Source organism: Tenrec ecaudatus, chromosome 8 (assembly GCF_050624435.1).
Source record: "Tenrec ecaudatus isolate mTenEca1 chromosome 8, mTenEca1.hap1, whole genome shotgun sequence".
NCBI lineage: Eukaryota > Metazoa > Chordata > Mammalia > Afrosoricida > Tenrecidae > Tenrec > Tenrec ecaudatus.
Genome location: NC_134537.1, coordinates 157203038 through 157491395, shown reverse-complemented (window position 1 = coordinate 157491395; position 288358 = coordinate 157203038). Strand labels below are relative to the sequence as shown.

The 288358-nt window shown below is 42.6% G+C and overlaps 1 protein-coding gene, 1 long non-coding RNA gene and 1 pseudogene across 2 annotated transcripts; 1 reads left to right on the top strand and 2 right to left on the bottom strand.

The window, feature by feature from the left end:
* The first annotated feature begins 50227 nt into the window (after positions 1–50227).
* LRATD1 (LRAT domain containing 1) lies at positions 50228–54759 on the top strand. The gene is made up of 2 exons (XM_075557090.1): positions 50228–50465; positions 51505–54759. The coding sequence occupies exon 2, from the start codon at positions 51541–51543 to the stop codon at positions 52423–52425; it is 885 nt and encodes a 294-aa protein (XP_075413205.1). The 5' UTR covers positions 50228–50465; positions 51505–51540; the 3' UTR covers positions 52426–54759.
* An 11862-nt stretch (positions 54760–66621) lies between these two features.
* On the bottom strand, positions 66622–264342 carry LOC142454545 (uncharacterized). Its single transcript, XR_012785702.1, has 5 exons — positions 264217–264342; positions 256843–256942; positions 248955–249043; positions 132412–132520; positions 66622–66877 (listed from the first exon to the last, which is right to left on the bottom strand). It is a non-coding gene; the product is annotated as an uncharacterized LOC142454545 (long non-coding RNA).
* LOC142454544 (small EDRK-rich factor 1 pseudogene) lies at positions 86829–87176 on the bottom strand (annotated as a pseudogene).
* Positions 264343–288358: the final 24016 nt, after the last annotated feature.

Here is a 288358-nt window from a genome sequence, read left to right as displayed (position 1 = left end):
CCTCTGAAGCAAATTCTTCTGGGAGGAGAGGCAGTTGTCTACAGTGATTATTTTTTAAGTGCAGATTCTAGCTTGAGGATTAAATGTACATCTTTTTAAAAATCTTAAAATTCTGGATCCACCATACACAAATTATATAGAGCAAAAATATTGCCAGCCTACCAGAGGTGTGGATTGATTGAGATAATGTGTTGAATCTCTTAGTACAGTGACCAGAACATGATAGGCATCAAGTAAAGAGTGGCAGTTATTCTTACAACGGAATCATCAACTGTAGTGATGGCATTCAGATAAGTAATGCAGAGGATAGCTTTAAATAGGAATCGTCCCAAAAATAAAGGACTAACACAATTGGTAGTATGTAAGCTCAAGGAATAAGGGGTGCTGGTATATATTGTTTTCTCTGCTTTACCTCCTGAAAGAGAAATGTCTCTGACATGAAGAAGGTACTGAAAAATATCTTCTGAATTAATTAATAGATATCTCTCAGAAATCCCATTCTACTGGAAAATCCACCCAGTGAGCAATGGTGATTAAATGATAGAATTGACAGCTTTGATGCTGGAGACTTGGGCTCCGCTCTCAGACAGTGTGCCTCATGGGCGGCGGTCACTCATCTGTCAGTGGAGGTGTGCATGCTGCTCCGCTGCAGAGCAGGCTTGCTGGGGCTTCCAGGTGCTGCTGGTCTGGGAAGAGAGCCCCTGGTGCCGCTGTGGAATCCAGAATTCCTCATTCTGTGGCAATGCTGGCTCCTGGAGTGATTACTGGACAACCCTTCCCACAGCGGTTTCATTAAATAAAGAAAAGCAGCTACATGTCTCTCTGAACACCTGCAAAATAAAAAAAATAACAAACCAACCAAGAGTAACAGTATGCTCTCTTCAATATACGACTCAACTAGGCAAAGCAAGAATAAGTCCCTAGGTCTGCAAGACTGAGCGCCTGCTGAGCAGAGCTGAGCCAGGCCTGGGATCACTAAAGTAATCTAACCGGAGAAGACTTAGATCCTGCCCCTTAGCCTTCCCCCGAGGCTCCTATGAAAGCCCTCTCCTCTCCCACCTCCAGGTGATAGCTTTTCTGCAGCATTGGCCATCACATATGCCTCTCTTTTAATATATATTAAAAAGTGTGATTACTCAAATCACGCCAGTCTCAGAATAAGCTGGTACCATTGCAGCAGGCAACTCTAAACCATCATTTGGGCCTCGCATCCTGTGGGGCAGCTTCCAAAATGCAACCACTGAAAACACAATGGTCAACGACAACAGTGGTTCAGTGCAGTTTGCGTGAGGTCCCCATAAGTCAGGGGTCACTGGACAACAGCTAAACAACAACACACGCTTGCTTCCATTTCCTCCCTCTACCCTCCCAACACAACACGCTTTTGTCTGGAAAGTTGCTAAGCTTGCTCACGAGTTTGCACTAAGCCAACTCAAAAGTTAAACTTTTTTTTCCAAACCAAGGTTCTCTTTTCAAACATCTGTGATGTTTCTTTATTGACCTAAGTGGAAACAATTTTGTTCTTTGTTTCATGGAGAGTGAAGGGAACACCGGAAGGAAGCGATAAGATACAGAATAGTTGGCTCCAGGCGGAATCTATTCACTGGTTGCAGGACCTGGAGGTGGCCGCAAGACCCACCCACCCAGGAAGCTCCGGGTGTATATGTGTTAGAACTTAAGTATCCAGAAATATCTCACACCAGAAAAAACAGTTATGAAACAGTCCACGAGTCTGTTTCCTCCTCAGTAAATAGAAATGCTCCTTTATGATAAGGTTCCTGAGAAATTTTTAGAAAGCACTTGAAAATGATGACCCTACAAATAATATTTTTATTTGTCCAGAATAATACTTCTTTATGCCAGTCATATCTACAGCTTATTGTACAAAATTTTCAAAAGTGTTATAAATCGTGGTATTGAAATACCTGGGTAACTTGTAAAGAAGTAAGCTGGAAAGAGGGGAGGAGGGAGATGTTATTAAGAGATGAAAATAAAGCTTCTGAAAATGTGCACTCAATTCATACTATTTTTGTAGGAATAGTCTTTTTAAATTGGGTTGTGGAAGCAGCTATTATATGGCATGCTAACCCATAGACAGAAAGCTCTTAGAAGAAGGAAAAATGATGATGGAGGAAGAGGGGGAAGTCAGCATATTCTGATTCTGCGTTGTGTTTAGTAAAAGGATTATAAACATAGGCCACTACTCTTGAACTTTTCATCTCTTGAAATAAACACAGAAACAATGGTTCATAGAGATTGTTCTGAATACCTCGCTTCATCAGGAGGAAAAGCATAACTGAAAACATGTTGAATCCAGAACATAATACGAGTGCTCAGCCACCAACAGTCCCGAAGCCTTCCTATCATTCCCCTTCACAGAAAGCCAACTGGTCCCTGCCTTGCCCAAGGGGTACAGCACAAATGTAGCAAATGTTCCAGAATATTGGTATTTTCATTTTCAAAAGCAGCAGAATACAAAACTTGAAGGCTAGTAGGGAAAGAAAGAAAGACCAGAGATTACCAAGATTGCGTGTGCTGCCCTGTCAATGCCGACTCCCCGTGACCCTCATGGGCGGAGTAGAATTGCCCCACAGGATTTCCAATGCTCTATTTCTTTATAACATTCTTGTTCTTTGACACTGGACAGAGATCTTGTACAGCAGATTTTTCCCAATGGCATTGGGACTTTGTCTCACATACTTGGGACACGTTATCAGGAGAAACCAGTCCCTAGAGAACGACATCCGGCCTGGGACAGAAGAGGGATGGTAAAAAAGAGGAAGACCCTGGAAGGGGGGAATTGATGGAACGCCTGCAACAGTGGGCTCACCCCAATCAGGATGGGATAGGACCAGGTGTGCTTCCCAGGCTGGCTCTGTGTGGGGACGCTCTTGGCTTAACAAGAACAGTTTACCTTTCCAAGAGCCAGGGGCCGTAGCTTGTTTCCTGTGGAGCCACCGGAGGGTTGGGACCTTCAACCTTTTCCACACTGTTCCAGCAGGGCCCGTCTCATAGCAGAGCTCTGGGAACGATCCAGAAAGATTCCTGTATCTTAACAGGATCGAGGTCAGAGTCAGGCAGCTTGTGTGGAAGGAGGAGGGCTGGCAGGTGCATCGCATAAGCATCTTTGTAGCATTCTCAATGGTGGTCTTTCCTGAAGAGTAGATTTGAGTTTGTTTGTTTCCACTGTCATCAAAACATATCCATCACAATATGGATCACTTCACTTTTCCCCACATGTACAACTTGGTGACATCAAAATATTCTTTACGTGCATTTGTCACCAGAAATAGAAATCCATTGGCTCCTAAACAGTGACCCCTCCCCCTGCCCCAAGGCTCCGTTGCCCACGTTGTTGCTAAACACTTGCCCGTTTTTAAGAATTTCATATAGGCAAGATCATGTGATATTTGCCCTTCCGTCATGTGACGAACTGACTACATTGGGCCAGCTTGGCCGGGGTCAGCCCTGTGGTAACACGGATCAAGACTCCACTGTAGTTTAGGATGGAGTCTTCCCATCGCCGGGATGCACTGGCATTCCTCTTGTTGAACTTTTCACCTAGTGGTGGAGGGCTTACCCCTTGGCTAACCTCAAGGTTGGCAGTTAGAAATGAACCGCGGCCAGAGGGAGAGACCGGTCTTTCTACTCCAGTAAAGACGTATAGTCTCACAAACACACAGGGGTAGTGGTTCTACCCTCTCCGGTAGGGTCACTGTGAGGAACTATCAACTCAATGGCAAAAGTCCATTATTGCTGGATATTTGCCATATTTTATATAAATAACAGATGCATGTAGCTATTTCTCATGCTGAGCAACCTACCTATATGTTTTTTCATGAGTATTATATACCAATTTTCTTTTACATGTTGATGATTCCAATTTCAACTTATTGTCTTGGTGTCTATTGATAGGGAGGTCTGGTTCCTCATAGCAGACCCTACACCACCTCTCCTCGAGGTTGTGAAGCAGCCCTTCTCCATTGGATTCCCCCATTGTTCTGCAAATGCTTCCTCCAGTGTGGTAACAAGGTATCACTTCTCTGCCCTGGACACAGCCTGGCCAGAGCAGCTGGTCAGCCTCAGGGTTGTAACTGGATCAGCATATCCAGTCCTGAAGAGACCATTGAGGCAAGCAAGAGCATCTCCGCACAGCCACACACGTTCCAGCCTGCCTCCCAGATGCCTGGCTGCTATGCCTGCAGGGGCCACTTGATTTCCCCACTCTGTGATGCTGCCTGGCAGGTAGCAGAGCTGCAGGCTCTGCAGGCCGTGTTTCTCTCACCCAAACCAGACAGGTCTAACTTGCTACCAGGCTGCATACTGTGTTGGGACAGTGCATGCCCACATGGTGAACCATCACCCACAGGACATCCCCGGGCGCAGGTCAGTTGCAAGGAACTCCATTGCTTTCAGGGCCAGTGGAAGACTGTCCCAGAGCAAACGCGGCCTTCGTTGTTGATTATCTGATGATCAACCTCATCCATGACTCCTTGACAAGGCTTATGCCTTTATAAGACAAATGGGATCCAAAGCAACAGTTTAGACCCATGGAATGAGACGGCACTTTACTTCTGGAGAAGCCACATGTCATACCAGAAGTTTTCTTTACTTATTGTTTTATTTACAAATGTTTTTAAATTGCTGCCCACTAAGAGTATATGCACATCATTTTACATGGATGTATTATTCATAACTGCAACAAAAGAGGTAGGTTGTTTCCACTTTGGGCTTCAGTAAATATGGATATTAGGGATATCTTTTAATGTGTGTGTGTTAGGAGAGTATGTTTGAGCTTGCCTATATTCTCAAAGTTCTGTCATAAACCATAAAGGCTTGCCATAGTCAAAAGGCAGTTAAATATCACATTTTCAAAATGTATCTTGATGATATTGATTAAATTTTAGCAAAAAAGCTGCCTTTTATCAATCCTATAAATTCTATCCCTTACCAATAAAATATTCACTTAGAATCACAGTTTATTAAATAACCATCAGTTCCTACTCTAGCTCTGGAAGAATTGGTTAGGCTGTCTGAATTTTACCCCCCTCAGGAATTATTTAGATATTATTCTAAATGTGTAGGCGACACTTTGCTGACATCTGCTTCTAATGAAGATGATAATGCTGCAGCTCACAGCATTGTGAGTTAAGACTCCATAAAACTACACGTGTTTACAAAACTGTGGATACTAATTTGGGTCACAGCTTTGATGGAATGAGAAAAGTGTTTTAACATCAGCTTTTAAGGATTTCTATTTCTCTCCTAGATGTGTGACAGGTTTGGGAGTGTCAAGAGCTCATTCCTCTGGGCTTAGTCCTTGCATATAATTTCAGAGAACTAAGAGTCAAAATGATTTCCAACCCAACAATTCTTAATCCGGTTGCTGTTAGCGGCCCTCAGAGCAGGTCATATGAAGCTGATTCAGAAACCTATGTAGATAGAAAATGTATGGACACGGAAACCTTGCGTATAAAACATTGCCTTGTGCTTTACCATCGTTACAGTTAAGTTGTCTTTGACCCCATTGCTGTGGCCATTGCGACAATCCACCTCATGGAGGTTTTTGGTTTTTTTGTTTTCTGATCCTTTACCAAGCACAACGTCTTCTTCCATGGACTGGTCTCTCTTGATAATATCCAACGAATGTATGCAAGATTAGCTACACCATCTCCATATCTAAGAACAAGCACAGCTGTGCTTCCTTGTTCTTCTGGCGGCCCATGGCGCTCGTAACGCTCTTTGCTAACACTATATCTCAAATGCTTCCATTCTTCCCCAGTCTTCTTGAGTCCTTGTCCTGTCTTCACATGCATGGGGTGTTTCAGAAACATCGGTCCCACCTTAGTCCTCAAAATGGAATTTTTACTCCTTAACACTTTTAAGAGGTCTTGTGTAGGAGAATTGCCTAATACACTATGTCATATGAATTTTTGACAGGCTCTTCAATGAGTGCTGACTATTAGGCCTAGAAACCATGTAATGACCACCCATGTAGGGTTTCTTCATAAGTGGCTTTGGGAGATACATGCTGGACCTTCGAAGCAATAAAGAAAATGCATTCTGCAGAGGAATCGTCTTTATTTCACGGAATGGGACCCTGTGTATCACATTGAAACAAGGAGGACAAATACGTTTATTCCATTTGTACTGATACCTGGGAGTTCTGGTGAAATAGTGGGTTATAAGGTAGCCCATTAAACACAAGAGCAGCAATTTGAAGCCATTAGCCAACCGATTGGAAGAGATACACGTAGGTACCCGTTCCAAAGAAAGGTGACCGGATAGCATGCATAAATGATGAAACAGTATCACTGATCTCACATACAAGTAAGATTTTGCTGAAGTTCGTCCGACAGAGGTGGCAGCAGCGCATTGGCAAGGAGCTGCCAGAAGTTCAGGCCAGATTAAAAAGAGGACTTGGAACAAGGGATATCATTGCTGATGCCAGAGGGATGTTGACTGAAAGCAGACTGCGCCAAAGCATTAGATTAGATTGTGTAGACTGTAACGAAGTAGGGATAACGTTGAGAAGAATTGGAATTCCAGAACACTTTACTGTGTGCATGCAGGACCTGAAGATGGACCAAGAGGCAGTTGGGGGAGCGGACCGAGGGAACATGGCATGATTTCATGTAAAGAAAGATGGGCATGAAGGTTGCATTCTCACACCTTACTTATTCAATCAGCATGCAGAACACATTGTCCAAGGTGCTGGATGATATGCAGAAGAACACGGTATCAAGTCTAGAAGAAGGCTAATTAACAACCTTCAAATATGCAGATGACACAGATTTGCTTGCTGAAAATAAGGAGGACTTTCTGATGAGGCTTAAGGATTGCAGCCCTCGGTATGAATCACGACTCACTGTACAGAAGACCTACATCCTAACGCTCGGCCCAGCTGGGATCATCATAGTAAAAAGAGAAAAGATTAACGTTTTCAAGGTTTTGTCGTGCTTGAATCCACAATCGATGCTCATGGAAGCCAGAGTCAAGAGATCAAAGGGCACATTGCATTGGGTAAATCTGCTGCACAAAACCTCTTTCAATTGTTGAGAATCAACACTGTTTCTTTGAGGACAAAGACGCGCCTACCCAAGTCTCCGTATTTTCACTTGCCTCATATGCATAAGAAAGTTGGATAGTGAATAGGGAAAACTGAAAAAGAATTAATGTATTGAGTGATTGTGCTGGCAAAAATTATTAAAAGTACCATGAACTACTGAAAGAATAAACCTATCTGGCATGGCAACTGTGCAGCCAGAATGTCCCTTAGAAGCAAGGATGGCAAATGAAACAGGATCATAGCTCACACACATATATAAAAAGAACTCAAGATGAAGCAAAAGCCTAAAAACCATCAAATAAAAAAATAAGGACAAATGTAGACTCATGTCTACATGACATAAATCACTATCAAACATAATTGAAAATACACAAACAGCAGAGGGCACACTAATTCACTGGGACTGAAATCTTTGATTAAAAGATTTCACCTGAAGACTAAAAAGAGAACCCAGAGCCTGGGAGAAAAATTTGCCACTAATCTCTATGAGACGAGGGTCTAATCGCTAAAGTTTACAGAAATCTTCAGCACCCCAACCAGGAAAAGGCACCCAATCCACATTGTAAAATGAGCAGAAAACAAGAACTGACACTTTATCAAAGAGGACATGCAGGGGAAAAAGGAAGGGGGCGGGAGAAAGCTAAGAGGAACCTACTGCCTTTCTTGCTGATTTCCAAGGCCATGGAGAAAGGAGAAATTGTGGCCGAAAGGGACAGTTCTGCAAGTGAAATCTCTGGTTAAGTGATGTGAGCTTCATACACATGCAAATGATTGAATTTTACCCCATAACCCAATTTCAACCGGCTGAATCAGAAATTCAGAGGAGGCCTAGGAATCTCCGTTTTTTGTGAGTTCTCGGGGTGCCATCGTACTTGCCAAATTGACATCCACTAAACGAAATAATGGAGTCCTTGGGCGGCACAAATCTTACACTGTTCTACTCGACGTGAAAGTCTGCTTTCGGTCCATCCAGAAGCACCTTGGGGAACAGGCCTGGCGGCCTGCTTCTGAAGGGTACCAACCATGAACCCCAAGAAGCAGTTCTATTCTGCAATATTACTTGAAGTTGCCATGAGTCGGAATCAACTGGTAACACGTTTGTTTTTGGTTTCTGGTACGGTGTTAGACATATGAATGATTTTAACGAGTTCTCTCCTTTCGGAAGGAGAAAGGGCAAGAAAGCAAGGGAAGGCAGACAGCTCCCCTAATAAAACTCTCTGCACTTGGCAGCGAGCAAAGAGAAGAGCGCTGTCTAGACTGAATAGATCGCATCCTCAAACGCCCTTCTCATGAAGTGAAAATAGAGCAACACACACAGTTGAGAAATAGTCACATCTATTCTATGTAAATGTAAAGTTGTCTTTTTACTTCTGCTTGTCCTCCCTAAAAAGATAGTGTCCTATTGTTCCCAGAGGTATCTTTCTAAAACCATATCCAGCATTCCACCGCGCTCAAAGCCTGCAGTTAGCTATCTGCTTCCTACGGGATGAAGGCTGAATGATGCAGCCTGGAAGAAAGACACAGCCAGCCGCACATGCGCCTCGGAACACCTTAGCGGTATCTCGCGTTCTTTAGTTCTCTGCCTCAGATAGAAGAAGCAACTTTGAATAAAGAAAGCGGTATTAAAAAAAATGCTTCTCCACCCTCATCAGTGGCTTCCAGAGGTTCTGCCACGGCCGGGCTGGCATGAGCCTGCCCATCAGCATTCTGGCAAAGACCTGGGAGACTGAGCTGCGGGTATTTGCATGCCACGTGGGGAGCCAGGCTGCTCCGCATGCTGAATCGTGTGTGACGCCTGCAGCCCGCAGACTGTAAGATCTGTTGACTAAAGAGAGCTGGCACGGAAAGCGTTTCCATTTTCAGATACTTCCATTTTATAACACCCTCTAACTTCCAAGCCATCCCGACTTGTTCAGCATACAAATAGTAGTGTCTTTCACCCGAGGGGCGCCCCATGAGAGCAAAGGAAGTAGGTAGGCTCCACATCACTTTTATTGAGATGTCTCCTACTTACATGCCTGAAAGGTTGAATGCTGGACACTCCGGGGATAACAGAGAGTTGCATGTGAAGCAACAGAGTCAGCCGGATTCGAGAAACATCAAGAGATGCGCTTTCGCTCACCTCTTCACTTGGGCTCCTCGCTCAGGGAGAGGGCCCATCCGCGTCCCATCTCAGGTGGCTGTGGAAACACAGCCTTGAATGTGCCTTCGCTTAATGTTTCCATTAACTTCCCTCTCTCTTTCTGCAAAGTCTCAGAACAGACAGATTCTATTTGCATGAATAACGCACCGTATTTCCAGGTTCAAAGGAGCCTGCTTCAGTCTGCACAGCAGCAAAAGGCAGTTAAGCAAGGCTATTTTCAAAGTTGTGCACGCATCAAAAGGCAGATGGACAGGCTCCATTTGGGGGAAATTTCGTTCAAAATAAACTTTGGAAAGTATTGTCCTTCCCACACCCTCCCAACATTCCAAATAGTTTCAAAGTATCAAATCAAGTAAATACTGTAAGCCTGAAGTCTGAGGTGGCTGATTTTCAGAGTGGGGTGGGGTGGGGGAGCAGTAGGCCTTTCTTTCATTGTGCCTTCTGGCGGACTCAAATCTCAAGCCTTTCAGTTAACAACTGAGCAGGTTAGCAGATTGCTTATGTTTCACTGCTGTGATAATGATTTTTGGCTCAGCGATTCGCAGAAGCAACGTTTTAGGAGTTAAAGAGGAAAAGTGAAATTAAGTCAGAGCTGTTTAAAAGCTGAGGTAAAATTTTGAACGATTGCCATTTGAAATATTTCGAGTGAAAACCAAAAGCCTGCTGCTGGCAAGTCGAGCCCTGTTCAGCGTGAAACTAGGCTAGGTTAGGACTGCCCCCTTAGGGCTTCCTCTGTGCTCCCCAGGTTTCCAGGTTTTGATCACCCCAAGCTCTCATCTTTAAGGGCCTATTCTTTCTCAAAGACACTGATGTAGTTTTTAAGGATCAACCTTTTCACTAGCAGCTGAGCACTCAGCTACCAATCCATTAAAACAAACAAGGAAACAAACAAACTCCCTGCCATCAAGTCCATGTGGAATCTTAGGGACTCCGGGTATGGGAAGAGAAAGCCCAGTCTGTCTCCCTCGGAGCTGCCAGTGGTTTCAACTGCAGACCACGAGGATCATCGTCCAGCCGTAGCCATTCCACTGCCAGGCTCCTTAATTGCAAAAGAGTTGGAAGGAATACACATGAGGCTTCGCAAGAATATTATGTTCACCGGAAACTAGAAATTCCGTTCACCTGGGATGAAACATAGCTATGAATTAAAGCATGCTGGAGTCAAAGACTGCTGACTAATAGGATGGATATTTGACTATCAATGTTGTCGCTGGCAGACTGGAAACCAGTGTGTGCCACTGTCCGAGCTACCAAATGGAACTATGGTGATGAAGATTCGCTGCCAAGTGAACTTCTGGTGACGGCACAGAGTGTCCGAATTCTGTTCTTCTCTAAACAGCTAGGTTCACCCCCTAGAACAAAACTAAAATGATGTATAATCAAAGGTCTCCCTCTTTGGTCACATTACATCACTGACTCTGGGCTGTGTTCTTGGGTTATAGGACACCATGCTGTGCTCTCTGACTGCAGAAAGGGTCCCAAAGCGTAATGACTGCTGCTGGACTCACAGCCAGCTAGTGACAGAGACAGGCCTCTAGGCAGCTCTTGCGGTGGGGTCATCCTTTCTACTTTCTCGTTTGTGTTTTCCTAGGAGATCTGGAGTCAGGGACATGCGGGACAGTGTGTGCTAGTGGGGCAGGGATGGGAGAAAGGAAAGCAATTCCTTCCCTGCAAATTTACTCTGGAATATTTGTTTCCTTTTCACAATTCATCAATGAAACAAGCTAACTTCAGCACCTTTCCTCGTGGGGGAAAAAGAGTCCCTTAAAAATGCATATTTTAGAAGTCGTTAAAATGTGTTTTGCCATGTACATTTGGCCCTGAACCATTTGCAGCAGGGGACCACCCAGTGTGCACTTCCCCAGGGGTACGAGGGGTGGGGGGGTTGCTGGCTAGTGCCAGAGGGGAAGTTCTGAGTTTCTGGGTTACCGCCGCAAAGGAGATGAGCTAAAGAGACAGAATGTGGAAGGAGCTAGGGAACCCAGGACAGTCCCTGTTCTATGACTGCCCCGCACCAAGCAGGAGAACATGAACTCAACTCCGAAGGAGGTGCCTCTCCAGTAACAGGAGACAACGGCCCAAAGTCAGAGTCAAGTGGGCTCTGGGAAAGGAGAGGATTTTTTTTCAAGGTGAGTTATTGGGCTCAGATTTGGAATACTCATGATTTATTTGAACCCCCTTAATCCTGGTAGGGAGCACTGCTGTTGATATTGGATCGGCATCAGACTGTTACCATAGGTCAGTGGTTCATAGCAACAATCACTCCTCAGTACTGGACAGGCGAGGACCTGCTCCGGGGAGATTTACAATCCCAGAACTCCATTAAACACTCACAACGAGTAAGGATGGAAGCGGGCAGTCGTTACTGTGGCCTGCTCATTGTGGAATGGACAAATGGATGGATGGCGGATAGAAGATTGCATGTGTATTTCTTTGTGTGTGTGTGTCTCATTTTCTACGATAGTAAGTACAAACCATGAAGGATGGAACAAAGATCATTTTGGGAATCCCTGCAAGTGCTCTTTTATAAGAATGAACAATTCAATTTATGCTCTTGAGATGAGTGCCTGACGGAACTCTTTGTATTTTAAAATTTTCAAAGGAAAATCTCATGCCCACGAAAGGAATGGGAATAGAAGGTCTAGATGCCTGAAATAGCAAATGCCTGAAAAAGACCTGGCTCCGCCATTTGCAGAGCGAAGTGTGTTGGAAAGCTGGAAGGTACGTTGGCAGCTTGAAAGCACGAGAATCAGTGTGTTAGGCAGAGTTCTCTAGAGAACTCTAGTTCTCTAGAGAAACAAAACCAGGAAACTTATGATTTTATATATAGATAGATAAATAGGTTTATATAGGATGAAGGAATATAACAGCTAATTAGTCCACACAGCAGTACAGAGGGCTCAGTTCAACTCACTTCCATGGAACAGTTAATATACTGGATGCCCTTTAACTCATGAGGGCTGCCTGGTCAAGGTTAAGGAAGCAGACAACTGAGTCTTCCTTCTGGCAATGCGGGCAGAGTCTGCTCACAGGCAACAAACAGCAATGCAAGTCACCAAGTGTCAGCAGCTCAGGAGTTTAGCGAAGCAGGCCCGGATAGGATATCAAACTGAAACAATGCAAGATGACAGAATCCACCACCCTCAAGCTCAAGTGATGTACACACCAGCAGTATGACAAAGCAGGTCTCAAAGGAACCTCAAGCTCTAGCGAAATGATCCATGGGTTGGCTTGTCCCACAGGTAGTGTAGCTCCCAAATTGAGGCTGAGAACTAACTAAAGGAGCCACAAGCTGGTCTATCACCAGAGAGCAAGAGAAAGGGGGTGAGGGGGAGGGGACCTTGCCAAGCCATTTATCTCTTTGCCTTCCAATCAAACTGTGATCTGATTAATCTTACATGTTCCTATTGGCCAGGTTGGCACAATAAACCTACCTATCACAATCAGCTTATGACAGTACCAGAAGTGAACCTAGTTCTTGACCTGGGTCAGCTTGCAGTGCATCCCCTCCTGATAGACAAGGTCTTGGGTTGGGGATCCTTCTGTGACACAAACATACACACTCTGCTACTGTCCCATACCCAATAAGCGACAGCACAGATGCAGTACCACAGGCTGTCTCAGCCTAAATCTCTTCTGAGTGAATGACTGACACAAATCAAGGTGCTCTTTTCCTTCTTGATTGTTCCTTCTTCCCTAAGTACAACTTTGGGGAGTGGGTAGCCAAGAAGCAGAAAATGATGCTGTCTTAGGATCTGCAGCCATTAAAGGAAGGGGAGACATGGCAGCAATTGTGCTCACCTTATTGGCTCCCAACACCTCTTTGCTAAGCAAAAATGAATCCGTTCCAAGATCCAATCTGAGGAGGTGGAAGACACTATGAAATAGTGCTATTAAATATCTGGACTTCAATGTGGATTGTGGAGAGAAAATGGGTGCAGCAAGTATATTTCTTCATCATGTAGGGTTACCCTGTTTCAGAACAACCACATTGTTTAACTAATGGATGAATCCATTAACTATGCATCCAGGTAATTTGTATTGCTTTAAAGGCCCTATTAGGGAACATAGTCCTTTCACTTTAATCACTCCTGTTTCTGCAAGACATAATTTTAGCTCTTCTAGCTTTAATCAGCCTTAGCTGAGACCTAAGAACAACTGTATCAGACACAAACTGATTTGATCTGGGCCCTCCCTTGGGAACTCAGAAGGTCAGGCCTGCATCCTACAGTCCTCGTAGAAGACTCAGAATGGGCTTCCTGTCCTGGGTGACTGATGAGAGAGAGATGCAAGGTGTGAAGTCAGATTTGTTTGCCTTTGGGAAAGTGCATGTTGGGTAAAGAGAGAGACCCATATTAATCAGCACACTCCCTTTCCTGGCCTACAGGAAATCAAAAGAAATGGAAAGAGAGGCATGCCTCTTATTTCCTTCCCAGCAACAAGCCCACCATAGAAACTCCAGAAAGCAAAGAGGAGGAAAGGGGCAGGATGGAAGGAGGGAAAGCTGATGGTCTCCCTCGGGAACTTGCTCTGGTGGCTCAACAGTGGAAGTATGTGAAAATGCTTTCTGCTCTGCAAATATTAGACATTTGTGAGATGGACGTTAACCTTTGTTGCAACAACTCAAAATTTAGCGAGTTAAAAAATAAAAAGGAAAATCTCCTCCAGAAAATCCAAACATGATTCATTATCTAGAACAGTACCCCGATTCTGCGACCCATGAGCCATGCTATGGCCCCCTTGTTGAACACTGAGATGTGGGGAAGGGAGCATTATTTAATTAATTAACTAATTCATTATTGATGCACCAGAGCTCGCCCTCTACTGAGCGATCAATTTCTTGGTGGACCATCGTGAGTAGGTCCCCTGTTTACACTGTGACGAGGATAAACAGAGCTGGTGGCACATATATACTGTCCAGAGGGGGCCTTGACTGGACAGGGTTGATTCCAACTCACAGTGGCCCTGTAGGATGGAGTAGAATTGCCCCCATGGGTTTCCAAGACCAAACTTTATGGGAGTAGAAAACTTCAGCTTTCTCTTACAACGCAGCTGGTGTTTTCAAACTGCTGACCTTGAGGTCAGCAGCTCACGCCATCATCCGTAACACTACTAGAGCTCCTGGGATAATGGAGAGGAAGGAGGTAGTTACTAACAGTGGGCAATGCAAATATCAGACCATGTGCCAATGCCTACAACCAAATGATACCTTTAGTTAATCTTTAAGGACAAATATATTCTTAACCCTTTTGGTAAGCTTTTGGCCCTAAACCAAAAATCAAATCTAAAGCCATCGGGTTAATTCCAGCTAATCGTGGCCCTGTATAGAGTTTCTGTGGCTGGGAACCGAATGGGAGGAGGCCACTTCATTGTTCTCCAATTGAGCAGCTGCCGGGTACAAATTGCTGATCTTCCTGTGAGCGGGCCAACCCAAAACCCTCTGCAACAAGGGCTTCTTTAGTCAGTAAGACAAAATAGCCAAGAGAAGAGACTTCAGGCCCAGACACCTGAATTCCAGTATGACTTATCTCCTTTCCAACTGTAAAGCATCAATGTAGCCTCTCTATGAAAATGGGACTGATAATAGGAGCTACCTTGTCAGCCAGAAGCACTTTAGTATAGCAGGCAAAGACTGAAAGTTTGGCGACTGTTCTTGTGCCCTCTAAGACTACGCCCAGGTCGATCCTTGAACAAAATCAAGGAGGCATCTGAATGGAGCAGGCATTAGGGGAGGGTTAGATGTATAGTCGTAACCCCAAGTGATATCTCATTCAAGTTTGATCCCTCATCCCAGCTCATCATTTTCACAATGACTCTGTCTGGAAGGAATTATTCTTCTTACTAAAGGTAGGAAAATAGGGGCTCGACTGGGGGTCCCTGGTGGCACCACCAAGTACATGCTACAATCTATGGACAGCCCAGCCAGCTTCTTGGAAAACAGCAGAGGCAAGAAGCATGTTTGCTCTCACAGATATCACCAAAACCAGGGGGGTCTGAGCAGACAGGCGGGTAGTTTTTGAAGAAGCTCTGAGCCTGACTCTAAGAGCAGGCTGGAAACGGAAGCACCAGTGGATTCTGATAGAACACGCTGCCAACTAGGCACAAAAAAGCAGGCTTGGTCATGAGCAGGGGAGCTGTAGGCAGGGAGTTCTTAGAAGGGGGATTTAAACTGTCGCTCCTGATCTTTAATTAAGGATAGAAGTGAAAAGCTCAAAGATCTTCCCATTTAAAAATGCCCTTCAGGCTTTGCCTAACTGAGTCAGAAAAATCTCCAACTCTGAACCCCAGAGTATCTAGGAGTGTACAATCTTAGTATTTCTCCTGAAACCCAAGTAATGAGGGATCAAGTCTTTGTAGATGATTTGATGAAGTCTGTGAACTTGAGGCTCCACCAGGGGCAGCGTCCCAGCAAGGGTTCCCTCCCTCCTCCGTTTGAGGATTAGCTCTCAGAGATGCCTCTAGGAGTGTGAGGGAGGAGCAAAGGACTGCAGCAGGGATTACTCACTAAGCTTATCTGTATTCCTAGCCGATTTCTCTGCCCAGCCAAAGGGAGAAGATGTTTCCATTTCAGATTTGATAGACTGGCTTGAGTTCTAGGGAGCTGGCACCAGCCATTCGCCTGCCCCCTGACTCTGCAGAATCAAGCACGAATTATTATCTGCTGTAATTTCCTTTATCTTAAACAGAAGAAGCTCAGTGCCAATAATGTCTATTAGAGTGCTTTGTAAAAAAAAAAAGAAGTCAAACATCAAACAAATATATAAGGAATAATGATGATAATGGCTATAAAGATCAAAGTTTTCTAGCAAGGAAAAAATCAGGAAAGCAAAACTTAATTTGAATGACAAAGGAGCAGTTAAGTAAACTCTGAATATCTGTATCATAGAATGCTAACTGGTCATAAGTCTCTTATGGAGAATTTTTTAGGATGAAAAAAATTGTTGATGTAATGGTATATGAAGTTCACTCTATGTAAGGAGACAGGTAATTGAAGTGAATAGATGCACAGATGGACAGATAGAGATAAATATAACACAAGGGAAGGGCAAAGAAGAGGAAATTATAGCCAAATCTAGAAAGAGGACTGACCTCAAAATGCAAGTACTGGGGGTGTTTTATTTCTCTCTTTTAAACTTAAACCTTTATCTTTAATTCTATCATACCTTGTTTGAAAGCAATATAAAGCTGCTTACACAATATATACAAGATAACAGTAAGTGTTTGGAATCCAAGGCGAGGAGTCACTATCAGAACGATAAGCTACAGGCCGCACTATGGCTGCGCAGTGCAATGAGCTACCAAGAGTTCCACAGGGAAGGAGCTTAGCATGCTCCCTCCTAACCTTTCCGGTCTCCATCCCAAAGGGAATGATGTGGAAGACCCTGTGCCGCCTGAGGACCAAAGGAAGCATTGCTAGGAAAGAGAACTCCAGCTCCTTCTCCATAAAGAAATAGCCCTGGGCGGAGCAGATGTGCGTGTTGGATTTCTCATCTACAGGTTGTTGAGTCAGGCCATGTTCTTCTTATGCTTTGTAGGATTTTTAGGATCCTCCCCCCCTCCCCCCGCTTTTGCCCTTACTCGGAGGCAGGATCCTCTTTCTCACTTATTTCATTGAATCTCCACTGAATCCCCGATTGTACATTTTATCATACCCACTAGCAGTGGAGGATATTAAGTCTCAGAATTTTGAAAAATGTGAAAGTGGCCAAACTACCATTAGAAGTGGAAAAGTTCATTGGAGGCGGGTCTCTCCTATATTGCTCTTTGGAGTATCAAGAAGAGCACTCTTCATTTGAAGACAACTTTACAAAGCACAGCAAAAGCATCGGTGACGTACAGAGCTTTGGTCACTGACATACTATTCCTGAGAGGTTATTCTAAGGAGCCACGTAAGAATTGGGGAAGCGTTTAACTAACAGAATGCTCCTTGAATCAGGGTAGAGTTTAACAGAATGTTCCCTGAATCACTCTTGATATTGTGGCAAGACTGGAACCTGATAGTCAAAAAGTCAGAGTTTCAATGTCCTGGGGTCTGTCTTTACAACAGACTCCCTGGCTGATGCAAATGATCATGCACTCAACAGCTAACCCCAAAGTCTGGCAGTTCCATTCCACCCAGAGGTGCCTTAGAAGAAAAATCTGGTGAGATCTGTTTCTGAATAATCACAGCTATTGCAAACAAGTCTATTCGGATATACGTGGGATTGCCATGAGTTCAAATTGATTAGACAGCAACTCGTTCTCTTTTTTAAATTCCTAACATATAGGAGCAGGTATCCATGTGTCCAGATTGGTCACAGAACTATATTTATTGGCTTTCAAACATATATATTGGATGTATTTAAAATAAGAAAATTGGATCACAGAACAATTTATTTAATAGGGTATACGTTAATTTGCCAAATAAGGAGTCCTGTGGATTTGCCAGGTAAATGTTGGACTTCTAATCACAAGGTCAGTTGCACAAAGTCACAACTGCTCCATGGGAGAAAGATTAGACTCTCTGCTCCTGTAAAAATGTCAAAGCCTCAGACACTCTATGTTGCTTTGAATCGGAACCAACAGTGTGGCAGTGGGCTTAGGTTTTTCATTTAGTTTGGCTGACTTTCTTAAATAAACACAGTAAAATGCACAATATCTGTAGGAAGAAGATATTATCGATAGCTTTTATATTCTTCTTCATACATATCTATTTTAAAATTTTATCTCTACTAAAGTGTATTACTCTGCAAAAACAGAGGGGGAAAAAAATCAAACCCAAACCAAGACAACCAGACCAAAGCTTTAGCGCTGCATTTCTGTCTAAATGGAGGAAGAAGTAAAAATATGGATAAAAAGACCGATGAAGCCAGGCCGAATATCCTGCTGTGTTTGTTGATGGCATTGTCATGAATAGAATCAATATTCCAAACCAGATAGGGGTTGGTGGAAGACGTCTCTGTAAGTTTGATTCTGTTCCTTTAGGACTATTACCCTAAAATTGTCAACAAAAAGAACTCAAAGTTCTCTCTTAACGGTTTCAAACTTAAATTTAGAGCCAGCACTAAAAAGAACGGGGAAATCAACCAATTTTAATAATGTTTGTAAGTCATTCCTTTTAGTCCAATCCTCTCCCTCTTTGATTTCATAGAACACACCTACCCAATGTACCCAGCATGCTCTATTATCGCTTGCATGGAAGCAGGGAGCATTGGGTAATCAAAGATAATCCTGCTCCCACATGAATAAATGTAGCGTGGACTTGTCTATCATTAAGAGGGCTCAAAGGAATAGGAGACAGAAATGGGTATAATTTTAGTTCTGAGCTTTCTTTTATTCTAAAATGCATTCCAGCATATTTAATAGCAGAGGAGCTAACATATGTCAGCACTTCTTTTTCACTTAAAGCTGCCTACATGTGTTACTGAAGGGAAGACGCATCCTGGGCTCTCATTTAAAATAGCACGCAATTAAGTAAATGTTTTCCATTGCCCCCTTCCTTTTCGCTAGGTTTGGGAAAGTTCATCCTTCCGCTCACACTAAATGTGCTCCGTGCCTACCAGCGAACACAAACAGGGCCATGTTTTACTGTAATCGTGTTCAAACATTACCCTGCGGAAGCTGCCTGCGTTTGTTTCAGCTAGCAACCTACCAAGTCAAATGTGAGCTTCCATAGCCAATTGCAAAGCCTTCTGACAATCACAGGGCAGTGGGGATGTAAGCTTCCTTATGACATAGCCTTAGTGTTTCTTGCTTCACAGTTTTCACTAGTTATGTGACCACCTTCACATCCTCATATACATTTTGCTTTTTCATGCATCAGTGACTTTTTAAAATTCTATCCTCTCCCCTCAAAAACCGTTAGGATCTTAGCCAAGAAACAGTGTCTTATTTGCTTAGTCAGCGGTTCTCAACCTGGGGGTCGCGACCCCATTTGGGGGTCGAACGACCCTTTTGCAGGGTCGCCCAATTCATAACAGCAGCAAAATCACAGTTATGAAGTGGCAACAGAAATAATTTGATGGTTGGTGGGGGGGTCACCATAACATGAGGAACTATATTAAAGGGTCGCGGCATAAGCAAGGTTGAGACCCATGGTCTTAGCCCATCCCTACTCTGCATTCAGTGAACACCTCCCTTCCTACCTTCTTCAGCAAGATGAGGATCATTCTGTCCCCTGTGCCCCTTCCTGGGCCTTTAAGGAGAATCTCTGTGTTACATGAGTCACACTCAACCATAAGGGTGTGTCTCGTGTGCTTCTTCGGCACCAGAAAGTCAGGACGCAAAGCCGGTCTTTTCTTTCTCAGAGCCCAGCATTCTCCAAGAGAGGGCTTTATAAAACTTGGTTGACCTAAAGAGACAGTCCGTGCAGTTCATCTGAAAAGCGATGGCAAAGGGCCAAGGGTTGTGGGAGAAGGAGAAGATGAAGGGGAGGAAGAGGCAGACGAGGAGGAACAGAAGCTTCAAAGATCACCTTCTGCTGCTGCAATCATCTTCGTTTGTTATATCTCAAGGGGGTGGGAGTGGGATTAAATGATTCCCTGGACCAAGAAGTTTAGGGAACATGAGGTTTCTCAGATTGCTTCTCTGCAAATTGCCTCTTGTCAACTTGACTCAAGTCATTAGATAAATGCTTTCAAGTGGATATCAAAGAGTATCTCTTTTGGGGGTCTGGGGTGGACTACTGGTAGGAGAGTTTTAGTTTATTGTGAATGACTCACATGCACAAGGCGACCCAAAGCACATCTACTCTAACGGGATTCTAAAAACCAAAGACAAACTTTCAGACTGGGCTGTGAAGGGAGGTAGCATGCGCATAGATTGAGGGGGTCAGTGTCTGAGCCTTCAGACTGGGCTGTGAAGAGAGGTAGCATGCGCATAGATTGAGGGGGTCAGTGTCTGAGCCTTCAGACTGGGCTGTGAAGAGAGGTAGCATGCGCATAGATTGAGGGGGTCAGTGTCTGAGCAGCGGCAACAAGAGCAGTGCTCAAACATCCTCCCTCAATACAAGAGCCACTGTTCCAATGCACCCCTAGATAAATGTACTCACTTCTCAGTGCTAGAGTAGATTTTCTTATTAAATGAGGGCACAATAGCTCTAAGGACACTGGCTTCTTTGGGGGAGCATAGGAAAGGATTGTGGAGGGGGGAGTTGATTTTAACTTGGTGATGAGCCGTCGGATGGTATGAAATTGCTACATTGCTCTGTTATCCTGGAAGCTTGGAGAGTTGAGTCCGCTAAGGCCTCGCGATCTACTTCTGAAGAATTCACCTACAGAGACCTACTCTGACACTCAAGGGTCATGGGTCAGAATTGACTCCACAGCAGTTGGTTATCTTGAAGATCATCCCCCTGCTGGAGGAGAATGTTTCCCACCACCTTCCCCTTTGGGAAAAAAAAAAGCCCAAAGCAATGAGTCAGTGAAGTTGACCCTTAAATTTTATCAGCGCTGAGCTATTTACATATCCAAGCACCACACAATTATAGAAAAAATACTTCTGAAATTCTGACTTATACAAAAGATACCAGGGAATGGCAAATAGTTAAACTAGAAGGCTGAATCTGAATTCTAGAGAGATCTTTATAGAATAGAAACCAGACCTATTTAACTTTCTACACAAAGACAAATTCTAATTTTGAACCTACTTAAACTACTAATTTCAGAGTAAATAGCATTAAAGATCGTTTTTTAGAATAAGAGTCGTGCATTCATATTTTGAGTGTCAAGAGTCTGGAGAATGTGGAAAGTCTAGCATACCTTGTCTCAGGCTAACAGCCCACCAAACAGCTAATATCCCACTAATATCCCAGCCTCAAGTCATGATGATAAACAGAAATGCCTTGATATTTTCCCAAAGTCCTTAGTAGTTTGACTGATCTCTCTTTATTCCCTCTTGAAACCCTCTGCACGCCTTGCTCCAACCCATTTTCACAGATAATAAAATTAAGTCTGGCCCAGAGAAGAAAATGGATTCTGAAAAGTTTTCAAATAGGTTGGTTGAACGTAGCTAGAATCTAAGCCCCATAGCTCAATCACTTACTATTGTTTTGTACTTGTTAAGTCACACAGCATAAAATTACAAGGTATCTGGGAGATATCTTATGGACTGGAGATATCTTATGGATCTGGACTGGACTGCTTCGCTTCCTGACTATTAAAAAGAAATGTTTCACTATCTTTGAAACACATGACCATCTATGGGTCTGCTGATCACCAGCGAAGAGGGCCAGACTTTCATTCTTCCTGTTTAAATTCCACTTTAGATTTTTCTGGGAAAAATGTGTATATATAGATATATGTGTGTATATGATAGACATAATATGATGTTCCAAATGAAATTTCAAACGTTAAAATATGTATAATTCAATGTCTGTTTAATCTAGCCAGTAAATCATTGCATCAACTTAACCTTGAAAGTCTAAATAAACCTTGGCTTAGCCATGGATGAAAGAAGCTTTGTTCAATTGTGATTGCTAATTAGAATAGCTCGAGAAATTTTGAAAGCACCTCTTGCCAGGCAGGGCTGAGTCAAAGGTAATAAAGAGAGTTTTCTGTATTAGGACTACATAACTATAGTTTTACTAATTTAGAGGAATTCTACATAATGAACAGCCTAGGGGAAAAAAAGCAAGCACTATACTCAATGGTCTGAGCTTTTTAAAAGGATAACATTGGTCAAGTAAATTGATTTATTGAGAAAATAATTTAGGAAATGTGAATCTCAAAATTAAATCTCATCTCAGAAGGCAGTCAAACAGAGACCATTTTAGCTTTCATTTAATCCAACCCCTTAATTGTAGGTATAAGAATATTAAGGTCCAGAGGGGGAAAGTACAATTGCCTTTCCTCTCAAAGCAATGCTACCATCTATAGCAGAATTGGAGCAGCTTATCGTTTAGGTCCTGAAAGAATCAGAAAAAATGAAAAAGATCATTTTCTCCCAAAAATATTTGGTAGATTAATTTCTCATTTTCCTTTTAAAACTGTGTGACTTTTAAAATGTTAAACACTCACTAATGACATAGCTGGTATTTGGTGTACCCTTATTTACTGTAAAAAGGCAAACAAAAAATGAACAAAAAAACACAGAAAAATAATCCAAAATTTTTGGAATTGTAGCTATTAAGAACAATTCTGCTACTGAGCCAAATAAATGACTGGATGCTAATCTACTGATTGGAAATATCTAGTTGTGAGGAGTCCTGGCCACAGAGTGGTTGTGCTCTGGGCTGAGATTGCGTGGTCTGCAGTTTGAAGACCACCAGCCTCTCCTGGAGAGAAAGACTGGGCTTTCTACTTCCATAAACGGTTACTGTTTGGGAAGCTCAAAGCTCCCAAGGAGAGTATTGACTCCATGGCCATGAGTGAGAGTTAATTACACAGTAGATGGTTTTAAAATCTTGATGAACCCCCTGAAAAGTTGTTGGTGTATTTATTTACTTACTTGCTAATTACTGCCTAAGATAGATCCTGCTAATAAACATCTGCCAGGTGAATGTGCAATGGAGAACTAGTGAAAACTGGAGCAACCTCTTCCCAGAGAGTACTCAGCATCCAATAAGGGGATATAACATAAGCAGAGGATAGAAGCTGAACAGGAAAGCAAGACTAGATGCAGTTCAGTCAAGAGAGTGCAGGGCCAGCAGGAGGTGAGAGGGCTAAGACGTCTTACCCTGAAGGTCTGTTTCACAGCCATGCACTACATAATGTATGCCTAGACAATATCTAATGATGTATATATACTTCCAGGGTCTCATAAGGTTATAGGACAATATAAAACTCCCTATTGGAAAATAGGGTGTGGCAGATGTAACCAGAGGTGTGAATGCAACAGCTTCTCAGACACACTAAGTATATCTCATGTCTCTTATAGACAAAGCAATTGTACATGTAATGGTATAGAACTTATGTAGTATAACCTAAAATTCATATATATTGAAAGTCTCAATAAACGCCTACCGTATGTTACTACACTTTAAATAAATATTGTATTGTACTTTCTATTGTTTAATGTGAACTTCTCCTATGGACAAATAAAAAGTTACCACATAACAACCCGCGCTTTAACTTCTAGGCGACAGCATGCAATTTCAGGTATCACGGGTCTCTTCATTGCGGTCGCGTTACCTTTGGGTTTAATTGTCGTTCTCAAATAGCACCGTAAGGTGAAGCGCAGCTCCCGCACACAGCGACCTCCGCAGCTCAGGGCAAAGGGGAAGTAACGATTTGGAAGTGAAGCAAAGGCCACGCCAAGGTGGAAAAGTCAGTGCGCTGGCTCACAATGTAGGCAACCCAGTGTGCTAGGTGGTACCCACACGTGATGATCTGTTTCACAGACTGTGTAATGGACTTAGGGACTGTGCAAGCTTTGAGCTGCTACCTGAGACGTTGGTGGTTCAAACCCATCAGCCTGTCAAAGGTAGAAAGATGAGGCAGTCTGCTTCCATGATTTTGACAGCCTCAGAAGACCTCAGGGAGAGTTCGACTCTGGTCCTATAGGATCACTGTGCATTTGGAATCAACTTGATGGCAGTCAGTTTTATTGAGAACCTTGACACATACCTCCCTTGGGCACCTGCTGCATGATGAGGTGAGGCAAACCCACTAAATGCACAAGGACAATTAGAAACGAGGGGCAGGCTAGCTCCAAACTGTTCAGTTGGTCGGTCTGCAAGTGTACCCCCCTTTCCCCTCTCACTTTGTGCCCCACAAAGCTAGAATTTGCCAGTCTTCCAGAGGATTCAGGGTGTCTTCTCCGGGGGAGGTGGGTCCAGTGTTAGCGCACACTGTGACTCAATGCTGCCGGGCACAAAGGGTCTTTCTGGTGAGGCTCCAGAAGCTACTCATTGAGGGTGACCCCTAGGAAGGAGATCTTTCCCAAAACACTCTTCCAAAACACTTCATTCCACATGGTTGACAAATCGTGTTTCATTCTGCCCATTCCCTAGTTTTCTAGGCTCCCTGAGGCACATATAAAATCAACCAGAGGATCATAAAACTGAACTTTGATATTGGTCTTTTGAGTCTGAAACTAAAATCTTAGACATACCACGAGCTAATAAAGGTGTGGTCTTAAATCCCTTGGACCTTGGTGACGTTACCTGTAAACTCATGATAGCATATATCTGATAACATTTCCTAAAGGGTGGTTTTGATGACTCAGTGAGACACTACTCACAAAGCACTCAGTATATTGAATACAGAAAATAGCGTGCTCATAAATGATAGGACATCGAAACCTTAAAAATTGTGTAAATCAAACTAATTTTCAAAATAATACACAAAAAGTGTCCCAAGAACCACTACATGGTGTCAGGTATGGTACTAAAACACCCCTGCTGCCCCTCGAACAATGACATAATTAAGGCAAAGGAAGTTCCTCCGATCTTCTTTCACCATTGATGCCCTTCTTAACAGTCTCCTCAGCAATGACAATTCATTGAAAAAGTATTTTGCCTCTGCCCCTCAAACACCCACCCTGACAACCTTTATTGTGTCCTGTTGCTCTCCCTCTTCTGGTCCCCCTCATGAGGAGTCCTGGTGGCAAGGTTAGCAGTTGCAAACCACCAGCAGCCCTGGGAGAGTGATGGCCGGGCGTACTCTGGTGAAGAGTTACCACCTGGCAAACCCGCAGTGCTGCTTCTACTCTGCCCTAAGAAGTCACTATGAGCCGGCACTGACTCCGACGCAGTGAGTTTGGTTTTGTTTCTTTATTCACTCTCAAACTTCGTGCATTTAACCAATGACTGTGTTAGTATGTGCCATAAAGAGGTACAGCTAAGATATGGCCAGTTGGCACATGCCTCGGCTGCCATTTGAAGGGGGTGCCAGCCGAGAGAGGTCATTCAGGAAGCCAGAACTAAGACGCTCTTATTGCAGAGCCTCTGTGACTCACCGCACTCTGGATACTGCTGCTCCGCTGAGTGTAGAAAGAGAGGGGTTGAAAGAAATGGCTCTGAGACATTGCAGACCTATTTTCACCTGTGAAAGCCAGGAAGGGGCAATTGTGATGTTCATGGAGTTCCACAGGTGTTAAATAAAAGATTAAGGAGCTTGACTTGTATTTCTGAGCTGACATTAAAGTTATCTTAAAAATGGGTTTCAGATATCTTGAAGGGGCATACTATCAGCGCCTACAATAAGGACTATTTTCTATGGACCCAACCAAGGACAAGTTGGTGAATGAAGCAAGCTTAGTCCTTGGTTTTTCTCTTCAAATCCCTTTGTTTTGTAGGTTCTCTTAACCTTTTTGGACATTCTTCCAAAAAATAAAAAAAGTCTTCCCAAATCTTGAAACTAACAGAACAAAGAAGAGCCAGCCATGGATTTATCAGAGGACCTGTTTGAAATACATCTTTCTAGGTTAATCCATTGAGTTTGTTGCGTAAACAAAACATTATCATTTAAAAATAACCTACAGCTACATTATACCAAAGACCAAGGCTCACTCATGGCCATCAAATCAAGTCACTGCCATTGACCCAGAGCGACTTGATGGGACAGGATAGCACTGCTTGTGTGATTTTTGGAGACTGTCCCTCTTCATGGGAGTAGAAAGTCTTATTTTTCTCCTGTAGAGTGGCTCGTGGTTTTAAACTGCAGACCTTGCCGTTAGCAGTGCAGCCAGTAACCCACTGTGTCATCAGGGCTTCGAGCCTGAGGCTGGACTGTCATAAGCATAGACCACAAATCTGGAGAAAAAAGTCAAGAGGCAATGCTGTGCAGAGGGACTAGAAGCAATCACAAGAACAAAAGACAACCTGAAGCTAATGCTTTGAGGCTGCATAGGATAGAAACCTAATTGCCTTTGAGTTGACCTTGACTCCTGATGATCCCAGGTTTTCAAGAGTGTTGACTTCATTAGGAGATTCCCAGACCTTTCTTCTGAGGCACTGCTCTGTAGACTTTTGGTGAACTATTTGTTGGCAAATGGTATTAACTGCCAACAAATGCATTTATTAAATGTAAATACATTTTGTTTTCCAAGGCCTTCTCTTCACCAACCCATTGTTTCTCACCTTGTTGGAAAGCAAGGAGGGGTCATGGGTAAAAGAAGTGAATGAAAAAGGAGACTCGTTGAACGATAGAGGCAAGAAAAGGAGTGAGAAAAAGGTGAGAATGAAAGCCAAAATGAGAGCGTGTATAGAATCGCCACATAACTATGTAGAGACAAGAGTGTATAAATGGTCCTCCGGCCTGTGGGAGATGGAAAGGAGAATTTCCTCCGTAGGGGAGAGAGCTTCTGTTACTGGTGATGGACATTTTGGGCAATTATTCATGGTGATGGTCAAACAACACGACGCTCACGGGTGAATAGCATTGAATGGCCACTGCTTTGGCATATGCATACAGGAGGCTCTTCAAGTATAGTACAGGTCACTTGGCCAGAGGGCACCGCATGACAGCTGGGATCAAATGGTCTGGGGGATGGGGGTCGAGATGCTGTGTGCTGAGTGGTAGCCATGTGGATCTGGGGTGAGGTCCCCCAAAGAGGGAGGTAGCCCTGTCAGAGGGACAAGACTTACTGATGGGATGGGGCATTCCAGGAGAGGAGAGTGGGAATGGTCAAGTTTGGGTGAACATGGGTGCAAGTCTGTTGCAGGGAGGTGAGGTTGGGCTGACCACCAGGTGGGGGGAGGAGAGACTGGGGATGCTTTGGGGATCTTTAGGTGGGAAGGGTCTTTATTGGCATGCAGCCAGAGGGCAGAATTGACCTAGGGCATCTGGGGGGATCTTGGGAACCCAGGCTGTGTTCCACAGAGCATTGGGTTACTGAATCTTGGGTCTCTGAGGTGCACGTCATGCTCCACGGGGTGAGCTGGAATCGACCCCAGACACATTTGTAACCTGGAGACTTAGGCTGGGAAACACCCGGTATCTGAGGAAGAAGAAGACAGCTGTCTGGAGAGCGGTGCCATGTTGGTGGCCGGACAAACGAGTAAATAAAGAAGACAGGAGAGGGGAAGGCGCACTAGCACCTACAACAGATTGAGACCGCGTAACTCATGTTAGAGGTGAATTAACCGACTCATTTTAGAGGTGAATTAACCGTGGGGGAGGGTTGGAAGTGCTCTAAAATGGATGTGGGGGTGATTGTCCAATTCTCCCTGATGTGATTATGTGATTGAACTATTGAAGTATATGATATGTAAATCACTTGCCAATAAAACCGTTGGGGACAAAAAAGTTTGTGGAATTGGAATTAAACAAAAATGGAATTTATCCACCAATTCTGTGAAGCCGCTTGTATATTTACACAATTGGGGGAAGCTTTTAAAATTACTATTAAGATTATCAAAGTGAACTAATCAAGACCATGTTCAGGATGTGGGATGTCAGCCTCATGCGCCCCCTCTCCAGGTACAGTGTGCAGCGCTCCTCGAAGGGCCTGCTTGGAAATGAACCCGAAAGCACGGAGAGCATGTCCGTGGTTCTCACGCTCTGCACGGTCTGCAGGGCAGAGGGCCACCCTGGCTCTCAGTCTTACAGGTGACACGAGGGCCCCACGGAAGATTGCTGTATGTCACCGAGAGAGAAAAATAGGCCGGTTAATACACACTAAAAGCCCCTTACTTGTTATTTTTCTTTGTCCTTGTGTACTTGCCGCATTGTTCCCTCCACTAATTACCTAATTACAGATGGTGAAAGCATTTGAAGGATTAAAATGAAATCCCTGACATGTAATGTGGAGGCAGAGCTGTTTATTAATTGCTCCGCTGAAAACTGCTCCATCCCTTTCAGGACACTGCATCGTTTATTAATCTGCCCCCTCCACTCATGTGTTTACCCAGCACTAATCCCTCTAAGGTACCACTAAGTACTCTGGCCATTTATACTGAGTCCTCTAATTAATCACGTTAGTGGTCCTATGTTGACCCTCTAGTTTCTGGCGTTCCATTCATGCGATTTCCTGGGGGAAAGAACCAACCAGAGCGCACATTTCTATCAATGGCTGCAAGGCACTTTGTGACCAACTAGTCCCTGACAATTGCAGGTACCAACATTTCAGACAAGAGAGGTCAAACCGTGGCTCTTTTGATTTTGACGTATAGATGTGGCTGGCAGATTTATTCTGCTATATATTCTGCAGCATAAGACAGCAGGAAGAACCTGATCCTCCAAATAAAAAACAGAGCAAGCTCCACAAATAAGAGATTTAAGAGATTCATGTAAATCAACATGTTCCTTTTCTTCAATACAAGTGCTCTTGGGCAACTTATTAGTCCAGGTAAATCAGTTTACCCTCCAGGAACAAACATCTACAGCCTGACTGGCTTCACATAACAAAGGTTTGGATGGCCTTCATGCAAATTCCTCTGCAGGAGACTCCTGTCACTATTCAGCAGTGCAGTGGGCCACTCCAGCATCTCAACAGGAAGTCCCTTCCCTGGCATGGAAAGAGACAGTTTGAAGAGTCACAAGTAGTTTTCCCACTGTCTCAGCCTCCAGTGACAGATGCCACTGCCAAGACCCATCATAGAGCCCTACTGGACTGCCAGAGGACTACCACATGCCATTTCTCCTGTGTCCACAGCGAAGGAGGAAGCAGATAATGGTATGCACTCTCAAAGAAGGCTAATTCCATCAGTCCGCATCGCACCTCCCTGAAACGGCGAGTTCTAATTTTAAAGGCAGTGTGCGATACATTTTTGCATTTCTTTTCACTCTCCCACGTGACTGAAAGTAGACCCTGAGAGTATAGGAAGTCGTCGGTTGGGTGGTGTGTTCGTCTGGGTGGACTAGAGAAACAAATTCATAGACACTCACATGTGTAAAAGAAAGAGCTTTATATACAAGAGCAATTGAATATTGGGAAAACATCGCAGCCCAGACCACTTTAAGTCCATAAATTCGATACTAGCCCATATGTCCAATACCAATCTATAACGTCCTCTTCAGACTCATGAAACACATGCAATGACACCCAATGCAGGAGGACATAGGCCAGTGGGTGCAAAGTCCTGTGGGTCCAGTGGCAGTAGAAGCATCTCAGTGCTGGCAGGTGTCTCACATGGCTCCTCCAGTTCCCAGGGCACGGGGTCTATCAGCGTAGTGCCATGTGTCTCGTCAGTAGAGTGTATCTCAGGGAGTGAGTCTTGAGTCGTGTCAGTAGAGAGTCTCCAAGGAAGTGAGCAGAGAGAGTCAGTGTGTCCCGCCTCCAAGGAGGCAAAACAGGAGTTCTCAGAATCCTCAGGAGAAGGCCATGCCCACACAGTGGCCTCATTGGCTATATCCTGATTGACAGGCTAGACTGCACCCCTACACTCTTTTTTTTTAAATCATTTTATTGGGAGCTCCAACAACTCTTATCACAATCCATGCATACATCCATTGTGTCAAGCGCATTTGTACATTCATTGCCCCCATCATTCTCAAAACATTTGCTTTCAACTTAAGCCCTTGGTATCAGCTCCTCATTTTCCCCCTCCCTCCCCAAACCCACCCCATGAACCCTTGATAATTTATAAATTATTATTCCTTTGTCATGTCTTACACTGTCCAATGTCTCCCTTCACCCACTTTTCTGTTGTCCGTCCCCCAGGGAGGAGGTTATATGTAGATTCTTGTAATCAGTTGCCCCTTTCTACCCCACCTTTCCTCCACCCTCCCGGTATGGCCACTCTCAGCACTGGTCCTGAGGGTTTCACCTGTCCTGGATTCCCTGTGTTTCCAGTTCCTATCTGTACCAGTGTACATCCTCTGGTCTAGCTGGATTTGTAGGGTAGAATTGGGATCATGATATTGGCGGGGGGGATACGTGTAGGAAGCATTTAAGAATTAGAGGAAAGTTGTATGTTTTACCATTGCTACACTGCACTCTGACTGGCTCGTATCCTCCCTTCGACCCTTCTGTAAGGGGATGTCTAGTTACCTACAGATGGGCTTTGGGTCCTCATTTCACACTCCCCTCATTCACAATGATATGATTTTTTGTTCTTTGATGCCTGATACCTCATCCCTTCAACACCTCGTGATCACAGAGGCTGGGTGCACTCCGACACTCTGGATCTTCAAATTGGCACCAGATTATGTAACTCCCACTGATGGATTTGAAGTTTCAACCTATAGGTTAGAACTGGAAGGCAAACATACATTCAGTTCTCACAAGATCTCTTACTTTAGAAGCTTGGATTCAGAGCTCCTAAGAGTATTCTAGTCTCTCTCTCTCTCTCTCTCTCTCTCTCTCTCTCTCTCTCTCTCTCTCTCTCTCACACACACACACACACACACACACACACACACACACACACACACACACTCACCACCCCCCTCTGTCTCCATGCACTCCCTGCTTGAGTCAACCAGGTGACCTTACTCCCCTCCTCATTAGAGACCCCCCCCCCCCACCTTCTGAGCCGCCTGCCTGGCTTACAGCTTCGCCATGGGCTAAAAAAAAAAAGAGTATTCTAAAGTGACTTGCATCTCATTTTCTTGTGGAAAGTCTTATCGTGTTATCCCAAAGGATTCTGTCTATAATCTAGAGACTCCTTGAGGACTGATACTGTCTTAGTAAGGTTTCTTTTTTTTAACAATTTATTGGGGCTCATACAATTCTTATCACAGTTCATACATATACATACATCAGTTGTATAAAGCACATCTGTACAGTCTTTGCCCTAATCATTTTTTTCTCCTCTTTTCTTTTTTTACATTTTATTAGGGGCTCATACAACTCTTATCACAATCCATACATATACATGCATCAATTGTATAAAGCACATCCATACATTCCCTGCCCCAATCATTCTCAAAGCATTTGCTCTCCACTTAAGCCCCTTGCTAAGGTTTTAATACTCCAGAAGGTGCATCCATATTCCTGGCCTGGTCAAGAAGACAAAAATAGATGATTAAGGAAGATATTGAAGAAAAGAAATTGGAAAGGGGCAGATGCCCTCTTGAAAACATACCTCAATATGGGTTTATCTCAAACCTCAAAAAACAATTGTTGAAGGGAATTTGAACCAAAAGGTCCAGCAGGAGAGACCCCATGACTTGAAGCTGGGCAAGGCAGGGGTCAAGAAGCCAAACTAACCATGTTTGCCGTGGAGACGGGGGAGATTCATGTATTCCTTGGTCCCGGTGCCCTGGAGCCCGAATGATACATAGCCTAGTGCAGGGCTGTAGTTTCCGGGAGTTAATTGAGAGTAGGCACTGATGTGACAGCAGTGCTTTGGGTTTTGGTTTCGAGACAATAGCATGCGCATCAAAGGTTGTTGCTCTGTTTGTTTGTTTTGCAATGATGCTGTGACTCATTTGTTGGTTTGCCTGGTAATATAAAAAAATCATTCCTCCAAGCATTGTGATTTCTGCTTGTTTGTTTGTATGTTTAAGTTAGAACTCTCTTTTCTAGTGGGCAGATGAAAGTGGGGGAGTCTTCAATGTAGAAAATTAACAATAAAGACTAAACACAAGGAGGAAACAAAAGAATAAACATTTAGTGAAAACACAACCTCACAAGGGTGAGAAATCCTGAGTTCCGTGGTAGCTGCCACAAGGTACTTTAATCTGCGGGGAACACTGAAATCGTACTTCTCTGGACTAAAAATGAAGCACTGCTTTATGCTGCAACCTCAGGAAGGTCTTTATAAACTGACAACGCTCGGTCCCAGGGTGAAGAACGCAGTATGAGCAAATATACACATCGTGTCACACGCAAGGTCATCTTTTCCTGCCAGCTCAGCCTAAGCCTTGGTCCTTCACTTCCCACTTCCAGGGGAAAAAATTTTCCACACTTCTGAGTCAAAACCAGATGTGAAGCACCACCCCTGCCCCACTTTGCTCATTATTAATATCACACCTGTTAATCATCATCCCACTTAGAATCTCACAGCCCACAGACAGGCCAGGTAAATATCTCTGATCACACGTTCCCTTTTCTAATAAAATAAAAGTAGTAATACCAACAACATCTAACCGTCCTGAAGCAAACCAGGTGTCTATCAAATAGCATTTTCATTCCTATAGGTGGGAACTTCCCAGTCCTGTCCTGCCAACACTCCGTGGGACTCATCTGCGCTGGTCCCTCAAAGCGAGGGAGGGAATTTTGTCAGTCCATCGTTGTCTTTCTGCCCTCTAACCAGTTGCTGTTGAGTTGACTCTGACTCATCACCAATCCTGGGGTGTCTGAGCAGAACCATCCCCCTGGAGTCTCCATGGCTGACTCTTCAGAAGTGAATCTCACCAAGCCTTTCTTCGGCAGCACGGCTGGGTAGATTCAAAACACTCACCTCTTGTTTAGCAGTCAACAGCTTTCTATACTAGAAACCAGAGCAGAGTGTAAGGACTGTGGTTAGACTGGGAACTCCATATGAGGCTGTCTCTGAACTTCCTCTCTGGCCTCTGTACTTCTTTAGCCGAATGAGCTTTGGTGGTGAAATAGCTCCCATCATCCCTGACATGTTTCAGCCTGTTGATGATAATTACCTTAATAAAAGCATATATTAAGTGGTTGTTTTTGGCTGCGCTGTAAGGGATCGGCATGCATGAATTATGGGCACAGAGAGGTGCATAAAGCATTAGTATGGGCCCCCTGTAAGAATAATCATAAAGTCATCCTCAGTGTAAACATTGTCCACATGAATATTAAAAGTGCACTATGGAAAGCCAGAAGCTGGCCTAGCTATCCCTTGTCGGTCACAATCCTCCCTTCCCACCCGGCAGAAACCACTACGGACTCATCAGGACAATAACATGCTTACCTTTCTCTGTGTTACTGAATGTGGACAATGAACACCAGGTTTCTCAGATGGTGGGGCGGGGGGGATACACCCTGGCAGACCACCCAAGCCAGTTCCTCCCCTGGCAGCACCTGGCAGCTGTGTTCACCACACCCTGGCAGGGGAGGGGCCCTGTGTCTGTTTCACATGCAAACTGAAATCTTCACCTAAGAAAACAATTGGAAGTCAGAAGAGTGCCGGGAAATAAACCTGTGGACCTTCCTGCATTTGAAAGTGCAAGAAACTCAGGTTCAGAGAGTATTGATGACTTGGCCAAGGTCACAGGACTAATCAGATCGGATCAATAGAATTTCCTTAAAGAATCTAACGCATGGAGGAAAAAGGAGGTCATAATTGGGGTTTCCTTTCCATTCCTGACTCACTAACCCTGTTGGTTCCTACTCTGGGAGAAGCCCTGGGAGGTGAGCCAGATAACTGGACGGATTTAGATAAAGCTAGCAGAAGTGTTTTCACTCTTCCCCCTCTGACCTCAGTGCTGAAGCCGGAGTCCACGACGTGACTGTCCCAAGGCCCCTCTGCATGTGTTTGAGGTGACAACCCTCACGCTTACAGGAGCCCTGGCAGAGGGCTTGACAGATGACAGACTGCCCTTACACAGGTGATCGCGTGCGATCCTCTTAAGAATCCCCTGGGAAGTGGTCAAGCTGATAATTCTCTTCCCACTTTTAAAGGAAGGCACTGCATACTGATTTGAGGTCATAAAACTACTCAACAATGGAGCTGAGATGGCCGACTCCTTTGTCCCTTACTGCACCTGCTGACAGGTAAGGAGAGAGTTTGGGAGTCGGTGACACTCACTTTGTCCTTCCCTCCGTGACGATGTGTCCCTGAGAACTATTCAAAGCAACTTCACTCATTAACTCCTCATCTCAATCATCTTTCCTTTATATACCCCCACACGGAAACGTCTTGGCAGAATAATTTGACATTAACACAACTTTTATCTCTGAAGGCTCTTCTGAATCACAAAAATCAATAAGTTATTCCATTATTCTACAATGATTCTGCCTGTCATCTTATTTTCTAAGGTAATATATATCTCTATATATTTTAAGTCAGCATGTTAGAGGCAGAAGTAAATTTACAAATAATCTGGTTCACCCCTCTTTCGCGTTATGGGTGAGACGCTGAGGGCAAGAGAAAGGGAGTAGCTTCCCCGGGTAGACAACAATTCATAGCAGAGCCAGGACGACTATCTTCTGAGTCTCAGGTCCAGGTTCCTTCTACCTACTGACCTGCCTTAGCCCCCTTGCCTTTCATGTTTGCCCCTCCTTCCCTCCCTCCCTCGAGTTGTTCGTAAGTAATTCACACCAAGGAGCTTGTCCAGAATGTGTCTGTACTTGCCAGTATCTCATATTAATTGTAGCAATGGCTCACAGAGCTGCCATTTCCTTCAGACATCTGTGCCCATCCCTTCTGGGCCGGAAGTCACCTGCAAAAGGCAACTGAGCCAAGTGCTTCCCACTTCCCACTCTTCTGAACTATTAATTGTTTTGGAAACCAGAAACGTCAGGGTCGGTGTTGGTTATCAGACTTTGGACACTGTGTGATGCTCCGGACAATGGACACACTCAGGTGCTCACAGAAAGGTGGGGATCAAGTCCACCTGAACCACTTCTGACAACAGGCCTGGTGATCAGCTTTGGAGAAATCCGCCATTGAAAACCCTCAGATGCAGTTCTTCCTCTGGGCCACAGGGGTTCGCTCTGTCAATTGATCAGCAGCAGTTAGTTGGATTGTGCAGGATCTTTGCAAACTACCCCACATCTCTGTGCTACAGCTTCTGTTGTTTCTCGTCTCTGACGTGGAGAGCCTACAATCTTGTCTCTAGTCCATGGAAAGGGTACTATGACAGCTACAGAAATTAACAGACTCTAATCTCTTCTAAATAAAATGCATCCTGGTTGATGTCTTCATCAATTAATCATCACCATTCCATTAATCTATATTAATCATTCTTTATTTATTAAACTAGCATCCATTATGGGATTACTGAGTGTGCACCATCGTGCGGGAAGGCAGGGGGGATAAGAAGCAGAAGACCCAATCCTCGCCTTCAAGAAACAGACAAGTCAAAATAGCAAGGAGCTATCCTATCACTACCCCCCAGCCTGACGCACACCAAAAAAGGTCACAAATGCTGGTGAGAGTGAGTGTGGAGCCACCAGACCACTTGGACACTGACAGTGTGGCTATGAAAGGGTACAACACTCTGGAAAATGGAAAAGTGTCACTTTAAAAATTTGAAAATAGAAGCTATGTGATTCATCCATCTCATTGTTAGGTATCTACCTGCTATAAATAAAAGCTCAACCATAGAGGCATGCGCACTCATGCTCACGGCAACACTATTCACAATAGCAGAAGAATGGAAACTGTCTAAGTGCCCATGGAAAGGAATAGCCCCATTATGGCGCACACACACACACACACACAGGAATACTAGGCAACACTGAACAATAATTATGGCTTTGTGAAATACTTCTTATCTTCGGTGAAGTTGGAGGATATTCAACTGAGGAAACTAAGCCACACATCACAAAGCAAATATTGTATGAGACCATTATTATGAAAAGTCAAGAAAATGTTTACACAAGGAGAAAAAGCTGTCTGAAGGCCCCCATGGATGGTAAAAAGGAATGCTGGTGGGGTGGTGGGGTGCATATTGGGCTGCTGACCTCAAGGTCAGCAATTCAAAATTACCAGTCGCTGCATAAGAAAGATGAAACTTTCTACTCCCGTAAAGATATATACCCTTGAAAACCCAAAGGATTTCTCGGTCTTACAGGATCACTATGAGTTGCAATTGACTTGATGGCATTGAGTTTGGACTATTTGGATTTGGGGGGAGGGAGGATGAGTCTATGGATATTAGGGAAAGTAACAAGAAATCAATAGATAGTAAACATTCATTACCTTGAGTGAAGGGAAAGGTGAGATACAATAAGGAGGACACTGGCAAAGTATGACCAGGACCAAGAAAGACATGAGCTAAAAACAGCAAAGATCAGTACTATTCCATAGATGCAATCCTGCAATTGGAGGATTACAATAATCCACCAGTGGATACATAAATAGACATGCAAGCTGAACATGTGTGGGAAGGCAAAATGGACTCCACCTATAAGTATAAATAGATTTGGCAGAAGATATGTCGACACACATATTTATATATGCCATGAATAAATCCATGTACATATTAAACAGGAGACAAAATTGTGAGATTTCTTAGCCATTACCAATTCTTTAAGGAAAGGAGCCACTGGGCTGGAGAACTTGGGCCATCTCTTAGGGAATGTGTAGATCAATTGACATGGCACAGTATACAAAGACAATATGCTACATCTATCCCCTGGTGTCTTAGGAGACTGTGGGTGGTCTTGTACTGATTTCTCCCCATCTGGAGCAAAGAAAAGGGAAGAAAACCAAACTTGCATGGAAACAATTGGTCCAAAGGCATAATGAAGCACGCAAACCTCAGCCTCCATGAGCTGGAGACCCAGAGAACTAGATGGTGCCAGACCACCACTACAGACAGAGCTGTATCCGGTCTTGGATACAGAAGCGTAAAACTGTGTAACACAACTCAAAATCATAAAGAAGATAGACATATTGGTCTACTGACAATCGATGGAACACACACACCACCACCACCATCACTATTGGCCTTAAGATCACCTTATACCCTGGAATCGAACTCACCCCTGTGGGTCAAATTTGAGGCAAATATTTGAATAACCTATGAAATAAGCAATGCTAGAAGGAATATATCCATTAGAATAATCAATCAAATGATACCAAAAGGCCCTTGAACCAAAACAAAGCCCAGAAAGCAGGAAAGCACGGGAAAGAAGGAGCGATGGAAACAGGGAGCACCAGAGAGAAGTGGGCGGGGGGGGGGGGGGTTCAACTTAGTGTCAGTGCCACTAAATAACATTGTTAAATGGAAAATGCATTTGCTCTCCAACTTTCACCCAAACCACATTAAAGAATTAAAAGACAGTCTTTAAAAAGGAAGAAGAAGCAGGCAACTACGGGACAAAATTGCACAGGCACAAATAAAATAGACAAGATGTCACTTGAAAGGTATGCATAAGCAAGGTAAACCAAAATCAACCCCACTCGCTGTCAGGGAGATGATGCCCACGCATCGTGACCCCGCAGGGCAGGGCAGGGCAGAACTCTCCCTGTGTGTTTCCAAAACTCTTTATAGGAATGGAAAGCCTCATCTTTCTCCAGAGGTAAACACGTTAGAGTGGCATAAACAGCAATGTCAGGTTATTGGCTCCATCCTTTTGGAGAAAGAATTCCCCACTGCTTTGGAATAAAACAAAACCCAAAAGCTAGGCAGAGGAATGGGGAGCACGTGGCTACAATGGAGGATTCCTTCTGGAAACCCCCATTGTTCTTTGTCAGCACCTCCCTTTGGCACAGCCACTCCCCTTCATCCTGTAGTTGCTCATTAATCTCTCTTTGCTCTTTTGCCAATCCAGAAAGCCATGCCGTTCGTTCCTCCCTCCACACCCATGTTATGATAGCCACTTGCCTATCAGGGCGTCCGGAAATACGGATTGATGTCAGCTGAGGCACTGCATCCTCTCCCCGGCAAAGGCAGACTTGACCATTTTCACATCCTGCTCAGGAGGACCCATATTGTTCCACAATTAGGGGACCAATTAAACAGGGTCTCTAAACTGGGTAAAGCCAGGGCAGGCTGGCTTCTGTACCCCCTTCGTGCTGCTGAGAAACTGTGGAGTGACCAAAAAAGCTGCTGGATTTTAACAACCATCAGCACTATCTACACGGAGGCACACAAAGCTACAAAACAAAGTGAAAGGAGTCAATTCAGAGCCAAGTCAAGATGGTGAAGAAGGCGAAGCTCGGCTCTCAGCACCTTGGACGCCCAGGCCCTGCCGGCGGTCTCTGACACTGCTAGGCCCTGTTTCAAGGCCTCACATTGCCTGCCTCTCTGTCACACAGGTGACTCTGGAAAGCCCTTTCTTAAATTGTTCCTCAAAACTTTAAGAAATGCCCATGTCCACCCGATACAAACACATGAATCCGTGTCAACCTCTTCTCCTGAGAAACACTTTAAAACGACAAGTGTCTTGGGACCTACTTTTGGCCCTTCCACGTCTGTCAGTCTGGAAGGAAATCCAGAAATGTGAGTTTGAAGGGTGCTCTGGGATTGGTTCTTGGGCCCACTCCTGGTTGGGATGGCCATGTAGTTAGACTTCTGCTTTATTCATATGGTAGTCAGAGCCAGAGAGAAGGCATGTCTAACTCAAAGCCACATAGACAATGCATGGGTAAGAAGGACTTATTTATCACAATATATTTTGCAAAGGCTTCAAAGTGTGTACTTTCCCTCTCAGAAGAGATGAGTTGGTCTGAACACGTGGAACAGGTCCTATTTGAAAGCAAGAAAATGTAACAGCAAAGTGGACGGAAGTGTTGTGGCTCAAATGTTCTATCCACACTAGGCCTTGGGATTAATTGAGAGATTGCAACTGAATTTCAAAGAGAAGACTGCTTGAGGAGTTGATGAATAGCTACTGTCATCCAGATGGAATTTCCTCTTTGCTTTTCAATCATGTATTATTATTTGTAATATTTCTGAAATCATGTTTGAGATAATAAACTTGAAAAATCAAAGTCTCGCGGATGCATGGGGATTTTTATTATACAATAAACAGCAGGGCGGGAAATTGTTAGTGTTTCATTTTAGTTAAAACATCTCACTTTGATGAAGGTCCTCAAGGGCAAGAGGCAATACGTACACATTCCAAATTGGCGGTGTTACAGAAAAGTAGAATTATTAAGAAACAAATGCAATAAAATATTTTAGTGATACACAATTAGGGCAGGTAGAGAGCCCAGCCTCGCTGACAATATTAGCAAGCAGGGCTTTAAACCAGCCCAGATCCACGCAGTGACACTGTTGCAAGGGCTCTGATGTGCCCAGGGGGCTCTTGGTCTCTCGAATCCAGGAATGGACCACAAACCAGCAATTGGAAACCAAAGCTCATTTGAAAAAGAAAAGCGCCTGAGGCAGCAGACAGGTCCTGGGATGAGCCGCCCTGAATGGACTGTGTCTAGGGGCTTTTATCAGACGAGGAGTACCTGGCCTGTCTGTCTCCTCGTCCTGTTTCTCAGGTCCAATCATGTACCTGGTCCTGCTCTCCCCACTGCTGGGTGGTGGCCTGGATCAGGAAGTAAGCCTGAAATTATCAGCAGTAAGCGTCCCAGGTTGACTGACCATGGAGTTTAGAATCAATCTAGGTGCCAGAAGCCTACAGGCATAAGGTCAGGTTGTCCTAGGCTGTCGAGATCTCCCTTCCTGATATCCGGCCAACCCCCATGCTTCCTTCAGCGGGGACCCTTTCCCTCTTTCCACCTGTGGGCTCCCCATCTCCTATCTCTCAAAATCAGAACAGACCTGAATTTGTAAAAAGTGAGTTCTGGAACAGCAACTACAAAGGAACAACTACAGGTGGAAATTTTGTCATGGGAGTCTCTGATAAGGTGTAGTGGACCCTTTCCAGGAACCTGATGCCGGAGTTTGGATTATTTCCAGGACCCCCAGAAGAGCACACACATACGTCGTTGCAGACAAGCCAGACGCCACTGTTTCTCCCTCTGCAGGCCAAGAGATCTGGTTGCTGAGCAACATGCCAACTACCCCAGTTTTCTAAGAAGACTGCATTTCTGTCAGCTTCGCCTTTTGTTACATCCTGGATTACCAATTCCGGTCCCTTCAGGTGTGCCTGCCTGTCATGGCTGCACAGGGAGAACCCCTTCCAAATGCTATCACGACCTTTAACAGCGGCCGTTCCGTGTGGCTCCAAAGAGGAAACGAGAAAACACAAGAGTTTGAGAACATGCTTATTTTACCAAACATAGACTTTTTATTCAGAAGCAGACAAATTTCTATGATCTTTCATTGGTAGATTCAAGCCAATAGAACGTGGCGGAGATAAATTCTCAAATGTTACTTTCACTTCCAAGATATTATCAAGAACCATGAAAAACATGAGATATGAAAGAGACCCATGTGCCCTTGTTCCTACCCCACAAGAACATCTCAACATGCAAATTGATTGCCAGAGTTGTCGCCCCTTCAGTGTGACCTCACAGGGGCAGAGTAGAGCCACCCCCATGGGTTTCAGAGACTGCTGCTCTTGACAGGATTAGAGATTCCCCTTCTCCTTGGAAGCTGTGGGTGGTTTTGAAGAACTGGACCTTGAAGTTAGAAACCCAATGAGAAGCCATGACATCATGTATTAAACAGGGTCGATTATGCTTTGCGGAATTAACAAATCCATCTCCAAATCTCATGAGGCCACCACAACAAAGTGTTTGGTTTGGCTTGGGGTTCCGCTTGTCTTTGTCCTTCGGTCACTCATACAAAGATTAACTAATGACCTCTCTTTGACAGTGGTCCTCTGGCTGCTCCCATCAGGCAGTTCCACCATTTTTAAGAGTTCCACCTGCAAACCACGTGGACAAAGTGTGGAAGAACACAGAGATCTCCCCACTCTCTAAACTTTCTCAGACTCCATGTGGTACATCACATCTGCTTCACTTCCCCACAATGAGCTCAGACCCCCGTGGGAAAAACTCTGACGACAAGGAGGCTGGGGATAACCTGCCTGTATATTCAAGAAGAGAAACCATGACAAGAACGTACCTGTATCTGCCACAGCCGGGAGGGAGCCCTGGTGGTGAATGCTCTCAGCTGCTCTCGGGAAAGACAATTAAGGGTATTTTAAAAATCAGGAGTAGAAGAGAGAGGCATGATTGAGTCTAAAGATCCAGAAAGTTTTCAACAAGCTGGCAAGATCAGAGTTGCTTTATCGGACAGATTAGGCAGAGCATACAGGCCATGGGTACATTGGGACCCACATTCTGAAGACAAGGGTTAGTATTGTGTGTGTGGAGAATTACTGTTGTGTGGGAGAGAACTGTACAAAAGCAAACACTGCTGAGCAATTGCTGGGCAGGTCAAGGTGGATTAGAGTTTATAGAGCTAGGAACAGGAGTAGAAAGTATCTTCTGTTCAGAGAGCAGTATCGTGGTAAAGGATGTGATCCGGGAAGCCAGACTGCCTCTGTAGAAACAGGCATGGCACAGATATGGAATTCAGAAAGATGTCAATCACCCACTTTCCCTAACTTTCTTCAACTATCCCTTTGATTCTCTAGGCTCCAGGTACCCAAACTCCCCAGTATCCTCTCTGTCCCCTCCACCTCGACTTCACTCCAGATTCTCAGGATCTCTTGCCTGGTCTCTTGCTACGTCCAGTGCCCTCCTGTGCCTGCCGACTTCCTTTCCCCTTCAGCATAAACCTGACACTATAAGTCCACAATGTCTTATCATTAAGACTCTTGCCTCATCCGGGCCATTCTGTCGAACCTATGCCGAAGCACTCTGTGGCTTCCTGAAAAGTTCAGTCTCTTCACGATTCATGAACATTCACATAAGCTGCTCCTCTCAATGGAAATGCCTTTGCGTTCTGGCCTGCTCCCCACCCCACCCCCCCAAAACACAACTATTTATTTTGTGAAGCCTTTCTGCACAGCCTCCTCTTGACCTCTCCTGTAATTAATAGTGTCTCCTTTGCCCTCCTTCTATGACTTTTATATGCTTTTAAACCATTTCGTTGCTTCCACTAGTAAACACGTGTTCGCATCCCAGGCACCTTCCCCGTATGTGCAGAGTGAGCCCCCCGCGGACAAGGATGGTCTCTTCTTCACCTTTGCATCCTCATTCCACTGCGAGGCTGGTGTCTGGTTCCCAGCACTAGCTCCATAGGAACTCTTCTGAACTGAGGCTTAAAAGCACTTGCCCCATAATAGCAACAGCATCATGCATGCAATTCAGAATAGTATACAGGACAAAGAAGGGGACGAAAATGCTAGCAGCCCCTTAGGCGTGATTCCTCAGTAATGCCTAATAGTTATGGAGAGCTCGAAGCCCCTGGATGAGTGCAAATGGTTAACTCACTCGGCTGCTAACCACAAGGACAGCATTGGCATGTCACCCAGAGGTACCGCGGAAGAAAGGCTTGGAAATCAGCTTTCCCAAATTAGCCATTGAAGATGCTATGAAGCACATTTCTACTCAGAAGGGGTCTTGATGAGTCAGCATCAGTCTGTCAGCAACTGGTCATGGAGCATCTATTACGAGCCAGCCACTATGTGAAGGGTAGCAATATCATCTCTCATTTCATGCTCACCCCAAATTTTTAAGGCAAAATACTATTAGTCATATTTTACAGATGAATAAACTGAGGAACATGGGGATTAAAGCTTTCATCCAAAGATATACAGCTAATAAGCGTTAGAGCTAGAATTTGAATCCAGGTGCCCTACGATAAAATCTCTACACTAAGACTGCTCTGTGATGAGAGAAAGAACTCAGATACAAGAATCAAAAGCAACGATACAGAAAGCAATTAAGACATTAAAGCAAGAGGGATGATAGAATGGGAGGGTGAGAACATGCATAAATTAAGCTCCTTGCCCTTGGTAATTTAGAAATAGTCTGAGTTATGCGCTGGTGGGAGTGGTATGTTAAGTACGTGCTTTTAAATAAGAAGCATGCTTTATTAAATATATGCATATCTATAGTTAAAACCCAACTTTAGGCATCTGGAAAATAAACAAAGATCTCATTATAAAAAAGATAATTACTGAACAAGGGAAGCCAAAATTAACCAGGATCAGTATTTGTAAAAACTGTACCATGATTGCCAGAGGAAATAGCTTGAAATATAAATGAAACAAATCTATGCATTTTTCTGTGCTATTTTTAAATGAGTGCATGTTTGCCTTTCATGTCTTTTTCTCAAGTATTTTTATAAATCAGCAATACATTTATTAAACGGTTCTCAGAGACCCCTGCCACAAGGTACAGGCTTCCGGGGAACTTAAGGTTTTCTGGGTGAGTGTGAGAAAAATAGAAAAGGACAGAGAGCTACAGAGACATGTCCCCTCCCTCTGACAGGCTATCAATATCAATAACTTCTAGTCAACACATAATGCACGGCATGCTTGCCTTGTAGCGGGGATAGTGGTCAATGACAGGGACAATACAAAGAACATAGTAGACTCAGTCCCTTCCCCTTCAGAGATCAAAATGTTGTAGGCTATAGACATGTAATGAGGCCATGTTGAACTGAAAGTGCAAGGAGAGGGGCCTATGGGCATGCCTAGAAGGACCCCTCACCCAGATGTGGTAGATCAGAGATCTGGTAGGTCAGAGATTTGGGAGCTCACTTTCTTGACATTGGAAGACTCCAGGAACTAATCCTTGAGAAAGGGAACAAAAACTGTAACACAGGTGAGAGTGTGGGCTATTAAGGAAGCAGAGAGACAGCTAAAACCAAGCAAACAAGCAATTTCCTTATTGAGGCTGAACCAGGAGTCAAGAGGGACAGCAGCGTAAGATGAGACAGAGAGGCAGTGACGGCTAGAATATGAAGCCATGTTATGAACTCTTTTCCTGAGGGCAATGAGGAGTCACTGTGAATTTCAGGTAGAAAAGGGAAATCGTCAAATGTACCTTTTAGAAAATACTCTGTTTACAATGTGGAGAGATGATTGTGAGGGCTAATACTTTAAGTTGAATTATCTAGTCCTTTGGGAATATAGAGGGTTAATACTTGACTGCAAACGGAAAGGTGGACCATTTGAATTCACCCAGAGGCAATATAGAAGAAAGGTGTGTTGATCTGCTTGCCAGCAATCAGCCACTGATGACGCTGTGGAGGATGGTGTGTCCTCTGACACCTGCGTCAGAGTTGACCTGATGGTATCTGATGGTGGGTGTGCAGCTACGTAAATGAGGGCTGATGGTTTCTGGGAATAGATGAGGAGAGCAGTGAGGACTAAAGTGGGAAGATGTGTAAGTTATTCATGCGGGAGAAACAGCAGGAGTTGGAGATGATTCTACGGGCGCCTTAAAATGAGGGAGGACCATCAGGTAATACCAGGTAATACTTGGGCATGAACGTGCAAAACTGGGCGGGCCATGATGTCAGTCAAATGAAATGAAAATCAACAAGGTAAGCTCAGGCTTGTAGGTAGAAGAAAGCTCCATTTGGGACACCCTGCTCTTTTGGTGTCGATCATGTATCTTCTGCTCAGTTGGATATGTGAGGTCAGGACAGAAGGCAGGCCTAGACATTTATACCAAGATGTCATCCACAGGGAAATGTGATGAAAGCCATGGCAGCAGACCAAGTCACCCCAAGACAATGCCCTGAAAGCACACTGTGGAAAGAGGCTCTCGAAGAAACTCTATATTGAAAGGGCCCATTGAAGACAAGAAATGCACAGAACAGTGAAAGAAGGAAAATCATAAAGGATAAAAGAAAACCAGCAAAGCGTGGCAAGAGCTTATTTCAAAAGAAAGGAATGGTTGGCTTCACCACATGCTTCTAAAATGCCAAGCAAGGTCAGAGTTCAAGAGCGTCCATCATATCTTAAGCGGAGAGCTGGCACCTTGGGGAGAACTGCTCAGGTGAATGATGGGCACAGAGGTAGCCTGTGGTGGTTTAGGACTGAACGTGGGTTGAAAATTTATTCAAAGCAGAAATGTTACCGCCAGGGAGAGGTGTAGTCAAGGGATCTCTCTCTAAGATGTAAGGATCTTAAATATACTGAGATGTGGCGAGGAAGAATCTAGTCTAGTAGGTGTGGTTACAAATGGAGGGAAAGGGGACTCATGGGAAGTGTGAGGGCCTTGAGATTGCATGTAGAGATGGAAGATGCAGAGCAGAGGTGGACACGTCTGTCTTTGACAGGAATGGGGCCAGCGGAGGCATTGTAGCAGAAAAGGAATCTACAAGTAGTAAAACGAGAAACTCATGAGTAATATGAAGAGTAATAAAGAGAATCTGTTTTTCAGAAACAAATTCAGAATGAGGAGGCAAAAGAGGCATTTGTCATCTGGGCCCAGAAAATTTCCTTCCCCACTCAGGCTTCTGCTCTCACTCAGCCTATTGGCGCTCGCCTGGGGCGCAGGAGCCTAAACAGTAGAATAGCGGTGTGCAATCTTGGCTTTCCCACACATCTGCAGTGTCGCAAATCATTGCCTTCATTTACCAGTTTATGAGAGCAGGTCTAAAATGAGTTTTGCTTCTGTTAGAAATGGATGAGAAAATGTTTCTTATCTTTTTAAATATAACTTCAAGTACTGATAGGTACCTACTCTTCAGAGACTGTCATTGAACCCAGGGGAGTAAGAACCACCTTCTACATTTGAGTGATACTTGACCAGTGATCCCTATACAGCAGCTAGGGTTGAGTGTTTAATGTGCAGATCCCAAGACACATTACTCAGAGATGAACTTAGAACATGTCTGGGAGAGGCCTGGGAATCCGACCTTCTAAACCCCTTGGTGATGGTCCAGGATTGATGGAAACCGACACTTTTCACACAATCCCTTAAGTAAGACATACTCCAGGCATTGGGAGGTTCACATTTGCGGTCTAAGGCCCCACCAAAAGCAAACTAAATAAAGCATGCCATTTCTTGACTCGTGCACTGGCAGTGACATTGTATTTCTTGTGAGCACACCATGCACACGAAGCCTACGTCCGGGAAAACTACCACAGAGAGGAACTAGATATGGGTGTTTTCCTCAGGTCCTTTCACAGTCTGTTGGGAAGACAGAGAAGAAAAATCCACCAATAAAGACAGTTAGTTTGATAAGTATTTTGACATATATCTGACACCTCGTATGGCCGAGATATCCATGTTGCTATGGAAACATGAATGACTATCTCAATTAGAATAAGCAAAGGTATCCACCTATTGGAGGACCTATTGGCTGATGTATGAAGGTGTGCTAGAATGTCAGTGAACCCTTCATGAGGAAGGCAGGGAAAGACGTTCTGGGCAGAAGAAAGATAGCTTTTCTGTAACAGTGCCCTGGACCTACCCAGAGACCCTGTGTCAATACTAGCAGGCAAAAGTACCCAAACCAAACCAAACCTACTGCCACCAAGTCAATGCCAACTCACAGCAACCTGATGGGCCAGGGTAGAAGTCCCCGGAGAGTTTCCAAGACTGTATTCTATAGGGAGTAGGAAGCCCCAGACAAAAGGCACATGATGTCCTGAGTTATAAAGACAGCGTGCTACAACTCTTAAAATGGTTGAGATGTCTTTGATTTAGGGGTTTCTCCCATCTTCAGAGCCCCAGAGTTCTACAGTGGATCCTCAACTTATGGCCGAATGGGCACAGAAAGAACCTGGGAAGTCACGTTAAGATTTCATGACCCACACCTGAATATGGTTTCCTGTACTTCCACCAACATTCCCCTGGCCATAACTCACTCACACGGCGTCCACCTCACTTCAGATAGCAGAGTCTGTGTGAGATGCAATGCTTGTGTGTGCAGAAGACACAACATGGAGCTGGTGAAGCGAAAGCATTGTCTTCAGTATGACTCACCACAGTCAAGTTAACTGTCTCAAGGACTCGCATTTGGAAGGACAGTGAGTGGGCCAGTTCGTTGAAGCATACAGTGCAATGAAGCCACACCATTCAAAGCAGGAAAAACACCAGCATGCGATGATGTGTGAACACAGATTCCTTCCCAACCATTACCTTCAGGGCCAGTGTGGGAGGATGGAAGCTGGAGCTAAGGACCTGCTTAGTAACATCTGGGTAGAACCCTTTCATAAATGCTGAAGTCGGAGTCAAGATCACACACCAAATGGCACCGATGAAAAAGCATATGTATGTAATTGACTCCACGGCATTCCTCCAGCGAAAGAACCATCCTCCCCACACACTGACACAAAGATCCCTGGTGGCTGAGTGGTTAAAGTGTTTAGCGACTAGCCAAAAGGTCAGTGGTTTGAAGCCACCAGCCACTCTGCAGGAGATAGATGCCGTAGCATGCATCCATAAAGATTTACTGCAGGTGGACTCTGTCCTCTGAGGTCCCTATGAGATGGAATTGACTTGATTGAAGTGGGCTTGGGGGTTGAGAACATTCACACATACACACTTGCACTCTCTCACACACACCACAACATGCCTTTCTGTGACTTATTTTAGCCTTCAGACTATATCTAGATACGTATTTTTTAATAATTAAAAATACTGAGGGACATCGGTAGTTTTGATCAGCCTACAAGCTCATACACAGAAACTGCAGTGAACTTGAGCTTGAGTTTTTCTATATATAGACAAGCCTTTTCACCACCTTAACATAAAAAGTCTCATAATCCGTCTAGAGTTAACTTCTGCATGACACAAAAAAAGAGAAAGAATTGGACAGTTGTCCTAACAAGGAGGTTATGATACAACACTGATGATATTGAAAAGGGCAGTAATACTAATAATAGGTAGTACTGATGGCACTCATTATATGAGACACTATATAAACTCAAACAACTCAGATGAGGTAGATACTATGTCATCATGTATTTTGCATACGAGGACACCAAAGCCCAGGAAGGCTAGGTAATTTACCCAGTGCTATTCAGTTTACGATTATTGAGGTATGGTTTACAACTAACAGTTAACTTCCATAAACGGTGCTTTTATCATGGTATGCTTATTACACTGCCTTTTCTCAGCATGTCAGCAGCCAGAATGAGGTGAGAAGTAATATCTAAATAAAACAAGTAGCAAACAATATTTTGTGGTGCAAATAAAGATAGGCTTCTCATATGCTTCCAGTGGATTCATCTAGTTTTCACCATAAGAGTCCAAATACCAGGTACATTTTCTCTTCATTTACTTTAGCTCACCTTCCCCCTACGCCTTGCAGATAGTGAGTTTCCTGCCTTAAGTTCCAAGGCGAGGAGGAGTGGCCGACAGTCTCACTTGTGGATGCTGAAGCCTTTCTTAGCTTAGCCAACGAGGGGGTGAGCCAAGAAGATTCAAAAAGATGCATACAGATATTGTAAGCTTTGTAGACTGCATCTCCAAGCGCTGACCATCTTTTCTATTATTTCTTAGAGTGGATGAGAGGCTAAGCCAAAAAGAGGTGGCAATGCAAACTCTGGAGTCCGGAGCAGTGTGGAAGAGACAGGGAAGGATATATTGGCCTAAGCAAACGGGTTATGGACGTTTGAGCACAAAATTTGATCCTGAGGATGAAGGAGGGACTGAAATAAATAAATAAATAGATAGATAAGCAAATAAATGAATAGGGTGTTCAAGGTTACGCGCTGAACTGCTTTAAATTAATTCCTCTTAGACGCCAGACATCAGTAATGAAACTCATCAGATGCTCTCGCTCCAAAGGCCCCTGAAGTTCAGTTTATAACAATACAAACAATTCACTCCTTGCTCTCTGAAGCTTATTGTTTAATTTTGTTTGTTTTTGGGACTAGATGAGGTGTTATTATAGCAAGCAGAGCAAAGGCCATCACAGTCCATGGTCAGTTCCTGGGATGACAACTTGCTTTCGAGTAACTTACACATACATAATAGTGAAATCCTTGAAGAAATCTGTGTATACTGAGCGTATACACAGTCATTTTAAAAGCTAACTTCTCTAGCCATATGAAGTATCTAATTTGATAATACTAGCAAGCAAACCTGTCTTGCAGAAAGGACAGCCGAAGTGCTCACAAAAGGCAAGCTTAACAGGAGGTCTTCACATTTGCCTCAGGCATGTTATCAGGAAACGCCAGTTCTTGAAGAAGGACGTCATGCTTGGTAAACTGGAGGCTGTGCCCCAACCAAGGAGGCTCCTGGGTGACATGGGTTGACACAGTGGCTGCCCCAATGGGCCCCAGCCCATAAGAACAATTTTAAGGATGGCACAGGGCCATGTTGACCTTGGCGTCTCTTAGGCCTTGGGTGGACAGGTGTCTGACCCGTTTGGGCTGCAATTCCCCTCTATAGTTACAATGTGGCTATTGTTGAATTCCTTACAGAGGTGTCACAATGAAACCTTCTATTGAACATTTTAGTATGTGCCTCATCAGTACTTACTGGCTCTTTGAGTTGAGATTATTCTTATTTTTTTCATTTATATTATTCTTGGCCTGTTGCGTTATTACTGAACTGTGGCGGGCCGGGTATTGGTAAAGCAGTTCAGAATGGGAAGCTGTGCGGAGCACAGGTCTAACCTCAAGACATTTACTTTGTAAGGAGAATGGGTGTGGTAAGAAAGTGGGGGCAGTACTGACATGGAATTGGGTACTAGCTGCCACGGGGTCAAAAAAGAGAAACAGAGCGAATAAGCCCAGACTTCCAGCCTAGAACGGAGACCTTCACAACCCTTTGAGGCTGAGGGTTATAAGCTTTCTATATTGTCAATCTGGAATTTCTTAGCTATGAAAGTCATCTTTCAGACTCCAATATCCAGAGCACATCAATTCATTAATTTCACATCAAAAGTGCAATTATGAATTTCTGCTATACAACCTTTTCCCCCACAAAACTGAAGATAATTCCCATAGTAGTAAAAACCCTTAGTAGTGGGGATCAAAAAACTATGTAGTCCCATTGTCAGCATGTGGGATGCATTTCTTTCCTAGACAGAATATTGGAGGACCAAATCCTGGCTTGGTGAGGGCCGGGGCAGCCAAGATTCAGACTTGCAGGCTGCATTTGCTGGCGCTGCTCTGAAACTAGGAGAGCATTCTCGGGGTTCTCAAGGAAGGCACAGATGTTGTAGATGCAATTTCCAAGGCAGCCAGGCCCAGCAGGGAAAGGGTATGAAAGCTGAGATCCCAGGGAGTCCCAAGGCTCTGGCCCCAGGTAACAGCTGGGTCACTGCGCTGCTGATGGGCAGAGTCCCCGGGCAGAGTCCCCCTCACCAAGCTGCCCCCAGTGTCTGAGACAGCGCTGGACTGCACTGTGGTTTCTTCTCCACCTTCGGACTTGGTTTCTAAGCTGGCGATTGTACTATACTCCCGAAAGACCAAAAGGCGAGGACTCTGTTCTCTCAGTTTCCATCATTTTGGAGGGGATCCGGAGAGCCACGGAGGCTCTCAGCGGCGCGGTGGAGAAACGCTGCGCCCCTCGCGCGCTGCCAGTGGGCACTCACACCTGCACTCACGCCAGCGGGGCTCCTTTCGGACACGCGGAGGCTGGGGAGCTCCTCCGGCCAGCGGGAGCGGGGGTGCAGGGCGGGGGCGGGGCGACGCGGAGGCTGGAGACCCGCCTCGGTTCCCCTCCCGGGGTAGCCGGAGATTGACAAAGCTCGTGCTGCCTTTCTAACCAATGAGCGCGTCCCAGGGCGGGCCCTAGCAGCGGCTCCTCTGGCTACTTAGAGTCCTTCGCGAGCCTGAGCGAAAGCAGAGCGCAGCCGGGATTGCCAGGTGTTGGTTCCGGGATTGCCGGATCTTTAGCCGGCACCGAAGGGCAGGCGCACGGAAACCGCGCCAGGCACCGCAGCGCACCGTCCCGTGCGGGGCAGAGCGGAGCTGCAGTCCCACGCGCCGCCCCAGGACCCGCTTCGCGCTTGCCCCCGCCGCCGCCGCCTCCGCAGCACCCATGGGGACCCGGCGACTTTAAAGGAGTTTGGGGTTTCGGGAGCTGGGAAATCACCGGTACGGAGAGGCGGCTTTGGTTGCCTTGGAAAAGGGTTTCTTCGTGGAATCGTTTAGCCCCTGTGCGGGGTAGGAGGGAGAAGAATCGTTTGTCTCAAAGTGGACCCCAGACCCTCTGGCACGCACACCCCGCGCTGGCTTCCCGGTTCTCCCCGGCCTCTTTGTTAGGTTGGTGTAGAGCGAGCAGCCTCGCCCTGGCGCAGCCCCACTGGCTCGGTTCAGGAGCTGGGAGAGAAGTATGGGGCAGAGTGCACCTTGCAGTGGGGGCAGGTGTGCCCAGCGGCTCCGGTGTACGTGCACCGGCGGGCGTGCAAAGCTGGGGCTGGAATTGTGTGTGGCTGCGAAGGTGGGAGTCCCGGCTAGTGTGCTGTCACTAGGGTTTGTCATTGTGTGTTTGTGTGTGTGTGTGCGTGTGTCCCAAAAGTGCACTAGCATGCCAGCGTCTGGACTTCCAACTGTGCGAAATGTTGCGGGTGTCTGAGGAGTATCTGCGAATGTGTCCGACGACCACCGTACGAGGCGCGATTAGCGGAGGGGTGCGACCTAGAGTAAAATTAGTAGGTGGGCTGCAGAGGGTGGGGACAGAAATCGGAGCGCCATTTGCTCCTGGCTCTAGGGCCTTTGGCGCCCCTTTTTCCAATACTGCCTTTCTCCAATTTTTTTTGGAGGGGGTGGGTGGTTCTATCGACCACGCGACCACCACCCACGCTGTCCGCCCCACTCCGCAACCCTCTGGCCTGCCTGTTTGTTTTTCGATTTTGTTTTTAGGTTTTGCTTGTGGGAGTTGCATCCGGCTTCGAGGGCTGGGTTGGAGGCTTTGTGTTCCTTTCCGCGTTGGTCCCGGACGGCGCTGGGGCTTCTGCACACCTCTCTCTGGTCTTGGGAAGGTCCAGGGGACTCGGCTGGAATTGGGACCCGGCGTGTGGGCGCGTGGGCTGGCGGGCGGGCGAGCAGCTTCCCCCCAGAGCTCTGGAAGCCCTGAGGAGAGGCGGCCAGACCCCGACCCTGCTTCTGAAGGCTTCTCTCTGTGCCCCCGCAGATCCCCGCTCCTGGCCCTCGCCCCGTCGCGTCATTGATGGGCAACCAACTGGACCGCATCACCCACCTCAACTACAGCGAGTTGCCCACCGGGGACCCGTCAGGGATCGAGAAGGACGAGCTGCGGGTCGGGGTCGCCTACTTCTTCTCGGATGAGGAGGAGGACTTGGACGAGCGTGGCCAGCCGGACAAGTTTGGTGTGAAGGCCCCTCCGGGCTGCCCCTCGGGCCCCGAGAGCCCCAGTCGCCACCACCACCACCTGCTGCGCCAGCTGGTCCTCAACGAGCCCCAGTGCTCTGCCTTCCGGGGCCAGGAATGCATCTTTTCCAAAGGGAGCGGCGGCCCGCAGGGCGCCGACCTGAGCGTCTACGCCGTCTCCGCGCTGCCGGCGCTCTGCGAGCCGGGCGACCTGCTGGAGCTGCTGTGGCTGCAGCCCGCGCCCGAGCCGCCCGCGCCCGCCCCGCACTGGGCCGTCTACGTGGGCGGCGGGCAGATCATCCACCTGCACCAGGGCGCCATCCGCCAGGACAGCCTGTACGAGGCGGGCGCGGCCAACGTGGGCCGCGTGGTGAATAGCTGGTACCGCTACCGCCCGCTGGTGGCCGAGCTGGTGGTGCAGAACGCCTGCGGCCACCTGGGTCTCAAGAGCGAGGAAATCTGCTGGACGAACTCGGAAAGCTTCGCCGCCTGGTGCCGCTTTGGCAAGAGGGAGTTCAAGGCCGGAGGGGAGGTGCCGGCCGGCACGCAGCCCCCGCAGCTGCAGTACTATCTCAAGGTGCACCTGGGGGAGAACAAGGTGCACACGGCCAGGTTCCACAGCCTCGAAGACCTCATCCGGGAGAAGCGCCGCATCGACGCCAGTGGCCGCCTGCGAGTCCTCCAGGAACTCGCCGACCTTGACCTCGTGGACGACAAGGAGTAGCTGCGCGCGCGCGCGCCGGGGAAGCGTCTGCCTGGCGGGCCTGTCTCCCTGCTCCCCGCTCCCTTCCCCTTCAGGCTCTCCGGCTTCCCAGTCGGCGATCCAAATGCTCGCCCCCCAGGCGTGCCCGCCACCGGTGGACTGGGCCCAGGCTTTACCCTCGCACCCCTCCGGCAAGTGGCAGGAAGTCGCAGGAACGGGTCCCGGTAGCTGGGAGGGTACTACTGTGCGCCCGGGCGCGCGCTCGCCTTGCTGAACTTCCCAGAGGGGTGGATGATTTGGGGGAAACCTGGAGTACAGTGAATGTTCCCAGGTGGAGACATAAGGGGGAGGAGGAGGAGGCAGGGTTAAGGGGAGCAGGAGCATAACCGCCTCCCCTCCAGTCCCTGGTGACTATCCCCTGGAGACGGGCCACCACTGCCCCAAAACCATGCTGACCCCCTGGGAGGTGATAATTAGTCTTCTGAGACAGCAGTACTGCAGCTGTATGGAGGAGTCCCCAGATTGCAGGATTTCCAAGAAATCGAACCTGCCCCTTGCGCACTTGTGAATAATTCCACCAGAAAGCACCTGGGTGCCCCTTGCGCACTTGTGAATAATTCCACCAGAAAGCGCCTGGGTGCTGAATTGTTCGAACACAGCTGGAGACTTTTCCAACGCCCCTGCCCCAGGGCTCCTGACCTTGTATCCTAGGCTCCAGGCTAAACTAGATAGTAGATGCTTCCCTTTCTACCCCGGAAAGCAAACGCCACTGCCCACCCACATTTGCTTGTGAGCTTCCCTCGCTGGCAGATGGGAAGCCTTCCCGGGTCCCTGGAGGAAAAGGGCACAGCTAATTTGGTGAAGAGAGCCAGTTCCACCGTCCCCACCCCCCACCCCACCTCCAATGGACACAGTTCACTTGGTGTCTGGAACTTGTATGTGTGGTGAAGCGCACTTAATGTTCTCAAGGCTAGATATCCCCCTCCTTGGGCGGCACTTCAAAAAGAGTCATATTTTTAATGGGCTTGGAGGAGGGGGTGGGGGTGGGGAAGACATGACAACATTCCAGTAACCAGCATTCTTACACCACCATAGCCAGTATATTTCCTTTGGCTTCTCCTTACATAGAAATCTTAGGAGGTGGGGAAGTGGGAATAAAGTTTTCAAAGGAGAGAGCAGTTTTCCAACTATGTCAACAATGCCTATCGTGTTGATGTCTTTATTGACCATTTTAGCAACATGCTAATAAAATTTCAAATTGAAATTTTTATTTTCATGGCTTTAATCCATGATGGTTTAAACACTGGGGGCCATTAAGAGTGGATTTAGCTAAACGCTTAGCTAACATTGTCTTTTCACTCTATTTTTTCTCAGCTCTTATGAGAACCCTGTTTTTGAATATTGTAGTTAGTTTTTTTCGTTGTTGTTGGCTTTCCTCAGCAGCCCTGGTAATGGTGGAGTTGCTAATCAGTGTGTATATTGTACTGAATTTCTGTCAGTTAAAAGGTTTACTGCTTTGGTGCAAATTGCTAGCAGGTTCCATTATTTTTCTGTTCCCCCTGTTGTATGCTAATACTGTTACATATTTGCCTTCCTCCCCCGTCCTCCCCCTCTGCCCCTTATCTACTTATAAATGATTCTAGAGTTAGTGGACATTTCCTCCGTGTCTTCAGTCAGTTACACAGTTCATTCCTGAAACCAGGAAAGAACGTGCAGGATCCGGACAAACGTGTTTTTCAAAGAACCAATGCTGGGCAAAGCCCCTCTCTTTGGCAAGGATTTACAAACTTCTCTCCCTGTACTGCAGCAGCAGCAGCCTGACTGATTGTTACTTGATTCCACACGTGTGACACCCCTACAGCATCTCCTTCCCTTTCAAGGGAATTTGTCCAATGATGGTGTTTAGCTAATTGTTGCAAAAGCAATTCCAGCTGTGATTTATTGGACAGCAAATATTATGGCCAAAGCCAGGTTCTTGGCATTTCACATATAATGCAATAAAAACTAGTCGAGGTTGACTGAGACGTGAAATGCCTCTTTTTCCATGGTAAACGATTCATTTCTGTTTTGTTTTGGGTTTTCATCCTAGATACATTCCTTGATCTTGGAACAAAAGGGCAGATTAATGAAATAAGAACTAAAGTATTTTTCTTAAGACTACTGAGTGATTTATTTTAAAAGTGCCAAATTCACATGCTTTCCCCAACCCCCAGCACATATGATAGCCACGTTTTGTAATATCTATCGTAACCTTTGCGTGTACAGAGAATTGAAAGTCATTTATTTCCCTAACCTATTCCTCTTTCAAATAACTGGATGACAGATCATGAACTAAAATTCTTTATTGTACTGACACACTCCATGTTCTTTACTTTGTATCTGACTGCCGTGTCTTGGCTCCCTGCTGTATTAAACCTCATTCAGCACTGATTCCAACAGGACTCTTTAACACTGTGACTCCCACCTCTCACTCACAGGGTACAGCTTCAGCAAAAGAAGTGAGTCACTCTCTAGAACACCTAGCACCAAGATGGATTCCTTCCATTGGCACGAAATTGTATAGCTTTCTTACTAAAAATGCCCACGAAAAAAGAGTGACTTAATCATTCCGTATTCCTAAAAATTTAGAAGTCAAAGTAGCCCTCATCACTATATTTGCCTTTTGAAAGTTGGATCAATGAGGAGCCTACTCCTACTCTCAGCCCAGTCCCCTACACACAGAGTAGATGGCTTCGGAGATGAAATCTTAATGGGAACGAGCGTCTCCAGAGTGGTTGATGGGTTGTACCTACCAAGCTGTTGGTTAACTTCCCCAACGTTGCCCCCATGGCATCACCTGGGCTCCCTCCATTTCGTGACGATGCTTGAAATCCACAGTAGTTTCAAAGCACTGTGTGACAGGCTAGAACATCAAATGCTGAAGGATGCCTCAATTTAATGACGACGCCTGATTTTACTCGATCTTCCCACATGTTGGTGATCTTTGGACTTTCGTGTCATAGTCGTGTTTCTATATGACAGACATTTCTTGTGAGTAACGACAATGTTCAGAAAAGCAGGTCACTGATGTTTATAAACTCACCAGTCTACCTGAGCCATCCGTCTACCCTGCAGTCTGAAAACAGCGCTTGCTTGATCAGTTATGCTAGATGGTGTGCTTCCAGTAGCCCAAGGGTTAAATGACCAACTCACCTGACAAATGGAGAAGGGGGAACTTTCGAAGAAGTTAAGCGTAGGTTACACAACCATAGGAGAGCAACCTAATTTTCTTTGATTCACATGCATCTCTGGGAGATTTTCTGCTTTTTCTGTCTTTTAAACAAATGAACAGTGTTCAGTTGGTGTTTGCCTTTCGATGAACATTTGTTACTTTGCTAAAGGGTGTGCTGGCCACTGCGCAGAGGTGCAGGCTTCTCCGTCTCTTGAAACACAGCTATGTTTTAAGAATGGCTATTCAAAACCCAGCCTGCTTTTTATTGACCATTACTAGGTATATGCAGAATGGAGTAAGTGTAAAGATACTTAGGCAAATATGCCTGTCCATAAGTATGCAAACACATACACCTTTCTACCTACAACTAGTAATGTTATTCAGAGACCTGTATCCATGTACCTAAACATATACACACACACACGCACAAAAGACTACTCATAAAAAATAGTGAGAGTGCCTTGATGTCTCAAAAGCAAAAGGAAACGACCTAAGGGTGAGAACAGAGTATAAGTCATGGAGATAGTAATGCTACACTGGTGGCTGTGTTTAAACAGTAGTTCTCAACCTGTGGGCCGTGACCCCTTTGGGGGTCAAATGGGCCTTTCATAAGAGTAGCAAAATTACAGTGATGAAGTAGCACCGAAAATAATGTTATGGTTGGGGGTCCCCACAACATGAGGAACTGTATGAAAGGTTGCGGCCTGAGGAAGGCCGAGAACCACTTGGTCTACATAACAAGGACGAGGGTATGAGCATTGAAATTAGTTTTAATCTCACTTTTAAGAGAATATGTTTCTGGGTTTTGCAAACGAAAGACACAGGATTCAAAGGAAAAATGTAAAGATTATGAAGTAATTGAAAAATAAGACCCAAGATGAAGTGGTGAAGTGGGGAGGTTATGAGGTAATCGAATAATAAGCTAATAAGCTTCCCAACTGGGGATTCCTGCTCTCTATTTTAACTGAAGACAGCAAGGGAAAGCTAAGATCTTATTTTTGCCAGTCTTTAATAATTTATCCTACCCCCCTTGATTTCAAAATCTATATGTAGTAGGTTTGCCTCATTTGAACTTGTATTACAAGAGATTTAAACTTTGAAGATGTTGTTGAGGGAAAGAGAGACAGTCTTCTCTGCCCTTGTGGTGAGGTTGGATTTTATGATGAGTGTGTCCGTTGGCAGAGCGCCCAGTTCTCCATGCTGTCGCTACATCCCGTTTCTGTGATGGCTGACAGCACAAGGCACACAGTAGGTGTTCAATTTAGAGCTCGGACATCTCTCCAGTCCAAATGGTTCTCACCATTATTTGATCATCAAGAAAAGCTGAAAGGCCACCGCTGGCCTTCTCTGTAAAAGTGAACTCAACAAAATATCTCTAACTGACCTGGTTGGGTGTTCCCACAACAGAAATCTCATGGAAATTCAGTTTATGAGATGGAAGGCTTATTTCAGCTAAGAGGCATTCTGAATATAATATTTCTTTCTAAAAAGATACAAGGGCAACAAGAACAAACCACATCAGACAGGAAAGGTGGGCCTTGTGCTGCTGTCGCTTGTTCAGAAAGGAAAGCAAACTAGTATTTCTGGTTCTCACCCTTCACAGCTTCATCTCTCATTCACCTCATGGAGAGAATTTTCTCACATGAAATCACAAGATTACTCTTCAGAAAGAAGCTTATTATTGAAGCCCTTGCTAAAAATTTTCCTCGGTATGTAGGGAAGTACTGACTGGAATGTGTGCTTAACTCTCTGAGAAAATTAAATTTGACGGAGCTTGGTCATGGGTGTTTTTTCTAAATAAACATGACTCATATTTTAAAATATCCCAAGAATGGTTATGCCCATTGACTTTCATAACCCAATTAGTTTTATGTGAATTGGAAATCTGAACTTAATTTTGTCCAAAGAGTAGATGTTTCTAAAATAGTAGGTGTAGAGAGCACCAATGTTCTGAGTTTCCTGTAAAATATAATTTTTCTCAAATTAATTTGAAAAATATTCAATGTTGAAAAAGAAAGAAAAAAATAATATTGTGAGGCTGCTGCTTATGTGCTTCCAAAGATGATTATTGTCACCAATCTACCTCGTCACAGTGGGGGAAATTGAAGACTCTAGAATAAGTGTATTGACATTGGCTTGGTTAACTAGAAGTCAGTGACAAGAGGAAGACTCAGTGACATGGGTCTGACACAGTGGCTGCAACAGTGGTTCACACAGTTAGTATTGTGGGCATGATGGAGGGACAGACAGTGTTTCATGTCCTGCTGCATAGGTTTCTATAAGTTGGAATCCACTTACAGACATGTAACGGCAACGAGAAGATGAGTCTTGTTATCAATGTGTGATATGATGTAGGCATTATATTTATGTCACAGCAGGGAACTTAAGGGGTTTTTATAATAAGCATACCGATACTTGCTTTAACAAATAAGTTGTTCTTAATTCAAACCCAGTTGTCTCTTGTACAACCCCACAACATGCAAGCACTTTATTTTGGGGCCAAGCCTACTATTTTCCTTATTTCATAAAGTCCAAGAGAATCAGCATATTTGTAGAGATTACACTAAGGATGATTTTGTAAATCAACTCCCAGTAGCATACCTTTTATTTCATCGTGCCTTCTGCTTCTGGGTAGAAGGGTCTGTCTGGGGTTCGAGCCAGCGGGAAACAGCACTCAGCGGTAGGGTGGCCCATATGTAGCAACTAAGAAGACAGATTGCTCAGACTTGAAATTCATAAAAACTATGATTTTTTTTTAGTGGCTATGCAGTGTTTGGGGCTTATTCATACTAAAAAGTATTCATTGTTTATCTGAAATGTAAGTGCAGGTGGGTGTTTTAGACTTTATCTGACAGCCCTATTCAGAACCCTGCCATCTCTAAAGGCCAGCACGCCTCTTGTTTTTCAGAGCTGACGAACTCGAGATGTATTCCTCATTCATGGCATGGAGAGCTCATCAGGTTGCGTATGTGTCCTTTAGGCCCTGGTCAGGTGTAGGCCTAGGAAGAGGCACACAGACCAAAAGCTTCAGCAACGAAAGTTCACACAACACTGAGTCAAGTTGGCTGTGAGTTGGAATGGGGATGGGCGTTCCCTGTGTGTCTACTTTTTGTGCCTTTTCATGATATCTTACAGAAGATGGTACCCTTTATCGGACAGCGGTATGAGGATACAATCAATAATTTCCTAGATGTAACTCTAGACACTTTATATGCCATTGGGTTGAATCCCATGTATCATTTTTCCCAATCTGAATCTTTACTTCACATTTGGCTGTTCCAATAGCTGCCTGACCTGGCCCTCTATGCAAACATTCAGCATCGGTGCTCTTTCTAACTACAAACTCCCTCGTCACAAGAGAAAGGCCAAGATGCTTTGCAAGGTAGGCAGGGTCCCGCATAGATTGAATCCTGTTACGTTAGAATCACACAGATGTTTTGCAGAACATGTATGCAGTCCAGGCTTTCATGACTCTTCTGGTCATTGTCAGGGGCCATTGAGTCGATTCAGACTCACAGTGACCCTGTGCGCAACAGAACAAAACACTGCCCTGACACTGCCAGGCACACAGCTGTTCTTATGCGTGTCCCCATTGCTGCAGCCACGGCTTCGATGCATTTCATCGCAGGTCTTTCGCTGGCCTCCACTCAACCGAGCCTGGTGTCCGCCTCCAGGTAGTAGTGTCTCCTGACCACATGTCCCAGTACAGGAGAAGACATCTTGCCACCCTTACCTATAAAGGGCATTCTGGATATAATTTTTCCAGGACAGTTTTGTTTGTCAGGGACTTCCAATATTCTTTACCAGCACCATCATCCGGATGCATCGATTCTTCTTCAATCTTTCTTGTTCAACATCCAACTTTTATATGGTTATGGTGGCATTGAAAATGCCATGGCTGGAGACAGGTGCACCTTCCTCCTCAAAGTAATATCTTTGCTTTTCAACACTTCAAAGAGGTCTTGGGCAGCATATTCACACAATGTAAGGCCCCCACTTTTTAGGCTCTCCTTAACCTAATTGCCTTTCTTGTTTCTTTTTTAAAAAATATTTTATTAGGGACTCATATAACTCTTGTCACCCTCCATACATATACATACATCAATTGTATAAAGCACATCTGTAAATTCTTTGCCCTAATCATTTTCAAAGCATTTCTTGTTTCTTAAAAGACAAACCTGTATCCACCATTCCTTCATCATATCCTTCCTGGTTACGCTCTAGTGTGGCTTTAGTAATTTTTTTTTCATGTGTTATTCTTTGTTTACACTTCCACCATCTTTCCCGGCCTTCTTCTACAAAGATAGTTGGCATGTGTGTGTGTCTCGCCCCAGTCTCAGGTCTGTTCGGGGAAGACTGTCTCTGCCACCCATTTTTACAGTTTCAAACTCTGTCACCTGAAATATGTGCTCCATGGAGTTAGCTGAGTGATGTGGAGAAGCGGAAGGGGAAGAAGGGGCAGCTGTAGCTCCAATGAATGGGAGCAGTGTTCTGCGCATGATCTCCCTCTTCGAATCAAGCCATGCAGGGATGCGCTCTACATGATTCTCCACAAGAACCACACAGTAGAAAATTAGTTCCTGCTCCATCGAGAAGCTGGAATCATGAGAAATTTACACTGCATTTTATTTCAGCACAAACGATAGGTACTGTGCCATAAGTCGTTTGAGAATGTTCTCTGGCCTGACTACACCGGTACAAAAATGTCTTCATGAATAATGTTAGGAGTTTTATTTCTATGGAAATATAGAATTTTCTGCTCTTGGTAAGTTGATTTAATTTCTGACTAGGTGAGATAGCTTTACGAGTTGAAAATTTAGAAGGCAGCTGGGGTTTTTACTTCTTTTAAGAAGTCAGGTGAGACACTTTCTAGATGCGCCACGTTAGCCTAAACTGCGGGACTCAGGGCAGAAAGTCCGAGGGAAACGAAGTCCCATGGCCTTTGGGGGAGTAAGATCTCTCCCATCAGCTGCTGTTGCTTGCTGCTGTCCGGTTGGCTCCAGCGCATGATAACCCCCTGTGCGCAGAGCAGAACTGCGCCGTGCGGTTTCGAGGCTGTAAATGACCAGAAGCAGAGCACTGTGGCTCTTATCTAATGTGTCCCTGGGATTTGAACCAAGCTTCTCAACGTTTAACCATTTGAATCACTGAGGGACTCTCCTAATCATACGAGTAAGCAAACACCTATGGCAAGTGTGGAAGAGAGAGACAAATAAACAAACACCTTTTAGGACATTCTAGAAGGGGGAACCAAAGGAAAGAGAGCTCCTTTGATGGATGCCATTTGGACCGCTGGCAGGGCTGAAAAGCTAGAGTAATTTGAAATGCAATTGAGCAATAAAAATGTAACTAGTGTCTTATAAATATATATATGCTTTCATATTTGACCATTTCCCTGGAATTCTAGGCGAATCACCCCACATTTTTTAGGGAGTTATTAATTTCTTAACACCTATGGACATTTAAGAACATGTGTTAGATAGGGCTCTCTAGAGAAACAAAACCAGGACACTTATGATTTTATATATAAGCAGATAGATACATACAGCACAAAAGACTAGAACAGCTAGTTAGTCTACACAGCAGTACAGAGGGCTCAGTTCAACTCACTTCCATGGAACAGTTAATCTACTAGCAGTCCTTCAACTCACAGGACTGCTGGGCCCAAGGTCAAGGGAGCAGACAGCTGAGTCTTCCATAGAGCAGTGCAGACAGCCTGGCCACAGGCAGCAAACAGCAGGGAAGGTCACCAACAGTCAGCCAGATGTCAGGATCCGACAGCCCCAAGCTCAAGTGATGTATACACTCTAGTGTGGCCAAGCAGGTCTCGAAGGAACCTCAAGTTCTAGTAACATGATCCATGCGTTGGGTGTGGGCAGTGTGGAAGACAACTAGCTAAGGCAGTTGCACAGCTGGTCTGATAGAGAGAAAGAGAGAGAGAGAGAGAGAGAGAGAGAGAGAGAGAGAGAGAGAGAGAGAGAGAGAGAGAGCTTGCCTAGCCATTTATCTCATTGCCCTCGAATCAAACTGTGACCTTATTAATCCCACATGTTCGTATTGGTCAGGTTGGCACAATAAAACTACCTATCACAGAAGAGGTATTTTAATTTGAGATCTCTTGTACCATAATATCCTGTTGAGTAAAAAGTGATAAAATTCAAGAATTAACTATTTATTTAGAATAAAATATTACTACTCATGGAGTAAATGAGTTCTCTGTAAATGAGTTCTCATAAAATATGCTCTTACCTCTAGAGAAATTTCCATTGTGTAGTCTAACCCTTTTATTTTCAGGATTCAGTGTCCCTGGTGTAGACCTGCTTTATTTATGCCTAACTCTCTGAGCAGAGTCTACACAGGGAGTTGGAATTAGAGGTAGTTACTCCATTCTCTAAAGACCAACAAAGTAAATGCTCTAAAATGCAGATAGAATCTGCTCATCAGGCATCGTAAAAACCTCTAAGAGCTTTCTGTCGCTTACTTAATAAACTCCAGGCTCCTCAGCAGGATTGAAGTTTTGACTGGTTTTCCCTCTGGTTTCTGAATTCCACTTCCTGCCCTCTCACCAAACATTCTGACTGTGACTCATCCACTGGGCCACCTCCTTTTCTCTAAAGCCCATGCAATCATACGCTTTTGTTTACATGCTCTCATCAGTGAGGTGTTTCTTCTCCTTGGCCACATGTCTGCAGAGCCTGCCTCAGCTCCAGACATGATGTCCTCTCCCTAGAGACACTGCTATAGAGGACATCCCTGAAGATACAGTTTGGGGAGAGTGGCCTATGACTCACTGACATGGTGGCAAACCAAGAGGGAAGTGCAACAGGCCAGTGGTGGGAACAAAGCCACAGAGTCCCTGAAGAATCCCGATGGTAGACTTCTGACTTGGGGGGCAGCCCTTGGCACCTCATCTGAACTTGTTGGGACCAAAATGAAGGTCTAAAGGTGTATGGGGGACACTCCACTGCTCCATCTCTTTGGGGACAGCAATGGGGATTGTAGGATGCAAGCCTTTTGGACAAGAATGCTGAAGTTGAAAAGGGTGTATATATTGTTAGGCAAGTGGATCCCAGGGCATGGGACTCCAAAGAAAAGGGTATGGAACGGATGCATTGTACCATATCTTTCTCGCTATTGAACAGAGAGGTGGCCATCTACTCTGGGTTAGGATCCCTGTTAGGAACTGTTTGTATGGTCTTCTTCTCTCTGCTTAGGGTGTTTGTACAAGATAGACAGGATAAGCAATCCTAAGGACTGATGGTTCCAGGTGGGCATGGGAGGGCTGAGGAGGGGGGAGGTGAGTAATGAGCCAATAATGATAGGGACAGGGGAATCAGAAGGATTCTAAAATTGATGGCAAGGAGGGTGTAGCTTCTCTGGTCATAACTGATCAAGCAAATTGTATCTGAGAGGAATGCCTAAGAGGTGAACAATGGGTAAACATCATACTGAGCAGAAGAGAAGAAAAAGGAAAAAGAGGAAAGAAAAAATATATCTACAGGTATATATAGATAGATATAGATACGTATATAGGTAAATATATAAATCTAGGCATATTTGTTTATATATGTGCATATATATGTAAATACAACAAGGAAGCAGATAGACATTGGGGTTCTATTTAAATCTTACCTAAGTACAGGACGGTTTGTTCTAATAATGTGGCAATGTACGATACTCACTTTCCTGATGCGATCCCTGAAGAGAAAATGAGTGGATGAGCAATTGTGGGTGAAGAAAACTGATGATGCCCAGCATGGGACCCCAAAGGGTAGAGAAGGGGGAGTGGCAGGCCTGATGGGAAATGATCAAGGGTAAGGTTGCTTAGAGAAGAGGTATACTCTAGCCCAGGTGGCGATGAAGCATGGTAGTAGGGCAGGAGGAAGGTCAAGGGAGATGGAGGAAAGAGCTAGGAGTCAAAGGGCATTCATGGAGGTCTAGACAAAGACATGTACATGCAAATATATATAGGAGGTTGGGGAAATAGATCTTTGTGTCGATATTTATAGGTCAAGTATTAAGGTGGCGGAAGGACCTTGGGCCTCTACTCAAACACTCCCTCTATGCATGAATACCTTCTTTTATTAAATTGGAACTCTATGATGCTCACTCTCCCGACACAACGGCTGGAGCCAAAGTGGGTGAACAAGTAAATGTGGTGAAGAAAGCTGATGGTGCCCGGCTATCAAAAGAGATAGTGACTGGGGTCTTAAAGGCTTGAAGATAAACAAGCGGCCATCTAGCTCAGAAGCAACAAAGTCCACATGGAAGAACACACCAGCCTGTGTGATCGAGTGGTCCCAAAGGGATCAGTTACCAGGCATCAAAGAACAAAAAATCATATCATAGACTACACACCTCCATGATAGGATCGCTGAAGACAAATGGGTGCACAAGCAAATGTGGTGAAGAAAGCTGATGGTGCCCGGCTATCAAAAGAGATAGTGTCTGGGGTCTTAAAGGATTGAAGGTGAACAAGCGGCCATCTCGCTCAGAAACAAATAAGCCCACATGGAAGAAGCACACCGGCCAGTGCGATCATGAGGTGCCCAAGGGACCAGATATAAGGCATCATGCAAAAAAAAAAAGATATAAGTGTGTGTATGTATGTGTATATATGTGTATATGTATATATGTATGTATATGTATGTATATATATCATATTAAATGAAGGGGGAAGTGCAGAGTGGAGACCCAAGGCCCAAGTGTCGACCAATGGAGATCCCCTCATAGAGGGGTTTAGGAGAGGAGATGGGTTAACTAGGGTGTGAGGTAGTATCGATGAAGAACACAGCTTTCCCCCAGATCCTGGATGCTTCCTCCCCCCAACTACCATGATCCGAATTCTACCTTGCAGGGCTGGATAGGACAGAGGCTGTACACTGGTACATATGAGGGTTGGAGGTACAGGGAATCCAGGGTGGATGATACCTTCAGGACCAAGGGCGTGAGGGACGATGCTGGGAGAGTGGAGGGTGAGTGGGTTGGAAAGGGGGAACTGATTACAAGGAGCCACATGTGACCTCTTCTCTGGGAGAGGGACAGCAGAGAAGGGGGGAAGGGAGACCCCGAATAGGGCAAGATATGACAAAATAACGAGGTATAAATTACCAAGGGCATATGAGGGAGGGGGGAAAGGGGAGGGAGGGGGGAAAAAAAAGAGGACCTGATGCAAGGGGCTTAAGTGGAGAGCAAATGCCTTGAGAATGATTGGGGCAGGGAATGTATGGATGTGCTTTATACAATTGATGTATGTATATGTATGGATTGTGGTAAGAGTTGTTGGAGTCCCTAATAAAATGTAAAAGAAGAAAAGAGAAAAAAAATGATTAGGGCAAAGACTGTACAGATGTGCTTTATACAATTGATGTATGTATATGTATGAACTGTGAAAAGAATTGTATCAGCCCCAATAAATTGTTAAAAAAAAAAGAAAGGTATAGCATCTTATGAGAAGATAATTAAAACATTTATTGAAAGAGAATAAAAGTAGACTTGAGTGAATAGAAAAAAAAAAAGAAACAAAATTTTGACACTTAGAAATGTCTTGATTGTTTCCTGAAGCTCTAGCTATATCTGAGAATGGAACTTCTAATCAGACTTTGAAGACCAAGCCCACTGCCATGGAGTTGAGGTGGGTAGAACTGCCCCTGTGAGTTTCTGAGACTGTAAAAAAAAAAAAAAAGATAAAATGTCGTATGAGTCCCTAATAAAATGTAAAAGAAGAAAAAAAAAAAAGATAAAATGTCTGGGGGTTTAAGGGCTTTTAGTTAAACAAGTGCCCATCGAGCAGGGAAGCAACAAAACCCACATGGAAAAAGCACACCAGCCTGTGTGATCATGAGGTGTTGACAGGAAGAGGCCTTTGAAGTTCCAAAGCAAGCAACCAAATCGACCTGAAGGGGCACGGCTGTTGCAGAGACTCCACATCCACCTGCAAGAGAACTGAACAGCCCCTCTCGGAAGGGCCCCTCTGAAGGGATAAGTCCCTCAGCCCTGATGAACCACATAACTATCCTCTAGTTCTTTAATAGTTCCTCCTCTTACTATTATGGTTTTTATTTGTTTTACCTCATTACTCATGTTAGATTTGTGTATGTTCATTTGTATATTTAACATCATTGGATACATGAAAGCCAAAATAGATAACCCTTCAGAAACAGTGGTGGGAATAATGGCTCCCTGAAGGTACGGAAAGGTTGTGGGGAGAAGAAGGGGAAGAGGAATGTGATAGCACTGGTGACTATAACCCCACTGGAGGGGAGTGAAGAACAGAATTGCAGGCAAATGGCTATATTGGATGGTGTAAGATACAGTTAAACAAACAAACACACACAAACACGTACATTCAGAGATGTTCCTGGAGGGTTCAGTTGGGGAGGAAAAGGATGGAGGGGAGCTGATAGCAAAGAGTTTGAGGAAAAGAAAAGGTTTGAATTTGTGGTGGTAATTGCACAATAAGGCTTGATAAGCTTGGACTATGGGATGTTATGATACGTGAAGGCCTCCCAATAAAATGATTAATTAAAAAAAACTCGCTCCTCTGTTAGGACCGATTCACATATCAACTGTCCTGTGAAACCAGCCCTTCATCTGCAGCCTCCTTTCCCTCAGTAATAACAACAGGTAGCCCTCCCAGAGCTCCTGAAGCTCTTTATCCAAACCTTTAACATTCACTCCATCCTTTTAATATTCAGCCTCAAATTTATAAAGAACACATTATTAATGTTCATGAGAACCCGATTACCATCTTAAAAGGGTTTTAATCTTGATACCAGGGTTTTGGCATTTTGATCTTTGGCTCTTTAACAGCTAGTATCTGGTACTTATAAGATTTTCAGCCAATGCTGATGGAATTCAATTCAATTCATTTGAACCAAGAACAACTTTAATTAATACTCAGGTGTGCAATTAACTCCTTAAATATCATTGGGTCTCTAGGTAAACCTTTGTTTTGGTAGTGTGTGGAAATATGAATAAAGTTGTCTAGACTTCAACAACTCCATCTTGTGAAAGCAACAGACACACTATTAGCTGCAATTCACTATGACCTTGAATTGTTTATGGAATCAGTTAGCAATCACTGCCAAGTTGATGCTCCCTGGTGGCAATACCTTGCTTAGCAGAATAGTTGCACTCCATGGGGTTTGCGATAGCTGATTCTCCTCTGAAGCGCTTCTGGGTGGACTCGAACCAACAGCCACTGAGGACTTGAACATCTGCACACAAATCAGGCCAAGTCGAATCCAACTCATAGCAACCCTAAAAGAGTGGCAGTAGGACCTATTAGGTTTTTAAAACTTATTTTTATTGGGTGCTCTTATCAAAATCCATACATATAGCCATTGTGTTAAACACATCTGGACATATGTCATCATCATCTTTTCCAAAACATTTTCTTTCTACTTGAGTGCCTCACATCAGCTCCTCATTTTTCCCTTTCTTTCCCCCACCCTCCCTCCCCCATGTCCCCTTGATAATTTATAAACTGTCATTTATTTTTTTCATGTCTTACACTAACCATTGTCTCATTTCACCCCCCCTTCTGTCCATTCCCCTGGTTGAGAGTGGGGTGGGGTTGCAATATGTGAATCATTGCTATCAGTTTCCCCTTACCCCCTCCACTCCCCCCCCACTAACCTTACCCTCCTAGTATTACTGTTCCCCTTATTGGACCAGAACATGTATATTGGTACAGATAAGAGCTCGCAGCACAGGGAATCCAGAACAGCTAAACCTCTCACGACTAATAAGGAGAATGCCCATTAGGTTTTTTTTTTTTCTTCTTTTACATTTTATTAGGGACTCATACAACTCTTACCACAATCCATACATATACATACATCAATTGTATAAAGCACATCCATACATTCCCTGCCCCAATCATTCTCAAGGCATTTGCTCTCCACTTAAGCCCCTTGCATCAGGTCCTCTTTTTTTCCCCCTCCTCCCTCCCCTTTCCCCGCTCCCTCATATGCCCTTGGTAATTTATACATCGTTGTTTTGTCATATCTTGCCCTATCCGGAGTCTCCCTTCCCCCCTTCTCTGCTGTCCCTTTCCCAGGGAAGAGGTCACATGTGGATCCTTGTAATCAGTTCCCCCTTTCCAACCCACTCACCCTCCACTCTCCCAGCATCGTCCCTCACACCCTTGGTCCTGAAGGTATCATCCACCCTGGATTCCCTGTACCTCCAACCCTCGTATGCACCAGTGTACAGCCTCTGTCCTATCCAGCCCTGCAAGGTAGAATTCGGATCATGGTAGTTAGGGGGAGGAAGCATCCAGGATCCGGGGGAAAGCTGTGTTCTTCATCGATACTACCTCACACCATAATTAACCCATCTCCTCTCCTAAACCCCTCTATGAGGGGATCTCCATTGGTCGACACTTGGGCCTTGGGTCTCCACTCTGCACTTCCCCCTTCATTTAATATGATATATATATACATACATATACATACATATACATACATATATACATATACACATATATACACATACATACACACACTTATATCTTTTTTTTTTTTGCATGATGCCTTATACCTGGTCCCTTGGGCACAAAGGAGATAGTGTCTGGGGTCTTAAAGGCTTGAAGGTGAACAAGCGGCCATCTAGCTCAGAAGCAAATAAGCCCACATGGAAGAAGCACACCGGCCAGTGCGATCACGAGGTGCCCATTAGGTTTTGAAGGCTGTGTGTTCATGGAAGCAACTTGCTAAACTTTCTGCTTGGAAGCTTTGGTGGCTTTATGCTGCCAACCTTTTGTTTATCAAGGAGCCTTGGTGGGTGTTGAGTTGGGCTGCCCACTGAAAGGTCAGCAGTTCGAAACCACCCATTGCTCTTCAGGTGAATGAGGACAGGCTTTCTACTCCCATACGGTCCTGGACTCCCACAGGGGCAGTTCTACCCTGTCCTGTAAGGTCGCTATCAGTCAGAATCGACTCTGTGGTCATGAATTGTTTGCCAGCCAACCACATTAAACCGCGTACCTCTAGGTGCACATCCATACAAGGAGTGCTATCCGCCACCGGTCTCTTGCTGGTTGTTGTGAAGTCAAATCCCATGCAGGGGCCCCAGGCGGGCAGGGTGGGACTGTTCCGGAGGGTGTGCAAGGCTGTGACCTTCAGAGGCAGATCACCAGAGCTGTCTGAGTCCTCACCCTCACCGGCAACTTTTCCATAAGTGCTTGATCCTTATTTGCCTCCCCGGGGACTCCTGATGTGTCATCCACTGCACTGAGTCAATTCTAACTCATATGGACCCAGCACTACAGAGTAGAACTCTCCCTTTGGATTGCAGGGCTGTCAATCTTTACCGGGGCAGAAAGCCTCCTCATTTCCTGCAGCTAGCTGGTGGTTTCAAACTCCTAACCTTGCAGTTGGTAGCACAATGCTTAATCATTTTCACCACTAGGACTTCTTTTTTTTTTAACTACGTTTATTGGGGCTCTTACATCTCTTATCACAATCCTTATATTCATCCAGTGTGTCAAGCACACTTGCACATAGGCCACCATCATCATTTTAAAAGCATTCTCTTCCTACTTGAACCCCTGATATCAGGTCCTCATTTTTTTACCTTCCCTTCCTCACAAACCCTCGATAAGTTATAGATTACTTTTTCCATATCTTACATCCTCCTCTGTCATCCCTCACCCACTTTTCCGTTATTTGTCCTCCTGAGAGGGGGTTCTAGGTTGATCCTTGTGATTGATTCCTCTTTTCTCCCCCACCGTCCCTAATCCTCCTGGTACTTCTATTCTCATTGTTGACCTTGAAGGGTTTATCTGCCCTGGATTCCCTGTGTTTCAGGCTCTTATCTGTAGCAGTATGCATGCTCTGGTCTAATCTGACTTGTAAGTGAGAACTGATGTCATGATGGTGGGAGGAAGAAGCAGCAAAGAGCTAGAAGAAAGTTGTGTGTTTCATCAGTGTTATACTGCACCCTGACTGGCTCATCTCTTCCCTGTGACCCCTTTGTGAGGGGATGTCCAATTGTCTACAGATGGGCATTAGATCTCCACTCCATGCCCTTCCCCATGTCATTACTGAGATACAATTTCTTAAAAAATGAGAGCAAACCACACAAAAATATGCCCCCCACCCAAAATCAAAAAAACATACTTAAAATTATATATCTCTTTTGAGAAATGAAAGTCATCAACTGGTACACAGGTTCTGAATGATGTTTTATTAATAGTTGAAAATGGAAAACAACACAAAGAAGTGTTTTACATATTTTGTAAATATAATGTACTGATTTTTGTCAGTTTTACAAAAAAGGCTCATTTTAGCAGGCACAGTCTAAATATGTTAAAAATGCTTTTTGCGTTTACTGAAATTGGCAAGTTGTTAGGAGTTAATTTACCAATTAATTCATTTTTCCAGTACATCTTAGAAGACAAGATCTCTGATAGATAAAGTGGTTACCTACCTAAGATTCAGTTCACAAGTTTAGGGGAAGTTCACTAACAGGAAGCTATACAAAGATAAGGATTTCTGGGCGTGGACTTGGCCCTAGGCACTGATGACCAGAGGGAGAGAGCTCTGTCAGGAAGAGGGATCATGAAGCCCAAAGACAGAAGAATCAGGCCTCCTGATGGAGGGCAATGGGAACTGTAGATGGGGAGTCACTTAAGTAACAGCAGGTGTGAGAGCGCTGATGAGATCAAGTAAGTAAAGTGCTTCAAGTCCAAGGTGGAATTTATAGCTGATGTGGAGCTACTGCCACGATGAAACCAGGATGGCTCACAGTCTACATAAATATTTCAGTGATAAAGTATGTTCTATTTAATTTAAACATGGCCCTGTGGGGGAGAGGAGTAAATAAATCTATTCTCTTTGACAATCATCTCTCAAAACAGGAAATAGAATTTCTTTGAAAGTGTATCAGGTTGCATTCTCTAGAAATGCAAACCCCATGACATTTGTGCGTGTTGTATAAAGAAAGAGATATATATCAAGAAACGGCTTACACATTTGTAGAACTAGGTGAAGCTAGTCCACTTCAGGTAGGCTTCTCCTGGCTTATGGAAGCTGATGAACAGGAAGCAGGATTGCAAAGCCGAGCCAGCAGAGGAAATGTGTATCTGAAGTTGCTCAAATGCATCCACCCTCGGTCATCCACTGACAGCTCCTGCGATGGGCAGGCCACGGAACAGAAGATGGAGGAACCAGAAGCAAGATTCAGCTCCAGCAGAAGGTGAAGGACCAAAGAGGAGTCCATTGTACTCCTTCTCTGCGTTTTACACAAAAGGCCACACCCCCAAGGATGGGTCATCCATCAGGCTGGGTCAGGGCTGGTAGGTTGGGCTCCATCCCTGCGGTTACCCAGTAATGTCTAGTTGACATAAACCCTAACCAGCACAGAAGGAACATCTTTCTAAGCTTTTTGCCTAATTCACAACCCTGAATTGACTCCTGTGTTTCCAATGGCCTTTGACTCAAAGGACTGAATTTCTAGTGTCTCTAATAACTGTAGTTCATTCCTCGTGAGTGTTGGCATACCATCCAAGCAAAGTTTTGTTTTCCTTTTTATTGGAAGCTAATTTTCTTTAAAAAGCAGAAAGTCCAGAGTATACACAAAGATGACGACGGTAGCCAAAATTCCCCGGCATACATGTGGCAGGGTCTGGAATGCCAGCCATTCTTTTAGTTTGAATCGCACGCTAATGAACACCAAGGAAGCATCAGCTGACTTTATGCATTTATCGTAATAAGGCTGTGAAAGCCGTCCATTTACACTACATATAAAAATCTTCTTGTCTTTTAAAAATGCTAGACAGAATATTTTAATAAATTAAATTTGACTGCCTGTCAAATCTGTCAAATTGACAAGATCCCTCAAGGAGTATTGCTGATATTGGAGTTCTCTTTGTCCAATAGGGTTACATTCAGAATTTAATATAGGCTGCTTAGAGGTGGAATCTATCCATCAGAGTAATTTAGAGTAACAAATACTAACATATTCTAATTCTCCATCCTTAAAAGGTCAGAGTAACTGCTGATTTCTTTTGAAAACCCTTTTAGCACCCACAGAGTTTCTTATTTGTTAGATTTGTTAATAATAATGAAATGATTTAAGGAGCCAAGTAAGTCCGTATCATCGGTAAAAGAACCATGGTCATTTTCTGGGAGACATATACCTTACATAAGCTATTGCCAAGGGGGGGGGGGAATAATGGAAAGTGCATATTCTTAAAATAAAATGTTTAAAAAATACCTTAATCATACATTTAGGACAGATTTAGAATTATATTTAATACTGATTTCCCTTGTCCTATCTCTTTTTGAAAAGTGTCATCAGGCTGTGGCTGGAGCGCTTCACCTAACCACCAACCCAGTCCTGGTCAGGTCTTACAAGCCCCACCGCATGGTCGGAAACACCATGGATCGGCATGGGCGAATATACAAATATGCATTTAGTAGAATACGAGATTAATTGCTCTGGTCCCAGGCAATACATTTCTCTCTTTCACATGCAATTTTTCCTGCAATAACTAAACAATTCCTTCTCATATTTTCTCCCAGTGGAAAATCTATCGGATGCTCCCAATTAATATGTGGGAGAATTGTACTAAACCCCTGACAGCAGTTGATCAACACCAATAAACTCCTAATTTGTCAGAGTTATGGCTGCCCTGGTGTCATGGAGGGCTAAGCATGGGCTTCAAACCACAAGGTCAGCTGATCAAAACCACTAGCAGTGCCCATAAGGATTACTGAAACCAAACCCACTGCTATCAAGTCAGTATGAACTCATTTTGACCCTATGTGGGATTCCTGAGACTGCAGAATTTTATAGCAATAGACCATTACAACTTCAAAAGTCTGATCAGGTAGTTTTATTCTGTTCTATACATTTGCTGTGAGTTGTAATTCACTTTATGGTAGTTGGATTTTTGTTTGTTTGTTATTTGTTTGCTTGATTGTCTATTTTTTTAAAAAAGAGAAATAGGCATTAGAATATCAGAAAATGTAAACACATTCAAACTCTGGACCAAGGATTATTCATCTACTAATCACTTATTTTCTTGCTCAGATCCACATCTAAAAGACAAAATTTAATTAAACTTCAATTGTTTTTCTTCCAGAATTTCAGAAACATAGCAGGACCCATTGGCTAGTATTTGAGGCTGAGCCTGTTACCACAGGTCCAAGATAGTCCTCAGAGGGCTTCTCATTTATTCCTCAATAAATATCATCTGGCTTATTGTGTTTAGGGAAAATACTTTTAGAAAATGGTTCGGACAAGGGAAATCAGTATGTAATATAATTTGACTTCTGTCCTAAATGTATGATTAAAACATTTTTAAAGGGCAAGCAATTTCAATGAATTTTTTTTTGGCAATAACCGGCACTAAACGTTGGAGAAAAAGAATTTTAAAAAGAATGCCTTCATAGTTACTGGTCAGCTTAACAGCAGGATAATAGAGTCAGCCTGCACAGATCTGACTGAAAGATGTATTTGCATATGTACAGAAGCCTATTAAAGTTAGCTGGGAGAACACCGCCATTAGAAGCTGCAGAGAATTGTTTATCCATGGCCAGTCTCACGAAAGGATATCTCATGACTTAATTCATGGCATTTCCATTTCAGAATGAGATTACTAACTCCTCATGGACCATGAACTCATTAGAGATTGAAAAAAACCTGAAAGAGAGAGAGAGAGAGAACTCAGTAAATAAATCATCTAAGAAACAGATAAGTCACTGCCACAGAGCGCACCCAACTCCCCTTGCTGTGTTGGTTCAGTGCCCTGGAGTCAGTGCTGACTCAGGAGGCCTCCTGCACAGCAGAAACTAGCACTAGCCTGTCCCGTGCCATCTTCACAATGGCTCCTTGAGTCCAAACTCCAACTCATAGCAGCCCTATGTGGTGTTTCTGAGGTTCGACACTTTATGGGAGAGGATAGCCTCATCTTTCCCAGTGGGAGCAGCTGGTGGATTTGAACCGCTGACTTTGTAGCTAACAGCCCAATGCTTATCCAACAGTGCCACCAATGGTGTTTCTGCCTATATGCTCTTGGACAAATCACTGCCCTGGGTCTCAGTTCCCTCTTGTCCTTCAAAGAGGAGGTGGTGAAACGTAACTTAAGGGGCTCACATGGCTTCAATTAAATAGTATCAGTGGAATTGTCTAACCACAGTGTTATGCCCACAACAAGGAATCAACAGACATCAGATGAATCTAAGATAAGGCACTAAGTGAATTGTGTTTTTCTTTACCACTGGGATTATGAATTTTAAAATTCTTGAATGGTTTGTCGCTTGATTCATAACTAGCAAAATTGCAGTGATGAAACAGCAATGAAAACAATTTTATGATTGGGGGGTCACCACAACATGAGGAACTGTATCAAAGGGGCACGGCATTAGAAGGCTGAGAAGCACTGGATTGGAGGTTAGTCCCGTGTTATTTCAGCAGAACCATAAGCTAATGTACCACAGGAGGGAAATGAGGATCCGGACAAGCCATAAGGAGGCTTGATATATTGTTTAAATTGTTAGGTACAAAACAGTGACCATCTATATAAACTCCCACCTAATTCACTATAAAATGCTTTTGGGGGGAAACATCTGTTTAAAGTAAAGAACAACTAAAATTTTATTAGAGATTCTCTGAAGATGATTTTCTAAAATAAAACAGGCTCTGCCCTATTAAAAGAAGCACAAACATGTTCTTCAAATAGTTTGCTCAATCACTGCCTCCAACCTGTGTCTGATAAAGAGCACCCACCCATGACTGCTTTCCTCCTGGTTCAAGAATTTCCCAGCCATTACCGCGCCGCCCACCCACCATATGAAAGCTTTCCCCTTCCACCCCCTGCTTCTGATAGGCTGCAAAATACTGTGGTTAACTCGGCTGTTCTTTACGCTCTGCTGCATGGCCTGTCTCCGGTTCATATTGGACAGGGATCGAATGCCAATGATTTTCTGCTTAAAAGGCTGTGTGCTTATTTGTAAATGTGTTCACCAAATTTTAAAAGAGAGAGGATATTGTTACACATAATGTACTTGTTATATATAATTACACATAATATCAATTTCTTCTTCGGTGTTGTACCCATTTCATTAGTGTAGTAGGTCTTAATATTTGGTTCTAGGACCTCTTTATGCCCTTATTGGGGAGTCCAATGAATATTTGTCTATATTCATTTTATCTACCAATATGTGCCACAATAGAATGAAAACTTCTATATGTAAAACTGCTTATTAATTAAAACATCAAAAATATTAATAATACCATGAATAATAATAGTTGAATTCAAATAGTTTTGCCTCCAAAATTAAAATAGTTACTGAAAACGAAGGGATCATTTTACATGTTCCAAAATATCTTTAGTGCCTAATTTAATAAAGCACCACTGGTTTCTCTTGTCTGCTGTTGCATTCAGTCTTCGATCTCTTCTCACATCACACATGATGCAACCTCTGGAAACACTTCCATACACATATGTAAAAGAATAACATCTTAAAATCATGAAAACAGATTGTGCCTTGCCCCGAAAGGATATCCTGAAAGGAAAGCCCAGGCTCCAGGATGATACTTTGAAAGACACTTTGAATCTTGCTTAGTTTTGGAAGAGACTTTCAACTGGCTACTTCCAGTATCCCTACTCAAGACAGCCATCTCCCGAGTTATCAAACTGATAAATTAAAAATGTAATTGCCATAGGAACAAGGAGTCACCAGTGCATTTTCAGAATAATTAAAAAGATATATCTCTCATCATTCACCAAGTCTAGTTCCTTCCTTGTCACTGGTAAAGTCAGTGGTCAGTATAAGATATGAAAATAATAATAATTTATCAAAGGGTCATGAGGGTGGAGGCAGGAGGAGGGAGGGAAAAAGAGGAGCTGATCCCAAGGGCTCATATAGAAAGTAAATATTTAGAAAATGATAATAGCAACATATGTACAGATATGCTTGATACAACTGATGTATGGAATGCTGTAAGAGCCCCCAATAAAATGATTCTTAAAAATATTACAATGAAATATGCAAAGATTGAGAATCAGAAAACTAAAAGGGAAGAACATGCTGAGCACATCTTAAACTTAAAAACTCAAGAGATAATCCAAGCACTGAGTTGCAGTATTGAAGGATTCTATGGGCAACATATTGAATGATGCAGGAAGAATCAAAAGAAGATGGAAAGAATACATAGAGTGTACCCAAAAGAAGTAGTGGACCTTCCACCACTTCAGGAAGCCTATGAGCTTCCTGAACCATGGAGGCTGAAGGGAGGCATTACAGCTGCACAGAAAGCATTATGCCCAAACAAGGCTCCGGCAATGGATTGAATACCAACTCAATTGTTTCAATAGTCTGCTGGGAGCACTCGCTCTATGCCATGAAATTTGGAAGACAGCTAGTTGGCCAACTGACTAGAAGAGATCCGTATTTGTACCTATTCCAAATAAATGTGAGAAAACAGAATGCTCAAAATATAGAACAAGATCACTGATATCGCACATCAGTAAAATGTTACGGAAAATCCCCCAACAACAGTTGCAGCAGCACATGGAGAGGGAGGGAGCAGCCAGAGGTTCAGGTGGGATTCAGAAGAGGATGTGGAAAAGGGGGTAACATTGCTGATATCAGGTGGAGCTTGGCTCAGAGCAGAGAAAAACAGACTGTTACTTGTGCTTTGCTCTGCCAAGGCATTTGACTGTGCGGATCATAGCAAACTATGAATGACCTTGAGAGAAAGGAGAATTCCAGGACCCTTCCCCAAGCTCGTGAAGAACTTGTCATGGATCAGGAGACTCTGTGGGAACAGAACGAAGGAGTACTGCATAGTTCAAGTCAAGAAATATGTGTTACAGCGTTGCATCTTCTTTCCATACTTATGCAAGCTGTGTGCTGAGGAAATGATTAGAGAAGCTGGCCTATATGCAGAAGAATGTGGCACCAGGTCTGGAGGCAGGCTTATCAACAACCTGCAATATGCAGAAGACACAATCCGCCTTGCTGAAAGCTAGGAGGACTTGAAGCACTTGCTAATGATAATCAAGGACTGTAGCTTTCAGAATAGATTACAACCCAGGGTCAGGAAGACTTAAATTCTCACAACTGGACCCTTGGGGAACATTATGATAAATGGAGAAAAGGTTGAAGTTGTCGAGATTTTGTCTTGCTTGGATTATAGAATCAATGCTCATGGAAGCAACAGACAGATCAAATAACACATTGAATTGGGTGAATCTGTTACACGAGCCCTCTTTAAAGTGTTGAAAAGCAAGGATGTTACATTGAGGATTTAGGGGCACCTGGCCCAAACCATGTTGCGTTGTATTGCATCATCCCATGTGACAGCTGGGTAGTGAACAAGGAAGAACGAAGAAGAATCAATGCATTGAATTGTGTGCTGGAGAAGAATATTCCGAGCTCTATGGACTGCAAGATCATTAAAAGAACAAACCAAATTGTCTTGGAAGAAGCATGGCCAGACTGCTCCTTCGTGGCGAGGATTTCATGATTCGTCTTATATTCTTTGGACATGCTGTCAGGAATCCCTGTCTGTGGAGAAGGACACGGCCTTTAGTAAAGTAGGGGGCACTGAAGGAGGGAAGGCCCGGGGGAGGATGATTGAAGCCGTGTGACAACAATGGGATCAGGGACAATTATGAGGACTCTGGCTTGGACCTGAGCAGGAAGCATCTATCAACAACAGCATTTCATCTTACTTGATAAAAATTAAGATATGCACAAATCTGGGATAGCTATTGTGACATATAAGGACATTTACTGAAGTGAAAAAAAGCCAATTTTTGCCACGGGGAATATATGTGCGTGTGTGTATGTGTGTTTTAAACCATTTAGGAAAGCAAAGTAAGTCACCTCACAGGGATTGTTACACTGTTTGAACTTTTAAGGCGATCTTCAGATAAATATCCAACTGCAGCTTCTCCCCCAAGATAGTCAATACTGTAGTTCAGGAAGGCTATTAAAGGTGCTGGAATAAGAGAGGTCCCTGTCTGGCGTGCTACACTCCCCATTTAATCTAACCTATTCACTATCTCTTCAAAAGTCATTTTGATTTCTACAGAGAATTAACTGCTACAAAATGACCCATATTTAGTGGAGCTGCAGTGAGAAATAGAGAAGGGATATAAAAAGTGTCTTTTCTAGTTTTCTCCATTTAAGGGTCACTTATATTCTGTTTGGAATCTGAGGAGAAGACAGGAGTATCAGAATAGCAGAAGCAATGCCTCACAAAATCCATTGACTTTGAAACTGAAACGAAGAACATCACTTTCCCAAAGCGGGAAGCATCCAGAATTATTTGAGAGAACGGAAATCATCTAAAAATCTTAGAAAGGAACATTATAAACTATGTTTATGGAAATTGCATTTTCGAAAAGTGGTATGATTAAAATATTTGATATTATTACTAAGGAATATACCTTAGAAATGTTGAAAAGACAAATGATGCACGGATATATATATATATACAACATATATATGTATGTATATGTATACAATAGACATAAGAAGCCCTAGTAGTGTAGTGGTTCCATGTTGGGCTATGATTCACTTGGTTGGCAGTTCAAAACTACAAGAAGCTCCGCAGGAGAAAGACAAGGCTTTCTATTTCTGTAGAAAGTTAGTCTGAGAAACCTAAAGGGGGTCACTACGAGTCAGCATTGACTCAATGGCAGTGAGTTGTTTTTTCATTTTCATATGTAGACACATTGACAAGTGTGTGCTTATGTATATAGACACATTGACAAATGTTGTGATTGCATATGATATGCATGCTACATATGTATTCACATCAAAAGTTTGTGGGAAATTCTATAGTTAAAACTGTATTATGAATTAAGTGAGAGTTTATATTTCTGAGGGTTTACAACTACATCCATTTTGTGTTTAGCAATCAAAACTTAACAAATCTCCTAATAGATTGCTCTGCTCCCCCAATTTATAATCACTTTCCTTCCACTGGTAGAATATTATCTTCCATTTAACCTATAGCCTATAGTTTCCCTTTCCCTCCCTTGCGCTTCCATCCGTGGTAATCACCATAGTCTATTTTTTGTGTGTGAAAAATCTTTACCTTGATTTTTTTCTTTTATAACAATGGCTTCATATAATATTTGACCTTTTGTGATCGACTAACTTTACTCAGCATTCTGTTCTCTAAATATATCCATGTCATGAGATGTTTCATGAGATAGTATCAGCGGTCTATAGTGATGTATAACATTCCATTAAGGTACAGGTAGTGAGTTATGTGTCAGGCTGCCAACCACAAGTAAGCAGTTCACCAGCACTCCTGATATAGTCTCAGAAACACAGAGGCAGTTCTACTCTGCCCGATACAAGTCATTATGAGTCAGATGTCAGGGAGCTGAGGGAGTACTCCTTTGTGCGTATGCATCCATTATGTGCGTTACTGATTCATTCTTCCACTGATGGGCATTTAGGTTGCTTCTATCTTCTTGCTATTGTGACTAGCGCTGAGATGAACATGGGTGTGCATATATTTATTCGCGAGTTCTGCTTCTTTAGGATATACACCATGAAAAAGAATTGCTGGGTCAGATGGTATTTCTAATCCCAGTACTGTGAGCACATATCATATCACTTCGCACAGTGGTTCCACGGTCTTAGATCCTACCAGCAGTAAATGAGGGTTCCGATCTCAGTTCACCCTCTCCTGCTATCAAGGCCGGTGTGAGGTAGTATCTCACTATTGCTTTGATTTTCATCTCTCAGATGATTAGTGATCATGAGACTTTCTTCATGTTTGTTGGCTGCCTGAATGTTTCATTTGGTGAACTGTTTATGCACTCTATCCATCTTTTAATTGGATGACCTGTTATCCTGTTGAGGTGGCAATGTTTCCTAAATATTTCAGAGACTAGTCTTTTGTCAGACATCCCATTTCCAAAAAATTTCTCCCAATCTATGGTTTTTCTTATAACCCTTTGGATGAGGTCTTTTGATGAACATATCAGTCTTGTTGTTAGGAGGAAGTCTTGTCATATGTCTTGTCTTCTGCTGTGTGCATGGTTTTCAGTACCTTTAGTTGTGGGTGTGGGTGTGTGTGTGTGTGCACGTGCGCATGCATGAAAGTGTGTGCACACGCACTATAAGCCCTATAATTCTAGGGCATACATGTAGGTCTTTAAGCCATCTTGTGTTTGGTTTTGTACATGGAATTAGGTATGGGTTCTGTTTTGTTCAGCAAATGGAAACTCAATTTTGTCATCATGATTTGTTGAAGAGACTCCTTCCCATTTAATATATTTCAGCCCTTTGTCAAAAATCAGTCGTCTATAGATGAATATATTTATTTCTGGGTTCTTCATTCTGGTCCATTGTTTCACACATCTATTACCATAACAGAACCAGGCATTTTTAACTACCATGACTGTGTCATACGTTTTAAGGTTGGGAAGGGAAAGGCTTCCTACATTGTTCTTCTTCTTTAGTAGTCTTTGAATATCTTGGTTCCTCTTGGTCTAAGTATAAAGATGGCGATTAGTGTTTTCCATTTTTAAAAAAGAATGTTGCTGGAATCGGAATTGTAATTGCACTATATTTCTAGATTGCTTTGAGTAGTGTTCACATTTTCACAATGTTGTCTTCCTATCCATGAACATAAAACAACTTTCCATTTATGTAGATCTCATTTGGTTCTTTGTAGTAGTGACCTGTGATTTTCTTTGTACAAGTAGTTTATTTCTCTGGACAGGTTCATTCCTAAGTAATTCGTCCTTTTTGTGGTTATTTTTAATGGTATGTTTTCTTTTCAGAGCTCTCTCTGTTTGTATACAGGAATCCAATTGATTTTTTAATCTTGATCTTGTACCCTGCTACATTTCTAAAGCTATCAATTATTTCCAACAATTTTCTTGTACTGTTTTTAATGTATAGAATCATATCATTTACAAAAAGGGACTGATTACCTCTTTCGTTTTAAATTTAGATACCTTTGATTTCTTTTGTTATCTTATAGCTCTAGGTTGAAATGTTCAGGACAATATTAAATAAAAGTGGTGATAGGGGACATCCTTGCCTAGTTCTAGTTCACAGGGGAAATAGCTTCTGTTTCTCCCCATCGAATATGAGCTGACTGTTGATTATGCACAGATGGCCTGGATTATGTTGAGAAATTTCCCCTCTATCCCTGTTTTCTGAGGGTTGTTCATGGGAATGGCGGCTGGATTTTATAAAATACCTTTTCTGCATCAATTGCTATGATGGTGTAGTCCTTTTGCCTCATTTTATTTATGTGGCAGATTACATTAATTGTACTTCTAATATTGAACCTTCCTGCATACTTTGTTTGAATTCTAATAGATATTTATGAGATTAAAAAGTATTTTGTTTCAAGTGTTTGACCAGGATTTGGTTGCAAATTTTTGAATCTGTTCAAAAGGGATATTGGTCTGTAATTTTCTATTCTGGTAATATCTTTGGCTTGGGGTATCAAAATAACACTTCATAAAATGTGTTTGGGAGTTTGCCATCACTTACTATAGTCTGGGACACTTTGTATGGAATTGGTGTTAATTCTTCTCTGGATGCTTGATAGAATAGTCCAGTGAAGGCATCTGGTCCTAGATTTTTGTTGTTTTTTAATGAGCTGATTTACTTCTTTTATTAAGGAACTTCTGAGGTTTTCATGTCAGTCTGAGTTAGTTTGGGTAGCTGGTGTATTTCTAGAAATTAGTTCATTTGTAGGTTTTCAAATTTGGTGGAGTACTGTCTTTTATTGTGTTGTGCTATTATCTTTCTTATTTCAATGGTTTCAATTGTGATGTTTCCCTTTCTTTATTCATGATATTTGTTTCTTCTCTTTCCTTTCCTTTGTTAATGTTGCCAGTGGTTGGTCAATTTTGCTAATCCATTCCAAGTAGTAACTTCTTATCTTAGTGATTTTTTATTTTGTTTTACTGTCTTCTGATTTGTTTATTTATTTTTAAAAATGTTCTGATTTGTTTCTGTTCAAATATTTATTATTTCTTTTCTTCTGGTGATCAAAGGCTTACTTTGCTACTCTTGATCTACTTGTTGAAGATTATGAATCAAAGTGATAACTGATGGTTTTTTCCTTTATGGATGTGTGTGTTTATTACTATAAATGTCCCTCTTTTTACTAATTTGGCTGCATCCCAACAATTTTGGTATGTTTTATTTCTGTTCTCTTTTGTTTCAAGAAGTTTTTAGTTCCATGCCTTATAAATAATAAATGTAATTTATAAATTTATAAATAACCTATTATTCAATAAGTTTTCATCAGAATTCTGTTCAATTTCTGTATACCTGTTTTTCCTTGATATTCTTATGGTTAACTTCCAGTTTTATTCTGTGTGATTTAAGTTTATTTTGTGTAATTCGGAAATTTTAAATTTATTAAGATTTGCTTTGTATGACACATGCAGTTCCTTTTGAACTGGGAGTGTGTGTTTAATTGTCATTGGATGAAGTGTTTTGTATAACCTGAAGAGGTCAGGTTGATTAATTGTGTTTAGTTCTTCTGCATCTTTATTGAGTTTCACTCCAGTTATCTGTACTTCCTTGAGAATGGTGTATTGAAATCTCCTATTAATGCAGAATTACCTGTTTCTCACTTTGACTCAGTGAGAGTTTGATTAATGTATTTGGAGAGTCTTTCATTGGGTGTGTAAATATTTATAATGGTATGTCTTATTTAATTGTTCCCCTAATAATTATATAATGCTTTTCTATGCCTCTCATGATTATATTTTGCCTTGAAATATATTTGATTAGAAATTAATATTTCCACTCTTGCTTTTTTTCTTTGATTGCCAATTGCCTGATATGATTGATTTCTTCCTTTGATTTTCAGATTAGTATTATGTCTAAGGTGTGTAAGCAGCATGTCAATAGGACCTATTTTATTATCTATTCTGTTACTCTCTGCCTTTTGACTGGTGCAGGTGGTTCATTCACATCAGTCATTAATAGTAGGTATGAATTTATTGCCATCCCTCAGCTGTGCTTATTGTTATGGTATTATTTTTTTCTTGTTATTTTCTGTTCTGACTTCATATTTTTGTGTGTTCGCTCCTCATATTTTCCTCAGCTGTTATTTTACTGCTTACTATATCTTTGTGGTTTTACTCTTTTAAAAATTTTGTTTAGGTTTGTCTGCTTTGTTAGAGGTTACTCGGTAATTATTATTTTCTCCCCGACTTAAGATAGTCTATTCTCTGACCAACTACTTGACTTTCATTCCATCAAAACGTTTGTATCTAAATGATTCCTCTTATTACTTTATAATAGACTCTATTGAGGACTGCTATCTCAGGATCCCTATTTTCAATGTAATTTTTTTTACTTTGTGTACATATTTAAATAGCTTGATTTATGGATGGTTGTATATTGGATGTTAATCTCAAGTTTATGGCTGATGCTGTTGGTGATTCTCTGTCAAATACCTCCCCCTTTTCTAAGTTTGATTGTGTGTGTGTGTAAAAATTCGTTTAATTTCTCATTTTTTGGAAAAGCCACTAATTCTCCCACAAATTTGAAGAATAATTCCACTGGATATAAGATTCCTGTTTGGCAGTTTTTTCTTACAGTTTTTATGTTTTTCCATTTCCCTCTTGCCTGCCTGAATTCTGCTGAGAAATGTAAGCTCATTCTTATTGGGTCTGGTTTGGCAGTAACTTTCTTTTTTTCCCTGAGCCTTTTTCAAGATTCTTTCCTTGTCCTTGATTCTTAAAAATTTTGATTATGGTGTTTTGTGGTAGTTTTATTTTAAGATTTATCCTTTGGTATTTTTTGTATGTACAATCATTTCCACAATCAAATTTAGAATATTTTCCTCTTTCTTCTACTCATGTTATCAGCTCTTCATTTCCCCTGCCAAACTACCGCCAAAAAAGTCCACGTACTATGTCTCTAGTGTCACCCATAGAGTATTTCATATACCAAAAAAACATACAAAAATAAGAAGCAAAAAACCTAACAGCAATAACAAAATAAAATAGAGTAAAATCTCATTTCAAAAGAAAGCAGAAAATATTAAAAGCTAGAACAATGTTAAAATGGGTCAAAAGGAGATCAAATGATAAGGTGTTGAACCCTAAGCTTATTACAGCTTCCATATTTGACTTTCCAGTGCACTGTGCATAGTAACAAGACTACTCACATCGTGGTTTATGGTCAAAGGGAGTTCACTGGAGGAGGCTGAAGTCATGTAAATTTCCCCTTCACTTTTTTTTTAAATTAGCAAAACTTTTAAATAGGTCAAAAGGACACCAAATAAGATATTCTATTTTAGCCCAACTCTACTACACTCATCACAGCAATGGCCTCTGCCTGATAACAAGGCTCTTCACATCCCTCAACCACAGTCAGAAGGGATTCACCAGAGTCTTGGTCTATGTGTAGACCCCTGCAAAGGTATTTTGGGCTTTCACTGTCTCCCATAACCTCTTGAAAACTAGGTGACATTATCTAAGCTCTGATACCATTCTCCTTTAATTTGGATTGTATTATGTATATTCCTTGGAGTACACAGGCTAGCATGCTTCTTCATTGTGGACTTAGTTGATGCCTCACTTAGATGGCTGCTTGTTTGAATACAAACCATTAAGACCCTAGATGCTGTTCTTTCTGATAGCTGGGCAGCACGTGTTTCTTCGTAACACGTCACTATAGATCCTGTATCATCAATGATCTCTTTATTAAGTCGAATCTAGAATTAAGTGTAAACCCAACATTCATTCATATTTTTATGGTTTATATATATATGTCTCTAGTTCAGTCTAGAGACACCATTATCATTTTATGTTAGAGAAAATTATCAATCATCTCCATGGGGCATAAGGTAATTCTTTCTTTCTTTGGGTATAAATGTTTTCTCCAGCCACTTGCTAGCCACCTGCATATCCTAGTCTGGTTTCTGGAAAGGTTTCAGTGGAGGATCAGGAACAAAGACTATTATAGCTTTCCAACCACTACCATCAATGTCCTTAGCTGCTATGGTAGTCAGCTCCCCTCACTGAGCCTTAAGGTCCAAGTTCATCTGCGGCTCAAGAAGAGCCTGAGAAATGCTAAACTCAGCATTTCTCATGAGGCTTTGTGCCACTGAGCTTCACGATCTTAGTGCTTGAACTGAACACGGTCTTTTTCTTGCCAAGCACCACCCTAGGAAGAGCGAGACATAAGGTAATTCTATTGCTAATGTGATTAATTTAGCTAATGGTATATAATTTAAAACAGTTACAAAAAGGAGATTATACAAGTATGGGCTGGTTGTGAATTGTGATACTTGAATTACTGACACCTACAGGTTAAAAACTCAATTGATTGGGCACTATTTACGAACAATGAGGGTTTGAGATATGGCAAACATTTTAATAATATTAATTGACACAGGTAGAATCAGGTCTATCAGATGAATACATATCATAATAAAGCCAGGAAATAGTAAGCATATGGTAGTGCTAGGCCAGCATTCATTGGGTATCCTCAAGGCAAGAGCTTCAAGCCAAAGTCCAATGGCCCTAGTTCTATGCCCTTGGTATAGCAGTCTTGGTCTGCTTCTGACATTATGAAGTTTTCAGCCACCATTCCATGGGCTACAGGTGAGTTTGAGGTAGAGCCCCATTTGCTTATCCACATCCAGTCCTCTGGCATGGCCTATGAAGCCTGCTGTGCTCCTTGAAAGAACAGAATCTAAAGTCCCAGTAATCTATAGCATATGACCTAGGCCACCAAGGGTGGGATTGAAAGTAGGTTAAACATATATCATTAGAAAATTAGTACCATGAATACTCTCGTTGGATTCTGTATTTCCTAGATATTGTTAAGTGTGTCCCCATTTTCCTACTGATTGAAATGTACTATCTTCTCCTAGACATGCACGCTTCCCTTTCCCTCATTTTGATTTGAATTTCCAGGAAGCTTTGCTTACCACTCTGGTGGGAGTGTCTGCTGATTTGGGGTGACCTTTGCACAATTTTCATGGCAGTCAATGAATAGTAATCTCCCCTTCCCCTATCTTAAAAACCTGACATGAGGTCTCCTCTGTCAAAGTGGCTTTTATGATGTACCTATAGAGGGAGTGATGTATGTGCCATGAGCCCATGGCAGGCTCTCTACCCCTTGCTTGGCAGACTGGGTTTGCAGATTACATGGCCTGGAAGAAGAAATCTGCTTTCACCTGGGTTTTTATCTTTATGGTAGAAGAGTTATACGATATTTGTCTCTTTTTGCTTGACTGCTTTCACTCAGCATAATGGTTTCCAGGTCTCTTCAAGTCAGGAAATGTTTCATGGTTTCATCACTACTTTTTAGGAATGCATAGTATTCCACTGTGTCTAAGTCCTGGAATTTATTTTATCCATTCTTCTACTGCTGGGAACCTGGGCTGTGTCCAACTTCATGCTATTATGAGAACTGCAGTGAACATGGGATACCACACACCTGTTCATGTTCTGTCTCTTTTTTTCATTGGGTTATATCCCCAGTAAAGGTATTGCTAGGCATTCTGGTATTTCTATTGCCAGTTGTTTTAAGCGTCCCTATATAGCTTTCCACAATGGTTGCACATGTACTAGTTCCCCAAAAGTCTTTAAGAGTTCCAATATCTCTACACCCTCTCCAGCATTTGCTGTTCTGTTTTGTTTTAATTGGGCTTGGTTTGCGGGCATAAGATGAGATCTCATCACTATTTTGACTTGCAGTTCCTGGATGGTTGCTGAAAGAGCATTTCCTCGTGTGTTGGTTAGTCATTTGAGTGTCTGCCTTTGTGAACTGTCCACTTTTTAATTAGGAAATTTGTTGGTCTGTTTTTCTTGTTGTAGAATTGTGGTTGCCGATTTTAGTAATTAGTCCTTTGTCCATAAAGATTCCCCCCAATCTTGGGCTCTCGTTTTACTCTGTTAATGAAGTCTTTTGATGTACGTGTTTTATTTTCAATAGCTCCCAGTCATCTCTTTGGTCTTCCACTGTGTGTGCATCTTTTATTTTATCTGTGTATATCCTCAATAGGGACCTTAAGTGTGCACCAGTGTGCTCAGTGATGATCCTGATAGCTCTGGGTTTCTGATCTGTCTTGAGGACATTTTTTGTTCAAGGGGTGAGGTATGGGTTCTGTTCCATTCTTGTGCAGGAGGGCATCTGATTTTTTTTTTACATGCATGGTTAGTGTTTTATTTTTGAAAGAATGATTCTAAAACATCACACTAGATCAGGTTGAAAGGTAAAGATTAAAATAGACCGTTTTATAAGGATCAGTTATAACATATGTAGTGATGGTTCACGCTACAAAATCTTGATCTCAGCATATGATACACTCGTTGGCAGGAGCACCAGGGATTCCAAACCAGCCAGTCATCATTTTCCTCTCATCTGCATAGACTTCTTCTCGTTAGCTGCCTTCTGCTTTTGTTGCATGATCTCAGAATCCCTCTGCTTCCTCTGAGAAGCAGTCAAGCTATCCTCTTTTCTTTTTCCCTTGCTAATCTCCTGGGTTTTCTTCATGTTTTTCTGGCGGGCAAGTTCTCTTTGATTTCCACGGGCCATGCCGACCACAGGGACAGAGCAACTCGGCGAAGCAACGGTTCCCTCGCACGCAAGGCCGCTGTCACCACCAGCTGGTCGGTCGGGAAGGCAGCGTGCCGGCCCTCCGCGGGGCGACGCCTCTGCCGGCATCTGATTTTTCCAGCACAATTTGTTGAAGAGGATACCTCTTTCCCATGTAATGTTTTTGGTTTTTCGTCAAACATCAGTTGTCTGTAGGTAGTTGCTTTTATTTCTGGGTTTTCTATCCAGTTCCATTGGACTATGTATCAGATTCTTCTACAGTTATTTTTTCTCCTTTTCCAACAGTTCTTGGACTATCTTCTTGCTGGATAATTTTGTTCCTTTCTGTTCTGGAATGCCCACCATATGCACGTTTTTCCTCTCAGTAATGTCCCAAATAACTCAGAAACTTTTTGTCAGATATTTTTTATTTCCTTTTAGATTATTCTTCTCTCAGACTTCAGTCTAGAGATTTATCTTCAAGATCGCTAATTCAATGTTCCATTGCTTCATCTATACTGCTTTGATAGTTCTAAGTGCTGTCTAATTATAATATCTTACAGTTAATCGTCGGAATTTCTACTTGGAGTTTTTGTATGGTTTCTATTTTTTCATTTATATTGTCATATTGCTCTTATAAATGTTTTCCTGAGTTCTGTAGCTTTTATACCCTTTCTTTTTTTAGCTCTATTGATCTTTTCTCCATTTATTGAAAGTATTTGAACATAATTCTTCTGAATTTCTTTTCCAGTAGTTTCAAAGTATTTTCATCCTTAAATCTTGGGCACTCATTAATTTAATTCTATCTTGCTTTTTGTGTGAATAGAAATTGTTGTCCTTAATAGATTGTGTTATTATTTTAATGCAATTTATGGATCGCTTTTTACTAAGGTGGGTAACAGTCCTGACCTACTAGTTCTAGCTGTTGAAAGTGTGGAATGGCTTAGTAGTGTGAATAAAGTTCACTCCATTAAGTAGAGTGGACAAAGAAAAATAATGAAACAGAAATAAAAGTACAAAGACACACTAATAACAAGACAGAGCTAACAAACACACAAACATCCCTTCAATATACCCTTTCTCCCCCCACCCCACCCCACTCATAAACACCCAAGCCATTCTAACCAATGGCTTTTTCTCTCTGCCCCAGTCACCACTGTGTGTTTATCATGGTCCCCCCACAGTAGGAGTGCAGCCTGGAGGACTCCAGGGTGAGAGCTGACTGCCTCTCTGGTCAACAGAGAGTTGTGAGAGGGTAGGGATTCTTCACCCCTGCTGTCTGTGTCTATCTGCTTGTGGCTTTTACAAACCATTAAACAAACCAACCCAAAACACAGGGAAAAATAAAACAGACAAAAATCCCAATCCAAAGTGTCCCCTGCCTTTGCCCAAGGCCCCATGCATGAGGTTGCCTTTCATGATCACTGGTAGATCTAGCACATGGGATGATTCTTCTCCACCGTATCTGTGTTATCAAGCAAAAAGCCAGGAAAGAAAGCAGAGAAAGCGCACGCACACACACACACATGAAGAATGAGAAAACCAAGAAAGACAAAAGTCCAAGGTCAGACTGTACATCCTCTCTGGGCCCCAGTGCCTGGGAGCCTTGTACGTTCAGTCTCCCTTGCATTTGCCTGCGGTATTGCACGGTGGGTCTTTCACTCTGCCCCTCACCTTCAGTGGTCACATGGTGCTCCTGTGGTGAGGAGGGAGGGGTGCAACTGACCTCTATGTGGGTGACCTTGAATCTAATGTTCCCCTTTCACCTAGCTAGTGTCTGGGGCAAGTGGGTAGTGCATCGTGTTCATGGTCAGGTACTCCAGAAGTAGTTCGGTGTGGTGGGAGGGGTTGGCCAGCTTGTTCTTGGGATTGGGGAGCAAAGAGTTAGTTTCTTCTTCCTCTTGATCTCTTTTTGTGGGTTTCGTCATCAAATTTAGTCTGTCAGTGTTTAGTCTGCTTAATTTTCATTCCACAGAGATTCAGAGCTTCAGATTTTTCCTCCGTATCTTTGTTGAAGAGATTGTAGAAAAACTCCATGATTTTTCCAATTACATATTTTCCATGAACTTTCTGAAGTCCATATACATATTCATATATGTAAATGTATCATCTATCTATAAACGTAACTAGACATAGAGGAAGAGGCGTCTTGCTGGGGAGGACAGAGCTGTGATTGTGCTTGAATAGAAGAGAAGCATCTTCTATTCTGACTCAGAAGTAGACACAGAAATGAAAATGTCTGGAGTTTACGATTGAGTGAGATGTCAGATCAAAAGTCTGAACAGTTTCACCCAACCGGGCCTCAGAGAGCTCTCAAATGCAAAGTTGGTGTTTGGCACTGGGATGGCTGTCAGGCAGAGGATCAGAGAATGAGGCGCAGAAATACTCTAAGACTGGCTCCGGGTAATTTTCCTGAAATAGATTTTGTTTTCAGTTTTGTCTGTTTGTTTTCTTACCAGTTACAGCCGAAAGCTTGGTTCCAGTGGCCCGCTTTTAAATGATGCAGGAGGCCAGTCTGGGTGTCTTAGTTACCCTGTACTGCTATAGCAGAGATACCACAGGTGGTTGGCTTAACTGATACATTTCTTTCCCCACTGGTTGGAGGCTGGCCATCAAAATTCAGGGCAGTGGCTCTAGGAGAAGGCTGTCTCTGTTGACTCAGGAAAAAGGCCTGGTCGCTGGAAGAAGGTTTTGGAGTTTATGTGCTGGATCAAACATCTTTATGCCCTGGTATCTCTCTCCTGCCGTCTCTGCTTGCTAGCTTGCCTTAAATATCTTTTAAATCTCAGAAGACATTGATTTGAGATATACCTTACACTAATCAGTCTCATTAACATAACAAACCCACTCCCAAATAGGATTAGGACCACAGGAACGGAAGTTAGGATTGGCAACATTTATTTTTGGAGCTATAATTCAATTCTTAACCCTTGGCAAATATTATCAAATTGCCCCTGAGCATGATTTTGTCAATCTATATTCCCACAATAGAGAATGACTGATTCCTAATGATCTCCTTTTGACTGCCATTGGGTTGATGTCGACTCAGAGCGGCCCTATAAGACAGGGTAGAATTGCCTTGTAGCATTTCCAACATTGCATCATTATGGAATAGAATTCATTTTTAAATTTTGTTTTCATACAGAGACTCTCATGAGTTCTAATCCCTGATCTTTCGGTTAGCATCTTTTGTTTTGCATTTATAAAGTATAACTAAACACATATTTATGTACTATATTTATGTTAGTATGTGCTATTTGGTGTTTTTTTATATCTGTTTATACTGCAACTTTAATGTTTTTCCTGATGGCTTCTATAAAATCTTAACATGAACTATCTGCTGAAGATCCAACTAAATGACTTGTTGATCTTCTATTTGCATTGTATTCATTAATGATCTTTTACACATAAACTATGTGGTCAAATCTCTCAATATTTTGTCCTGGAATCTTCACATGTCCAGTTTGTTTTTAAGCTATCACTGGTCAGAAAACATATTATTTTTCTGATTTTTTAAAAGAACTTTATTATTTATCATCAAATACATTTTCTGAATTCTATTTTGATGTGAGGCAAAGGTCTGTACTTGTCAGACGATAGACACAGTTTAGCTAGTTTAAGCAGAAGGGGGTGTATTTTGTTGCTATTCTTAAGCGTTATCTAGTTGGTTCCAACCCATAGCAACCTCATGCACAACAGAATAAAACACTGCCTAGACCTTCCCCATCTTCTCAATTGTTCCCACGCCTGAGCCCATTGTTGCAGCCAGAGTGTCAATCCATCTCCTTGGAGGCCTTTCTCTTTTCCACTGCCCTCTTTTTTACCAAGCACGATGTGTAGTATTGAACTTTGATTTGTTGGTAAATTAGTAAATTAGTTAAACTATGATGTCAAGGACATCTTCTTTGGTAATCAACTTCCAGAGATCGCCTAATGAAAACCCTAAGAACCACACTGTCCAAACCACAACCGATTAGGGAAGTGACCGAGCACCCTGCAGTGCCTCCTCCCATTGTGCGTAGCATCATCAGGAATGGGGACCTGCTTAGTGACAGCCAACAACACTGTCTGGGCATCGAGTCGATACCCAGTGGGTGTCTGTGGTGTGAAGGAAAGAAGAGCCCATGGATGAAAGGATGGATATTTGAGAGCATATGTTTGAACTCTCTATATGGGTACGCTGCAACGCCTGGCATCTGTTGGGATAGTGTCAATTGGCCTTTTACCTTCACTCTCCATCTTTGTCCACCCTTCTACATGCTGACCTTTATGGATTATGTCAATAGACATTTCTCTACCCGCTGGTTTCTGCTGGGGTTCCACAAGGAGGTGTCGCTGCAGAAAGGAGGAGAGTACGGATGCTTGGACTTCCTCCTTGACTTGCCTTGGGTCCTTTGGCCACAAGGTAGAGTTCCAGTCAACGGTCTCCACATTGTTTGCTTCACCACAGGTGTGGTTGCTACGCTGTCCTCCGTCTTTCAGACCAAGGACTCCCACAGTTGGTGACTATAGGAGTTTTGCATTCTCCCATATTACACGCCCTGGAATCTGCATGCCGCCATTTTGTCAATAGCCCCTTTGCTAAACTTTCCTCAAATTACCCAGTTTGTATACACCATCTGCTTAAGTGGGTCAGTATCAGCACATTGTTTTAATCATCATCATTTTAAACCATGTCTTAACATCTGGTAGGAGAGATGTTCAGGGATTCCACACACACAGCCCTTTCAAATGTCCTTTTAAAAATGCATTCTTCAAGATTAGAATCACATTGAAGCATAAAAACAATCCATTTGATTTTTAAAAATTCAACAATGATTCCATATAAACTGAATTATAATACTTTATCTTCCTGTTTGAGGGCATGCAATGACTTCCCATTTTCTCAGGTTTCCTTCATATTCTTCTGAAAATGTTCCCAGTTTCCTCCCATAGGCCTGCAGGTATCTTGTTATTTCCAGCTCTTTAAGGTGTTACATCTCCCCCCTACCCACTCCCCTGTTCTTTTCCCTACAATGTCTATATTTCAAGGATATCTACATAAATGCTTAATTTTGCTTTTTAAAATCTAGCCACTTTACTAAATTTGTGTGCTTATTCAGACAGTTTGCAGTTTGTCTTGGATAACCTAGAAAATTGTTTTCTTTTGGAATACTAGGTAAACTTATATTCTGGATATGTTTCTCTGGTCTACTAGATAATTAAATCATCCTCTACCCATGTAAGTTTTATATTTCATTTCCAATAATTGAAACAATTACATGTGTTTTGTATGATTGAATTATCAAAAGCTTTTGAAAGGTTGGGATAGTGGGGTTTTCTAAACTTTATTTGTTTCCTATTTATATGAAAGACTCTAGGGATTAAATATTAGTGTTATGTGGGTTTTTATTTTTGATATTTTTATAATATTTTGATACTTCCTACACATTATAAAAATATTTAAAATCAGGAACCAATTGCACATTGACATGTGTACTCCTTATTATAAGGTTTTCAGTGGCTAATTTTTATAAATGAATGGCTTCTTCCTTCTTTTTAGCCTGCCTTAGTCTGTAACAGCACTGAATCCTGACCTTGATAGTACTTGAAATATCAGTGGCATATCGTAGAGCAATACAGCAATAGATAAGCCATCACAGTACGACAAATTGACAGAGGAGTGGTGAAAGGTTTTAGATCATAGGTTTCTTATTTGGACTACTGCCCTATTTTGAGGGGGGAAATTCTCAGCAGTCCTCTGACACCCATGGCAATTAAAATATTTTGTAGTATAGCTCATAATCCAGGATAAAGTATAGGCATCTGCTTTAACAGCACCCCCCGGATCTTACAGTATCCTCCAGTCATGGTATCACACATTTTGGGAAACATTGATTTTAGACAAGCACCTTATTCCTCACAAATGCCTCTTTTCAAAAATATAAATGGTGACTATACATGTGAACCTCAATGGGTAGGCTACAATAAATAAAAAAAAAACCTCCATGTGTAGTGTGTTAGGCTGGTTTGACTAGAGAAACAAATCCAGTGGCACTCATATATATATGTGTAAGAAAGAGCTTTCTCTCAAGAAGTAAATATATATCAGGAAAACATTCTATCCAGCCCAGTCTAATTCAAGTCCATAAGTCTGGTGTGAGTCCATAAGTCCTTTGTCAGACTCACAATCACATGCAATGATGCAAAATGCAGGAAGACCACAGGCAAGTGGGTGAAAAGTCTTATGGATCCAATGATAGTAGAAGCAACGCAGAGTTCTGGCAGGTTCCAGAGTGGCTCATGAGCAGGAAGGTGAAGACAGAGAAAGATGGGGGTGGTTCCTAGGACCCTCCTTATGAGAAGGTCAGCCAACAAGGAGTCGTCATCAGGCAGATTGAGACCTGATTGACAGGCTAGACTCCACCCCTACACTTTCATTATATCTTCAAGTTGACATGAAATTATGTAACTGCCGTATGTGGATAGAGGATGTACTCAACATCATCAGTATGAACAAGGCCAATGACTGGTTGTGGAATAGGCCCTCATTTGCTCATTAGCAAATTCAAGTTGAAGCTGAAAAAAGATTAAAATAAGTTCATGAGAGACAAAGTATGACTTTCAATTTAGAGACCATCTCAAGAATAGATTAATTAGATGCATGGAAGACTAATGACTGAAGTCAAGATGAGATCTGGGATGACATTAAAGACATTACACATTAAGCAAGTGAATAGGAAAGGACAGGCCAGAGTGAATGTCAAACATGACTACAAAACCTGCTCTTGAACGTAGAATAGCTGAACCAAAAGGAAGACATTACTCAGTAGACAATTGAACAGATGATTTCAAAGGATATAAAATTAAGACTATAAAGTTAAGTTTAGTGTAATGTAAATGACCTGGAATTAGAAATCCCAAAGAGTAAATCATTCTTAGCATTCTTCAAGAACAAAGAAGAGAACTGAACCTCAAGTTGCAATGTTGAAGGATTCTCTGGGCAGAAATAAGAAATACTCAGAGCACTGTGGATTAGGCGTTATTGCTGCTAAGTGAATGGTGAGAGGGTCAAGGCCACCAGCCACTTCTTGGGAGAAAGATGAGGTCCTCTATTTCAGTAAAGATTTACCGTCTCAGAGACCTGATAGAGGATCATTGTGAGTCAGAATCAACTGCATAAAAGTGGGTTTGAGTTTGATTTTTGTACGGAAAAACATGGAACACTATTGTAAGTATTAAAAGAAAATGGAGGGAAGGCAATCAGTCACTGTATAAAAAAAAGAATAGTTTAATCATCTCAGGAAGTAGCATATGATCAAACACCAATGGAATTGAAAGAAGTATTCCAAGCTGCACAAAAGAGAAAACAGGGCTACTGGAATTTGCAGAATACAATTGGAAATACTGTAGCAAACTGATGCAGTACGAGAGGTGCTCACTCATCTGTGCCAAGAAATTTGGCAGACAGCTACATGAGTAATTGACTAACTGAGATCCAGATTCATGACAATTTCCAAGAAAGGTCATCCAACGGAATGTGGGAACTATAAAACAATAGTATTAATATCATATACAGGGAAAAGTTTGCTGAAGACAATTTAAGAAATGATTGCAGCATTACACTGTCAAGGAAATGTCAAAAGTTCAAACATAATTCAGATGAGGATATGGAATATAAGATAGCATTTCTGACGACAGATGCACCTTCCTGAAAGCAGAAAGTACCAGACTGATACTTACCTGTGTTTTATTGACCATACAAAGGCATTAAAGCCTGTGTACCATAACACATTATGGATAATCTTGTTTAAAATGGGAATCCCTGAATATTTAGTTGTGCTCATGGAAAGCCAAGAGGCAGTTGTTCAAACAGCATAAGGGGAAAGAGGAAAAGATGTGTTTCTGTGTTAGGCCTGGCTGGCTAGAGAAACAAATCCAGTGACCGTCATATATGTGTAAGAAAGAGCTTTATATCAAGAAAACATTCCAGTCCAGTTTGGCTCAGGTCTATAAGTCTGATGTTAGTCCATAAGTCCTTCCGACTCACACAGCAGGAAGATCACAGGCCAGTGGGTGGAAAGTCACTTGGGTCCAAGGTCTGTGGAAACAGTGCAAGTCTCTGGTAACTCTCAGGGTCAGTGGCAGAGAGAAAGGGAGATTCTCTGGGCCCTCCTTATGAGAAGGCCACACCCACAAGTAGGCATCACCAATCAAGCTGTCACCTGATCTACAGGTTGGACACCACCCCTATACTTTTGTATATCTTCAAGTGGACATAAAATTATGTAACTACAACAGTGTTATTCTATCTTTTCATCTTACTCCTTCAATCTGTATGCTGAGCAAATAGTCTAAGAACCAAACATATATGAAGATGAAGGCAGCTTCAGGTTTTATGGAAAATTCATGAATGACCTGCTAAAAGTAGAAACACAACCTTGTTTGATGCACATGAAAACGCCTTGAAGCACTTACTGTTGAAAATCAGACTAGCATCTTCAATGTGAATCATATTTCAACAAAAAGAGAGCATAAAACTATCTTTCCTGGATCAACAGACAACATGATGAGAAATGCAGAAGTGACTGAAGCTGTCAAGGATTTAATTTGGCTTGGATCCACAATCTGTATTCATGGAAGCAGCAGTCATTTACTGTCTTGCAGTGGGAAAATAGACAATGAAAGATCTCTTTAAAGTGTTAAAAATGAAAAATATCATGTTGAAGACTAAGGTACACTTGATGCAAGCCATATTTTCAATCCCCTCATATGCATATGGAAACAAGGAAATGAATTAGGAAAACTTGAGAAGAACTGATATTTATGAATTATGATATGACCAAAGAACATTAAATTAAATGTATGATAGGCTGTCAGAGAAGGAACAAATCATTCATTAGATTTGTTAGAAGACATATATCTATAAGACTGCTTCCAGCAGATGTCATTTCACATACTTGGGACAAGTCAGAAGGAGAGACTGGCTCCTGGAGAAGGCCATCATCCTTGGTAAAGTCAAGAGTCAGTGAAAAAGAGGAAGATATTTATTCAGATGAGCTCACAGTAGCCTCAACCAGGTATGATTGAGAGGACTCAGCAGGGCCTGGCAGTATTTCTTTCTGTTGTACAGAGAGTTGCTATGAGTCAGAACTGACTTGACGTTGCCTAACAACAAAGAGTCTCTACAGATGGTTGTGACTCTGGACTGGATATTAAATTGCACCGAATAATTTCTCAGTATGTTTTACATGATTACAATAGTTTCTTCTTGAGCACATCAGTATGATGTATTAAAATAATACAATTAATTTTAGGACAACTCTTCAAAGAATAAAACCTACTTCATTTTTGGTGCACTACTATTTAAATAAAATTCTGGATTTAAAATTCTTACATTTATAAAGTTTGGGTGTTTTGGGGTTTTTTTTTGGTTTGGGGTTTGTTTGTTTGTTTACATCTATGTTCAAAATTATAGGTGAGAACCTTGTTACCTTTTCAATGCCGTCCTCTACCAGTTGTTGGTGAAATAAATTTCTGAAGATTTTTAGAGTTGCTTTGCTTTGGAACAATTAAAATAGTAAGGGAGTTATTCCATGAAATATAAAGTAGTATAATTATCTGAGCCTGGGATCATTTTGAAGCCTTATTTTCTACTGAGCTTTTAATGCAATGGCTTATTAAAGTAGCCCTGGCAGCTGCTAACCAAAGGATAGACAGTCCTCGCCCACCAGCTGCTCAGGGAGAAAGAGCTGGCAGTCTGCTTCCATAACGACCACAACCTTGGATACTGTATCCCTAGGGCAGTTTCACTCTGGTCTTTAGGGTGGCGAGGAATGGTTGGGTTTGCCTTTTATTCTTCCTGAATAATTTTAGGTCATTTATATTTTCACAGATAATTGATTTTGTTGTTTGTTTTGAGACCATAAAATGTAACACCAAGAGCTCTCCGTGGTGAAGCTTAATCTACACGTTAAAAAATCATATTATGAATTTATCTATTTTACATTTCGTTTCATAAATTCATGAACATCAGATTGTTTACTGTTTTCCCTATGGTTTATGTAAGTCTCTGAATTTACTATAGTTTCCCGGATGTCCAGCTTAATTTACTCATTTAATTTTGATCATTGAAGTAATGAAATTACTCAATGACATTTAGTTCACTATGAATACTTTAGTCCCATCCCTGTTTTTATATGATGTTACCATTTTAATTTCATTTCTAAAAGCTCATTGTAGTTGAGATGTTGTCAATTAATTTTGGCCTTTTAGCCACATTTATGTGATGTATCATAATTTAAACACTTAATATTAATGTCTAGTGTTAATGTCTAGAATTACTCTAGGAGCCCTGGTTGTGCTGCTAACCACCACGTCAGCAGTTCCAAACCACCATCCTGTCTGTGGGAGAAAGATAAGAGTTCCTATTACCATAGAGTTATAGACTTGGAACTCTACATGGGGCAGTTCTACCCTGTCCTGGTGGGTTGCTATGAGTCAGAGCCAACTCAACGAGAGTAAGTTTGAGTGTTACTATATTGAAATAAGGATAATACTGATTCTTCTTTTTAAATGCTAATAAGAAAACACATTTGACTTCCCAAAGGTCCATGAAATAATTTTACTATTATGAGTCTTCTGATTAGGCATTTAGCAACATGGAGAACAACCATATGACAAAGATCATTGGCAAACATTTTTGTTTCCATAGTCTGGAAGAGAGGCGAAAATTAGACCAATTCAATGAGTCTTGTTCCCCATCACCCTCACACCCATGTTGTCCTCACCCATGGGCTGTGGATGAACCCATTATCAGAAAAGAGTACATTATTTAGCTTCCATAATTTTTCCTCTATTCCTGAAAGGGTTCATCACTTCCCTGGGAAAATTAGTAGGAGACGTTCCTTGCTGTCTTTTATTTGAACACCTCAGGTCCTCTCATAGGTGTCCATCAGACCGTGTTGGATAAGAGAGAAGAAACATGTCCTGTTAACAGCTGATATTATGTACATGCGAAAGGTTATTTGATGTTATTTAAACCTGAATTTGCTACAGTATGGCAAACTTAATAAACAATCATGCACTATTAGCATTTTAATAAGAGCAACCATAGCTTAATATGTGTGTGTTGGGGGAAAGGTTTCTAAACGTTTCTGGAAATAATAGAATTAAAAGATGGTGAATTTTGCCCCAGCAAAACTTTCTACAGCTCCCTTGTACACATGCATTTGTTGTGTTTGTTATCCAGAGTCATTGTTTATCATCTCACGCAAACACCCCGAAATCCTGCCTATGAAAGAAAGTGTTCTGAGGACTTGTAACAGACTGGTCCTCTTAAATCGGCCATCACAAAAAACGAGGTTTGAGTGAAACTGCTTTTATAAAAAAATTCACTGTGACCAGAGAGGACCTTCCCAGTGATGCCACTGGGTGCACTCACTTGCCTTTCAGGGAAAAATGTGTACTCTGAGAGCTTTTTCTTTTTCTTTCCCTGTTTCTGTTTTTGTTTTTGGTGGGTGCGTACCCCACGTGTAACAATAATACTTTTCACGTTGTCTTTTTGCTCTCCTCTGTGAGTCAGGTGTCTCCTGCTGATCCCGGATGGATTTGCTTACTCATCTAAGGCTTAGGAGGCTTTATCTTACCTGGAAGCTAGGCTCTGAGCTGTACTTCCACCACATCTACTAAGATCACCTTGGTAAAAGCCAATTACTTGCCTGAGGCTGAAGTGAAGGGATGAGGAAATACAGCGTTTCCCGCATGAAGAATGGAAATATTACCCAGCAAAGGGTACAGCCAATGAAAAGGCTGTAGGATTTCATCATTTATTTGTCGAGAGGAGTGCTGAGGCTCAGGTAAGTTACATGCGTACCACATCGCCACATAGCATGTTAAAATAATAAAGGTAACTGAAATGGAATGAAGCAAGGTGAAGTTTGTAGGGAAGTGCCTGGGAAGGGGGAGAGGATATTCCATCTCTGTTTGTACAAATAGTTATGACTTCCACCGAGTTTGGAATCTAGTAAGGATAATCTATTCCTCCACTGGACATTTTAGCCCTGTAGAGCTGCTTATCATATCCCAAACACACCGCCTCTCTCACACCTTATACCTTCAAAGGCATATTTATAGTATCTCCCTTTGATTAAATTAGGTTATCTTCAGTACCCAGATCACATGACTTCCCTCAGGCAATTCCCCAGTGTTTTAAATTGTTGTGGGTACCTCATCCTCTATCTGTACCATTACACCTGGAAGAAATCCTAAAGCTAACATTTTTTTTATCCTACTTATCTATGTACCGTGATCATGACCATGGATTTCTTCAGGAAAGGACAGAGCGTCAACAGCCTCTCTGTCCCCAGAGCTTGCAGTGCCTGGTGCATGGTGGGCGGGTAGTGAATAAGCAGAAAGGGCTTCAGTACAAAGTGACAGAGATAAAAGCGGCCGCGGGGAAATGTGGATGAAGACAGGCACATGTCATGAAAAAAATAATAATAAAGATTTGGCAGTTGTCATCTTCTTTTTCTTATAAAAATTAAGATAGTCATGAAGATAAAAACAGAACTCAAAACAGAAGGCAAGTCTGATGCTGTCCAGCTAGGTACCCCTGAGAGTCAATACTTTCTGTAGGGTCTACATTTGCCATGCGTTTTCTCAGATAATCTCTAGCTACAGAGGCCCCAGCTCTTCTGGCCTTGACTTCTAAGTTGCTTCACACTGACTATGGTTGATGACACTGCTGGGTAGAGAAAGTAGATATAGAAGTCACTGAGAAGGATTTAGTCACAAGAGAAAACAAACAAATAAGACGTTTTAATTAAAATTTAGCAGCTATTAAGTCACAGAAAATACCTAATGTTGAATAGAATGAGAACAACACTGTTTGGGCTTCTTATTAAACTAATAGGCATTCATTTGACGATAGCATATTACATCTTTCAAAATTACATAAGAAAGAAACTCAGGGGGTACAGTGGTTAAGTGCCCTGATACTGACCATAATGTTGATGCTTTCAATCTGCCGTTTTAGTAAAAAAACTTTGGTGGTTTGCTCACATTAAACTATACCCTACAAAATGCCACAGGGTGACTGTTCTCTGTCACACAGAGCTGCTATGAGCTAAGAATCTCTTCAATGACACCCAACACCTCCACCACCACCACCAATTTCCTGAGAAAGTCTTTGCTCTTACTAATTGTAGTTTTGGTAAAATTTTACAGGGGAAATTAGATTTGTATTCTACAACTAGAAGGTGAACATTACCAAACAATATCATATCCAAGGGAAATTTTGCTGAAGATAATTTAAAAACTAGTTGTGCCATTGCATTGCCATCCCCGGTGCTACATTTCTTATTGTCGGTGTTGTTATAAACATTTCCGTTGATTTTCTGCCAGTCCTTAGACATCTTCGACAGACTCCCCAACAGCAAGCTACCAGCTTGAGATCGACATACCATACACCACCATCCATGAATCTAACTGCAGTATTTACCTCTATACACAAGGCAAAACAAAATAATAAGCTAAGTAAAGATTCTACACGTTGAAAATAAGAATCCTGAATTATCACTTCTCAAGGGAGGCCGTTATAAAGTAATAAAAGGAAATATTTAGATATAAGACTTTTCGATGGAGTGAAAGTCAAGTAGTTGGTGAGAGAGAATAGCTTATCTTAATATCCACAGAATCTAAGAAATGGTGTACTTAATCAATTTAAACTCCACATATTACATACTGTTCAATAATAAATTCAACTTTTGTCCTTAGTAACACTTTACAGACCTTTTGTTTTACGACATTAGTTGCAGTGTCAGTCTTCTCACTCTTCCTCCCAAGGCTCTCCCACCCTTCTTTCTGGTAAGTTTTGCTTTCTACCAAGAACTCCCCATTCCAGGGGCAGAGATGGTGGGATTTATCAAGTGGAAGAGAAATATGAGACACATCTGACCTGAGAGGAATAGGCAGAGAAGGAGGGATTGTATCTGCAATTACCATTTTATGTCCTACATTAGTGACATGGAGAAAAAGATATGTGTTTGTCCATTATGCTTCCAAGGGTGGGGACTCTTCCATTGTTAGTCCCAGTAGTAGAAAGAAAGAGCGAGAGAGCATTAGCCCTATCTATGCGTCCCCTCAGCTCCTCTTAAGCCTTACAATTTCAAGCGCATCTAATAAAGATGCTTCTGAGTTCATGAGAGTGACTTAAAGTGTGATGAGGTGTATTGGGGAGCTGAAGAGAGAACACCAAATAATTTAAGAAGGCCCCACTTCTAATAATATCCTCCCTTTTTCCTGTCTTTACCCATACCTAGTTGTCTTCAAACAGTGCCCTAACGGTAAATGCAAAATATGAAGAAATATAATTGAATTGGGAAATATGATTTTGGGGGCAAATTAAACAGGACTTGTTTATCAAGATTAAGACTAGAAAGAAGATAAAAGATAAACACTATTTTATTCACACACAGTTCAAACTATCACTTTCATTGAGTTATATTAGATTGACAGGAGTATGAGTAAGTAGAGCCAAGCAGTAGAATGGTTGGGATATATTATATTTTTATTTCCAATTTTCAGGAAGTCCCATACATTTTCCACAGTGGCTGTACAAATTTAAAGTCCTACCAGCAGTGCATGAGAGTTCTGGTCTCTCAGTATCATCAGTGTTTATTTTCTGTTTTGTTTTTGATTTTTAAACTTTGCTCTTTAATGCTGGGGTGAGATGATATCTTACTGCTGTTTTGATCGGCATCTCTGGAATGGAGAATGGTCTTGAAATATCATTTCTTTATATATGTTTTCTTGATTTAAAAAAAAATTCTTGAGATGTCATTTCTTTATATATGCCTTCTTGATTTTTAAAAAATATTACTTTTTTATTGGGAAAAATATATGTACTAAATGGTGACCATTTCAACACCTTTCACAAATCCAAATCAATAATATTAACACAAATTCATTCTGTGGTTCCACCATCATTTTTATCCATTTCTCAGTTCTTTCTATCTCCCTTAAGGAGTCAGTGTCTCCTCGGCATAATTAAATGCAGATTCTGAGGGCTCCAAGAGGCATACCTTTTGGACTCTAGGTGAATTCGCACAGGTAAGTAGCACACAGCTTGAACATTAGACGCTAGAGGCTGACACGGGATCCGTGCCATGGTGGGAAGGCCAGCTAACGCAAGCATAGCCACTGAGTCCCTGTCGCATGGCATGGGGGCGCTTGAACACACCCCTTCCTGACTGTTCTCGGGACCACTGTGCAGGGGAAGAGGTGGGAGGATTTCAGTGTGAACACAATGGGGAGAGGGGTTTGTGGCTGACTTGACAAGAAAGGCCCCAGGCCTCGAACTGGCCTACAGGGCTGTGGTCTCAGCAAGCCGAGGAAATGTCTGGCGGCCACTCTTCTATTCTGCATGACATATTTTAGACTTCTTGAGCAATCCAAACTATATTGGAGATCTTGCTTGAAAACCGTGATGCCACGCTTCATGGTTAATTACAACTCTATGTTATGCAGTGAGAGGGCCTATAAGGGGGAACCAAGGACGCTCCTCCTTTAAAACTTTTAAACTGTTTGATATGGATTCTTTGGGCAACTTTAGACACCCCTTCCCCTAGACCCGAGCCTCGGTTTCTCTGCTTGTAAAATAAGACTTGGAACAGGGTGACCATTGTCTCTTTCCCCAAGATGATCCTACTTCTAAAACAGAAGACCCAGCGTCTTAGAACGCCCTTCCGTCCTGAGCAAACCAGAAAACATGGTCTTCCCAAATTTTGCTTTCATCCCATCATCTGTCCTTGAGCTTCCTCTCTCCAAAATTCAAGATTGGAACTCTGAAGCCTGTTTGCCCACATCTGTCCCGGGTTAAGCACGAAGGTCCCCCAGGTCCGTTCTGGACATGTTGGGATGCTTGGACACCTTGTGAGACAAGGCTCTTTTCAGAGCTGATCAGGGTGCCCCTCTGTGACGTAGCCACCTCCAGCTGCTCTGCAGGAGGACCAACACCAGCACCAACACTCAGCTCCGGCCCACTTGATCTGGGCTCCTGGTGGCCCAGAGCGGTGCCCCCACGGGGCTCTCCATGGCTGATCTCTTAGAACGCGGTGGCCAGGTCCTTCTTTTGAGATGCCTCTGGGTGAACAGAAGCCTCCAACCTCTCAGTGAGTAGCTAAGCACCATAATCCTTCTCATGACGCAGGCATTCCCAGATAGGCTGAAGATGACTCCATTGAGATCAGATCAGGATTGCAAAAGGTTTAAAAGAGGAGATTGAGTCACGGGGATTAAGGGACTCAGAGGTAAGGTCTTCCACAGCTTTCCCTCCTGGGCAAACCTGTACAAAATGTCTTTACTGAAAGAGCAACCACCAGACCAATGACCTGATTATACACAAGCTTTCCCCTGAAACAAAGCTTACCCAGATCGCTAAGGAGGGGCTTTACGTGTGCTCCAAAAAGAGATCTCCTTCTGAAAACTGCTGTGTTAGATCACTTTATGAGGGAGAGTCATGGAGGAACTTCCATGATAAGGGATGAGTATAGGTCAACTGGCTTGATAACCTTCTGAATTCCATGGCGGGTCATAGAAATAGCCTAGCATTGGGGCTGAACACATGACCTCACACTCTTTCAATTGTGGTCTTGGGGCTTCTGCTCAAAGTCCCTCACTATCGAAATATCTGCCGCAGTAACAGCCTCGGGGTAGATTGTGATAGTGCTCTGAATCTTTGCTTCCCCTGTTTGGGGAGCCCATCAAGGATTGGACATTCCTAGCGTAGCGATTATGTTCCCCACTCCAGTCACATCTGGTTCGATATCACATTTCGTTGTGTGATATGATTAGGCCAATGGTATGTGAGAATAACTGTAAAATGAGCATGTGTTTTTCCTTCATATTTTTTCTCTTTGAAACCACCAGGGGCCAAGGCAGGTCTGCTCCATCAGCCTGAGTCCCACAGTAAAAATAACATGGAACAGAGTAAAACAGGAACATACTGGGCAAGGAAAAAAATCGCTTTTGTTGTAAGCCATTCTGATTTTGGCATTAGTTATCACTGCAGCAAAGAAAAAATATAAATCAATCAGTAAAAAAGACCACAGTGGTGAAAATGAAATCAGATAGAATACATTAGCTATGAATGCGGCATCTCTTTATATGTAAGTAAGGAATATCACTGGTGATTTTGTCATTTCTAATTCACATCGTAATAGATTTTGGATTTCGGATGGTAATATCCCCGTGATGTAGGGCCTTTATGGAACAATGGGAAAATACCAACTTTTCGGCCAGGAAGTTTTTCATTATTGCCTGTATTTGAGCATTACCGCCTGCATTCTAGGGCTCCCTTCTGCGGTCTGTGAAAGGAGAGATTACACTTCCACGGTGTCAAAGACCCCTCCCCCCTCTGACAGTGTGTTTTTCTTGCACTTGCTGGATGGGCTAGAGCGCTCTGATTTGGCCCAGATCGCTTGACTGTGAATGTGTGCCTTTCAGGAGCATGCTGCCTTTTGAAGGACAGCTGTGTCTGAATGTGCTAATGGATTTAATCAAAGAGGCAGAAAATATTGCCTCATGAAGATATGAATGTGTCAGAAAAGAGTTATTTCAGAACACTCCCTCCTTGGAACTGAAGGGACGGAAGGAGCTGCAGAATGGTCACTTCTGTGACTGCAACGTGTCTGAAGGATAACAGAGGCTGGACGAAGTGACCAAGGATCACCTACTTCAGAGAAAACGGGGCAGGTCAATTAGCATAACGCAGTGCACAAAAAGAATGTTGTACTTCAAACTCTGGTAAGAAATGACCAGGATTTTAAAAGCTGGTGAACAACCACCTAAGGTGCATTTACTGGTCTCTCGACCTGGAGCAGAGAGTGAAGAAAATCAGAGACACAGGGAAACTGTTCATCCGAAGGACTGAGGGCTCATGTGAACCCCTTGACTCTGACACCTGAAGAACCAGGTGGAGCCGGTCCATCACTGCTGACCATGCTGAAAGGCACCAAAGCTGGAGGGTCTGGTTAGAAGGGGAGGAAAATAGGGACCCAAACTCACACATGTAGAAAAGGCCAGGCTTCCTAGTGCAATAGAGAAGCTGGTGGAACCTCTGAGACTAGCCCCCTTAGATTCCCTTTAGACAGGAACCTGAACTCAATCCCTTGTTCCACTTAAATGCCAAAGGACACACGCACCTGGCAGGTGAACAAGAACACCAGGGAGACATGCACCCATTAGAACAAGCAATGTTCTAAGACTTACCTAAGAAGACATTTAGACGGACGGAAAGGGTGGGAATGAAGAGGAATGGGAAATATGTAAACACAGGGAGGAAGTGGCAATACTGATGGTACATTGGAAGGACTGCAATCAACATTACCAAGCCAAAGGTGTATGAATTGTTGGAAAGAAAGTCAATTTGTTCTATATAAACTTTTGCCCGAATTACAATTTAAAGAAAAGAATCAATGACATACTGCTTATTTTGTATTGATCAAATTATTTAATCTCTATAGGCCTGAGCTTTATTGCCTATAGTGAAGGTATGTAAAATGTAGTATATATAAGAAATGCAAGGTTTTTTATTGTTTATAAATAATTCCGCTTCATGACTAGCTCATTGATACCAGAGTCAAGCAGGTTTGAGCCTGAATTCCAGATGTCTGATTTATTAATATTAGGACTTGGAAGTCGTGGGACTCAAATGGCCTATGACATGGAGATTGTGGATTAAACCCCTCTCTCTTCAGGGTTATCATATTTGAGGTGTTGGAGAATGTGCACCAATCACATAACAATTATTGAAGATGTGTTATCAAGATGGTGGATGGTCAGACCATAGATGCTCTGATCTGGTATTTGATTAGCGACCCCTCCCCAAGAAGTTCCCATGGGAAAATCACATATTGGAAACAGGAAATACCACGCCAGGACAGTCACCTTCAGGCATTTTCACTATCCCAAACCACTAGGACATACAGATTTCATCTTGCTGGGGGAAAAAAAAAAGCCAATCCATCCACATCTCCATCCCCACACCCAGGAGTATAGCAAAATAGTCTTCTGAGAACTACTATGTGTCTTTTTCACATCGACAGCTTTGAAAGGTTTCCCATATCATCTTTTCTCTCACACTTTTATACATGGATACATATCTGTTCAGCTGTCTTGAACAAAAATCCCTGTGAAACATTGTTTAAACAAATGGCAATTTATAAACCAAGACCCAGGCTGGCCAGAGCTGGTTAGTATGCCCTTGATCTCCTCAGAGACACGGGTTGCTTGGGCTACTCTACTCCGCCATTGTCAACACAAGACCCCACCTTCAAGCACGCTGCCTGGTGCCATCACAGCAGCGGAAGTTCCAGCTGTCAAATGAGCACTCTGTGCTGAAAGAATGGAAGGTCGACGGGGCCACAGGTCCTACCGACTCCGCTATCTCGCAGCACATAGCATGCGCTCTCCTCAACCTACAACGGAAACTGGGAAAGAGAGGCTTATCACTTGTAAAATGAAGCACCGGCTATGAGATGTATTTGTCCACTTCCAGTTCACACTAGTCCAGCCCAACAAGACTGTATTTCCTGGTTTCCTTGTATCTAGAGACACCTGCCCTTTGTGTGAGTGGGAGCAGAAGTGAAGAGTGTTTTTGGAGAGCTCTTTAAAGGAATTTGATTCAAATGGGAGTCTCTTTGCCCTGAGTGTTTGCTGTCCTGGTATTAGGGTTCTTTTGTGACGATAGAAGAACAATAGGTGTTGGAATACACAACTCTCGTTTTCGGCAACACAGTATAACACTATTTTATAACCAGTCCCTTTGCGCAGACAATCCCTCCACTCCTCACATATGTTCCATGTAAATGACCAGGTTTCGTATTATCACTGTATAGTTAATACTCCTTCTTGGCAGAATGTTGGGTTGGTTTTTTTTTTTGCAAGCTGATTATTCCAATTTATACCAGCTGGTGAAGTACATTCCCTAGGGACCTGCTTCCTAAGTTACAGGGCTTTGTGAGATGATCACACTGTTTTTTACTTGTTCTAAGTAATTTCCATGCCCCCGCCACCATGATAAGCCCAATGCCCACCCCGCAAAAATAGCCTGTACTCAGTAGAAGCAGAATAATCCAGAACAGTCTAAGTTGGATCTGATTTGACTGAATTATTAATTGGTTTTCTGCTGTCTTGGCTGTTTCTTCTGTTACTTTAAAACATCGTAATTTTAGCATTGTGAATGTGTTCTTCCCCTTTTAAAAAGAGATGTTTACAAATTTAAATAGTCTATAAAATAAAACAAATTATATATCTGTTAATATCGGCATGCACGTCTATTTATATATACTCATAGGTCTGTGTGTGTGTGTGTATATGTGTGCGTGCGTGTGTGTGTGTGGTTTTATTGGCCATGGAGTTGATGCTAACTCTAAGCAACCGAAAGGGTTTCCTGGGCTGGAGCTGAGATCTAGTAGGTTCAACTGCTGCCCTTTTAGCTAACAGCCAACAGCTTAACCATGGCACTGCCAGGATGCCTGAGAAATGTAATGCCTACAAACTTCAGAAACCCCTGAATAATAATGTCACATCTGCAAATAGTATTGCCCAGGAATCGGAGAAGATTCTTTTGAGATTTTTTGTAGAATCATCATATTCCTATTATTCTCTTAATTTTAAGCATGCAAAAATGAACACTTAGAAAATCCAAGTGCCTTTTCCACAGGCAGTGTCCCCTCCTCCACTCCTTGTAGAATATCTGAAAATGTGGAGCTCATTCAAGCTGGGGCTTTTTCTGTATTTGTTTTTGTTAGAATGTGAATCAAGCACTTTTGACAATCTATGCTTATGAAAAATGACTCATAGTTTGCAGCAAAAGTGCCGAGCTCAACTGTGTACAGCACAGCCTTTGGAAGAGAAAGCTAAATTTAGCCTCTACGGGAGGAGATGGCGGGAGTGGGAACTTTCCAGGCTCCTGCATCCATGTCTTGGGTGGTCTGTTCTGTGCTTGGTCATGGCGAGAGCCCAGGAGGTAAAAATAATAAGAAAAAGGAAGACAACGCAACAAAAGTCTTTCCAAGGTGAAAGATGCTCTAGAAACTAACTGAAAGCATTGAAGTTATCTGTAACAGAATAAAAGACAAAGTGCAACTTACCCCATTTTGTGGACCTAGTACATGAATCAAGTGGGTTTTGAGGGCGATCCCCCAAAGCAAGTATATTTCCATTTCCTAGCTCATTCTCCAAGGTCACTATTTCATGCCATATCCTTTTCCCTCAAACCTCAAAATACTCTTTCCTCTCTGCTGCTGAATTTATGTAATTCGCGAATCACATAGAACTATCAGAAGTTTCTATATTCTTCAATCATAAAATCTGTAAACTTACCCAATATCTGTACCTAGAGGAATATGAAAAAAATTAACAACTGCAACATGGATATGACTCCATCTCGGGGGCTAGCAGCTTCACACACACAAGCAATGCATAGGAGTTCAACTTGCACGAACCACCTTCTCGTCACTTCTGTGACAGTGGATGGTCCCAGCTAGTCAACCTGCCTCTTGTGCACGGTATTATCAACTTTTCAACTACTCAATATTGCCCTTGTGATGTTACATGTTGAATTTTTCCTTCTTTGTTGGCTCATTCACATCTATCTTCAAGCTTACTGTGAGGTCCATCAAACAAACACACACACACACACACACACACACACCTTGAGTCTATCAAACTCCTAATTTTTCTGCTCCCGTTTGGCAGAAAATCACTTAAGAGTTATATTGTCAGCTTTTTCCTCCGTTCTCCCTTGGAAGCATTCTTATGAGGCTTTCATATCCAACACTGAGCAAAGACCACTGTTGTCAATAATCTCTCTATTACTAAATTTACAGTTCAATTTTCAGTCCCCGTCTCACTCAAAGTCACAGCCCCATTTAACATAATTGATCATTTTCTCCTTTTGCATCATTTCCTTGTTGGTGTTCTGAGCAAAATATTCTCCCCATTCCCTACCTGGTTGCCCCGCTCCAGCTGGAGTTCCTTACCACGATGCTCTCTAGAGGCCGGGGCACTGCAGGCCGCGTTTCTCTTGCTCTTCTTTTTTCAATCCCCTCAGACGCCTTCATTTCGAATCATAGCTTTAAGTATTTTTCCCCTATCTGCTGGAATCTCTCAATTTATATCTGCAACCCTGATCTCCTATATCAGCTTATAACGTATAAATCCAGCTGCCATGTCCCTGGAGCTAGTGAAACAGACCTAAGAATGTTCTCAAAATCCCACACAGGGAGAGTCTTCCCCCTGCGCTCATTCCCCCAATTCAGTCTTTCAACCTCTGAAACTATGAGGAAGAAATGTCAGTTCTTTAGACTATCCACTGGTGATGTTCATGTTCTAACAATAGTGGGAAATTAACTGGACACACTAAGCACACAATGGAGGAAATTTCTTCCCCTGGAGCAGAAGAGGTGAATATTCCGGCATAGCAACCTGTTTGTTTTTTCCTCAAGAACATCTCACATATCTTTAATCTTTCATCACTGTGACTCCTCCCTTCCTTTTGTTTAATCCTGGGCCATTGATTCCATTTTGACTCATAACAACTCTGTGTAGAGGTTCTGAGAAGGGAGAGCTTTATGGGTACAGATAGCCTCCTCTCTCTTCTGAAGAACGGTTGGTGAATTTGAACTTGCAATCTTGCATGTAGCAGACCATTGTTTAGTTCACACAGTTACCGATGGTCTTTCATTTGTCCTGAAATAGTTCGTGTGGCTTTGCTCCTTTGCTTTCCAGGTGAATTATCATTGGATATTAGAGGGTGAACCTACTGGGCACTGGGTTTAGGGACAATTTTGTTATTTGAGATGTATTTGATCCTTATGAGATTTGCTTATAACTGACGATGTGTCCACAGCAGTCTCTACAGTCTGTGACTCAAATCCTCTCTTGTCTTCCAGGAGAAATACGTGGCAGATTACATTCATAAAGATTCCTCGGAAATCATGTCAGGCAGTTCTACGTTTGCCCTGGAGTTGACATTGATTCTAAGGCATTCGTTTTGTTTGTCATTTGTATGTGTGGGTTTTATTATTTTTTTCATCTGTGTCTAGTTTACAGCTGAGTCTATGTACCTCAGGCTATGCTACGTATTAAGGGGATACCCTTCTGAAGACTTGATTCACTGCTCCACGTGTTCTGAGATCTTCTCACTGCAGCAAGTGGGTAAAATAGTTCAGACCTGTGTGAGCTGTAGGCATGGTTCAGACTAGCAGTCCCATCCCTTATAGGTTACCGCCATCCTCAGACAGAAATGCTAGTGAACCTTCCTGCACACCTTTGTAGCTCCCTCTTTCCAAGGTTCAGGCCACAAACCCTAAATGTCTAGATTCCAATATGGGCCTCATCAATTCCAGGAGGGGCTGGGCTTGGGTCTCCACTCTCTATTCTGGGCTCTGAAACTGCTTGGAGGCAGGAAGTTGAGGCCATCAGAGGGCTGGTTTCACTGGTTCCCCTTCTGTTGGAGATCACAGCATCACACTGCCCTTCGCTCAGGGTCTGAAAACAATCATTTCACATAATTGACCAATGTGTGGCTGTTGGTAGAGGGCAGCAATTTCCGTGGTGATTATCCTCTTGTTAGTAAAAAAGGAAAGCACCCGGACTTCTTTTAATGCTTGGTTGCATTGATGAATACAAGAGGCCAAGAACTAGAGTATCTCAGTTATTTATTTTAGAAACTATGAATATGGTGGTTTGGTTTTAGAACATGAGATTTTATTTTAGCTTGATGTCACTGGGGAAATTTAATTCTCCTCTTTTGAAAGTTCTGAAGACAGCAGTATGGAAAATATCATGTTTATTCACTTAAGAGATCTGGAATTAAATTTGCCCTATATTACATGCTCATTCTGGGATTTTCAGCATATCGTAACTGCATGTCTCAGATTCCACCCAAGAGCCTGTGGATAATAGTCCTGCCTCATTCATCTCTCAGGAATGAGTTATAGGTCAAATGAAGGAATACAAACCATCACAATTTAGGAAGAAAATGCTTTAAATGAGCAATGTAGAAAGGGGATGCAGCCATCTCTGTAAGCCCATGGATTCTTAGTAGCTGTGCAGTAATTAACACTCAGCATGGGATACAATTAAGTGCCAATAATTACCCCCGCTTTTATTTGATTCCTCTTGATACAGCAGTTGAGGATGTGAAAGTGAAAATAGCTTGATTTATTTTACAGAGGTATGAAGGTATAGAACTGAGACCTAAATTATGTATTATGTTGCCAGATTTTAAACTTTATCTTTCTTGGATATAAAAATGCTTCCTTTCCTTTCCCTTCAAAGGATGTTCCTTTTAGTCTTTTATGGACTGACACTGGCATGCCTGCCACTGGATGTGTCCTGAATTTCTGTAAAAAATACTTACAAATTGATCGCAGCTTACTCTGCATGTTACCATGGACTTGGCTGTTGTCAGAAATTTATCTTCATCCTCCAGAAAGACTAGTTTAGAAACTCTAGCTGTGCCAAATCATAATTCTTGTTAGGCTTCCTACCAGGAAACCTTAAAACATGTTCACTAAAAATCAGATCACTGGTTACCTCGCATGGTAATACCCCATCAAACCTTTTCTCTGCATGAAAGCCATCAACCTGGTGCACCGATCTCCCATCACACGGTCAAGTTCACATCCTGTGTTTGCAAATCCTTACTATGGTAGAGTAATGAGAAAAGTTGACAACCAGATGTGAAGACTGGGCAAATACAGAGTAGAAAAAAAAACAAGCCAAGGTTGACCACTCATTCTGTTATTAAATAGGCAGAGAGTTATTATTGTCGGGCAGAAGGCTCGGAGCTGCTCTGCAGGAATACAGGAAGTAGAAAGAGCAACTTTATGCCTTTGAGCAAAATGGCAGAGTCTGGTTGTAGTCATTGAGAGGCCAGGTCATTTGCAAATGGCCTTGGTCCAAGACACAACATCCAGGGGGATTCAAAATTCAAGTGAACCCAGGAGATAATCCAGAGACTTTATATAAGAAAGTACAAGGAGCTTCAGTAAAAACTCAGTGAGTGATTACAAAATTGCTGATACATCTGATAGATGGGAGATGACGTATGTTTCTAAAGTTGTTTTTCTAAATGTTACAAAGTAATCATTCCATTGGATACAAGTGGCCTTGAGAGATAATCCTAAAACCCTTCTTGTGTGACAGAGGAGAGGGTGTGCACAATCCAAAATTCCTTGGGAGCTAAGTATTTGTTCTGAGAATTGTTTGGGTCTTGGCTTCCTAAGCATCAAGCCAAACCTTTAAGTGAGCAAAATTACCTTGCTTTCTTAAATTGATTCCCAAGTAATTTTCTCGGGGTACAGTGGAGAGTTTCAGGAAGGACAGTTTACTTTTCATTCCCAGGAAAGTTTTAGCCTTAGACTTTATTCACAGGGGTCTTCCATTAATTTTGGAATTTCTTACTCACCTAGAATTTACATTTCAATTGTTCAGAAGGAAAGGCATTTTAAATGGCTGCTGGGGAATTGGGGTAGCCAGGACAGGCTTCCAGAGGCAAAGGAGTCATTTCAGAATACCTGCATCCATGTAAGCATCCGTTTTTCAGGAGACAGGAAGCTGAAAAGGTTTCCTTAGATTGTCAAAGGCTCCCTGACTAAAGACCTGATGAAAAGTCTATAAAATATGGAGATATCATATTAGATTCAAATCCCATAAGATATTGCTATTTGTAAAAGAGACTAGATTGAATTCTAATATTCTGTTTTAAAATTAAGTTCGAGAAAAGACTGAGGATATTAAATCTTCAGGAAACCTGAGCTATAGTTTGGTACCCATAACAGATACTATGCAGAAAATTGAATAAATAAAATTACCCTATGGTCCCCTCTATATCCATTTACAATATCTTTGTGTTTTGTTTCATTTTATTTTTCCCATACAGAACATCACTCAAACAAACTCACTGCCATCAAGTCAATTCAGGCTCAGAGGGACCCTATAGAACAGAGTAGAACTCCTCTTATGGGTTTTTGAGACTGTCACTCAATACAGGGGTAGACAGCTTTATTTTCCCCCCATGGAGTCACTTGTGGTTTCAAACTATTGACCTTGCAAAGCAGCCCAATGAATGAGCGATGGCATCACCAAGTCTCATGCTAATAATTGTCTAAAATATCTCACCAGCCAATAAGCTGACTTTGAAACAGCATGAGTAGAATAAACAATACTCCAGAATTGAAGGACTCAACTGATAGTAATAATAATAATAATAACACAAATGAACATATTTGTTGGAAAAGGGTAGGGACTCTAAAATGAAACAAACATTATGAAACAAAATGAAAGTAAACATCAAATGCAAAGTTAATTGAGACAGAAACAACAGTTTTCAATAGAAAATTCAAGACTCAGTCACTTGAAATATTGTCCTTATTGGGAAGGCTAGATTCAGACAGAATCCCTAACTACCCCCTGTCCTTCCTGAATCGGACATCTCTTCTCATCCAAATCCCACTCTCCAGGTCTTCTCTCGTGGCCTCGCGTGTAGGCAGCTCTCCTCCGATTTCAATGTGACTGCAAGGTTCTGTCTGCGGAACAGAGGCCTTCAGTCTCATTAGTCACATTGACATGCCAAAAAAGGAAGTGGATTTCCTGAGTTATCAACCTGCTCAATTTATGCCTACACATTTCTGTCCTTCAGTTAAAAACAAACCAACAGAAACACCTTCATTACACTTCACTGCTATTTACTTAAGGGAATGACTCACTTCCCTAAAGTCTCAGAGTTTTGTTGTGTGTTTCTTTTAATAAACTTTTTAAATGTCCTACCATGATCTACTTGAGTATCTTGCTCTTTGATTACACTATCTAAGCCTCTTCTAAAGGCAAACTCACTGCCCGCAATTCGGGAGCGACTCACAGCAATCCTGTCAGACGGTGGAACTGGACCTGTGGGTTGTCCAGACTGTGACTGGTTAAGGGAGTAGAAAGCCTCGTCTCCTCCCCCACCCCCAGGGGGCACCTGGTGCTTTGATTTTGAACCACTGCTTTGCAGTTAGCAGCTCACTGTACCATGCATTGAAGCATTTTCAGCAATAAATAATCAACATATAAAACAGAAATATCAAATGACAAACTAATATATAGTCTTGCCAAGTCCCTCATTTAACAAAGTTCATTCATAAATTTTAACCTAAATTCTATGTGAGGTCTAGCGTCTGAGATGTCAAGGGCAGGATATATAAATTGAAGTATAATCTTCCTCGATATATCTTTCAGGTATATCTTGAAAGAAGTTCACAGTATTGGCTACAAATAGAGAGAAACAGATATCCACGTGTACGAGTTTGTGTAACTGATAGATTGTTGGTTTGGGCCTCAAAGCAAAGACGTGGTGATTCGCTGCTGCACAGCTGTACTGCAACACACATGAGGTCACCATGAGATACAACCAATTTGATAGCAACTGGTCACTGGTAAGCTGTGGTAGTTACATAATCTGGTGGAAATTTGGGACTGGAGAGGATTAAGAGCGAAGGGGTGGAGTCTAGTCGGTTCATCGGGTCACAGCCAAGGAGGCCTCTGTGTAGGCATGGCCTTCTAAGAATTCTTGGAAATCCTGTATTCTTTCTTGGAGGCAGGAAACTATCTCTCACTCTACTTACTCCCTGGGAGACATTGCAGCTGACGAGATACATGGACGTACCATAGTGCCCTGAGCTGGAGAAACCACACGGACCTACCCTAATGCACACAGACCTCTGGAGCCAGAGAAGTCATGTAGAGATCTCTGCCAGTGCTGAGATGCTCACTACACCACTGGATCCCCAAGACTTCAAAACCACTGGCCTATGTTCCTCCTGCATTTGGCATCATTGCATGTGTTTGTGAGTCTGAAGATTTTATAGATTGGTATCAGACCTATAGACTAATATTGGATTTATGGACTTGATCTGGACTGGGCTGGGACATTTGCTCAATATTCAATTGTGTTATATATAAACCTCTTCCTTATACACATATGAGTCTCCCTGGATTTGTTTCTCTACTATATCCAGACTAACACACAGCTATGGTCAGGTATTATGTGACTAAATTATGTTAAAAAAAGAAAGATGGATTTGGGATTTTTAAACTCCATAATAATAAAAACAAAAATTAGATACCCAGAGGACAATAAGTTTAGGTTTCTCTCTTAGCTGTTATTTCCAGGTTGGAATATTCTATACCCATCAGCTATCATTGAGTAGATCCTGACTGCTAAAGACCTGTGATAGTTAGGTTGTGGTAATAATTTCTTTTGTAAGGATTAAGAACAGAATACTTTCAAGAAGTTGGAGACTGAAGATGTCTCAAATGTCCTTAGCTCTTCCAAGATACTGTTTACTCCATTTCTACTCGTTCTTTCCTTGGGGATAGTCCCTTGTGTAATTCTGTGATTCACTGCAGCACACCACAAAAACCCACAACGCTTTGGGGAACTGTGTCCTGTGGCTGCTTGACGCTGTTCAGTCCAACATCTGAGGATGAGACAGAAGTGAGCCAGATGCAGATTGCAGAGCCAGAGCCAAAAATACCCCGAAGCCACGCAAGTCTTCCTGCTTCTATCAAAGCTCAATCAAGAAAACAGAAGTCTGAGTTTCCGGGTGAGGCGGTGTGATGTCTGTGGAACTATCAAATGTCACCATTTTATATGCAGGGAAAACAACGGTGTCACCTGGTGCATACTCGGCACTAAAGTGAAAAACCTTACTGCCATTGGTCATTTCTGATTCATAGCAAGCCTATCCATGGTGACCCCAGTCCTGAGGTGGAGTCTTAAAGATGCCCTCAAGCAAACACAGGGTTTAATGCAGTCTCTCCACATTCCTGGTCCATCAGCACAGTAGGGAGTGCCCTCCAGAATGGGCCTGGAGCCAGAGGTGACTACCGGGCAGAATACAAGAACCGGGGCTAGAAAGACCACATGAACTGGTCATAACTCACAGGTTTTATGTCAACTTGGGCGGATCAGGGTAGCCAGCCCCTAACAAATAATCATAGCCCCGGTAGCCGCGATTGTACATCTCTAATATGAAAAGACTATAGTAAAATTATAGGGAAGCAGAGAGATAGGGCAGAGAATAAAATGAAGGGGTCAGACACATTTCGTGGTAGCATGCTCACCTCGGCTCTGCTTGGTGGTCCATGTGGGGATGCGGAAGGTGGGAAGGGCAGGAGAGGGAGTGGGAATAGAGAACCAGAGGAGAGGGGACAGAGTCCAGAGGAGAGGGGACAGAGCTAGAGAGAGGACAGGGCTGGAGAGAGGACAGGAGGAGAGCACATCTTTATTGTTTTGGGGCTATTTGTAGGTAGCTATAATAAGACATGCATATTCAGTAGTTACAAATGTCACAAGGTGGGCATTAATCTCAATAAAGTCCCTGAGCTCACAGGTAAGGAAACCCAATACCTGCCTTGGGGTAGGCATGAGGGGGGATGGGTGCCTCCGTGGGAGGAGATAATCAGGGAAGGTGTGCCTCTAAGGGAGAGGGAATCAACCAGGTGCTCACTTTGAGGCAGCATAGCTGTTAGGGGAGAATCTTCGGGAAGGCATTTGATAGTTTTCCACAGGTGAAGATTCTCCCAGGATGTTGTACTGCATGGTGTGGGATCTCCTGCGAAGAAGCCAAGCAGTTGTGGCTTAATCATCTCCTCCACCCGGTCATGGTCTTATTACAATTGACAGAGGTTTCAACAAGCATGCCGGCCAGTTTCCTAGGCATCCACAGTATGGGGAAGCTAACTCATTTCCCCTGCTGGACCTGGATCCTGCCCCTGGCTGGCCCACCTTCTGTTCTATCACCTGCTGACCCCACATGTCATCAGCAGAATCCGGATCTTGGATTTATTCAGCTCTGCATCCGTCATCCTGTCAGCCAAGCGCGCCCCCCTCCCCCCCACACACACCCAATAGCATCCATCCCCTTGCCCGGCTTCATCTTTCTGCTGGTGTAGTGATTAAGTATGGGGATGAGATTCTCCTGGTCAGCAATTTGAAATCACCAGCAGCTCTGAGGGAGAAAGACTGGGCTTTCTACTACTATAGACAGTTACACCCTCAGAGACCCACAGTGGGTGGCTGAGTAGCGGTGACCCAAGGGCAGTGAGTGAGTGAGTGAGTGTCCCCATTGATCAGTCCCCTCCAGCTACACAAGCCAGGAGACGCCTCCTGGACCTGCCACTTCTATAACTCTGGGAGCCAATTCTTGATACAAGTATCTTCTGTGCATATATTCACACACACACACACACACACACACACACACACAAAATCGCTACTGGTTTTGCATCTCTAGAGGACCCAGCCCAACACATGCTCCCACGTAGGGCCTGAAAGGTTGTAAATATTCATGGGAGCTGCTAACCTCATCTTTCTTCCACGAAGTGACTGGTGGGTTTGAACTGCAGATTTTGTGGATAGCAGTCTTACATGTACCCAACAGCACCAATGGGGCTCCTTAAGATTACATAGGAGTACACGAAAAGAAGACAAGTTTGGGTAATCACAAGCCAACGGGCTGGGACCCACAAGATCAGCAGTTCAAAATCATCAGCTGCTTCTAGGAAACTCAGAGGAACGGTTCTACCTCGTTCTATAGAGTCACTCTGAGTCCACATAGACTCTATAGTGGAGTGTGTGTGTGTGTGTGTGTGTGTGTGTGTGTGTGTGTGTGTGTGTTTTAATGAGAGCAAGCTTCATCCACTTCTGGGAAAGGATTCTTCAGAAGAGACTTCCTCCTTGAAAGCTGACCCACTCTGATCATAAACCACCGGGTTCCTGAGGACTTGCCTTAGGATTCCAACTGCTTTAGTAATAATTGTCAGGCACTGTGATGTCAGCTACCAAGGTAGAAACGCCTTTAAAAGGAAATAAAATGGACTCTGTTTCCAAATCTGTTTGTTTGTATATTTATTCTTTTTTTAAAATTAATAAATTTTTTTATTGGGGCTCATACAACTCAATCCATACATACATCAATTGAGCAAAGCACCCTTATACATTCGTTATTCTAAAGGCCCAAAGAAATTTACTGAGAGGAGAATTCATTTCTTTGAAGAAAATAACCTGGCTTGACTTTTATCTTTATTATTATGATTATCATTATGACTCTTAAGTTATGCTTCAACTATCTGGTAACTGCCGGTTTAATGTGAAACGAGAGATCCTTGGTGAGTGATGCGTACATATAAATAGCTCCTGTAGGTTCTCAGGTTATAAAATGACTAGAAACTTCTGGAAATAGGGGGATGAATCCTTCAATGCACTCTAGTAAGAAATGGAGTGTGAAAAGATAAATAATTTTCTGCCAGGAGACCACATTGAAGCTTTAATAAAGTAGCGGCTAAAGAAATATAACCCAACTCACGGGTCAGAGTAAAACAAACTGAGCTTCCGAGGATTCTCCGTGGCTGCATCTTTCAGAAGCAGAATGCTAGGCCTTTCCTCTCAGGCACCTTGTATGTTAGCAGTTGTTAGTGATTTGCAGAGGACGGCAGACTTTGCTGTGATTCACTGATATGGGCCTGCCAAAGATTCAACAACAATAATAACAATAACAACTCTATCTGGTACTGACAGTTCAAGCACCATAGGATTAGTTAGATTCTAGGATTTTAGACACAGGGTAGCCTGCATGGCAGCTCAAACATATTGCGGAGCCAGTTCTTGTTCTGGGCCCCACCCAAAATGAGCAGTTTTTCAGGTCAACCAATAAATGGAGGAGAGTAGCACAACCAAGCGAGGGACATGTTTCTTTGAAAATCCAAAGAGGCTGACAAGGCAATGTGCTCTTGTTTTTAGTTGTAGCAGTGGCCAAATCTAACTATTTACCTTTATTTAAAGGAATATCTTGACATACACCAAATCACCAGGCCATTAGAAATTTCAAGGCGATAGAAGACACCTGACTTAAGCACACGAGCCTGTGTGATCACGAGGTATCAATGGGATAAGGTATCAGACATCAGAAGACCCCAAACAAACAAATATATCGATATAAATGATGGGGTAGGAGTGGAGACCCAAAGCCTTTCTGTAGACCACTGGACCTCCCCTCACAGAAGGATCACACAGAAGGGATGAGCCAGCAAGTTGCAGTATAGCACCGATGAAACACACAACATTCCTCTAGTTCTTTAATGCTTCTTCCCTCCACTATCATGACCCCAGTTCCACCTTATAAATCCAGCTAGACGGGAGCAAGTACACTGGTACCGATATGAGCTCTTGACACATGGAATCCAGGACAGATAAACCCCTCAGGAACAGCAGTGGAAGTGACGATACCATGAGGGTAGGGGGAAGGCAGGGGGAGAAATGGGGAACCAACTACAATGACATATAACTCCTCCCCACCCTCATGGGCATGAACAACAGTAGCATGAAAGAAAGGAGACAGTGGGCAGTGAATGTAAGATATGAAAATAATAATAATCTATAATTTATCAGGGGTCCACAAGGGTGGGTGGGTGGGGAGAGGAGGAGGGGAAAAAAAAGAGGAGCTGAGACTAAAGACTTAAACAGAAAGAAAATATTTTGAAATTGATGATGGTACCATATGTATAAATATACATGATACAATTGATGTATGGATTGTTATAAGAGCCCCCAATAAAATGATTTATATAAAAAAGACACCTGACTTATTGGGTTAATTCCTACACTCAAGCACACAAATAAGGAACTGTAGTGACATAATAGGGCTTAACTCACCAGCCATTCTGCAGGAGGACAAAGATGCTGTCTGCTTCCTGTTAAGATTTATACAGATTTATATAGTCTTGGGAATCCTAAGGAGCTGCTCTCCTCTGTCCTATAGGGTTGCTATCTATGAGTTGGAATTCGCTCAATGTGGAATCCACTCGATGACAGTGGGTGATGGTGGTTCATGCAAATATTTTATAAATGAATCCAAAGCCATTGATATTTAGTTTGTTTGGTGTGTTGTTTTTTTTTTTTTGCTAAGCCCATTCACTGTAATGTTATTAATGTAATGTAATGTTATTAACATCTTGTGAAATGGAAAAGTGATCAAGCTCCCTCAGGGCTAATTACAAGATAAAACAAACAAACAAACAAACAATCCCTCTCATTGCCATTGAGTCAACACTGACTCATAGGACACGGTAGAACTGCCCTGTGATCTTCCCAGAATATAACTCTTTATGGTAGTAGAAAGCCTCATTTTTCTGCCCAACTTGTAACCCTATGACCCCAGGGCTCCTTAAATTATGACACAGGCCTGGGCACTAAATATCTGCGATAAAACATCAAGGTGTTTTACTGCTCATGTCAACTGAAGGCAAACTGTTTCTGTGTTCATTCAAAACTGGAGTTGAGAAAAAGTCATTGGCCAGATCAATAGTTGCATGCCACATACCAGGAGATTTATTAATTTGCCCAACCAATTAAGCCACATCTGGAACAGCTATCACAATGAGAGTCACCTCCTGGGTAAATTTATGATAATCTACTGTAACTCTCCAAGGTCCATGTTTGTTTTGTTTTGTTTTTTCACAGAAGCCAAATCGGAAAATTGACTGGTGAGGATCCTCTCTCCTGTATCGCTCAAGTCCTTGATGGTGGTGCGAACGCTCCAGGAAGGAGTTATTGCCTGTAGTTTACTATTTTCCCAGTTAAGGGCATTCTAAATGCTATCTGCTTGACTTTTCCAACCATAAAACCCTTCACTGGGCATGTCAGGAACTCTTTCAATTGCTTTGTCCGTCTGTTCTGATTACGCGATATGGAATTGGGGAAATCACCAGAAGACAGACTTAGGGACCCAATGGAACCACTAGGAGGCACAAGTGAGCAATGCCTTCCCTACTCCCCTGATCTCCATATACCCCTACTCTGAATGATGGACCACAGTGACATTTTGGGTCTCCTGGAATCAATGGCAAGTTCAGAGCCAGTGTCCAGTAATCCCTTTTCTTTAATGAACAGTCACTCTCATAAAACACGGTCGATGTTGTTGCCAAAGACGGAGAGAAAGATGAACAGTAGACTTTGATGGCAATGTATTAGATAGAGCCTTGATTTAAGGAGGCTCCACCTCCCTTTCTTCACGGGATTAGAGACCTGCAAACTGGCTCAAGTCTGGGAATTGATTAATTAAGGTGTCATAGCTCTCTATCCTGGTGCTTAAAGTTAGGCTGTCATTCCCTTGACCTAGAATTCTTCCACTTACAGATAAATAAATGCTTAGTAGACTTCCCACTATTTCACTCTTAAAGACACCATCTCTAAATAGCCAACACCATGGATCCGAACATGGATGATTGCTGACAGCTTTGAATTTGCTGTCCTTGGTGATAACCACGTGCACTTGGTCTTTGTCAGGTTGATCCCTACCTTCATCAAGTCCATTCCTTATCTATCTTATCTTAATCATTATCTAAACGATTCTATGGTATGAAATATAGCCTTAGGCCTCTGACTGCATCAACTCAGGGTCTGGCTTTCTGTCAGCCATGTTGACCCTCCATCAGTCATTCTGACTAAGCAGCATGGTCTCAGGGGAAAAGTTCAAGGGCTGATTTCATCCCCTTAGCTCAAAATTTACATTTATCACATTCTTTTTTTTTTTTTTTACACTTTAAACAGGAATCACCAAGGAAAAGAACCAAAATGATAACTTCTCACGTCCTTTCCAGAAAACCACCCAGTTAACTGCATGGCCATATCTGACCTCCGGCTAGCAAAGAAGAAAAGCAGCCGAGGTCAGACAAGCATCCACTCTCTTTTGTCACAATTTCTTTTCCTAGTACCCCACTTCCAAGGGACCATAATGTGTTAGACTGGGTTGACTAGAGATACAAATCTAGAAACACTCATGTATGTCTGACAGGGCTTTATATCAAAAGGCAAGTTTTATATATTGAGAAAGCATCCCAGCCGAGTACAGATCAAGTCCATAAGTCCAATATTGGCCCATATGTCTGATACTTGTCCATAAATTCCTCTTCAGACTATGCAGCACATACAATGATGCAGAATGCAGGAATATTGCAGGCCGGTAGGTACAAAGTCATGTAGATCCAAGGACAATGGAAGCATCTCATTGCTGCTGCAGGTCTCCAATGGATCTCCAACAGGAAGGTGAAGCAGATAAAGTGTGTGACCCACCTCCAGGGAGAAAGAAAGTTCCCAGAATCCTTAGGAGAAGGCCATGCGCACAAGGAAGAGTCATCAGGCTGTGACCTAATTGACAGGCTAAACGCCACCCCTTCACTCTCAATAGCCTCAAGTTGACATAAGATTATGTAATTATCAGAAGGGGATAAATGGTCTGATGGACAGTTGGCTTCACAAGGCTGAGTGATTTTTTTTTTCACCTGGAGTAAGAGAGGTGATTCTGTTGGCAGGAGTAATTTAGTGGAATTTAAGGGTTCAGTGTCTCCAGCTTTCTGATTATCTGGCCATATATCCCCATCACAAGTGTCAAGATTCTACTTCTTCCCAATCATTTCTCTCACTTTATTCACTGTAACTTCAAATGGTGTTGGAAGTTCAAATTCATGGATACTGTTTTTCATTCACTTTTATGTAAAGACTCTGGGTTTGTTTTGGCAATATCAGTTCTGTTGCTATAGTAAATTGGATTCTTTTCAGGGCAGAATCGACAATTTCAAGATCTTTTCTGTGGTCCACAAACTATAACTCTGGAGGTTTGAACTCATTCCTTTATTTTACCACTTTGTTTAATGAAAGTAAGACTAACTAATTAGCTTCCTTAGACTTCTCCCTGTAGCACAATTGTAGAAAGTATCAACTCTCCACCACCTGAAGCCTTGCTTCTCACATCTATTTGAGATATTGTTAGTGGTACTTTGTGGCTAACCTCACACCGTGGATGAGAAGCTCTCTATTACTGGGGGCAGAGTCCTCGGTGCCTTCCATCCTAGCAAGACTTGAGAACCCATTCCAAAAGTGCATCCATACTTTTGTTCATCGGCAACTACTCTTCAGACCAAGTGTCTTAGGCTGGGTTCTGTAAAGGAGCAAAACCAGCACACACACACACACGCGCACACACACATTTATTTCAAGTAAATAGCTCATACAAGTGTGAATGCAGGCAAGTCCAAAATCCATTGGTCAAGCTTCAGATTGGAGGCTGCTTCTGATCCGCAAAGTTGTAGGGGCTGATGAAGACCACATTAACAGGTCAGATAGCATGAGCCCACGTGAGCTGGAGAATTTCAAACTCTGCAAGTCAGGCGGCAGGCTGAAGATTTCTCTCAAGAAATGGAGATTAGAAATAATAAATCCAATGAATAATTGATAGAGGGCACTTTGCCAGGACATCCATTTATAGTGGATGTAGGCCACGCCCCCAAGAAAACATCACGTTTGACTGACTGACTGACTGCTGGTATGGTATATCACCAATGAAGGATGATTACATAGAACCTACTAAGTCACTGAGAATCATGAGCTGGCCAAGTTGACATATACCTCAATCATCACAGTATATTTCTTTTTGCTGATAGAACAGATTACCGTATATTTAATGGTTTTTCAATAACATTTATCATCTTATGATTCTTGAAGTCTTAGCTTTTTCTGGGGAAAATTAAGCGATCAATAGGGCTGTCCTCCCTCAGGAAACTGTGGGGGGAATCCATTCCTTACTTTGTCCTCAAGAGACTACTTGTATGCACATTCTTGCAGTCCTCTCCGATCTTCAGAATCCTCAATTGCATCACTGATGTTTGCTTTCTTCCTCACATCCACCCCACCCTTTTTCTCACTCTGATACTTTTACCTCTCTCGTTGCTTTACACGGATCCTTTAGATTACAGAAAGTTTACTTGGATAACCAATGCACCCTGGTGGCAAACTGTTCAAGCGCTTGGTGACTAACTAAAAGGTCAGTGGTCGGCACTCACTGGACTCTCAATAAAAGAAAGACATGGCACGATGTGTCTGTTGAGATGACATCCTTTGAAAAGGTGAGGGTGGTTTACTCTTTGATCTAGGGTCACTAACAATGGAAACAGACTCAATAGCAATGAGGTTTTGCCAAGATAATCCAGAATAATTGCTCCAATCTGAAAACTTTTAGCTTAATCATATCATAATCATACCCTTTGCTATGTAAGATAACATTGACAGGTGTGATAGGCCAGGCTGTCTAGAGAAACAAATCTAGTGACACTCATTTATGAATACAAAGGAGCTTTATATCAAGAAATAATTATATATCAAGAAGGTATCCCGGCACAATCCAACTCAATTCATAAGTCCAATGCTAGTCCAGAAGTCCGTATTCAGGTTCATGTAGCCATATGCTGGTGACACGGACTGGTGAACCAGGGATGCAGAAAGGTGCAAGGTGAGTGCACTCAAGGCCGGTGGGAACACGGCAGGACACTGGCAGCTCTTAGAGTCAGCAGCAGAGTCCTAGCAAGCAGGAAGGCGAAAGGTCAGAGAGAAGGAGAGGTTCTCCGTTTCTTCTGCTCATATGAAGGCCATCCCCCAAGGAGGTATCATCAGACTATGACCTGATTGACAGATCGGGTTCCAACCCCTACACTTTCATACATCTTCATGTTGACATAAGTCACCTCCCACCACAAGTCCCGGTGATTAGCACAGGGGCATCTGTGAGTAGGGGGTGGGAGCTGTCCAGTAATGGACCTGCCACACCCGCTAACACCCAGCTCATCTGAGCTGAAGTTGCATGAATACCAAACACTTGCTGAGTGCTCTTTATGTACAAGGCATCAGGAGCCCATATCTGTTAGCCCATTCAAATCTTCAAAGTGATTTTTTTGAAGTACTTTTTTATTTTCAAACAACCTGTCCAAGATCATACAGCTGGGAAGGAGGGAGGCACAAAGACAAACCTAGAAGTCATGTAGCCACCGCTCCTCTAGAACAAAGAGTGTGACAGAGATTCTGTGAAATGTTTGCATTAGAATCTTTGTTTCCAATCTTATCTCTTTCCCTGTAACATGTTGAAACCTCAGTGTCACTGCTGGGTGTGAGGAGGGACTATCCTCCAGGATTCGCACGCCACTTGAATAGTGTTTACCCGAAGAGGAGGCCTTATCTGGCCCTAATGCTCCTACGGAACAATAAGATACAGCCTTTTTCACAGCCAGTGGGGCCTTGCAAGGTCTTGTCTAACAACTGGTTAAATAGCTAAGCTGTGATGCAACTTAAAGTATCTATTTGAAGGAAAATTGTATTGATGATATTCTATATTGCTTCCTCCCTAAATGGAAGAAGTGGAAGAGGGTCTTGATCACTTCCTCTGCAAACCTGGTTTCCCTGCATTTAGGGATAATGCAGATAAATTGAATTCCTACAGTTGCTAATGTTTGCTAAATACAGTGGATTCTAGAAGGAAATGAAAGGCAGAGAAAGTAGCCCAGAAGAAAATTCACAATGAGCTACTGATAAGATACACTGGATATTTCTGAAAGAACCTTGAGAGTTGGTGGAATTAACTTACTGTTCTGGGTATCTATTTTTTAAGGAAAATGTGTATTTGCCTAATCCAATTTCAGCATAATTCATATCCCTGTAACACTCTGAGAACACTGGCATATGGTTACATGAGATATAAATTGGGAGTATGATTAAAAATCACTGGTGTTTCGATTTCAATTACATTTCACAAAACAGACTCTAGGGAAAATATTGCACCAGCAAGAGCACAACTAACCACTGGATGAAAGTGGAGAAAAATCTCCTACACACTCACACACACACACACACACACACACATACACACTCATGCACACACACACACACACACGACCAGGCACTGTGTGCCCTAGGTGATCTCCTGACACATTAGCTTCCATCCTGCACCCAGTTAGCTATGCATGGTTTGACTTGATGCCCGAGTTCAAACATTCTCAGAAGCCATCTGTGATTTTATGTGCTGAACAAAAGAACAATCCAATCTGCCCAAACTTTTGGATCAGAACTCTGATTCTCACCATTCTCCCTCACACAAGTTATTCTATCTTCCCTCAAAATTACCTTGAAGAATAATTTTGAAGACTACTTGACACATAGTAGGCGCAAAACATAATGTATTCAAGTCAGGAGAACTTTGCTCAGAACATAGGTCAGGCAATGAATAAAAATGTTGCTTTATTCATCTTTGTATCTCTGGAGGCTGACAGCATTCCTGGCACAAACTAAGTGCTCAACACATTTATGGAATAGAAAGTAAAGATTCAGGATTTCCTTTTTTTTCTTGTCATCTAAATCCATCTATAACTCTTGGTGTAGATATTGCTCCCAAGTGATAGAAAAAGGGGAAAGGTGAAAAAGAATCCTTTTTATTAAAGTAAGATTTTAAGAGCAAAGCTAACTTCTTCCTCCCCTTAATCTTGACAGATGAGAATTTCAAGTTCCTCATTTTGTTTTAAGGAGCTAATAAGGAGTTCATAAATCTCAATTACTTCTGTGGAGTTAAAAGCAGCCACAGATCCGCTAAACGTGATTCCAATGCCGGAGGCGGAGAAGGGCCTGTGTCTATTTTCACCTTGCACTGAGAGGACAGCAGAGACAGTTTCTTCTTCTGGCCAGAGCAAGGAGGGACTCCGGCCAGGCCAGGCCACCTGCAGGATGCTGCCCCCACCATCAACTGTGCCCTGCCAGTAGCTTTAGAACTGGTTTCAGTCAGTTCCTGGAATGGGTCAGTCCTGAGCATGTTCAATGAATCAGTCAATTAGTATCTATGTATACCCCTAACAGAACTCATTGTCTTTTCATTCCCAGCCACCTAGTCCCTTGAGTATGTGTGCTCTTTCATAGTTCACTAGATAGTGAAGGAGCTCCTCCCCCCACCCTTTAAGTACCAGCCAGCCCCTAGGCTGGTTGGCTCTACCATCCCAGTGCCTCAGAAGTCTGTCCATCCTCCAACTGCTCTGTCCATTACGTCCATTTCTGACTCCTCATTCCACGCATCCAGACTTTTTCTTGGGTTGTTTTCTTTGCCTGGGGACTTCCTCTTCCACATTCCTCTTAAATAATGTTATCCGTGTATCAACATCCAGGACAAAGACCAGATACAGAGCTAAACAGAATCAAGTCCCCTGACTCCATCTTCTTTACCACTTATTTACACTACACGATGGTTATTTGCAAGCAAAAACCAGCCCTGCATTGATGAAAGAGCGGAAGCTTTGAGCCAGATGGGCACATCTCATTTCCACCACTCATGGCTTTGGAACTTGAACAGTCGGTGAATTTCCTTATCCAGAACAGCATGACAACACCCATGTCATAGGCTTCCTGTGAGGATCAACGTAAACGAGGCTTAGTAGATATACTGATGCGTCTGCCACGTAGCAGGGACTCAAGAATGGCTTCTTAGCATTAATATTATTGCTGTAGAGTTTATAGTCCCTCCTCCCCCCACACACACACACAACACCCTTGCCGTTAGCACTCTAGGCACAAAGACTGTAAATTGATCGCCTTTTGACGCTTTATCGCACCGGAACTAGTGATTTCCATATCTTAGTTCTCTACAAGCCTTCGTCACCCTCATTTATGAGATGCTCTCTGAGACCCCAGCTACCTGTGCTGCAGTGCTTGGTGCTTTTGGAAGAGTGTGAATCTCTATAATTGGAATAATAACAATAATAATTCACATGACTGCTTTTAGGAGTATATTGAACAACCTCTACAAATTATGAAAGACTACGTAAATGTTAGTAATCCTTTAGAGAAAGGAAAACTGCGTGAAAGAGATCTTAGGCTGTGGCTCGGAGGCAAGGGAAGATGGGAAGGAAACGACTATTTGAAGAGCGAGGTAGGACTGAGCACTTGAGATTGTGTCTGTCAGTGACTCTGCTAAGTGGCATTCTGAGAGGCAGCAAGAGGGCCAGTCTTCTGAACAGAAGTAGTGTGCAGGCTTAGGAGTGACCCTGCATGGCCCTAAGCAAGACAGAGGGGTGACTCCACTTACAGGGAAAGGTGGGAAGAAATTGCAGTAATTCAAGACAAAAGAAATCTTTGTAGATAGATGAAACAACAGATCCTTCTGGCCCCTGGTGAAGAGCAGGAAGACTGTGAGATGGGATCATCAAACTAGGGGACAGAGAGGTGAGCTCATCAAAAACAAACTAATTAATAAATTAAAATATTTTAATCACAGTGTTAGGCCCTAAAGATACGGGAAGGAGCAATTCATAGCTTCTACCCCCATAAAGTAAGAGGCTATATGAATATTTAAGCTAATACGCGATAGTCCATTTTCTGGATGCTACCAGAGAGTTCCACACTGAGTCGAGTGGGATGGGAGCACCAAACAGTGAGCATGCAGCATCAATACCTGGGCCGAGCAGAAGAGCTTCCCAGGAGATGCTCACCTCTGAATCGAGTGCCGGACAAGCAGGCGGGTTGTAAAGAGCAAGGAAAAGGGTCGGGGAGGCAAGTGAGCAGTGTGAACAGAGAGGATGTGCTGGGCTAATGGCAGCATTAGCAGAACTAGGACAAAGCAACGGTAGATGGAGTTGAAATAATAGACAAGGACAAGGTCATAGAGAACATTTAAAGCTAGAAACACAAACAGATTCTTTACTGGTAGGTGACAGTGAGCCACTAAACACTTTAATCAGAGTAACATGAACAGACTTGTGTTTCAGAAAAACTGCAGGGAAATTGAAGTGGTAAATGCATGATCCTGTTGTGATGAATCAATAAGAGATAGATTTTTTTGAGTCCTTTATTTTAACTGTGAGTCTTTAAAGAACCCACTATAACGCTAGGCCTGGTTGAGATGAAAGAAGGTGTGTATAGACAAAGTAGCCCCTCAAAGGCAAGCACAGGCCGGGCTAATGAGGATCTGCTCTGCCAGGGAAGAGAGAATTGAGGTGAGCTGTGAAGAAAGATCAAGCTAATGAGAGAGAAAGGCAATCTGGATACTTAATCTCTCCAAATATGATTTCTCATCTGTAAAATGCAGATGGCCATAAAGCTCATCTTATGTGATTGTTAGAAGTAATTGACCATATGTGCATAAAAAATAACCAAAGGATCCAGCACATAATAGATTCTTAATGCCAACTATTAGGATGGGGAAGAATGGATTTGACGTGTATCAGAAAAATTGTAGAATTTAGAATAAAATTTAATTAATACTGTGCATGATTTACTACTAGCCGTGGTACACAGCACTCTTTATGTACTACAATATATCATTTCAATCACTCCTCTATAATGAAAGTACAATCATGGTACAAAAAATAGGTACAAAACAATTCCTGTTTTGCAAGAGGGAAACTGTGTTTTGGAGATGTTAAGTACCTTTTCCAAGATAAATAGATATTACAGTGAGTTCCAGATCTCAAACAAACTTTTGTCATGCTCTGAAGTTTATTTTCCCAAGGATAAGATTATCCCAACATTTCCATTTGCTTGTTGGCAAGCTTTAGGGTCTGTGGCCCAGTTCCTTAACCTGGTTCCTCAACCTTACTGCCAGACTTCTAGGTTCTATTTACCAGCCTCCATCGCAGTTGCTTTTGGATTACGCATTGGCCAAGCGAAGGCTGACAGAAGAGATGTGCACGCCAACTCTACAAGAAATCATGGGTATTGGGTGTTGGCTACTATTGTTTGCTGTTAAGAAGTTATTATAATAGAAGAACTCAGGCAAAACGGACTGGTTTATCAAGCCAAATGAAAGGACTGGAGAAAATATCTGTGGTCAGAGAGTAGGTTAGAAAATTCAACCTTCTAATTCTACACTATTGGGTCAAATAATTATTCAATGAATTAATTATTCATGCAAGGTTTTCACATTTTAACATCTCTGATGTGTAATTCCTGAGGTCTCAGAATCACTTTGGTGCACTACCAGGCAGTTCTTTGCCTACACCTTAAAACTTTGTACTTCCTCCTTTGCAAGATAGAGCCAAAAAATGAATCTTGGTTGTTGTCTGCTTATCTTCTACTGACTTGCAGATCAACTTTCTATAAAAATTTTTAAAATACCCTCATCAAAATTTGCAGAATGGTTGTTACCAAGTTGAGAGAGCATCTTGAAGATAGTAGTGTGGTTCAGGTTTGAATAACATTTTGCAATATGAACACATTTGATAATATAGAATACAAAACTGCATGTAAGAATATAGACCTCCATAAATCTGAGATAGAAAATGATTCAGAAAATATGAATTATTAAAGAAAATAACTTTGGAAATTATTTTTTGTAGGAATATTTCTTTTTATTGGTACTTTTTCATTGTTGTTTTATTGCTGGTCAAAAATACTATCCCATCGTGATTTCAATAAAAAGGACATTGCCCAATATAATGAATAGTCTTGCATTGAGTCAAAACAGATCTGATGCTTCGCTGATGATACAATACTACATACAAATTTTTCAACATAAAATAATTCCAGAAAACATAGAGTAATAGCACAAGGTATGTTTCCAAATAAATTCACTTCCTTTTCTTTTTTTCAATCATTTTATTGGGGCTCATACAACTCTTATCACAATCCATCCATACATCAATTGTGTAAAGCACACTTACACATTTGTTGCCCTCGTAATTCTCAAAATTTGCTTTCCACTTGGGTTCCTGGAATCAGCTCATTTTCCTTTTACCCCTCCCTCTCCCTCCCCACTTCCTTCCTCCCTCCTCCCTCATGAACACTTAATCATTTATAAATTGTTATTTTATCTTATCATACACTGCCAAGTGTCTTCCTTCACCCACTTTTCTGTTGCCCATCCCCCAGAGAGGAGGTTATATGTAGATCCTTGTGATTGGTTTCCCCTTTCTACCCTACCTTCCCTCCTGGTATCGCCACTCTCACCACTGGTCCTGAGGGGTTCATCTGTCCTGGATTCCCTGTGTTTCCAGTTCCCATCTGTACTGCTGTGTATCCTCTGGTCTAACCAGGGTTGCAAGGTAGAATTGGGATCATGATTGTTGCGGGGAGGAAGCGTTTAAGAACTAGAGGAAGGTTGTGAGTTTCATTGTTGCTACACTGAACCCTGAGTGACTCATCTCCTCCCCACTACACCTCGGCAAGGGATGTTCAGTTGTCTACAGATGGGCATTGGGTCCCCATCACGTGCTCCCCTCATTCACGATGGTAAGGTTTTTCCCCCCACTTTTGGTGCTTGAAACCTGGTCCCCTCAGCCCTTCATGATCACACATGTTGGTGTGATGCTAAACTTTGGAAATCATTTAATGAATTTATTTACTTTCATATTCCTTATTACAAATTTGCAAAATTACATATCATATAAAGAATATTCCAAACTTCTACCTCTGATTGAGTTCTTACCAGAACAAGTTTGAAATATGAATTTTGAGAAAAGTATCAAGCTCTGTAGAATGATCAGAAGGCTGGGAAAGTGATGAAAACCAGGCATTATTTGAAGAGAAGTTGATCCTTGGAAGGAAATAATAGCACTGACCAAAGTGCTGCTTTTCAGCATTTTCACCTTAGGAAGGCCTCTACCTAGTCAAGCTTGAACTGGGACAGAAAGTCTGAACATTTCCAGACTGCAACACCAGAGGACAGAATCTGTAGAAATAACAGCTACTAGGAAATAAATGGAAACTTCACAAAAGAAGAGATGGACAGACCTCAATTGTGTTATACACTCTAACCCAAATCTCTGACTGACCCCTGAGTTACCATATACAAGGCAGGCTCCATGCACTAAACTATGGATGAAAGAACTGAGATTTTACTGGCAACAGTAGATAGTTTAAAATAGATTAAGTTCACCCACTTAATTATTAGACACACACACACACACACACACACACTTGGAGAAATATATAGAATCTAGAATTATCACAAGGTAAAAATCATCATGTCTTTCAGAGAAATCTAAAATATTTCACATATAAAGAAACAGGAAAACATCACCCATTGTCTACAGTACATGCCAGCAAACTGGTAGGCCAAAGTCAGGTTTTGGCATTTCTTTGTCTGGTCTGGCAGTTAAGAACGGCATTTAATCATTTGAAAGGAACGCAAAATCAGAATGACAAGATTATGTAACAGTGTGTGCATGGTCCTTAAAGGCTAAAATGTGAGGTACCTGGCTCTATTTCAAACAGAACAGGTGTACTTGCTCTTTGATTTAGAAGACATAAACAAAATAGAAGCTAACCCTTGGATTGCCTAATGTTGGAATGCATAGACAATACATTTTAAGAAATTATTTTAATTAGGTTCAGCTACATAAAGGAAAGTATACTCCAATAAATGAAAAGATAACAAGTCTTACCCAAGAAGGATCCCAGACACTTGCTGCCAGCAGGTCACTGCTATTTTGTAGTAACCGTACAGAGTAGAGGAGAGCTGCCTCCGTGTGTGTCCAAGACCATGATTTACTTCTGTGAAGAAGAAAAGTTTCAATAAGTTCCCTAAGATCCTATCTGAAAAAGCAGGAAGAAAAGTAAAGTAAACATAATGTTTAAGAACTAATAGCATGGATACATTTTTTAAAAGCAGATACAACAGAGAAAAATTAGTCATCAGAAATATTTGGAAAAGTTGAATAAAATTGAAAAAGCTCTGAAACCAAATAAGCAATAGAAAAGAGACTATGGATTTAAAATATGGATTATTCAGTTACTATGAGGAAAACCTTTATGTACATAAATCTAGAAAACTACATAAAATAGTTGGTATAAAACACAACAAAACTAGAGAAAACGAGAGAGATAATATGAATAGCGTAATAACAGTGAAAGAAACAATTATTTTTAAAAACCTTTCTTGTGAATTCTACCAAACACTGAGGGAATGACCTCAAGGTCAGAGAAAATAAAGCACTCCTCATTAATTATAGGATTATCCTAAATAGTAAAATCTGTCAAAGACTTAATAAAAAATATGCACCAATAATCTGCAGTCCTTAACAAAATTTAAAAATAATACCTAGCAATATCTAAAACTATTACTACAATATAACCAAATAAGAATCCCAGAAATGTGAAACTATTCTAATATTAGGAAAGAGAAGAAATTATATGATCAATATACACAGAAAGAAAACTTGGTAAAATTTATGATCCATACATAATATCAAGATATTCCTCAAGCCATAACAAATGCCAGAGTGGGAGGTGAGAGGAATGCTGCCTCTTACATCCCTGTCAAGTATACAAGCATTTTTATAAGCTTTGAGGAACCTCTGTAGTTTCACTTACAATAAAACTTTCCGATGTTTTGCTGTACGCTGTCTTTCTTAGCTGAATTCTTTCTACCAAAAGGACTTGGAATTTAGGATGAGAAACCAGTCTAGGATCATGTGTGACAAAAGTATGTGTCAACTTGCTGGATCATGATTTCCGGTGGTTTGGAAATTATGTAGCTATCTAATCTGTCAGATATAATAGAACCTAGCAGTCATGTAACAGTGTGGTTAGCCTGCATTTTTGCATATTGCCAATTTTCAAATAATAATCTGGTCTTTGGAACTGACCCATGCTGATGAAGAGTGGGTGGACATTCAATGCTCATGGTTAAACCTGGGGAGTGGGCATCCAGGTATGATGATATCATTTTTTCCAATATTTTCTTCAGGTTAAAAATGGTCATAATAAAAGGTGGAAACCCATATCTTTCAATAAATCTTTCCATAAGTAGAGAAGAAAAAAATCAAAATTGGAGAAGCCATTGAATCACCGTATTTCAACCTTTTCTTTCACAAGTGGTATCTACAATAAGAGTGCTTTAAAATTGGTGACATATTAGCATCAATTAAGTATAGTAGTAACAAATAAGGTCAGAAAAGATCTCAAGGGACAAGAGCTCAATGAGACTTCTCAGTTAAACAAAGTATTCCAGCCTTTTGGCAAATAACAGATTAAAACTGTTAACTTCCCAGCAATGTCATTTGTTGCTCTTGCTGATTTCAATTATCCTCAAGGAAGCTGCCAATATACTGAGAGGAAAAGGCACGAAGGAATTAGGAAACAAAGGGATGAGTAAGGTTCTCGCATCATGTCTAGGGGGAAAAAATAAAAGTTGGAATGTGAATCCTGGCGCATGGAGCTATTTGTCAGAAACGTATGGGGTTTTGGAGAAATTGTGTTGCTGCAAGAAATCAGTAATTTGACCTTGAAAATACTATCCATTGGGGAGGAGGATTTTAAATAAGGGTCTGTATGGAAACTGGACGATGAAAGCTCTTTAGCATCCTCTCCAGCACACTCTTCAGACAGCTATGGGCAATATGGATTATTGTCAAACTTCCTGGAGAGTTGAATGGTCATAAGAAATTTCAAATCAGGGAATTTTTCTAAAGAACACAATCAAGGGCTCAGCTCCAAGACTTTCATCACGCCCATGAAATGTTGGAGGAATAACAACAAAACTCTCCCCACCTCCACCCCATCCCCCCGTGCCTCACAGGTCACTAGATGGAGAAGACCCTATTTTACAATCATCTCAAACCCTAAAGAAGAAGAGAGGCAGATAATATGCTCTGTTGATGGGAAGAAGCCTGAAAGCTATTTGATGACCAGAGGTTGGATTACACTCAACACTGACCTTGCTTTCTTTTTATGTGTGTATTCACTCCCAATTAATGAATTAAAAAAAAGAATGACAAATACAAATCCTCAAACCAGAGCAATAAAAATAAGGTCAATAAAGGAGCATTGAGTAGAAAAAAGAGAAGAGTGTGTGATCATCATTACAATCAGTTTCAGAACCTTTTCTGATCATACTCATTGTTGTTAGTCTCCTCTCAGCCCTCCCCTGTCATGACCCTAAAACCCAAACCGATCTCATTGTCAGTGCGTCAATGCCTACTCGTGATGACCCTCTAGGACAGAGCAGATCGCCTCTGTGGGTTTCTCAGACTGTCACTCTTTACAGGGGTAGAACGCCTCATCTTTCTCCCTCGAACCGCCTGGTGGTTGTGAACTGCTGACCTTGCACTTAGCAGCCCAAATCATAACCACTACATCACCAGGGCTCCTCCTAGGTAATTATTAATACAGTTACTGTCAGTCCTGGACTTCCCATATGGAAAAGTATACAAAACACAAACAGGAAGCAGTCAGACAGAACAATAACAATGACTAGATGTAACAGAAAAGCCGCAATTGAAAAGAGAGTGGAAAATATTAAAAATGGAAAATGTTAACTAGGTCAAAAGGAAGATCCATCGATAGAGTATTACATTTTACCTTCACTATATCTGTCACAATTGACTTTACAAAGTGCTCTGTCTCATAGTACGGCTACTCATTTTCTTTGACTCTTTTCAGAGGGGACACACCAGAGGCTTCAACAATTGTGGGACCCTGCAACTGGATTTTGGGCTTCCACTCTCATCCATAACCTACTGCAAATCACGTGTATACAATTTAAGATCTGATACCATTCCCTCCTCCAGATTTGGATTTTATTACTTACAATTCTTGAACCCCACTGGCTGGAGTGCTTCTTTCATGTGCACTAAATTGACAACTCACTTAGATGGCTGCTTGTTTTAAGACAAGTTTTTAGGACCCCAGACGCTATTCTTTCTGATAGCCGGGCACCAACTGGTTTCTTCACCACAGTTTGCTATAGCACCTTTATCTTCAATGATCTCTTCATGAGGGCAGTATGTTGTAAGAACTAGTTGTTCTTAGATTAGGGTTAGAATTAGGAGTGAGTCCCAAATCAATTTATATATCTAAACTTTATATATGTCTCCGGTTCACTTTAGAATCATCATTTTAATTTCATGGTAGAGAACATTATAAATACTCTCCCTTGGACATAAAACCATTATATTGATATGTCAACAATTTAGCCAATGGTATAAAGTGTAAAACATTGTTGAGATAAAGAAATTGTACAAGTATAGGCCGAGTTCTGAATTGTTGACTCTTAAGTGACTGGACACTATTTACATGAAAAATGAGGTCTGGTGATAGGACAAACTTTCAATAATACTCATTCATGAAGGCTGAACTATGCCCACCAGACTAATACATGTCATAAGAAAACAAGGAGCAGCTTAAAATAGTAAATATATGGTTGTCCCAGGCCACCATTCATTGGGCACCCTCAAAGCAAGAGATAAAAACCAAAATCCAGTGACCTCCATAACCTTGAGGTAGAAGGCATCTGTTTTTACTTCTCACACTTGGGCATTTCAGCCTTAAGTCCAAGGGAGTATGTCAATTCTTTAAATATTCTACAGATGAATTTGAGGTAAGGCCCAGATCATGAGTAGAGTTTCCAATTCAAATCCTTCTGGTGTGGCCTGTCAAATCCTTTATGTGCCTCCAAAGGACAGACTCTAAAGTCCCAGTAGTCTATGTCCAAGGCCTGGGTCACCAAGGGCTGAACAGAAACTAGCTCAAAAGGGTCCAAATAGGAACCCAGTACCAGGCATCCTTCCCTCCGTGGATTCTAAATAAGCATTGTCAACTTTTTCTGTTTTTCTTATGGGAAGTTGCTTCACCCGGTTTTCCCGCCAACAGAAGTACAACGGTCAACAGTGAGATATCCATGGCCCCTCCCCAACTTGACTTGAATTTCCAGTGTGTCCATTATCAATCTTGTAAGACTATCTGTTGATTTGAGGTAACCTTAACCCTGTGTTGTATGACAGCATTTTAATGGTCTTCTCCCTCTCTCCCTATATTGGAAAACTGATCACAGATTAAGTGATGGCTCCTCTTGGAAGTGTTGTGAAGATGTTGTATCAAGGGGGTGATATATGGTCTTGCTCGAGGCAGGCTATCTAAACCATTGCATGGGAGATGGGACTGGAAGATTACAAGGACTGTGAGCAAAAGCCTGGCATCATCTCAGTGTTTACTCTTATGATAGTGGACTCATACACCCCTCTCCCTTTAACTCTTGGGCATTCAGTTAGACTACTTTTCCTAGGTAATCTTTCAGTTAAGTGTGGTCATGTGACTAAATTGAGACCAATGGAATGTGGGTAGAAAGGGTGTAAACACTTAAAGGCCAGGTCCTTACTAAGTTTCCATATTGTCATCTAATATTTATCTTCCCCCTTTAGATGTCAGAGGACCTAGCAAAAGATATCCAAGAAGCCTGGTCTCTGATATTTATGGAATATCACTCTCCTCCTTTGCTTCCTCCTGGTCGCCAACTGGACTTGAGAAATCAGGAAAATAAATTTCATTGCCATAAGCCTTTGATATTCAAAGAAAGCTTTTAGTCTAAGTATTTCAGATATAACAACACTTTTTCTTCAGGATCATGGAGAGGCTTGAAATAAAATGTCAAACCCGGTGCCTGATAGACAGTAGTCAGGCTCCATAATGTTAGGAGCCCTGGTGGTGCTTTTGAGTAAACATTGGACTTCTAACCACAAGTTCTGTGGTTCAAGCCCACCAGCCTCTACAAGAGAAAAAGATGAGGCTGCATGTCCCCAAAAAGATGAAAAGTTCTTAGGAACTCCATATCAAAATCAAACTCACTGCCCTTATGCCCAACATGACTCATGGGAAACCCCACAGGACAGAGTAGACTGCCCCTGTGGGTTTTAAGGTTGTGAATCTTTACAGGAACATAAAGTTTCAACTGTTCCTCACAGAGCAGCTGGTGGCTTTGAACTGCTGACCTTGTGGCTTGCAGTGGACCATTATACCACCAGGGCTTTTGGTGGCTATAAAATATCTCTCATATTAAGTGAATATCAGATGAGTAGTTGTGGGATACAGAAGGATTTCTCCCAAGCTGTCTCCCCGAAATATATGCCAGACAGCTGCTTGGGAATGACTATACTTGGAGGTCATCAGAAGTAGGTCAGGGGTTATTCTCCCTGAGAGCCATCAGTCATCTAGAGCAAGTAGTTACCACTGTTTATCCCACAACAAATAGGGCCCACTCCCTTCTGATAAGGATAGTAGTTGTCTGTTTCCTTGTAGGAGACCCCTGAGAGGTCAAACCTGTCCAAGGATGATCAAGGTTAGGTCGCCATATTGAATCTAGGATCCGCCCATCTTGTCACATGTATAACCCCAACCCCCCCCTTCCTATTGTGTGTATGTCCCTAGACCACCCCTTCTGATTACTGTATTACCTATAGTACAACCCCTTCCTGTGACGTATGTCCTCACCTGTAATTAGGGGGCTTGCATGTCCCCAGAGAATATAAAAGGGGCCGGGGCTACCATTAAACTCTCTCTCTCCCTCCACGTGGACCATCATGCGGGGCAGAGGTGAGCATGCTACCATGAAACGTGTCTGACTCCCATTTATTTCAATACTTCTATTCTACCTCTCATGCTCTCAGTAAGTCTACTATGATCTCTACTTACTGTCGCTGTACAATTGCGCCTACCGGACCCGTAATGATGTGTTAGGGGCTGGCTTCCCCTGACAAGTGGTTAATAGAAAAGAAGGCACAAAGTACTTTTTCTTCTTAAGACCCAACAATAGTTACCCTCAAAGCAACCGCCATGATGTGAAAGAGAGGGAGGACTGTTTTCCTTATTATGAGGTCGCTCCGGGAACTTTTCTTACAGTTCAGCCGGATTTCTTGTCTTCTCCATTGGTCCATCGTCTGCATTGCTTTGCCTTCCCGACATTAAAGCAGGACTGCACACAACTTGTCCTGGAAGCTTCCAAAACTAGCCTACACAGACTTTCCCTGTAGAAATTTGACCGATACTCCCCAAGGAGAAGTTGACCGTAGGTAATATAAACAGCAACAGTGAGGAAGACTCTAAGGTTTCTTGGATCTTGTAATGATTTTTACCACTACCCTCGGTCTTTATCTTCTAACTACCCACATTGGGTTTTTGAATTCTGTCTTTATTCTTGAGACTTGGCCTCACCAATTCACATCTTCTTATTGGCCCTCCTTTAATGCCCAACATCCTCTTCCTAATGAATGCATTTTGATTTAGAGGTTGCATAACTCATGTATCCTAGTTTCAGGTGGACCAGGACCTTAGTCATTTCTTCCCACATGTCCTACATTTTTTTGCAAGATTGAATATTTTTTCTTTTGAAATTTCTAAAGACTTTATTGCATTAATTCAACTTAGAACCTTATCCTGTCATTTTGATAAAATATTTTTTAAATTTGAAAAGTATGAAACCATGCTTCGTCTCTAGTCATCATTTAAAAGGCCAACACTGTTTTTGAAGCATTTTATTTGTATGTAGTGTGACGTGTATATTAGGTAAATTTGGTTTGAATGGAAAGAATTATAACAAATTATGACTGTTATAAATAAACATTGCAGTTGATCTGTGGTGCTGGAGAGTATTGAAAGTACCATGACTGCTAAGAGTACAAGCTCATGCATATTGGAAGAAGTAAGGCCAGAGTGCTCCTTAGAAGCAAGGATGGCAAGACTACATCTTGCCTACTTTGGACATGTTGTCAGGAGAGACCGATGCCTGGAGAAGGACATCATGTTTGGTAAAGTTAAGGGCGGCAAAAAAGAGGAAGGCCCACGATGAAGTGGATTGACTCAGTGACCGCATCAATGAGCTCAGGCCTAGAAATGAACAATTGTGAGGAAGGTGCAGGAACCTGCAGTGTTTCTTTCCAGTGTGAATAGGGTCTCGATGCGTGTGGTAGTTACATAATCTGGTGTCAATTTGGGACTTGAGAGGATTAAGAGTGAAGGGGTGCAGTCTAGTGTGTCAATCAGGTCATAGCCAATGAGGCCTCTGTGTGGGCATGGCTTTCTGCTAAGAATTCTGGGAACTCCTGTTTTCCTCCTTGGATGCAAAAGACACTTCTCTCTCTCTGCTACTCCCTGAGAGACGCTCTACTGATAAGACACATGGTGCTATGCCCTGGGAGCTGGAGAAGCCACGTGGACCTACCCTGATGCAACCAGATCCCTGGAGCTGGAGAAACCACATGAGACCCCTGTCAGTGCTGAGATGATTACACCATTGGTTCCACAAGACTTCCAACCCACTGGCCTGTGATCCTCCTGCACTTGGCTTCATTGAATGTATTTTGTGAGTCTGAAGAGAATTTTATATACTGATATCAGACGGATGGACTAATGTCAGACTTATGGGTTTGATCTGGACTGAACTGGGACGTTTTCTCAATATTCAATTGCTCTTGTATATAAACCTCTTTCTTATACACGTATGAATGTTCATGAATTTGTTTTTCTAGTCTATCCAGACTAACACCATGCATCAGAACCGACTTAATGGTACCCAAAAACAACATGAATGAAAGTGGAAAATGTACAGTACTAGATGCATGCTGGGCTTGTTAACAGAATCTTGAAACATGTTGAAGAACCAAGTCCGTGAGGACCCTCCATCTCCTCAGCTAACACAAATCATTGTGATTCAGTGCTCATAATATCCTGTGTCTGGCTCCTTTTTCTTTCACACCACCTCATGTACTCTCATTGTTGTCTGAGTTCCCATTTCCGGAAAGTATCAAGAATTGTGATCTACTTGTTACTGCAATTTCACCTGAAGCCACCCTCCTGATTTTACTGTGCTGCACTTAGATGGCTTCCTTTGTATTTTTGTAATATGCCCAACTCTTTCCTCCCAGGATCTTTGCACACTAAGACAGCGACTCGCCTCCTCTCACCTCACCTCTGCAAACAGCCAGCTCCTCCCTTCCTTCAGCTTAAATGTCACCCGTCAGAGACAATGCTCCATCCTGACGCAACACCATCTCAGTTTCAGCTTTTGTTTTGTTTTCTTCCTGGTACTTATGACCATACATCGTTGATTTTGACTGTGCTCATATTTACGCTGTCTTTCTTCTCTCAAGAAGGGTCATCTCTGTCATGTTCACTTTGGTATGAACTTCAATCAGCACAGTGATTTGCATATACTAAGTGCTTCATCAGTAATTGCTGGGTGCGGGGTGGATCATGTAGCCTCCAGTGTTCCCATGGCCCCTGTACATTTCAGCTTAAGCAGTCCTAGTGCCGCGATGGTTAATGCCCAACCACTAACTGAATTGTTGGCAACTTGGACCCACACATAAGCTGCATGGAAGAAATATTTAATAACCTGCTTCTGTGAAATTTATAGTCTAGAAAACTCTATCTGACAGTTTACTCTGGGACATGAGATCACGGAGTAGAAAATCAACTCAACCCCACGTAATCACAAAACAGCATGTTTGTGTTTATATCAGGATTTAAAATGGGCTGAAAGTCAGATAGACTATAACTCAATCCTGACACTAGCTACAAGATCTTGTTAAATCTCCTAGTTCTCCTAAGCATGTAGTTGCTTATCTGAAAACAAAATATCGGAATAAAAACAACCTTATAACACCTAGCTATTTAAAAGCCACCGTGTCTCTAGAGTCCAGGGCACATAGTTGACTCCTGGCTATTTTTGTGACCTTTTCACAATTGGAGTAAGTTCCCAGGTTGCTAATGAATTTAACCTGATGTTAATGAAGCTCTGGGTTTCATCCTCCAAAGACTTGAATTAATGACATTTGATTTTAAGTAATTAATTTACTTCAGAGAAGTTCGGTGATACAAATTAGAAGTGGGTTTGACATGATAGGATTTTGACAGCATGGATTCCATGTTGAGTTCCATTAAATGGGGGGTTATGCCACCTTTAGATCTGGGGAATTTAGACTCACATGGTTACCCCTCCTTACATGCACATTCTCAGTGACACAGTGAACAGAAATAATCCTGTAGTCACAAAAATATATGTTTAAAGAAGGTATCTGTTTGGAGGAAAAGAGATATTTCCCTTTGGAATTAGGATTATGCTTGTTGATCAAAGAGGAAAGATTATAAATTTGGTAGATTTTAATAAAAATACAATTTCTAAATCTAGTTTATATCCTCAGACATTATCATCACATATAAATAAATTAGTGGTTGCTCAAAGATTACATTCTGATTGAATCAGTAATCAGAAGAAGTAGCTTCCCAGGAATTTTCCAAGAGAGTAGCAGCAAAAAAAAGCTGGAATTTGAGACCAGATTAATATTTGAACCCTTGCTAGCTTATTTATACACCGTGTGAAATAGAGAAACTTCTCTGAGCCTCCGTAAAAAGAGGATCTAGGTACCCACTTACTGCCCTGTGTGTCTATGCAAGAGCCTGTGTGAGGCCAAGCAACGTGAAGAGTGGAAAGATGCTTCACCGGTGCTCATCATGTGCTAGAAATTCCATGTGATGAGACAGCAGGACTTTCAAGCATAGAGACCTGGTGGGGAAAAGTTGTCAATGTTTGGTGCCCCGATCCTTCTCGTCCTTTTCCACATTTTCTCCTCAGGCAGGAATCAGAGTTATTTTTATAAAACACCCGACCCTTCCTCTATGTTTTTATTCTCTGCTCTAGTTTTCACCTGTCCTAATGGAATGCCTAAAGGACTTACATGATTTGACCTTGAGTGTTATGCCCCTTCAAATAGTGTCCTATGGTACACGTTTCCTTAGAAAAGCCGTGATTTTTTGTCAAATAGGAGTTCTATGGCAAATTCTTCCTGATTATACATTTCCCCAACAAACCATATCTTCAAGCACTCTAAAGTGAAGAATATGTTCTAATTATTCTAGGAATTGAGTATGAAACAATTTAACTTTCTTGTGTGTTTCCTGTAAAGCCCAAAGGAACTAATAGTCAAAGCCTACGACTATGCAGGTTTCTAGTATAAACTGATTGGCCTTGTCATTTTCTTGACGATTGTAAGGCTGGCTAGGACTTCAGCCTTAAATATCTCCTTTAAAACACGTCCTTCCCGTTAAAGCACTAATCATACACTGGAACACATCATTCACTGGAACACACAGAGCACGATGCGAATTGAACTCTTCTGGTAATAGAAAACAGATCCAACTCTTATTGTCATATCAAATCCTATTATTTCGGCTCAAGCCCACTTTGGAATAAAAGTCCATTGAAAAGAAAACACAGCGTCCCAAAGGTCAGAGGACAAGTTTGAATTGGAAGGCACATAATTATAACTTTCTAGTAAGTGGCTATTTCCATTTAGAAATTTAGTCTCTATATTCAAGGTTTTCTTTGGCACTGTTTTCTACCTAAACCATTCTGGTAGGTTAGAGAAACATGGTAACTGGCAAGGGATAAGAACGGCAAATTACAGTTGATGAATTCAGTCCTTCTGGGTTTAACAACTTCTGGTTTGAAAATACATCCATAAGGTTCTTTATTAGGATTATACAAACAAGATTTCTCATGGGAAAAATTCAAACAATATGTAACTGGAATATGGTCATAGAGATGTTCAGTAAAATTTCATTCACTGTCATTCATTAAATAGCTCATCCTCTAGTAAAGAAGTCCTTATCTTTGTAACGGGAAACCATCATTGCTGTGGCTGTAACCTATTTGACCCTGGTTTGACCAGGAAGCAATCCTTTTATTGGACTAGAAATTATTTCCCTGCCTAAATCTCCCTCTACACCAAACTTTTCCCCATTGCAACAACAGGAAAAAGGTTGATCCCTTCTTAGAAGGGGCAATGAAGTCCAGAGATCAATAAGTGTCTTTAATTTTGTAGTCCCACTGGAAAGTATTTCCATGGGAATCACAGAAAAATAATGGCAGGACCTAGCAAAAACCTATATAGAAAAACTGAAACCAGATTTATGTTTGGAAAATCTGAGAATGAACTTACAATGGGAGAAAAGATAATCAAATAAGTAATTATGTAATTAGATCGATAAATTATTTATTTGAGAATTTAATTAAGAACTTTAAAAACAGTTTTTTGGGGGTGGATGGGTTGCAGAATTCAAAAACATGGATTCTGTCCCTTTGGGGGTTAGTCACAGATTAATGTGAAATTAATCTGTTTCACATTTAAGAAATGCTGATGCTGAGAAACTTCATGCATCACAATTCCACTTTCTTCTATTTACTTGCAGCTATCCTTGAAGATATTGTAGATAACATATAAACCAATGGATCTACAGTAATAATGATAATGAACAATATTGATTGAGCAACAACTATAACACAGGAAATATAGTTTGCATTTACCATACATTATTGAACCCAACAAGTATTATAATCTCAATTTAGTAAATGAGAAAATCCAGGTGTACAGACGTTAAACAATTTCCCATTACATGAGAGATCTAGGATTTGTTGTAAGTATGAAGACCATGTTTTTCCATCATGCTACACTGTCACGTTGGTCCTGCCTGGTACAGCATAGGTCAAACTTATAATAAAGACCCTCTCACCCCAACCTTCCCATCTGGACCAGCAATTTAATAGTTTCAATTTAGCATTTGAAACATTTGTCAAGTTTTAATATTAGTTTTTGAAATTCAAAACTAAGAATTCTAGGAAGATGATGGTGTGAACAAATCCAGTGAGACCCTCCCTCACAAATGCAGCAAGAAATGTAACAAGGAAACAGCGCTTCCTTTGAGGAAAGCTGCATTGAAGACCAGAAGAAAGTGATGACACACTGGAGAGAGGCAAGAATCAAGAAATCAACAACTTGTGTACAGTGGAAAAATCACTTTTCCCCTCTCCTTGCCTCTCCCCCAGTAACACAGGTTTCCAGTTACTCAGAACTGAAACAATGGTCTCAGAAAAGAAGAATCTGCTCTTTTACTGACCGAAGTCCCTACTTGTACAAAGACACGAGACCCCAGCTTCTGTCCTAAAATCCACAGGGCAGACCCCCACCCCCACCCAAGGATGTACCAGAATATATCAGAACTTCCAAACCCAGACACTGTTCATTGCAAGCCCAGTGTTAATGATTATGGAAGGCCCATGCAGGAAAGTTTGTTCTCATAGTTGAGACTTTACCTTCCCACTGAGAATCTCGTAGCTGAGGCATTTAAAATCAAGAGCCCAGGTCTTCCAGGAAGTCACTCTGGGGTCTGCCTGCTCCCCTTATAAAATGATGCTAAGGATTGTTGACTGAGGCTGTCATGTGCTAAGAACAAGAGCCTTTAGTGTATGCTACAAACACACGTTTGGGGGGCTCTATAACAAGGGAGACCTTTCGGGGGGTGTCTACCAATTTAGAGTATGCCAGTACCTCCCCATCCAAATACTATCAGTGGTAAATCTACTGCAAATTTCTACAGAAGTCCGTGCAGTAAAATCTCCTCCCACAGTGAAACTGCTGGTGTCTCTAACTTGGGACCCTAGTAAGTTCCGGGTGGATAGAAATTGTGTCGTTCGAAAAAGGTATTTGCTCTAAAGTCATTGCTCTTGCAGAATTCTATCATGTAATCAAATGCTTCATTTCTATATCCAAGGCCATGTCTTCCAAAGGTGGTTAGAGAAGGTGTAGTGTTTTAATGAAATATGAAAAGATTTCCAATTAGAAAATCAAAAGGGAAGAACATCCTTGTCATCTCTCAAGTTGAAAGAACTGAAGAAACAATCCAAAGCTCAAATTGAAATACTGAAGGATTCTATGGGCAAAAAGATTGAATAACACAGGAAGCTTCAAAGAAATATTGGAGAAGTAAATGAAGTCACTGTATCAAAAAGAATTGGTCAATATTTAACTATTTCAGGAGGTAGAATATGTTATACCAAGAACAGTTGGTAGTAAAAGAAGAAGTCCAAAATGCATAAATCATGGGCAAAAAACATGGCTCTAAGTGGAATTGAATAAAAATTCTAGGACTCTTCATTGTGCACATGCAGAGCCTGTACATAAACAAGGAGAGAGAGTTGGAGAGAACAAGGGGATAGATAGCTCATGCTTACTCAATTGTTATGCTGAGCAAATAATTCGAGAAACTGGAAGAAGAATGCAATTTCGGGATCAGGGTAAGGCTCATTAACAACTTTCTGTGTACAGATGACACAATTTTGATTCCTGAATGCGAAGATCACTTGAGGTACTTGCTGATGAAGCTCACAGGTTACAGCCTTCAGGGTAGACTATACTACTTGTACAGAAAAGCAATCCTCACCGATGAACCAACAGCCAACAGCATGATAAATGGAGAAATGATCGAAGCTGGTAATATTTTGTTTCTCTGGATCTATAACTAAAGCTCATGAAAGTAGCAATTAAGAAATCAAAGGATGTATTGCATTGGGAAACTCAGCTGCTGACTTATCGAATGCACTAAGGAGAAAAGATGCCACTTTGAAGAATAAGTTGCACGTGACCCCAACCATATAGTCCATACATCCAATATTAGCCCATATGTCTGACACCAATCTATAAAGTCCTCTTCAGACTCACTGGCACAATGGTCACACAGTGGAATGCTAACTACGAGGTCAGCAGTTCAAAACCATGAAGCGCTCTGTGCGAGAAAGAGGAGGCTCTAATTCCACAGAGTTTCACATTCTCAGAAACCCACAAAGCCACATTACTCTGTCTTACAGGGCCACAAGGAGTCTGGATGAACTTAATGGCAATGAGAGTTCGAGACTCAAACCGTGGTGTGTTTTTGAATGTCTAGTATGCTTGTGAAAGCTGGACCATGAAGAAAATACAGAGAAGCAGGAATACATTGGCATTGTGTTGGCGAAGAATGATGAAAATCATCGTTGACAACCAGAAAAACAAACAAGTCTACCTGGGAAGAAGTACAGTCAGAATGCTCCATAGAAGTGAGGCGAGTGAGACTTCATCTCACGTAGTTTGGACTTGGTATCGGGGTGGACCCGTTGCTGGAGAAGGATGCCCTGCTTGGTAAAACAGAGGGGCAGGGAAAGAGGAGGAAGCGCCCTGGGGAGACGGATCGACACATTGGCAGCCACATAACAAACGTGGTGACTGTGACGTAGGACCATGCCGGGGTTTCATTCTGCCGGATGACGGTGCCATCAGGAGCTGCAGATGACTCAATGATATCTAACAATAACAACAACAACCAATCTTTGAAATTTTAGGTTCAGTTCCTTTACTTTAATCCTTCTATTGATGTAGAGACATTCCTAAGCAACTTTAAGAGTCTAAATTGACAAGTATTTTTGGTCATTTTTGTCTTTTTTACTAGCTTTTTGCTTTCTTCATAAACAATATCCATATGGCAATCACACACCTTGTCTGGTCTTCCATCCGTAATATTCAATGTGTCGAATCTATTCTTAAGATGATTGCTAAGATACAATCAGTTAGTGTTAAGGTTGTAACTTTGTTCTCGTGGACTTGCTTTATGCCTTATTTTGTTAATAGGTTTAAATTGATCATTTTTTTCTTTTGCTCTCTGAGTTCTGTAGTCTTATATAACAACACGGCCTCGGTATATAGTTTCTTCTAGAAGCTGTATGGTTTGAGTTCTTCTCGGCAATAGATTCATTTTGAGTTGATTTTCATAAACAGGATGAGAGATAAGGCCAAGTTCGTTTTTCTGCGTGTGGCGTTTCAGTTGTCCCCTTCCTCACTTCCATTTCTAAATATGGAGGCAATGTCAAGATGATGTATTGTTAAGCTATAGCACCACACACATGGTAGGCCACATAGCTTTTGGTTGTGGGGAAGTGTACTCTGTATTGTAGGATATCAAACAATAGCCCATGGCTGTATTCATGAGTATAACTCTCCTCACTAATATATGATGATCTAAAATGTCGGTAGACGTTGCCAAATTAACTCCAGTTGAAAATGACTATCAAGGCTATTTAGAAAATCAATTGATAAAGTGTACTTTGGGGGACTTGTTTAATAAACAATACACACTTCCTGCATCCGGCATCATTGCATGTGTTTCATGAGTCTGAAGAGGACTTTATAGATTGGTATTGGACATATGAACTAATATTGGACTTATGGATTTGATCTGAACTAGAATGGGATGGTTTCTCAATATTCAATTGCTCTTGTATGTAAAGCTCTTTCTTACACACACACACACACACACACACACACACACACGCACACACACAATGAAGAATATACATCTAGGCCTCTGCTAATAGGAAACCTTAGAGAATCTGTCACCCACACAATGCGTTTCTCACTCTCACATACACCAAGTGCCTGGACAAGAAGGAGACAACTTCTTGTTCTGAAACTGGAAAAAGAGAGTTCATATTGGCATTGATACAAAACCATGGGTTCAACATAGAATGGATGGAATCATATTTCTACTCTAACGCGCCTACTTCCACCTATCTTCAGCTGGCTCATTCTCAAGTGGTCTTTCCTATAAGAAACGTTTCAGACTCTCACATTTGAGCTTTCTGGTTAGTTACTGCTTTTCTATATTCCCATAGTACCTGGGAACGTCTCGATTTCTATACTCATTATAATGATCCATTTATGTGCCTATCTCCCCTAGAAAAATGGATCTAGAGGTAGGGAACATATAATTCAGTTTTATGTAGTTACATGAGCAATGTTTGCCTAAGACAGTGATCTGTTAACATTTTTGGAATTAATTCTATGGTAAGTAATAGAATTAAAAATAATAATAAAGTGACCGCTCAGGATTTAAAGACAATCAATGGCTACTTTTTTTTTTACAGCTACTTATTTTGACAAACAGTGAAAGTTTTACATGTCAAGCAAGGACTTAGCTCTGATATTAACTCAGCTAGAAAGGTCTGTGCCAGCCCCAACTCAAAAGTGTTCTGAAACCCTGATGGAGGGGAAGGGAGGTATGAATATGTGTGTGTGTTTTAGAAGATGAGATGAATAAAAAAATAATGCATTTTATACAGTAACATATGGTCAGAAGGACTACTATGTTAAGCTAGGCTAAAATAATAACAGATAGTCTCAAAACTGCCTTCTTCTAAAGATAGGTTGCCTTTCCAACAGAGCATTGGTCTGCTGAGAGGGAAACAGGGGTCGGAGCCCTAGGTAAGCTCCCTGGAATAACAGAGATGAAGCTGAACACTGACACTTGGCTCCTTTTATGCTTCTCCCCCATGCAGAGCTCAACTTCAGAAGTGCTGAGCAAATATTTACAGAAAGTCCTTTGGAAGAGAGGCCAAATTCATTGGCCGGGCCCCAATTCTAATGTAGCTGGAAGTTTTCTCACAATTTTAAAGAGACACAGGGGTTGGTTGGGTTGGGAAGGATGCCAACAACAACAATAAAAAGACAAGGTAAAGAAGGTCCCGTGAAGGAGATGAGGGTATGGAGGGCCAAAGGTCGCCTGTCAGGTCTCTAACACCCCCCCCCCCGCCCCCCCGTGCAGCATCCCTGCAGGAGAGCATCCCAGTTAAGGAGGATGCAGTCCTCAGTATGAAACTCTCGGCCTTGACTTGATACCCAGCGGACCAGCAGCCTCGGCACCCTGTGTCATTTGTCTCCAGGGAGTGACTTGGAAACGCCAACAGGAAGGGCTGGACTATCGGACACTTCTCTTTCTCTCGGTAAAGAAGCAACATCGCTCCTGCCTTAAGTGTCTGAGTTTACCCAATATGAATTGGCCTTTCCAAATATGACCAGCTCCGGGACCTTGGTAAGATTGGTTTCTGGACCCATGAGACAAGGCCATACCAGAGACTTCAGTGGTGTCACCAAGTTAAAACATCAGGCCGTGAGCCAGTTTCTCTCAGCAATCACGTCCGTCCTGGCCAAGGCCTTTCTTTCACATTTCTCCAGGGAGCATTAAAATATCTATCCTTGGGATGCAATCCAACTGTTTCATAACAAATTGCAATAAAAAACTCCTGCATTATGTCACAATCGCATCAGTTCAATCATCATTTTCTTGCCACGTAGACGCTGCTGAATATAACTCTGATTGTTTTTCTAGAGAAACCACTCCGTCGGGAAAGGCATGCTCCCGGAGAAAGCCGGGCCTTTTCAAAACTCACAGACATCCCGGACAACTCTCTTGATATATTGTTGTTGATTTTTTTTTCCAGTCCTTCCCAGGATCCTGAGAAATGCTCTGGGTTGGCAACTTTACATTTTAAATCTTTCTCTACACATAGTGTCTATTCATCTGTGATTGACAAGTCTTGGGCAATACAAAAGAAAAACTTTGACTGACGAACGCATTTTTAATATTTATGGGGCACCGACCAGATGCATATGTTTGGTCTACTGCCTCGTGCTTGCCGTCACTCAGAACGTGAAATAATAGTCACTTATAAAACCTCTAATTTGCATGGGCAGATGATGTACTTTTACCAGAATGCCTTTAAATAACTCCAACTAGCACCCTGAACCTGACAGACTTGGGAATGTAATACAAAGCTAATGGAAGAGCTTCCGTCATTTCCCTACACTGCTAGGATCCAGGCAAACGAATCGACATCAAGACCCAGCAACCTCGTGTGAATTTTCACTTCCTCACCGGCTACCTCCCTACACAGTCCTGGAACTGGTTGTCTCCCAAGCTGGAGGAAAGGCAGCTGCTAAGCAGGTCTGCAATTGTCTCTGCCTGGCTGACGAATCTATGGGAAGAGCCGTGCCATTTCTCCACCAACGTGGATGACTGCCTTCTCAGGGCCTGCCCTCCGGCTCTTTCTGCGCGTGCGCACAGCTCCCATCACCACTCACTCACTTCCCGCAATCATCTGCCAAGCACCTGTGCTGCTGCGTCAGCATGGACTTGACAAGGGAAATGGTCCTCGGGAAAAGTAAAGATAATAAAGCGTCAGTAGGGGGACTCTTCTCAAAAGCACAGCCGCATGTCAAAGCCAAACTACCTGAGATAAAGGCAGAGCTGCAGCTGCCTCCCCCCAGCGATCAGAGCACATCTGTTAGTCTCTGTTCTGTTTCTGCACGAAGCCTGCCAGGGCCCGCCGAGGGCAGCATTCAAGTGCAGCTAAAGCTGTGATGCCGCCTGGTAACGAAGTTACCTTTGATGCTTCGTATTATATTTTGTTGGGAAATACCGAATGGTGAAGGGGAAGATATATATTCTTCCCACAGAGGTCATATTACGTATTCCATGTTTGAATTTTTAGGTTTGTATTTTTGAAGTAACGAATATGTTTTATAGCATTCCACAGTTCATAAATGACCTTCCTGTCCCTTCGCATTTATGTTTGCTTGTGACCCCATGCGAGGTGACTGTTACATCGATGTGGTAATTCAGGCTCACTGCATGCGGGGCAGGCTCACTTTCCCGCCAGGGCTCACAAAAAGCGAAGACTTACATCCTAGACCCCAGATTCCAAAGTTAAGGGAGCAGAATGTACAGCTGAGAGAGAAATGGGCATTTCTGGACTCTCATTCTGTTACATCTATTTTGCTCCAATCAGAGCTCTGGAAGGAAGTACCCTATTTGGATCTCTATACTGTGTGAAGCTGATGCCTGTCTGCACCTTATATGATATGTACGAGCATCTGTACAACATACACAAGTGTGTGCGTGTGTGTGTGTGTATGTGTCTTAAACTCCTCATCAGGTTTTTTTGTTTGTTTTGTGTTTTCTAAAACAAAATTACAGTGAACTAGTCTCCTCATCAAATTGGGAATATGAATAGCACTGAGAAAGAAAATTAAATATACAAAAGTAAGTGAAAACCATTGCCACACTATGACAATATTTCCACAGTACCCTCTTCCAACGCTCCAACTCCTCCCTGGGGAAGTCGGTGCCATTGAAACCATGTCAAAAGGGCAGTTTTGACATCCGCATGGGACTCCACTCATGTTCCTTGTATATGTTCTGTGAGCTTTGGGGGCTAAAGACAATCTGAAGGATGGAAAATCAGCACAATAGGCTAGATGATAATGTTTCTGAAGGAAATCCTGTTGCTCCCCTTGACTAATGAGCAGGCCTCTTATCGGGATAGAAGACAAGTATCTCAGCAGCCCTCTCTAGACCTTCTTCTCACCAATGTCACGGCAAGTTTCTTAAAATTCTTCACCATAAGCTCCTATGATTGTCCTGTGTCTTTTGAAAAAATCTATCAAAGTTAACCCCTCTGGAGTCCCCCAAACAGTGACCCTAACCTTCTGAGATGACCTTACTACCTTGCTTTTAAAGGGCCTAGCTGATCCTCCTGGAAGCCCCTGTTTTTATTGGACAGTCCCCTAACGAGACTCAGAGAAATGTCTTCCTGAGCCAACTTTGGGACAGTCACCCGCTGACTGACCACACAGGTGTGTTTAAGTAAGATGTGTTAGGAATAAAACCATATGTGTGTGATTTGGAACTCTAAGTAGGAATACTTAAACTCTTGTAGTAACACTTTTTGATTGATCCTTGGATTTACCTTCAAAAGACTAGAAAATAAAGAAAACAGCAGGACCAGAGTAGCTGTTGTTTAATTAGACCTTGCTCTTTAATGTGTGCACAGGCAAGGTAAGGATCTGCCATCTCAATGGTAGAGTGTGCACAGAATGATGAGCAGAGAAGATCAACCTGCTGTAGCTCTGGGGACAGAGATGCAACTATAGAGACCACCGTCGTGGCGGTCACTAGACGCTCTTCTTTGGGGGGTGAGGGGTGGTGTAAAAATAAGTGCATCAGGTCTGCACTGTGACCGAACACACAGATGGATGGGACACGGACTCACTGTAGCTCACTGTAAATAAAGAGGCCCAAAAAGCTGACCGTTGCCAGATAGTGTGGTAAGTGCTGAGACAGGAAAGCCCAGAGGGCTATGGGAGGCCAGAATAAGAGGCCATCGATCCCATCAGTGTGCTCAAAGGGTTTCTGAAGGAAACTAGAGATCATAGATAGCTGGTTGAGAGTGGGTGGTGGAATCGCTTAGGCACATAGAATAGTATGTGTTTCACAACAGTTGGCAGCAGCAGCCTATGAAGAACTGCCTGCTGATCTGATCTCTATGCTCCGAGGAAAGGGTGCTCCTTGTGAGGAAGTGGTAAGTGCTGGCTCTGAAGAGATCATCACAAGAGCTGGTCAGGAGGCACAAAACGAAGATCTTGGGCTTCCCCACTGCTTTCTTAGGTCACAAGGGGGGATAGGGTCATTGTGCATAAATATGATCTAAGCCTTATAAAACTGATTAATCTGGATATGATCAGCTTATGGTTGTTGTTGCTGTGGCTAGGGGCCGTGGAGTCCGTTCCGATCCATAATGACCCCGTGCACAGCCGAAGGAAACACGGCCCGGTGCTGTGCCATCCTGAGCACGAGTAAAATTAGGCAAAACTAAGAAGCCATTGCAGTCAAGCAGCAGAGGCAATCCGAGGATGTGAAGTAAGAAGGCTGGGATGGAAGGAGAGTGTGGATACCATTAGGCTGGGGAGACATAATCATGGTTGGCATGCAGCCTGGGGGCCTCTGCTCCTGCTGCTGTTTCTGCTAGTAGACCGCACCCACAGTAGCCAGACGGGACCAATTTTGGTGCTCACAACCATCCAGCCTTACCAGAGTGATGGGTTTTGGACTGAGAATATGGCAAAGCCAGCCCAATCAGATGCTTCCCTGAGACTTCAAGCTTCATCTGGGAGAAAGAAAACTAGCGGTTCTTTCTCTCGGTGCCAGTTCTCTCTCAGCAGCCTCCCTGTAGGAGGTGTGAATAAAACGGACACAGCTTAAAAAGCAAACAAACCAGAGGTTGAGAGAATAAAAACAGCCGTGGGTTTCAGGATCCAGAACTCCCTGTCCAGAAAGCGAACACAATCCTCGACCTACTCTGTGGACTAGCTCTCTCCCTTCCTTGTTTCTCAAGGTTCTTTGAGTTGAAGTTTGGTTATTGATAATGTGCTGAGGTTCTGAAGTAACACAGCAGGGAGAGAAAGGGGCAGTATTGAGAGACTGGAGCCACGACATCCTGGCACCCGGGAACAAATGTGGTGCAAATATCTTCTGGACTGACCGGGAGTGGGTAAGCTTCTTCTGTGAAGAGCCAGATGGTAAATATTTTAGGAGGTACAGATCACATAATCTCTGTGACAGCTACTCAACTCTGCTGCCTTAGCATAAAAACAGCCAGTGACAACCTATAAACCACGACTTTGGCCGTGTTCAATAACTCTACAAAGCTGGAGGCAAGTCAGATTTCGTTGTGGGTCCTAATCTGCGGACCCATAACCAAGACATTTACGTTTCTTTGTCTTTAATTCAAGGCTTGTCAGGCACTCTTTTAATTTTCAATAGTCAAGCACATTTCAACGATGACCTTGTCACTGAGGTAAAGGGGTATCTGGATTGAGCATGTAGCTATCCTTTCCTCTGGAAAAAGACACTTTTGATCGCTGATTGTAAAGTTGGCATCTGTTTTACACATTGCTCTTTTAGTATGTGACTGAGTTTGGCTCCATATATGAGCTATTTCTGAATGTCCCCAGAAAGTCCAGGTTCTGATCCTCAAAGACTGGGAACCAGAACTCAACTGAGGTCAAATCCCTTATGGTAATGTCCCCAGAGAGGCTACCAGTGTCCCCCTCCCAAGATCCCTTCTACTCCTGCAAGCCTTATCAGAGATCCTGCAAGCCTTATCAGAGATTGCAGTGTCATAGACACAATGGTCTCAAGGACTTTGTCAGAAGCAGCAACATTAAGAAGGGTCCTGTCTCCAACGGAAATTGAACCCCCTCCTGCCGCCCGCCTGCTCTTTCTTATACGTTCCTTTCCATCTTAATTCTATCTCCCTTCTGTTCACCCTGTTTCAAACTGTTCAAAGGTGCCAGATGGTAGACTTTATTTTTCCCCCCACACTGGGCATATCTCTTAACTTTCCTGGGTGCCACTGAGCTCATCGGCAAATGAGAAATGAATCTTTCTCTCCAGGCTGGCTTTGCTAGTTGAATGAGATAACAACTAGGAAAATATAAGTATCTGGCTTCTATTAGATGCCCAGTGAATTCAACATGGTCTCTGAGAACTATGATGGCCCTGGACAGAATTAGGCAGCCTTCGTGGCCCTCAATCATACGCGGCCCACAGAGAGATGCTTCGGAAACATCGTTGTGTGTGTAGTTCATTTTGCATCTGGGGCCTGGGGCCCTTGGAATGTGATTGGTTCTAGCTCTCAAACCCTGAGCGTGCTTCAGAAGGAGAGAATCTATGAAAACCCAAATGTAGGTGTTTTGTAAATAAATGTGGTAACAGATGGGTGGAGTTAGCTTGTTTGTCAACATAGAAATCATTTTCCTAAAATGAGTTCTCCCATCTAAGCATAGGGCCCTTAATTCCTACAAGTAAAAACACCTGCCATATGTTAAAATTTACTTGGTAGCAGCTTTTGAGTGAAATGACACATTCTTTGTAACTATTTTCTATGGAGAAACGATTGGAAAAACATAAATAAGGAGACTCAGATTTTGAGTCCTCCCTGTCCTGATTCTCAGGACGTTCCAGCTGGCACATCCTAGGACCTGGCCCTCCTTCCCTCGATGCAAAACAACGAACGCCAGTCCGTGACTGTAACACCCTGTCCAGCTCCTATTTAAAAGACATTGCAGGATGAAGAGATTGGAGAAGAGAAAAATATTTAAAGTAGGATTTTCTCAAAATAGTACCATATCTGGTGTGTGTGTGTGTGTGTGTGTGTGTGTGTGTGTGTGCGTTTTCAGGAGAGAGGGAGTCAAGATTTAAAGACTTATCACGTTTGGACTGAGTCTTCAGGAATCACTCTTGTAGTTCAAACCACCATGTTCTCGAATGATGTGGTGAGTGAGAAAAAAAGCAATGATGCATACATCTCAGATGCCATAGTGAACGCGCCCAAGGTCAGCAGGTCATTGTGACCCATGGAGGTGAATGAATGCCAGGTTGGTAGGTCAGAAGGCAGCCTAGTGATGATTCCCAGGCCATTGGTGACCCCTAGGCCATTGTCTGAAGAACAGATACCTGGAGACTGACCAGGCAGATGCAGGATCCAGATCCAGCAAAAAGCAAGCAAGTTTCCCCATAGCATCCACTTATATTGGAAGCAGGCCACCTCCTTTCAATTGCTTGGCTCCTCATCACAGAAGTGAAGACGCTGTGCTAGGGCTTCACTGCCAAACCACTGAAAATGCTGACCAGCCAACTGGACACGAACCTTTACCTCTCACAACCGTCAGCTAATTAAGCGCCATGATGGAAAGTTGTATACATGTTTGTGGTGGGGGTCCAGAGAAAGGGGAGAAAGCCCTCCCTGGGCCTGCAATGGAAGTTGTCTGTCTTATTTGATACCATCTTCACCTGGCTACTGTGGTGGATGATATGTCTGAATCTTTCCCAGAGATGGAAACTCCTGCAGCCCGATCCTCTGTTCTCCGACCCCCAGGCAGGAGATCTGAGGGTGAATGAGTGCGAGACAGTACAGTGTGTTCCACCCCCAACAGACCAAGATCTCCTAGTGACCAAAGGATGCGCAGCTCCAAGGTCAACAACAACAACAAATGCCCAGGTCAACAACAACAACAAATACCATCATGCCTGAGCTGGTAACAATATTTAGCAAAATCAACCAACATTAGTGATAGGGAAGAAACATACTCCTCCACCACTTTTTTTTTTTTTTTTGGCTTCCAATGGAAGATCTGTTTATTTCATTATGAAGGAAAGGAGACTGACCTAAATTCCAGCTTGTTGACTCTGCACCACATTTGGCATGGCAGTCAGGGGCTTTAAGCCCTCTCTCTTCCTGTGCACCTGGGCGTCTAGCATCAGCAGGTTCCTGACAATTCAAAGGGCCCAGTCCAAACGGAGTCTCCAATTATCAAAACTTCTATTAAATTCCTCCAGGACTCATCAAAGATCATTAAAGCCCTGAGATCTTGCCATTCGGTCTCCACTTTACAAAATATTTCCACACACTTTTAAAAAAAGTATGCTTTGTAATTAGGAAATAATGATTATCATCCTTTCATGAGAAATGGCACATCGATAGGTCACACAATTGAAATAAGGGTGATGCAGCACCCCGCTCCAACCCCCTCTGATTATTCTACTGCCTGCCAGCCAGGGAGTCCAAAAGAACCAAAGAACACAAAGACTCCCATTTCCAGGGATCTCAAATTGCTCCCTAAGTCAGAGGCTGTCTCACTTTTCACTGTAACTCAGTTACCTGTCAAAGTCGGAGCGTGCCTCGCTCCTCACTGCAACTCAGCAGACCAATCCCACTTCCAGCACAGCCTTTGACAAGCTATCCAGGAGAACTGGGGATGGGGAGAACCAGGGGAAATGGCAGGTGCCCTCAGCATCTAGAAGGAAAAAAGAGACTCTTTCTGTGTGATCCCAGAGGTCAGAACCAGGATTCAGGAAGGACCAACAGATAGACAAGGGCAAACTCCACCTAGAGAAAACCCTCTAGTTTCTTAGGTGTATCGCCGATTGCTTCGTGAAGCAGTGGGCTGACCACTGAGGTGCCCACGCAGACTGAGAGATGTCTTGTTGGCACTATGCAGCAGCGGGGGCCTGGACACAATGACTCCTGCTAAATCCAGTTGCCTATAAGGCTTCTGTAGTCCTCTAGTTAGAACACACAGTTGGATGAGCATGCCTCCTTGGGCCTTTCATTTGGAGAAAATGTGCTATAAAAAAAATAAACGTCTGCATTATTCTATGACTCAAGGACTGGTGGCCACCAGTGATTTCCTGTGGACTCACTTTCTGTCATTATCTCTCGTTCTCTCTATCTCTCTTTCTGATTCTACCTACCCACCTCTCGCAACTCCATCTTTATCACTGGGATTCTCTCTTCTCCCGGGAATTAAGTATAGTACTACAGAGAGTTATGACCCCATCACCCAGGTTCATAATTCAGCTCATAAACTCCGTGTGTCAGTCCTAAAAGAATGGTGACTGTCCTCACTGAGTTCTTTGTCAACTCACCTGGATACCTGGTGTCCTTATAACCGGTTTCATTCATTCTATCGATGCGGTAAATTTCATAACATATATATTAAGGACAATATATCACAGGTCTACATCCAACAAAGAAATTGATATTAAGAAGGCACTGAGTTACGTTTCACAAAATGCAAGGTACACACTAGGCACTATTATGAAAGCTTTATATATGTACAGATATTCCAAATGTCACTCTGCAAAGTAGCCAGTGCTCTATCCATTTCTTATATTTCCCATTTATCTGACACTTACGGTGCATATCAAAATAGGTGACCAGACTGGTCTGGCTTCCAAGCTCATGGAGTTCAAACTACAAATGTGAGGGCAATTTCCATAAAGAACCCTCACTGAAAATAGAGCTGGGCTTCAACCTGGAGTTTATCTGATTCCAAGGCCTGTATTGTATCAACTGCAGCCAAAAGTTAAGCTTGGTTAATAGGAATACATATATGAAGAAGAGTGGTAGGACCAGGGAATGAGATTCCCAACACCAGGTTGCATGGTTATTTATTATAAATGCTGATTATTTTCTATTTCCATTATTTACTTTTTCAGGGAACTAGAAACAGAAAGGCAACCCTGGCGATTCAGCAGTTATTTAAATAGAACAGTGCGTGGACTCTGTACTCTGTCCCTGTAATTGGAAACCATTCCTACCGTGCACCCATATTTCAAAAGCAATACAACCCAATTCTCTGACCCATGAATCAGGGTTTTCCCCTCCACCAGCATGAAAGATTGGGGCCAGCGCAGATCGGAAGGAATACTTCTCTTAGGCCCAGCTTTTGTTGAAGAAGCTGACAGAGGTAGATCTCGTTGACTGGGTTTTTAATTGAACAACAGAATAAATTAATTGTGTGGCACCTGCTTTCTTCATGCGATGAATGAATCCATGCTAGAACATGTGCTCTGTGCTCTGAGAACTGCACCTCACACTGTTCGGAACTGTACTGATTATTCACTGGGTGTCTTTACACAAACACATTTAGCTCGAATTATTTATGGGCAAGCAAACTATGTTGCTGGAAAATGACTCCCTTTCGAATTCACATCAATTGTCTGCATATTCAAAGGTGATGATTTTAATTCTACTCTGCTGGTCTCAAACATGAGCAACTTGAAGTTAGGGGCATTGGAGCGGAACAAAGCTAACCTGACTGTGGCGCTGGATGGTACACTTGATCTGAGGCACAAGCCCCTCAGCTGAACACTGGTCCTAAACTAAGTGCCAAGGATAGTAACTGAGAGATTAAAGGCTGGGATATTATCAAGGGGCTAGTCTAGTATCTGATGCTTAGAGGGTGCTCAGAAAATACTAATTCTGATTTTTCTTTATTTTGTGATTCAAAGTGCTAAGAAGATTCCCACACCCATGCATAAATAGAAGCAACTGAGCATGAATGACTGAAGGAGGCGCTGGTGATTCCAGGGGAAATTCTCCCCTTGTCTGTGGGAGATGCCACTGCATGTCCTGATCAGTGTACCTCACACGCAGCCACCAACCATCTGACACTGGAAGGTCGCATCCGCTGATGCTGAACAAGTTTTGGCAGAACTTCTGAATGGAGAAAAACCAGGAAGAAAGGCTTCGTGATCTACTTCCCAACATCGACCAAAGCAAACCCATGGGATTTTAACATTACAAAGAGCCAAGTGGTCTCGGGATGGTGTAAGACTGAGCACCGTTTCATTCTGCTGTGCGTGGTTGTCCTGAGTTTCAGACCACTAACTCTGGCCACTACCAACAAGGGCAGCCTGCATGAGTCGGACACTGTCCTAAACGAAAAGAGGACTTGGCACGGCTTCTTCCCCCTCTTCCTCGCCATCGTGGCTTCTCTCGGGGGCACCGATAGTCCAGGCACTTCACGTTCCCAATCTTTGACCCGTTTGATTTTTCTCCGTGCAGCAGTTAGAGACACCCAGGTTTCCAAAGGTTGGGAAGTTTATCTGAGCTAAAACAACTCCTAGTAAGCAGCTACTAATAAACAGCTAGTAATCAAGCACTGGTCAGCTAAGCCCTCTGCTTACAGTACTTACTCTTTGAAAAGGTGTTCCCTTCATGTGTTGGGCCGCTGCTAACCACAAGGCCAGCCATTCGAAACCACCAGCTGCTTCACCTGAGAAAATGGAGGTTTCCTACCCCACTAAGGGATCACAGCCTCAGGACCCACAAAGAGCTGTTCAGCCCTGCCTGCCATGAAGTGTCAAGGTTAGTTGGAATCAACTCAATGGCAGTGAGATGGTTTGCTGTTGTTGTTGTTGTTGCTGTTGTTGTTGTTTTAAGCAGAGTGCCTCTCAACAGGGGAAATGTTGGTCCCTGAAGGACATTCATCAATGTCTGGAGATATTTTTAACTGTCACGAGTAGGGGCAGGATTGATTGGGGCATTGTGGGAGCAGAGGCCACTAACATGCTAGACTGCAGAGGACAGCCCTCCAGGCAACACAGAATTTTCTGATCCAAAATATCGATCGTGCTGCCGTTGAGACTCCCTGCTCTAGCATTTATCCGAATGTGTCTGCTTGTAATATAAGTGAATGCAATATGCTTCATGTTCCGGATTCAGACCTCCATTCCTTATTGATGCACCGATACCAAAGATCTCATTTGTCCAATTCTCTAGCAAGGCAGACATTTCCCCGCAGTGTGGAACATGTTCATACTGTCAGTTTTACTCATTTCCACCACACAATGTCTATTGTCTCATGGTTTCCATGGTAAAAGGTCTAGCTGCTGTTTGCTTCGATTATTTTTTGCTTGTTCATGTCATTTGAAAACATTTTTAAAAATGAACTGCCAAGGTCAAATACAATGGAGTCTTTCCTCTTCTTCCCTTACTCATTTATGTTTCCTACTTAAAACATATAGCATGTCCTGTCAGTTAAACAATCCACAATATCTGTATATACAGAATGAAGATCTGATGGAAGTAATTACGATTCAGAAGATAAAAATGTGATTTCTGGCAGGGTTCTGGAAGATCCAGTCCACTCTGACTGGGAAAAAATGTTGTCTCAGATCAATTGTGATCTACTCAGTGAAGTGGCCCATTGGCAGACAGAGAGAGAGAGTGTGAGAGAGAGAGAGAGAGAGAGAGAGAGAGAGAGAGAGAGAGAGAGAGAGAGAGAAAGGCAGAGAGAGAGAGACAGAAAGGCAGAGAGACAGAAAGGCAGAGAGAGACAGAGAGAGAGAGAGAGAGAGAGAGAGACAGAAAGGTAGAGAGACAGAAAGGCAGAGAGAGAGAGAAAGGCAGAGAGAGACAGAAAGGCAGAGAGAGAAAGGCAGACAGAGAGAGAGAGAGAAAGGCAGACAGAGAGAGAGAGAGACAGAAAAGGCAGAGAGAGAGAGAGAGAGAGAGAGAGAGAGAGAGAGAGAGAGCTCATAAGCTCTCTGACTCTTGAAGTGGGTGCTTCTTTGCACAGGCCCAGCACATGCTCAGACACCGTGTTTTCAGCACAATTACATTTCCTCCTATCTTTTTTTGAAGGTTTCAATAGTGATAGCAATATGCTAAAGGGAAATTCAGAGTTACCATTTAGGGGCTCTCTGCTGTATGAGAGTGTAGAGCAAATAAGAAGTTTGGGTTCTCTGGAGTCCAAGACAGGGAGCTGCCAGACACTCCGACTGGACTCAGCAGAGGACATGGAACAAAGGATCTCATTGCTAATGTCAGGTGGATTGTGGCTCAAAACAGGAAACATCAGAAAGATGTTTACTTGTGTTTCGTTGACTATGCAAAGGCATTCGACCGTGTGGACCATAATAAACAGTGGATCACCATGAGAAGAATGGAATTCCAGAAAACAGAATTGTGCTCATGAAGAGCTTGTACATGAATCAAGAAGCAGTCGTGTGAACCCAACAAGGGAATACTGCCTGGTTTAAAATCAGGAAAGGTGGACATCAGAGTTGTATCCTCTCACCATATTTGTCCAATCTATATGCTGATAAAATCTTCAGAAGAGCTGGATTATAGGAAGAAGAGTGGGGCATCAGGATTGGAGGAAGGCTTATTAACAAAGTGAGATAAGCAGATGACACAACCTTGCTTGCTGAAAGTGAGGAGCAATTGAAGCGCTTGTTGATGAAGATCAAGGATTGCAGTCTTCAGTATGAATTAAAACTCAATGTAAGGAAGGCCCAAATCCTCATGACCACACCAATAGGTAACATCATGATAAATGGAGAAAAAGTTGAAGTTCTCCAGTATTTTGTCTTAGTTGGATCCATAGTCAATGCTCATGGAATCAAAAGATGTATTGCTTAGGTGAATCTGTTGCACGAGACGTCTTTAGAGCATTGAACAGCAAGGCTATTACTTTGAGGACTAAGGTGCATCTGACCCAAGCCATGGTATTCTTCACTGCATCACATGCATGTGAAAGTTGGACACTGAATAAGGAAGACCATAGAAGAATCGATGCATTAGAATTACGGTGCTGGAGAAAAAGATGGTCAGTATCATGGGCTGCTAAAAGGACAAACTGATCGACATTGGACGAAGTAATGCCAGAGTGCTCCTTAGAGGCAAAGATGGCAAGACTTTGCCTCACTTACGTTAGGCATACTTTCAGGAGAGCCTAGACCCCGGATAAGGACATCATGTTTGGTAAAGTGGAGAGGCGGTGAAAAGGAAGATGAAATGGACGGACACAGTGGCTGCATCAATGCACTCAGCCATGGGAACACTTGTGAGGATGGCACAGGACCATGCAGTGTTCCGTTCTGCTGTGCATAGAGTCTCTACAGGTCAGGCCGATGCAATGGCACCCAACAACAGTAGAGTGCAAGACGAACACGTAATGTACACAGAGTAATCACTCCAGCCATCCGAACTCCAAATTGTGTGACTGGCATTTATTACACTTAGCATAACATCAAAGAGGTCTGTGGGATGACTTGCCCTTCCATGGTTTCCTCTGTGAAACGGATACATGACATGTCTCAATCTGAGTCTGTCTCCTATTTTTCCTATATAAACCCTCAGATTTTCAGCAAGGAATTATACTATAAGATCTGGATATATTTCCCACCTTTATTTTTTCCTTTGGCAACACCCCTTGAGGATTGCCTCTAAAAGACCTGGGGACAACTTTCTCCATCTCTCCCACTCTGACTTCTGACTTAGTGGTCATGTTTCTTTCCTTACAGCCACTGGCCTGTGTAATAGCTGCACACTGCTGCCTGTCCTGTCCCTAATTTCCCACAACAGAACGCTGACCAGAGTTATGTAATGAGGACAAAATAAAAAGACCTCAGTTGTAATTTCTGGAAGAAGTTTGCGTCATCTAAAAGTAGTAATTCTTACACTCTTCAATATAGACCCAACATTGAACTTCCTGTTCAACTTCCTGTTCAACTTCACTTTGTTCTTTCAAGAGACACTTCTGGACTTACTCACCGAACTCTCTAGACCAGTGGTTCTCAACCTTCCTAAGGCCATGATCCTTGAATACAGTTCCTCATGTGGTGGTGACCCCCCCGCCCCAACCATAAAATTATTTTTGTTGCTATGTCATCACGATAATTTTGCTGTTGTTATGAATCAGGTGACCCCTGTGAAAGGGTCATTCGACCCCCAAAGGGGTAGCAACCCACAGGTTGGGACCGGCTGCTCTAAACCATCTCTGAGACAGTGGGTCTCACTCTTTGAGCTTAGACAAACTAAGGCAGCTGGCCCTCCAGAAGTTTAACAATATCAATTCCTGATCTAAGACAACTGGCAGCAAGTGGGATGAAGCATTTACTTCTGAATAAATTCTAGTTACAAAGGCACTACTATCTGGCACCTCCACCTGCCCCAGACCTGACTCCTACAAACCCACACAAAAGCAACACATGTCAGTAGCATGCTTTTCAGAGTATGGATTATTTCGCCAAAGGACCATATTGTACCAGTCAGCCGTTTTCCCGGACCTTAAAGCAGTCTTTCATCCAGCCGGAGAGAGAGGCAGCCTGAGCTCCACTGCACGCTAAAGCAAACAAGCCATCTCTTCTAACGTCCTCACGTCTCAGCTGAGGACTATAAAGCTCAGAAGGGATTGTTTTCAAGACACCGAGCGAATCAGCGGTGAAGTCACGAATAGAATGCAGGCCATGTAAATTCCAGTAAGGGGTTCTCTTTCTTTTAATATTTTCCAGAAATCTCAGCAACGGGGAATCATGATCAAATATGAATATGAATACACCTAGGAATAGTCAGCAAGTGAGGGAAACCTAGAGATGCACGGAACACATGGAGACTGAAACTGGGTCACCGTGTTCCTTGGGGACCCATCATTTCTTAGCCTCAAACAAAATAGGAAGGTAAATTTCAATGGCAGGGACACAATACACATTGTAATTGATTTAGAAGATGTATTTAGAGACTGTTAATAATGCATGTAGCATGCTGAATACTACTTTTCTTGTTATAAATATTTAAGAGCATATAGTTTTTAATAGCACAGGATATTACCCAGTGGTCGTTTATGTAAGTGATGACACCCACCACTTAGCGTGGAGCCGAACAGAACATATCACTTCCTAACCTAGAATAATCACAGGAAGAATAACACCCTAACAGGTAAATTTGAAGTCCATTGTGAAAGGCCCCACATTTACATTGTTTGATTTATGATAACTCCATCTTCGCTTGTCGCAAACTGTTGCATAGACTTCGCTGTTGCTGATAGTTGCTATCTAGGCAATTCTAGCTCACGGCAACTCATGTGTGCAGAACAGACTCGATTTCGATTCTGCCAAAATCATGTTTCTATGTGAACTCCAGGGTTAACTCCCTGCCTTGCCTCTTTAGAGGAATTTTAGTAGCAATAAGCAAATTGGCAATTTCTTCCACTGATTGGTCCGGAATTAAGAAAGTGTTTGCATTTCTATAGCTGACATTCAATTACAGGTTTAAAAAGGGTAAAAATAACAGCAGCATCCTCAACAACAACAAAACTCAGAAGAAAAAAGAAACAGAGAACAATCTCGCTGCCATAGAGTCAATTCTGACTCACAGTAAGCCCGATGACAGGGCAGAACTGCCCTGTGGGTTTCTGAGATGGTAACTCTTTCCCGGAGGAGAACGCCTCATCTTCCTTTCACGGAGTGGCTGATGGTTTCAAACGGCGGACGATTGCAAGCCCATCACCGTGTCACCTCGATGCCACCGCGCCTCCACTGATCAACCTTAGCTGCATTCAGAGGAGATAGATGACTCTTTGAACAGACAGGGAGGTTGTCAGGAAGGAAGACGTGCCTGGCATTGCTTCTAAATATGTGACTTATACGATCTCATGCATTTTGATATGATTCAAAAAGAAAATATTTTAAAACCTTCATTTGGAAATTAGGGCTTATGTGACAAAAACACCCTCGTTTTGTTCTTCACATCTCCTTTCCAGATGACAAAAGTCTAGGGCCCCCGACTTGATCTGAGTTGCCACACCTCAGATGCCCAAAGAGGTGGAAGGTCACTGTGAACCTGTCCCAGACTGCGACGGGTGAAGCCAAAGGAGTGATATAAAAAGCTTGGTCATATTGCGAACTTAAATAAAAAAAACCTTAGCCAACCACCCACATAAATGATCAATCTGAGTTTAGACAGCAAATGTAAAGAGAGTGGAGAGGCTGGATTTGAGCAGAAGGTCTGCATCCATGGTTAAACAACACAGGAGTCAGAAGGGAAGGCAGCTGCAGGGTTTTATTTTGGGTACCCGCAGCTTCCAACCCACCATTTGTGTATCACTTTGTATTGGTGACTTGTATGCTGCTTTGATGCCAGAAGCTATGTCCCCAGTGTTTCAAATACCAACAGAGTCACTCGAGGTGAACAGATTTCAGAAAAGTCTCAAGACTAAGAGGAGACTGAAGAAGGAATAGGCTGTCCCCTTCGGAGGAACTGGCCATGGAAAACCATGTAAACAGCACTAGAGCATTGACAGGTCGACTGAATGCAGCACAACATGGTCAGATAAGAGTCCCAGAAGATGAACCCCTCCGGTTGGAAGGTTCTCAAAATGTGACTGAGGAAGAGCTGCCTTCTCAAGTTACAGTCAACCACAAAGTCGTGGGTATGGGAGAGCCTTTGCGACACTCACTTGGTGGTAGGGCACATAGCTCTCAATGAGAAGTAACAGCAGCAAACAACTATCGATCATAAGAGTGGGAAATGGTCACAGTATGAGTTTGAGAAAATTGAAGCTCATCGAAAATTAAGTGGAGCAAATAAAGATTGGTGTATTGATATTGGCCCTTTTGAACCAAATAGCCAAATGGCTTAGTGTGGCAGGAATGATAAGCTCATGAACAACGGAAGGACAGTCCTCTTCCAAAAGAACGTCTCAAGATCTGTCTTGAAGTACAACGCTGTATGTGATAGATGCAAAGACAGACACCCAGCTAATACAACTGTTATTCACATTTATGCACCAACCAATAATGCTAGTGATGAAGAAGTCGAAGAATTCTCCCAATTTCTTCAGTTTGCAATTAACCAAACAGGCAACTGAGATGCATTAATAAGTATTGGCGATTTGAATTTGAAAGTTGGGAACAAAGAGAAAGGAACCGAAGTTGGAAAATGGCCTTGGTGGTAGAAACAAAGCCAGAGAGAGCATGACAGGATTAGAGATTTTCATCCCAAATACCTTTTTGCAACAACATCAAAGGGAACCATACTTATGGATTTCACCAGGTGGAATTCACAGGAATCAAATTAAATATGTCTGTGGAAAGAGAGGGTCAAGAAGACGGAGAAGCATTTGCTGATGAAGATCAAGGACTGCAGCCTTCACTATGGATTGGAACTCCACATGAAGAAAAACAGGGAATCCAGGACAGATGATCCCTCCAAGACCAGTGGTCAAAGTGGCGATATAGGGAGGGTGGAGGGGAGGTGGGGTAGAAAGAGGGAGCCAATTATAAGCATCTACCTACAACCTCCTCCCTGGGGAATGGAAAACAGAAGAGTGGGTGAAGGGAAACATCAGACAGTGTAAGATATGACAAAATAATAATTTATAAATTATCAAGGATTCATGAGGAAGAGGGGAGCTGGGAGGGAGGGGGAAAATGAGCTCATACCAAGGGCTTAAGTAGAAAGCAAATGTTTTGAGACTGATGAGGGCAACAAATGTACAAATGTGCTTGACATACAATGGATGGATGGATTGTGATAAGAGTTGTATGAACCCACAATACAATGATTTTAAAAAAAGAAGAAAAAGAAAATGTTCACAACTAGACTTGCAGATAACATCATGACATTTTTTAGGATTTCACCTTGTGTGGGTCTGCGATCACTGCCCATGGAAGCAGCAGTGAAGAGGTCAAACAATGTATTGACCTGGACAAGTCTTTTAACCAAGACACCTTTAAGATGTTGGCAGCCTGTCCCTATGAAGAATAAGGTGTACCCTTCCCAAGCCATAGTATTTTCAATCACCTCACAAGCATGTGAAAGTTGGACAATGGATAAGGAGTATCGAAGAAAAACCAATGCATTTGAATTATAGTTGTCCATAAAAATTATGTAAAGAACCATTGACTGCCAAGAAAACAAACAAATCTATCTTGGAAGAAGTACAACCAGAATGCTCTTTGGAATTGAGGATGGCGAGAATTATTATGCACTTTTAACATGTTATCAGGACATTCCAGTCCCTGGAGAAGGAAATCAAACTTAGTAAACTACAGAGGGAGCAAAATTGAGGAAGACCCTCAAAGAAATGGATTAATGCAGGGACTCACACAGAACAAGGGTGAGGGTGCCGTGGGACTGGGCAGAGTTTAGTTCCGTTGAGCAAAGAGCTGCTGAGAGACAGAGTTGACTTGACCGTTCCTCCCAACCAGAACAACCTGAGCAGGGGGAGCAGCTAAGCACAGTGACATGACATGGGCCAAAGGGATCTGGTGTAGGCTTGTTTTGAACATGTTATCCATCCAATAGAAATACAATAACTGTTTTCACAAGAAATGAAATATGCATGAACACTGCTCATAAATGTGGACGTAATCAGAACTAGATGGTACCCAGTGACGACTACCAATCACTCTGAAAAGCATTGCATTAGAAGATGCTGGATAGAGTCAGGGGGAAATGAAGAACATAACTCAAAATCATTAAAGAGCCCACGCTTACTAGTCAGATTGAGAGTGGAATCCCCAAGACTACGGCTCTTAGTTACCCTTCAGGCTCAGTACTGAACTCACCCCTCTGTTAGAACAATCAACCATTCGCGATCTAAAGTGCACTGTTTACTTAAGGACACGGCTCAGAAGGGCTAGAAAAGATGGAGAAATGGCAGCAGGGGACACAGGGAGGAACTGGCTTACGTGATGCTACCCTGAGGGGATAGGAATGGACCAGTGGAGCCAACATATCGGTAAACTAGTGCATGTAAAATGGATGACTGCTCTGTAGACTTAGAGACCAGTTTCCAATAAAACGTTTTTCAAAAGAAGAGAAATGGAAAACCGAAGTCTTTCCTTTGCGCAAGGCCCTGGTGGAGGAGTTGACAAAGTATTGGGCTGACTGAAAGGCCCGTGGTTTTGACCCGTCAGCTACTCTTCAAAGGGAAAATGAGGCTATTGCTCCCATAAAGAACTTGTTAGGTGCCATCCAATCGGTTCCCACCCATAACGACCTTCGCACAGTAAAAGGAAACACTGCCTGGCCCTGTGCCATCTTCACAATTGTTCCAAAGTTTGAGCCTTTCGTCGCAGCTCCAGTGTCAATCCATCTCCTCGAGAGCCGTCTTTTTTGTTGCTCCTTTACTTTACCAAACAGGTGTCCTTCTCCAGAATCTGGCGTCTCCTGCCAACACGTCCACCACACTGGCGGTACTCTTCTCCAGCACCACAATTCAAGTGCATCAAGTCTTTTTTGGTCGACTTTATTAAATCTCCAACTTCCACATGCACAGGAGGCAGTTGAAAAATTGTACGGCTTGGGCCTGGCACACCTCAGTCCTCAACGTAACATCCTTGCTTTCCCCATGCAGAACAGATTCGCCTAATGCAACTCATCGCTTGATCCCTTGACGGCTGCTTCCCGGAGTGTTCACTGTGGCTGGAAGCAAGACAAGATCCTGAACAACTTCCACTTGTGCCCCTTTATCTTGAAGTTACCTGTTGGTCCAGTTGTGAGGATTTGGGTCTGCTCTACATTGAGCGGTAATCTAAACTGAAGGCTGCAAAAGATTTACAGACCTGGAAACCCGGTGGAGTGGTTCCCTGCTGTCCCCTGGGGTCAATAGGAGCTGAAACCAACCCAGAAGCACCTATTCTTGAGAAGTACACTGTCTCCTAAAAAATGTCCAACTATCCCTTGCTATCACAGAGCACCAACTCTGGCAAAAAAATCTATCATGCTCTGCCACTCTCCATTCTCTGTGGAACGAAGTCTAAATCCCCCAACCTGAAGCTCTAAGCCCTTAACCTCTGACCCCGCTGTCTCTTCAGCACCGTCTCTCTCTGTCCCGTCTACATTTTAGCCCAGGGCAATTGCTTGCTTCCCACACAGCCTGGTGATTTTATGCTTCAATGCTCTGTTCATAATGCTGCCTCTGCCTGGAATTTCATTTCAGACCGATTGAAAGTCCATTCTGAAGGTCCAGTCAATCATTTATGCATTTTGTAAACTTTTATTGATGGTTTAATGTACCCCATTCTCTTTTCTGAACATAGTGATAAAAAATACTAATTAGAAATAAGCAGCCATCTTACATTTAAGAAGCTGGAGTGGGTCAGAGGAGGCTTATTAAAGAAAGTGGAGTCTACTTCCCCAGGAGCAAGTCCTAATTGTCTTGTCTGAAGGCACGCTCATATTCAATCTGTGCTCTCCTAGAACACAGAATTCTCCAGTCAGAATTAGAATGATCTAGTTAATTTTAAAGTTTCAGAGTAAAGACCACCTTCAGAGCCAGTGGTTGCTTATTGGAGAAAGGGGTATCGGTCTATTATCAAACACATAGAATTTTCCATACAGACAGATTAACTATTGATTATGAATTTTAGGATACATGCATATTTATCTGGGCACTTTGTTTTCACAACGTGTCACCACAATTCAATTCCCAAAGTCAAGCTTATAGTAAATATTGTGTAAAAGAAAGAAAAATATAAACTCAATGTCATCAAGTCCATTCAAATACCATTATAATCCTTCTTATTGTTTTGGGGGGGCCTTTTGGAAGGTCTCTCAGTACACCTCTCTATTCCAACTCCCTGTGTGCTGTGTCTCTCCCTTGCCTTATCCAATGGTTCCGGAATGCTGACAACACTTTCTGCATCCAAAGGAGCGCTGGTTCCTAACCGCAGTCTCTTATGTGGGTTTGTACAAAGTCGCTTGCCTTATTTTCTCTAGTTCTCTCACTTCTTCCTCTCCAGGAAAGGAGGGGTTGGCATCTCACAGACCTCCAGAGCTGGTGAGCATCACCACCCTGCAGTCACGTAGCTTCAAAATCCACCACAAGGTTTCCCCTGTGACCAGGCTCCCTACGGCTGCTCTTCTTCAATCAGAGGAGAACTAGTGTGGAGCCAGTGAGGAAATCATTTCGGGTGCAAAAAAATATGAAGGGTAGCCCCAAACTCACAAATACAAATCAGTCATGTCTAATGCAATATTTTGTCAAGAACGTTGGTGGCAAAGTGGTTTTAAATAAGGCTGCTAACTAAAAGGTCCATAGTTCAAAACCACCAGTGCTCCATGGGAGAGAGATGGGGCTGTCTGCTCCCATAAAGAGTTACAATCTGGGAAAGCCATAGGGGACGTTCTACCCTGTCCCACAGGGTCCCTATGAGTCAGCATCGACTCAATGGCAGTGAGTGGAGGTGATGCCATATTCGGGGGAATAAAAAATCCTCAGAACAAATCCCAAAATCCATGAAAAGAAAATTGTAAACTGATGGTATTGTTATTTCTTTTTCTTTCAGACTGTCACATGGCTAAGCAAGGAACTGACAACTGATCTCATGGTTTCACCAAGAGGGCAGACTTACTCTTGGGTTGACTTTGGCTTGAGGATTCACTGCCAGCTTTGCTTCCTTAGAAAGCACCCATCCAGGGTGTTAGCATGGAAGCTTCTTTTGTTCTCTGCTGAATTCCCAATCAGACTTGTGTAAGTCAGCTGGTCTCGGGCTTGGTTTTGACTGGCTCCAGACATTTTTCCTCACACCGGCATTTCCACTCATACAATCCATTTATGTTGAATCTTTCCTGCTGTCTCTTTCTCAGTGGACACACTCTAATATGAAAGAGAAAGTGGTTTACTGAATGGCAAGCTTGGATAAAGTTTCCTACTTATATATAACTTGCCTCCCCACAAGCTGTCCATAGTTTCTCTGTTTAATTTCCCATATTACAGGTTTGTTTGTGCCAAGGACAAAGCCCGGAGATACTGTGTGTGTGTCATAACATACGCATTTCAAATAGTCATACCTTCTTTGTGAATTACATATTTTTGAAGCAGATTTTTGGGATTATTTTTGCACTGTGGAGTGGATTTCATTTCCTAACCAGGACTGTCGGTCATAGAGAGCCAGATTAATCACTTGCTGATCACTAACACAAGACTTTTGCCCTTTAAAATATCTGTGCAGCCAAGAAGCAAATGGCTTTAGATCAACAACTTGATGTCGGTTGTTCTTTATCTTATTTTGCACTACTTCCACAGATAAGGAGGGCATGCTGGAACCTGTTGACTGCATATAGTTTGTACATAGGCACTCAGAAGCAGATGAACACTTGGCCATGTTAACTTGGCCCTGGACATAAGCCCTCTGGTCACAGTCATGGATTCCAGAGACCCAAACTATGAGTCAGCGGCAGAGCTATAGGGAGTACTACTAATGGATTGATTTAGAGGAATATGGGTCCATGATGATGCAGTGGGTCAGGCTTCGGGCTGCTACCCATACATCCGCAGTTGGAACACATTAGTCACTCCTAAGCAGAATGATGAGGCAGTGAGTTTAGTCTGTTTGTTTTTTAAGAGCGGAGGCAGAAGTTTTTGGTTATCTACCCATTTTGTGTTTCTCCTAGAGGCATTTCATAAAATCCCTTTCTCCGTCAGTCACCCAGGCCTCCTTGCTGGTATGGGCTAGACTGTCTCTCCACAATAAGTACAGGGCTACGACCCCCTACACTGGTGGACAGAAGCCTATTTGGAAATAGGGTTTTCGTTGAGATGTCAATAAGGCTACATAAATATAGGATGCGCCTTAGCCATGGTCACTTCTAAGTTAGAAGAAGAGCAGATTGACACAGACTTGAGCACCATGGAGGGAAAGAAACAGTGTGAGGCCCCCGTCGAGTCCGGGGACTAAGGAAGGCATGGGGTCACCCACAGGAAGGGAATACCAAATGTAGTTTTGAGCATTCATCCTCCAAAGCGGCGAAAAATTAAATTTTCCTCCTTGAAACCACCTACTTGCATCTGTCCCTAGGAATACCAGGAAACTAAGACTCCTGCTGACGCCACGGGCTCGGAAGAAAGAAAATCCATTCTAGCTGCGGGAGAGATCCTTACCACAATTGGTTTCACAGTGGCCTGGGTTGAATTCAGAGAAACGTTACTGCTAGACTGCTAGCTCTGAGACAGGCCACTGGCGCCCACCAGGTGCTCCGCAGGAGGACAGAGGAGGCTTCTGTCCTGCAACAAGGCACAGCTTCAGGACCCCCCAAACGCGGTTCAAATCCATCCCAGCGGGTCTCTCTGAGTTGAGGGCTACTTGAGGGCAGTGTATTTGTTCTGGATTTTTTGTTGCTGATTTCTAGGAAAGGTGTTCCTGTGTTCTAGGGGGAAAGTTTGGAGGTGCTTTGCTCTTCTGTTTTTTGGCTGACCTTGACATACGTGAACATAAGGGGCCACGTGACTGAAAGCGGGCTGAGGAGAAAACCGACACACACAAGACGGACAGTCCCAGGAAGGGCATGAAGCTGAAGCTGACACCTGTGATTATGTTAACTCACCCTTCCCCCTGGACTTTCAATAGGTGCACTAACAGAGTTCTTTAATCCAGATTAAATGTACTTTGTTATAACTCCGCCCCAAAGCATTCTCAATCTTGTAGAGAACCTTGTCCTATAAGAGAAGGAGACCGCTTATGGAGCACAGAGGAAAAATTGAATGGAAATAAACATTTGGGATTGTCTGTCTCTAGCAATCAAATTTCAAAGAAGAATGGTATTGGCACATAAAGTAGGAAAAAGAAACTTAAATGCTTTCCTTTAGAACAATAGTCATGAGAGTATAAATGAAAAATGAAAACTGACATCATATTGAGTTGGAGAAAGGGAGGGGTTTTCTTCGGACAAGTGGTGAGAGCTGCGAGGTCAGGCAACAGAGACAGGAAAGGGGAAAGGAGATCTCACTGCTTCAAAGACAAAGCTGCATTTCACTCTGCATCCTGCCAGTGGGAGCAACGCAGACGCAGACGCAGAGAGCTCAAGCGCAGGACGCAACTGCAGGAGGCTCGGGCTGCACAATTTTCATCTTGTCTCTAATGTTGGCCGAATAAACTTTTTATTATTACTGCCCCATACCTCCACCTCTTTAACCCCAAATAACAGAACTTATCTATCTAAGTGATGGCCTGTAGAAAAGAGCAAGTATCCCCCTGCCCACCCACCCCCATCCCCCCCCCCCCTTTGTAGTGACAGAACCTCCCTTATCAAGGTTAGTTATATGGAGAAAAGGGTAAGAAATGACTACTCCTTGTAGCCAACCCAGCACCTCAAGAAAGAATGAGGCTTTGACATTCACACCTGTGCCATATGGTACGTTAACCTGAACTGAAGGAAGAAGACAGACAAACCATGGGATGAGAGATCACCATCCTAACGTTCTACCAATGAGCTAAATCCTCTCTTTGCTCAGGGATATTGATGAGGGATAACAAGAGGAGCCAGAAGTGTCTTCCTAGCAATGCCTTCGAAAGGTAGAATTCCCGGATAGACCCAAAAGGACAGGAGGAATCTATTCCCCTAAAAAAACGAACTCAAATAATACAGAGGAAGCGCACATGCAATAATGATGAAGAGATTATTTCCAAGTAATAAAAGAGGGTACACAGTAAGGAAAATTGGTAGAGCAATCCTTTAATATCAGGAGAGCTATGTCAAGTATATTAAGAGAAATGAAACATATTTGACTAGAGAAAACCTAGAGTAGTGTAGAAAATCATGATGATAAGTCTAAAAGTATGGATATAAAATCATGGAAAGCTTATTAAACAACATATCAACATGTGAAGCTATTGCTTCCCCAACATATGCTTTATCTAGTTCTGCACATATCAGAGGTGGTGCGTCCCTCTCTCCAAGCCTTCTCTGGAGAATTCTGCGTTCTTCAATTTGTACCACATTGAAAGGGTAGTTTTGGCATCCTTGGAGTATTCAAATTGTGTTCTTTTAAAATGTCCTTTGAGCTTGCTGGGAGGGGAATAAGTCTGAAGGGGCAAGCCTGGGGCAGAAGGGTTCATACGATAAAGTTTCTCCACAAAATTCCTCTAAGACAGTTCTTGCTACCCTGAACGAATGAGCAGGTACGTGGTCCCGATAGAAAAAATAAAACATCCTCAGAATAACTTCCTGGCTGATTTCTCACCAATTCAGTTTTCCATTTTCCTGAAACTTCCTTCTAATAAACTCCTGTAATCATCCTGCGCCTTTTGAGAAAATCTATCAAGATTACCCCTTAGGAGCCTCCAACTCAGTGAACATAAACTTATAACCTGGCTGCTGTGCCTTGAATTTAACTGGTTCAATAGATCACCTTGGAAACCACTGTTTTGATTGAACTTATTCTCTGAATTGTATTTGTAAATCAAAGACTCATTTGTGGTTATGATTCATTACCTCAAATCATCTGTATTTAGCATCAGTTTGTCTTAAATTCCTGATGGATAAATCCGTCTTTTGAGCTAGATGCTTTTAGTGCAACGCTTTGGAGTCCCATTAATCCAAAAGCTTGCTGAGGCCAAGATGTTCAATTAAAATGGAAAATGCTAAGCCATCTGTGGTTTTGACTTCAGTATTATCACATCAGTGGTAATCCTGCTCTCTTTCCCACCCTCTTTTCTCTTTAACAACAGTTTCTCCGTTAGTAAAGGTCAACAGTCTTCCCCCTCTCGGTTCATCTTTGAGGTCTTCCTGAACTTTCTTAAACTGGTTGAGCTATGGATGATGTAGTAGCATTCCATTACAAAGCTTCAATGATATCCACTTGGGAAGATATACTTTTGAGTTTTGTTAAAAAAGTTTGATATTGACGCCAACCTGAAATTGTCCCCAGGACACACACAACATTTTAAGGCATCCTCGTTAGACCAAGGCAAGTGTGTTAGTGAGAAACTTGTCATTCATTCACAGATCACCAAACCAAACCCACCAACATCAAGTCTATTCCAACAAGCAGAAATCCTCACCCGTTGATAGACCTGCCCCTTAAGGAAGCATGGTCTCCTCTTTCTTCCACCAAGTGGCTGGTGAGTTGGGACCACAGAGATTGTGGTTAGCAGCTGAAAGGATAAGTGACTATGGCCCCAGGGTCCTTCCACTGGTCACAGAGACATGCTTAAACATGCTTTGTTTGGCAAGCTTTACATAAATCTATGCATGTATGAACTGGAAGCCAAGGAGTAATATTTATATGTATATAATATATATTTAATTTACCCTGTGATCCAACACACCACGGGAGTCAGCGTGTCTTAGCACAAATACAGCACTGGAGAAGCAGAGTAGTCAGAGGACAGAGCTAGCTGTATCAGCAAGCCTTGTGAAGATGAGATGAGGGCTTATTGCAGGTAGGCCTCCAAAGCGTACAAGGGTAAGATTTATATTTCACAGGCATTTGACTATATGGTACCCAGAAACTGAAACTGAAATGCGGGGGATTAGACCAGCTATCCCACATCAAGCTGGGTTCAAAATGAGGCGTGCGGATGAAAGGGAAAGAAAGATATATACAAAGCATGGGATCCAGAGGCCTTCAATCTGATGGACTGATGTCTGGAGTATATTTGAAGCTTGGTTTTTATACTCTTCTTACACAAAGGAATTGGTTACAAAACAAACATCAAAGAACTTAAACATTCCTAAACTCTTATCTATGCAAATGTTACTTAAGTAGTCACAGTTTCTTAACTTTAGAATAATAAAAGCACTAGGTTCAAGGACAATCACAGGGATATGCAAGATTCAAGAGAGTCTCAAAGAGATCTTAAATAACTGAGTTATCTCTCAATGTTTTTAGCAGCAAAGTCACAAATAACAGTCATTTTGCAATGCTTCTGTCTGCAAAGACACAGAGGCACAGGGGATTAATGGATCACCCATTGGTAAACACCTTGATCAGCCGGATGCCTCCTACACTAAAAATACCCATAGCAACAGGAAAACAGTACATCTTGCCCATGCAACATAACTTGTGGGGCTTGGACACTCCTGGTGAAGTTCTCAAGAACCCAGCTCCCTTCCGTTTCCTCCCTGTCATCCTTCAAGCATAACAAAACCATTAATACGTATCAATTATCGCCCATGATGACCCAGTAAGTGACAAAGCAGACCTGCTCCCTATAGGATTTTCTTGACTTCAGTCTTGACAAAAGCATATTTCCAGACTGTTCTTGTGGGGCACAAGTGGGTGGACGGGAAGGCAAGCTTAGCTGAGTCAGCGAGTGCAAACCACTCACAGCAGCCAGGGACTCGGGCTGTTCTTGTGTCCCCTGCACGTTGTCTTCTGATCATAAAGCTCATTCTCCTCCCTGGCGTCCTGTCTGCATCATTTAAGGAGCAGAGTAATGGGGACACATCTTGGAATGGAAGGTGAAGAAAGCAAAGGATCTGTAGAATAGTCACTGCTCAATTTCAGATTACATGTCACTAACCAGAAGGTGACATGTGGCCACCTCTAAATAAATATCTGGTTTTGGTCTTGTTGGGTGCCTTTGAGTAAGTTCTGCCCTATTGCAACCCACTCTCCAATAGAATGAAACACTGCTCTGTCCTGCACTGCCCTCACAATCATTCCTACGCCTGAGCCTGTTGTTACAGCCACGGTGTTAATCCACGTAATTGAGAGCCTTCCTCTTTAGGCAAGGGGAATGAGAGAATGAAGATTGGTTTCCTTATTCTTGATTCATCATGCATGGAGAATAGAGCAAGGTGTGTCATTCTGAAGATCAGATGATTACCCAGACATCTGGACAAATCATGGCTTCACTAGAAGTCAAGAAGTGGAACAGGGAATAGGTTTTTCGTGGACAAATAATATCTGCTACAATTCTTTAGCATCAATGACTATCCATCACTGCTTGCTCTAGGTCCCTCATTAGTTCCTCAACACGGTTCTTTCAAGACTCTTGAAGCCTCTGAAAAACTTTCTATTGGTTGTTGCATGCATACAGATCATACTTTCCCAAAATCTTCCCCAAAATTGGTATAGGAAGAGAATGTTCTCATTCTTGATATTTGATTAGTGCGTGATACCATCTATTGTCATAATCAGATGCTAACTCATAGAAACAATTTTAAAGAGGCAAGGTGGGACATGATATGCCCATTGGACTGGAACAAGAATCACAGATACTTGAAAACAAATGTCATATTGACTTTTATTGGTTTTGTGGTATGACACAACTTTATCTCGGGTCTGCAGTTTTCTCCACATCAAATAGGGATGGTATAAAAGATAAAATGGGCAAATAGATTTGAAAGTATCTTGCAAATTAAAAATGCTATTGTACAGTTGAGATCCTACTTTATCTGAGCAAAGAACAACAGCAGTGTGGTTTTCTGTTTTCAAAATGGAGTGTAACGTAGGGAGGAGGATGCTTGAGATTACATTCTGAAGAGTGTGGGAATGGAATGAATGGCTGACATGGAAGATTAAAGTCAAGGAAACAGGGTCCAAGGCCCTGCTTCTGGCTTGTTGGCCATGTAATTTGAAGGCAGGCAACTTTTCTTTCCTGGAGCTCCCTGTTTCCTCATCTGCAAGACATATGTCATGGAATCATGATTTTGGAAGATGACCGTGTGAAAGCACTTACCCAGGGAATAACCCACAGTAGTTGCTTGTAATAATGAAGGGTTTTTGTTAGCCTAGCTGGGTGAGGATTGTCGGTGGTTTGGCACTTAACAGCTAGTAACATTTTAACAGCATGACCTCACCTAACACAATAGAATTATAACAAACAGTTGTCAGTCTCAATAATGGGATGGGATTAGGATGGGGTGCAAAACACAAATAAAATACTGGAGAATCATAGTCATCACAGAGTAGGTCACAGCCCTCATACAATTAAAAGAGTATTTTCTTGGGGGTGTGGCCTCCTTCCTACATAAGGACACTGTTGCAAAGATTGCTTTGCTCTTTACTGGGTCTGGATGCTGCATCTGACTCATTAACCTCTGATACATTGGCCTCCAACCTGTTTGTTAGGTAGGGTTGACTAAAGAAACCAATCCATACAGACACACATGTGTAAGAGAGAACTTTATATCAAAAAGTAGTTAGATATATATCAGAAAAACATCCCCAACATAGCCCAGATCAAGTCTATAAATCTGTTATTAGCCTATAATTCCAATACAAGTCCAAAATCCTTCTTTAGACTCACACAGGTACATGCAATGATGCAAAATTCAGGAATATCACTGACAAGGGGATCTACTGGTGATGGAAGCATCTCCAGGAATCTTACAAGTCTCAGTGTGGCGCCAACAGCTCTCCAAGTGATTCAACAACCAGGAAGATGTAGCAGAGAGAGAAAAAGATCTTTCAGGGCTCAGCAAGTCTACACCTGGCTTGTCAACAGGAAGGTAAAAACAGAGAGAGTGTATGCGGCCCTCCTCCAGGGAGAAAGAGAGAAGAGGCTGGCCTAGATGAGCCATTTATCTCCGTAGCCCTCCAATCAAGCTGTGACCCGATTGACAGGCGAACCCCCACCTACAAGTTCTTACAGGAGCCAAGTTGACACAAAAACCTGACTATTACAACCTTCTCTACTGCCTGCCAATACTAAGAGTCATCAGTGGCCTATGGTCTAAACTGTCAACCATAGACTCATTCAAATCTGACCTGCCAACCTTGGATATGCCCACTCCTGTAGCCACCAGCCTGTGGCCCTCCTGCTAATCTTTAGTTAGTCTGGTCAAGTCAGGAAAAGTCTTCAGCTTAACATCTGACTCATACACTTGAAGCCTGCCTGGACTTTGACCTGGCAACTTCTACAAATGTATGGTATTTTTTTTTAATGTAAATCTGTGTGTGTTTGTATGTATACAAATAACAACGTCATTCATTTTGCTTCTCTAAACAACCAATCCTAAGAGAGCTCAGTAACTAGTTCCAAACTACTGCTGGTTGGGGCAATATGCTATTACATTGTTGATGAAGGTTGGAGGAGCTGGATCAAATGATAGCAGACTCAGTGTCAGAGAGTAGCCTGGGGAAAAGCATTTCACAGAGGTCAGGTTTAGTCAAGAGGGCAAGAGGATGTCCTACTGATACTGTCTGCACTGTGCCCTCTGTCTGCAGTGCTTCCACTTCCTAAATAAAGTTCGCAGTGCTCTTTCTCTGTGGCTTGCTGACCCCCTGCCACGCGGCCGAGTCTGATTTTCTGTGGCTCCACTCCCTCTCCTCATTCAAGTCAGCTCGTCCAGCATCACCGGTCTCCGTTCTCTGCCTCGATGCTGAGAGCACAGAGGAGAACATGAGATCCATATTCTTTGGTGCCTGCCTTTGAAGAGTCACAGTCCTTAGAAGAGGGAGGAAAATTAGGTGAGCGCCTCCTCCTCTGCTGTGAGAAAAAGAGGCTCCATTGCTTTAGTCCCCATGCCTAGATTAATGCTGAAGATGCTGTTGTTGTTAGTAGTTGCCATCAAGTTAATTTCAAAACACGATGGTCTCCTATGTGTAGGGTAGTACTCTTCCATATGAGTTTAAGGCTCTGAGCTTCTGGAAAAAGCCAGGATCTCTTCTCGAAGGTGCATCTGAACGGGTTTGAACCACCAATATTTCTACTAGCATTTGAGCACTTAACTGGTCATGTCACCCAGGGACTCCTGCCTGGAACACAGTAGTCACATAACATTGGTTAAATGAATTACTTACTTTAAACAATTTGTACAAAAGGATCGGGCTTTTGTTTTGCTTGGCTTTTTATTCATCGACAATATTGGCCAGGTGGATTCCAGCAAGCATTAGAATATTGATATGTTAGACCCTAAACAAACAAACAAAAAGACCCAACTATTTTACAAGGCCTGAGATTTTCCAAGTATATGCTTTCCAAACATTGCCCCCTTATTCTCCTTACATTAAGTCGTGGGGTGCTAAGACTTTCCTTTCTTCACAGTTGACAAAGATTTAGAAATGACAGCTCATAGGAATTCATATACACAAATCTTCTCCCTAACGTTGTGTTCTGCTAAATTTCAGCCAGTGAACTCTCTCTCAGATGTTTGGTGTAGCTGAAGTCCCTACATAGCTCATAGCTCCAGCCTGCATTTATTCCTCAAGAATGAGTGTTATTCTGTCAGTGCTTCCTTTACTGAATTAAATCAATAAAAAATATGCCTACTTTGTGACAAGCCTATGAGCAGTACAACATCTGAAATTAGCACCCCAGCCACACATCCACAAAACCCAGGGAATGTAAGAAGAAAAAAAACCCATCTGCAGCTTTTACAAAAGCAATCTCAAGTAACATCATGCTTTGAAAATCGAGTATGCAATACAATCTAGACAAATCTTGCCTTTGCCATCTGAAGACCATAGCAGAGATTTAGCAGCATGGGAAGGAACAAGGTTCTACAGAGACCAAAACCCACCAGTAGAAAGAAAGAGAAAAGCTTATGCTTCAAAGTCTCCAAGATGCCCTTTGGCTGAAACAGTAGCCCGGAACCCACCTTCCATCCAGTCAAATGCACTCGGAAGACGGGCCCTCGGGGAACGGGGAACGGTGGCATTCTCTCTTCCACCGTTGAGCTCCACCAAGCCTACTCAGCACTGCCTGTTCTTCCACAGCGTAGCACGGACACAGACTCATCCCAAACAAACTTCCTGACAGACGTGGGACCCTCCCTTAAAGTTCCCCATTTTCTGAACCTCTATTCACTACATTTAAAGGTGTACATCTCCACTTTCTTTTTGATTCTTGCATTTCTCACAACCCAACCGTGAACTAGAGCCAGGGCTCCATCCTGTGAGGGAGCAGGGTGCCAGGTACTTGCACGCGCCACCCTGGCTACCTTCAGCTTTCTCTTTCCGGCTCCCCAACCCATCAGTGCCCCAGAATCACCGTGACTGCAGCTACTGTGACTCTCTCTCTCTCTCTTTGGTTTCTCCGTGAAGGCTCCACATGGTGCCTGATGTTGTCTCAGCTTGAGAAGCTCACAAAGCAGATGCTTGGACTCCCATCTGTTGCTGATGAAACAGACCACAGACCATCAGAGACCGCAGGCATGTTATGACCTGCTCCTGTGACTTTTGTCTTTCTCCTGATTCGGAAGGTGCACTCTTGGGTCTTGGTGGTCCAGTGGGTTATGCACTGAGTTGTCAGTCATGTCAAAGGTTCTGACCATCCGCCACTCTGAGAGAGAAAGGTGAGGCTATCTACTTCTCCCCTGTCACATAGGGTCACTGTGAACCAGAATCAGCTCAATGACAGTGGTTTTGCATTTTGGTTTTATCTTGTTTTCATTTTGGGGACAACTTCCACCCCTGCCGGGCAGCAGTGACATTCTTTCCAGCTATGCTTAACCCTCAGGGCTTCCTCTGCCTCTGCATCTATCCTGTTCCTTCCAGTGGGCCTTGCTAGAGCACATCAATATGAACCTGTTCCATAACTTGGTTATGTTCTCTCTGTCATGTATGGTACTAGTCTTATTTCTGGGGCTCAATATCTTTTTTCCTAACACATTTATTCAGAATTATATTAGTGGCTCCCTGTAATAGGGAGATCTGCAAAGTTAACAAATTTGGGGTTGATTAGAAAATCCAGTGTTCAGAGAAATCTTATTTATTCTCACTTTCATGAGTCTGAACCCCCCCCCCCCCAAGACCTGTTTAACCTTTAGTCCAAATTACAATGGAGAGCAAAATCAAATTATGGTCATTGTTTTCTTCTCTAACCATGCTGTTGCTATTACTGTTGCGCACTGCCGAGTTTCTTCTGACTCAGTGTCTCTCGAGGCCGGAGGATAATTGCCTACAGGAGTTTCTAGGCTGGCATCTGGTAACACGTCACCAGATCTTGCCTCCTGTGCAGCGTCTGGTGGGATTGAACTGCTGGCCTTTCAGTTAGCAGCTGAGTGCTTAAGCTTTGTGGCTCCCGGGAACCCAGCCATATCATTACAACAGCATATGTAGCCTAGCCATGTTGTTTCAAAGTTGCAGAGCGATGCATTCTCACCCAAGTAACAAATGGGAATCTGGAGAGTGGGAGGGTCTGAGTCTCATGATCTTGAAATAGAAGAGGGTAAGTCAAGAAGTATCGCTACTTGGGTTCCGGTTCCTATAAACCCAGATTGATTCAAAGCACAGTGTGTTGAAGCATGTCTCTGTGATCAGTGGAGGGCTAGAGACGATCTCCAATTAAGCTATGTTTTATTAAGAGATGTTTAAGTTTGCTTCAAAAACCAACATACCTTTTGTACCATGGGGAACAGGGGGTTATTTTGATCTAAGAGAAAACATAACATTATTAACCCAACTCAAATTAGCACCTTCTGAAACCAGGGAAGCCTTGTGACACGTTTACTAGAATGCTGCAAAGCAAGTTTTTAGTTAGATCAAAAGTCTTACTGAAGTTTGGCAAGGCCTCAAAGATTAGCCATGAGAGAGCAAAACATCAATGTAGATCAAAGGAGACACTTGCAGAAGTTCAGAAAATAGTAATAAGGAGATAGTAGAATTATCATTGATGAGATAGATATTGAAGTTGGAACCCCACGTGGTTCGGCTTCAGTAAGGTTTTGACTTGATAAGTCCCTAAAATGGGACACAGAGTTCACCTTGATGAAAAAGCTGATCTGTCCATCCATCTCATAAACAAGATGAACTTATATGAAGATGATTTTATAGAATGAATCCTTACCAGAAATGAGTCTGCAATATATTAATACAATCCAAAGAAGAAAGTACAATCAAAATAATGGTTTTTGAGGTGACGTTAAACTTAAGGGAGAGAAGTCAGCTCAGAAAATTATGGGGAGTGTTTAGGGGTCCTGCAAAGGTATCGTCGTGATATGTTTTCCCTAAGGACACAGGACACTTCGGTTTTGTGCAACTGAGTCAGCTCCAAGCCATGGCAACGCTGTGGTACAAGAAACAGAGTGAGTTACTGACTGCTAAGGAGACATTTTCACAACTGTGAAGTTTGAACCTTCTGCTGAAACTAAACATCCATCTCCTTAAGGATCGGCCTCTTCCCAATGACTCGATGTTTTAAAATCGATGTAACCTTTAAATGGGTCCAAGGGAGGATCAAATCAGATGTAACATTCTAACCTGGAAGGAAGTGTACCAATTTCACCACAAGGGTTTTTTTGTTTATTCATTTGTTTTATCTTCCTCCGCTGCCCACTTCCTTTTCCTACCCAGGTGTTTAATAAAAGAAAACTCCAGAGGAAGAGTAAGGGAGAGGTGGGGAAAGGCACCTAACAAGACCTGGATGACGGGGAAGCTGACAATCTCCTCAAGAAAAGTGACTGGGACAGGGTTTGCAGGTTCTCAGTAGCACACGCACAAAAGAAAACCACGTTACATTGCAAAATCGTCTTTGTGAATTAAAAAATAAAACATGCTACTTAGGATACTTTTTGTGACCAAGCAATGTTTCTTACGTGTGTTTAGTTTAGGGACACAGAACAGAATAGTCAAGGACTTCAGTAGCAGTGCCCCCAAATGACGAGGAAATATTATTCACAGTGTGGCGCTTACTTCTTCCATGAGAACTGTCAACAGCTCGGCCTTCGCTGGTATGAAGCAGATGATGCCTGTGATACAGTTCACGGTCATCTCAATTTGACTTTGTGTCAAGCGGCTCTCATACTGCCCAACAGCATTAGAACCAGGACCCTCAACTTTCCTGGCAGCCCCATGGGCTCAATGGCATGTGACAGGCACAGCGGGTGCCTTGCACAAGTGGCTTATAGCATCTCTCTATGAAAGACAGCATCTCGGTAAACATTTCAACCCCTTGTTTGACCCCCCAGTTCTAACTTATGTCCCTTCATAAGCTAATCGCCAGGGGTTTTAACTAATGAAAAACCGGTTTGGCTTTAGAAAAGACCCTCATTAGCAACCAATATAAATTAATTATGTTTAGAAATGACCAGAGAGAGTGTGTTTTGATACGGACTCAACGTGACTGCAACTCAGAAGCTTTCTTCACGCTGAATTAGATAAAACTATTAAATTATCTGCAAATGGATGTTGGCCTTCCACTGTCATCTATGGCCTTCTGCCTATCAGTGTTCCCAATTTAAGCTCCATTCTCTCCTTTGTATTTGAGTTTTATTATTTACAATACTTGGATCACACAGGCTGGTGTGCTTCTTCCATGTGGATTTAGTTGATGCCTCACTTGGACAACCGCTTGCTTTCAGCCTTTAAGCCTTTAAGACCTCTGGCACTATTCTTTCTTATAGCTGGGGACCATCTAGTTTCCTCACCACATCGTGCTGTAGCACTCATAACTTCAGCCACCTCTTCATGAGGATGCATATCATGCAGGGCCAATCTAATTGTTCTCAGATTGGGAATAGATTTACATGACAACTTAACATATGTTCATATATGTAAGGTTGATATGTGTCTTTGGTTCACTTTAGCGACATCATTATTCTTTTATGTTAGAGAATTTTCAATCATCTCCCTGGGGCATAAGGTCATTCTACTGATAGTGTCATTAATTTAGCCAAAGGTAAAGCATTAAAAACACAGTTTATAAAGGGGATGATACAAGTGTAGGCTGGTTATGAGCTGCAAGCCATGAATTGTTCAAACGACTGCCTCTTGGTCCATGTACAGGTTCCAAGCGAGCACAACAAAGTGTTCTGGATTCCCAACCTTCTGAGGACTATCCACAGTTTGTTATGATCCACACTGTTGAGTGCTTTTGCATAGTCAACATATCACACGCAGAAACATCTTTCTGGTACTCTCCACTTTCAGTCAAGATCCATCTGACATCAGCAATGATGTTCCTTTGCAACTTAAAGCTCAGTTTTGTCTTTAGTTCTTTCAATATAAGATATGCTGGGCGTATTCTTCCTTTTTGCTTTTCTGACTCTCGTTCTGTGCATGTTTCATTATAGGACTTGTCTTTGTCTTCGAGAACTCCCCTTTGAAATTTTCCTTTTATTATGCTTGTAATATTTATTTATTGCTTTATAAAATACATGATATTTTGATGACATACTGCATTTTAATCATTTTATTGGGGTCTCCTACAACTCTTATCACAATCCATATATACATGAGTTGTGTAAAGCACATTCCCCTCCCTTCTCTCTCCTCCCTCGTGAGCCCTTGATAATTTATAAATAATTATTTTGTTATATCTTACACACCTTTTGAAATTTTCTGCTCCGCTCTTTGACTTAATCATTTCTTTCATTTGCTCTAGCTAATTTGTGATTAAAAAGAAGTTTCAGAGTCCCTTCTGACATTCACTTTGTTCTTTTCTTTCTTTGCTGTCTTTTTAATGATCTTCTGCTTTATGATGTTTTTGATGTCGTCCCACAGCTCATCGGGTCTTCTGTCACTAGAGTTTAGTGCATCAAATAGGTTCTTGAGATGTTTTCTAAATTAAATTGGGATTTTGACTCATGGATTTGTTTTCATTTTCTTCAACTTCAACCCAAAATTACAACTTACTAAGACTGTAAATAATAAAATTCAAACACAAAAGAGGGAATGGGATTAAAGGTTAAACTCTGATCACCACATTTGCTGAAGGCTAGGGATGACAGTGTAATCCCCAAATCCATTTTCAGGGTCTTCCCGTAGATTAAGCCTCCAGGGAATTCCCTCTGACCATAGTTAGGCACGTGAATAGTCTTGCTCTTAGAGACCTTCATAATGTGGAGTATGGAAGATATATTTATGTTAAAAGCCAACACGGTATAATTTGATCTCCCTTTTGATTGATTTTAAGGTTGACTCAGTTTTTAGCATTTTCCACTTTCTTTTGACTAAAGTTTCTCTGTTTTGTATTATTATTGTTCTGTTTGTTCGTTTTCTTACTGTTTGTGTTTTTTTCCTGTATATGAAATCTAAGATAGCTAAGTCTTTAGAGACAGTAATTGGATGAATAATTAACTAGGGGACATGGCAGGAGATGAAAAGCTAACAACAATGATTTTAAGAAGAAATGTTTTGAAATTTATTGTGGTTATTTCACAACTCAATATTATTGAACAATTAAATTGTATGATATGTGAATTGTATACCAGTAAAACCAACTAAAAATACGGTTTGTGTTAGGAGCACCTTAGTCCTCCGTGTGACTTCCTTACTCGTCAACCCACAGGCCTCGTGTAGCAGATTTGTCCAGTGAATCCATTGTTTCATTTCTTGACTGTTGCTTCCATGAGTGTTGATTACAGAGCCAAGAAAAATGAAATCCTTGGAAATGTCCATGTTTCCTCTGTTTATCGAGATCCTTCTACTGGTCCAGTTGTGAGAATTTGGACTTTATTTACATTAAGTTGTACTTCATAATGAAGCTGAAATCCTTGATTTTCATTCGCAATTGCTTCAAGTTCTCCTTGCTTTCAGCAAACCAGATGATGTCATCCCTACATTGCAGGTTCTTGGTGGGCCTCTCTCCCATCCTAATACCATGCTCTTCATACGATTCAGTTTATCAGAGGATTTGCTCATTATATACATCGAATATGTATGCTGAAGGGATGCAACCCTGATGTGCATCTTTTTTTATTTTAAAAAAAACACAGTAATCCCTTGTTCTGTTTCAATGACTGCATTTTCATCCACATGTCGGTTCTACATGAGAACAATGAAGCAAGCATTCAAGAATTCCCATTATTTTCAGTATTATCTAAGTAAGATTCACCAAGTCATAACAAAAGCATTGGCTTTTTTTATAATCAAGAACACACAAGTAAATATCTTTCTGGCATTCTCTGCTTTCAGCTAAGATCTTATAGGACATCAGTACAGAGATCCCCGGTGAGAAATTCACAAAGCAATTTTAGCATCCTAATGGGATTCAAACTATGCTCCTTCTAAATGTCCCTTACATTTAGGGACCAACAGGAACTCTGGAAGGACAAACTCAGAGTAGCAGGATGGATAAGGTACGAGTTCCCAAGTAAGTTATCTTAGGACAGCCCTTGCTAACCAAGAAGAACTAACAGGTGCGCGATTGTGAGTTTAAAAGAAAAAGTCCTCAGTCTTTATTCTCACAATGCAGTTTCTACTTTTCTTAAAATATTTTCTGCTTGAGCCCTTGGCATCAGCTCCTCATATTTCCCCTCCCTCCCTGCTCCCTCCTCCCTCATGAACCCTTGATATTTTATACATTATTTTGTCATATCTTAAACTGTCTGACATCTCCCTTCACCCACTTCTCTGTTGTCCATCCCCAGGAAGGTGGTTATATGTAGACCTTGTAATCAGTTCCCCCTTTCTACCCAACTCTACCTCTACTCTCCCCATATCGCCATTCTTGGCACTGGTCCTGAAGGGCTTATCTGTCCTGAATTCCCTGTGTTTCCTGTCCATATCTGTACCAGTGTTCATCCTCTGGTCTAGCCATATTTATGATAGAATTGGAATCATGATAGTGGGTGGGGGGAGGAAGCATTTATGAACTAGAGGAAAGTTGTATGTTTCATCATTGCTACACTGAACTCTGACCGGCTCATCTCCTCCTGACGACCCTTCTGTAAGCGATGTCCAGTTGCCTACAGATGGGTCTTGGGTCCTCAATCTGCACTCCCCCTCATTTACAATGATTTGACTCTTTGTTCTTTGGTGCCTGATACCTGATCCCTTCAACACCTCATGATCACACAGGCTGGTGTACTTCTTCCATGTGGGGTTTGTTGCTTCCGAACTAGATGGCCACTTGTTTACCTTCAGGCCTTTACGACCCTGACGCTATATCTTTTGGTAGCTGGACACAGAAAATGTTTTGAGAATGATGAGGGCAACAAATGTACAAATGTGCTTGACACAATGGATGTATGAGTGGATTGTGATAAGGGTTGTACGAGCCCCCAATAAAATAATTTTAAAAAACTTTCATATTAAACCAAATCAATCTTCTGTTCAAAAAGTTATCAAGATTGCCATTTTGAAGATTGCCCTAAAAGCAGTTGCCACAACCTTCAGAGTTGACCTTTCTGCCTTGAACCACTCAGAAGTCAAATTGGAAAAAAAATTTTTTGAAGGCCCCCCCAGAGGAGATTTGCACTAATAGATTACTGAAAGAATCCGTCTTCGCCAATCCAGTGATTGAAGCGACATGTTTAAAGATGTTAGGTTGGAATAAACTCATTCGTGTATAAACGGAAATGCTAGTAGCAATACTTTACTGTGTCTGCAGAAGGCTCAAGAAGTCAGGGATCTAGGTATACATTGTGTTCATCTTTTTCTAGACAAAGAGCAGCTGCTCGTGTAATAGGACATCTGGAGGTACAGGTAATCGGAATACTTGCACTGAATTAATATGCTTTGTTCGAGTATGATATATCTGGCACATATACTCATACAAACCCACATATGTAAACTGCCTTATCCTTTGGGGGACAGATCCATGCCCTCCTCTGGGCATCTCTTTGTGGGCTCCTTCCCACAGAGGATCATTGATGAGGCTTGGAGGGGCCATGGTGGCATAATGTCCAAATGCTAGGTAATTAAGCCAAAGGTCAGGGATTTAAATCCTGCCGTAATTTTTCAGGGGAAAAAGTGGTGGTCTGCTTGTGTGAAGATTTAAGTTTGGGAAATCTCATGGGGCAGTTCTATTACCTACAGTATACCTACTCTGAGTTGAAGTTGCATGACAATGGGCATGGACCCTTAAGGGTTAATGACCCAAGTATTTTTAGGGGACATCATTGCTTTTGAGTACGACTGGAAGCTCTATTTGGCAGGGGATTGATGAATCACACGAAATCATTATTTATCGAGCAAATGAACAAGAAACTGGGCCCTTGGTTGATGATGTCATACGAGCCTCAGGAAAAAAATCCTAAAGGTCTATCCTGTCATGAATTTATTTCTACATATTTCTGAAAACATTCATAATTAATATAATCATGCATGTGCGAAACAGCACATAGCTCTTACTTCCTAGTGTAGGCTCAATTATTTTTTTAACCAATTCTACAATCGTATTGAAAACATTCAATGCCTCTCTGAATGCTGTAGCATTGAGGTAGATCCATTTTGTACCAAAACACACAAACCAGTGTGGAGTTGCCTCTGACCTATGGTGGCCCCGTCCTCCACAGGGTTTCTAAGGGCTGATTTTGCAGAGCGAGAGCTCTGGCCTTTCCTCCCACTGTGCCTGTGGTGGACTCAGCGCTCCAACTTGCACCATGCAAGCTGCAGGCACTTACATTTGCGTCAAGTCCTGACAGACTTAAGGCAGGCCTGCCTCCATCCCAGCCCCTTACCAAATGATGGGTACTGACACCCAGCAGAAAATCAACATTTCCATCTTTGCGATTTTCTAAAAACCAAAGCAAACATCAAACCACCATAACACAGTGAGAGGAGACAGCCCTTCTCCCGGTAGCAACTTGTAAGAGGCGATCGTTACAGAGAACTTTCTGTGAGGGGCCTGCGACCGTGCTCCAGGAAAGACTCCTATTCTCAGTCACATCTTTACAGACAATACAGATGCATGCTTTATTTAGGTCATTTCTTATACAGCGCCTCGATGAAAGAAAAGGACGTCCTCTTCACCAGCACTTCTCCAGAGACAGTTTGACAGGGTGAGAGCAATTGCACTGCGACATGGCGCTCCTGGTCATCTGAGCTGACACGGGATTAGTCTGCCATCACTAGTAGCAAAGGGACCAGGCCACACAATGCCTGTCCCAGACATGACTTCCTTCTCAGAAGTCGGCTCACAGGCAAGTGTAGACTGAGGGCTCAGGTGGGAATCTGGATTACAGCGAACTGGGTCCTTGCTTGGGCTGCGCACACTGCACTGTCTCCTTCCCTCTCTCATTGCTTTGACCTGTCAGGTCCTCCAGCACTCCTCCCCCACCCTACTTCTCCACTGTTTACGTACAAGATAGGCCCTGTCATAGAAAGGAAGTCAGGTCCCCTGTTCCTCATTTTTGTTCTAAGCTTTGCATCTTCCAAGGTCTGAACGGTCTCTGTGCACGGACACCATGAGGTGATTACCTGGGGACAGACATACTGGGTGGTACAGATGGTTAATGCATTCCACTGCTAGCCACAACCTGGAGGATTGAGTTCACTCAAGGGCACCTCAGAAGAAAGGACTGCCAGCTACCTCCCCCAACATGAGTCACGGTGAGAGTAATGGAGCACAGTTCTGGTGTGACACCCATGAAGCCAAAAGGATTCATAGGCAAAAGGATTCATTGAAATGTAGGCAAAAGGATTCGTTGAAAGAATGGGACTATCAGAGAGTTGGATTTCTAGCATGCGGTCACCATGAATCCAAAAGGATTCCATGAGGATCGATGAAGGTGGATGGATCATGGGTTAATGATGGAGACTGTAGTGAGGGTCCAGCAAATATAAATTTCTCTGATGATTTATTGTTGGGGAATCATTAAGGACATTCTTGGGCAAGTCCTTGTGTCAGAAGTGCAGGCCCAAGCCTGTTCCTTGAGTGGACAACTCTGCATACTGCTCGATTGACTTTCAACCTTATTTTTCTGGATGGCAAACTATCCTTCCTTTGTTTACCCACCAACACGCTTGACTTGTCTTCTCAGACACAGACACAGAATCTCTGAGAAGATGCACTTCAAGCCAGAGTATGTGTCCGCTATTTTAGTTATCTCAAATACCCCAAATTTGGGGATGTCCTTACACATTCTTTGAAAGCCTCTTATACAATGGACTCTGATTGTCATCTACACCCCCAAAACAAACTACTGTTGCCTTCTACCTTGACTAACTACAAGGCAAGCATCCCTCAGTCACAGGCTTGGTTATGTGCATAGCTTGATAGCTTATGAGCAAGAACCAGATGTTACAATGTGTAAATACAACACTCTGGATTCAACACCCTCATTTTGGTCAAGTGCTCTATACTAGAACTCCATTGGAGTTGAAACCAATCCAATATTCTTTTCTTTTTGCCTCTATCTCTCTCTTCATATTGCCAAACTGGAAATGAGAGGTCTCTGTATGTTTCTTAAGAAGCATAGCCCTGCTTTTGAGTAAGCAGAAAGATGTGTAAACGGGGAACCTAGACCTTCTGAGATTGAGGGGGATTTATTTTAACAGGTGTTTGGAGATTTATCAGCCACCTTTATTTGACTATTAATAGTCATATTTTCATATGATAATGCATATGTAAGTATAATAATAATATTATTATTAATAGAAGTAACAATAGTGTGTAGCTCACAGTTCACAACATTTACTGTAAGCCAGGGAAATGGAACAAATTTATTTCTAATCTTCCAATAATTCCATCAAGTGTGTGAGAGGCCCATTATCTGAGGTTGGCAGAGTTACCGACTGTTCTGAATCCTGCCACCCTTCTCGGCTTTGCCTCAGAAGAGGCAGCCTCACTGTGCTTCATTTTACCAGGGATAGCATTGCCTCCCACTTACTTTTCAAGGTCATCGTGGAGATCTGTGTCTTCATAACGCTTGTCCAAGAAATTGGAGCTTCTTGGAGGCCTGTCACTAGCTAAAAATAAAGTATGTTATTATCCCCCCCAAACCTTGGCAATTCTTTGTCACTTTCCCTTTGAAAAGAAAATTATACTTACCCAAAGCATTTCATTACCACCTGAACTGTCTGTTCAATATAAATTTAGAAACCTAAATATATATAACCTCACAGACAAGTGCCTGAGAGTTGGGAGCCCACCGAAATTAAAAGCCAAACCCATTGTCATTCTATAACTCCAACTCATAACAACACTATAGGACAGAGTACCACTGCCCCTTGGAGTTTTCAAGGCTGCAAATCTTCATGGACGCAAACTGTCATGTCTTTCTTCTGCTGAGCAGCTGGTGAATTCGAACCCCCAACCATCTGATCAGCAGCCAAGCACTTACTTATCATTGCACCACCTGGCCCCTTTAGTTTTTGCATCATCTCTGTTGGGAAGGCTCCTTCAAACTATTTCCATCAGATGGCCCACATTGCCTATAATTGTTTCTGCTGATGGGATTTATGGATTTATGGAGGATGAATCCACCTTCCCTTAGAATATGTAGAATTGCTTCATCAATGCTTGAACAAGATGCCACAAGGTCCCACTTAGGGAAGCCACATCGACCATGGATCAGAGCTTATTGGGTGGCCCAGGATAATCCGTGGCCCTCACATCATAGCGTTTGAAAGTGGTGAGTGAAGTCATTTCAGTTTGGCGGGGTCCTCTCCTTTCGGGTCACTGGTGATTGTTCCTAGTCACAAAGCCCTCTGGACTGGGAGCAGACCTAGAAGATACTCTTCCTCGTGTGCTCAGCATAGCACTGCTGCTTCCATCTCCTCCTCTAAACCAGGGAAGGAATCAGACCTCGTTGACACTGTCGCTGTGAGGACTAAATAATGTAATCGAAGGACTTAATATATTTTGACATATTGCATATCTTCAATAAATATCAAATTAGATGCTGAGAGAAGAAAAAGGAAGAGAAGACAAAGGAAGAAACAAACATTTTAATTAGCAATAGTGGTCACAGCAGCATCAGTTCCTAGGTTACTTCAAGGCTGGACCTGAGGGAGACATAGCCAGAAGTAGAGAATGCAAGAAGATGCAAACTAGACCCAGAAATAATTGTGAAGGCTTTGTTATTGTTGTTGTTGAAATCTCCAGAGACAGCAATAATGTCAGTCAACAAACCACCACTCTGCAGGGTGCTGGTTGTCGTAAGTGAAAAACAGAAAGGTATCAGGACCATGGAATAGAAAAACCACATTGCAGCTAAACATCATCCTTCCTGGGAGTCAAATAATGATTTCCCACATATGCCCACAAGGAGCCCTGGTGATGTTGTTATGCCCTAGGCTGCTAACCAAAGGGGCAGCAGTGAGAACCCCCCAAGCACTCCATGGACCAAGATGTGGCAGTCTTCGTCCACTGCCTTGCAAAGTCAGTGGGAAGGTTCTACTCTGTCCTATAGCTTTTCTATGAGTCACAATCATACGTTCACAGCCTAATGCACATCACAAAAGCGTACTACATTTGATGATACAATCCAGGCTGCTAATTATCTAAACTTAAAATAGAGAGATTATCCCCGGCTATCTGATGCATGAGGTGGGGGGTGGGGAGGTATACAATGTAATCAAGAAGGTCATTCAATGTGGAAGAAAAAGAAGAGTCAGTATCAGAATAATACAATGTGAGAAAGTGTTGATTAACCAAAGTTTTACTCTGGAGAAAGACGGCGACTGAAGGTCAAGATTCCGGAGTCGTCGATCAAAGGAGTCTTTGGTACATCTCCAGGAAAGATCTCAGCGTTATCAACATTTTGATTTTAACCCGGGAGACCCTGCAGATGAAGGACATTTCATAATATGGCTCTTCTACCTGTCTCTATAACTCCTCCCACACGGTAGGGTGGGACTGTCCAAACAGCACATGTGTGAAACCAATAGAGGGGATTGGTCAGTTTTGTTACCTCCCCCTACCCCTGCTATAAGGATGAGCCATTTTGGAAGCGGTGGCAGAGACCTGAACACTACAAGGCAGTGTGTGTGCGTTTCCTGAGGCCAGAGTATACAGTGGTGTACTAACAGCAGCAAGAGGGTGCAGTCAGACGGAAGCGACTTCACAGTCAGCCCCAGCACCAGGTCCGGGCTTCTCTGCAAGCCCACGAAGGGCTCGTGAGAGAATTAACCCCTTGCAGGAGGAAACAGAATGTCTTCCAAGAGCTGCAACGTTCTCCACTGGGTGGACCACTCAGGAGCAGAGGCGTAACAAGAGGAGAATAAGCACGTTTCGCTCTTCCTCCCGTTTCTTTCTGCTGCTGATGCCTGTGGAGGGATGCTTCTTCCGACTGGTTCTCATGATTTCCTCAAAGGGGAAGTCCGGAACTTCTGGAAAGCAGGGGGAACAGTGGGCATGCGTCCTGCGGACTAGTTGGAGTCCTGCTTCTCTGTCGCTTCCAGCTCACAGGAGAGCACAGCCCAACCAAGATTTTAGGGGGCGTCTGAGGACAGCGCCACTAACCTACATTTCAAATATTAGATCAGGGAGTGTTGTACATGCAAATGTTCTCATACAGAATTAAGGGATTAAGTATCATATTAATTAGCAACAATTTATGATTTTAATAATACCCTTAATTATTAAAATCTCAGTCTTGAAGGGAGAAGCTAACACCTGGGTATAAAATAACCACAAAGCGTACCCTGTTCTGTATGCAGTGGTACTGTTTAGAAGCACGCCAATTCCATCTTATACCGGATTTTATATAATTAATTATGATTCGAACTTCAAGGGAACAGTTAGAATATTAAATAAGAGTAGGGTTAGTCTTATGGGAAATTCCACAGAATGTGTTTGCCTACAAACAAACTGATCACTAATTCCTTTGTAATGAGCACTCTTTCTGAATCTCTCCCTTCCTCCCCACCCTGGGCTACTTTCCCCATCCTCCACCTCATCTCTTTGCTAGTGCAAGCTTTAGAGTGCCTCTCATAGGATTTTTGAGAGATTCATCAAAACATGCTGTTTGAATAAACTGACATAGTTTTGAAATGTCTGTTCCAGGCACATGAAAGTGCTTATCTTCAACATGGAAATGATAATAATTTATAAATTAATAAGGATTCACAAGGGATGGAGGTGTGGGGCAGGAAGGGAAAAATGAGAAGCTGATATCAAGGGCTCAAGTAGAAAGAAAATGTTTTGAAAATGACGAGAGCTGCATATGTACAATTGTGCTGGACATTATGGATATGTGTATGGATTATGATAAAAGTTGCAAGAGCCCCCAATAAAATGGTTAAAATAATAATAAGTTAATTTTTTTAAAAAAGAAAGTATTTATCTTCATGCTGCTATTACATGGACACCATTTCTTGAATTATTCCATGTATCATGAACATGAAATATTATATTTATGTAGTCCAGTAGGATAAAGAGCCAAAGCAGCCCCAACCCAGTGGGGTTGACTCTGAAAGCTATGTCTGCCCCAGGGTCCATTCAACTTGACCAGGGATGAGGAATTTACTAGAATGGACCTCTTTGGATCAGCTGGGACATGACAAACAGCCTCTTGGGAAGGACCGGGATGGAAAGTAAAAGGTAAGCCAGTGGATAGGTAGGATGGTGCAGTGATTATGCGGTAGATTCCATAGCCAGACTTGCTGGGGCAACTCCAACCTCTGCCATTTGTTGCTGGGTGACCTGAAGCAAGTTACCTGGTGCTCGGTGCCTATGTTTTTATCCCTGTTAAACAGGGACCAAAGTGAAAGTTGCAATATCACAAGACCATGAAGGTTCTTGTTGTAAAATGCCTAGTAGGAAGTAAGTTCAAGTTCTCCTTTTAATCCACCAGATGATCACAAATTGCTTCCAGAAAGATTAGTGCCAAGAGGACCCGATGGAGAGCTTCGACTGTGTAGCGCACGGAGTCACTGAGTCAGGGGCCGACTCAAAGGCAGCTGATAACGACACGACCTGGAGTAAATGGTTTGCTTCTCTGGGACCTGTTTATTGGCAGCGGAAGAAGTATTTATAAAACGGTTTCGTTGTCAAAGGAGTCTTCATCCAAGTTCTTTTTGGAGAGTCATGTGATGTCCCTTGTCACATCCCTAGTGACTCTGGAAAAGATTCTGAGAGGGATCCCCGTCTGAAGATATGTTGCTTTTGTCCTCAGAGGGAGTATCTTTACAAGTTTTCAAGACCACTGTAATAGCCACCAGCTCTCTGTTTCAGGGACATGGTCTGGACAGAAGGCCACATTCAATCAGCCTCGGGTACAAGATTGGGATCAGGAGGGCTTTGTCTAGGTCTCAGACTATCGCCATGAGTTCTGGGGGATATGCCAAGCAGGAATCCAAGGCACAAACTAGAGGGGAATGTGGCGGGAGTGAGTTTCTGGTAATACTTTGACAAAGATTGGTGCCCGTTCATACGCTGAGAGCAAAGCACCAATACTGAGCAGGAGTCTCAGAAAGAGCAGAGAAACAGAAGCTAAATGGACTGAGATACTCGAGGCAAAGGAAGGGAAGTTTAGAATCTCAAAATCCATCCCCAGTAATAGGTTAACTTCCATACTGGCAAGTGGATGACTTAATTGAATCCTCTGATTTCAGTGATACCCACAAAAGGGAGAGGCACATGTTGGAGTCCAGGCTACTCCCTGCTTGGTTGCTGCGCCGGCACACGGAAAGGAAGCAAACTGATGGGGATTGATGTCCAGCAGCTCAGGAGGCCTGGCGGGCACTGACGATGCAGTTGACACTACGCTTACTCCGGGAGTCCTTGAGCCAAAGCCTGCTGGAACCAACTTTGGGGAAATCTTCAGGATGGTCACCCTCAGAATGCTCCACTCGTCCCGCCACCTTGTTGAAAAGCACATACTGAGTCAGAGCTGCCATGAGACCCTTACAGAGTCTCCTTCTAAGGAGGGATTTCCTAAAAGGTTTGAAGCTTATGAACATGAACCCCATGATTCTTCTGTTCCACAGGCCCCACAAGGCCTCGGGTTCTCCAGTTCTCCAGGTCTGTCTTTGCCAGGAGAGATCCTGGGTTATCCAATGGTCTCTGCTGTCTTGAAATCGGCATGAGTGTCCCTGTATTGCCAAGAGATTTTTTTCTTTCCCTGTATCTGTGGATTTTCTGCATAGCACGGGAAGCAAGAGGTACATGAATTCTTTTTTTTTCATTCAAAAATCATATGCCAAGTAGGACACTGCACGAAGGACTCACAAAGGAGGAAGACACAGGGCTCCTAAGGAGCTTGTTGTTCCATGTGTTGGCTATTCTCCTGCAGCGAATGGATCGACTTGGATCTGTAGAAGCACTCACCATTTCCCAAACGCATGATTCCATTTCATCCCCTACTCTCTGCATATAATCTTCTACCTTCTGGAAAACTCCTTAAAAATCTCTAAACATCCTTATTTCTTTACAGTCTTCTTTGACTTTACCTTCCTCTGAATTTTAGAATCCCCTCCATAGATTTGCAGGTTTGTTTTATATGGCAAGAAATGGAAAATCAAAGAGAACTAATTTAAATGAAGAAGTTATCATATGTTTTACACAAGAAAAAAAATCCAAAGCTAAAGCAAGCTTCCCGGTCAACCTGAGTCTAGCCTCTGGTCACCTCTGTGAATTGAGCTCATTTTCAGGCTCACAGAGACAAAGGAACTGCAGTCTTTTCCAAAAGATGAGAGAGAACTGGGAGCAATCCCACATTTCCCAACACAATGCCCTTTGAACCTCACTGACCTGAAATATACCATGAGGCCATGTCCAAACACACGCCCTGGCTCAAGGCAGCCATGTATTGATTGATTTGGGTTGTTTTTGTTCTGATGGAAAGGTCTTAGCATGCTTATATGACAAAGCACCAGTACGGAGAAGAAATAGCCCCTGACCACTCCTAAGATGTGGACAGAGTCAATCCTTAATATGGTGGTTTCTTTATAAAGGGAGGGATGTGGAGTGGATGTAAGTTGGCCATTAATGATGACAAAATCACCACCTGGGAAAGGGAGAATTTGCCATTACTCTGAATATCACATGAATAAGGACTTCCCGTTACTCTTTTTTGAAAAATCTCTAAAGGATCCAGGGTTCAGTGGTCAGAAAACTAAACCTTCACTAGAAATAGTCCTTCCCCCTGCACTCATTTATCCTCAAAGATAGCGAGACTATTTGCTTCCAGCAATGTCAATAGGCAAATCTAAAGTATAGCTGAATTATTCCTAAACTGTTCTATTTGTCTGCTGGTGATTTAGCCTCTGAAGATAGAAAGCACTATTTTCTATATTGGCTCAATTGGACATCATTTTTCCCCTCTATTCTTTACTAAATATTGCCTTTCTTAGGACAAGTAGATAATTTTGGATCTGTCCAACACGTATTGGTTTCCTTTTGTATAAAAGTTAAAGGACACGTCTTAGAAAGCAGAATCTTCTCCTTGTAGATAATAACGAAAACATGGATTGTAGAGATTTCCTGAATGAAACTGAAACAGAGCAAGATTCTCAGTTAGCAGCCAGCTTCACCAGTGAATTTAGAATGTTGAAGGAAATTTACAGCATTAAGCAGAGGTGCCAGAAAGACAGTGCGGTTCACAGATCATGTTCCAAAATGAGATCGTTTCTTTACTCACAGAAGTAGTTGTTTGTGTCCAGAAGCCTTCACGTGGTAGCAATGGCAACATAGTACCCAGTTATCACAATAGGAGGAGGCGTTGGAAGTAATTTTGCCATCTTTGTAAAAGTATAGCCAAAAAAAGTTAGGCAGCTCCTCCAAGACCACATCCCTAAATTGGTAATAGCTGGAAGGTATGGTAGTTACATAATCTTGTGTCAACTAGAGGATATTAAGAGTGAAGGGGTGGAGCCTAGCCTATCAATCAGGTCGCAGCCTGATGGTGTCTCTTTGTGAGTGTGGCCATCTCATGAGGATCCTGAGAACTTCCTCTCTTTCTCCCCGGAGGTTGGACTTACCCTCTCTGCTACACATTTCTGTTGACAAGCCACGTGGAGACACATTGATGGCAGCCAGAGCCCGGGAGATGCATCTACCACCATTGGATCCACAGAACTTTTCACCCACTAGCCTGTGATCTTCCTGCATTTGGCATCATTGCGAGTGGCTACATGAGTCTAAAGAGGAATTTATGGACCAGTGTCAGACATGTGGGCTAATATCGGACTTATGGACTTGATCTGGACTGGGTTGGGATGTTTTCTCAATATACAGTTGTTCTTTGCTATATAGGTATCTCTTACACACATATGAGTGTCTCTGGATTTGTATCTCTAGGCAACCCAGACAAACACAGAAGGAGTCATAGATGAAAAGAAAAGCAGATTTGTAATGTGACTTGGCAAAGCCAGGATGTAGTTGTGCACTGGACCCATGATCAGCTCCTGAATGTTGGAATTAGCACCAAGAATGACTAATGATGCCCCACCAGGTTGCCAAACATCTTCCAGAGAGAGTCAGTCATCTTAGGTTCAGACGCAGGATCAAATATGGAACAAAGGTGAGTAGTAGGAATCCATCCATCAAGGCCGGGACCAGATCCAGGCAGTCTATTCTGCCCAAATGGCTGGGCTGCTTCACAGAAAGTCACGTCAGGGAATTGACCACACTGTGTTAGACCATTTCCTGGGACAGTCCTGGCCCACCCAAGTTGACATAAACTCTATCACCGATGTATTTACAGTACATGCAAATTCATATGTAGAAATATTCCTCATGAAACTTGTATACATTTGTAAGTGCATTACCACACGCATTTCCCCATCAGCATGTCTGTGGATTCACTTATACATTGCTGCTTTTGCTGTTATTGAAGGATTGTCTAGGTGACAATATTTGCCTTTAATGCCTTTAGCATTTGGACTCTTCCTTCCCTGTGTCTGCCTGGGTTATTTTGTGCTGTCCTCTTCCCGTAATACATATTACCTTCCAGTTCACTCAAGCTAATACATATCTACCTGCATATCGATCTCTAGAAGATCGAGTTATCTTCTAGAGATTTTTCTATTTACAATTCTGAAATAATCCACTGAAAAAGAGAAGGGGAGAATGATTGTGCAAATAGTTGTGTGATCAGTTCTGTGCGGAATCTCCCTTGTCTGTCCTTCCTCCACTTTCTCCTCTTATATACCTTAAACTCTAAACACAACCCCCCACCCCCAGACTTGTATTTGTTGTTAGTTCCTTGTCCCTGAGTTTGTCAAATACATTTATCACTTCCCTTGTCCCCCACATCTTCTTAGCAAAAAGGAATTAAAAGAATGTTCCTTCTTGAGTTTGATGTTAAAGAAAGGTGTCCCGGTTTGGAGGATCTAGAGAAGCTAGGATTGATATTTTTCTCTAGCTCGTGTCAAGAACAATTCTGACTTTCTATGATGAAGAGGTCTTCTCTTGATTGGGACTATGAAATATGGTGTACAAAAGTTATTAATGGATCTGGTACTAAAAAGCCGAATGCTTATGCTATTCAAATACCCAGAAGGACATGAAACTTTTTTATTTTGGGGCATACAAAAGAGAAATGGAGCACTGGTTGCTTTTCAAAGAAGTAGGGTGCATAGGATGAGCCTTTAAGAATAGGCAGACACTTCGCTGGTAGATCCCTAGTAGAGGTGGAGGCAGTGGTTCCTGGGCAGGAGGGTGTTAAAATGCCTGACAGTTGCCGGAACATACAGTCTGTCATGTTTGGAAATCAAGGTGGATGCTGGGCAATGAATGCTGCTGCCTTTAGAGAGGTCAGATACTCAGTACAGGTGACATTTTCTGCATCTGAGTCAAAAAACTCCGCAGCAAAAACAGATCAAGGATGCTTGTCTTGTTTGCTGAGAACTTTTCCAGGCAGACAACTTGTCAGCAGCCAACTTCTGAAGGTCCCCTCTATTCCCTTCTGAGATTGGATAGCTCTCCATATATGCCCAACATGTTTGGGCAGGCATTCTGTCTACACCAGCAATTCTCAACATGTGGGTCATGGCCCCTTTGGGGGTCAAGCAAACCTTTCACAGGGGTCGCCCCAATTCATAACAGTATCAAAAGGACAGTTAGGAGGAAGCAATGAAAATAATGTTATGGTTGGGGGTCACTACCACATGAGGAACCATGTTAAAGGGCCACGGCATGAGGAGGCTGAGAACCACTGGTCTACGGCCTCGTGTAGGATGCACTTGGGTCCTTCATCCTGCCCTGCTCTCTAAGCAGCATTCTTCATCTTGCATCCTCCTTGAGCACCTGCTTCCATTCTCTCTAGACTATTCTAAGAGTCCCCTCTCCTTTCTGCTCCAGTCTTTGCATTCGGACATCACATGTCCTACCAAAAACTTTTCTGAAAAGCAGGTTTTGCTCTATCACTCTCTGACTTAAAAAACCCTTCAGGGCTTACTACAGGAAAAAAATAGATAAATAGCAAAATTAAATGTGTTTTGATGGAGGGAGGCAAGATGGTAAACTCAAAAAGGCTGGAAGCCCAGTTGATTTCTGATCTAAGTGATAGAGAATCATTGAAAGTTATCCTGACAATGGCCAACCAATGACAAGAGGGTGTCCTAAGCAGAGTCTTTCTTAAAGAAGAACCTTGTGTTCCAGAAGCAGCCACATCAGGATACTCCACACCCTTGGAAACACTGGAGCACACTTGGCTGTGAACTGAAAGTTTGGAGATTCAAGTCCACTCAACGTCATCTCAAAAGAAAGCCAGGTGATCACCCTGTGAAAAATCCACAGAGCGATTACAGATCCTCGAGCACACAGTTCTACTCTGACACATTTGGGATTGCTTTGAATCATGATTTACTCTTACCAATCAATAGCAATTGTTATTGTTCAGGGAACCTCATCATTTTGGAGAGGCAAGAAAAGACCCAGAGTGCTACAATTTTAGTAGTCTGTGATTCCAGTGGATACATCTCGGGCAGTAACTATAAGACCTGCTACTACTGGTATAAATATGAGAGTCAATTCATCCCTCTGTGCCTGCTGCCGTATGACCTCACAGTCCTTGAATCTGAGATTTTCAGAATCATACTCTTGCCCTACTTCAATTATATCAGGCTCCGGTGAGTCTCTGTATCGTGATCTTTTTTGGGATCTGATTATAAATTCTAAGGCAGAAGGAGGGGGGCGGCTTTGGAGAAAGCTCCTTCCTTGGAGGCGAGGGCATAGAGCGTAGAAAGGGGAATAGAGTTCTATTTGGTGGTAGACCAAACAGGTGAAAAGCATTTCTGAGAGCCTAAAGCAGAAATGTGTATGATTCATGGAGCAATGTCACAGCCTGTCATATGAGCCTCCCATGAAAAGAATCGTAAGGGAACTTGAGCTCCAAGGACAATTGCTCTGTAATGGGTTTCAGCACTCAACGCCATAGGCTTTCAAGATTCAAAAGAAAAGATTAAACCTCAAGGGTACAGGAAAACAGGCTCTGCCTATTTGGCAGGGAGAATAAGCCTTTCCCTGCCCCTACCTCCCCCACAGAGCAACTTTCAAGAGTGACCTCTGCCCAGGCTTGTCAGGGCTTTTGTTAAGGTGTAGTTAAATAGGTGCTGTTCTAGTGAGTCCATTCAAACTTCATCTAGTTCTAGGGATTTTCATAAAAGCCCTGTTCTACGCAGGGTACTAGGCCAGGGCTGATGATAACTAGCATCTAAATTGGTGGCTGAGATGGCATCTCCAATCTCCAGGGGCTCACATTCTTATCAAAAGAGATAGATCGTGTGTCATGTAACAGACACAAGGCTTTTAAGAATTTCCTAATGCAGTATATGGGAAACATCGTCCCGTCTCTCTGCAAGACCCCACCAGCTGCCCTCGAATCTCAGCACAGAGTGGTCTCTTCTAGGAACCCTGCCTCCCACCTCTAGCACAGAGGAAGACATACTTAGAGGCCTGAGGAGGAGAAGGTTAAGGCACTCTGGGAGTGTGAAATGTCAGCTGATGAATAGCTTGTAGGGTAAGTTCCCCCATATCACAGGCGTTTCAGCAGCCTTTTCTAACACAGCAAATCTAGGAACTAAATGAGGATTGCCATTCCCAGTTTATAAGAAGACACATGCAATCCAATGAGAGTGGTTCCCGCATGATCAACAGCAAGACACAATGAAGTCCCAGCATTACCTCCTCTACTCCCCCAGACCTTGTTGCTCTCTCAGTGGACCCCTACAAGGGTCTGAAGCACACAAAGCCAAACCACACCCCACCACCGAGTCAATACTGACGCACAGTGACCCCACAGGACAGAGTAGAACTGCCCTCTGAGTTGCTGAGACCTTATGGGAATAGAAAACCTGGTCTTTTCTCATGGGAGCAGCTGGTGGTTTCAAACTGCTGACCTTGAGGATCGCAGCCCAACTAATAACCAATACACCACTAGGGCTCCTACCTGAAGCATACAGTTGACCCAAGTTTGTTTTACTATACATGCACAGCCTTGTGAATAAAGAGCTGAGCGTGTGAGTCTAAGAGATGCAAATTGTATACAAAACGACCTCTAAAAGTGATCTGGGACTGAGAGACAGTATGGTTGGTATTGGTTCCTGCACAGTAAGCCTTTCTTTCCCTGTGGGGCCCTGACCACCTTTCCCTGACAAGTCCAAGCATGAAGACAAATAACTTCTTATGTGTGTAGCCTACCTTCTTCAGCATGGTATCAGAAGAACGTGCTTCAACATGCTAGCCATGTTTGCCACACTCTGATTACACTTCTACAGCTTTCCAGGGGCAGGAAAGGTTGGGGTCCCCCAAACAAACTCTCCCAAAGGAAGTCACCTCTCCCGGAAGCTGAGAAGTTGGTGGTCACCCTTCTTCTGCAACTTTGGGGAACTCTGCCATCACTATCAGATAGATAAAAAGGCTTCCTTCTCTGCTCCTCTTTGCGCCAATAGCCCATCAACACAGACTCTGTGCAAGACAGATGTCCCAATTTTTCTGTCTGTATGACATACTATCCCAGAACTCTGTAGTGTAAAGCTGCCATTTATATGTTCCCGGAGTCTGTGGGTCAGAATTCGGGCCAGGCCCAACAAGGCTAACTCAGCTCTGCTCCACAGAGTGCCCGCTGTGGAAGCTCAAAGCTGCAGGTTGACATGAGAGACTCACTCATTCCCACGGTTGCCACTTGATGCTGGGGCCCCATCAGCTAAGGCTGACATCATCGTGGCTCTGCAGGGGATCTCCCTCTATCTCTATGTGGCCTTGTCACATATTCTTTCCAGTAATGATAGCTGGACAGTCATTACTGTGATTCCAACATGTAGGCTCAGGGTTCAGAAGAAAAGTGCAGAGGAGAGAAAGAGGGAGAATACTCATTGGGATCTGTGTCACTTCTTAGGACTCAATGTTGCTTTGCCTCTGAGGCATTGTTTCTGTTGAATTCTAGTTATTTGAAGTGATTCTCAATGTCAGCCTAACGTCTTCTGGAGGAGAAGCATCAGAGATGGGCAAGCTATGTTTGAAAACCACCATAACTATAGAGCCTGAATTGGTGCTAGGTTACTCTTCGATGTTGAACGACAGCCTCAGCACCTGGAAACATACTACAATTAAAAATGAACTCCTCCCCATTGCATTGGCTCTGACTCATAATGACTCTGTAAGTCACACTAGAACTGGAAATCTTTATGGGTCAAACAATTTCATCTTTCTCCCACTGAGTGTCGAATGGTTTTGAAGGAGTATGCTACCAGAGCACCAAGGCTTGAGTTTACTCGCTTTTTTCCTTTCCTTTTTTAGAAGGGGCAGATATATTGAGAGAAGAACTGATATAAGAGCTTCCTGAGGATATGGCGTGGCAGTGGAGGGGAATTGTTGAGAAAAGCATGAATATTGGAAGGAGGAGGTTGTACTAGGACTCACTGTGGTGATGCATAGACAGCTCTTTTAAAATACAACTGAACTATGCAAGTGTATGATATGTGAGTTATATCTCAATAAAACTATACGGGAAAGGCTTTAGTCTACTTGTATGCTACAAACAAATCCTTGAAAAATATTGTCTTATGCATCTCTTCCTAACATGACCGTACACTTTGTGTCCTCCCTTTACTGGATAATCCCTTTATTTCTACTTCTGTAGCATCACATGCATTCCACACTCACAGCAAATAACAGTCAGTGTTTTTATTGTCTATAATTCAGTTTTTCAGAAAGTTGGCAACACTGCCCCTTGAGAATGCCAACATGATCCTGTGGGTGGAGGGGGGGCTGTTCAAAAGCAGGTATCTATACATTATCCTGTTTATGGTCTATATTACCAAAGTTCTAATTTCCACAGGGCATTGAATAATTTCTTTCCTGAAGAAGGGGCGATAGGTCAAATAAATTTGGGAACCTTCTGTCTATAGCTATCTGCACTGGCATTTGAGTTTGTAAGTTCCATGAGGACAAAAGCTTGTTTTCATCATTCAGCATAATTATTGGTGGTGTTTAAAGAGGTTTGTTTATTAAACTAAATTGAACTGGTGGCAGAGGGGATCCACTGCAGGGGTCAAGGCCAACAATAGAACTAGGGGTCTTGAAGAAGCTCCTAAATGCTTAGTCTACATTCCTGCTCCAATTGTATCTTTACTGTCTGCTCCATCCACTTGCCTTGGAAAAGTCGAAAGAAACATCATGAGCCTCCTGTGCTTGGGATTCTTCTTCATTTAATATTCATCAATCGAGCTCATGCAATCATCTACCAACCTCCATACAGAATAAGTTCTTAAAAAATGTCTTTTATAATTGTTGTTAGGGTAAGGAAACAGGGATAAAACCAGATTGAAGACCAGGCTCGAGATCAACTTTGCCAGTAATTGATCTAAATGTTGGCATCTCTCTTGACTTCAGTCTTCTCCTCTGTAGAATGAAAGAGTCCCTCTGGCCCGAATGAAGTCAGCAAGTGTTACTATCAAAACCAAATACGTAGCTTGAAAAATAAAAGACGTTCTAAATTATATTGGTAGAAATGTGTGTAATGTGTGTAAAGAATACTCAGAAATAGAGTGCATGGTAGAAAACCCCAAGGGTGGTGATACATATCAGAGTGAATTTAAAATATATCTTCATCACCATCTAGCTATCTGATAATGGCACAAGCCATTCACCATTCTAAGTTTCAGCCCCTTCATTCTTACTCTGAAAGATGGAGGCCTCCAAAAAGACACAGGATTTATGTGTGAATCTTCATCCATAAAGTGGAAATAGCAAAGCCAGGCCAAAAGTATGAGCTGCTTTAACTCTCAAGCTTCTCTTGAAACTTTTTTCATGTTTTAATTTCAAGCAAAAATAAGAAGAGGCCTCAAAGAGTGCATGGAACAAATTCCATTAGCATATAATTTTATTTTTCCACAAACCCTTTGAAGACCATTTGTATGTGCATATATTTTGATATACACATTGATAGCATATGTAACAAGTATAAAGTATACATGTAAATAAATAGCATATACATGTAAAAATTTGAACATATAAATATAGGAGGGGGCTTCAAAAAGTCTGTGGAAAAATGGAATCAAAAGATAATGAAATTTATCTATAAACTTTCTGAAGAGTTTTCATATATAGTTTTATGTATATATGAAAATATATGCATAAAGGCATATATATACTTATATATACACATGTATATATGAAGGGGCTTTAACATTCATGGAAAATTGAATTTAAAAATAATGGAATCTATCTACAAAATTTTTGCAGCACATATATATACACACATATATGGTATTCTGCTAAATATTCCATATTTTATGAAGTATCTGAGCATTATGTTATGACAAGCTGAAGTTTTCGTATTTTGCTGATGTGAAAGGAAGACACAGAGAGACAAAGTGGCCTTCCTATTGTGACACAGGTCGGAAAACACTGGTGGGAATTCTTGCACAGCTTACCAGGCCTTGCTGAGTCTACAGCTATATTAAATTAGAGTTGAAATAAAAGGCATTCTTATCTGGTTCCTTTTCAGAAGGAGAATGCTTTCAATTTCTGTCCATTCAAGGAAATGCTGACCATTGGTTTAGTCTTTTTTAATTTGAGGAATAATCCTCTTATTCTCATATTATTGACGGTTTTTAGAAAGAATAAATATTGAATCTTATCAAGTTTCTTTTCTCCATTAATATAATCATATAATTCTTTGTTTATATGGTTTATTATATTGTTTTTTCTAATATTAAGTCATTCTTTTGCACTGGATATTAATCTCACTTGAACATAATGTATTTTTTTAAAAATATTTTGTTGAATTCTGTCAGCTAGAGTTTTGCTGAAAATTTTGGTATCTATGATCACAAAGGATATTGGCCTATAGTTTTCTATTCAGGTGATGCCTTTGCCTGGTTTTGGTGACAGGGTTATACTTGCTTCATAAAATTAGTTGATTGAAGGGAGACGTCAAACAGTGTAAGACATGACAAAGTAATACTAATTCATAAATTATCAAGGGTTCGTGGAGGGGGTGGGAGCGGAGCTGATACCAAGGGCTCATGTAGAAAGTGAATGGTTTGAGAATGATGTGGGCAATAAATGTACAAATGTGTTTGACACAATGGATGGATGGATGGACTGTGATAAGAGTTGTACAAGCCCCAAATAAAATGATTTTTTAAAAATAAGTTGAGCAGTATATTATCTTTTTCTATATTCTGAAATAGTTACTGTAGTTTCTCTATTCTGAAATAGTGTTAACTGGTCCACTGACTGGAAGTACCCATGCAAAGAAAGGCAACCCAAACGAATGTAAACATCACCAAACAAGATCATTAATTCATATCCAAGTAAAGTTCTGTGGAATGTATTGAGTAATGGTTACAATATATCAACAGCAAGCTGTCAGGAATTCAACCACAATTCAGAAAAGACTCAGAAAGGGACATGGAACAATGGATGTCTTGGCTGAATCCAAGTGAATCTTGGACAAAGCAGAGACTACCAGACAGATATGCACTTGTGTTTTATCAACTATGCAGATCCTAACAAACTATGGATAGCGTTGAGAAGAATGGGAACTACCGAACATATCATTGTGCTTATTTGGAACACGTATTTGGCCAAGAAGCAGTTGTTCAAACAGAGCAAGGGTGTACTGCAGGATTTAAAATCAAGGAAGGAATATGTCATGGTTGTATACTCTTACAATATCTGTTCAATCTGCATGCAGGGCAGATGACAGAGAAGCTGGGCTAGGTGAAAAAGAATGCAGCATCAGGATTAGAGGAAGGTCAACAGCCTGCCGTGTGCAGATGACACAACCTTGACTGCTGAAAGCGAAGCAAATTTGAAGCAGTTGCTGACGAAGAGCGAGGATGCAGCCCTCAATAAGGATTGCAACGCAGTGCAAAGAAACCCAAATATTCTGAATAGGACCAGTGAGTAACACCATGATAAGCAGGGGGAAAATGGAAGTGGCCAAGGACTTCATCTTGCTTGAATCTACAACCAATGCTCATGGCTGCAGCAGTCAGGAAATCAAAGGAGCACTGGGCAAATCTGCTGAATACGGTCTCTTTAAAATATCAGAGTGTAAGGATATCACTTTGAAGATTAAGATGTATTTGTCTGATGCAAACATGGTTAATTTTAGCCACCACATGCATGCAAAGATTGGACATTGAATAAGGAAGACTAACGAAGAATTGATATGCATTTGAATTATCGACCTAATGAAGAATATTGGCAGTACTGTGGACCGCCAAAAGAACAAAGAAATCAGTCTTAGAAATCTAGAAAATCCAGGATGATCCTTAAAAGAGAGAATTTTAAGACTTTCTCTTACACCCTCAGGACATGTTAGAAGAGACCAATCCTTGAAGGATGTCATGCTTTGTGAGGTGGATGGGCCCTGGAAAAAATAAATAAAAGGAAGACTCTTGATGAGATGTTTTGGCTGTCACAACTAAACAATGGGCTCCACGAAGCCACAACTGTGAAGATGGTGCAAGACCAGGCAGCTCTCCCTTCTGGTGTGCATAACACTGTCATGAATTGGACCTCACTTAAGGACACCTAACAGTGGCAGCCTGTTTTAGAATGGATGACCCTACTGGTATTTGAAACACAAGCGTCATGGCTTCCAGCCTCACAGCGAGAGACCAGCCACTACAGGACAATAGACTTACAGACCAGTGGGGTGTCTAGATATTATTAGATTCCATTAGTAGGCTTCAGAATCTCCCGGGGCATTGAAGAAATATCTAGATGCATACTCCAATCCTCAACGATTCAAATGTTTCTTGTCTAGGGAAGAAGTCACAATCTCCATATTGTTTTTAAAGCTGACCTGATGATTCTTATAAGCTTCCAGGCCAGCACCATTTGTTCTGTTTTTATATAGACTTCAATCCTTAACAGAATGGTATTTTAAAATGCTATCATTCCATTTTATAGGTGATGAAAGCAACCCTTGGGAAAGATAAATATCTTGCCAAGGTCACAAAAATAAACTCTGAAAGAGTATGACGCAAACTCAAAGCTGTCCTTTTGCAAGGCCCACGCTCCTTCTCCGATACTGAGCTTCCTCGGACTCAGGAAGAAGTCTCCCACTGTGAGCAAGACACAGTTCTCCTTGCACTCAAAAGAGGCCATGGAAAATTTCTACCTCTGAACAAGCTGGCTCCTGCTATTTGGCTAGAGGTGGGTGGAAAGTGTCTAAACAATTTTCAGAGCATGATACCGAAGCGTCATGCTTCAACAGAATAAAAATGGCCTACAGAAATTTACTAAACTTTCTGGAGGAAAAAAAACCCCAAACACCTTTGGGCTCAGAACAAGCCTGAAAAATTCTAGCTCAAAGCATGAGTTGAAAAAATGCTAAAGGTTCCTAAGACACAGACATATAGCAAAAATGGCTTCTGGATGATATGTATAACAAGACCAGGGTGGTCAGATAAGCGGCCTGGTCTGTAAGGTCAGATGGGCCAGGAGAAGAACTAAAATCTCCTTCCAGCCTTTGGTTTCCACATGGGTACTGTTAATGGATCTTGTCTAGGAATAAGTTTCTCTTCATTGCTTACTGAGATCTATTGGATAAACGAGTAGAGTTGATGGATTCTGTCAAAAAAGGGTACAGACTGCCAAAAAGATACCTTCAAATGAAGGACAGCTTCTTTGAAAAGTAACAAACTTTCAGAAATCGTAGTTATCAAATATTAGCCGGCTTTAATTTATCAATATGTCCAGCACCAAGGACTGGGTTGTAATGTGAGAATCAGCTATATGCAAAAATGGAGGATTACCCCATCAGATCACAAAATAGAGGGTGAGATAACTAAATAGCTGTTAAGTTACCTGAGGATCGTGGCCCAGACAAGTTCATACATAGCCTTAACCATCACACCTAGCATTACTTTTACCTCATACCTTGTTTGTTATAGCAAGTGTGAAAAATGCACAGATTGTTTTTCTTTTTAATATTGTCCTAAGTGCAAAATGATAATGATACCGTGGATCAGTAAGGGATGATTATATTGTGATCCTTAACAATATTTTCCCTAATAGGTAGTTAATACAAGTTTTTAAGTACAGCATTTAGACAGTCATACCACTGGCTGTTTTAAATGTTAACATTTTATATTAGGATATATAGCAGCATTCAAAAAAAACTAGAAGATATTAACAAATGTCTATTTTAGTAAGTGAAAATCTCATCTAGACTGACTCATTGATTGGTTGCCACATGTCCATACATCCCACAGAGAAGGCCCCTGAGAAGCACTTAGTGAGTCAGCAAGTGTACACGGGCTTCCATGTGGGATTTCCATGAATGCCAGCTGGCAGAAGTCAGGTTGATGTAGTCATGAGTCTCAGCCCCAATCAACCTTCTGAAATAACTAGAGTTAATGAAATGTCTGCTCTTGTGTCTTGCCCTTGAAATGATTTTCAGTAGAAGTTGGATGGGCTGAGTGGAACTAGGAATCATCCTTGTAACCACTTGCCTAGGAGAGCTCGTAGGATGCCCACTAGCTGATTGTGGGGCATTGTTTGGACTAAGCTGAAACAGGCCAGGGCCATGCACTTGCTCCCCTGCACTTCCCTGAAGGTCAGCAGCAGATAGCACCAGATAAGATAACTGGTGAAACCAGATGTTCAGGGTTTGAAGAAAGCCATAAGGACCACAAGCAATTCTCAGAGTGTCCAGACCCCATATGCTAATTGTCATAATTGCCATCCATCCCTCACCACCCCTTTAAAAAACCTCACACCTCCAGCTGCTGAGCACAACTTCCCTGACCTGTTGGCCCAGGTCACTGAACCTCATCCGTCCGGGAGCCCCCTAATATTTCTGTTTCTGCTCTCCCTTTCCCTGTCAGTTATGTCTGTCTGTCTCCTTGTACTTCAGTTTCACTTTTACAGACATCGAAAGTGGTCATTTGACAAACCTACCCCCAGAAAAGGAAGAAAAATAAAACCCACACTCCCTGCGTTTTTCTCCTAATGCACCCTCACATTTTATTTAGTTAATCCCACTTTCTAAGACCAAAGGAAAAAGAAGAGGAAAATTTGAGGAATGAGTTCACAAGGAGTTATTATAAGGAGGTAAAATCTTCCACTGGGCACTGAAGGTCATTTGTACTACCTCTCCACCATCGCTGATTACTGTAGTCAATGTCTGAGATGATATTTAGCAAGAAAGTGTGTTTTATTATATAATGTTCAAGGTCTGTGAAAGCTTATTCTTGTCCTTAACGATGTTTTCTATTTCAAACACCCAATAAAATTGGACATCAGTACAAAACATGGTCTCTCTGTGACCAATTCAAAGAAATAGTATATGTTCCTTCAGCTGCTGACTTACATTCAATTTTCTTTGAAAAGGGTCCAAGAAAGCCAAAGACATAGTATATGCATATAAAGCAGTATTAAGTACAACACATATTTGCTGCAAATAAACACTAAGCCTCAAAATATAGAGTTTTTAACATAAATGTAAATTTCCAGACAGGCAAAAATATCCATAGAGTATCTAAAAATCACACTTTATTCCATTCTGTCATGAATTGTGTGTTACACATCACCAATATTTTTGTAAAGGAGGCAAGGAAGGCTTGCAAGATTCTAGGGCCTTGACACTCCAGTATTTACTAGAGAGATCTTTAAAAAGGCAAATCAGATCACTTCACTATTTTGGTCGACACTTTTCAATAGTTTCTAATTCCATTTAGAATCAAGTCCACAGTCCTTGCCTGAACTTGGCCTCTGCCTGATTCATTGTATCCTTTTCTTGTCCTGGTCTCTTTAATCATTGTCCTCTAGTCTCAGTGTCTGCTTCCCTTCCTCAAATTCATTGAGATCGTTCCAGCCTGAGGCTCACCGGCATGGCTCCTACTCTAGCTTTTTTCTTGGCTCCTTCATCTATTCCTCTGCATAAAGGTTATCTCCTCCCAGGGCCTTCCCCACTGCATCTAGATCAGAGGCTGATATGGATGAAAAATGAATGAATGAGTGGATTCACCACCTACCTTACAGACAGAACTCCATTAAATATTTAACTGGTTATTGTGGCCTATTCTAACTTACAACCCTAGTTAAATATTTTCACTGAGTAGGTGAGGTGACATGCTATTTCTTGGTATGCTTTCTCTGTCCCTAATTCTTACTGATCCCACACAAAAAAAATTCAAAAATGAAGTATATACAATTATAATGAGGGATGTGGTAGTTATATAATTTCATGGTAACTTGATAGGTAAGTGTAGGGCTGGAGTCTAGACTGTCGATCGGGTCACAGCCTGGTGAGGCTTCCTTGTGAGCATGGGCTTCTCATGAGGATTCTGGAAACTTCCTATCTCAACTTCATCGTCCTTTGTAGGCGACACTCAGAGAGCTGGAGTAGCCATGTGGAGACCTACACCAGCTTTGAGATGCTCCTACCACCACTGGATCCACAAGACTTTCCAGACACCGGCCTGTGCACTTCCTGCATTGTCTGCATACGTCTGAAGAGGAACTTATGGACTAGTATTGGACATATGGACTAATATCAGACATAGGAACTTGATGTGGCCTGGGCTTGGATGTTTTCTCAATATCAAGTTGTTCTTTGATATAAAGTTCTCTCTTAAACACATATGAATATCTCTAGATTTGTTTCTCTAGTCAACCCAGTCTAACACAAGGGGATTGTTTGGTTTTTCTATTCCACCAAATATAAATAGAACCCTCTCAAAAGTAGGAAAAGAGAATCCCATTATCACCATGAGACAAGATCCAGGGGTGGGAGCCCAGCGTGGAGAGGGGCAGAGGAGCAGCACTGAGACCTTGGGCCAGAGTGGCAGGCTTCCTGGCCAACGGGGTGAGTAAGGCTGATGCCTTCAGGCAGGAGGTTGCCTAGTTGAGTGGGGTGTCCCTTGGGCATGTATCAGAGCTAGAGGTTTGTAAGCACGCGCTCAAGTAGAGCAGAGGTCAAGGCAGCCAAGGAGCTGAGGCTAAGAGCCAAAGGGAGATGTGCGTCGCAGCATGACTGAGAAGAAAAGATGTGGACAAAACAAAGCAGAACAAAAGCCTGTGCCCGTAATGCTGTTGGACTCTGACTTAGAACTTGTTCACTTATAACTTGATGAAACTTTCTAATCTCGAGACTCGTCAACTCATAACAACCCTGTAAGAATTGGCTAGAACTTTCCGTATGAGTTTATGAGACTCTAACTCTTTATGCCTCATCTTTCTCCCACAGAACGGCTGTCAGTTTTGAACTGCTGAACTTGCAGTAGCAGCCCAACTCATAACAAACAAGGCTCCCACAGCTACTCCATTCTATCCATTAGTGGAAAGCCCTATCCAGAATGGGAGTATAGCCACAGGCAGAGGCTAGAAGGGATGACAGCTAAAAACAATGTACTGCCATTTAGTCGATGTCAAGTCACAGCGAGTCTGCAAGACAGAGTAGAAGTGTCTCTGTGAGTTTCCAAGGCTGTAACTCATTACAGGAGCAGAAAGTACCATCCTTCTCCTGAAGAGCAGCTGGTGGTTTCGAACTGCCAACCTTTGCGGATCACAGCCCATCAAACCATTACACCACCAGGGCCATATTAATTGACTGTATCTCAACAACACAGGGACACCAAGAGTGAGAAGTCAGGAGGAAATGCAAATTAAAATCCAAATGTGCATCAGTCGGAATAGAACCTTGTTGGATTGGGGTAAGGAGAGAAGCAACCACATTTGTAGCCGTCAGGAGTGCAATGACAAAATTGAGGAGACGCTCTTCTATTGGTTCTTCTAGTCAATTATGAAAGATTAAGTCAGACTCAACACGCATCACTGGCAACACCTCAAGAGATATCTTCATCCATTTCCTAATCCCTTATTGAAACCAGGGTAGGTTAAGGGAAGGTGTTTAGGACACCTGATATACAGACATATTCTCAGGGTCATATAAGTACTTATATAAATTTTTCACACTGCTCATCTGAGTCCCTGTCCTGTCACTCATAATACAGTATGCCCTGTGGCATCCTGGTGGCGAGGTCTGCAAAGTGTTTGGCTGCTAACTGAAGGATCCGTGAATGGAGCCACCTGTTGTTCTACACAAGAGAGAAGGAGGAGGCAGTTTGCTTCCATAAAGATTATAGCCATGGAAACCCTATGGGGCAGTTCTATAGGGTCACTATTGATCAGAATCGACTCAATGGCAATGAGTTGGGTTGTTGTGAGACAAGCGATTCTATTCAGTTTCAATCTACTGCCCCTTCATGTTAGACTCATGGATGGTGGAAATGATTGACTATAAACCAAAACATAAGTGGGTCAAACACAGCCTGAGACCCTTTATTAAGAAAGGCCTGTCAAATTTCTTTGGAAAGATCACAGTCATGAGACTTGTGGAACACAACTCTCCTCTGACATACATGGTATAGCCATGAATCAAAATCGGCTCAATGACAATACTGCTGGTTTTGAGGTGATGAGGCCTCCTTATGCCCACCCACCCTCCCCCCACCCCAGTGGGTTGTGGTATACCCTGAGCCAGACTCTGAAAGATTAAAAGAGATCATTGAGAATAAGTCTCAGAATTAATCATCCTATCCAGAAGGACATGGCTGTGGTTCACTTTGGACCAGGAGATGGCCTCTGATAGAAGGTCACGGGCATCTGGGAGTGGAGGAGGGAAAGAAGCGAATCGTGGCCGTCTGGATGATTTTTCTTTCATCCACACTGTGGATGAAGACAACTTCCACAGGTGAGCTGAGGAGTAAAAAACGATTCCCAAAGAAAGAAGAATGTGAGCCGACATTGTAATGCACAATGCTAAGCAAAGTAGGAAAGAAATGGACATTTTATTCTAGCTTGGGAATGTCTGGTTGTCATTAAAGTCAACTCAGCTCTTCAAGCCTGACATCTCGCTGTCATTTTCTTTCTAATTAGTACAGGAGCGAAGCGCTCAAGCCTTAATTTGACTCTTCTGCCTTTTTTAACAACGGGATTGGCCATTAGCGGAAATCAAAGGCGATTCTCTTCCACACAGACTATTTAAACTGTGCTCAGGGTTAATTCCTTGATCATAGACTAAGAGAGAGTTCCTTCATCCAGACCTAATGAGAGTCCTCGAAGAAAGGTAATGGCGAGTGAGCACCCAGGCCAGGGGATTAAACGCACTAATTAAAATGCAATGCTGCCCAAGCCGCCTGGTTTCCAGAGATCAGCAACGCCAAGAAGTTCAATGAGGCTAGAAGTTCAGATGGGCCAGCGGAGTGAGGAGCTAGGCTCTCAGGCAGGAGGGCGCAGAAATGGAGTCAACCAGCTAGGCAGCTCCCACTTGGAGAGATGAAACGCTTTCTGATGGCTGCATGTAACTCATAATAACATAATTTTATTCTTAGAAGCAATTTCCATTACCGGCCCTGTTTATTATCACATTATTTTCTCAATAGCAGCAATAAACACACTAAACTCTCCCTGCTTGCTCACATTTTTATTACTGCTCACCGTCATTGGGAAAGGGTAAGCTTTGAAGAATGTCCTCATTACCAAGGAGCCCAATGCGGTGGGGGAGGGGGGTCACCGCCGGGCCTCTGCAACAGTGTGCCTGGGGGCAGCGCAGAAACCCAAGGAAAAATGCCCAGAGGGACGCAAGTTCAGTGAGTGAGAGGTTACCACTGAGCATTTTACCTCAGTCTCCCCACCTGGGATTTTGATCCTGTAGAAAATAAGTCAATAAGTAGCACAGTCAAGGGTTTGTTGAAAATGCTAATCGTGTTTTTCTGTCACTTTATGAACCTTCTGTGTGTTATGAAACCAATGCAGAGGGTCATGGACAACGTTTTGTAAATGAAAGAATAAAACTGAAAACAAAATCTATGGCAGTAGATAGACTATGAGCTCAAGAAACTTCAGTTTGGATTATGTGTCTATGTATGAGAGTGAATAAGTGAGTGTGTTAGTCCAGGTAGACCGGAGAAACAAATTCATAAACACTCATATGTACATAAGAAAGAGCTTTATACACAAGAGCAATTGAATATTGAGAAAACATCCCAGCCCAGGCCAGATCAAGTCCATAAATCCGATATTACCCCATATGTCTGATATCAATCTACAGGGTCCTCTTCAGACTCACAAAACGCATGCAATGACACCCGAATGCGAGAAGATCACAGGCCAGTGGGTGGAAAGTCTTGTGGATCCAGTGGCTGTAGAGGTAGCTCAGCGCTGGCAGGGGTCTCCATGTGGCTCCTTCAGCTCTAGGGCTCTAGTGTAACTACGTGTGTCTTATCAGCTGCAATGTCTTCCAGAGAGTGAGTGTATGTTCCACCTCCAGAGAGCTGTTTATTTCCTTAGTGGCTCCAAATGAGGTCAGCAAGCTATGACCTGACTGGCAGGCTAAACTCCACCCTTTCACTCTTAAGTCTCAAATTGACAACAGATTATGTAACTACCACAGTGAATGAGTGCGTGTGCCTGCGTGTATGCATCCATGTGCGTGTGAAAGAGTGGATGTGAGTGGATGCACACACTGAGTCATGATAATTTCTTCCTATGGATTGAGGTCAATATTTTATATAAATACAGCTTATGATTCAAACCCTCGAGGAAAGTGACATAGTAAAATAAAAAGAGTCTGAGAGAATTAGATTTGATTCAAGTCTTCCCACTTACTAGCTATGTGAGTCTGTATGGCTCAGTGCTTATAATATCTCATTTCAGTTCTCCCTACAACACTGAGATTAGAGTATGTGCCTCGTGTGAGAACACTGTTGGTTGTCATCAAGTTAGTCCCTAACTCAAGGTGACGCCATGCACCACGGAATGAAATATGGTCTGATCCTAAGACTTAGAGATTTTGTAGGCTTATTTCAGAAGTATCTCTTTAGGTTTCAAGTATCTCTTTCTAGTCCATCTTAGTCTGGAGGCACTACAGGAACCAGTTTGGCAACAAAGCAACACACAAGCCTCTAGACAGGGGATAGCTGTACATGAGGTATATTTTCCAAGAATCAATGCCAGGCCTCCTTCCCGGAGCTTAGTACTCTACTATGAAACTACCAGTGCTACTAGTAGGCGAATAGAATGGGTTAATAAGAGCAGTGGAAAGGGTGGTGTGTCTGACGTCAGAGAACCTGCATCGTCTGTTCAGCTGGGTGATTCCTTTGCCTTGGTTGGGCAGATAATCTTACCTCTCTTGGCTTTAATCCCATCATCTGTAGAAGGTACAGGTAATGGCATCTGTCTCTGAGGTTTGTTTTTGACGAGCAATGAGATAAGAAAGTGTGAATGTGCTTTGTGAGTGGGAAATGACTACACAAATGCACAGGCTTGCTATTTCTATTTTTATCTCATGTTGTATAGGGAAGAAATGCTGTTTCTAGTGAACCTCGGTAATTTCATCCTGGAAGCACAAGGCTAAAGCCTGCATTGCCCTTTGTTTCTGACGAGTGGAGCCAGAATTTGGAAGTGTCCCCATGAGCCTTTCCTTCTTAGACAAGAGGTTCAGAGAGTCCAGAAGTGCTTCGAGGCACTTCGACGGAGTAGGGGAATGAAGCCTTCGCACAGGAGAGGTGGACAGAGATGAGATCCCATTGTGAACGAGTCCGCTTACGTAATTACAAGTTACACTATTTGATGACTACAACCCCTGAAGAATATTCCAGTCTGGTTTCAGTGGTGTTATATGATGATGCCATTGGTGTTTGGCCATATGTATAGGGACTCTGGACACATTCCATTTTCATTTGTCGTGGCATACGATCGAGAGGTAGCAACAGAGAATCCACAGTACTGAAGGAAGACATCAAAGCTTCATGGACGGGCATTAGCAAAAATCAAGCTCTAGGAATTGATAGCTTCCAATTGAGATGCTTCCAGAGATGCAGTGTTAGAAGCTTTTAGTCATCTATGCCAAGCAACTTGGAAAACAGCTAGATGGCCCACTGACTGAAAGATTTTTAAAAAATATTTTTACCCATTCCAAAGAAATGTGATCCAACCCAATGTAGAAATCATCTAACCATATAATTCATATCACATACTAGAAAAATGTAGATAGCTGAAGATAATTTAAAAACCGTTCCAGCAGTATGTTGACATAGAACCACTAGAAATTTAATTCAGATTCAACAAAAAGTGTGGAATGAGAGAAATCATCAGTTATACCAGATGGAACATGACTGAAAGCAGAAAATACCATAAAGATGTTTGCTTGCGTTTACTGATGGGCAAAGACATTGACTATGTGGATCAAAACGAACTACGGAAAACCTTGTGAAGGTGGGAATCCAGGACACTTAATGGTTCTCATGCGGAGACGAAGAGGCAGCCGTTTGAACAGGATTAGGGAATACTGCACAGTTTAAATCAGGAAAAGATGTGTGCCAAGATTCTACCTTTTCATCATACTTATTCAAACATTCCAAGAAACTGGATGGTAGGAATTAGATCGTGAGCTCTGGAGACTCATTAATTTTAATAGTCAGAAAACACAAGCTTTCTGGGCTTGTGGAATAAGCACTTGAAGCCCTTATTCATGAAAACCCAACACTACAGCCTTCATTATAGGTGATACTTCATAAAGAAAGCCAAAGGCTCCACAGCTGGACCAGTAAGCAATAGCACAATAGACTGAGAAAATATTGACGTTGTCAAAGGTTGCATTCCAGTTAGATCTACAATCAGCTCTCCTGGAAGCAGCAGTCAAGGAAGTGAGCAATCATGAGGAGCCTTGGTGGTGTCCAGGCTACACTTTGGGCTGCGATCTGCATAGTCAGCAGCTTCAAGGGGCAAGAGTGGGCTTTCTACTCCTGTAAACGATTATCGTCTCAGAAATCCACAGGGAGTCCCCAGCACTCTGCACTGAGTCAATGGCAGTGAGTTTGGTTTGGTTATTGCTGAGCAAATCCACTGTAAAAGATCGTTTTAAAGTTAAAAGCAAAAATGTCATTTAGGACTAAGATGCACATGTCCCAAGTCATGGTATTTTCAATTGCTCATAGGCTTTTGAAAGCTCAACAATGCTGAAGAAGTTGAGAAGCCCATGTGTTGATGAAGAGTGGTGAACCATGGACTGACAGAAGAACAAACAAGTCTGTCTTGGAGTAACTGCAGCCAGGATGCTCACTAGAAGTAAGAATGGAGTGCTGTTTGCTTGTGTGTGTCCTTGTACTTGAGGCACATTATCGAGAAGGACCAGTTCCTGCAGGGGTACATCATATTTGGTGAAGAGGAAGACCCTCAAAGACATGGATTGACACAGTTGCTACAACAATGGGCTCAAACAAAGCAGTGATTGTTTGGGTGACCCAGGGCGAGCGCATCTCTTGGTCTGTCTACCTACGGGGCACTGTGAGTTGTAACCAGCTTGAGAACACTAACCCATAAGAAAAGCATAGGATAATCATTCCCAAACCTTGCTTAGTTTCTGGAAAGTTACTTAAAGAGAAACATTCCACTGTCACGCCATGGGTCTTAGTGTCAGTTAGCTTAATGTGACTCTCGAAAATGTAATCTTTCTTTAAAAAGGTCTTTGATGATAATGACCCAAATTCAGAGCCTTTGCTAAGGAAAGGAGAAAGTATGTCCATCCAATAAGAGCATGCATTAATTCTATCTCAGGCATAATATATTTCTATGCAGGTCGATTGTCAAACGTGGGTATGCTCATTAATTTCTCTAGGGGGGTGGATTTGCTGGCCTCACCTTCAGAGACTCTGACTGAGGTTGGGGTCAAAGGCTCTGCAGGGATAAGTACCCACAAGTGACTCTGAGGACTAAGGCCCAGAAACCAGCCCTCGGAAGAACACTGCACGTCACTGGTGAGCCATTGCCCTTCACTGAGCCTTCTCCCCTGGCTAGAGAATGGGTCGACCTTAATCCCTAATTTACTTCTATTGAAGGGCCACTTCAGGGGTCAAATGAGTACGGTGACATGTAAGTTGCTAAATGTTATACACGCTGGCCATACTTCTTCCAAGACAGATCAGTTTGTCCTTCTAGCAGGTCCTGATGCTTTCAATCTTCTTCCGCAACAACACCGTTCAGATGCACGAAGAGCAACGTGAGCTGGGCATACAGAGCCAAGTGCTGTGCAGGAAACAGTGAGAACACTGGCTCCTCCAGAGAAGAGAAATCATAACTGGAGACATGACTACGGAAAGAAGGAACCCCAAACACCAGGTTTGGGGCACTGCACATTGCATGGAGTGCTATTACAAGTTCAGAAAAATGAGAGACCTGAAAGACATCTTAGCAGCGCTGCTCAGCCGTTGCAACTGACCTGATGCAGCAGGTCTGGCCTAGAACTTGGTATTGTGCATTTCCGAGAAGACCGGCAACGACTTTTCTGCAAGTGTGCCATTCCGGGGTGGTTTTCTGTTGCAATGACGCTGGAGGTCTGTCCCTGGTATTTCACCCCAAGTGAACACGTTTCAGCACAGCTTCCAAATCAGTAATAGACTATGAAGATGGACTAGATTGTCTCCTTTGGGGGAAGGAGCCGCTGAAAACATTACAGATAGCATCCAAACATTTTCAGATAGGGCAGGCTGAATGAAGGGAACAGAAAGACTGCTAAAGATAGCGCCAAACGATGAGTTCATCAGGACAGAGGACTCAAAATATGACTGAGGAAGGGCTTGTCAAAGTCACGTCTACCAGAAGAGCATGCACGGAGTAAAATCTGCAGGAGTAAAGTTTATGCGCCTTTATTTGTGGATGGGGCACAACTCAAAATGAGAAGAAACAGCCACAAAAAGCTACTAACAATCAGAACTTGGAATACAGAAAAGAGCAGTGGAATATACGTACAACTATGTCAGCTACAATTGATGTGTGGATTGTAACAAAAGTTGTAAGAACCCCAAAAATGATTAAAAATAATCATAAAGGTAAATTAGAGAGAGAAAAGTATGAATCCAGGAAAACTAGAACTTGTCAAAAAAGAAATGGAACACATAGAGACTGACACTCTAGCTATTCGTGAGCTGAAATGTGCTAGGATTGGCCATTTGGAATTAGAAAATCACCTGGCTTGCTGTGCTGGGAGTGGCACAACTAAGAGGAATGAGGTTCTCCCCTGAGTCCAAAAGGACATTTCATGATCTATCTTGAAGCACCGTGCTGTCTCTGATAGATTTATATCTATCCAGATTCTAGGAAATCCAGTCAATACAATTATTACTCAACTTTATGTGCCAACCACAAAAGCTTTCCGTCTACATTGATCAAACATGGATTCAAGATGCACTGATAATTCTTAGTGGTTGGAACTCATTGTAAACAAAGAGTGAGGGAGAGTGGTTGGAGAATATGGTTTGGGTGTTAGGACAGAGGCTGGAGATCACACAAACAACAACGTTGTCTTTGCAAATACTTTTTCCAATAAAGCAAAACAAATAACAACTAGACACACAGACTTCTCCAGACGGGATTTGGAGAAATGAAGTTAGCTACACCTGTCTGATGAGATGATGGAGAAGCTCAATATCAGTAGCAAAGTGAGGTCAGGGACTGACCGTGGAGCAGACCACATAAAAATTCAGATTGAAGTTGAAGGTAATGAAAACAAGTTCACAAGAGCAACAAACGACCTTGAGTGTACCCCACCTAACTTTCAAGAACATCTGACACATTCAACACTGATGGCAGAAGACCTGGTGAGCCGTGGGAGGGCATGAAGAATATTCATGAGGAAAGCAAACGGTCATTTAAAAGATGAGAAAGAAAAGACCAGTGAGTATGAAACTTGCTCATAACCACAGAGTGACAAAAAGAGGAAGAAGGAGGAGGAGGAAGAAGAGGAGAAGGAGAAAGAGAAGAAGAAGAAATGACTAAGTCAATGAGCTGCGCAGAAAATGTCCAGGGGTACCTAGAGAAGACAAAGTAAAATATTATAATTCAATGTGCAAAGACTTAGTGTTAGGAAAGCACACAGTTCAACAATAAGAATGGAAGAAAACGGGCAGAGAGCATTGGGAAGTGGAGCACCTCCATCCCTTCCAGTCAGCCCAGAGAGGGGCAGTCTCCCATAGGGGCTGGCCTGTGTGCCCTTGATGGAGACACAGTGCTGGGGTCACATCTTGATGAGTCATATCCAGACTGCCTTGGTTGGAAGGCCCTGTGCCAATCTTGCAAGTGCTTGGGTGTAATGTAGTGGGAATGTCTCGGTCCTGGTCCTGTTCTGCTTCTGTAGCCCTACCTGGAAGTGTAAAGTATTGATCTGCCACCAGTTATACTTTTGGGAGAATTTACTGTGCTCTGTTTCTCAGCAAACCCTCAGACACCATGAGGACCGCGTGCTCATGCTCTGCATCTTCTGAATGATGCAGCTTTGCCTTGGTTTTGGTTAAGATTTAATAAATGTTCTCCTGAAGTTAACAAAAAAAAGAATGGAAAAAAATTCAAGCACTGAATTTCAATTCTGAAATAGTTTATGGGGAAAAATATTGAATGATGCAGGAAGTATCAAAAGAGGATAGAAAGAATATAGAGTCACTATACCGAAAGGAACTAGTGGTAAGACACCCCACCCTTTCAGGAGGCAGCACGTGAGCAAGAAGCAATGATACTGAAGGAAGAAGTGCAAGCTGCACTGAAAGCATTGGCCGAAACCAAGGCTCCAGGAGTTGATGGAGCACCGATGGAAAAGTTTCAACAAGCTGCTGAAACACTGAAGCACTCACTCGTCTATGTGAGGGAATTTGGATGACAGCTATTTGGCCAACTAACTGAAAAAGATCCATGTTATAACCACTCAAAGATGGACAATCCAACAGAATGCTCAGGTTATAGAACAACATCAATAGCACAGGGAGTAAACTTTGGCTGAGTATCACCCAACAGTGATTGCAGCAGTGCATTGAGAAGGATTTGCCAGAGGTTCAGATTCAGAGATTCAAAAGAGGACCTAGAACAAGGAATATCATTACTGAAGTTAGATGGATCTTGTCTGAAAGTAGAGAAAGTTGTTCAACTGTGTGGACCTTAGAAAACTCTGGCTAGCCTTGAGAAGAATGGGAATCCCAGACCAATTCGTCGCGTTCATGCCGGCTCAAGAGGCAGTCGTGCAAACAACTGGAACAGAGGAATACTGCACAGTTTAAATCAGGAAAGGTGCAAGTCAGGATTGTACTTACCCTCTCACTGTGCTTATCAATCTGTACGCTGAGTAAATAATTTTAAAAGTTGGATTTTACAAAGAATGTGGAATCAAAACTAGAGAAAGGCTTATTAACCACCTGTGATAAGAATATGACACAACTTACTTTCTGAAAATGAGGAGAGCTTGAAGCAGTTGCTGATGAATATCAACGATGGCAGCCATTAAAATGGAATTTGACTCAAATTAAAAAACAACCCTCACAAAGGCCCAAATGGGTAACATGGTCAATGGAGAAAAGTTTGAAGTCGTCAAAGATTTCATCTTGTTTGGATCCACAACTAATGCTCAGGGAAGCAGCAGTCAAGAGATCAAAGGATGTGCTTTACTGGCTCAAGCTGCTGCGTTAGACCTCCCCAAAGTGGTGCAGAGCAAGGATGTTACTTGGAGGACTGAAGGGTACATGGCCCAAGTCATGGTATTTCGAAGTGCCTCACATGCATGAGAATGTAGGATGCTGAATAAGAGAAACCAGAGAAGGATAAATGTGTTTGAATCATGGCGCTGGTGAAGTGTATTGAAAGTACCGTGGGCTGTCAAATGAACAAACAAATCTGTTTGGGCTGAGGTACAACCAGAAGCAAGGAGAGTGAGACTTAGTCTCATGTGCTTCAGACAGACTGTCAGAAGAGAGACCAGTCCTGAGAGAAGGGCATTATGCGTGGGACAGTAGACGGGCAGCAAAAAAGAGGAAATCCCTGGGAGAGATGGGTTGACACATTGGCTTCAAGAACAGTCTCAAACATAGTAACTACCAGGGGGATGGCACAGACCAGGCAGTCTTCACTTCTGTTATGCATAGGGTAGCTGTATGCTGGATCCCACTTGATGGCACCTATCAACAACAGGAAGACCAGAGTTATGCCATTGATCCTGGTCAGAACACCACTCATTTGAGTAGCAAGAATAAAGTCCATTGCAATACAGTGAATTTAAACTCTGAATTCATAGCAGCATCACCTAGAGATTTTTTTTAAAACACTTCCGATACCTATTATCTATGCTGTAAACCAATGAAGTCAATATAGCCGGAGAATGCAAACATTGGTAATTTCAAACATTCCTCAGTGATTCTGATGTGCACCCAGAATTGACAGAAAAAATGTGGTCCAATCTTTCTTAATTGTAGAAGAAAGCCAAAGCTCACTCGTTTCATGGGACAGATGAAAGGAGGACCGGTTCCCCTGTTCCTTAATCAGAAAGAGCCTTCTCACCAGATCCACGGTCTTTGATGCAGTAATCCTGGAAAGGAGCGCACAAAACAGCAGGCAACTGCAAATCTTATTTCGAATATTTCCTGGCAATATTTTTGCATAGCATCCTGTGAGGTTATCCTTATGCAGCGGCCTCTAATCTTTTTTGATTAACGAGTGAAGGGAACACCCTATGAATTCCCCTTCCTATTCTGGCAGTCCCGTGATCCTACAACAAAGCGTGTAGAAAGCTTAATAAGAAAAACTGGTAATGTGTTACAATTATGCTTGGCTGGCTATAAATTGAATTCCACAATAGAAGTGCAAATAATTTAACATTTAAAACAGTTGGTGACTTGAGTTTTCAGTTAGGGAAAATTAAACGGCAAAATTTTTGCCCGTGTAATTCTATTTTTTTGTCTTTTCTTCTACAAATTCCACAGTGACATTGTCTTCAGGAAGAATGCTGGGCTGGGTTTCGAATCCTGTGTGGTTGTTAGGAAGTAGCCCTAATTTTGAGCTTTAGTAGAGGGGTGAAAGTAGATGATCTGAGAATAAGACAGAGACATACATGCTTCCAATGGCCAACAGGAGAATGAATTAAAAAGTGAGCAGAAAAGAGAGTAAGAAAGAGAAACTTCGATACTAACAGAGAGACGCTACTACGTGCTCTTCCAGTTGAGGGTCTCCAGCAGAACTCTAGTTATATTAGAGGAGGACCATTTCCACGAAGAAGTCTCCTGTGAACAAGCCTAGCCAACGAGAGGCAGAAACTGGCTAAAAAGTCTGGCAAAGTGTTCCCTAATCCTGATGCTATCTCCATTCCCGTGTCATTCTTAATCTACTTCACGCATGAAACACATTTATAGATGCACATTATCATGGTATCATCACACACTTTCAGGCATGGCTATTGTTGTCCCGACTCACAGCGACCCCTCGTACTACAGAAGGAAACACTGCCCAGTGCCAGGCCATCCTCACGACCGGTCTTATCTTTTGAGCTCATTGTTGCAGCCACTGACCAAGCCCTCACATCCAGGGCCCGTTGAAACGTTTCCATTGGTTTCCTGTTCATTCCTGACCTCGGATGAGACGCTCTGGTGGCATAGTGGTCAGTACTGGGCTGCTAATGTGAGGTCAGCTTGTCAAAAGCGCCAGCTGCTTCTCAGGAGAAAGATGGGGTTTGCTACTCGAAAAACAAGTTTAAGAGTTTGGGGAACTCACAGAGGCAGGTCTGCCCGTCCTTTACAGTCACTATGAATCGGCATTCATTCTAGGACATTGAGTTCATTTGTCTTGGGATCAGCTTTCAGTGCAGCTGAAATTTCCTCCTGCAGTACAATTGGTTCTTGCTTACATGCTACACCTTGAGATGGTTGAAGTACCTAGTTCATTAGGGCACAGCGACTCTGGGGCATTATTTCCATCTTCTTTTGATGCTTCCTGCAAAATTCAATATTTTGTCCTTATAATCTTTATGTATTTCAACCCGAGGCTTGAACTTTTTATTTTGCTTGGACTATATTCAATCCAGTTTACTGTCATATCTACATTGTTGATTCACTTGCTTTCAGGATTGAGAGGAAAGAGGTGAATTTTGTCTATAAATTTATAACAGAGTAAGATGACCCTATTACTATTTTTGTAAATTGTATATAAAATTATCAGTGCCAATGGAAACATTAATAGAGGCACAACACATTCATAGCCTATCTTGGTCAATAGGCATCATTAGAGGTGAGAATCATGGTGCTAATTTCCCTAGTATTCAGAATTCTTTGTAAACACTATTCAAGGATAAGGAGTAACTGCTATTGATTCTAGGTCAAGTTGGTTCTGCCCCATAGCAACCCAATGTACAAGAGAACAAACCACTGTCCGGTACTGTACCATCCTCACAATTGCTCTGTTTGAGTCCATTGTTGTGGACACCGTGTCAATTCATCTTGGTGAGGGTCTTACTCTTTCACTAGCCCGCTACTTTACCAAGCATGGTGTCTTTTCCCAGTGACTGGTCTCTCCTGATGATATGTCCACATACTCTAGAGAAGGCCTTCCCATCCTCACTTCCAGAGAGTACTCTGACTATATGCTTCTTCCAAAACAGATTCGCTTGTTCTTCTGGCAGTCAATGGTACTCTCAATGTTCTTCACAAGTACTCTAATTCAAGTGCAAAAATTCTTCCATTTTCCTTATTCAGCGCCCAACTTTCACACGCATCTGAAGCCATTCAAAACACCCTGGCCTGGGTCAGGTGCATCTTAGTCCTCAAAGTGACATCATGCTCTTCAGTTCTTTAAAGAGGTTTGTGCAGAAGATGTGGCCAATGTGCTCTGTCCTTGATTTCTTGACTGATGTTCCCAAGAGCCTTGGTTGTGAGTTCAAGCAAGATGAAACCATTGACGTCAATCTTCTCTCTGTTTATCATAGTATAATGGTCTAATTTTGAGAATTTTTCTTTTACATTGAGTTGCAATCTGTACTGAAGGTTACAGTCCTCGATCTTCATTAGCAAGTGCTTTAAAAGGTCATTGGGTGGTGCTAAAACTGAAAGCTTAGAGATTTGAGTCTCAGCAATGTCACCTTGGGTGAAAGGCTTAGGGATCTACTTCCATTACTACTAAAAATCAGTGATCATCACCATTGAAAATCCCATGAAGCCGCTATTCTTGGACACACATAGTTAAGTTATTCCTTGGCAACCAGAGGAGACGGGTCTAAGACTACAGAATAATCTCTGAATCTAAATGGTAATGTGTGACTATGCCTGGGAGCAGGCATAAATATGCATGAGCATGTGAGATGACTATTGGGTATGTACGGTACGGTCATACATGAGTATGATGAGTATGTACAAAATCATTCCTGAGCACATAGAGATTTTATACACTTCTTATTATGAAGCGAGTGAAGATTAACAGAGAACATCCAGTTTCTAGTCTACAATGTGCACACATTTTTGTTTTACATCATTTAGTGCAGTCTCCAAGGTAATGTACCCTGCCCCATGTCCTCCCCGTGTTTCCTGGTTCCATCTTTCCTTTCTTCCTAACTCTGACCATGCAGAAATGATTTCCTGTGATCTCAAATGGTTGTTACAAAAGGGATTTGTAACATAGTGTTCACCATTGAGGCTTATTGTTTGGCTGAAAATTGAGCCACAGGGGTGGGTTCAGTTTCAGACCTAAATGTTAGCATAGTTTTAGAGGTTCCACCAATCTTTCGTTGACCAGTAAATCCAATATTTTTAATGATTTTGAATATTATTCTAATTTTTTCTCCAATTCTAGCCAAGACTTTCTAATATTATCCCCTTCCAAGCAGATGGTTGAAATACCAAGGCACCATCTAGTTCTGCTGGTCGCCAGGCTACGGAGGCTGATGCTTGTGTGACATATTGGACTTACTATTTCAATGCATCTTCTATTTTCCTCACTCTTCTTTTCTCTGGATGATGGGGATCAACAATTACTCCTTACATGGACACAAATGAGCTACGCAGTCTCTCGCTGCTCCTCACAAAATAGATCAGAGAACGTCAGCTTTGAATACATCCCCCATGACGCCGAATGAACTCAGTGTCCTCTGAGACTAGGCCCAGTGAACCACTCCTTCAAGGTGTTTGGTTCTGTCTGAGAAGTTTGTGCATATTTGCGCCTGTATGCCCACCGCACTCCTAGATATATATGCAGCAAAGGGAAATACACATGGAGAAGCATATAGTCTTGATGGACTCTCACAAACGGTTCTTTTATTTCCTACTTACAAAAAATTGCTATGTGGTAAGGAAAGTAGGAGAGATCGAAGACTGCATTATGAAAATGGACCCGGAAAGAGATCCACCCTTTCATTTAAAAATTCTTGACATTTATGCCATGCATTGCAATGAAACTCAGGATGCACAAAACATAATGCAGCCTTGCACAGAACGATAAGCCAGCCTCAGTGAAAAAAAGGAAATCACAAACTTTCTATGTATTTAATTTTAAAAGATTTATTGATGAACCAATTGGTACTTAGCCTAGTCATGCAGTGGTTAAATGTTTGTCTCATATCCAGAAGATTGCAGTTCAACCCTACCAACAGTTAAAGATTCCAACCTAGAAAACCCATGGGACAGCCCTGCTACCTCTTATAGGGTCGCTATGAATTGGAATAGACTCAATGACACCCAACGGTGACAACAAAATATTAGTAGAATTGGTCTTTTAGAAAATTCTTCTATTAGCCATTCGCTGTGGTGGAATTGAAGTTACCAATGATCATTTAAAGGTTGTGATAGTTAAGGTTTATTGTGCCAACCTGGCCAATAAACACATGTAAGATTAATTGAAGGGCAGAGAGATAAATGGCTTGGTGAGCCTGCCTTTCTGGTTCTCTGGTTTCTTGCTCCCAGGGTGCAGCTGCCTTAGCCAGTTCTTTGCCTCAGCTTGCAAGGCTTACTTCCTGCGAGACATCCCTGAGGAGAAGCCGCATGGACCTACCCTGATGCAGCCTGTGTGGAGACCCCTGCCAGCACTGAGATGTATGTGCTCCTTGGTTCGTCTTTCCTTCTGAATGCAGCATCATTGCATGTGTTTTTGAAAGTTTTGAGGAGAACTTTGTAGATCGGTGTCAGACATATGGTCTAATGTCAGACTTATGGGCTTGGAGTGGACTGGGTTGGAATGTATTTTTTGATGTACACTTAACTTTAATATAAAACTCTCTTTTATATACATATGAGTTTCTGTAGATTTCTCTAGTCTACCCAGACTAACACAAAGGTAAATCAGTAAACAGTTTAGTAAGTTAGTTCATTCACCTGAGGGCTGCCACTTTTCACAACGCTCATGTGTCCCATAAATATGGTTGCCTATGTGGCTTTGCCCCAACAGACCCTATCGCTGCTCTGGCCCTCCTATCACGCATCTGTCACTTTGCCATCTTGTGGTGGCTTGTATGCTCCTATGATGCCAACAGCTGTGTCTCTGCTCTTTCACATGCCAGCATTCCAGTAAGGTCACCCATGGGAACAGGTTTTAGTGGAGCTTACAGATTAAGACAGACTAGGAAGAAAGGGTTAATGAGATGCTTCCGAAACTAGCCTATGAAAGCCCAACAGATCAGCGTGCTAAGAGAAGAGGCCCCTGAGTTGGAAGGAACTCAAAGCTACAGTGTCCACAACAAGAGACTCCAACCTATCAAGGATAATAAAGATATTGCAGGACGGAGCAACATTGCTTTCTGGTTAACACAGGATCATCAAATGTTGCCCCAAGAAACAACATTAGAAATGCCGGGAGCATCCCTGGTCATGCATTAGAGTTTGTTTAAGCAACTGAGCTCCCCAGTGGAACTCCCCTGGGCAGGTTGGTGCTCTCAACTCAATCCTCACGATCGATGATTGTGTTTGTACTGTGACTGGGAGTGGATTCAAAGTAGAATTCCAACTTCGCAAACTATTTGATCATATGCACCTCACCTAACCGCTCAAGCCTATCTCTTGGGAGAGGAAGACCCTTGATGAGATGGAGTGATACAACGGCTACACGGAAACCAAAGCTGATGCACAGCGGCCCACTCTGGAACTGTCTGTGGGAGTAGAAAGCGCGGTCTTTCTCCTGCAGAGCTGCTGGTGGTTTCAAACTGCTGACCATGCAGAGTGCAACGCAACTCCGAACCTGGTACTGTGTCTACACAGCGAGTTCAAATGACATTATAACAACTGGGAGGTCGGCACAGGAACATTCTGTTGTGCATATGGTTACTATGAGTCAAAGCTGCCTCAACGATGCCTGCCAATAGCAACAAACTGGCCTCTAAGGGGTAGCCTGTACACTGAGGAAAGTAGTTGACCTCTGCACTTAAATAGTTGTAAATTAAATTACGATACCCACCCCCAGAACTCAAGGGTCACAGTGAACCTGGCCCAGCTCCAGAGTGTCCCACCCTGTCTTGGAGTGACACCTGTGCTTTCTCCATCAAGAGATGAGAGAGGGGTGGATGATACATTTTTTTTCAAGAGACCATGTGCCCTCTCTCCTCCTATGTATGAGACTTACCACCGTCAGGGTCATGATCACTTCTGGGGCTTGGGGGCTACATAATGCCCTACAGATGAGCCCTGGGAGGTCAACAGAAAACTTTCACCCACTACCAACATCCCCAGCTTTCCAAAAGCTTGCTTTACACCACCTTGCTTTTCCTGAAGATTTAAAATAATATCAGTTTTCACTAATTGAAAAGAAGCCAAAAGAATTTTCATGTATACCCCCCAAAAAAAGGGTGGGGGGGGAGAGGGGGTCGGGTTGGACCCCAAACAACTAGCATCCAGTATTTACTTTGTAGGAAGCCATGAAAGAGGCCCCTGCGCCTCCAGCAGAGAAAGCTCCCTGTGGAGCTCCTGCATGCATCAGCTCCGCAGAAAGCTGCCACCTCTTTAAACTGCCTGGCAACACTCCGTGTCATCGTTATTTTAGACCTCCTCTGCTATGTAGTATGGTTGCAGAGAATTTAGGGAGATGGTTTGGGCACACGAAGAATTATTTATCATATAAATTGTTTATCACTAAATGGTTTATCATATAAATTGTTTATTATATAAAATGTTTATCATATAAAGACTCCCAGCTCCTTCTGCTATTTTGGAGTCCCAAAGCTTCTGTAGAAACCCTCCAGGCCCTCTGAGCTGGCAGGGGAACCAATATGGTTTGGTTTGGCTACCCTCAGACCTACTGGGATGAAGCCAAGAGGGGCGCTCTGCAGTGCACACAGGCAGCCAGCAGTAAGGATTGGCGGATTATTTCCCCCAGGAGGAGGTGGCAGTGCTTAGCTGCTGCAGCTGCCCAGAGCATTGGAATGCTCTCTTTTCTAAAGCTTCTGTTGAATTAAGCCATCACCAATGGAAACTCAACTCTGATAACTAGCCTACACCAAAGCAAAATAAAAAAACTAAAACAAACTCAACTGCTATCCAGCTGATGACATCTCATATCAACCCCACAGGATAGAGCAGAACTGCCCCCTGTGTCCGTCACTGTTTATGTCACTCTCTATGGGAGAAGAAAGCCCGATCTTTCTCCCACAAAACTGCTGGTGGTTTCAAACGGCTGACCTTGCAGATCGCAGCCCAATAAGTAACCACTAAGCCACGAGGGCTCCTCGCAGACTCATACAGTGCTTGTGAAATGCTGGCCACCAGGTGCCGTGGACTTTACATCTTTAACCCCTTGAAACAGACAACTGCAGCCTTTTAAAAATCTTGGTATGCTGGTACAATGTTTAACACAATACCTAGTATTCAGAATACCTAGTATTCAGTATTAATATTGTTTGAGTTACTAAAGTATGGGTATAATTAGCAATTGTGTCTTACAATACATAGAGAATTTTCACATTCACCCCCTTAATTATCTTTTAAATGAGGCAATTACATCATTTGCCTTATTCTGTACTGAAGACACTGAGTCTCATGGTAGACCTAGGGCTTGGAAATAATTTGGAACTAATGACACAGTTAAGACACAATCCCATATTTCATTTTGCCTTTTTTTAACTTGTTGGTTTCAATATAAACCCAGGGGTCTTTCCACTGCAGGAAGACGCTCTTGTTCATGAATTAACTAGTCTTGTGGTGGGAATGCTACTCAGAGACACGTGCTGCCCATAAAAAGAACTCTGATCATTTTCCCTCACAGTCAACTAACTCAGAGTCTTCTTCAACCTCAGAAAATCCCACATCACCATGATTCAGAGTTATTATAACAAATCCAAAAGCTGTGCTAGGAAGACAGTGAAAGGAAACACAGAAGTTATTATCTGCAAAGAGGGATACTGTCGTCTATCAAGTGCATGCCAGTAATCTCAGCTGAATTTCTGAAGGAACATATGTAATTGGGTCGACAGTTTCCAAGACCATTCCAAGTTATAGCACTCCCGGCGTTTAAGCTATAGGACTGTGTTTCTTTCAGTGGACCCCGGCTGTATGAGTTTCAGATGACAAACGGGCACAATGAAAACATCGCTGAATGCCCTTTGTCATCTTTACTACTTGCTCACTCAAAGAAGTCCCAGGCAAGGTATTCCTCCGATGGTGAAGGTCCCCAAGCCCAAGCCTCATTCTCAAGAACATTCTCATCATTTAGACGCCAGCTCTTTATTAAATGGATAAAGGTACACAATTTACAAATCTCATAAAACCTTCCCATTTCTGCTCCCTCTCCGTGTGACCTGCCACAGTCCTCTTCACATTACATTAATGCTCTTTTACATAATAAAGACCAGTAAAAGGCAACCAGAATGATTTAGGTATTTTTAAAGACCTATAGAGTGTGTGTATGGCGGGGGAGAGAAATGTATCCTTTTATGTATCTAATGAGTGACCTTCTGAGAAATGAAATGTGGACAGCCAGCCCCCTTCACTCTTCCATGCACCTCACAAGGAGAGCAGCCCAGGCCTCGGTGTGGAAAGAAATGAGATGCGAGGAGATCGGTTTCCTCTGGTAATGACTTCTTTTCCTTCCCATTAGCATCTTAACCGTGTCTAGATTAGAGATCATTGAGAGACAGTTACAAGGTCAAGTCAAAAGTGACAATAAAAGGGCAGGCCACTTGATAAGAAATTATGTGGCTGTCCTTAGAAGCAGGTGGAAAAGGCGGTAACCCTCAAAGAGCCCCAGCAAGAAGCACCGTGAGCACTTTCAATGAGGCTTCTGGGCGCCTTTGCAGGGAGGTCTGCTTCTGTCCTGTAGCGATATAAAGAAACAGAAGCAAACTTACTGACACCAAGTCCACTCCAACTCATCACGGCCTGTGGCAGTTACATAATCTGGGGTCAATTTGAGAGCATTAGGAGTGAAGGGGTGGAGGCTAGTCTGTCAATCAGATCATAGTCAAGTGGACCTCTGTGTGGGCATGACCTTTCCCTTGGAATGCCGGGAAATCCTGTATACCTTCTTGGAGGCAAGAGACTATCTCTCACTCTACTCACTCCCTGGGAGACATGGCAGCTGACAAGACACATGGAACTACACTAGTGCCCTGAGGTGGAGAAGCCACACGGACCTACCCTGATGCAACCAGACCTCTGGAACTGGAGAAGCCACGTGGAAACTCCTGCCAGCGCTGAGATGCTCACAACGCCACTGGATCCAAAGACTTTCTACCCACTGGCCCGTGATCATTGTTCATTCAGCATCATTGCATGTGTTTCATGAGTCAGAAGAGGACTTTATAGATTGGTATCAGACATATGGGCTAATATCGACCTTATGGGCTTGGACTGGACTGGGTTGGGATGCTTTCTTACAGTATAATTACCCCCTGTATAAAACTCTCTCTTTTACACATATGAGTTTTATGGATTTGTTTCTCTAGTCTACCCAGACTAACACAGACCCTCTATGAGAGAGGCATCTTTAGGGTTTCAGGGAGTAAATCTTTATAGAAGCAGGAAGCCTCATCTTTTTCCCATGGTGCACCTGTTGTGTGTTCAAACTACTCCGCCTGGAAGTTATCAGCTTAACACATAACCCACTAGGTCACCAATTCTTTGCTTTTGGGTTATGCTCAAAACTTACTGCCACTGAGTTGCTGCTGATTCATATTGCCCTAGGGGACAGGGTACAATGCCCCTGTGAGTTTCCAAGACTGTAACTCTTTACTGGTGTGAAGAACCTCCTCTTTCGCCCGAGGAGTGTCCGGTGGTGTAGAACTACTGAGCTGGTGCTTAGCAGCCCAACACATAACCACTACACCACCAGGGCTCTAGACTCCCATTAAGTAATAAAACCCAACAATGTATGTGAAGCTACTTTATGGTTTTGAGAATTTGTGTTTGTTTGTTTGGTGGATTGATAGTGTGATCAATTGGTTGATTGATGTTCAGTGCTGAGAGTTGTAGAAGTGTTCTGCAAATTCCAAACAATGACATAAGTTAGGGTGGCCTTATTCTGGGCATGGGAAGAATGTTCCTGAGCATTTTCAGTCAATGAGGAAAATTACATGCATATTTTCCTTTTCCCTTCCAATTGTGGAGATTGATGGAGAGAAGTCATCTGGTCCATGAAAAAAGATAATGCTGTAAATTGAACACACTTTCCATAACTAAATGGTATCTAAATGCGAGCTGATTGTCAGGTACTGTTAGGAGCTAGATTTTCCATACCTATGTGAGTCCCTTGCCAGGGATCAATGCATGGAGGGAAAAGAGAGGAGAAAAGGAAAATGTAAACGACTTCATCATGTAAAGCACTACCACCCCCAGGGACTGGAGACATCTATGTACATTATAGACACACACGCTCCTTAGGAAAATGTTTTTCTTATATTTATTTAAGCTGTTGTCTCTGAGAATTACTGTCTGCCATAAGAGTGATATTTGTACTATGGAATGTGTGTGTCCATGTGTCCATGTATCCAGCTGGGACCACAGACTCAGGAAGAATGTGGACATGCGTGTTATTTCACACTGGAACATGCTGGGACACAGAAAACCATATTGTGTTCATCTAGCTGCAGGTCTTGGGATACCAGACCCAATCGTGCATCTTTGTGGCTTCTTTAGGTGGAGGGAAGAGGATGGATGCAGAGGGAGCCAGCCCCCATAGACAGAAATGGGTTTTTCCTAGGAGGAGTGGAGAAACCAAAATGCACACTGAGAAGGATTAAGGAAGTAGCTATCTCCCAGAGATACATACCCTCGAGAGATACATACCTTGAGTGTTTGAGAGGACCCTGTAACTAATCTAGCTTTCCAACCTCCTTGGCTGCTAGAAACAATCTTTTAATGTCTCATTTTAAAGGTTTTAATTCCAAAAATATAATTCCTTTTAGTTACTTCCAAACTTTAACGAAATTCTTAATACAAGAGTATGATGGAGAATCGAGATGCTCTGGGGTCACAATGGGTTAATGTTGGGTTGCCAAGCAAGTGGCCAGCTGTTTGAAACCACCAGCTGCTCCATGGGAGAAAAATGAAACTTTCTACTCCTGTGAGAGTTCAGTCTTGGAAACTCACAGGGGCAGTTCTGCTCTGTCCTATAGGGTTGGTATGAGTCGGAAGTAATTCAAATGGCAGGGCGTTTGGAAGTGTTATACGGAATTATGCAAAGGGTGGGTTTCTACCCATGTCTCAAATGAGGCCAGTGTGGGTAGTGTAATAGCTAATGGGAGGAAACAATGCCACAGAGTTCCAGGCAGCGACAGGCCACAGCAGCGAGAGAGGGGACACTTATTTCTAAACAGAAGCAGCTCCCTCATGGACAACATCAGAACAAATACTGGGGTAGACCTCTCTTTTCACAAGTATTATAGAGAAACCCTTCTCTCGAAGTAATAGGTAGTCATTTTGTTTATGTTAATAGCTATTATGATTCTAATTATCATTAAACTGTTTCATAAATATTTATTGAACTGTACAAATGGAATAATTCATTCACTTCACAAATATTTACCAAGTAGTCTCAGAATAAACAACACTTTCTCACAAACATGTAGATATATAAAATCACATCTGCATATGCATGCATACATATTTCCACACTCGCCCACATAGCAGCAAATGTGTGCATATTAATGGATACATGCTGACATACATAGTCACTAATGTACACATATCCAGAGAAGGGCACACATACCACATACCTGGACACCCAGAACAATAGCTACAATAGTATTGACCTTGGCCATGTAAGATCCCGGATATGACCCCTGGCATCCCTGGCAGAAGCAAAGCTCCCTGTTTCCTCATGCTGACTCCTCCCAGGTATCCATCTGGAAAGTGGGGTCCTGGCAAGGCATCAGCCTTCATTGTTGCCATCACTGAGCGTTGCAGGGCCTTCTCAGGAGAGGAATCAGGTCAGTACCTTTGACTCTGAATGGGCTGCAACCATTTTTTGAACAGTTAGATCTTAGACAAAAGCCTTATAGGTCAGCTGGCAGCCTCAAGTACTTCCTCAGCCCTATCCCTTTCTATCAGCTGTTTGACTGGCAAACAGGGCCCAGACAGGCGCACCTTTCTGAAGGCTGCGAAGGGAACGACATGGACCGAAAAGAGACGAAATTGCAAGGAAGAGGCAAGCTCAGGATAAAGGCAGGGGAAGACTCATCTGGAAGAGTGTGAGGAAGATATAAATAGATAATGAATAATAAGATCAATTGTCAAGGGACTTGATGGAATGGAGATACAGAATTAAAATACAGAATGAGTCAAATCAGAAGAGTCAGCGTCTAAATTGGTAAGTGTTGAGAAAGCATTGGGGGTGGTACTTTCATGAACCTGATGTGTCTCTTCAACCTTGAAAACTCCGCTGAGCAGATCCAGCTAAATAGATGAAACGGTTCTTTAAAATGAGCACAACAATGCAAGTGAAAAAGTAAATATTGAAAATAAACTAAAATACCTAAGGGTGAGTTTAAAAGAATTTTTTGAAAACGGGTACTGAACAAAGATGTCAGCGTATGAAGCTCCTTTCTTGACAGAGGCTCCATCTAGATCTATCCACTTCTGAAGGCAATGTTTCCATCTCTCTAATCCGTCCTCAGGGAATTCTACACTACTCCATGGACACCACCTCAACATGGCAGTGTGGGCATCCTAAAGGGGCTCAAAATGTAATCTTTTAAATGTTCTTTGAAGTCTTGGAAGCAAAAATAAGTCTGACGGGGCAAGAGCAGCGCTGTTGGGTGAATGAGTCAGGTTTCCCAATGATGGGACAGGCGGGCTCCCTCAAAGACTAAGTAGAGTGCACTGTCCTGGTGGGGCAAAGTCCAGACGTCAGCACACATTTTCTGGCCTTTTACTCACCAATTCAGCCTTCAATTTTCGTAAAACTTCTTCCTAGGCAGCCCCCGCCATTGTGCCATTCCATTCAATAAATCCATCAGGTTTAGTCCTTTGGAATCCTGAAAGTCCGCCACCATAGCCTTCTCAACTCAACTTGCTCCTGTTTGACGTCTTCCCAAGCGTCCTTAAGACACCGGATCCATCTAAAAGTGGTTGTTTTCTGTAGGACTACACTCCTGTATACTTGTTTGTAAGCTTCAATGATTTAGAAAGGTATCCACTTAAGTTGTGTTTGAAATTCAATATTAGCTTTGACCTCAAAATCATTTTTTCCATGGCATAAAAATTGTTCCTTTCAAAAACTCATTTGGGAAGCCGCCCTAATGATACTAAGCTAAGTGTATGACTGAGACAAATTGTCAATAGCCATCTCGATTGTGGAGACAGGTTTAATCAAATTTTGTTTGGCATACGCCCTTGCATGTATGAGCTGGACCTATACTTTGTGACTGTATGTCGCCAACAGGTCTTATGTTCCCAGGAACTATAATATTGAATACATAACAGACCTGGTAAAATTGGATATATATATATTTTTTCATTTTCCTTTGGGTTTGGCTATCCTGCCCATTCTTGTGTGCCTGGGAACTTGACGGATGGTAATTCAGAACAAACCAGGTAGAAATAAGGTCGGTGGGGCTTCTGAAAGGTTAGAAGGAATGCCAAATGGGGGCTTTCTCTTGCCACATGCCAAAATGGACATTCTAATTTTGGGAGGTGAGGGTGGAGGCGTTTGATATGATTTCTACTTGAGGAAATAGTAGCATGTTATTGAACACATTTTCATAGGTGCAGATTCATTGTTTCTGCTCACCTTCCATACGTTTGGGGGTGGTTACAATGATAAAATAATTCTGTCTCTGGCTCATCTTTTTTTTGATAATGAAAAATGTCTTGGCTGTATACTATGTCATAAATATGGTCATGCTTGTCATTGTCTTTCCAAATAGTCTATATTCATTGTAGGAATGGTAGCACAGTTTAAACAGTTCATACATTTGCCCATTAACCAAATGGGGAGAGGGACCAGTCTAGCCAAAAGTACATTGAAGAAAGTTTTGGTAATTGACTTCTGAATTAGATATTTTAAAATTATTTTTAAATTAGATATCAATGTGAATTAGCTTGAAATTTGAAAAATCTAATCTACTTAGTATAACTTAGAAGTACCTACTACCCACTAGTAGAGATACTTAATTCACCCAATATAGTTATATGAAAGCTATCATATGATGTTACACATTATTGGATATTGTGTAGCAATTTTTAGACATTTTCCTTATTAACAGAGAAACAGTCCAGGATTCATTTCTTTTTCTTTACTTCAAAAAATACCTTCATGAAACATACTTTCATAGAGGTCATTGTAAAACATAGTCCATTAACGTTTTGTCTTATAAAATCAAGTACCATACAGAGTTCAAGTAGGATCACCGCTGAAGAGCTTTCCAGAAAATGGAAGGTCACTGACATCCTTCCTGAGACATAGTATGAAGGAATAAAGGACAGAACATTGAGCAATGAGAGGTAGGGAAGGAGAAATGGAGAGCAAATTAAAAAAACAAAAACAGAACAAGAGAAGAATTTTTCTAGCAGCATCATCAGTTCGATAGTCTAAGTTACACTGTGGTAACAAAGAACCTCAGAGTGTCAGTAAGTGCAACTCCTACTTATGCAACCTGTCTCGGGGATCTAATGTGACGGAGATACTTGACCAATGAAAGGCTCCCTCTCCACAAAGGCATCTAGGGTCTCCATGGAAAGGACAAAGAAAAAAGGCTCAAGAACCAGTCATTAGAAAGCTTCCCTCTGGAAAAGACACTGCTGCTTCCCCACCGCCAGATCCACTGTGCCCAGGGCCAGTGGGCGTTTAGGTGAGTAGTGACCCCGGCCAGCCTCAGGCTGTGTTTACATGCACGTCATTCACTAGATTACACCCCTTTAAAGCACTCATCTGCTGATCCTTAACTTTCATCTCTCCAGCCACCAGCAAAACGCCTGTCCAACAGTGCATGTTTAGTTTATGTCAATGCAAAGCTGTCTTATTTCCTAATCTCACAGAGATTAGGGACCTAGACGCGGAGCTGACAGATGGCGTTGCGTATAATTGCCTGACATCACAGCATTTGAGATGTCAGAAAGAATTGTCTTCATATCCTCAATGGACTGAGGGGAGGCCTTGACGGGTGAAATTGTGACAGTTGCCTTATCCTGTGTACCCCATCCCAGACTTTGCACCCCTTCCTCCACCCACCAGGGGATGCTCGGTTTATCACCCCAAAGGGAACCAATCTTTGAATCAGAGAAGGCCAATTCTAGCTGGAATTATACAATTCCTCTAACAATGTTTCTGAGGAATCTGGAGCTAGTCAGACATGATCTGCCACTAAAATAAAATGGACTTTCTACTACACATCAAGCAAGAAATTAGAGACGTACAAACAGCTGTGTCGTGCATGCAAACACACTCTCTGTCCTGGCCCTCCTGGAAAGGAGGGCAGGGGACTACTAAATGGGTTCCCACCATTACAATGTCCTGTTGCCAAATGTTTCTGGAACCTTCAGCTCTTGTGTGACTACTTCTTGTGTGCTGGCAGGGAGCGACTCCGTCAGCATGTGGTTGACCACCAGCACACCTGATACCCAGGGTCTCTGTGCAAGCTGACAGACGCATCTTTACTGTGCATGTGATAAGAAAACCTACATTACTTTCATCACCCTCAGGTGCGATTTCTCAAGTGCATTTTGTGTTGTGTTACCATTTTGGAATTCAGATATATGAATAAAAATATAGAATATTTTCTACTGGGGAAAAACTTTCCTATTTACAAGAAAATCATTTCATGGTTTGTGAGGGAGAAAGATCACACAAACCATTGCTCTCGTTTGTGAAGGAATACAAGAGCAAAGACTTGCTCCTTCATTTAGACAGGGGGAGAGATTCTTAGAGAGTGGTAACTTGTCCCAAGTCACACCATTTTTTAATGTCAGACACAAACCTAGAACTCACTGTCTTGGATCTCAGTCCAATGCCCTTCATTCCTACAACACAAAAACAGATCCTTCTAGCTAATATAAGGGGATATCCCTTCACTTCCCTTATATTTGGACATTAACAACCTATATACATTTGAATTTTTAAAAGATATGCTTCAATAGAGCAGTTCCTATCCAAATCCAGATTTTAGATAATACAGGTATGTAGGGGGCTGTGTACTGAGCTCTAACCATAAGGTCAATGGTTTGAATTCACTAGATGTCTCTCAGGAGAAAGATGAGACTGTCTATTCCTGTAAGATTCCAAGTCTTGGAATCTCTGAGGGGGCAGTTGTACTGTGTCCCCTAAGGTCACCGTGAGTTGCAATCGGTGCCAGTGAGCTTGCGATGAGTTAGGGCAAGAATAGCTATGGCACAAATGACTATTAGTGGCTCTAGAAATATAGACAAGATACATCCATAGATGTTATTGTTATTGCTATTGTTGTACTCATAGTCATGTACCTATGTAGGGCCATCACCACCAACCTGAATGGACAGAGTACTTATCCCAACAAGACATCCACCGCCTGTAGCAGGAACCATACATGCGGCAGCTCTAAGGATCGAGAGTAAGACAGAGCTATGGTGCACTCCAAGACAAAGGCCAACAGTCAAGGGTTTTCTAATTCACCCAAGTCCTTTAAAATCGGGCACCTGACACCTCAGCATGCATCATGAAGAAGGAACGTAGGAAGTAATTAAAATATGGAAATTATTTCAAACAATTCTCTCATCAAATTTCAACCACATTTCCCCACTGTGTAACGTAGTCAAATTATTTAAACTCCACAGACTTTCACTTTTCACCTATGAGATATACTTTATGAAACTAATGTAAGATGACAAATGTAAGGGATTGATACGTGGTGGGGGCCTTATAATTATTAGTATCCTATTTCTTACCTTCTCTCCAAAATCCTCAAGTCCACTCTTGGTCTGAAATACCCCTTTCTGATTCCCATATTGCTGCCTTGTGGGGAGTAGCCATTCTCTAAGCCCCACTGGCTCCCTTCTGAGACTCCCATTCCAGGTGCCCACTTTGGGCCTCCAAAGAAGCCCGAGGCCATCCTAATTCCCCTCCAGTTACCATAGCAAGGACCTAGTACCTTGTAACCCCAAGCCCACTGTCATTGAGTTTGCTTCGTTTCATAGCTATCCTTTAAGACAGCGTAGAAGGGTTCCATAGGATTCCCCAGACTGTCCACGTGGGCAAGAGCAGATGGACTTCATCTCTTTCCTGTGGAGAGGCTGGTGGATTTGTACCACCTCGCAGTTAGCAGCTGAGTAGTGAACCCACACTCTCCCCAGGGCCCCCGTCAACCATCAGACAACGGCGCATCAGGAATTGAAGGCTGACTCCGCTTAGCTGGACTGCTTTCTCCTGCATGAAAAGCTAGCCCCAAAATATCTGTTTGAAAACACCTTTCTTTCCCCCAAACCCAGAAACCTCACCCTTTTAAGCCAGCTGAGAAAGCTGATGAGAAATCAATGGCATTTGATTATAAACCTGTCAACGTGATCGTGATGGGAGTACATTACTAGTGGCTCGTGGGTATCGATTCCTACCCCCTCCCTTTCTTCATCACTGCACATCACCTTCATATGAGAACAGATTCTTTTTCTAAATTAATCCCAGGACAAGAGAAATCAATAGTATTTGCCTCCTGCATATTTCCTATCCTCCGGAGTCAACAGTTCGCACCGCCTAAAACTAGAGGAGAGGGGCTGAACACGCCACACGCTATATGGGGATGTTCCACGTTGTTCACCCTGCGGCAATGCCTGTACCAACCCAAGAAAATAATGAGGAGGCTTCCAGTTGTGTTAAATGGTGGAACTATAATTTTTCACATAAAAAGAGAATTTAGACAGAAAAAAAGTCCAATCACCCAAATCTACTAGGATTACATGACACACAGACTCACAATTATCCCCAGAGAACTTAAAAATAAGACAAATGTTAGAGCTGTACTGGGTAAGAGAGCACCTCTAGCACTCTGATTCCATTGCTGAAAGTTCTGAAAGAATCATTTTGGGCCACTGATTGCTTTTTAAAAAACACAATACTTGAATTTATTATTTTCACTTTAAATAACATAAAAAAGATGAATGTGACACCTTTGAAGAGTTTGAGAAACACTCATCTGGTTCGGCTCCCTCAGACTAATCCACGGGAAACAGCCCAGGGGGAAAGGAGTCCTGAAATTCACACTGATGGTAAAAGTGACAAGTATTTTATGATTTATGGGTTGCAATTATAATAGCAACAGCTGTAATTTATTGAGCATCTACTTTTATGACCAATATGGATAGCCATTCTTCACAAACTCACACTGAACTCACTGACATTGAGCCAACTCCAGCTCCTAGCGATCTTGCAAGATCAAGCACAACCACTCCTGTGGGTCTCCAAGACCGCCCATCTTTATGGGAGTACAAATCCTCATGTTCCTCTCCTGAAGAGACTAGTGCTGTCAAATGACTTACCTTGTTTTTAGCTGCCCCATGTGTAACCCAGTGTGCTCCTACTGTTAACACTCAGTGATTCTATATGGTGTCTGTATCAAAGCTGGGGAGCCTCCACTCAAGAATATTAGTGAATTTATCCAGAATCACCCAAAGACGAATCCTAGTTTATTTGACACAAGGTGGCCTTTTGTCATTCACAAACTAGGCTGACTTTCTGATCCTTATCTATTAGGAACCAGGTGGCTTCTGGTCAGTACTGAGGGAATACACGAGGAGGTCAACAATATCCAATAAGATAAATATTTTGTTTCTCAGAGAACTAGAAAATAGGATTGGTTGGAATGATTCTTAAAAAAGAACCAGAGGATTCAGATAGAAGGAAAGAAAGGCAAATATTTCAAACATAGGGTTTAATACAAGTCACAAAAATAAGAAAACATGAAGATATTGGCAGATGGTAAAGCAATGTTGGAAGCTTCATAATGATATGACAAAATCAGAGGAATTGAGATTATGAAAAGAGGGTGAGACTGTGCTGTAAAGAGGACGAAGAAGTTAGGATGTAGAAGTCAAATGTACGGAACAAGACATGACATGATTCTAATGAATAAACTGTGAGGGAAGTAAGGTTAAGAGGAGAGAGAGCGATGATTCATGGTTGTTATCAGAAGTACTTCAGTGGAGCCATGTTGTCTTCTACGAGCCTGGACACAGGATTAAAAAGGAATAACAATTGTGAGAGCTTGTTTTAAGTTCTCTAGAGAAGGTAAACTGGTGACAAAAATATATATTTAATTTCATGTCAAGGAAGTGGCTCACATAATTTTCTAAGCAGTTAACCCCGGTCTATTTCAAGTCCCTGAGTCAGATGTCAAGCTGAAGGCTTTTCCTGACTCTCCGAGCTGCTGTGCTGGCAAACCAAGAAACAGGAATACACTCCAGGCAGCAAAAGCAGATCAATCCAGTGAAACAAGCACAGGCTCATGGCTGCAGAGTTGACCACTCCAAGGTTAGCAGGCACTGTGGGAGCTGACTGATAGCCCCCAGGGTCAGCAGGAATTATGGTGTGTTGATGAGCCAGACGTGGTATCCAGACTAATAAGGAGGTGGTAAGCCTTCGGATAGAGTCTGCTTAAAGAGGAGTAGGCCATTTGTGAATGAGTGCTATTGAAAGTTTTGCTCTATCACCAGGCCCCATTGTTCATGTAAATAGTGCCCATCATTTAAGAGTTTAGTCTGTACAAGTCAACACTACTTGAATTGCAGTATGAAAAGCCAGACTATGCTTGCATAAATTTCCATTTCTCAATAGTGTTGTAAATTCTACACCATTGGCTAACTTAATGATACCATCAAGAGGGAATGGTTTATAATGTTGTCTATCATAAAATGATAATGATGTATATAAAGTGAACCAGAGACACATATAAATCACAGATATATGAATGGATTCAGGGCTCTCACTTAATAATGGGTCCAAGCTAAGGAAAAAATCATTCGTTTGACATGACCCTGCTTCAGGTTCACCCTCAGGAAGAGATCACTGAAGATATGCGAGCTGTAGCAAAGTGTGGTGAAGAATCCACACGGCGTCCAACTACCATAAAGAATAGCAACTGGGGTCTGAAAGGCTTGTCTTAAAAACAAGCAGCCATCTAAGTGAGGAGTCAACGAAGTCCACATGGAAGAAGGACACCAGTCTGTGTGATCCAAGGATTAGAAATGATAAAACGCAACTCCAAAGGAAGGGACTGGAGCACAGCTCAAATTCTGAACACCTGATTTGCAGAAGACTATGGATAACAGAAGCCCACACTCCATTTAAGGAGTCCCCAAACAGAATGGGCCTCTAGGGAGTCCCCTCTATCCATAGTCCAGTGATGTGAACAGTCTTGCTATCAGACAAAGATCACTGTATAATTAATTGTGTCAGATGCAGTCAGATTAAAATGTAATACCTTATCATTGCATCTCCTTTTTTTTACTAATTTTAAGGTTGTTAATATTTTTAATATTTTCTGCTTTCTTTTCAATTGAGCCTTTTCTATTTTGTTTTTGTCATTGTTTTGCTTGTTTATTTATTTGCTTACTTGCTTACTTCCTAATTGCACTTTGAATAATTTTCTATATTTTAAGTCCAGGATGGATAAATCTATAGAAACAGAAATGGATTCTAGCCCTCTATAAAGGTCCTTTGCCTCCCAGCTCTTTCCTCTATTTCCCTTGACTTTCCTCCTGTCCCAATATCATGCTCAGTCCCCACATGGATTTCAACAATTTCTTTGGTTACATTATCCTTCATCATGCCCTACCAGGCCTCCCACACCCTTCTCACTACCGATTTGGATCACTTGTTGTTCCCTTGTCCCTGGGTTTGTTAACACCACCACCTTTTCCCCCACCTCCCCCTCTTGTCAGACAGGGAAAGATATGGCAAAATAATAATTTATAAATTATCAAGGGTTCATGAGGGAGGGAAAGCGGGAAGGAGGGTAAAAACTGAGGAGCTGATGCCAGGGGCTTAGGTGGAGAGCAAGTGTTTTGAGAAATATGAGGGCAATCAATGTACAAATTTGCTTTACATAATTGATGTATGTGTGGATTGTGATAAGCATTGTATACTTTCATCAAAAACACAATAATCAATTTATAGTTACTTGACAAAAAAGAATTGGATTCATAATTACTTAGGGGCATGACATGAGAGTTTGGGGGGAAATGGAAATCAATGAATAAAGGACTATGAGAAGGAAGTGTTCAGATTGTGGGGATGATTGTACAACTCTTTTTTTAATCACTTTATTGGGGGCTCATACAACTCATCACAATCCATACATACATTAACTGTGTCAAACGCTTTTGTACATTTGTTGCCATCATCATTCTCAAAATATTTGTTCTCCACTTAAGCCCTTGGTATTAGCTCCTCATTTTCCCCCTCCTTCCCCACTCCCCCTCCCTCATGAACCCTTGATAATTTATAAATTATTATTATTTTGTCATGTCTTATACTGTCCGATGTCTCCCTTCACCTACTTTTCTGTTGTCTGTCCCCCAGGGAGGAGGTTATATGTAGATCCTTATAATCGGTTTCCCCTTTCTACCCCACCTTCCTTCCACCCTCTGATATCGCCACTCTCACCACTAGTCCTGAAGAGATCACCTATCCTAGATTCCCTGTGTTTCTAGTTCCTATCTGTACCCGTGCATATCCTCTGGTCTAGCCAGATTTGTAAGGTAGAATTTGGATCATGATAGTGGTAGGGAGGAAGCAGTTAAGAATTAGAGGAAAGTTGTATGTTTCATTGTTGCCACACTCACTGCATGCTGACTTGCTCGTCTCTTCCCCACAACCCTTCTGTAAGCGGTGTCCCATTATCTACAGATGGGCTTTGGGTCTTCACTCTTAATGTGAGTGAATAATTAAATTGTATGATATGTGAAGTAGATGCTAATAAACCTTTTTAAAAATCATCAGGAGTAGGCCACACCCTTAATGAAACTTCTTTTCAGTTGTATCAAAGCTGTGACCCACCCTAATCTTCCTGCAACTACTTGGATGCTCATTAAAGATCCCATCATAGAGTTGAGTATATTGCATTCGATCACATCATGGTAGAAGCCTTAACTGCCTAACTTCTGAGAATTCTAGCCCAGCCAAGTGTAGGGATACTTGTTTTAGAAGTAATCGTACTAGACAGTCTCAAGCAGTTGAATATTAAAGATATCTCAAATATCCAACTCTTGCAAGATGCTATTTTTCTCTATGGCTCCCACCGCATTTCTCCTTTGAGTATCTTCACTCACACCCCGCCGAGGTCCTGGAATTCCCTGAGACATCCCACAGAAAGTCACACGTTTTCAGGAACTGTCTCATGGAGCAGTGGCTGCTGTTCAGTCTAAAAGGTCAAGCAGAGGCAAACCACATGCAGAATCCAGAGCCAGAAGCCAAAAATATCCAAAAGTCATAAAAGGTCTTTTGCTTCTACCAAAGCTCAGTCAGGAAAAAGAGGTATGTATGACTTTCCAGGTGATGGAATACGTGTTAGAATTATGCAATGCTACCAGTATTTATACCCCATCCTAGGAGAGCAAAGGATGGTGTCTTAAGTCCCATCCTCTACTACAGTAGTCTTAAAAATGCCTGCAAGGAAACAAAAGGTGACTTGGTTCAAACATGCTCTGAAAAACCACAAAACTAAACTCACTGCCTTTGAGTCAATTCCAGTTCATATCAGCCCTTAAAAGAGTCTAGAGTTTCTGAGACTGTAACTCTTTATGCACATAGAAAGCCTCCTTTTTCTCCTGAGGAGCAGGATGGTTTGTGAACATTGGGGTTAGCAGGCTGAAACCAGGGCCCCCCACTCTGGTAAAGCCACGTCTTAATCCCACCCTGATCCTGTATCCTCTAAAATGGGTTTATAGCCACTGGCAAGTTCAGAATTATGACGGATAAGGCATCATGACTATAATGAGCCATATGAATTGTCTGCAACTCACCAAATTAACACAAAATGAGCTAACAGAACGATATGGTTTTTTAAAAAAATAACTTTAATATAAAAAACCAAAGGAAAATTGTAGGAACTGGTGGTTCAAAAGAAAGGCAACAATGGATGCCTGTGACGTCACGAGGAAAGTGATGGTTATATGATGAAGCACACAACGGTTTTCTAGTAGCAACTTCTATTCACACACATCCCCTCCCAAGGTCTTTCGCAGATCAGCAAAGTATAAGTTACTCTCATCATTCTGCAAATGAATACTCAAAATCTAGAGTTTACATGACTTGTCCAACACTAGCTAATCTCTTGATTTGAAGTCTGAAATCTTGGGGAGTTCAGGCCATCTATGCAGGGTAATGTTACGGTAGTATTCCAGTACTCAGGGACTGCGGATATCGGAGAGGGCCCTAAACATATTCAGAACAGGGGAACCTGCAAATGGTAGTGCCTCATGTCCTTTATAGGTTCTTGATTCCATAATTCATTTCATGAGTATTAATTAACCTTTGTAATGATCTCCTAGCAGGTAAACAGCTTCAGTCTCTACACTATTCAATCTATCCTTAATCCTGCTGCTGCTGAACTATGGTAGCTGGTATCTCTTCTTTGATTCAAAGTTCCATTTCTCCTCTCCTCACGAGTCTAAGTGCAAGGCCAGCAGGTCCCACAGAGCCTCACCCTGCGGCCTCTGCACTCATTCCCTCGGGCGTTTGCTCCAGCCGCTCCCTGTCCTAGAGCGTTTGCTCCAGCTGCTCCCTGTCCTAGAACAGCTTCCCTTGATCAGAGTCACACAGCTCACTCCCTCTCCCCCCTCAGACTGTCCTGGCTACTCTATTTAACATAAAAACCAACCGTTCTTTTATATGCAATAAATTTTATTTCCTGCACAGAATTTAATGGGAATGAGGGGGAAAGGGAGGGGAGTCAACTTTTAATTCAACAATCTTTGAAGAGAAAATTTCATAAGATACTTTTCATAGTTAGTAACTTGGCATTAAACATATATTTTAGGGGAAGAAAAATGAAATGAAAAATACCGTCTGCCATTTCACCGTCTGCTGAGATTGAAATGATGTCGCTAACCGTTGGAAAGCATATTTCAGATGAGCAGACTTCCTTGGTATTCTATGAGATTTCCCTCTCCCATTTGAACAGACATCAATAACATTGAAGTGTCTGTCCTCGTAGTGTCTTTACAATTTAGCACTTGTAAAAAATGAGACTTTCTAGCTCATTAATTTGCTTACAAAAATAGAGCCCAGAACTAGTTAGTCCTGAAGAGCAACTACTCTACTTCCATCGTCTAATAACTATTTCCTTGCCTCGGCTTCAGCCTAAGCCGGTGAAAGAATCACCACAGAGACATCTCTCCCCCCTCCTGGACTTCTCAAGAGAACTGGCTATGAAGACAGTCAACAGTGTGGCAGGTGCTGGTTATTCCTTCTAAAAAGGGCAGAAACCGGGGGTTGCCAATCTGGTTCCAACTTAAACTGACCCTCAAGGAGAGAGTAGACTGCCCCATGGGGTGTCCAAAAGTGCAAATCTCGCAGGAAACTGTTTGCCACCGCTTTGCCTCGTGTAGAAAGCTGAGTGCTTATCCTCTGTGGCACCGGGTCTCCTTGGAAATGAAGGAGGGCATCATTATTCAACCAAAGAGCAAGGTGATCTCAGCCAGGACAAAACGGCTAGAAATAGGAGAGAGCGTGCACGCAGGCTCTGTGGTGGGGCAGATGTGATACGTGGGAGGAGGTTTGAATCCATCACTCATACCTTGGAGCCAAGATGAAGCAGTCCACGTCCATAAAGATCACAGCCTTGGAAATCACAGGGGGCAGTTCTCGTCTTTCCCATGGGTTGTCCTGAATAGGAATCGATTTAGTGGCAATGAGTTGGGGGTATTTTTGTTGTTAGATAATATTTTGGCAATATTATATCAAACGGTGGCCCCCTCATTACACATCCATAGAAATGGTCTGAAGGCACTTTTATAAAGGATGCACAAGACCCCTTTAAAGTGTTACAAAGCAGTGATAGGGCTTGGAGGACTAAGGCCCATTTGATCAAGTCATGGCATTTTCCACAGCCTGATGCACATGCAAAAGATGGCTAATGAATAAGGCAAAACAAAGAGTAATTGATAAACTGAACTGCGGTGCTCCAAAGAATACTGATTGATTCCAGAAACACAAACAACTGCCGTGGAAGAACTGCAGCCAGGATGTCGCTAAGAAGCCGGGAGACCTCGTGGGATCTACTTAGGTCAGGCTATCAGAGCGGCCAGTCCTTGGGGGCTCTGGTGAAATAGAAGGCCCAAAAAAGGAGGAAGGCCTCAATGAGACAGGCTGGTGCAGAGGCCGCAAAAATTGGCGCACATATCGCAATGCTTGTGAAGCCAGCACAGGCCTCGGGCAGTGTTTCTGTCTGATGTGAATATGACCACGGAGTTGGAGCTGACTCAATAGGACTGGACAGCAAAGACATTGAGACAAAAAGACCCGCCGCTGTTTAAATGCGCTATAAAACGTGATATTCTCACTCTCCGCTAAAATGACGAGGAGCAGAGGGTTCACTGATACTAATAACTGGAAGCTTTCTCTTGCAATTCACTCTTAACAGCACCTATTATCTCTCAGCATAAAGTGCAAATGTTCTTCTTATCATGACATTAACCTCCCAAACTATTTCTCTGCCAACGACCCAGTTTCCCCTCTCCCACCTCCCTAAGAATCATAGACTAGGCGGGATGCTGTCCCCAAGTTCATTTCCAGTTATAAAACCTTAGCCTTTGACATGGGTGTCCCACATAGTTATCATAAACTAACTGAAATGTTGATAGGCATCCACCCAAGATGCCTCTAAAGAAAGACGTGAGAATTAACTTTCCAAGGTCACTGCCACTGAGCACGCTGGGAGCAGTGTGACTGACCGCCGTCTCCATGAGAAGGGACTCAGCAGCACCTGGGTGTTTGCTTTCTGAGCCTTTGATCAGGGGGCTTTTGCCAATCCTAATGAAGATCCCCCAGTTTTAATTTCCAATGGCCTGCTAGCCTTCCCAGTCCACGTCAAAGGTCACTACCTTATAGACTATCATCCTGGGATAGTAAACAAAATGGGGGTTGACATAATCTGTCCCCCTATGATATTTTGCATGTTTCCTTGTAACAAACACATGCCTCTGTTTCCAGAATTAATTGGTCACTAATAAGAGCTTGACCTTCAAATTGAATTTCCTGAATTTTTTTTGTTTCCTGGTTAAACAGAAACTAACTCGGATGAACTCACTGAGACCTTGGTGTGACAACGACGGGAAATGGTGACTTCACCTGACTATCAGACCCAGTCAGTTACATGGGACTCAGAACCAGGAGTTCTGGCAGTATCCCAAGCCCTGAGCCCTAGAGTTTCCCAAGATACATACTGGTAAAATGTATTGAATAGAGTCAGAAGCTTTGCTTTGAAATGTTAATTTCTGGAAACTATTAGTTGGATTAATTACATCAAAGCCTTTTTATCCCTCCCCACTGTGACCAACACTTGAACGTATGAAATACAAAGACCTGAAAATTCATGTCTCCTGATAGAAGAAGTGCCCTTCTCACAAGTCCTTATTCCTTGAACACAGTTCTAGTTTGGCATGTTGTCTGTGGGCTAACATCTCGTGAGAGGCTGAGCTTGTTGAGGACTGTGTTAGACAGGGTTGTCTCAAACCAGACCACTTATGATTTTAGATAGATCGATAGATATAGATACAGCAAAAAGGAATATAATAGCTAATTAGTCCACACAGCAGCACAGAGGGCTCAGTTCAACTCGCTTCCATGGAACAGTTAATATACTGGAAGTCCCTCAACTCACGAGGGCTATAGAGATCATGGTCAAGGAAGCAGACGGCTGCGTCTTCCACAGAGCAATGCAGGTAGCTGCGTCTTCCACAGAGCAATGCAGGTAGTCCAGCCAGAGGCAGCAAACAGCAGGGTAGGTCACCAACAGTCAACCATATGACAGGATCTGACAATCCCCAACTCAAGCAACATATATACCAGCAGTGTGGTGAAGCATGTCTCAAAGGGTCCTCAAGCTCTAGTGACATGTTTCATAGGTTGGGTGACCTTTAGGTAGTGTAGCTCACAAGTTGAGACAGAACTAGCTAAAGCGACCTTACACTGGTCTAATCACCAGAAAGAAAGAAAGAGAGAGAGAGAGGCGGGACTTGTCAAGCCATTTATCAATTTGCCCTGCAATCAAACTGCGACCTCATTAATCCCACATGTTCCTATTGGCCAGGTTGGCACAATAAACTGACCTATCACAAGGACCAAGGGGATAGTTTAGTTATCTTTGTACTTACAGATTCATATCCAAAGGTACTCAGCAAGAGTTTAATGAGTGAAACTGGCCATTGAACCTGACACAGGAAATATCATTTGCTTCCTTTAATGGAACAAGAACTCTCTGGGTTAAAACTGACCATTCCCTAAGAGCTTGCTGCATGCCAGGCATTGAGTATGGTTTATCTTATGGGATCCTCATAATACCCCAAGGGCTTGGGGGCAGCGCACAGGATTAGAACAGTTAAAAGATTTAGCTGAGATCTCACCAGTCAGAAGTAGCAAAGCCATGATTTGAAAACAAGACTTTGTACCAAGGCCACACACATAAACAATACGTCACACACACACACACACTGCCTAATTATGGCTATCTTGTGGTCTTAGACAATTCGTTATTTTTAATAAACTGCAGATTATGTAAGAGAATTGGACCAACTGTACTCTAAGGCCTCCTCTAATTCTGATATTCTATAATCTTCTCAAATGAAATCAAGGAAGAAGTAAATAATCTCACCCAAGAGTATAGAAGCAGTAAGGGGCAGAGGGAGCCCACGAGCATGACTATTTTTCAGGGAGGAAATTGAAGTTCTATTACTTTCCCTAATGGCACAATTAACCAGAGCCCAAGTGCAGTTTTGAGCACAGGCTAACTACTTCTGGAGACATGATATTAGATAGCATAGTCTCCAATTTCCTCCGTGGGAAATAGGCATTAAGATAGTGCCACCCGTAGAGAGCTTTCTGTAAGGATAAAGTGCGTTGTCTTAGAGCACGGTGCTACCTGCTACAGGTGAGTGGGCATATGTTGTTGTTATTATTGTTAGAAAACGTTGAGTCAGTTTTCAACTCATAGTGACCCAGTGGGCCAGAGTCAAACTGCTGCTCGTGGCATTCCAGGATATGGTCTCTGTAAAAGCACATATTCAGCTTTTTCCCGCCTGTGCAGCCATCCAATGGGGTTGGAACTGTCCACCTTTAAATGAGCAGCCATGTGTTCAACCATCGTGCAGAGTCAGAGCTTCAAACAATCGCTACTAGAAATGTCCCCATGCCCATCTCTTCTTCACGTGTCCTACAGGACTAGCGTGTGTGCGGCTATTACACTGGCCATTTTCCCACTGACATTTCAAATGCCAGCAGGGTCACTGTTAGGGACAGTTGTCGGCAGTGCTTTCATGGGAGACCTGCTAAAGGAGAAACACTCGGGGGTCCTTTAGAAAACTGGCCAGTGGAAACCACAAGACTGGAAGCAGTCTCATCCCGTTGAAAGGTCAACACCCTCTATGGGAATGGAAACTAAACTCAAGCCTGCTGGTGACACGGAGATGGAACAGGGCCAGGGGGTGCTGTCTCCTGGTAGATGTGGACTCACTGGGGGTTGGAGCAGGTTCGTTAGCAATGAACAGCCTTAGCAATCCTACGAACTGAAAAGATATCCAGGAGACTATGGTTTAAGATCTGGACAGGGCTGGGGGCACTTTCGCCATCATTCCACCTCCCCGACTATGTGTTTCCTTGAAAGGGTGTTATCTAAGAGACAAAACAGTTCTAATGGGTCACCATCCCATGGGTTTTGAAATGGGGAAGAAAACAAAATTCATATTTTATATTGAGTTTTTGATTACTCAGCAAGTGATCCCTGTCTCCTACTTCCCCAGCTACATTTGGCAATGCCTGGAGCAATTTTTGGTTAGCATCACTGGGAGGGATGTGTTGGCATCTACTGAATAAAGGCTAGAATGCTGCCAGGCATTATGAAATGCACAGGACAGATCTACCACAACAAAGTGTTAGTCGTCAAAAATGTCAAGAAGCCTTGATTTCAAAGATGTGGAAAAAGTGAGTTTACAAAGACAGACAGACCATAGGAAGGAAAACCATTCATGTGACTATTGATGAACTTTAGGAAGAGAATGATGGAGATGAGAATGGCTACTCTGATGATAGACAACAGACAAGGGGGTAAACGGAGACATCGGATAGTGCAAGACATGGAAAAACGACAATAATTTATAAATTATCCTCGGTTCATGAAGGAGGGAGGAGAAGGGAGGGGAAAAATGAGGAGCGGATACCAAGGGTTCAATAGAAAGGAAATGCTTTGAAAATGATGAGGGCAACATATGTACAAATGTTTGAAACAATGGATGGATGGATGGATGGATTGTGATCAGGGTTGTATGAGCCCCCAATAAAATGATTTAAAAAAAGAACGGAGCTGAAAATGAAGGAAATAGATGTGTAAGGAGGCTATTAATAAAATGGATAGAGCATGGCCAGGTGAGTAGTTAGCTATAGAGAATAAGGAACAAAGAGCATTACATGAGGCTCTGATATCTGGAGACCCCATTCTATGAGGGGAGGGGCTTAGCCTCTGTGGAAGCCGTCTTACTGTGGGAGAGAAAGCACTGTGTGGAGGTTCCTCACTACTGTACCAGGCCTGCAACGTTCACACCTTGTCACTTGATCTCTCTGTACCCAATGGCATTTCCTCTAAAGGGCTAAGACCTTCTGCTCTTTCTCAGTCTGGATTCACTTTCTGTTTTATACAATCATTGTTACTGTGTGTTCCTTTCTGTTCTGCTCAGTTTTGTCCTTTGGGGGCATGCATTTCCATACAGGGAAGCCAACATGGACGGATTTATGAAGACAGCAGCTGAAATAATACACGGGAGCCCGGAACATCGATGACGAGAAGGAGGAGGAACATGTTCCAGAGTTGATCGTGGTAATAACACAACCTTTCTTAACATGATTAACTGTTGAATTTTATGATGGGTTCGTTTTTTTTAAATAATCATTTAATTGTGGGCTTGTACATCTCTTACCAAAATCCATCCTTCCATCCATTGTGTCAAGCACATTTGTACATTTGTTGCCATCATCATTCTCAAAACATTTGCTTTCTAATTGAGCCTTTGGTATCAGCTCCTCTTTTTTCTACTCCCTTCCCATTCCCCCCTCCCCAATGAACCCTTGATAATTTATAAATTATTATTACTTTGTCATGTCTTATACTGTCCGCCGTCTCCCTCCCTCCACCCACTTTTCATTATAGCTCGTTAAAATAATTTTTTTACAAAAGAAAGTATTGCATTGAACCCAAAAATAGTTATGGAAAAATTCCATTATCTCTTCAATGCCATTTCCCAAACCTTTTTGAAGCCCCCTCTATAAATTCTGCCCTATTTGAGGCACAAACCCAGCACAACTTAACAGCTAGAAAAAACTCCCTGAATTTAGAAATCTTAAGATTTATTGGCAACGGAGTTTTCTGCCTCACCTAACGTTGAGTGAGGCATTAGGCAAGGTGGCGGTATCAAAGGTCTCATCTACATGGCTGGCAGCTGGTACTGACGACCAGCAGGGAGCTCTATAGGCTAGGAGCCTCAACTTTCCCTCAAGGAAGGGACTTTTGAGTCTTATCAAGTGATTTGTGGCTGAGTTACAAGAAAAAGCATTTCCAGGAGACAAAACCCAGTTCACAGGACTTATTTAACCCCTGCCTCATCATGTTTGTCCAGGTCCTATCGATCAAAGATAACCACATGACCCAGGCAGAGTCAATGTGAGAGGAACAGTATACAGGCATGAATGCTGACAGGGATGGTTCACTGGAGACCATTGAAGCGACCGTCTATCACAAACCCTTAAAACCTTTTATCTGTATCTCCCTGCATATTCCCCACATTTATTTGCTTATGGTACCATCTCTTCAAGGGCCCAGACTGCGTTATATTTATCAATTCCCCACCACAGTATTTGGAACATAATAGGTGTTCTATAAATATTCCGTGAATTTTAAAAAGGGCCAGAGGAAGCCAGAAAGAATAGAGAGAGGGAGAGGCAGGCCGGGATAACCCAGCGTTTATTTCTGGAGCAGGACAATAGGACAAGCGATTTGGCTCTCTTTTTGTTTTGTTTGCCAAAAGGTAAAAATCTCAGTTAGTGTCTCAAACCACCCTAGTGCTCCAAAGATATCTTGCTCAAAATATGAGTGAGAAAATATTGGCCCAACTGTGATTCAGACTACCAACCACCAAAAGTTGTCGGAGGCTCAACACACACAGTCCCAGTGCGAGAGCCAAGAAAATTCCTGCTCGGAGAAGGATTTCTTTTCAGACTAAATCTAGCTCCTGGAACTCACGCTCTGTTGTCAGCCAAAGTCTGCCCATGGAGAAAACATCCGAAGGCTGCGTCAACAATGAATCAGATCTGAAGGGTCTGATTTATCATTTCAAATGGAAATGTCACTTCATCTCACACTCCATCTTTCCTCTTCATCTCTACTTGGAAAACACAGTCACCCTACTCCCCATTTCTAAGTGCTTCACACCTGGTGTGGCAGCCAAACCTTCTTCCCAATTCTAACGATAACATCTTGGCTGTAACTCCATTCTAATTGAACTTCCACACACTATATCATTCTGAGGGACCCACGGGCATCTCCATCTTCAAGTCTAAAACCCAAACCATCACACACACACACGCACATGCACACCCCACATAAACACATCACCCAAACTAGCTCTCCTTCTCATTTACTAAACATACTCAGGAGCATATAAACATCTCCCATATTATTCTAGTCCTCATGCAATTAGCCATCATAGCTTTCACCATTTTTACACCTCCATCTCTTCCAAGAGTGGTTACAACACCTGAAACAACATGTGTGTTTTTTTGCCTTAATCTTGTACCTTATACCGCTTCTCCGGTGCAGTAGACAGGGTAATTATGCTAAAATTAAACCTCTTCCAATTATAAGTTGCTTTAAATTTTTCAACGATTTTCTAAATCCCACGGGGTTCCATCTAAATGCCTGTAAGCCTCGCTAGTTGCTCGTGCTTTGTCTCTTCCCACCTCAGCTGTACCTTTTACTTGACTCTCCCATCTGAACTTCCTGCTGCTCCAGAGTTCTGAGCCTTCTGAAAATGCCCTCAGTGGGCAAGAGGTTGCCTTCCCTACCGACTGCCTGACTCATGCGCATCCTTCAAGGTAAAGATTCAACCTTAGGCGCACAGGCCCTCTCCTTAGACTTCGTGCTGTGTCTTCTTAGCACTACATATTTTCCACCAGTTAGTTGTGCACCCCTGCTCGGCTGCATGGTTGACCAGGCTGGCCATCTCAACCTGGCTGTGTGATCTCTGGGGCCTGAGATATTTCACGGTCCTCTGTGCGTCTCCAGAGTTGTGATCCACCATGGGGTCAGTAGAAAATCAACTCTGTTTTGCTGAAAGCCCACCCTTGTCTGGCACAGAAGTTTAGATGATGCAGAACCAGGGGTAGTTGTTAAAGTTTAACAAATGGGAAAAGTGCTCACTCACCCTGTGAAAGGCTTCTCTGCCTGAAGCAGAAACATCACAGGCAGAGGCCCCGCTGCTGTACTTTCTTCAGGTGCAGCTCCACACGCTAAGTAACTATTTCCTGAAGACAGATGAGAAGGCTCTGAATTAGAAATGCGTGTGCTTTAACCTTTCAGTGACGTCACCCTCTCCAGGGCTGAGGCTTGAGTATGTCTACTTAAAACCCATCTCAGTGTCTTTCCCACATCACACGTTCATGCTCGGGGCAAGTGTCTGCCTTGCGGTCCTTCTTGCACATCACTTCCTTTGGGTCTTCATGACTCTACCATCACACCTTGCCTCGAGCAGGAAGACTCCTTGTGGTCTTCCAAGACCGGTGCAGGCATTCTTGTATGAGGGATGCCCTTCCTTAACTTTAAAAGCAGACTTAAGTGTTCCTTCCACTGTGCGTACCTACCAATCATATTGCCTAGGTGTATGTGTCTCTCTGTCTTCTCGATGAAGCTATGAGTTCTGTGAGGCTAAGAACAGGGTCCTGTTCATCTTTAGATCTCCGTTTCTTTGTGTGATGCCCATAGTATAGGAAAGGAGTCCTGGGCTGCTGAAGGCTAGGCTTAGGCTACTGACCACAATGTTGGTGCTTCAAACCCAATAGTCATTTCTCAGGAGGGAGATGAGGGTGTCTGCTTCCATAAAGATGTATATTCTCAGAAACCCTATGTAGGGTCGATATGAGTTAGAATCAACTCATCATCAGTGTTTGTTTGTTTTTAGTAGCCTAGTAAAAGTTACTTTGAATTAATGCATATATTAATTTGAAAATAAATAATTTGACAAATGATTATCTCAAGAGCAGAGGAAAGAGTTCTAATACATGCAAATGTTGGATATTAGAACCCCCAAATAAATTAATATTAGCAGTAATATATTTATAAGTATACTCATGTTAAACTTATTCACTGAAGTTATCATTATTGGGATTGAGCAGAGACTCTTTTTTTCTCTCCAGTGGACTTTTAATGATGGTAAAGTTAATAAAAACTGAAATTCATAATCCTAAATTTTAAGCTCAGTTCTGCAACTCTGACTAGGAGCAAAATATTTAACCTCTAAGCATCAATATTTCTTCCCCAGTAGGATGAGTGTATAAGGTTTCATATTCTCTAAGTTTCTTTTAACATCTTGTTCCAAACATCTATAAACCCATGATCCTACTGTTCTCTCCACCCACTGAATTTCCCACCACATAGCCCACATGTCCCGGCCTTTAGCAATCTCTCATCACTTTCTGCATACACCTCCTCTTATTCTCCCCATTTGTGTCTGCTCCATCTGCTTGATTAGCTATATCTCAGATCCCACTCGCCCTTGTCCACCAGAACCATGGGACCACAGAATTCTCTCAAAATAACCTCCCACATCATGCCCAATGAGCTGTCTTCCCACCCTCCTGCAAAAAGTGTCTCAAGCTGGTTCCTCCCAGAAACTCAGATTCATCTGTGCTACTCTCTAAACACACACATATATGTATACGTATACATATACGTATGTGTGTATGAGAATAATGGTAGCAATTCTCAATAGTGCTTCCTAATTTTTTTTGAGTACTGTGTGCATCTACCACCTCACTTAATTTTCTCAATAATGCTTTAAAATAACTGGTGTTATTCACCATAATACTGGTACTAGTTGTTATTGATCATAATTTTACAAGAAACTGAGGTTCAGAGTATGCAATTTGACATTGAACTGAGTTTCCCAGAAACATAAAGTTAAGTAACAGGAGAGTCAGAATTTGTTCTCCGGTCTCCCGACTCCAGTTTTTGAATGTCTTGATTCTTTATGTCTCTCATCTTGGAGCTTAAACACATAGAACTCAACATGCTTCCCTGATTACTCCAGTCATTTCTACCGGACTACTCACCTGAAGCTTGGTGGTTTGAACCACTGCGTGGAACCACAATGTGATATTCTTTTTAATAAAAATCCCACCTAAAAAAAACAGATTAATGCAATACTGGCAGCACATGGACGCCCCACAACAAATCTAGAGCTGCTTCAAATACTGTCTATACTCGAGTATAAGCTGAGGTTTCCAGCACATTTTTAATGCAGTTTTTGTGGTAAAATTAGGTGCCTTGGCCGATATTCGGATCGGCTTATACTCGAGTATAAATGCTGACTAATTATTTGGCAGTATCAAGGTAATCCCAATATGAAAAACACAAAAATAGTTTAACAGCCAATCTCTACAAGATAGCAATGTTGATTCTAACTTTAGGGATTTGTACATCTATATCTACTGTGTTGAATGTCCTTTCCTACCCACTCTTCCTTATCTGAAAAATATCTATTCACCCTTGAAGACTCACATCAAATTCAAGTTTATATATATTTCCCCCAAATAGCCTAACCACTTTTGGGGCTCCAATTGCTTCTATGTCTCCCTCTAGCATAACCCTTTCAGCCTGCTCTATGATTGTCTACTTTTATGTCTTTCTCCTCACTACACCATGTTCTCCTTCGGAGCAGGCGACTTATTAATATTCCACTTTCTTTTCCCCTATGTGACTTGAGCATGTACATCACATAAGGTACTTTGAACATCTTTGTGAATGAGCAAATGAACTAATCAACAAATATTCCAAGTAGACTCCATCCAAGAGTTGATGTATCTCTTTGTCTCTCCAGCATGATGGGAGGTTAGGCTCCAAAGCTTGTATATTTGCACAGAGGAACATATGTCTCCCAAGAGTTCCAGAATTTCTAACTTGTCCTTTTCTATGTGTGCTAGTCTGAGTAGACTAGATAAACAAATCTATAGACACTCATGTATATAGGAAAGAACTTTATATACAAGAGCAATTTTACATTAAAAAAACACCCCGTCCCAATCCAGATCAAGTCCCTAAGTCCGATATTAGCCAATATTTCCAATACCCATCTATAAAGTCCTCTTCAGACTCACAAAGCACATGCAATGATGCCGAGCGCAGGAAGGCATCTCAGCACTGGCAGGAGTCTCCATGTGGCTTCTCCACAGGGATGTCTCACAGGGAGTGAACCAAGAGAGAGAGAAGTCTCTGAAATCATTGACCCGTTCAAAATGCATCACTGTGGTGCATAGAAGAGCATAAAACACAGAAGTAAATCAGAGGATTTCAAAAAATTAAAGTTAGCCAAGGAGTAGAAGATTCAGAAAGGACCAAGTTAGAGGGAAGACCTTTCCAACCTTTTTCCTAGTAAAGTGTTCAACAGTTATCAGAAGCACCACTCTAGTGAAAGTCATGTAGTAGGAATAAATCCATGAATAAAATAATTTAATAATCAGAGGAGATGCATGAGATTCTGTGGGGTAAGCTCTTTTCTAATTATTTTTTTCTAAAACTTCCATTTAAAGAACTATTCAGAAATTTAAAGAAAAAAGACATTAAAGAGTTGGCTCCAACAGTGTCTGTCAGTCTCTTATTCAGGAGAAGTGGAAAGAAGCTGTGAACTCTGAAAGTATAGAAACTGCACAGGGTTGGCCCCGATTGGTTGGATGTGCCACCTCTTAGGGAAGAGGCAGTAGCTCAAGCACATGAGTAGCTTCCTCAGGGTCTGGAACTTGGACACTCTTTCAAGTCATTGACACTGTCATACTGATTTGATAGCGTGGTTGCCAGAAAGAAACCATGCAATGTTACAAACCCCCAAGCCAAACCCATGATCATTGAGTCAATTCCGGCTCACGGCAACCTCATGTGCTACAGAGTAAAATTGTCCCTTGGGGTTTTTCGTAACTGTAATCTTTACAGAAGCAGACGGCCAGGCAGAAGCAGATGTGCTGCACACAGTGACAAGGAGCTGCATCTGGGAATGCCTTTCTGTTGTTGCATCTTAGCCAGACCTTTACTTTTTTTTTGTCTCCAAACTGAGATGAAGGAAAAGAGAAGAGCAAGTGGCTGTGTGACCCCCTTGAGGTGGGCCCGGAAGGGTGTAGCATGGCCATTGAACCTGTGGTGATCAAGACGGTCTTGCTACCGAATCCCTGGGCCGAGTAACTTCCAGAGCTCCAGCTCTTCAAGGGGCTGCAGCCTACTTCTGGCAGAAGAAAAGAAAAGGACTTGGCTGAGTCAGTGAGCCTCTCAGTGTCTGCCCTTCTGGATGGACTCAAAGTATTCCTGAAGGGATGTACAAAAGTTTCCCACTCTCTGCCTCTACCTGGCAAGGCTACTTACTGGGCCCGGGGCTGAGGATTTGTACCAGGTGTGCTTCACCACCCAGGTTTAATCAATACCTTCCCTTCAGCTCCTCCTTCCTTCCAGAGAGTTTCCCTGGTCAGAGTTGAACAAGACTCAGCTGTGTGTCTTGACTTTCTTGGCCCCCGGAGAAAAAGGGGTTTTGTTTTTGTTTGTTTTGCTCTCCTCCTCGCTTCCTTTCCTGCCTTGAAAAGTGTCTGGTAAGAGATACTCTGGACAGTCCTTTAGCGTCCAGCCTATGGTGCCAGAGGCCATTCTAGACAGGAAGACTTTTGCAGGGCTCCCACCCCAGCCTTCTCACAGGAGCAGCTGTAACACTAGGAGAATTGTCACCTTGTCCCACGTGTCCTTAGTCCTTCATCAGTCAGGTAACCCACTGCCAGGCTAGTTCTAAGTTCCTACCTTCCCCATCACCTGCCAGGGGCCAGAGCCTGGCCTGTGCTTTGGGAGCCACTATCCTCCATCCTGCCAGGTTCTTTGCAACTGTGTCTCAATCAGGTCCTTCCTGTGAACCTGAGCCTTCTTTTCACCCCTGCCCCAAACTCCTCAAACTGCATGTTAGTTAAAATCTATTGTGCCAACCTGGCTGATAAACACATGTGGGGTTAATTGAAGGGCAGAGAGATAAATGGCTTGTTGAGTCTCTTGATTTCTGAAGGTTGGACCAGGGTGTAGCTGCCTTAGCCAGTTCCCTGCTTCAGCTGGCAAGGCTCACTTCCTGCAAGACATCTCCAAGGAGAAGCCACATGGATCTACCCCGATGCAGCCCTGGGTGCTGGAGCACCCGTGTGGAGACCCCTGGTAGCACTGAGATGCTTACACATTCACTGACTTGGCTTTCCTCCTGCAGTCAGCATCATGTGTGTGTCTTGTGAGATGGAAGAGGACTTTGTGGATTGGTGTCAGACACATGCGTTAATGTTGGACTTGTGGTCTTGGGGAGCACTGGGTTGGGATGTTTTCCTGATGTGCACTTAACCTTTATATAAAACTTTCTCAAATACATGAGTTTCTGTAGATTTGCTTCTCTAAAGTACCCAGACTAACACACTGAATGACAATTTTCTACTCTGAGAAGAGGGGTCAAGTGGCAAGGACCCATGCCCCACCCACCATGTATCACCTGTCACTTCCACTAGGCAAAACTCCACAGGCCAGCCTGCCACTTTCCTCCATTCTTAACCCTAGACATTTTATATGTATAAATACATATATATATAGCAATATGTACTTCCCTATACTTCCTTATGAATATATAAGGAGAGTTCAAAAAGTTAATAGAAAAATTCCATTAATGTGGTAGTTACATAATTTCATGTCAACTTGATAAATAAATGTAGGGCTGGAGTCTAGCCTGTCGGTCAGATCACAACCTGATGATGCCTCCTAGTGGGCGTGGCATTCTCATGAGGATTCTGAGAACTTCCTCTCTCTCAGCTTCACCTTCCTTCGGAGGAAATGCTCAAAGAGCTGAAGGAGCCATGTGGAGATCTGCACCAGCACTGAGAATCATCTACTGCCACTGGATCCACAAGACTTCACCCACCGGCCTGCAATCTTCCTGCATTCAGCACCATTGTGAGTCGGTACATGAGTCTGAAGAGGAATTTTTGTACTAGTATTGGACATATGGGCTAATATCAGACTTAGGGACTTGATCTGGACTGGGCAAGCATATTTTCTCAATATACAATTGCTCTTTGGGATAAAGTTCTGTCTTACACATACACACGTGTCTCTGGATTTGTTTCTCTAGTCAACCAGACTGACACAATTATCTTTTTGTTGTGGTTAGGTATCATCAAATTGATGTCAACTGCAGTGACCTTGTGTATAACAGAATGAAACACTGCCTTGTCCTGCACAATCCTCACAATCACTGCTGTGCTGGTGGCCTTTGTTACAGCTGCCATGTCCATCCATCTCCTTGACAGTCTCCTGCTTGTTCACTGACCCTCTACTTCACCAATCACAATGTCCTTCAGGGGCTGGTCCCTCCTGATAGCATGTCCAAACTATGTGACACTCAGACTCTCCAACCTTCCTTCTAAGGAGAAATCTGGATGCCCTGCTTCCAAAACAGATTTATTGGTTCTTCTGTAGCCCACAAATATTTTTTTTTCATTTTCAATTTTCTCTTTATAACAAAAAGACTCCTATAAAAGTTGGCCATACAATATAGGTACCACAGAGACCCACAGAACAAGGATGAAACTTATTTTAAGATACAAACCTACAAGATATCTTTAAATATTGTATTTACATATGTGCGTGTATGTACTGTATATACTTGAGTATAAGCCGATCCGAATATCAGCCGAGGCACCTAATTTTACCACAAAAACTGCATTAAAAATGTGCTGGAAACCTCAGCTTATACTCGAGTATAGACAGTATTTGAAGCAGCTCTAGATTTGTTGTGGGGTGTCCATATGCTGCTAGTATTGCATTAATCTGTTTTTTTAGGTGGGATTTTTATTAAAAAGAATATCACATTGTGGTTCCACGCAGTGGTTCAAACCACCAAGCTTCAGGTGAGTAGTCCGGTAGAAATGACTGGAGTAGTCAGGGACATTTGCAACAGTATTATTTGTTGTGAGCTGCTCTCGGATGACACGTGTGTAGAGTAGATCTACTCCTTTAAGCTTTCAAGTCTGTGATTGTTAGGATCAGCAAGTCTGTCTTCAAAGGCACCTCTGGGTGCTGATCCGCCCTACCACCCACCCTGCTCCTCCAAATTAGGTGTGGTTATCGCTCTTCTCAGCTCAGGAGTGTATGCTCCTTGCTTCTTTTGTATTCTGTCTAATCATTTCTTCTACTCTAAATTGTATTACTTTCTCAATTAATAATATTTCCCTGATCCTCCCTGTGGTCCAGAGCCCCATTCTGATTCTGGCCCTATTCTCTTCCTAGTTTTTTTATTTTCCCCCAGTGGGAGGATTTAATCATAGCACAGCCAACCAACAGAAAGTTCCTGATGAAAACGATAGGCTTTGGGATGCAGGCAAAAATTCTGCATTCCCTTCAGGACCTTCTAGTCTGATTTAAAAAACAATCTATACGTTAATTCTCAGGTGCTACCAAGAAGGTTCCGACTGTCAGTGACACAATATTCAACAGAACAAAACACTGTGTGGCTCTAGGCCACCCTCACCATCATTGCAATGTTTGAGTCCAGAGTTGCAGCCCCTGTATCAGTCCATCTCATTGAGAGTCTTCCTCTTTTTGCTAAGCTTCCTTTTTACCCAGCATGATGTCCTTTTCCTGGGACTGGTGCCTCCTGATAACATTTAATTTGAGATTAATATAGGGAAGAGGAAGAGTTTGCCTGTTGTAATCAATACTAGAAATATAACATAACTTAAGTTTTAGTTTGATAAAAATCAAATGTGGTAGTTACATAATCTGTTGTCCGTTTGAGACTTACAAGTGAAAGGGCAGAGTTTACCTGTCAATCAGGTCGCAGCTTGATGATCTCATTTGGAGGCACTAAGGAGATAAATAACTCACAGGAGGCAGGTCACTCGCTCAGTCCCTGGGAGACATTGCAGCTGACAAGACAAATGGAGCTAGGCTTGGGCCCTGGATCACTGAGATTCTTATACCACTGCTCGATTCACAAGATTTTCCACCCACTGGCCTGTGATCTTCCTGCATTTAGCGTCATTTCACGTGTTGCATTACTCTGAAGAGGAATTTATAGGTTGGTATAGGACATATGGACTAATATCGGACTTACGGACTTGATCTGGACTGGGCTGGGATGTTTTCTCAATATTCAATTGCTCTTGTATATAAAGCTCTTTCTTATACACATATGAGTTTCCCTGGATTTGTTTCTTTAGGCTACCCAGACTAACACGTCCAAAATGTAACAATAGCCCACTCCCTTGCAGTAAAATTACTTTTAAGGCGAATAAGCAGAGATGTTCTAATTCAGGAAGGAAGCTAGCAAGATCATTAAGAGAAGTCGCCAGACAGGAAGCACTCCCAGCCAGAAGCCTCAGCCTCACTGGTAGTGCTCTGGTAAAGCCTGGCACAGATGTATCACCCCAATTTACATAAACAGGGAGCAGAAAGCTTCAGGGGATGGGGCTCCAATGGCCCCAGGAGAAATGCAGGTATTGATAATCACCTAATGATCATTACAAAACCTGCCTCCTTAGAGAATCAATTGTAGCGAGTGACATTGTAAAAATGCCTGCTAATCTCTTCCTGTAATCACTGTTAAAACAACAACAAAAACTATTTCTTGTCTAATATGGGGTCCCCCCCCATAGTTTTATTGGTAAGTAATTTACATATCCTATAATTCAATAGTTCAACCATATCACTGGGAATTGTACAACCACCACATCGTTTTAAGAGTACACCCCCCCCCCCATGATCAAATTTCCTTTAAGATGATTTAAGCAATCAAAATCCATTCTAATGCTGGCTCCCCACTCCCATCTTCATTAGTTACTCCCCAAATTCCCTCTTCCTCCCTATCCTTGCCCCACTCCCCGTATCCTCAATATCTCCCCGTGTCCATTATTATCATTATGCACACACTCCTCCTGTGCTTCACAGCTGGGAGACTCAACAGAAAGCAAAAATTTCAGTAAGGTGGTTGGGTGAAAACACAATGGAGTACAGACAAAAACACTAGTGATGCGGAAGAAGGAAGGCTCTCCAACAAGAATAAAAAAGCCAGGGAAGACATTTCTGTCATGGAACCAGTAAAAGAGAGTTGAAACCAGAACAAATTCAGGTCACGTCTGTAAGGTGGTCACCTGGTCAAGTATCGAAGTTCAAGGTTTATTGTCTTGCTCGGTCATGACTCTGAAACAGCTCCGAGGAGAGACCTGAGGATTTTCCTTCTACAAGCGCTTGCAGGACTAAACAGAATTTCTGGAGTGGACCTAGTCTCTGGTTTTGGGTCAATACAGTGACAGACGGCCCAGAACAAGATGAAGTTTGGCCATACTTGCTACTCAAGATCTAGCTGTCCTTCTTCCAAGACAGATTTGTTTGCTCGTCACACATGTCAGTGCCTAAACTCAAAGATCCCAGCAGAGCCCGGGTTGTAGCCTCAGCCTTGAAATAGTCCTGAGACCCTCTGGAGTACCTCACAGTCACTTTCGGACCTCATACATATTAGTGTGTTCGGTCTTGTTTCTCTCGCACAGCGGTTCTCAACCTGCGGGTCACGACCCCTTTGGGGGTCAAACGACCCTTTCACAGGCCTTACCTGATTCATAACAGTAGCAAAATGACAGTGATGAAGTGGCAACGAAAATAATGCTATGGTTGGGGGTCACCGCAACATGAGGAGCTGTGTGAAAGGGTCACAGCATTAAGAAGGATGAGAACCACTGCTCTGGACACAAGCGAACTTTTGAGACTGAAGAGCCAATGCTGTCCCTCACAACAATATAACCCCCTCCCAGGGGGATGAACAACAGAAAAGTGGGTGAAGGGCAACAGAGGATGATGTAAAATATGAAAATAATAATCTATACCTTATCGAAGATTCATGAGGGAGGGTGGGCCCGGGAGTGAGGGGGGAAATGGGGAGCTGATATCAAGGGATCAAGTAGAAAGAAAATGCTTTGAAAATGATGATGGCACCATATGCACAAATGTGCTTGACACAATGGATGAATATGGATTCTAATAAGAGATATAAGAGCCCCCAATAAAAGCATTTAATAATATATATATAAATTGTTCTAGAGCCATAATTATACTTTTAAAAATATGTGAAATCATCATTATCTGAACTGTATCCTTTAAACTTTTTCCATTTTACATCTGAGTCACATGTGCGTATTGAAAGAGCCACCCATGACTCATGAGCCAGTTCGCCAACTCTACTCTAGACAGCTCAGCCTACCATAAACCAGTTTGCATTTCACTGGGAAATGGATTCAGTTACCAAGGTCCTAAGGCAGCCTCCTCCCACAAATGATTTCACAGAAATTCAAACGTCTGTGACTGTGAAACTTTAGAGACAAAAGGGAAGCAGAAGCTTACTGACAAGCACATTATGAACTCTTCGTGTTTTGTCTGAGAGTCTGATTAAGGATACAGACCTTTGCCCTAGAAAACTGCACATATAAACATTTCGCATATAATTTTTAGAACCTCCAGTGAAGCATGCCTAGTATTACTCCAACCCACCTCGTTATTTGTACATGAAGAAGGTAATGTGACACACAATTATCTCATTTTCAGGTTCTTCTAATTACACGGTGTCACCTTTCCCAGTGAAAACTCCAACAACTGAGTACTTGGAAGAGTCAAAGGGCATGTTAAGGATGTGATGGCAGTGGTAAATACAGAGGCAATGCTGTTCTTTCCACCAGGAGACCTGGGTTTGAATCTCTGCCAGGGAATTTCGTAGGTAGCCCACAGCCATCTGTCAGTGGAGGTTTGTGTATTCCTAGGAAGATAAACAGTTTTCAGTGGATCTTCCAGACTAAAAGGGACAAGGCAAAAACGAACCGGAAATCTACTTCTGAAGCTCAACCAATAAAAACTCTCAGATCTAGTCACGATTGGTCATGGGGTGTCACAAAACTGGGCGGCATTTCCTTCGGCTGAGCTTACACATACCAGGAGTCTGGATCTGACTTAGTAGCAGGCAACAGCAACAAGGAATGCAAGATTATAGTGCAATATAAGATGATAGATCACACTTATAACTAATAGCTAAAATTACATCACAATAATTACAGAAAGCAATTCTTGAACACTTGCTATGTGCCTGGAAGCATTCCAAATGCCACCCATCATTGAATTCTCTTCACAAATGTGTGAGCTGAGCATAGTCACAGAGCTCCTCCTGTAGAGTAGCTGCAGTGCTTGCCCAAGGTCTCACAGGCCGTAAGTGGCAGAGCCAGGATTTGAACCCAGATCTCGCACAGGCCTATCCTCTGTGTGACACCGCTCTGCCACAAGCTGAATTAGCAAGATAAATATGAATTATATATATTTTTTATAAAGTACACTTTTATTCTTGTCCAGACTCTACAGGGACTCAATGTAAGCAAAATGTGTTCTCTAGTTTGCATTAATTAGTAGTTAAGAATGATTTGTAATTAGCCAATCAATTTTTGTATGTAAATCCATGCTCTCCAAATGCTTATCCTTGAAAGTGTTCTCTCAAGCATCTTAAACATTCCTCCCTATAATTTCATCTAAACTACTCATGAGTAAAACTTATAAAGACATTGTTTTACTTGACTGAAGTTTTCATTTACCCAATGCTAATAACTAAATCAAAGAATTAGAATTGGGGTTTCTTTGAAGAGCTGAAAAGAACCTCATGGATTATTTATTTGAACCAACTCACTTTATAATGAGGACACAGCGTGGAAAGATGAGTCGTGATTTTCATGAAGAGAGTACCGCAAATTCCTGGGAAAGTGAGCGATAAGACAGTTCTGGGTACAAGAGCAGACAGAGTCCTCTCTGTGGTCTCATGACTGCTCACGACTACGCTTTTCAAAATGATCACTTCATTCTTTTGTAATGAATAGAAAACTGGGAAAAAAGAAATAGTCTCACATTTGGATATTTCAATTCTTTTGTTAAAAAAGTAAGAAAAGCAAACTGATATTAGATTTTTTTTAAAAGGGGGGGATTGAAATTTCAGTACACTTTACTAGAAGATTCACAGACACACAATCAATCTAGGTGTTTTCTTTCTTTCCTTTCTGAAATACGAAATGCATGTTATTTTTTTTAGAGAAAAGTTACATCAGCCATCTTTCCTCATCAGTGAAAATGGAGGTTCAAAAGCATTGTCTTAATTTAAAAAGATAAATGTGTAAACAGCCAGTCCTCTATCATGAAATCTTTCAAAGTGGGAAGCAGAGAGGAAGGACATTCAGCCCTCCCCAGGGACTGTTTCCTTGATACATGTCCACCCTCCCCAGAACTGGAAGCACCTGGAATGCTGGGCCACTTGGTCCCGGGAAGCTGGGAAAGGCATGAGCATTCCTCCGGTCCTGGCCTTTTGAAAGCAGAATCCCATTCCATTCTTACAATACCGCGGTGCCTGCTGCCTCTGCTTCTCAGCTGACCAGACTGAGGCTCAGCGAAGCTTCAGGACTTGTTCAAGAGCTTACACATGTACAACCAAGAGAGAACACTGGACTATGAGCCTAGCTTTGTTGGTTTTCATTCATGAGTTCCTTTCTCCCCAAATACAAGGTGTAGGTACTTCTCTGCCTTCCAGGTTTCAATAGGTTGAAGAGGATTAAAAAACAAAAAACCAAACAACTGTTCATTTAAATGTGATTGAAAGTGCTAATGTAGTGACCTAAAGGGAAAAAAGTGGATTCCTCAAAAATGTACCAATATAGAAGCACATCTAAAAATACACTTATTCACGTTGCAGGCTATGTTTGTTGCCTCTATAAGGCAAGCACATACTAGTAAGTATAAAATATAAGCAATACAATCCATTTTTAAAGAAGAAAAACAAAAGGGAAGACAGAAGATAAAGAGGCAGAACGAAAAAAAACAGTAATCACGTAATTTCAAACCCAAACCCACAGCAATCAACTCCCGGGCAACTCGTGTTGTTAGAAGCCATCACTTCTGCTTCCACACAGCAAGCCTCTGCACCAGAGAACAAGACGACACCTGGCCCCACAGCCTCGGGCACCGCTGTCGTGTTTGAACCCACTGTGCTGCCCACTGCGCCAGCCCATCTCACGAAGGCTCTTCTCTGTCGCTGCTTCTGCTTCACCATGCCTGTGGTCTGTCTCCAGGGAATGGTATCTCCTGACAACGTGTCCAAAGTCCGTGAGGCGAAGTGTGGCCATCCTTGCTTCTAAGGATCATCCTGGCGGTATCTTCCCAGACAGCGTTGTTGGTTTTTTAGCCGTCTGGTACTTTCACTATTCTTTGCCAGCACCAAGACTCAAATGCACTGATTCTTATTCCGGTTTCCTTTTTCAATGGCAAACGTTCACCTGCTTGTGAGGCAAGTGAAAATACCATGGTGTGACCTAAAAGGAGCATCCTTTTTTGTCAACACTTAAAAGATGTCTTGGGGAGCAGATTGACCCAATGCAATGTGTCCTTTGGTCTCTTGACTGCTGCTTTATAAGCACTGATGGTGGATTAAAGCAAGATGAAATCCCTGACAACTTCAGTCTTTTCTGTTTCTTATGATGCTACCTACCTATCGGTCTAGTTTTGAAGAATTTTGATTTCTTTGCATGGATTTGTAATCCATTCTGAAGGTTGCAATGTTAGGTCTTCATCAAAGAGTGCTTCAAGTCTTCCTTACTTTCAGCAAACAATTTTGTATCATCTGCATATCACAGGTTGTTAATAACCTTTCCTCCACTACTGCTGTCACTTCTTGGCCATAGAATCCAGTTTCTCTGATTATGTGCTCACCACTCACATAGAATAGGGGTGGTGAGTGGCTACAACCTTGTCCCATGCCTTTCCTGATACAGTATTCCCTTGTTCTGTTTGTACAGCTGCCTCTTGATCCAAGTGCAGGTTCCAGGTGATTAAAATGAAGTGTTCTGTAATTCCCATTCTTCCTTGTACTTGAATAGATATTATCCTACCACAGGCAGCATTTTACTTCAAGAGAGATCTTGGAATGTTCTTGTCCCAGTGAATAGCCACCCTTCCGTTTGACTTGGTCATTCCTGGCAGAGTAAATCAGGTGATTTTCTGATTCAAATTGGCTACGATCAATCTATTTCCGCTCATATGCATTCTAGGTATTAGGATTTATGCATTCCATTTCATTTCTGACAACTTCCGGTTTTGCTAGAAGCACACTGTGTGCAGTCCAAGTTCCCATTCTTAATAGCTGCTTGAAGCTGCCGCTTCTCAGTTTGAGTCATGCCCCATCGGGCCATGAAGGGCCCCAAAGCTTTACTTCTGCAGGCCGCTCTCTAACCATGGCCTGATGGCGGTCTTTCCTTGGTGAAGGCAGCTCTTTCCCAGGTATATCTGGAGTGCGTTCCAACCTGAAGGGCCCGTATCCTGGCACTTTCTCTCCCCTCGGTCTGCTTCTGCTCATTAAGCTTCAGAATCTGACAATATATGGATGTTTCCCTAAAGTTTTCATTGGCTAATTCCTGCGAAGTGGACACCCTATTCCTTCTTCTTAGTCTATACTGCGTCTGGAAGTTCTGTCACTGGCTTTCAGCGACCCTGCTGGTATTTGAAATGCCAGTGACCTAAATTGCAGCAATACACAAGCCACCACAGGATGACGAGCTTTTCCTGCTGGACAAGCGGAGGTTCGGACTCGTAGTGACTCTATGTTTCTGTAGTTCTGAATCGATACGGGAGCCGATAGCCTCACTTTTCAACCACAGAGCAGCTGGTTGGCTTGAAACGCCGGCCTTGTGGTTAGCAGCCCAATGCTTATCTGACAATGCCACCAGAGATACAGGTGTATAAACTCTCGTTACTCAAAATGTGGCCCATGGACCAGCAGCCTGGGCATCTGCTGGGAGCTTGCCAAGAGGGCAGCTTCCCAGGCCCTGCTTCAGCTCAAGGAAGTCAGAGCCTGCACTTTAAATGGTTCCCCATGTGATCACAGGGAAGTCGTGCGAACACCGCTCTCCAGGAAGTGCCACACAGTGTAGGGCACTGGGCATTTTCAAAGAGGTCAAATACACTGGATAATAGAGTGATCCGAGGGCTTACTTTGAGAAGGCAGAATGTGAGTGAATGTTCTCTGAAGTCATGGGCAGAGTTCCTGTGAACTGATGTGGAGAGCTTATCTCGCCAGTAAGAAGAAAGAGAAATGCTTATGAGAAAGAGGAGGCATGCCAGAGCCAATTGAATTCAGGAGCTGCAAGGGAGCAATCCATCCCAACCATAGCGCAGGGTACCTGAAGAAGGAGGTTGGAAATGTCTTTTGTGCGTTCTTACTAGACCCAGGCTTCTGATCCTCTCACATGAAGTGTTTACATTCACAGGGGAAACATGCTCAAATGGAACACGGATACATTTGGCATCTGGAAAAGATGAGTGCTCATCAGGGATAACAGACAGATGGATTCTCTGAGCACATCTGTGCTGATTTTCCCCCACCCACCCCCATGCCCCAAGATCTGCCTACTAAATGACAGCTTCGGTGTGCTCGTGAATGCAGTGGGTATACAGCTGGACTATGGGGCTCTGGCTACCTGAAGGCACAACCCAATGAAGCTGTGCTTTGTTCCAGGTTTTATTGGCACGAAGGGCTTCTGAGTGCATGTCAAACTGCTGCTGAATCAGGCTGTTGCGCACAGAAAGTAAGCAGCGTATGGTTCCTAGTCCACGGAGGGTTAACTTGTCCCAGCGCCTTGCTCTAGACACAGCAAACGTCACCCGGAGGGAGCTGGCTCCCTGTGCCGTAGTGACTTGCTGCGATCATTAACTAAAAGCTAATCATCCAGGATCTAAGCAGCATATTGGCTCCAAGAGGGGCCCTGCCTTGCTGAATCCGAGGCAGTTTGTTCGGTTATGCAGACATGTATTGGGGGTTGAACTCACGTCAGGGCTTTTTCGGTGACTGTGGGCTTGGAAATGGACAGATGGGGTCCCTGAGTTTCAGTGACGACTCGTCTACCTGACAGACAACTAAACAAGTAAAATGCCACGAGAAATGTTCTCAACAGGGGAAAACAGGATAGTAGGGGTTCGGAAGAAAGAAAACCTGGGTCATTACTGAATAGTTAGGAAACATTTGCCAGGTAGATGTGTGGGGAATGTCAAGTGTTTTCCAGAAAGAAAAACAGTTTGCACACAGTCTCAGGGGCTGGAAGCACCGGGATTACAGAGGTTGTGGGTAAGAATAGAGAATTTGGCATCCAACAGTACAGGATTAGAACCTCAGAAACTGGGTGAGACACTGAATGTTTGTGGCTTTAAACTAGTAAGTGTGGTGTGTGTATGTGGATAGGTGTGTGTGTGTGTGTGTAATTTGTTATGCAGAAACATAACTAATGAACTGTGAAATCAATGCAATTTGAGTGTTGGGCATTCTTACTTCAACTGATCTCCATCAAGAGCCCTGATAGAGTGTTCACAGTCACTGACGTGTTTCAAACAGGTAACAGGAAGACACTGGATTTTGTGATATTTGAGATATTTACTAGCATTTTAAAATTTGTAATTTGGTGTCCATTTTTGCTCATTCTAAATCAGCAATGACTTCCTTGGCAAACCAAAGAGATACATATACAGGTCAGTCCAAAAGTATTACTACAGAACCATAGAAACCGTTACGAAACAACAGCATCAAATTGTGAAGCTAATATTCCTTGACATAGCCTCCATCGAGGCCTTTAAACTTCTAGGCACTGTGTGTCCTCTCAGCCTGCCACGAAGAATTCTCTCCAATGTATGCCACGTCAAGGGGTATCCTTGAGGGGCCCCTGTCATGTTCTTTTGAGGTGGTTTTGACTTTAGGGTACAGAACGAAGTCTGAAGGGGCAAGACCGGGCTGTAGGGTGGATGGAGTGCCATTTCCCGTTCAAAGGCCTTTTGCTCATCAATGCAGTTTCCACTTTTCTTAAAACCTGTTCTTCATATCCCCCATGATGATGCTGTGTTTTAGAAAATGCATCAAGATTCCCCCTTTGAACCTTTGAAATGTCTAAAAACAGTCAAACTTCCTTTGACCTACCCCTCTCCCCCTGCCCCCCCCCAAAGTTCCCAGTCCCAGGTGAGACCTTGTTGACACTCACAGATCCCTGAGAAGTTTGAAGCACTCCTTGCTTCTGCTTAATTTTCTTCCTGGAGAAGCCCCACTGCAAGTCTAGTGAACATGTACCAACCTGTTATGAGAGTCTATGCTGGGTTTCTTTAACTGATTATCACCTTACATGACTCTGCTGCCCTCATTTACTAGAGGTGCGTAAACACATTTTTATCCTGTTACGGGACCTTAATTAAGAAAGGTTCATGAGAAAAAGGTATATGTCTTTGCTATATATCACACTCATTCCAGGTAAATATAACTCATAACATGATGTAGAAATTAAAGTTTTGCAGCAGTTAAATAGACAACAAAAAGTCATGCACCGTTAACCTATCACAGTATAGACTTCTAAACACAGAAGAAGCCACATGAGAATATTCAGTATCATTCTCATCTGAGATAAATGGTGAAAACGTTCAAGATATTGCCTATCTTATGAAGTTGGTATGGTTTATTTGAATTGTATCTCCTTTATAGCTGTATTCATCTGTAGATCACGAATGGTTTATAGTAGATCTATGAACATGAAGGAATTAAGTGCATTTTCCCTTAGAGAATATTGAAGTCAACATTTGGGGGGTCCATGAGTAAGTTTCATGGATTCGATCTTAGGGTGTTACCAAGGCAACCCAGCGAAAAGAATACCTCCAAGGACGCACTAGTTCATTCATCACCTATTTACTGGTGACGATTCAAACATGGCCCGGAATTACTTAAATTGTTGGCTAGAGTAATCGAAGAGGTAAGCAAGGGAGGCAGAACGCCCTTATATTCAGGGGGAAAGGGAAACACAGCACAATGTTGTTCTCAGAGATGAGAACCTCGCATGGTGTGACAGTATGGCCTGGTGGGGGGACTTCTTTGATTTGAAGAACAGGAAAAGCCTTTCTATGGAAAAGACACAGGAGATTCCTGTTGCAAACAGAGGGAACAGGAACTGCAAAGACCCTGCGTTGAAGTGGCTGGAGGCGAGTCAGGGAATGGAAGTTAGTGCAGCAAGTCAGTGTGTGGGTGTGAACTAGATGGAGTCAGACCACCCAGGGCCTTTTGAGAGGAATCTGAATTTTATTCAAGTTGCAATAGGAAGCCTGTGAAATATGCTTTAACTGGAATGAGTCGATATTTATATGTAGAAGGATCATGCTAATGATGGTGTGAAAGTTAAATTAGTTCTAGGAAACAAGAATGAAAACAAGCAGAGGAGTTGGAGAGAATCCTGGAGCAGAATCAGTAAGAAATCTTAGGAGCCAGCTCACTGCGATAATTGAGATTTTGTGTCACCTTGGCTGGGCCAAGATTCTTAGTTTGCTTGGCACTTACTAAGTAAGTAGAAATTCACCAGCTGAGCTCTAATGTAATGCAATCACCACCTTGATGAGATCTGCTATGAGCAGCGGATGAGTTGAGAAGAAACTTCTTCGGGGTTGTAACCTGCTATTGATATAAGTGGATGCTGTGGAAAACTTGCTGGCATTTTGGCTGGATCTGGATCCTGCCTCTGGCTCATCTTTGGATGTGAGCCAGCAGCCTGCAGTATTGACTGCTGATCTTGAGAAAAGTCAACAGCCTGTATTCTAACCACCAGACCTTGGATTTATTCACTGCTGCAGTCAGAAGCCTGTAATCTGACCTGCCCATTTTATATTATTTGGCTCCTGTGACTCATTGAGTCACGAGAAGCTTCCAGCCTGACACCTGACCAATGGACTTAGAATTTGTCTATCTCTACAACTCTAAAATCCATCTCCTTGTTATAAAGTCATCATATGTATATATATATATATATATTTCACTGGTTTTGCTTCCCTAGAGAACCCAACCTAAGTTGCTAATTTCGGGTGGCAGTAGAAGCAGAAGTACATGAATTCAAGCATTAAAGTGCAACCCATAGGACTGTGGATAAATAGGATAAAACAGCATGAAAGGGAAAAAAGAAGCGCCACTGGGATTTTGCTAGTGCAGGGTTTGTTTGTTTTTCCCCCAAAAAATGACAGGGTATTAAAATAATTCTGGCAGGAAACATAACAAAATATTATTCATCTTTGCATGATAAAATGAGGATGCTCTGTGTGTGCATACATCAAAATGATTTTTTAAATCGTTTTTGGGGGCGCATACAATTCTTATCACAATCCATACATACATCCATGTGTCAAGCACATATGTACATCTGTTGCCATCATCATTCTCAAAACATTTGCCTTCTACTTGAACCCTTAATATCAGTTATTCATTTTCCCCCCTCCCTCCCCATTCCCTCCTACCACATGAACCCTTCATCATTCATAAATTATTATTATTTTGTCATATGTTACACTGTCCAAAGTCTCGCCCTGCCCTCTTCTCTGCTGTCCCTCCCCCAGGGAGGAGGCTATATGTAGAATCGTGTAATCATTTCCCCCTTTCTACCCCACATTCCCTCCACCCTCCAGGTATCACCACTCTCACTACTGATTCTGAAGGAGTCATCTGTCCTGGATTCCCTGTGTTTCCAGTTGCTCTCTGTACCTATGTACATCCTCTGGTCTAGACAGATTTGTAAGGTAGGATTGGGATCATGGTAGTAGGGGGGGGCATTTAAGAACTAGAGGAAAGTTGTATGTTTCATTGTTGCTACCCTGCACCCTGACTGGCTCATCTCCTCCCCACAACCCCTCAGTAAGGGGTTGTCCAGTTGACTACTGATGGGCTTTGAGTCTCCAATCTGCACTCACCCACATTTACAATGATATAAGTTTTTGTTCTTTGATGATTGATACCTGGTCCCTTTGATAGCTCATGGTCACACAGTCTGGTGTGCTTCTTCCATGTAAGCTTTGTTGCTTCTGAACTAGATGGCCACTTGTTTATCTTCAAACTTTTAAGACCCCAGACGCTATATCTTTTGATAGCCAGACACCATCAGCTTTCTTCACCACCTTTTCTTATGCACATGTTTGTCTTCATTGATCATATCAGGAAGGTGGGCACCCACTGATATGATTTTTAGTTCTTTGATGTCTGATAACTGGTCCCTTCTACACCTCGTGGTCAGACAGGCTGCTGTGCTTCTTCCATGTGGGCTTTGATGCTTCTCAGCTAGATGGCCGCTTGTTTATCATCAAGCCTTTAAGACATAGACACTATATCTTTTGATAGCCGGGCACCATCAGATTTCTACACCACGTTTACTTATGCACACATTTTTCTTCAGCAATCATGTAGGGAAGATGTGCATCCTGGACATCTTAATAGAACAATGTGTTCTTGCATTGAGTAAGTGCTTGAGTGGAGGCCCAGTGTCCATCTGCTGCCTTAATACTAAACCTATAAATATATGTACATATGTTTCCCCACATTCTTATATAAATATATTTACATATGTACATTCTAGTCTTTACACCTCTATAAATACCCTTTGTCACTTAGTTCTTTCTTCTGTTTCCTTTTACTTTCCCTTTGCCCCACTATCATGCCCAGCCTTCATTTGGGTTTCAGTAATTTCTCTCGGTTACCTTGCCTTTGCTGAATCCCTACCAGGCCTCTCACACCCTCCTTGCCACTGATTTTGGATCACTTGTTGCTCCTCTGTCCCTGGGTTGGTCAGCTCCTCTGTCCCTGGGTTGGTCACCTCCTTACCCCCTCTTCCCCCTCTCCCATGTCCCATGTCCCCCTGGAACCATTTGTCCAGACTATTCATTCAGTCTGTCTTATCTAGATAGATCTGTAGAGATAATAATATGCACCAAAAATCAAGTCATAGCAAGATAGGTGATGAGTGAGAACACAGCGATGACAACAAAAAAGGAAACCAATTACTCATAGAAGAATAAATTAATTAAAAGGAAAGAAAAACCTGTAAATAGATCAAGGTCTGATTTTTTATCTCTAGGTGTGTCCTTCAGTCAGGTCCAATGGGGTACCATGCTTTGGTCCCAGAGTCTGTCCTTTGTACTCCCTCGGGGGCTCCTTGCTCTGCTCCCATGGCTGCTCTGCCGCAAGCTTTTAGTGGTTTGCCTCGGTGTCACAGGGTCAGTCTGGGCCAGTCCCGTCATAGAGTCTCCAGTGTTGTCCCCCTTAGGGCCCTGGGCCATCAAGGGATGGCGTGTCTCGTAGTGGGATCAGCCATATTGTCCACTCTGACCATTGGCTGTTCAGAGTGGAGATATCGTCTTCCAGGCCTGATGGGCCAGGATGTGCTCCACTCTCTCTTCCTCCCCCTTCATTTGCTCCCATTTGTTCTGATCAGACATACCCCTCTCCCCTAGCTGTAGCTTCAGTGCCGTCCTCTCAAGTGAATTCTTCTGGGGTGAGGGGCAGTTGTCCACATAGGTGGTATGGGGGCCGAGCCCTCAGGCCCCTCCACTGGCTCCCCACTGGTTGCCGGCACACTGCATTCGTCTGGCACTGCTTTATATCTGGCCCCTCTTTCCCTGTGAAGACACAAACAATACTCTCCCCTTGGGTGGGTCAGTGCCCTATTCCCCCATCACACATCTTTTATTTTCTTTCTCTTTTCCTCCCTCCACCCCCATTTTAGTTGGCTACCATATGTACCCCTGGATTTGGTCTGGTCCCTGCCCTACTACCTGGACCTCACCCCTGGAGTGTTTGTATACAGTACCTTTTCCCTGTACCCCTTTTGCACTTACCTTTCTGTTCTCTCTTATACATATAAACTTACTTCTGCAGACTCATTTTATACTTGTCCTTTTGTGCTTGGCTTACTTCACTTAGCATAATTTCCCTAGTTCTTCCCATGTGACGATGTGCTTCATGTGTTCATCACTGCTTTTTAGCAATGCATCGTACTCCACTGTATGCATGTATCACAGTTTTTTAATCCATTTGTCTGTTGATGGAAATTTGGGTTGTTTCCACAACCTTGCGATTGTGAACCATGCTGCAATGAACACTGGAGCACAGATGTCTGGCCGTGGTTTGTTTCTTGCCTCTTCTGGATGTATATATAAATATATATATATATATATATATATATTGTGGGTTGTATGGTAACTCAATTTCCATCTGTTTGAGAAATCGCTAAATCGATTTCCATAGTGGCTGTACCTACCTACAGGTCCAGCAGCAGTGGATGAGAGTTCCTATCTCACCACAGCCCCTCCAACATCTGTTGCTTTCTGGTTTTTTGAATTGGGCTATCTTTGAGGGTATCTCATAGTTGATTTGATTTGCATTTCTCTTATGGCTAATGATCGGGAACATTTTCTCATATGTTTATTGGCCATTCAGATTTCAGATTCTGTGAAACTTCTGTTCAGGTTCTTTGCCCGCCTCCTCAGTGGGCAATTAGTTTTTCTCTTATTGTAAGCTTGCAAAGTATTGTAGATTTTAGTAATAAGGCCTTTGCCTGATGTGTCATTGCTAAAGATGTTTTCCCAGTCAGTGGACTCTCTTATTACTCTTGTGGTGAATTTTTTCGATGTACGCAGGTGTCTTATCTTCAGTATATCCCACTTGTCTATTTGCGACTCCTCTGTATTTGTATCCTTCCCTATTTCTGATAGCCTATGTATTCCCTGTGCCAAGGTTCTCAGGTTTCTCCCAATTCCCTCATTAATGGCCCTAATTGTTTGGGGTTTTATCTCAAGGTCTGTGATTCACCTTGAGTTTATTCTTGTGCATGGAGTGAGGTAAGGGTCTTGCTTCATTTTTCTGCAGGTAGATACCCATTTTTTCTAGCACCATTTATTGAAGATGGCATCTGTTTCCCATTTAATATTTCTGGGCCCTTATTAAAGATCAGTTGCCTGTATGCTGATGTTTTTTATTTCTGGGTCTTCAGCTCTTTTCCATTGGTCTGAATATCTGTCATTATGCCAGTACCACACTGTTTTGAAGTGAAAATGTGTAATTGATCCTTTTAATTTAGTTTTGGAAGGGTAAATATCAGTTCTCTCACATTGATTAATCTTAAAATCCTGTGTAGAAAATGAGTATTTGTAAAAAGTCTGACTTGAAGTTGTGGAAAGTAGACGAAATTAATGATTAAGATCTGGGTAAAAATAAATGATGTTAAACTAGTTTGGCTTTTTTTTTAGAAACTATTTTAATCCAAATACAAGCCTAAGTACCACAACTTGTGGTTACAAGCAGTTGCTTTTTCTAATAATCATTTTATTGGGGGCTCACTCATACAGCTCTTATCGCAATACATATATACATCCATTGTGTCAAGCACATTTGTACATTTGTTGCCATCATAATTTTCAAAACATTTTTCTACTTGAGCCCTTGGTATCAGCTCCTCATACTTTTCCTCCTCTTTTCCCCACCCTCCCTCCCTCCCAAACCTTTGATAATTTATAAAGTATTATTTTTTCATGTTTTACACTGACTGATGTCACTCTTCACCCACTTTATTGTCCGTCCCCCAGAGAGAGGGTTAGTTATATGTAGATCATTGTGATCGGTTCCCTCTTTCTCCCCACCCCCACCTTTCCCTTCCCCTCCTGGTATTTCTACTCTCATTATTGGCCCTGAGGAGTTTATCTCACCTGGATTCCCTGTGTTTCCACCTCTTAGCTGTACGCATGTATATGCTCTGGTCTAGCTGGATTTGTAATGTAGAATTGGGATCATGATAGTGGGGGCAAAGGGAAGCATTAACGAGCTAGAAGAAAGTTGTATGTTTCACCGGTGCTACCCTGCATCCTGACTGGCTGGTTTCTTCCTTGTGACCCTTCTGTAAGGGGATGTCCAATTGTCTACAGATGGGCCTTGGGTCTGCACTCTACTCCCCATGTTAAAGTGGTTTTATGGGTTGATTATGTTGAAATCCTGGTACTTATAAGCATGAACTCATTTGGAAATAGAGCCATTAAAATGGTATTAGTTAGCATGAAGCCATATTGGAGTACGGTAGGCCCTAGATTTATATGAATAATCAGTTTCCACTGAGTCAATTCCAGATCATACTGATCCTGTTGGACAGAGAAGAGCTGACCCCATAGGGTTTTCAAGACTGTAATTATTTGGGAAGCAGGCTGGCCCATCTTTTGCTCAACTGTTGACTGGTGGGATCAAATGACCAACCTTTGGGTTAATAGCTGAAGACTATTGCGCCATTTTGGATCTCCCTAGATGACTAATGTTCTTTGGAAAAAGGAAAGGAAACAGAGAATAATGTGAAGATATATCAGTAAGGCAAGACATCTCAGGGTTACCATCGACTAGAAGAGTTGAGAACAGTTCATCCTTCTTGGGGATTTCAGAGGGAGCAAGACCTGGTTCAGATGCTCTAGCCTCCAGAACCATGAGACAGAGCACTTCTCTTCAAAGCCACCTAATGTGTGGTACACTGCACTGAGGCACCCAACCCCACTGCTGTCAAACCCACTGTGACTTGTACAAACCCGATAGGGCAGAGCCAGGCTAGCCAATGGGCTTCCAAAGCTGTCACCTTTAAGCAATCGCACGGCCACATCTTTCTGGCACACGGCTTCTCGTGGTTTTGAGCCACGCTCTGGTTAGCGTCTGAGTGCTAAGCCACTGTGCCAGTGGGGCTTCTTGTGGCGGAAGTTCTAGAAATGAAAGCAGGAGGAAAAGGCACAAAGAGAGAAATTGGACCTCCTTCAGCTCCTAAGATTTGCCTGCTCAGCATGACTGAGTTTAAGGAGTTAGCAGTGCCTATCTGCTCCTGCTGAACAATAGTTAACTCTAGCCAGTATGAGTACTTCTGGGTCCTGCAGAATATCTGGGACTTCCTCCTTCACTGAAATCACAGCTTGAACTAATCTATTCCAATGTCTGTCACTGAAAGCAGGAGGGGACAAAAAACACAGAGCAAAGTGACTAGAAGGTCACATCGAAATTGTCACATTTCTTGCCATTATCACTCATAGTCATTAAAACCGCCAGCTGTATATGAGTCTAGATGGCCAGGGAACAGAAACAACCAGAGTGCATTCCTAAAATTATACAGCGATTTGGTGATTTTTGTCCATTTTGCTTTCCACCACACTGTGTTAAACACAACAGTTCAGTGCTTTCCGGCCCTTTTCTCACCATGCCCTACACAGAAAGGGATACTTTACAGTCTGTGGGGCAAACGGACAAGGATGCCGACGGCTTGCTGCACCTATCTCAGAGACTTGAGTTGCCTCAGGCCTTACTTGATCACACATACACCACCAAAAAGGTGAGTATCTCTGCCCATCTTTCAGAAAATCCCACCCTACGTTGTAAGGGCCTTAATTTGAGGGTTCCTGAATCTGATTGATAATGGGGATCATTTGACAACATTATTTAAAATACAAATTCCCAGGCCTCATCCAAAACATATGGGCTAAATGACTGTCAGTTACAAGTAACCAGAAACTCCTCCACCAATTGTCTTAATGAATAGCAGTCAAGAGCTCAAAAGACACACAGCACTGGATAAATCTGCCAAAGATGGAAGACCTTTTTCAATTGTTGAAAAGCAAGGATGTTACTTTCGTAACTAAGTTGCACCTGAAACAAGCCAGGTTCTTTTCAATCACCTCATTTGCATGTGAAAATGGGACATTGAATAAAGACGAGGAGAGAAACATCTATACCTGTCAATTATGGTTCTGACAAAGAATACTGAAAGTACTATGGACATAATAAAGAAATCTATCTTGGAAGAAATACAACCAGAATGGTCCTTGGAGGCAAGGATGGCTTACATACTTTGGACCTGTTGTTGGGAGGGACCAGTCCCTAGGGATGGACATCATGCTTGGTGGTGGGACAGCAGGAGGAAAAGGATAGCCCGGGATGAGGTGGCTGCCCAGTGCAACAAGGGGCTCAAGCAAGCGAGCAATTGTGAGCATGGCCAAAGACTGGACAGTGTTCCCTCTGTTGTACATAGGGACCCCACAAGTCAGAGCAACAGAGAAGCCTCCCGGTGGGTGAGGCCTTGCATAAAGCTCATCACGACTTGGTGCAATGGTTTCCCTTAAGCAGTGGCAAGGGGAATGGAGTCACAGCACTGAGCACTAGCCCCTGACGCTGGAGACACCTCTCCCCCGCCAGAGACAACAGACAGCTCAGGGAGCATCGCTCCACAATGAAGGCAAGGAGGAATTCAGCTCCCATCTCTCCAACCATACTTGACCAATGGGGTGTTCATAAACGTTTAACAAACCTCCATGAGTTGTGGTGTTTGCTGATTGTTGAGATGTTGTTACTCTCACCGTGACTGGTTTCGAGCTTCTGGTGTGATACCGTTGGGCGCGGGCTTGAGAAAGGGTGTTCATGGCCCCCTCCCAGGAGCAGTGGACATCGGCACCAGCACTGGCCATGCCTCTGGAAGCCCCATCTGAATCGTACAGCCTACACAGCCAGATTCAGCAACGCGTTGTGAACACATTCTGCTCCACACGAAGAAGGGGAAACTAGTGAGATAAAAGCAGCAATGGAATTGGCAAGACTTTACAAATATGATGCATCCTTATTTCTAAATACACACGTTGGCCACTGTGTTTTACAACATCAGGCCTTGGAATCATTGTTCCAGAATGCCCACCCTCCCTTCAATGATACGCCATTGGAAGACTAATCGTGAGCAGGATGTTCATGTTTTAAGTAACTCCATGATCATTTCTATAATTTATTACTCATTAGTGAGAAAGAAACCTTATAAAAATACTAGAATTCAAAAAGGCTAGTACAGAATTAATCACGTTCATACACAATGGCAAAGAAAAGTATTATACCTTTGAATTTTGTTGAAAGCAGAAAATTTATTTTAGCAAATTTCTATCCCTGATACTACTTAAAAGTACAGAAAAACCTTTAAGCAATCTATTACAGTCATGCAATTTTCTCTTTGCCTCATGCACCAAGATTAAATCTTGCTTTATATAAATGTATACGTGCCCCTTCATATCCCTTTTCTGATGACTTGGGGCTAAAATTGAGAAAGTGGAATCAGCTTTGTGGCTTAAAAGTATTGCCCCTCATTTCAAGCTGCCTGGGATGAAGGTTCAGCTCTACTGCTGGCTAATGGTATAATTCTGGTCAGTCACCTAGCCTCTCTTAACCCCAGTGTCCTCGAAAATAATAACAGTGCCTATATCATAGGGTTTATAAAAAGAGCCAGCAAACTCTCAATAAGGTAAATTGACATAATAGCAGCAACAATGAACTCAAATATGCTAAAAATCAAGATGACACAGGGCACTGCCAGGTTCTTCACGTAGTGCAGCTCCTCAGATGACTTGTTCTGTTGTAAATAAATGAATTTCTCTTGGAGAAAGGATCATTTTCTCACCTGTACACACATAAGAGAACCTACTCCATAGCAACTAGCAGCAAGAAGTGTACGTAGAAGAAACCATTCCTGGCTCAGTACCGTGCGTGGTCCAAGGTCAGGATGCTGTGGATGTTAGCCACACTGCCATGGCAAATCGGGTGTCCCGAAGCCTGTGGACAGACTTCTCTTCGATGGATCCACCAACAAAGCAGAGTGCTACGTGGAGAAATTTCAGGAGAATTCATTCTCCTTTCAGAGTGAAGAAAGCCAAGAATGGATATTACTGACTGAGGAATCTATAATGCTATTTAGTGTGTGTGTGTGTGTGTGTGTGTGTGTGTGTGTGTGTGTGTTGAAAGGGAGAGGAAAAAATGACACCTTACTTTGATTTGATGGGCTTTTCTTCACCCACAAAGCCAAAGAGTACCCACAAAAGCATTCCAATTCCTTCCTTTTCCTACACTGCACCCTGACTGGCTGATCTCTTCCATGTCCTTACAGACCCTTCTGTAAGGAGATGTCCAATTGTCTACAGATGGGCTTTGGGTCTCCACTCGGAACTCCCTCTCATTCACATGGATATGACTTTTTGTTCTGCGTCTTTGATGCCTGATACCTGATCCCATTGACACCTCGTAATCACACAGGCAGGTGTGTTTCTTCCATTTGGACTTAGTTGCTTCTCAGCTAGATGGATGCTTGTTCTTCAAGTTTTTAAGAACCCAGATGCTAGATACATTGATAGCCAGGTACCATCAGCTTTCTTTACCACATTTGCTTATGCACCCATTTTGTCTTCAGTGATCGTTTCAGCAAACAGAGCATCATGGAATGCCAGGTTATTAGAACAAAATGTTCTTGCATTGAGGGAGTACTTAAGTTAGGCTCAACGCCTGTCTGCTACCTAAATACTGAACATATAAATATATGTACGTAGATTTATTTCCCTACAATTATATATATATATATATTTTACATATATGTATGTGCCTATATTTAGACCTCTATAAATGCCTTTTGTCTCCTGGTTCTTTCCTCTACTTCCTTTTACTTTTCTTTGTCCCACTATGATGTTTGGCCTTCATTTGGGTTTCAGTAATTCCTCTCAGTTACATTGTCTTTGTTCCAAGCCCTACCAGGCAGCCTACACTCTCCTCGCCATTGATTTTAGATCACTTTTTGTTCCCTTGTCCCTGGGGTTAACACCCACTTCCTTTCCCCACCTCCCCTCTCCCATGTCCCCCCAGAACCATCAGTTCTGTTTTCCCCTCCGGATTCTTTATCCCACCTATCTTATCTAGATAGACATGCAGAGACAATAATAAGCACAAAAACAAGACAGAACAAAACCAAAACACAAAAGAAAACAACAAAAACCCAATGCCATAAAAAGAGAAAAGCTTATAAATATTTGCAGGTTTGTTTGTTGACCTTTATGAGTGTTCTCCAGTCCAGACATGAATACCAAAAATAGACTTTGGGGTCAGGGCATGGCACTTCATCAGAATGGACTGGAAAACACTTATAAAGATTATGATGTATATTTGTAAAATGATATTTCATTGATAGGAATGCTTTTTTGTTTTTTGGCTGTTACTTAAACTTTTTGGTTGGGAAATGAAATATTTCGTTTTATGTAATTGATAGGAACATTTTGTTATTGTTAATTTTAAAACATTTTTGTTGTTCTTTTTCTAACAAAGACAGAATAGAACAGGTCAGGAAAGGGTTAGCAAGAAGCTGAAGGTGAATTTGAGCCTGGAAAAATAGAGACCCCTTAGTTCATGAATCTGAGAAAGAGGATTCTTCTGAGATTCTGAAAGCTGAGAGCGAAGCTGAATCCAGACTATGGGTTACTGTCTATGAAGGCCTCCTCCAGGAGAAGCTCCCATGGGGAAGGAGAATGTGCAACTTCTATGGGTTATGGGTCTTCATTTCCATCCAAATAGTCCTTAACTCATAATGACCCTTGCATCATTGGATCAGACATGTTGTGATTCATAGGAGATTTATTGGCAGATTTTTTTTCAAAATCAGATTCCAAAAATCATATTTTTCTTTCATCTGTCTTGGTCTGAAAGCTCCACTGAATCCCATTCAGTACATAGCCTAGCTCCAACTAGAAAGTTCCCTATGATGAAGGGTTTTTGTGGATCTATCTCCACTATCACCCATTTATGTTACACCAGGGTTTCTCTATGTTGGCACTATTGGCATTTGACTGGGTAATGCTGGGTTATTTGGGACTGCGCTGTGGAGTGAAAGATGCTCAGCAGCACCACCGCCTTCTTTTGACTAGTTGCCAATAGTGCTCCCAGTCGGGACAACCAAATGTCAGCAGACTTTGTCAGATGTTCCTGGTGGCCAGAATCATGCTTAGCTGTAAATGACACCGCTAAAGAATCACCTTATAAGATCGCAATTCTTCCCACACAGGGAAAACTCACTCATAGGTAGTAACTTGCCCAAGGTCCCAAACTAGTGAATGGTATACACTGTTCACTGAATGGATGCTTTTACCATTCTGCCTCTCATTTGTAACTTCCAAGTGTAGCTCAGAATCTTCAACACTGTAAGGATTTCATGCATACATGATCAATTGATAAATGAATGAACATGTCACTTCTCCTCTCAATGTTCTATATTTTAATCCCCTGAAAATGAAAGAGCCCTGTGCTACAGTGATTTCTAAAGTGCTAACCTAAAGGTTGAAGGTTTGAACCCACCATTGTCTTCACAGAAGGAAGATGTAGCAATCTGATTCCATAATAATTGACAGCCTTGTACATGTTTGGGGGAAATTCTATTCTGTCTTATAGGGTAATCTTGTGTTGGAATCTACTTGATAGCAATGGGCTTGGTTTGAGGTTTTATTTTAAGTATGGATCAGAGTAAATAAGTCAAAAGCTAAGACTCAGTAACAAGAGCTATTGAGACTGGAAGGAATGATATGCAGTGAGGACATATATCAATGAGGGATATACATAGATTATATACATCAGTGAATAATGGAGTCTTATTTAAAGGGGCTACATGAGTTACCGGAGACTATTGTAAAACTATGAATAAAACATCAGAGATATAAAATTAACTGTATGATATCAACTAACTGCTGATATTGATCTTCCATTAAATAACTCCAGCCTCATTACCTTGTTGTGAGGACTACTGTGTGTCTAAACCAGAGCTTGGCATATACATGATAAATAAGTAATACAGTGTTACTTTATTTGCATAGAGTGCACATATATGAGGTACTTTATTGTGCCAACCTAGCCGATAAACACGTGGGGTTAATTGAAGGGTGGAGAGATAAATGACTCCCTGAGTCTCGCCTTTCTAGTTCTTGGGTCTCTTGCTTTCTGATGGTCAGACCAGGGTGCAGCTGCCTTAGCCAGTTCCCTGCTTCAGCTGGCAAGGTTCACTTCCTGCAAGACATCCCTGAGGAGAAGTCACATGGAGCACCCGCGTGGAGACCCCTGCCAGCGCTGAGATCCTTACAGTTTCACTGATTTGACTTTCCTCCTGCAGCCAGCATCACAGTGTGTGCTTTGTGAGATGGAGGAGGACTTTGTGGATGGGTGTCGGGCGTATGGGTTAATGTTGGACTTGTGAGCTTGGGCAGCACTGGGTTGGGATGTTTTCTTGATTCGCACTTAACCTTTATATAAAACTCTGATACATGAGTTTCTGTGCATTTGTTTCTTTAAAGTACCAAGACTACTATAATATGTATACCAAATGTATAAAAAATAGTAAGACATTACTCCTTTCTCCCATATATGAGCTAAAGTTCTGAATCACTTGTGTGTCAGTGTCATTCTTAGAGATAACAAGGAAGAGCCTTGATCTGGTTATCAGCAGACAGGTTCTAGCCATGACCTTAGGAAATTAGTAATCTGTCTGACTTTGAATAAGTCGCTTAACCCTCTGAAACTCTTGCATCATTTGATATTTCAATTCTAGGTCTCTTATTCTTTGAACCTGTGTCTTAAGATGACCATCTGCTGTAGTATTAAAGTTCCAATCGCCTCTAAACCATTGTAATGAATTGCTGCAGAATTCAGATTAGGGCTGCAACAATCAACAGTCAAATCGCCAAACGTAAGTTAACTATCATGAGTTGGTTATTTCTCTGCATGGCAAGTAACTTGGATTTAAATAGTTATGATTTTGCATCCAGCTCAGGAATGTGGTCTCTTTGTCTTGCATTGAAGAAAAATAATCGATGGAAAATAATGCTTCCCATCAAGTGCTGGTCAAATTGAATGTTGACTAGCCTAACTGCAGACACAGCAGATTCGTTTTTTTAAAAATCAATCTTCCAACACAAGGCCTGAGCATATAAAT

Coding starts and splice junctions, on each gene's coding strand:
- LRATD1 (XM_075557090.1), top strand. CDS start 51,541: ATGGGCAACCAACTGGACCGCATCACCCACCTCAACTACAGCGAGTTG.